Source organism: Notamacropus eugenii, chromosome 7, assembly GCF_028372415.1.
Source record: "Notamacropus eugenii isolate mMacEug1 chromosome 7, mMacEug1.pri_v2, whole genome shotgun sequence".
Classification (NCBI taxonomy): Eukaryota; Metazoa; Chordata; class Mammalia; order Diprotodontia; family Macropodidae; genus Notamacropus; species Notamacropus eugenii.
The window spans coordinates 88,958,158-89,246,515 of NC_092878.1; the positions used below are offsets into that span (position 1 = coordinate 88,958,158).

A 288,358-nucleotide genomic window follows, 5' to 3' on the forward strand; every position below is an offset into this window, starting at 1 on the left:
GGAAGTATGTGTTTTTACAATATAAATTTGTCCTTGAGAACAAGGGAAATATAGTATTCCTCAAAATGCCCCACCCAAGGCAGGCAATAGTGGGGAAAGGAGGGGTCATCCTATTTAGTAGTTATTCCAGGGGTTCTGAGATCTACGAAAATGCAGAAGGAAGACCAAACTATTGGGAGATATAGAAAGTCTTCCGGTGATGATGAGACTTCAGCTGCACAGCTGCTCACCATTTTGTATGTGAACAAGAAATAAGGCATATTATAAGAAAGCCACATTTATTAAAACCCTTCACTACACATTTTTAAAAGCCTAGTATTGTTCTGCTTGAAGCACACCACATGGTTTTTGAGTTTGTGCTGTGTAATTAGGTGGATTCAAGTAGAATCATGGGTTTTAGGACTGGGAAGGACCCTAGAGTTTATCTTGTCCGTCCTCTGTTCTTTTGCTTGTACTTAGCCACTTGAGTAATAATCTATTTAGTCAATCAGCAAGTGTTTAAGTCCTTACTACATGTTAGATTTGATGCTAAATGCTGGGGAAAGTCCCTGCCTTCAAAGAGAATACATTCCAGTGGAAAAAAAAATAGATAACTAGGTACATAGGAGAATTTTGTTGTTTGTCCTTCGTTCTCGAAGAGGATCCCTGTTTGACTCAGTTTCCTCATCTGTAAAAATGAACTGGAGAAGGAAATGGTGAACAAAGGAGATACATGAAGGGTTGAAGAAAGGTAATCTCAAAAGGGAAGGCATCTATAGGTGGGGGGATAGTGAGACCCATCCTGAAGGAGTGAGTCAATGATGATAATAATGATGGCTAATTTTCAGAGTGCTTTTCATGTATGATTTCATTTGTATTCCCAATCACAATTTAAGGTAGCTTTGAGAAGACTTATCTCTATTTTGCTGATAGGGAAACAGGCACAGAAAGGATAAGAGACCAGGGCTAGGACCCAGGTCCTCTGAAATTCAAAATGCATACAGATTTCTTCCTCCATACAAAATCACCCTGGCTAGCTGACCTGGATCAGACAAAAATAAATAAATAAAATACAAAATGACTAGCACTTTGGCCTAACAGCATCTGTTTCACAAAGTTGGAAAAGCAGAACAAAATGCTTTGATATCCCTCAGAGCACAACCTTCCAACAGTGTGGCATGCATACATGCATAACTGTGAATGATGGGGAAGGATAATAGCAGGCGCATATGTCTGGTGCATTCAGTTCATTTTTGTTACAAGCAATGCATAAGGCTTAGGAGAGATACAATTAAATATATCACAGTCATTGTCCTCAAGGGACTTACAATCTAACACTTAACCACAATGCCTGACATATAGTAGGCATTTAATAAATGTTGATTGACAACAAATGATGGATGAATAAGCTGCTATAAAACAAAAGAACAGCTTCTTGGAGTCAAGGCTATGGGCATATCCCTCTGACCATACTTGAGGATCCATTCAGTTGATCAGAGGCAGTGGAATGCAGTTGGAAAGAGCTGAAAACTTGAAACTTATATTTGAATTCATGGGCCCCAAGTTCAAATCCAAGTTCTGCCATTCGCTGTTGTTTGTCCTTCATTTTGGACGAAGGCCAATGATGATGGCTATACCCTTCACATACTGCAACTATTTCATAAAGCTCTTTAATAGTTCCATGTGTCTTTCAATCATTAAACAGTAACAACTTTTCTTGTGCAGAGTTATGATCCAAGGTTGAATGAATCACAGGATAAATCCTTCTGTTCTTCAAGTTTTGCCTAATAACTTTCATTCAAAGAGGTATAGGATGCCTCTCCATTACCAAGACAGCCATGTAAGTCATGACTTTCATTTCTTCTCACTTTTTCAAGATTTCTTACTTTAGCATCTAGACTCTAAATTCCTCACAACCAAACAAAAGAGAAAACACTTGGTCTCTTTGAGTTCCAAAATTTGCAGACATATATCAAGTTATAATGGCAGTATTCCATGATCTGAAACTCTATAGTGCCACTAGAAGAATGAGAATGCCAAAAAGATGAGGTTTTTATTCCAGGGAGCTATCTTGAAATTTTTGAAAATGTTGTTCCCCTTCTCAAGTGCAATCCATCCCAGTCAATTTCAATCTTTTATTCAGTTTGGGGCCTTGCTATAATATCTATCTAAGATAGATGATGAAACAGCTCAATCCAACCATATGTAATAATATGGAAAGTAGGATTTTTCATGCAAGAAGGAGTTATTGCCAAGCCTGATGCATGCCTGAGCCATGTAGGCAATAAGGATGCCATAGGATGTGGTGTTTAATAATTACATTGTGGGTCAAATAAACATGGGGCAAAATATCTTTATAAAGAGTATGTTGATTCAGATTTGCTATGACTTTTAAAGCCTTTTCATAAAGTAGAAATGCATTCTGTTCACAAATACAGGTTTGCCATTCAGCTGGTGACAAAAGTGTCCAGATTTTGTATTTGTATGGCTTCATGTTCCTAATTGTCAAAAAGACATAGCATTGAAAACTAAAAATAATTTATGCACTCCTTAGAGTGCATAAAGCACAAAGAGGACTATCACAAAACACTCACCTCTAATAAGATATAGAGGAAAGGTTTGAAGACCAGAAGATGATGACTGACTCAGGCCAGCACTATCAAAATCTGTTTAAATTCCAAATCTGGAACTACCTGTTTCACCTGTTTGACTAAATAGTTAAAGTCATTTGGTAATTCTGCAGCATATGAAAAGTTCAAGAGACATAGTTTCTAGGTAATGAATCATTTTATTAATCATACTAGCATATAATTAATAAAAAAAGATCAATGACCTCAAATGGCAAAGACCCCTCTCATGGAACCCAGTGGATGTTCCTGAGGGTGGAAATCAGTTCTGTTTGGTTAATGAGTAACGAAAAAGAATGAATATTTTAATGAGAGGTGGACAACTCTAATGAGAAGCTGGGGGATGTGACTTTGATCATATCATTTACTTCCAAATTACCCCCAGTCTTGGGCAGTCTAGACAAAGAATTTGTTCCCCTGCCCAAACCTGCATGAGTGGAACACAGTAAGTCAGAATTCACCTTAAATTAAATTCTTTGTAAGGTTTTCTAGCTGGGTGAGGCAACAACTCCACTTATACAAGATAGTCTAAGGGGGGTAAATTTTAGGGAAAGGTCAGAGATCTTCCCAATAACTTGTAATATAATAATTACTTCTCTCAGTTCCAAATATGGAATGAATATCAAAGCATCAATTAAGTATTTACTGTATGCCAAGCACTTCACTAAACTCTGAGAATACACATAAAAGGAGAGATTGTGCCTGACTTCAAGGAACTTAAATGTTAACAGGGAAAGAGAACTAGAAGATCTCTAAAGTCTTTCTAAATTTAGAATCCTGAGATCAATAGTCCTCTTAGAGAGGTAAGAATGAACAACCTGCTCATTTGGCTATTTCACAAATAGGTCAAAACAGGCAATTCAATTCTCATTTTCTTTTGTATCTGTATTTATTTGATCCTTGCCTTTGAAGGTTAAATATTAAAATTATGTCTATAATAGTTTATATTTTAGACCTGTTAGGGGGAGCACCAGGCTTGGAGTTCAGAGAACCTGAGTTCAAATACAGCCTTACTAGCTGTGCAACACTGGGCAAATCACTTCACCCTTGTTTGCCTCAGTTCTTCATCTGTAAAATGGGGATAATAAACACTTTTAACACTCAAGGTTGTTGTGAGGATCAAATGAGATAATTGTAAAGTACCTAGCACAATGTCTGACACATAGTAAGCCTTACATGAATGTTAGTTTCCATTACTGTTATTATTCATCCAAATGAAAGAGATATGATAACTGATTATTACAGATCAGAGCACAATCAATTTGAGGGTCACATACCTTAATAAATCCAGAGGATAATGGTCACTGACTGTGTCTGGCCATGGTCCCAAAAGTTTTGAGCCCTATGTGCAAGTGGCTCAGGGAAGTCACTGCTAATGAACACTTGCCTAGGAATCAACTGGGTGACTTTGGGGCAGGGCTATAGTCCTTGGGTCTGAATTTCAAAGGACTTTTCTAACTCTTTGTTTCAATGATTCCATAATGAACTTAACATTGTCAAAGTCTATGGGGTATTATGTAAGAAATGATTCATTTGGACCCCTACTTTAGTCCAATCAGTATTAATCAGTTTGATATTCTTCCATTGGGATAGTGATTGTAAATTCTGTTTTTAGGCCCCAAAGTGGTGAGCTACAGATTGTAAATTCACTTACATAATCATAGGAAGCTAACTAGAGGACTCCACCCTTGTTTTTCCTTGTCAAGGTGACCAAGCCTAGTGTGGCAAAGGTGACTCAACTACATGGAAAGTTCCCCAATTTTTTTGTACCTCCAGACTACTCTCTCTTGTCCAACATGAGTAAGTGATTATGTCATGACAATCTTTTGACCAGTGGAACTTCCCTATGCTTTACCCAACCTAAACCCTCTCCCAACCTTGCCCATTTTTTTTTTTTTACTTCATGCATCATTTTTGACCCTCAAGAGCAAGGTCTTTAAACAAATAAGATTCTACATTTTACCATATGTCTTTTGCATATTTGCATATCAAACCCTATAAAAACAAGGTCCTGGAAGAAGTGGGCATCTCAGACTTTAATAAAGTGCCATTGGCTCAGAACTCTGCCTCAATGTTTTTTCTTGCAGATTGGGCAATTATAATCCCCACAACTCAGAGTGGGGTTTCAGGATGTGGTCAAATAAGGATCTGCTCAAGCCCATATACAAGAAGTGTAAAGTCAAATTCTTTTGTTAGATTTCTTACTAAAATGTGCAAATATAAGTTGGACAGTTTTCACTCAGAATTTATTGTCCCTCCAGAGATGATTCGAGACAGAGAACTTTGGCTGGCTGTAATTTAACATTATTCCATATGTGTTTTAGTGAGTTTAGGGGAAACACCATTACAGATTTAAGTCATCTAGTCCAATACCCCTAATTTTACAGATAAGAAACTGAGTGAAAAATCTGCTCCAGTCACCCAGGTAGCAGAGCCAGGATCCCCTGGCTACAAATTCAGCACACTTTTCCCAGGAGCACACTGACTCTCAGATGTTACTTGGAATCAGACAGTTCTGGAGCCAGTTAGTCAGTCATAAACATTTAGTAAGTGCGTATTATGTGCCAGTATCTGTGCTAAGTGGTGATAATACAACGAAAGACAAAAGACAGTCCCTGCTCCCAAAGAGTTCACTGTCTAATGGGGGAAACAGCATGCAAACAACTATGTACAAACAAGCCACATACAAGATAAATTGAAAAGAATTACCAAAGGACCTAGGGTCAAGTCCTATTTCTGCACTATTTATGTGACTTTGGGCAAGTTGCGTAATCTCCATTGGCCTTGGTTTCCTTATTTGTAAAATGAGACAGTTGGATGATGTGGCTTATTTCTCTGGCTACTTGAATTGTTTGTCTTTCTTTTGGGGGGGTTATATCTTAATTTTAATTTCTGTGGTAAACTTTCTTGGGAAAAGAAACAGGCAGAGAATCACATGTAATCCAGTTGAAATGATATATTCTTTCATGTGGCAGAACTGAGACCTTACAGAGGCAACGTTTTTAATAGTCTTCTGGTGTTCTGCTTTTTTCTTAGCTTGTTTGAAGGGTTTTTTTCCTTTTAATAATTAAGTTTCATTAGCAATTGTCTTCATTTTTGACTCTAGGAACAATTTAATGTTGAAATACTTTTGCTTCATTTGTCATGTTGCTACTTAAAGGATATCATCACAGCAATTATATATGTAAAAGGAAATGGAAAAATTAAACTCACTAATATTTTTAAATATTCTCTAAAATCAACTGGACAATTTTTAGAGAGTGTAAATGCATATGGCTCTTTCTTCTTTATGTCTCTTGATTGTTATTGACAATTCACTTTTTTCCTCCATTTAAAATGTTAGGGATTAGGTACCAATTCTTATGCTAAAGGCAATGATAAATGATATACTAGTAGCTCCCTGAAAGCTAATTTTCTAGAAAATAATGTAGGATCATAGATCTAGAGCTAAACCAAATCTCAGAGGATCCCTCCAGTCTCATTTTACAGATGAGAAAACTGATGCTCAAAGTGGTTAAGTGATTTGACCAAGAAAAGAAGGAACTAAATATTTATTAAGCACCTTCAATGAGCCAGGCAGTGTGGTAAGTGTTTTCTAAATCTCATTTGATCCTGACAACAACCCTGGGGGGCAGGTGCTATCATTACTCCCATTTTATAAAAGAGGGAACTGAGGCAAACAGAGGTTAACTGAATTGCCTAGGTTCACACAGCTAGTAAATGTGATTGAGGATGGATCTGAACTCAGATCTTCTGAACTCCATACCCAGTATTTTGTCTACAATGCTACCTCTCAGAGGTACCTTAATAGCTGTCTCTCAATGGCCCAATGTCACACAGGTAGCATTAGAGGCAGAATTTGAAATAAGGTCCTCTAACCCCAGAAAGGAAGAATTGTATAAATCAAAGAGACTTTTTCTAGTCAACTTTGAAGCTGGAAATATTTTTTTAAAAAGTTAGTAAGTGAAACTGTAGATAACTAGGGCTGTCAGAATACCTGACTTTAAATTGTTTATTAATCTGAAGGAAATATTTTCTTTCTAGCCATTAACTCTTCCATTCAATCTAGTGTAGCAGCTTCTCTGGACTCACTTTCCCAGTGACTATTAGAGGTCTCCAAGAGGATAATGACTACTACTAGTCTCAGATTCTGGAAGTAACCTTGAGGATTGCTTAATTCTAGCATTGTGGGTTACAAGCCCCTACCAGTATGTTTCTCAATGATTATCAGACAGACAATTAGCTTTCAGAAAGGATATTTACAAAGTAAGTAAAACAAGAACAATTGTGATAGAAATGGCACACACACCCTCAAACCCTGGGGTATATTCTTCTCTTGAAAACTCAAAGTCCTTAGGAAAAATAGACTGAAACTTATAGTAAAAAGGAAATCCAGCAAACATGCATGTGGAAAAGAGGTAACTGATAACTTCAGGTTACTGGAGACCTTTTATCCTTTGTAGAGTCTTCATGAAGTTTCCCTTAGGTATAGTTCTCTTCTGAAATCAGAAGATCTTATAGAATCTACATAGCTAACACATCTCTGTCCCAAAGGGTTACACTTTCTGAAACTGCCTTTCCTCAATTTGTGTCTCACCTCCAATGCAGGTGCTACCATCAAGTATCATCCTATGAGGATTCTGTTACTGACACTGAATGGAAAAATCCTGACCTTCAAAGTTTAAAAGGTTGTCCCTTGGTTAATGGGTCAGGAAAGAAAAAGAAACTTCCATGTCATGAGATTATTACCACTGGAGTAAATCATTACTCAAATGACTGGCTCTGAACTACCTTGTTTTTTTTGTAATTAGACAAAAATATGTCTATTTCATTTAACTAAATAATATTTTTCATGGCATGTCATCTATCATTATCCAAAGATGAAATCACTTACTATATCTTTAGATTAAGAATCTGTTGCTACCTTGTTTACATTTGTGGTCAATTGAATCAATCAAGTGAGTGGAAAAATCTCCATTTTCTTTGATTAACTGGTATGGAGGTAGATCCCCACTACAAGTATTTGATCCCCACTCATACAAGCATTTTTGAGCACCTCTTTCTGTGCCCAGCATGGTCATTGATTCAACGCATTCAATGATGATTCAGTGCAATTTCAGAAACACTTTATCAGAGAGCACAAAGATGAAAAATACAGAATCTCTGCCCTCCAAGAACTTACAATTTAATAGAAGGGGAAATGACAATAGATAGATAGATAGATAGATAGATAGATAGATAGATAGATAGATAGATAGATAGATAGATAGATAGATAGAGTATGATACAAGGTAGACTATAAGACGGACCCAGAAGGAATTTAGATACATTGTGCTAGGAAAAGGTAGGAAGTGATTATTTTCAACTTGGGACAACAAAAGGGTATGAAGGATATAACATTTTAGTTGTGCCATGAAGGAAGAAAAATATTTCAGTGGATGGAGTTGGGGAGATAGGAAAGATATTCCAGGCATGAAACCAGTCAACTCTAAGTCATTGAGGCAGGAAACAGAACAAGATCCTTTACTCATTTTGTGAGGAACATAGACTGCATGAAATCAGGCTGGAAAAGATAAATTAGATCCTAAATGTAGAGTGTAAGGGACAGACAAGCAAGGCAATTGTAATGGGTAAGAAAAGTTCAGAAGAGAAAAACTAGGGCTGGTTATGATGATCTTTGAGTTATCTATGTGAAGACAAAACTTAAATCCTTGGGAAGGGGTAAATTCACAAAGAGATTGAAACTAGCAAAAGAAGATGGCTGAACATGGAACCTTGGGAAACATTCAGATTTACAACCTGAGGGAGGCAGTTAGGGGTTACTTACCGTTCTAAAACAATTCATCACTCTATTCTAAAGTGGTACCGAAGGTCAGCACCAGGATCCCAGAAAGCACTTCAGAGAATGCTGTGGATTCCCCTACTCAGATTCCAGAACTTATTTGGCCTCAAACTACTTACATTCCTTTTTCTTGCTTGCCAGGAAAATAAGCCAAGAAAAAAAATTGATCAGAGGAGGAAAGATGTCTGTACAGGAAAAAAAAAAAAGAAGGATATGGTTAGAAAACATTTCATTTGTCAAGGCTCTCCCAATGTCAGTTACTTTTGGCAATAGTTATGCAATTGCTATGCCATTTCTTTTGAATGTCCATAATGAGCAACATTTAAACAAAATCATCTTTATGTGAATGAGGTAAAAACAGGGCTTCTGTGCAAATGGATTTCTGACATCTTTTGCTGAGTCCCACGATCCTCGGACACAAACCAGAACTTCTTGCCTCAGTTTCAAATAACTAAAAAATGAACATTTGATCTCAGGAAAAGTGGAAAATGGTAAAGAGGGAAAAATGTTAGGAGCAGTCAACTTTCAGTGAAATAGAGCAAATGAGTAAGACTACTTAAAATTAAGTGTGTTTCTTCCCTTTTTTTTGAAGGCTAGAATTCAGCTTAGGATTATCCTGTTCCTAATGTGCTGATAAAGTTCAATCAAAGGTAGCATCCTCGTAAATTAAGCCCATTTCCAACTGTTGAGAAAGAAAATGTATAAATATGTTTAGATGATTGGAGAGCGGCCCCAAAATAGTATTAATTTTTAGGAAAGAATGCTTCTCCTGCAGCTTCACACATTTGAGCAGAAAGGGGATTATGTCTATGACTATAAAACAAAAATTATTCTCTCTTTATTAATATTGATGCAGGTGTAAAGCACCTTGGACTTGGAAGAAAAAAGATCTGGGTTCAAATTAAATTTTAGGCACTTGCTAGCTATATGACCCTGAGCAAGCCAATTCCCTGAGCGTCAGTTTCCTCATCTGCAAAATTCAGGTAATGATCTCTGTAACATTTAACTAGAAGGGTTGTTAGGGGCATCAGTCAATCAGTCAATACATATTTATTAAGCACTTACCAGGCACTATGCTAAATGAAAGGGATATAAAGATAGAAAACAGCTGCCCTGCAGAAGCTCAGAATCCAATGAGAGAAGATAATACATAAAAATGCTGGAAAATGGTTGGGGGGAAAGAGAGGCAACTAGGAGAGGGAGTGAGATGATGTCTGCCAGGAGGAGCTATTGCCTTCTACTGTCTCCAGTCAGGGGGGGGGGGGGGGGGGGGGGGTTATGAGTTTTAGAGGTGGTGAGATCTTGCAGAAAGATTCATTTCTGGAAGCAATGGCGAAATCTAAATCAATTGAAATAATGTATATAAGGCAGTTTGAAAATCTTAAATCTCTGTAAACAGTATGAGTCTATCGTTATCCATCATCTGGCCATCAGTCAGTGTGGTATAGTGAAGAGGGGCCTCAATGAAGTCAGGAAGATCCTGCTTTAAATTGTGTGTCAGATAATTATTAGTCGTGAAATCCCTCAGCAAGTCATTTAACTTCTCTGTGCCTCAGTTTATTCACCTGTAGAACAAGGAAGTCTAACTCAATGACCTCCAAGGTCTCCTTCAGCTCTAAAGCTATGATACTATGATTCTGCTAGGTGGCACAGTGGATAGCATGCTGGGCCTAGAGTCAGAAGACTCACCTTCCTGAGTTCCAGTCTTGCCTCAGACTAGTTGTATGAACATGGGTAAGTCACTTAACCTTGTTTGCCTCAGTTTCCTCATTGGTAAAATGAGCCAGAGAAGGAAATGGCAAACCATTCTTGCTGGGGATGGAAGCTCAATTCGATGTGGACAGTCTCGGGCGGGTAAAGGTGGGAACTTCTAAATCTTAGAGTTCTCATGAGGCCCCCCCAGGAAATGACTGGGAATCGAGGTGAACCGAGCTATCTCGTGTATTTCCGCCTCTTCCCGTGAGAAACGTGATGGGAGAGAGCTCTCCCCGCCCTCGAGATTGCCCCGGATCTGGGCACACCTAACAGCACGGTATTCAGATGCAAACTATGCGTCTGGAGAGCTTAAGTAGGATCAGAAAAGCCTGAAAGCTCTCTTGGGTGGAGGGGCGCGGAGCGGACAGGACAGAAGGCTCTGCTTTTCCTCTCTCCGCTCTCCCCTCCCCCTCTCTCCCCACTTACACTTCTACTTCCAATCTCTTATTGTAAGATCTTTGCCTCCTTGGGAGATTCTTCGCTCCCTCCTAAGGAAGAATTCCCCTGCACTTGTAACTAGACCCTGAAATAAAGCTCAACCCTTGTTCGACTCTGGAACGTCCTTTCTCTCATAAGAGCATCCGGTTTGGCCAACCGAAGACCTCCGATAGAGGTAAGGAAAGACTCGGGTAGCCCTCAGGCCTCTAGGCCTGGCGCATTCTAGTATCCTGGACAAGAAAACCCCAAATGGGGTCACAAGCTGGCCATGACTTTACAATAACAGCATAATTTTGTTCTATTTTTAAGTTATATTTATAAAAGATGGATCAGAAATTTTATACAAGATTGAAATTAAAATTCTTGGGGAGTAGTCAAGAGAGCCATGACAAACAAACATTCAGAGCAATTTATGTATCATTTCAGGCTAGATGTGACAACTCTGAGTCTGCCTCTTTTTGTAACCCCAGTACCTGGCACATAGTAGCTACTTAATAAACGTTAATTGACTGACTGACTGACTTTTTTTTTAATGTTTAATGTTTTTAATGTTAAACTTTCTGGGTAGGGTTTATTTAAACTATGTTATAAGAGTGTCATGCATAATAACAGAAGCCTACTTGGAGTGTTCTAATTTTCAGTGTGTGAGAGAATACCCAGACCTCCCACTGTCTAGGAAATCCCTCATATCTTAGCGGTGAGATGACATGGCAAGTTGGCACCTGAACCTTTTGCTTGTGGTGAGCTGAGCTTAGCTTAACACATGGAGAAGGTGAGGTGACAGTGAATTTCAATCCTATACTGTGGTTCTTACAACATTTTCCCATGTGACAAAGTGACATTTTTACAAATCACCAATCTCTGCATGCAATCAAATCCAGCTTTAGGCCATTAGGCATGAGGGCTGAGTTTTGTTCCCTTGGGGGGAGGGGTTTGTCTCTGAGGCCTTTCCCAGCTCTTAAATTCTTTGATTCTGCAATTCCTTGCTCAGGTCATGGAGTAGAAGAGCTGAAATTTATCTGAGGAGAAAAAGAAAGCATTTGAGCTGGAAAGGAACTTAAAATATCTTCTGGTTTGGGCCCTTCATTTTACAGATAAGGAAACTGAGATTCAGAGAAGTGACACAAGGTGATGCAGGAGAGGCAAAAGTATTAGCAAGAAAAGCTCCTTTTCATAAAGAAAAGAAACCTAACCTTGGAGTCAAAACCCTTGAGTTCAAGTATTGGTACAACATGTTATACATACATACATACATACATACACATGTACATATACACACACATATAGATATATACATGCATATATACATGTATGTGCGTGCATGTATATGCATTGCCATATGTAAGCATGTGTGTGCATTTGTATCTTATATGTATGTATGTGTTATATATATATACACATATATACACACACATATACCCACCTACCTACACCCACATACACATATAGGTGTGTGGGGTGTTCAGGAAGACTAGAACCTCTTGTGTGAGAGCTTGCAGAGCCCTTTTCAGGGTTATCCATCCACCTTTGGTGTCCACCTGTCACCCAACTCTCACCTATGGCTCCAAGAACCATACCCTAGTAAATTATCTCGATAGGTTAAATCAAGTTGAGGGGAACGAGCAGGACTCAGAACTGTTGGTGAGTTAGGAGGATGCCTACTCCAAGTATGTAAAGACTTTCCGCAACAGGATGGGTGAATAAAAATAATTTTGCTTCCACAGCCATGAAGGCAGCTGATGGAGTCACTGTGGAGTACTTAGAACTTGGTCAGATGTTGAAGACACTGAGGTCATCCACTGAATCCCAGGTTATCATCAGTCACCCAGACTTTTATCTTGTCACTGGACTTCAATGACTCTGGAAGAGTCTGGCTACTTTGTGCAACTCTGCCTCACTTAAATCTAATTCCCACAAGTCAAGGGATCACCCAAGATGTCCCAGGTCCTCTTCAAAAAACAAAGAACAAACAAATAACAAACATAAATGTGTGTATGTGTACACACATTTATATACACACACATAAGCATATATACATATACACATGTGCGTATATGTAGAATATATAATACAACTACACATATATAGCATAGCTATATGTATATAACATAACTATATATGTGTATATATGCACACATAAACACATACACATATATACACACATGTATATGTAGAATATATAACACAAATATACATATATGTAATAACTATATGTGTATAACACAACTATATGTGTACATATACATGTGTGTATACATACATGTGTGTGTGCATAAAATATACACAACACACACATATTTAAGTGCTTAGCACAGTGCCTGGTACATAGTAGGAACTGTATAGACGCTTGTTCCCTTCCCCTGTTTTCTTTCCTTTCAACAATAAAATTAGAGTCTGATTCAATGTTAAAAATCACAGAAAATGAGCATTTCATGTCTTCAGCAAATAAAGTCTTTCTGGGCATGCTCAATTCAATGCCAAAAGCATTTGTTACACATCTATACTATCCCTGACGCCATGGTTCTAGAGGGAAAGTGGAGAGAAAAGTGCTCCCATTTAACTTAGAGTCTTTAGAGGGAGCCAGGACGTATGAATGTGAAGCAATTAGCCAAAACACAGGATCCCAAGAGTCAGGGCTACAAGGATTCAACACTTGTGAAAACACCTCCATCATCCTAGTTTTCCTTGTTGATCTTTTGGTTCTCAGATCTATTTATCCAGCCCTAACACATCTCTTGACCTCCAGTCTCCTATCTCCAGCTGCCTATTGGACATCTTGAACTGAGCATTCTGAAGACATCTTAAACTCAACATGTCCCAACTGAATTCATTATCTTTTCACCAAAATTCTCCCCTCTCCCTAAGTTCCTTATTACTGTAGCTTCATCATCCTCTCAGTCACCTACACTTGCAACATATTCAACTGTGGTTTTCGATTGGCTCTGACTTAAATTCCCAAGGGGGAAGACTTACCTTTCATAAGAAGCGTTTCCTGATTTCCTTCAAGGTTAGTTCTTTCCCTCTAAGATTAGCCTATCTATATACTATTTATACATATTTGTTTGCATGTTGTCTCACTCATTAGACTGGGAGCTAACTGAGAACAGAGACTCTTCTTTTTTGGGGGGTAAAAGAGCATTTGTTCGTTTATTTTTTTTTTTTACTTTATTAGCACTGTGCCTGGCACAATTGCTGTTGTTTAGTCATGCCTGACTCTTTGTGACTCCATTTGAGGTTTTCTTAGCAAAGATACTGGAGAGGTTTGCCATTGCCTTCTCCAGATCATTTTACAGATGAGGAAACTGAGGCAAACAGGATTAAGTGACTTGCTCACAGTTATAAAGCTAATAAGTGTTTAAACCTGGATTTGAACTCAGGTCTTCCTGACTCTAGACCTAGCATTCTATCCACTGTGCCACCTGTCTGCTCTGGCATGTAGTGCCTGCATGTTCATCCTTCATTGCTGAAGAAGACCATGCCATCAGAGAAATAATAACATGACTTGCACTTGACTTTGTTTTGAGTGAAGGAGAGCTGTGCAGGTCACCAGCATCACTTCTCCTCCAGAACCATTTGAATCCAGTGACCAGATATTCATCAGGATGACTGGAGATGACCCAGGATGAGGCAATTGGGGTTAAGTGACTTGCCCAAGGTCACACAGGTAGTGAGTGTCAAGTGTCTGAGGTGAGATTTGAACTCAGGTCCTCCTGACTCCTGCACTGGTGCTTTATCCACTGCACCACCTAGCTGCCCTCTGGCATGTAGTAGGTGTTTAGTAAATGCTTGTTGATTTGACTCTTTATAACAAATTGTATTGATATCTTTTGTTTTTAGAGTAATTTCCTTTTATTATTCCTCCACGCCCCCCTCCCAGAGAGTCATCCCTTATAATGAAGATTTTTTTTATGATGAGAAAAAAATCAGCAAAATTAATCAACAAAATGAAAAAGCCCAACAGATGGAGTGAAGATGGTAGATCAGAGGCAGCAACTGAGCTGAATTCTTTCGCCTCCAAACAACTTTAAAATAATTCCTCAGATCCAATTTTTGATCAGTAGAGCCAACAAAATGTCAAGGTGAGATATTTTTCTGGCCTACGAAAACTTAGGAAATCAGCAAGAAACATCTTTGACATTGGAGTGGAGACCTGTCTGGAACCCAAATATAGAACAGCAGCTGCTGCTGCAGCTCTCAACCCAAAGATGGGAAGGGGGTCAGACAACTGGTCAGAAAGAGATTACAGGGGACACTTTGCTGGCACTGGATACACCTGCTGCTGATAGACAACTCTACTAGTCTATGCATGGTGATGAATCACAGTTCCAGGGTGGAGAGGAGTTTTGATGATTGGACACAAGGGACCAGAGGCCATGGTGTCAGTTTCTAGACAATGAGGAATGCTAGCACTTGTAGCTGCAAGGGATCAGGGGCCCTTCCTGTGTAGAGAGCAGAGCACAAACCAGGAGAACATCTCTCCCAGCATCACACTACCTTGGAAGCACCAACAATTTACAGACTCCCAGAACTAACTCTGAAAACAGCAACGCAAAAAAACCTGGACAATGCCTCCCCATCCCTAGGTGAGCAGAGTGCAACTTTAGCATAAGTTCAAATTCAAGAAACAGGCTAGAAAAATGAATAAACAACAAAAAAAGGAACTTGACCATAAAAAGCTACTATAGTGGCAGAGAAGAGTCACATAAATTCAAAAGAAGGTAACCATGACAGCTAGAAAGAAAAATGCTAATTGAACCCAAGCCCAACAGAATTCCTAGACATATTCAAGAAAGAGATAAGAGTAGTAGAGGAAAACTTGGGAGAAGAAATGAGTGATATAAGAGATTTATTAAAAGAAAATTAACAGTTTGGTAAAAAAAAAAAGGGGGGGGGAGGGGGCACAAAGAAATACTGAAAAAATAACTTAAAAAAAAAAAACAGTTGACCTTATGGTAAAAGAGGCACAAAAGTTCTCTCTGGGAAGTTTTCCTTTATAATTTCTTGAAATGTGATGTCTAGGCTCTTTTTTTTAAAATCATGGTTAGAATTTCTAACCTAAGTCAGACATCTGATAGAAACCCTACTTCTGGTGAAGAACTCAAAGGAAAAAGTAGATAAGTATAAAGGTACCAGTTAGGGTCTAGGGCATAGTCAGTGCTAACAGACTAAAAGGCACTGTTATGTGCTTGGTATCTGGTTTAGAGTGGGGTGAGAGGAAGAGGAATCTCCTAATTCACCCAAGGCTCTGAGAACAGAAACATCCTCCTTGTGGAAATAAAACTCACTAATTAGGCTTGTAAAAACTTTGCTTTTCTAAAAGTACTGAGACCTAAGTGTGGGATTAAAATTAGTATGGGTAAAAATTAGAAGAGAGATTTCACTTTTCCCTTTATGAGGAAGACTAATTCTCAATTGAGGACTCAAGCTGAAACCAGAAGCTAAAAGTCGAAAGAAATTCTATAGTTTTGTGTCCAGTAGAGGCATACTGTACCATCAGTGACCAACAGGACCAGCAAAATACTGTCAAAGAGTGTTCAATTAGACCAACAGAGAGCAATTGCCTGACAGAAACTATGTGTCATAATGAGATAAAGAGAGAGATGGAGAGATAGATAGATAGATAGATAGATAGATAGATAGATAGATAGATAGATAGATAGACAGATAGATAGATGTGGAAGATTCTATATGCTTAGCATGGAAATTCCATGGCATATGAGACCTAGACAGAAAAAGCTCAACATGATAACATTATCACAAGATGAAAGCAGCCCTACAGCACTTTGGGTATGAGTTGACCCTCTTTCCATGTGCCCTAACATCCCCTATATGTGTGCCCCTCCATGAGTATACCTTAACTATAAATATTTTTTAGATATACCCATTCTTCCCACTGATAGTGTGTATACTTGTAGAAGGGTGCCCAGGTTTATGAGGGAAATGTCTTCTTGTTACTTCCTGTTTCACTAAATTCCTTTGCTTTGAACTAATCGTCTCCTCTCTAAGTTAGAATTGTCAAACTCAAATAAAAAATGATCCCTGAAGTGGCATGTTGATTTAGAAAACTACAAATTGATATTATCTATGTTGTATTTTATTTTTTCTTTTGTTACATATTCCCCATTTACAATTAAATAATGAGCTCTTCGAAGGCAGGTAGTGTCTTTTGCCTTTTTTTTAATCCCCATCATTTAGCATGCTGCATGAAACAGTTAGCACCTAATAAATGTAAATTGATTGACTGGTTTGGGTCACATTCAGGAGTTTTGCAGACAACATGCAAGTTTGACACCTCTGCTCTTAGTGACTAAAAAGTATAAAAACATTGGTGGGGGCTCTTGAGGTATGGCTTTGAGTCCAACAAAATGCCTTTAAATTAGCTTATGAATGAAGGATAAAGCATCTATTAAGTGCTTATTCTGGACAATGAATAGTGCTAATGGATAGGCATGCAAATAGAAAAGTTAGATGGCCTCTGCCCTTAAAAATTTACATTCTAATGGGGGTGGTGAGGTGAATGATGAACAATTCATTTAAGATGTCAGATGGAAAGTCTCGAAAGTCCTTAGGACAAAGTGGCAAAGCAAATGGCAATGGCTCTCCCTTAATATCATTCCATTGATAAAAATCACACCCTTGAACCATTTAACAATTTTAAGGACATTGATGGTGAAAACTTTTTTGTAATTTTGGCTGCTGTGTAGGCAGGGGCTGAAGCACCTACAAAGGTGTAATGGTAAGTTAAATGGGAAGATCTTTCCCATTCATTAATAGGCCCATATGACCTGCCTGGGTTACATGGAGGTCTGAGTCACATGGAGCCTATGGTGGCAGGAGTTTGCTGAATGGATGGAACAGGAAGAGGCTGAGCTAGAACAGAGCTGGGAGGAAGCAAAAGAGACTAGTTAGAAATAGGAGAGAGAGAAGAAGTAGGCAGCTGGCTGTGGGTGAGAGAAGGGCATTTTGCTTGAAGGTGTTCATTTGTGGAAAGGCCTAATAATGTTTATAGACTTCTTGGTTACTATGATGGATTTCTTGGTTACTATGATGGATTTGGCTTTCTAGTGTCTGAATAAATGTTTTGGTTCTGTCTTTTATATGGGGAGTCTGTTATACTTTGCAATTCAGAACTGTGCCAGCATATTCATAGCCACCATCAGCACTGTGAATATTACATTGGCATTACAAAAGGCAATTGTTGGGTTTTATTTCCACATGGCTTCACTCCCTGCCAGATCAATTTCTGCAAGGGAAAGATTAGAAACAAAGACTATTATTTTGTGGGGAGGTGTTTTATTGTTGTGGGGGGAGTTCTCTTCCAAAGCTCTTCTGCTGACCTCCCAAAAAGGCATCATTTAATGGTGATGGTAACTGGGATGTCAGTTTCCTTCTCCATGGGGACTACTCTCCTGAATGGTGGTTTCAGGGACATTCCTGAAAGCAGGCCAGGTGGTCTGGGAGGTGCCACTCTTTTGGGTGCTTTTAGGCACAGAGGGCTGGTTGTCTACACTGCAGACTTGGGAATAGTTTTGTCTGAAGGACCTATAATGCAACCTGAATTGCTACAAGCAATATATTAATGTCAGTTATTATTATAAGTACTAAAATTGAATTGAGATGATATATCTCTTGATTTCATATATGCCATCATATACCATAGCCATGATTTTCATGATAGATTTGAACTTAAAACTAAAAATCTCCAGAACTAATATCCCTTCTCCCTTGTCATTATCTTTTCTGATTTATTAAGCATATATGCAATAATAATTTATGAATTTTCTGCTTTTTCAGCTGGCTACTTTTCCTTTGTATATCACATGAATTAGAACCATTTTACATCCATTTTTTAAAGACTCTAAACCAAGACCTCTTTGTAAGGGGAAGGGGGTGGAAAAGGAAGGGAACAAGCATTTATTAAGTACCTACTATGTGCCATGCACTACGTTAAACATTTTACAGATATCTCATTTGATCCTTACAATAACCCTGGGAGGTAAATGCTATTATAATCCCCATTTTGCAGATGAAGAAAATGAGACAAATAGAGATTTAATGGCATCACTTAACCTTTCTCCAGCTCAGTTTCCTCATCTGTAAAATGGGGATAATAGCTCCAACCTCTCTGGGTAGTTGTAAGGATTAACTGAGATAATATATATAAAGTGCTTTCCAAATCTTAAAAAACTATGTAAATGTTAGCTATCATTATATATGATCAAAAACATAATATGAAGTTGATAAGAGCATTTTTAAAAGGTACAAAACACATATATAAGGACCAGAAGGAAGAAAGATTGGTTCTAGTTGAGGGATGAGGGAAGACTTCATGGAGGAAATAACATTGGTTACTGTTGGACTGGGATACAGAAGCAATCTAGGCTTAAAGAAGAGCTCTGTAAACATTTCAGAATGTGAATGTATGTGTTTGCAAAGAGAAGACATGATTTTTATTTTTGAACCTGAAGCCATTTAAAATTTTACTTCTCACAAGTGCAAAGTAGGCAACTTTTTGGATGACAAAATTAGTAGTAGAAGTAGAAGTCAGGAAGATCAGAGTTCAAATCCCTCCTCAGACATTTACAGCCCATATGACCCTGGGCAAGTCACTTAATCTTTATCTGTGTCAGTTTCCTCATTTGTAAAATGATGGTAATAATAACACCTACTTCCCAATGTTTTTGTGTGGATCAAATGAAATATTTGTTAAAGCACTTTATATACTGTATATATATATATTGTCATTGTTCTCTCATTTCAGTTACATCCAACCCTTTGTGTTCCCATGTGGGGTTTTCTGGCAAAGACACTAGAGTGGCTTGCCGTTTCTTTTTCTAGTTCATTTACAGATAAGGAAACTGAAAATTACAGATAAGGGTTAAGTGACTTACTGAGGGTCATACAGTTACTAAATATCTGAGACCAGATTTGAACTCGGAAAGATGAGTCTTCCTGACTCTGGTCTCAGTACTTTATCCACCATACCAGTTAGCTGCCCCATAAACTCTCTATAAATGCTAGCTATTACTATTTTTGTTATTGTTATTCTATATATGAACTCATCCCACCTTCAGGTCTGAGTACCAATAGATAGCACACAAGTTAATGTAGCACAAATGTTTTTGTGGTTAAATAATTCTCCCATATACTACTAAATATGTGTGCCAGGATACCATAGATATTGCAGGGCTTCTCTGTGATTGTCTAGGGTACAGACACTTTCTATGGTGGCAATAGGAAGTAAGAGGAGAAGAGAATTACAATGTATATTTAACTGTCAGTTAGGATAGATAGAAACTTACTGGAAAATACCCTGGTGCTGGGGTAGGGAGCCTGAAACCTCAAAGGCACAAGTGGCCCTCTACGTCTTCAAGTGAGGCCCTTTGACTGAATCCAAACTTTGCAGAACAAATCATTCTATTATCTGTGAAGTTTGGATTCAGTCAAAGGGTCATACTTGAGGGCCTAGGGGACCACATGTGGCCTTAAGACCACAAGTTCCCCATCCCTGGTGGGTTTACATACTCAAATAGGACCAAAGTTTTCTTTGTTTATAAAAGTCAGATCTTCAGCTCTCATTGAAGCAGAGATGCCTCAACTCACTGTCAAGGAATATTTGGATTTGTGAATCTACTCAATTATAATTTAACTCTGAGCCCCCTACCCACTGACAAAGCTCTTCATCTTTTCAGAGACCTCATTGTATTTGAATGAATGCTAGTTTGGTAACTTTGCCATAACAGATAAAGCAGCAAGGTGGCAAGTGGATAGAGCTGGAATAGATAGCTATTCAGCGAAGAGAGTTGATAGTTTTGGAATCAGGAAGACTCATCCTCATGAGTTCAAATCTGACCTCAGCCACTTACTAGCTGAGAGACCCTAGGCAAGTCTCTTAACCCTGTTTGCCCCAGTTTTCTCATCTGTAAAATGAGTTAGAGAAAGAAATTGCAAACCACTCCAGTGCCTTTGCCAACGAAGCCTCAAATGTGATCACATAAAGTCATACATGACCAAAAACGATTGAACATTGACAACAATCAAGTATGTTTGGAAACTAAAGTATTAACTGAGAACAGAATCAGTACAAAAATGAACAGTACATCAGATCTGGAACACCGTGCATCTATTAGCAACTGTAAACTTGCTGCTACTGTGGTCCCTAGAAATGTCCTCAGACACAGAATCCGTCTGGACCCTGTAATTCTAGGAAATTTACAGTTCAATTCCTCTATTGAAATAATACCTAATAAAATAGTTCCCGAAGGATATTCAAGTCATAATTTCAGTAGGTGTGGTTATCAGGAGCAGACTCCGAAATCTAGGAGAATTCTGAAGCTGGGACTTATAGTATGGTGAGAATGAAACTTGGAATCCAATACAAACCAGAACCCAGGAGGGTGGCTGCTTCCCCTGGTCTCTGTTATCTGGTTGCTGGCAAGAATCTTGGACCAATTCTGCCCTCAGCTAGCCAATCATGAATGAATCCAGCTGCCAGACCCAGCAAGCAGCTCTACCATTATTGTTTTTTTATCACTTTTTTTCCTCAACCTTGCATGCCAAACTCCTTTTTCTTTCCTTCTCTTTCTTTTTCTTTTTTTCTTTCTTCCTTCCTTTCTTCTTTTTTCTTCCCTTCTTTCTTTTTCTTTGTTTCTTTCCTCCCTTCCTTTGTCTTTTTCTCCCTTCCCTCCTTTCTCTTCTTTCTTTTTTCTTCTCTCCTTCCCTCCTTTCCTCCTTCCTTCTTTCCTTCCTTCATTTCTTTCTCTTAATTTCTTTCCTTCCTTCCTTTCTGTCTTTCTCTTCTTCCTTTCTGTTTTTTCTTCTTTCCTTCCTTCCTTCTATCCACATCCTTCCTTTCTTTGTTCTTTTTTCTTTTTTCCTTCCTTTCTTCCTTCCTTTCCTTTTTTCTTTCTTCTTTTCTTAGATTACTCATGGGCCTGATCCCAATACTTACTGGCAAAGAAGTTTTAACCTTCGTATTTCCTGGACCAATTCACCTCTCCCTAAGCAGCCAAGTGTCCCACTGTTACAGAGAGCTAACCATATTTTTGCCAGACTTTTAATACAGACACCTGTATCACAAACTCAGGCAATATACTAACGTCAGCCTCCCCCAGCAGCAGAGATTACAAGTGTGTGCCATGTTAGTCAGCTTGTTTTTCTACTCAGCTGTACCTCTCCTTACTCCTGTCATTATTCTCAGCCAGATCCCCACCAATCCTCACAGCAACATCAAGGAGAGGAGAACAGAGAGAGAGGGGTGCTTCATCTATTTATGTGTTTGTAGATCACCAAATATAGACACGATGTCTTTAATGATTGTCTATCCCCTTCTAAAGCTAAAGTTCCTTGGCTTGTCATTCAAAATCCTCCAATAACCTGGCCTCATCCTACCATTCTAAGCTTATTTTATACCATTTCCTTTCATATGCCCTGCAATGCAGCTAGACGGGGCTATTCACCATTCCTCCAAAGAACTCTGCTTTTTCTCTCCTCTACCTTACTAATACTGTTTCTTCTCCCTGAAATATAGCCCTTCTTCAGACTCTGAGAGTCTTCAGTGTCAGAAGCCTTTTCTGATGCCCTTTCTAGAAACAATATCTCCTCTGGTGCTCATAATACTTGTGCCTTCTTAATGGTTTCAACTACTTCAGACTATAATTTTTTTGTTTCTTTATCTTATCTTTTTCGAAAATTCTAATTTCCTTTAGGAAAGGGGCAACATCCCATTCCCATAGAGCCTTGCATATCCATGTTCGTGTTAAATACAATGGAATTTCTTATCAAACTTCCTCTTGAAGAATGTTAGGTCCAGGGGTAAAGTCCCACTGGGTATTACCATCATCTGTATTCTCTAATAGAGTCGTGTGACATCATTTAATCAGCTAGATATATTTGTATTATGTTTGTATATGTCCTAAAGTATAATGGCATAAATCCTGGCCAGTAAACCAGGTTAACCTCACAGAAGATAAGAATTTACTGCTCGGGCTAGAGTTCATGGAATCACAAGGAGGAAGTTTAAGAGAACCCTTTAGAGTAAAAGATGTTTAGCAAAGGTCTAGAATTCCGAGGATATAGACCAGGAGCAAGGGAAAAAGGAAAAAGTATTTCTGTCACATCCTTCTTCCCAATGTTCTGCTTTAAAAGAAAAAAAAAAAGCCAGAGTTGTGGAGTTCCAGGTATCCTTAGGGACCCCATGCCGTAGAGACAAGATCCTCTGTGTCCTTACTCAGAACAGCTGCCTTTCGGAGTCCCCTGAGGTTTGGGTGCTATAGTCTTCAGCAGAGGTATGAACTAACCTCTGCCATCTGTGGACTTCTCCTTTCCTTATCTGAATCAACAGCCTTTGATTAGAGTTTAGTCCCAGTTTTAATACATTTGTCAATTGTACACACTCTGACAAAGTCTAATTTGCTACTGGGTTTTGTATACAGTTCATCATGCATTCTATGTTACTGTCCTTGAGTTGGTTAAGTTTTGTTCATTAAAAAAGTTTACTCAAAACTGTTGCATTAAGCATTCGTGTACTTACTTAGATCCCACATGCGTAACTAACACTTGATATTTTTCTCGTAAGACTTGTTTTCTTTTCAAACATTTTAGCCAATTTTTATATTAAAAACACACAAAAAAACAAAAACTTGAGAGTTTTATTTAATGTAGCACAACTTCAGTGGTTTTTAACTTTGCATTATATATTATATTTGTCTAATGATTATCTTTGAAAGTCCCAGGATAGCATATACAGATGTTTTTCTTCCTTGTTCCTTTGAAAGTAATGCAAGTGGTTTCACTGTCTATACACACACACACACACACACACACATATATTTATGTTATATAAAAAAGAGTCCCTTTGCGGTTGTATTTGTGTATGTTTGAGTAACAAAAATCATTTATAATAAGAAATAGAGGGCCATACACGAACATTTTTAGCATTGAAATATTCCCCCACCCAAGTGACACCAGACAATGCTGCTTATACAAGAACAGCAAACGACAAGATATGCTGAAGCATACAGAATGAAAGTCTCAGCTTCAGCCATGTCAACAAAAACATGTTTCTCTTCAAATTTAATTTCCATGAGAAACTATGCTAAATTAAAACCTTCCAGTGTAGCGTCTTTCAATTTTTTGCATTTTTACTACCTAGAGATCAAACAGTTTGACACAGCAAAAATTCTAGTGAGTTAGGAAGAAATGCTGATTGGTTTGTTGGCTGGTGGCCGGGGGAATGTTATGACCGGGTAATTATGTGTTCTGGACAGATGCATTAACCAGGCTTGAGGCTGGAGCCACTGGATATTATTTTAGTCATAAGGCTAGAGGAACTGAATCATTTTCAAAGCCCTGGCTGGCTGACATTGCCGTACTGATCCCGGTTCCAATGACTCTTTGGCAGCAACTTCCAATGCTGCACTTATGACATGGTAAACAAAAACTACATTAAAGGTTTGCTTTTTAATCATAAAGGAGTTCAACATTTCCACTGTGCTCTCTGGCTGTTCATCAAGCCACATTGAAGGCTATTGTGGATTTTCACAGGCTCGTCTGCTGATGGAAGAGCTTGTAGCAATCTAACAGACCAGGAGACTCAGTTTTTAACAGAAAGAAAGAAAGAAAGAAAGAAAGAAAGAAAGAAAGAAAGAAAGAAAGAAAGAAAGAAAGAAAGAAAGAAAGAAAGAAAGAAAGAAAGAAAGAAAGAAAGAAAGAAAGAAAGAAAGAAAGAAAGAAAGAAAGAAAGAAAGAAAGAAAGAAAGAAAGAAAGAAAGAAAGAAGGAAAGAAAGCGAGCGAGAGACAGAGAGAGCGAGAGACAGAGAGAGAGAAAGAGACAGAGAGAGAAAGAAAGAAAGAAAGAAAGAAAGAGAAAGAAGGAAAGAAAAAAGAAAGAAAGAACTAAAGAAAGAAAGGAAGGAAGGAAGGAAGGAAGGAAGGAAGGAAGGAAGGAAGGAAGGAAGGAAGGAAGGAAGAAAGGAAGAAAGAAAGAAAGAAAGAAAGAAAGAAAGAAAGAAAGAAAGAAAGAAAGAAAGAAAGAAAGAAAGAAAGAAAGAAAGAAAGAAAAAGAAAGGAAGAAAGAATCAGAACTACATATGAAAAAGGCTGGTCCATTCTAGTTGTTATGCCCACCTCCAGAAAAGACTCAACAGTCAAACTGTCTTCCTTATTTCATGAAAATGAAAACTATTTTCTTAAGTCTCCAAAAAGACAGAACAAAACCAATCAAATTTCTAATCAGGAAAAAATATGCTAGAGTGACAAAAAATCTAGAATGATGACTTTCAGCTTAACAGAGAAAAATACAATAAATCCACTAAAAACTCATATACATGTTTGACTAAACTTCAACATTGTGTTTATGTTTCAGACTCAGAAGTCTTTGTTTCACCAAGGTGAACTTATTTTCAGACTAATAGCAATATAAGCAAGAAACATATTTGGTCTTAAATTTCCTATTCTCCAAGGTTATTTAGAAGCCTCTCCTATTGACTTCAGAAGCCTAAGTTCCTTAGCTTTCTTTTAAAAAAAAATTCTTATGTTACAGCGTGATAATTTATTTTGAACATTTAGTGTAACTAATGACATTTGAAGCAAAATAGGTTAGAGTCCACGTGGGGTTTATTGCTTATAGAGATGGCAGAGTTAGGATGTAATCCTTCCCTCAGGTACCTTACTCCGCAGTCACATCTTTGACTTCCCTTGCATTTTTAGTATCTGATGATTGCAAGATGTAAAATGATTCATGCATAAGCAGTATTGGAAGACATGATCCAGAATCCAATTTGTTTAGGAAAAAAAAGAAGAAAAAGGAAGATTCATCATTTTGGTTCAGTTTCATAATCTTGTTGCAGTATATTCTAAGGGGTGGGGGGAGAGTTCTCTTCTATCTCACAGACGGTATTCGTCAGGAATAAATCAGGAGCTACTTTCACTGAAAGAGTTAACTGTACTGTAAATGCACATGGATTCTCAAAAATAAATCCCTCTGAGTAATTATTGATAAGATTATTGCATGAACTATAACTGAATTAAACTTGCAAATCTCTGCTGAATTATTGCATCTGTAACCTCCAAGATGATTATAATGTCATATCTGTAATGACTAATGAAGTTTATAGGTGTTATTAATAAAGGTTCCATGGCCACTCAATCAGGAACTCAGTTTTGCACTGCAGTATTTAGTATGGCAAATTATTCATGAAAAACATTTGTTTATTCATTTGTTTGTTTTAATGACTAGGCTCTAAAAAATTTTTTGCACTTGGAGACTATCAGAAGTCTGAAGCTATTTGCTAATTGCAGTATGTAGAGAGAGGTTTGTTTGCTTTCTTTAAACATAAAGATTGCCTTCTAAATTTAGATACCATTCCAAATACAGGAGACAGACTTGCAAGCAAAACTTTCTGTAAGATCCAGAAGAAATTTGCCAAGGAGCAATCTTAACATGTACCTTGGACAATGTATAGACCAGGAATGAAACAGATAATAACAAGAGAAGAGGAAGAAAAAGCTGAATGAAAGTGGCCATTACTTTAAAATGTGGAAATGGAAGTGGGATTGGGCAAAATTGAACTGCCTTATATCTGAATTATGTTATGATTTTTAAATACATCTACTTTCTAAACTGAGACCAGTTGGTATTAATAAAGCAAATAAAAAGGTTCTGTGAAAAAATTAAATTCCAAATGGACCTGGGTGATATATTATAAACAGAGATCCCTCAGAACATAAGAATGAACACAGCATATCAAAGACAGCAAACACTGGAGGAATCCTTCATTCTCAAGTGCCAGTTATGAGAGCTCTGATGATTTTATATTTAATTCATCTGTGTATTAGATTATGAATCCAATATTTTGCACATGGGAAATTATTTCAGACTCAATACAAATATGAAATGAGCCCAAATTGTGCAATATGGTATAATAGAAAGAGTGATAGCTTTGGAATCTGAATCCGAAGCCTTGGGTGTGAATCTTACATCTGTCCACTGGGCACCACATTTTTCGGAGTCTCAGCTTCCTCTTTTGTGAAATGATGGATTGAACTAGACGACCTCCAACATCCTTTCCAGTTCTAAATCTATGGTTTTATGAAATTCCTAGTTGGCAGGATCTGTATTAATGTTATTTTACTGTATGTGTTGCATGAAATTTCATGAATAAATTTCCCTATTTGAGATAGTTATGATTGGGTTCTTTATTATTTAAATTGTATTTGTGATTTCATTGATATAGGGAACTCCTTAGGGCAGAGGTGGGGAACCTGCAGCCTCAAGGCCATGTGTGACCATACAGATCCTTTTCCACTCCTTTGATGGAATCCAGTTAAGGACCCAGAGCACCACATGTGACCTTGAGGCTGCAGGTTCCTCAGCCTTGCCCTAGGAGGAAATTCTTTATCAGTACAGATCAGCACCTGTTACAGTTACCTAGAATTCTGAAAGGTAATGATGTGCCCAGAATCACTCAGCCATGTAGATATAAGAAGCAAGACTTCAACCCAATTCTTTCTGATTTAACTAAGACTAATCTCTGTCCACTAGTGCAATAGATAGAATGCCTGAACTGGAGCAAGAAAGACCTGAGTTGAAATCTAGCCTCAGATACTTATTAGCTGTATGACCCTGAGCAAGACACTTAACCTCTGTCTGACTCAGTTTCTTCAGCTGTAAAAATAGAGATAATAATAGCACCTACCTCTTGGGATTGTTGTAAGAATCAAATGAGATAATATCTGTAAAGAACTTAGTGACACTGTATAAAGGCTAACTATTTTCATTATCACTATTATATCTCTGTGCTTCTAAACATATTAGCATAAGTTAACAGCTTAACTTTGTAATGAGTGTATCCTTAGAAAACTGATTTTTTTTTAAGATCAAAATAATCTAGCACTTACTCTACCCCCAGTTTATTGCTAGTGCTCAAGAAATAGTTCTTGTTCACATGAATATTCACATTCAATTTTAAATGCCAAGTTGAAGGAAGGGAAGGAAAGAAAAAAGAAAGGAAGGAATGAAGGAAGGAAGAAGGGTCACTAATTGCTTTCTTTTTTTAAAAACCTTTTCAAAATGCTAAACAAGACAGAACAGACAGTAAGTAACCTGTACATTGCTCAACACACATCTGTCATCTGTTTATAACTTAAGCTGACCGCTTTAAGGGAAAAGGATATGAAAAATGAAGTTGACATTAGCGTAAACCTTTTAATAAAGCAGAGAATACAGACAAGACAATGCATTCCCCTGGCTTTTAATAAAAATAAAAAAAAGAGAGAGACTTTCTAAGATCCTCATATTCATTATTTTATTGATTCCATAACAAAAAAAAAAAAGTGGGAAGTACAAGAAGCTGCTGCGCTGTCTTTAATTCTCTAGAAGGTACCAACAGTATCAATGTTCTGTTTCTTTTCATGGGTAAATCAAAGTACAGACACATGGCAACAAAGCAGTGATATTTGTTTTGAGTAGGGAGGCATAGAATCTAAAATTCTCCTTCAATTTCTATATTCAATTCCACCTCTCCTAAAATCCATCCACAGTACCAAAAAAACAAGTATTAACCACAAAAGCAATGATGTTATTTTTTAAGAAAGGTCTCTGATAGGAGAAATGCAAAGGTGAATTGTAAAAAAACAACAACAACAAAAAAAAACCCGAGCCGGTGCTGAGTATTTTCAATTCCTCCCTCATGTTTTTTTTTTTTTTCAAAATTCTTTGAAACAAAAGAGGAAAATAATTGAGGAAAAAGGTGCCCACTGAGCAACAGAATACTTACAAACCAAATTTCCCCTAGCTCCCTTTTCCCCTGCTCCATCACTTTTTATTTCTAAGTATCACCAAAAACTGCATTTTTATTTAATCTCTTTGGAGTTATTAAATCCCCAAAGCTCTGGTATTAAGAGTTCTAATCAGTTCTTATCCACGAATTTTCATAAAACTACTTCAAGGCTCAGCCTATAGAATGCTGACAAAGCTAGTTTTCCCAAAAGAGTAAACACATCATTCTACTCTAAAGTAAAATTGTCTTCCAAAAGGCTATCTTTTTAAACTGGAAAATATTAACAATCATTTACAATTCAATGTTCATATTTGCATTTCTTAGCATCTAAAATACAGATGGGGAAATCTAAAGAGCAAGGCAAATCATGTATCTTTCAACAATGAAATAATTCTAAATCACTTTGACTGCAGTGCTTTCATGCTTTGAGAAGTTATATGAACATTTTTAAAATGTAAGTTTTAAAAATGTGAAATAAACATAACTTCAGCAAATGTAGACTAGAAAAAACTAGTATAGCAGTAGCAGGGATTAATTATACTAATATGTAGAATAAAGATGCTAAATTTTGATTACCTTTCTAAGATATTATCTTTTTTTCCTACTACTTTCAAATAATTTTTGTTTCTGAAATGTATTATTATTTCACAGTACAGTTTAGCATCCCTGGCATCTTCAGCTTAACTATCTTTTCTATAATATGAATAAGATAGTCACCTACCAACTTAAACATCCTTCTATGTTCATTTATTCCTTTCATAAGCATTTACCAAATATCTAATATGCCCCAGAAACTGGGCTAGCTGGTCAGCATCCAAAGGAAAGGAAAAATCCAAAGTCAAATATTTAGGCAAAATAAGAATATTGTATTATTATACCATGAAAGACTTTGCCAAAGATGAAATTTTCTAAGTGAGTATTAAATCAACATTTGTAGATTGTAACCTATAGAGGGATATTTAAATCAGCAGATGCCTTTCTTCTAACAAAACTTAATTATTTTTACTCTTAACCTCTTAAAAAGATACATAATATTTATGCATGCATGACAACAATATATGTTTCAATAAAAATATATTTGAATTACCAAGACAAAATTGCTTTAAGCTTTTGATCTGCCTTATAGATCACATGTCTGAGAGTCTTTTCCTTTCAACCTAGGATTACATTCAAAAAGAGCAAGATATACAGCTGACTATTCAAGCTGAATGACACCACGATAAACTATGGTTTTTCCTGAAGAGAAAATACATCATAAATCGGTGTAACACTTACCTCATTTTAAATATTACTGTCTCCTTTTATCAGGTAACACTATATGACCTCCCCTTACCTTCCTTCTTCCCATATTTTATTTGAGATTTTAATTCTGTAGAGTGATCACAACCAGAAATTTCTTAATTAAAATAGGATATATGACTTTGGAGGTTTAGGTTATCTGATAAAGAGATTAAATTTTAAAAGTAAGGGAGATCCTGCCTTCTTCTGATCCTCTGTAAGGCGTAACAATGTAGTTGCGATACATAACAGCCATCATTTAAAAGTGAGTATGTTTCAGATGTTCGGTGCTCTGTCGTGGGCTCTTGATAATAAATACTTATTTCAAATTATCATAAGTCACGCAACTGAAACAATTTGTAAATCATGTTGTTTAGAAAATTAGAAGTCCAGATTGTTATACTAGTGCGACTGAAAGAGATATTTGCCAGGGAATGTATGGAGAAACAGAATGTGCTCCTCTCTCCTAGGGAAATGTCTTTTCATTGATGATAATGAGTGCATTGACATCACACTTTTTAAAACCTTGGCCTAGAGCCATATAAATTCTTTTGACTATGACACTGGAAATCTGAAGCAGATTCTACAATCACCAAAGCTTACAAAATGCATGCAATGCAAGCTGTTCTCCAGGCTGGATCCTGGCTATGATTTACACAGCCACTGGTCCAGATGAGAGTAAGCTGGACTTCCTTTTTTGGCATTAAGTGAAGAGAAAGAAGGGATTCATTTAGTCAAATGAATGGGGGAGTGGGAAAAGGAGTTTTTTTGAGGTGAGCCACCTAAAGTAACAATACTTCCTTTGATTGTTTTTTGTCTTCCCTTTGCCCCTTGGTTGTCAGAAAGAAGGGTTTACAATTGCTATTCCAAAATCATCGATTTAGACACCAGCGTGTCTCTTTTGCCAGTTTCCATTGTATAGTGGGTAAAATTAATATAAGGAGACTAAATCTTGAGGACTCAGTCACTTTAGCTTTATCTGCAAGACACTACATAAATGAGCAAAGCCAAGCCTGAGTACTATAGTCTCTTAATTTTCATATAGCTTCCCATAACACCTATAATAAGATGGAATATTATGAACATGACAAAGACTAAGAAGCATAGAAAGGCTTATCAGAACTGATGTAAAGTGTAATAAGAAGTACCTGGTAAACAACATATGCAAGGACAAGAGCAATGTAAATGAAAGAACATAACAACAAAATGCTACCAAATCATGAGGGTCAATATCTCAAAGAAGAAATATGAGAAGGGTCCTTCCTTCTTTGCAGAAGTAGGGTACTATGAGGGTTGAACACCATATAAGATGTAGAATTTATTTAACATGTTGGTTCATTTTGTTCAGCTTTTCTTTTTTCTTTGTTTTTCTTTGTTATAGAAGATAATCTCTGGAAAGGGGAGAAGGGCATACTGGGAAATTAAGATGATGTAAAAACAGAAAATGATAATAAAATTGTTTGTTTTAATGCCAAGAAATTATGATTTCATCAGGATGAGGAATCCCTCCACCAAGAAAGAACAAACCTTTTGCTCATAGTCTTGAGTTGTTTTGGATTTTAGTTTGTTTTTTTTTTTTTTTGAGGTTAAGTAAGACTCAAAGTCTCATAGCCAATATGTATCAGAAGTAGGCATTAAACCCAGATCTTTTTGACTCTAGGGTCAAAACTACTGATATCTACTATAACAACTATTTAGTATCTCCTTTACCATACTAATTCTGTGCACTCAGTCATAAGAACCATTCAATAAACACTACTTCTTCCTTAATCATGAAGTTCCCTAGAATGTTATTATCATGTGACAGATGTAGGCTATGGAGCCCAAGAAAAGGTTTTAAATTCCCTTCCTGTACCATTACAGGTCAAATTTGCATTGTTAGATCTCATATTTTCATAAAATGGTAAATTTAGACCTGAGAAGGGACTCTAAAAATTAACTAGTCTATCCCCTCATTTGTACAGGAGGAAAATATGACCTGTGTAATAATACCCTAACACCTAGAATTTATGAAATGTTTAATGATTGAGTCTCCCTGCCTAGAGTGGCTTCCTTGTGTGGTTTGTCCTTTTTTTTAAAAGAGGACCTTGATATCAGGAAGATGACAACATGACTAGCAATTGAATTGGATTTGGGTGAGGGAGGACTGTGCAAACTCATCAGGCTCGCTTTCTCCTCCAGAGCCTGCTGGGTCCAGCAGCCAGATATAGAGTAGAATGATTGAAGATAACCCAGTATACATTGCAAGACCTTGGTCTTTTAAAACTAAGGTTTTTCAAGTTCTCACTTTGAGTGAGGCAACGCCTATTCAGTGAATAGGCCTGTTGAAGAAGTGAGTCAAGGGATGGTCCCTTTAATAAAAAAAAAAAAATCAAACGGGAAGGGGAAGACCTTCCTGTTTGTTGGCCAAAAGAGAAACTATTATTATTTACATTCATTCTAAGCCAATAAGGCCCAAAAGTGTTTCTCTGCATAATCATCACATCCTATTTTTTCAGTCCAAAAATTGGTTTATAACCTTTCATCACTAATCTTCACACGGTATAACTCTGTTTCTCATGCTGCTTGAAAGGTAAACCCAGAAGCAATGCATTCTCCAGTGGCATATGACTATGCATTTATCTCTTGTGCATTACAAGCTTTGAGCCTAGAATTCTCAGCATACCTGCATTGTAAGTATGTTTCAGAAAGCCAATTTTCCTGGTTTGTTTAGAATACTGCAGTGTTCATGTATTGTCACTCAAGCCAATGAGAAGCAGTAGGTGCAAGGGGAAAGAGTGGGCAGGTGAAGCTGCCACGAGTAAATCATGCAATATGGTAAGACCTGCATCTTCCCATGCTAGCTAAACTGTACAGTTCGTCTGCCAGTGATACAGTTTACTAATAAATGATTTTTAAGTAATACTGGCATAATTTTTTGAAGTTTCACATAATGGTCGCACCCCACTTTTTTGCAAAGAATTTGACATAAAATCTGTGATGATTATGTGGTGAAATAAGGTAACCATTAAGTGGTGCTTGAGCAGGGGACCTGTTGTTGTCTAGTCAATGAAAGCCAGAGTGAATTGGGTTTAAGACATGGGCTTTAAGAAGCAAATCTAGTCAATTAACCCCAAGATAACTAAGTAGGTTTCAGTCCTCAGGCATGATACTCCTTTGTGGAGAGGGGAAGGGAGGGAAGCAGAGGGAAGAGAAGTGAGGAGAAGGGGAGGAGAGGAGATGTTATTTTAAGTTCTTATATGTTATATTTTAAGGTACCAAGTGATTTAATATTTTTCAAAATTGTAAACTGATTTTTCCTAGTTGAATTTTGTCTTCTGCAGTTACAGTTTCTGCAATCATATTCCCATACCTATCCAGTCTCCTCTCTGCTTCCCACAACAGTGATGATAAAAAGTTTTTATTCCATTATTAATATTCCAGAGGGAGTTAAAGGACCACATATAACATACATGTGTTATTAGTCTAGTAAAATGTTTCTTATTTGTGCATTCAACATTATATTTCCTTTGGAATTATTAAAATTAATAATACTATCTGTTCATCCCAAAATATCAATTAGCAACTGATCATTATTTAATACATTTTATATTAAAATTTTATGTCTATGGTGTCAACTCATTCTTTTTCCCAATACAATTGAAATAATTAAACAAGGCCTACAGTGGGAGATATATAAATAAAAAATAATTCAATTTATCCAGCCCTCAGGGCCCTTCTAGTTCTAAATCCTATGGTTTATTTTTCTATTTTTTTCTTATTTTTCTTATTTTTTATTTTTCTTATTTTTAGTCTTATTTTTCTATATGAAAATCCAGAATATGTCATATTCACTACCTGCATAACCTTTGGCAAGCCTCCTCTGGGCTTCAGTTTACTCATCCATAATTAGAGGATATGACTAGATTGTTACTAAAGTATCTTCTAAAACTAAAGCTATGATCCTACAATAAAAATAATTCCTTAGCAACAGATGGGATTTATGTCTCTAATTTTGGACTTATAGTCAATCTCTAGGTCCTGTCTGGACTGAACAAATAGGAAGACACAAATACATGTCCAAATGATAACACACCAAAAAATATGGAAACCATATGATCCACTTAAAGGCACCCTCCTCACCTATTCCACTGAACATGGAATACAAACACAGAAGGATTCAAACATAAGTTTTCCAGGAAAATGCAAATAACTAGAAAGCTACATTTCTAGATAGGTTCAGGCTAATCAAGATTTTATTGTACTAATAACATCATTATGAAGTTGCCCCTCATTTTGTAAAAGTTAACATACAAAAATGTGAAGTTAATGTATAAACTACAAAAGGAATCTCTGCTCTATAAAAGGATTCAACACAGGTTGAAACAGTGACTCCTCCCTTCATACATCTGAAATATATTTCAGACTCCATGCCTGGAAAATAGTACATGCTCAATAAATGCTTGTTGAGTAACTGCCTGACTGATTCACTTTACAGAAATTTTATTCGCATACAAATTTTCAGAAGCATATTTATTATTTGAATCAAGGTAAGTTTGTATAGGAGAATATAGCAATAATAATAGCTAATATTTACATGGTACATTAAGATTTGCAAAACACTACTACAAGTATCTCATTTGAACCTTACAACTCTGTTATTATTATCCCTATTTTACAGATGAGGAAACTGAGGTAGAAAAAGGTTAAATGACTTCCCTAAGGTCAAACAGCAAGTAAGTGTCTGAGGTCCAATTTGAACTCAAGACTTCTGGAGTTCTGCATCCACTGCAAAACTTAATTGCCTAACTATAGTTCAATATAGTTTAAATATAGGTTAAAACATATGTCATTCCCAATTCTAAAAGTAATTTACCTATTCAGTGCCATTCCAATCAAACTACCAGATAATTATTTTCTAGAGCTATAAAAAATAATATCAAAATTCATCTGGAAGAACAAAAGGTCCAGAATATCAAGGGAATTAATGAAAAGAAACACTAGGGAAGGTGGCCTAGTCCTACCAGATCTCAAATTGTATTATAAAGCAGAAATCATCAAAACCACTTAGAACTGGCTAAGAAATAGAGGGGTAGACCAGTGGTATACATTAGGTACTCAAGACACATTAGTCAATGAATATAGCAATCTACTGTTTGATAAACCAAAGGATCCCAGCTTCTGGGATAAGAACACACTGTTTGACAAAAATTGCTGGGAAAACTGGATAACAGTGTGGCAGAAACTTGTCATAGACCAAAGCCTGACACTATATACAAGAATGTGTGTATGTTTGTCCTTTGTTGCCGAAGAAGACCATGCCCTCAGAGAAATAATGACATGACTTGCACTAGACTTTGTTTTGAGTGAGGGAGGGCTGTGCAGGTCTCCTGCCTCACCTCTCCTCCACAGTCTTCTGAATCCAGTGACTAGATATTCATCAGGGTGACTGGAGATGACCCGGGATGAGGCAATTGGGGTTAAGTGACTTGCCCAAAGTCACACAGCGAGGGAGTGTCAAGTGTCTGAGGTGAGATTTGAACTCAGGTCCTCCTGACTCCTGCACTGTGCTCTATCCACTGTACCACCTAGATGCCTCTATATAAGAATAAAGTCCAAATAGATACATGATCTAGGCATAAAGATTGATACTATAAACAAATTAGGGGAACAAGGAATAGTGTATTTGATAGATTTGTGAAGAATGGAGAAATTTTTGACTGTGATAGAGAACATTATGAAGTTCAAAATGGATAATTTTGATTACATTAAATTGAAAAGTTTTTGCACAAGCAAACCCAATGCAACCAAGATTAGGATGGAAGCAGAAAACTAGGAAAGAATTTTTGCAACTACTGTCTGTGATAAAGGCCTCATTTTTAAAATATGTAGAGAACTGAATCAAATGTACAGGAATACAAGTCATTCCCCATTGATCAAAGGATATGAACAGGGAGTTCTCATAGGAAGAAATTAAAGCTATCTTTAGTCATATGAAAAAGTACTCTAAATCACTATTGATTAGAGAGATGCAAATCAAAACAACTCTGAGGTACCACATCACACCTATCAGATTGACTAACATGACAAAACAGGAAGATGATAAATGCTGAAGAAGATGTGGGACAGTTGGAACACTAATTCATTGTTGTAGCTGTGAGCTGATCCAATCATTCTAGAGAGCAATTTGGAAGTATGCCCACAGGGCTACAAAAATGTATATACCCTTGGACCCAGAAATACTGCTTCAAGGACTGTAACCCAAAGCGATCATAAAAATGGGAAGGGGTCCCACATGTATGAAAATATTTATAGTAGCTCTCTTTGTGGTGGCCAAGAACTGGAAACAAGGGGATGCCCATCAATTGGGGAATGGCTGAACACATTGTGGTATATGAATACAACAGAATACTATTGGGCTATAAGAAATGATGGACAGGAAGACTTTAGAGAGGCCTGAAAGGACCTATATGAACTGATGCCTAGTGAAAGGAGCAGAACCAGGAGAACTTTGTACACATCAACAACCACAACGCACAAGAAATTTTTCTGGTAGACTTAGCCCTTCACAGTAATGCAAGGACATAAAAAACTCTCAATGGACTCTTGAGACAAAATGCCTTCCACATCCAGAGAAAGAACTATGGAATTGGATTGCAGAATGAAGCAGACCACTTTCTCTTGTGTCATGTTTTTTTGTTTTGTTTTGTTTCCGTGGTTTCTTCCATTCATTTTAATTCTTCTATGCAATATGACCAAGGTGAAAATGTATTTATTAGGAATGCATGTATAAAACCTATGCAAAATTTTATGCCATCTCAGGGAGGGAGGAATGAGGAGGAGGGAGGGGAAAAAAATCTAACATATATGGAAGTGATTGTAGAACACTGAGAACAAATAAAATAATTTAATTTTTAAAAACAAGCAAAATAATTTCCAATCTTCTTTCATCAGTCTGGTGAAGAAACAGTGGTGGGCATAGTGATTTAATGTGACTCGTAGTCTGGCACAATAAGATAGAGATATACTTGTTCTTTCAGAAAAAGATACTGATTTGTTTCATCTTACTTCAATTTTCCTGTAAAGTTTCATTCTGGGCTAGGATCTTATTGTCATCTGATCAAAGTAAGCTAGTTCCTGCCAATTTTACTAGCAAACCCAATTTGCTAATAAAGATGGAAAAAACTGAAAAAAAATGTCATCCTCCTATAGTTAAAACATTATGCCTCTATATCACTAGCACTATCTCACTATTATCAAATATACATATATTTTACAATAACAACAGGGTAAGCTAAATTCCAGGATAAGAACAATCACACCTTGCAAGATTTGACAAATTATTTTAAAGACATAAGATCCTTAGGACAGTCTCAAGATATTTTGAGGAGCTGGTTGACTCAAAAATAATGGGATGCAAAGTATTGCTTAATCTCCAAAAACAAAGTTATATGTTTTGTCAAATGCAGGTTTGATTATAATTTGCTAAGCTGGAAATACTTTATGAGACCTTGAAAATGGATGGCTATAAGAGCAGAATGGGGAAGAGTGTTAAATTAAGAGGAAGGATGACTTCAACATCTGGATCCCTGTTCAGCCCCTTCATGCTCTATATGCCTAAAATGTGCTTAAGGCTACACATTTTTTCATTTAATTTGTTGTCAACTAAAAAACTTTTATTTTTTCTGCCTCCCACTCACCTGCATCTTGCTTGAGGGATACAATGAGGGAAGAAACTCTTGTACTAACTATATCAAAGCAAATTCCCATATTGGCTATGTACACAAATGTATGTCTTGTTTCGAATATTTAGTCCATCATTTTTCTGTTAGGAAGAGGGCAATGTGTTTAATTCATTGGTCTTCTGAAATCATGGCTGATCATTGCTTTGACCATAGCTCTTTGGTCTTTCAAAATCATTCATTTTTATAGTGTTGTAATATTATTGTTTTCTTGGTTTTGTTCATTTTATTCTATATCACTTCATATGCCATCTCCAGTCATCCAGATGAGTATCTGGTCACTGGATCCACGTGGCTCAGGAGAAGAAAGTGAGGTTGGTGACCTCGCACAACCTTCCCTCACTCAAAACAAAGTCAAGTGCGAGTCACGTCATCATCTCTGATGGCATGACCTTCTTTGGCAATGAAGGATGAACACAATAACAACAACAACCCAGGAGATGAACAATATGAGCCTTCTCTGAATCCATCCCTCAATCACTTCTTATAGCACCATGGGTATTCAGTTACATTCACACCCAAAAGATAAGCACCCCCCTAGCTGCCAATTTCCTAAAGACCAGTAAAGAAAAATGTGGAGGAGTTAGTCGGGTACTGAAACTGCACAGGAGAAATGACTCTCATAAGAATGCTTATGAGGATTTACTTTTACCCTAAACATAGACACCTTTGAACAACTCAAATGGTCCTAACATGCTTAAAAATTCAGCAAGTCACATTAGCAACAAGGAACCCCAGGAGGGTTCATGAATGAATATTAATATTGCGACCAGTGAAGACTACTTGGCAGCAATATTTACATGCTACCAAAGGTTACCATCACTGAGTTTTAGTCACTCACTGCCAGCATTTTTTTTTTAGTTATTAACTCCAGTGGGGGCCTTCCAGGGAAATGACTCAATGATCAACTATAGTTCCAGTTTTATAAATTTTCTTTAGTTCCTGGTAGAAAAGATATATATGTAGAAAATATATATATTTTGAATAAATATATATTATGTATTTTGAATATATATTGAATGAATCTGTATATATATGTGTGTATCTATAGATATAGATATATTATATATACATATATATATATCAGCCAAGAGGAATGGTCTCTAAGTTATTCCAAATAATATTATTTTTTCCTTTGTTCAGAACTGAAATATTATCTTTGCCTGTAGTGGCTCTTGAAAACGTATGCCAAATAAAAAGTCACCTAATCCTTTAAAAGAGCTATAGACCAAGATCTTTCTGCTTGGAGTCAACTCAAAATGTCTGTTGTAAAAGATATATAAAGTATTATGTAATGATTCTCATGGACAACCAATATGCTGACATTTCATTCAATCAAATCTCTTATTCAATTCAATCCAACAAATTTATTTCTAGACAGACTTGCATCTATGCATATATACACTCAAACATGCATACATTCATACATATAGCTGATATCCATGCAAATGTAAAAAAAAAAAAAACTAGAGAAAGGCCAGCATATTGGTTAGCCCCTCTGAGCTAAAGGAGAATGTAGGCAGGAGTTGCCCAGGAAGCTCAGATATGGATGGATTGTGATTTGTATCACTGAAGGGAACATCCGTCTCAACATTATCACAGATTCATTGAAGATGAACAACATGTATATGTTTTCAAATGACTTCCAAAGCGCCTGTAAGGTGCAGAATGAGAGATTACTTGGTATCATAAAGGACCAGCCTTGCCATCAGAAAGAAGACCTGAGCTCAAGAACTGCTTTCATGGCCATAGAAGCAAAACACTTTGCCATTCGTTGCTCCCAGATAGCTCTCTATCTGCATTGGTGGACAAATTTTGAACATGGGGTATTCTCCACACTAATTAAATGATTTGTCAGGACCAAACTTTCTTTTTTAATTGAAGAATAGTGTTAGATGCTCTAAGTTCTTGTGAATTGACAAAGGACTCTCTGGGACTATGCAGCTTCATCTTCACCCCAATCATTTTCCACCTTCCAAAATAGAACACCAGAGACCAGGCTTAGAAATCATTCAATCAATAAATATTTATTAAGCAACTACTACATGCCAGACAGTGTGCTAAGCCCTGGGCATACAAAAAGAGACAAAAATGGTCCCTACCACTAAACTCTGAAATCTCAAGGCCCATAAATCATCAATCATTTGTTGTTCTTGTTCAGCTGTGTCTGACTTTTCATGACCCCAGTTGGGGTTTTCTTGGCAAAGATACTGGAGTGGTTTGCCATTTCCTTCTCGAGTTTATTTTATAGATGAGGTAATTAAGGCATACAGGGTTAAGTGAATTGCCCAGAGTCACACAGCTAGTAAGTGTCTAAGGCCAGATTTGAACTCAAGAAGATGAGTCATCCTGACTCACATAGAGCCCAGTGCTCTATACACTGCACTACCTAGCTGTCCAATCATTTTAACCCAGATAGTTTTTCACCCCAGGCAATATAAGTGCTATACTCCCCCACTTCCATCTTTTGCTCTGAAAACTGTCAACACTATCTTCACCTCTGGAAAATCTGTGTCAATTGAGTGCCCTATTTTTCACTCACCATCTCTGTGCTTCCTTAGATTCTCTTCTCTGCCTATCACTTTTCTATAAGTGCTTTCCCTCTCCATTACAATGGAAACTCCTTGAGAGCTAAGACAGAAATTATGTTTAGTTCAACATCTCACACCACATATCACAAACAAATTCCCAATGGAGACATAGTCTGGGTATGCCACAAATGTCAGGGAATAAATTAGGATAACAAGGAAGGAAATATCTTTTGAGATCAACTCCTACAGGTAGGAAGGTGTGTTCAGAGCCCAATTACACAGATTTCTATGAGATGTAGCAGGATAATATTATGTTTCTCTTCCAACAAGCGATTGAGGCTTTTGAAAACTTTGGACCAGGTATGACTACTAAAGTATAAGTAGTGGAGGGAATTTCTGAACTGAGGACTCCAAACAGTGAGAGGAGCAGCTAGCTGGTTGTGGCATGCATTTTCAAGAGAGAAGAGTTGAGGTGCTACAACTGTCTTCACTTTCAGTAATTGATGACCTTTCAGTGGGGAGAATAGGTACCACAGTTCAAAATGCATTCTTCCCTTCCTTCCTCCTCCTTTCTGATCAGATTTGGAAAAAATTAATTCTAAAAATTATTCTGTTCTATAAAATTACTTTTAAAATTTCTGTGTAAATAGGTTGTATTTCTTTTATCAACTAAATAAATCACCATCTATCTAACTGTTTTTGATTTGTGTATTGCCTTAATTGTGAACAGGGACATTGCAGAAGAAAGAAACTGTGTTTAGGTGTTGGTAAACAGAGATCCTAAAAGTACCAGGCTTTCTCCTGAGTGGAGGCTAAACCAAACTGAGAGAGAAAGAGAATCTTATGGTCTCAATGTATTAATAATTTTTAAAATAAATTTCTCTAGAGTCAGAAATAAAATGAATCTGAGAATTTTCCCTCCTTTTGCTGGCTGGGACAAGATTGGACTATTGGAACATGTGGCTTTATGTTCCATGGAACAGCTCTCACCTACACCCTACTCATGCCCAAAGAAATCGATTTGAAGGGGAGGAATTGAAAGTGGTAACTAAGTAGGACCTGCTTGGTGTGTAGATAAAAGGAATGGCTCAACCTAGCAACACCCAAATTCCAAAGATGAAAGACAGTGGACTGGAGTGAATTTTTTTTCATTCTCTTCTCTTTCATGTCTTTCTTTCTCTTTTTTCCCCCTTTACTCCTCCAGGTATCTTACCTTTAATCTGCAACCACAAGTTTATATCCAGACATGTACAGAAAGGCTATCCTAGTCAGACCTTGTAGAATGAGAAAGTCTGAGTCTTCATTTTCACAGGAAATAGCAATCATACCTCAAAAGTGTAGAAAGTTGAAACACATAGTCACCTCTACTTTTAATGGTTCATTTTACAGTGGTAGTTAAAAGCACTACACAGTACAAAACAAAGAGAATAATTCAGCAATCCGGTTGATTTGAACAACAGAGTCAAATTGGATAATGAAGATCCATTAAAAAATTGACTACATGATGGATGCTCTAATTATGCAATTGGTTGTCTATTTTTAATTGAATTAGTTGGGTTATTGCCAAATATCCTCCATACCTTGATATTTTTTTTTGTAAAGCATAACCTTAATGTGTAATTATATGTATAGGCTTAGATATTGATATGGATAGAGTGCCAGGAGGTGCAGAGTCAGGAAGACCTGGCTGAGTTCAAATACTTAATAGCTATATGACATTGGGTAAGTCACTTAACCCTGTTTTCCTCAGTTTCCCCATTCTGTAAAATGAGCTGGAGAAGAAAATGGCAAAGCACTTCTGTATCTTTGTCAAGAAAACCCCAAATGGGGACACAAAGAGTCAGAATGACTGAACAAAAATTGACTATAGAATAAAGATGGTCCTTTCAAAATGTCATGATTCTGGTAACTAGCTAGATGAACAAGGTTATGCACAGTGCTTTCATATTTGATTTATTTTTCAAAATCCTTCTCAGTAAAAATAAATCTGTTTCAGCAGAAAATATGAATAAGCAAGTTGTTTTGTCAGAATTTCATTGATAAAGTAAGAACTCTGGGGAGGAAATGTACTCTCAATCCAGATCAGCCACTTCTCTGCAACTTGTGCTCTTGGAGACTTGCTTGGCAGACTGGTCACAATCCCCTGCTTCCCAGTCCCCCTGGTTTGTTATTCTGTGTTATTTGTAGGTACAGTTGCTTAAATACTGAAAGGTAGGGTGGTATGGTGGAAAGGTTGCTGTCTTGGCTTCAAATTTTGCCTCTGGTACTCACTAGCTGTAGTACAAGTGGTGAGTCTCCTTATCCATCTGAGTCTCAGTTTCCTGATGAGGGTGACAATAACATTAGCGCCTACCTCAGAGGATTGTGATAAGGTTCAAATGAAGTGATATGTATAAAGTGCTGTGCAAATGTTAAAGTTTTGTATAAATATAAGTAAAGGTTGATTTTAAAAATTGGAAATTTTTAAATGAAAGTTCTGTGGAAAATTCAAGTATTTTCATGTGAAGAAGCTTGGTATCTAATTCAATTCCATAATGATAGATATGGCTCTCCTACACTTTAGTTTATATAATGGAATATTTTGTTCTCAATTAAACGGGGCAAAAAACGATTTCCATAAGATTGCTTTTACCCTTTCAACCTTTTCACCCAAAGGAACCTCACAAGTGAGTGTCACATTCATACTGGGCTGCAAAGAATCCAGGGTTGAGCAAGGTTAAGTAGATTCAATTAATTACTTGGGATAATCGCAAAGTTTGAGTTAGTTTGGGTGTCCTTTGTCTTTAATTTTCCTTAAATTTGCATTTGACTTTAACTTTTGACTTTGGAAAAGAAATGCCTCCATTAAGAACAGGGCTTACATCAGAATTTGAATATTTACCAATAAAGAAACAATTTAATGCAAAACACATCAGCAAAGTGGAGTGGAAAAATACTGCTAAGGTATGTTGGAAGCATTTAATTTTGATAGGCATGATATATAGCTAGGGAAGTAAGCATACCCAAACAATTATGCTGTCCCTGAAAGAGTAGCCGATTTATAAGTCGAGTAGCCAATAAGACTGAAGAAGGAGTTGTCAAATTTACAGGAAGTAATTAAAGAAGTAGAGGCTCTCTTCTTTTACTGGCTGGTTCTGGATTACATAGAGATTATGAAGAAAGACAAGAAAAATGACAGAGAAGCCTAAACAAGCTCTTCAACCTTCCTTCTAAGAAAATCAAGTTTCTACACAGATCAGCTTTCTGGTTTACAGAAAGCTCAGTTTTGCACTGTACAGATTAAAGCTGTAAATAGACAGACGTGTGTGTGTATGTGTGTGTGGCGGGGGACACACATATATATAAGCATACAACCAAGAAAGAAAGCAAAAATGATTCTAGATTTTTTGTAGAAATAAAGATCATTGCCTGTCTGTCTCCTCACCCCACTCCCCAACACAAAATGTTCCCAGTTTCACGGGCACATTTTAATCCTCTCCATCCTCTGGTTGGTTGCCATCTGGCATTTTGCCTTTTATTTTATGAATAAAGTCCCCAATTGTTTCTACAGCTGTTATCAGTGCTGCTGGTCCTGTTGCAAATGGGGATAACAGGGGATATGTATCTCCACAAGTTTCAGAAGGTATTTCAGCCTTGTAGTTTCATCACAAGTATTGAATTGTGCTCCCCTCTTTATAGTCCACAACACAGATGGCTAAATTGCTAGACACTTTGTCCCAGGAAAGTATAAAAGGGAACTCTTTTTCTTTTTTTAATTTTTTAACATTTTTATTTAAAGTTTTGAGCTTCAAATTCTATCCCTCCCTCCCCTCCTCTCCCCTCTCTCTTGATTGGTAAGCAATCACATATAAGTCATACAGGTACAATTATGTAAAACATTTCCATATTAGTCATTTTGTACAAAAAGACTCAAAAGAAAAAAAAGAAAGTGAATACAGAATATAGATGTACAGAAAATATAAAAATATAGAAAATAAAAAAATACAGACAGAACCATGCTTCTATGTGTATTTAGTTAATATCAGTTCTTTCTCTGGAGGTGGATTGCATGTTTCATCATTAGACTTTTAAGATTGTCTTGGATCAGTGTATTGCTCAGAGTAGCTAAGTCATTCACAGTTCTCCATTGAACAATATTGCTATTACTGTGTATAACTTTCTCCTGGTTGTATTCACTTTGCTACACATCATGTAAGTCTTTCCAGATTTTTCTGAAATCATCTCACTTGTCATTTCCTATAGCACAATGATATTCTATTGCAATCACATACCACACTTTGTTTAACCATTTCCCAATTGATGGGCATTCCTTTGATTTCCAATTCTCAGCCACCACAAAAAGAACTGCTATAAATATTTATGTACAATAGATTCTTTTCTCTTTTTTTAAATGGCTTTGGGATATAGTCCTAGCAGTGGTATTGCCAGATCAAAGGGTACAGTTTTGTAAGCCCTTTGGTCATAGGGGAACTATTTTTCCATTATCTATTGTTGATAAATATTCTGCACGAATCTACAGATAGATATATATATATATACGTGGGTACTGTATGCATATATTTACCACATAAATGTGTGTATATATGTATATGTATATATATATATATATATACATAATGATTAAACTTTATATTCAATATTAACATTTAAGTTTATTTCCCACTAATGTCCTTGGGTATTACTTCTGTTGTTTATGAAAATCCATATAAAAAGACCTTTGTGGTAGGCATTGTCTTCTATACTGATCAGAACAGAATACTTTATTCTCTACCTGTGGTGGTCTCAGAACAAGCCTACCTGTAGGTAAAGCAGGATGAAATATATTGAAGGACACATTTTTGACCCCTTTCTGCCAACTTCTACTCCTTTTCCCCGCTAATACCCTTCAGGAAAAACCATTGTTACTGAGTTGCTGATGTAATTATGCCCCTGGTTTTTAGTGTTGCTGTTAAATATAAGTAAAGGATTGTAACACACTTTGCCATTATCTCCCATCATCATTTAAGCATGAACTAAGCAAACATATTGGAGTTCTAGACACCTAGTAGAGTCTTGGGGGGTAGGTCAATTCTGATAAGGAAAGAAATTCAATTTAATTCACTTCAACAAGCATTTGGGTGCCTGTTATATATATGTATATTGTATATATATATGTATATGTGTGTATGCATGCACGTGTGTATGTGTGTGTGTATGTGTATAATATACATATATATATGGAATTGGGGATAAAAAGAAAAAACTGAAACAGTTTCTCTCTTCAAGGAGTTTCAGTTCTATTGGTGAATACATGATATACATAGATAAGTAAAGACAAAGTACGTAGAAAGTAATTGCAAAGCATTTGGAAGGGAGAGAACATTAGCAGCTGGGAAAATGAGAAGGACTTGGTATAGGAAGTAGAACTTGAACTGAGCCTTGAAGGGAGCTAGGGAAAGCACCAGGTAGAAGCGAGGAGGCACTCCTGTGCAAAAGGTAAGAAATGGAATATTTGTGAAGGAGAAACAAGTAAGACAGGTTGGCCAGAAACGTTAGAAATAAGCCCGAAGGAGGTGAACGTTGAAGAGATTAAAATGCAGAACAGGAGAGTCTGTTTTTTAAATTGGAGGCAACGGGGAGCCATTGAAGCTTCTTGAGCAAGGTAGTGAAAGAAGTCAGAATATAGAGTACTGACCCAGCAAAGGGGGATGAAATGAAGCCAAGGTGGGAAGCCACAATAGCTAGGTTTACAAGCTACAAATAACATAAAGACACTAAGAACTTGAGAAAGTAATATAAGAAATCAACATATGGGAATAGGAGTACTGAATAAAGGTTAATGGTATGCACAAAGACAAATTTGGACCATTTTGCCTATTGATCAGTATTGATCAGTCTAGATTTCTCCTGATCAATCTCAATTTTTCAAACAACCTTCCCATGGCAGCTTTAGATTAGAACTCCCTAACAAAGGCCATAATTTCCAAGTTATGGTGACTATTTTATTTAATTTTTTAACCTATGTAATTTTTTTATTTTCACATTAGTCATGTAAAGAAGAATTAGAACCAATGGGAGAAACTAGAAGAAAGAAGAAACAAAACAAAACAAAAAGAGAGAATAAATATTATGCTTCGATCTTCATTCAGAATCCATAATTCTTTCTCTAGATGTGAACAGCATTTTCCATCATGAGTCTTTTGGAGTTGTTCTTAGATCCTTGTATTGCTGAGAAGGGCTCAGTCTATCAAAATTAGTCATCACGTAGTGTTGCTGTTACTGTGCACAGCATTCTCCTGGTTCTGTTCACTTCATTCAGTATCAGTTCATATAAGTCAGTCCAGGTTTTTCTGGTCTGCCTGCTCATCATTTCATATAGCATAATAATATTTCGTTACATTCAAATACCACACCTTGTTCAGCCATTCCCCATTTGATGGGCATCCCTTCATTTTCCAATTCTTGGCTGTCACAAAAAGAGCTGCTATAAATATTTTTGTACATGTGGGTCCTTTTCTCATTTTTATGATCTCTTTAGGATACAGACCCAGAAGTGGTATGGTTGGGTCAAAGGGTATGCACAGTTTAATAGCCCTTTGGGTGTAGTTCCAAATTGCTCTCCAGAATGGTTGGATCAGTTCACAGTGATGATTGATATTTTAATTGAATTTCTAATTCCTAATCAGCTTCCACCAAGCACATCTTTGCTAAGTGGGAGCTTTCTTTTAGCTCAGTTTAAGAAACATTTCTTAGATGTCTGAAATGAACAAGGCATTTTGCATAAACTTCCCTGCTTCCCACATTCCAGAATCCACACACTCTTGTCATTGACCTTTATTCTTCCAGTTGCTATGCAGGAGGGGTGGTAGCAAAGTGTTTCCTGAGGTAGGAAGGAAGAGGAAGGGGGAAAAAAGACTAGAATCTTTTAATGATATCTTTGCTCCTCGCTTGAGAAGTTCTTCCAGAATAAAGAATTCAAATTAAGCAGAGGAAAAATTAACAAATTCCAAATGCAGCTCTGCCACTTACTAGTTGGAGAAATCATTAAACTTCTCTGGACCTGAATTTGTTATTCTGTAAAAGAGGGAATTGGAATAGAATCCTATCCAACTCTGGTCAATCAAAAGCCAAATAGTAAGTAGGAACACAGAACTACAGATTTAGAGCTGGGAGGCATCTTAGAAGACATCTTAGAGAATCTGATTATCCAGTTCTTTCATTTTAAAGATGAGGAAATTGAGGCTCTAAAAGTCTGCGGTTTGCACTTTCTGACTTTTCACATAAAATGAAAACCAAAAGGATCTTGTATAAAATGAGAACTGAGTAAATATCAGTTGATGATTAAAAGTGAGAGTTAGGGACATAGGTGAGAAACTGTTTTTGTTAAGTGATTGGATGGTCTGTGAAGCACTTTATGTTCTTATGTTCTAAAATTTTAAAACCAAAAGGGCCTTTCGGCAAGCTACATCTTCCCAAATTCAGCTTAAATAAGAGTAATGTCTTCTGATGTCTTGGCTTGCTGGTTTGGACAGAACAGAAATAAAAATCTTCCCTTGCTCTTTCCCTTGCGTAGTCTGTGGACAGCCTAGAAACAGCCTCAGCTTACCCTTCCAAAAAAGGACCCAAGATAACAGCCCTTTTTGTGGTGGCAAAATATTGGAAATTGAGGGGATGCCCGTCAATTGGGCAATGACTGAACAAGTTGTGGTGTATGAATGTAATTAAATAATATGTATTAAATAAAATGCAATAAAAAAGGATGAACAGGCAGATATCAGAAAAACCTGGAAAGACTTGTATGAACTGATGCAAAGTAAAGTGAGCAGAACCAGGAAAACATTGTACACAGTATCTGCAACATTGTATGATGATCAACTGTTAATGACTCAGCTCTTCTCAGCAACACAATGATCCAAGGTAACTTCAAAGGACTCAGGGAAAGAAAATGCTATCTGTATCCAGATAAAGAACTGATGGACTCTGAAGGCAGATTGAAGCATATTTTTTTCACTTTATTCTTTCTTGTGTTTTTTTCCCTTTTTAATCTGTTTCTTCTTTTACAACTGTGACTAATATGGAAATTTTTTTTACATGATAGCACATGTGTAAACGATATCAAACTTCCTACCATTTTCAAAATAAGGGAGGGGAGAGAGGGAGAAAAAAAATGGAACTCAAAATCTTGTAAAAAAAAATGCTAAAAGTTTTCTTGACATGTAACTGGGGAAAAATAAAATAATATTAAAAAATAAAACCTTTCAACTTAATGACCCTTCCAGTCCCTTCCTCTACCTTTCCCACCCAGGTTCAGCAGGCTCCAACAAAGGAGAAGTTCAGAAGAACCTGAAAATACTGGATCAGGAAAAAAATCCAAGGTTGCTTTCCAACTCTAGATTCAGGATCCTTTTGAATTTACAAATAGGATAACAAAAGTCCAGGAGAATGGACTTTGCAGGAGATTACAACAGCTACTAAAGTGTCAAAACTGAGACGCTAAACCAGAGCGTCTTGACCTCAAAACTAGTGGGTACTCTTTCCACCCGACCACGTTTCTCGAGTTAGTGGACACCAGCTTTTATTCCAAAGTATGTCATGTTTCCCATTCCTATATACACTCCCGGAGGCAGAGCAAGCGTGGGTCCGCTCTGCAGGGTAACCCTCATTCTCTTGCTCACCCCAGCGTTATGTACTTGCATGCCTTCGCTGCAGTCTGTGCTAATGTAAACTGCGCTCTTAATGTAAACTGTGCCTCTAAGTTCAGCCCGTGCTCCTTATTCCTGAAAGTAAACGTTCCCAAAGGTGGGGAGTTGAACGCTTCCCCAGCTATCTGCTCACTTACTGGATATCCTTTGACGGATCTAGCCTGCCGACGGTGCTTCTCCGTTAAAATCTTCCAGTAAATGCAAAAGTCCAATGGCTACAGAAAAAGTCAAAAAAATTGGGGGCTGAAAACTGGGTGGTTTTACTGTAATAACAAGTAGACTGAGGGCCCACTAATTGCCCAATGTTGTGTGAGTATTTTGCTTGTTTCTGGAGCGCATTTACTCCAATCACTTTCTTCTTCCTTTCAATTAGGGCCTTAGAATGTATTTTTTTCTCTGTTCCTATTATCAGTATACATACCGAGTGCTGTAGGTCAAGGGTAGGAGGGGGACCGGAGGAGTGGGAGGTTGTTATTCATTTTCATTTCTGACCTTAGTTTCTAATCATCATAAGGCAAGTTAGCCTCTGAAGAACACGAAGCAAACAGTTTGAGATGTTTGTTTGATAAAGTTCTCTACCACTGATGAGAACGCTGAGGCGGAAGGGAGGAAATTTGAACATAGGTCCTTCTAAGTCAGTTTTACTGAGTCATTAGCTTAATTTTTCGAAGTGTCACAGGGACTTTAAAATTCTCTGGTCACTGCCGCAGGTATTCCCCTGCTTCCCTGAGCCGAATTTAGATTGGATGGGAAACGGACAGGAGCTACGGCTAGCTAGCTTAGAAGAGTGAGGCTCTAAGACTAAACTATATTGAGATGCCCAGATCTCTTGGGAAATGTTTTCGGGGGAGGAAAAAACAGATTAAATGCATAAATAACTATGCTTGCGGTGTGGCTAAGCTTTCCTCCTGTAGATCTCAAATCTTGAGTACTAAGCTAAAAGAGTCTTTGCCTGAGGGCAGCAGTACCTGATTCATGCTCTTTGGGAAGACAATTTCAACTGCCTCAGACTGGATTGGCACAAAATTTCTGATGTTGTGAGAATGTCCCTGAATGACTTAAGGGGGTAGGACCAGGTAGAAGGCAGAGGCGTCCTGAATTACTGTTTCCATGGATTTGAGGAACAAAGAAATTGCTTCAGTTTAACTATGCAGGGTGCTGGGATTTCTCCCTCTGTTTGGGGATGTATCTGATTTCTCTTTTTGGGAAACAGAGAACAACAGGTCTAGAAGCAGGGGTTCTAAACGGTGTTTGTGCACTATTTTTTCAATATTTTAAAACTCTTCCAATATTATTGATTTCTTGTGTATCCTATGTATTGACTTTTATACATTTTAAAACATTTTGAGAAAGGTTCCATTGGCTTTGCCACGCTGCCAAAGGGGTCCGTTACACAGAAAAGGTTAAGAATCCCTTGCAGGAATTTGGAATTATGCAAATAAAGTGAATAAAATGTCCACACTCTTTAATCCAGAGATTCTGCTGTGAGACTTCTTTACCAAGGAGGCCATTAAAAAGAAAGTCCCCATATTCAGTAAAATATTTATATCAACACTTTTTTCTGATAGCAAAGAATTAGAAACAAAGTGGATGCTCATTGATTGGAGGATGGTTAAACAAATGTTGCTTGAATGTAATAATTGTGCTGTAGGAAATGGCAAATGTGATGAACATTAAGGATAGATTTACATAAATTGATGCCGAGTGAAGTCAGCAGAGCCCAGAAAACAACGCAAGTAACTATAACAATGCTAAGCACAAAAAAAATTGTTTTGTGTTTAAAAATTACAAAGAAAAAGTAGGGCTTCAAAGAAGAAATATAAGAAGACCCTATCCCGTTCCTTCATGGATTGGCACAATGAACATATTTTCATACTTTTTGGATGTATTGATCACTTTTCCCAGTGTTTTTTATTTTGTTTTCCTTTAAACACATGTTTTGTTATATGGCTTTTGGGGAAGTAGAAGAGGAAAGGGCATTGGGGGAAATTTTGATTGCGTAAAAATTGCCCTCAAATATAAGTAATTTTTTTTTTTAAAGTCCTGGCCAGAGGGGGGAAAAAAAACATTTGGAAACAAGCCCAGCTTTGCAACATATTGCCTTTGTGAATTTGGTAATGTTTCTCCACTATAAAGCGAAGGGTTAAACTAGATGACCTTTCAGGTGCTCTACCAGCTCTCAACTCATCAATACTATGATTGCAGTCACTTTTCAGACCGGTCAGAAACTCCTCTCAAAAGAAGTGCAGTGTCCAACTGATGCCGATCCTTTAGTTATTCAGGGACACAAAACTGCTGAGTGGATTGTGATCATCCAGTCTCAATGAGTTCTTCCTTTGGTTTTAGTACTAAGCCTTCACTAAAATCTATTGTTGTTTCCTTATGGTGGGGAAATCTTGCATTCTTGAAGAGGCTGGTCCCATAAGTGGGAAAAAGGCTTAGCTTACTATACAGTGTTGATGTCTGAGGACTAGCCTAGCTAAGTTCTAAGGAGACAATCATAGATTTTATTCACCATGTGTTTTGTTTTGCTTTTTTCCTATAACAAGACAGTAGACTAAGGTGTAGAAGGGCTGAGTCCATTAGTGGAGGAGTGAGTGAAATCATCAGCACTGGAAATAAATGGGCATAAAGTGAACAGGCTAAAACAGAGTGGAAGGAAGAGAGAGGGAGAGAAGTTGTTTGCTTCAAATCATTTTAACTAAACTGTAGTTTGCCAAACTGTTGGTCTAGTGCAGGGTCTTCTACTTCCAAGTCTCCTGTAGTACCTAACCTTAAATAAGCATTCCTAGAAATACATAGTTGGTTGAGCTATTGGAAAGAGAAAACAATGTAATATAGTGAAAACTGGATCTGGAGTCAAAAGACTTTGTCCCTTACACCTGTGTAACTTTGGATGAGTCACTCACTGGCTCTGGGCCCCAGATTCCTCCTCCACAGAAGAGCCAGTTGGACTAGATGACCTTTAATCACAAAATCTCTGATCTCTGCCTGGGCATTGCTCAATACTAGCAGAGAGCACTATGGGCACCTGAACCCTTTTGACTGAACAAACCAAAGCATATTTTATTATTTAATGAGAAAAAGAAGCAAAATTCTGCAAATGGGGGTGGGAGAGCAGGAAACCCTAGAACAAAACAGACCAGGAAGTGGAAGAGTATACAAAAATTTTCACTCATAGTAAAACAGAACCCAACCAAATTGATTAGTGACCAGAATTGCCCCCATAACTTTGCCTCCTTAGGAGATTTGAAAGAAAAGACAGTTTCTAGATGGTCCCTTTGATTGTCTACCCTACTCCATTATTTAGAATGGGACTTTCACAAAAAAAAACCAAAAAAAAAAAAAACCACTATGTGGTACGTTGGGACTACTTTGATAGAGGAATACTGTGGGGTTTTTTCCCCAGAAATTTGATCTCATTTTTAAATTTTAGATTCCTATCCCCCTCTTTCACCTCTCCCACCACATTTTAAATTTTGTTTTTTCTGATCATTAAAGGTAATACTCCATCACCCGTCACCCCCCAAGTAGCTAATGAAAAATGGAGGACAACTTTTTATTTTGATGAATCTAAGCTCTCAAAAAGAAAAGCACTCAGGTTTCTGTCTCTCCCTCCTCTTTCAACACCCTCCCCTTCCCCCCCCCCCCCATGATGTCACTGCCTTGAGCAAACATCTACTGCCTGGCTGAGACAGATGGGGTAATTTTGTGAAAGAATCACCACCAGACTGTGGGGTCCCTTCTGTTCCTGGAATGCTATTGGTCTGTACTGTACATCTTCCAAGTTTCTGCTAAAGCCTGCCTGACGTCTTGGAGATAGACAAGACTAGGAGTTTTGTTTTGTTTTGTTTTTTTCAGAAAAGTTTCCAGGGGTGTCAAACCGACTGTGTGCCTCCCACTCCTCTAATCCTCCCTTTCCACTCACCAGTCCAACTAGCATAATTCTGAAAGGAGGTCTGAGAGGGAGACTAGGAGGCAGGGATGGGCCACGCTCATCCCCACCCCCAGCTTCGAGTTTTGATTCTTATCTTGGCATACATCAGTGGGAGGAACCAAAGGAGTCCAGACAGCTCCTCTGGAGGGCCTTACGGAAACCGAAGGAGGCTGAGAAGACTCCTTGAACCTTATGAAAAGCCTTAGGCGCCAATTTAGGACTTTTACCTGCCTGCTTCCCCGCTTTGCAGAAGAGGGGGCGGGGTGGGGTGTCCCTCCTTGAAGGTCCCCTAACAGATAAAGAAAGGTAACCTCTCCCCCAACACTCATTTTTCAGTCTAACAAACTCCACTGTTTGAACAGCACCTCAAGAAAAGAAAGAGGAGGAAAAGAAAGAAAAGGAGGAGAAAGAAGAAAGTGGAAAGAAACCCTTATCTCCCCTTCCTCTGTTCTGATTTTAAGCAGCTGCGATCTTGGGTGGTATGGGCCCTCCTGGTTGTTAGCTGGGCCGTTTCCCGGGGCCAGTAAATGGTGTTAAATTGGTGCCCGAGTAAGGCAATTCATTAGCCAAGAAATGGATTAGCTGTTTATTATCTATAAACATTCCAACCAGAGCAACCAATCATAAAATCACGGAAGGGCATTAAAGCAAAAAGACTGAGAAGTCCTGGACATGGAAAATGCCTTCTTGCCCCCATGGTTCCCCAGTGGTAAAGTTTTAATTTGTAAATGAGCAGGAAACAAAATAGAGAGGGAGAAACAAAACACACGCGCAGGCGGGAACATACACAAATACACACAGAAGTTTGGCATTGATTTAAGGTTGTATTTGTTGACAAAATTTCATGGCCAGGAAATTAGAACGCCTGGAACTAGAACAAGAAGAGCAAAGATTTGGGGAGTGAAAGATAGTGCAGAGAAAGAAAGAGGAGAGATGGAAAAGAAAGGGGAGAAAGACAATTATAAAAGAGTGGGATGGGTGGGATGGGGTGGAGTGGGATGAGGTTAGATTGGGTGGGGGGGGAAGAGGGGAGGTGGGTAGGCTTAGCACAATCATTAGAGAGGCTGAGATCGCAGCAGTTAAAAGCAGTTGAGTAAATGCGGTGCTAGTAAATTGAGAGGAATGATTTAGACTTTGGTTTGTCGGGTGAAATACTTAGTAACTAACCATGAAAGCAGCCCAATAATACTTTTATTAGGCAAAGAAAATGTTTAAAGCTCTGAGCCTCCCCTAGTAGCTAAAAATTAAGTTCTGACTACACCTGGGATCCCCTCTTAAAAGAAATGGCCAAGTTTAGATGTAGGTATTGCCCCCAAAGGATTAAGCTTTATTAATAACAATAATGATAGCTATTATTAATAATAGTAATAGTCGTCAAGTTGATTTTCTTCTTTTACGTGCTTTTGAAAAGACGGGAAGGAAAGGTCGAGGAACGTTTATTAACAAGGAGAGGAAAAAGGAGAAAGACAAAAGGAGAAAGATTTAACATTTTTTATTTTGAGCCACGAGATCTGCTTTTTATCAGACACAAAATGTATTTCTGTAAAGTTTCCTTCAGGAAAGTGATGTCCAATTAGTAACGGTACAACCTCCAGTTCTCTGGAAGATGATCAATCGTAACAGTTCAATGACTTGATTTTTCACAAACTCCGGGGGAAGGGGAGGAAAGGGGAAGGGAAGAATTCTATCAGCAGTTTGGAATGATATTCATTAATGTTATCATATATTATCCAAATCCGTCAGTTATCGTACTTTTCTAATCTGATAAACGCTTTAATATTTTTTTGAATTGTGAACTCATTAGTTTGATTTGGTTTAGGTGGAGAAGGGGTCTTTTTGTTTGCAATTAACTATTTGGGTGGTTTTGATGCTTAATTTTTTGTTTCTTAGGACAGTGCTGAGTTCTTGAGCTTGTTTATTGCTTTTAGTTCTAAAACTAGTTAGTAATAATGCTTCAAGCTATGAGGGATTTTCAATAATTAGTACAACAAGATATACAATTTCTAATTGGTTCTGATATGGGGTATTGGTTAGGAATGAGCCTCCTTGGTGTTGGGAAAATCAATTGAATAAAGTGAGATCTAAAGATTTTTTTCTAGGAAATTCGATTTTAAATTTTTGTGCATATTTGTATATGTATTTTTAAGTCAGCAAAACTCTATTAAATAACAGTTAACAACACTTTTAAAAAATTCCTTTTATCATTCAAGAAAAGATTTGCTATTGTTGCTTTTCCCCTGATGACATACACGTATGTGTATATACATACACATAATAGTTTGTCATGCTGAGAATGGAATTTTTTTTAACTGCTTTGGGTTTTCCTGGAATCTAAGAAGGAGGTGTTGGAGTAAAGGGATGTGAGTTCCCCTTTTTTCTTCCCCTTGCTCAGTTTGTTTTCTTTTATTTTATACCACGAGACATAACAAACAAACGATTAGATGTTGGAAAATACACTTGAAAACAATAAGGTCACATTACAACCAAGTCCTGGGGAACATTAATCTGGTGTTTGGAAAAACAGTTGACAGTTGAGTTGCTAGCTCTCATTCTCTGTCTTTTCCCTTCCTTTTCTTCCTTCCTCCCTATTTCCTCTCTCCCTCTCTCTTCTCTCTCTCATTTTCCCTCTGGCCCCATAACCAAAAGGAACTTTAAGGGACACAGAGAGAAGCTTGGCAAATGCATGCATATATCTTTGTTCCAACCCCGCTCCCTTAGAAACAAATGGTTTTAATATTGTAATTGATCAGCTTTCTAAACTTGCTAAAAAACTGAGAGCAAATCTGGTGTGATAATCCTATAGTTTCTATGTGGACTGCCAACACGGATTTTTTCTTTTAAAGAAGGCAGATGATCATCTTAAAATATGAATAATATGAAATAATCAGGATAAAATTGTGTTTTGCATGCCTGTGGGAGTGTATGCTGGATATAAAACAGTCTTTTCACTAGGATGGGATATAGAAGGGAGGGGGGGACAGTAAGAGGTGAGAGTTGATGGACTGATCATTTTTAAGCTAAAATTCCCCTACCTTCTACCCCACCCCCATCTCCATCCCCATCATCCTTCTCTGTACTTCAGCACTGCGGGAGATTTCCTTTTCTCTCTGGGGCCAGGCAGCCAGCACAGAGCCAAGACTGAGGCAGCTGGAAGGTTATCTGGTGTCTGGCACCCTGATATCTGGATTTGATTGCCTGAGATTCCTCTTATCTAAATTCACGAGGTAGGGAGACTTCAAACAAAACACGAAGAATGTGAGCAACCAGCTTAGCTGACAATCAGTGCTAACTTTTCTCAGAGAGGTGGGGGTGGGGGGGGAGGGGGAAGGGGAAAAGAGCAAAACCATTGGAAGATCTTTATTGGCCTTAAATATTTGTGAGATAGCAACCCAGAAGAGAACCCTCCCTTCCTTGAAAGCCACGGATTTTCAGGCCTAACCATTAGAAACTGAGAGCTTGGTGTATTGCCGAGTGTACAGCAGAGAGTTGAGAGCAGTGGGGAGCAGATCTATGCTCTTGGCCTAGTTCTTGACCGTTAGTTGTTTGACCTTAGATAAGTCCTTTCTCCTTCCTCCCTCTTCTGTTTTGTTTTGTTTTTTATCATTTCAACTAATAATAACAGGCATTTAATAACAACTGCTTCTTTGAAGTACTTTTCTCAGATGATCTCATTTGATGAACAAACCTGGGTGGTCAGTGCTAGACCTCATTTTACATAAGAGGAAAGTCAGTGAGGTAACTTGCCCAATGTTATAATCCTTGTAAATTATTGGAGATGGATTTGAACTCGTCTTCCTGACTCCAAGCTCAGCACTACACCAAGTTAGGTCATAACTAAGGTCTTGCCCAACTCTAATGTTTTACGATTCTATAAATGTAATTAACCAGCTAGTATCAAAGGCACACATAGCTGGCACTTTCCAAGAGTTTGTTGAGTTGCCTTTGCCAATCCCATTCCATGTCTAAGGTCTATTTGAGGGTCCTAGGCTGGACCAAAGTGTTTCTGAGAGGCAGTTTGGTAAACAGTCCAGGGCTAGGCCCTTGTTTCCATGTCATCTCACTGTTATGTTCACTCCTGTCCCTTTGTAGAGCCCAGAATCCTACCACTCTTGAGGATAGGAACAGGGGTTGTCTGAGCTGACAATAATATATGAAAATAGATCATTGGGCTCAGAGACTGCAAGATAAATCCATAGGATCATAGATTTACATCTGGAAGAGGTCATTGAATAAATGATTTGCCCACAGTCACTTGCCCACTGGCAAGCATCTGGAGCAGAACTCCAACCTGGGTCTGTCAGATTCCAAATTCCGCCTAAAATACAAACTTGGCTGTGTCAGTGCTTCACACACACACACACTGCTTCACACACACACACACACACACACAGTGCTTCACACACATACACACACACACATCCCACTATTCTCTAAAGCCACAAGTTAATAGAAGCATTATCTTTTTACAATAGCAGAAGGAGTTTCCACACTGGGAGCTCCACAGAAGGATGAAGTCAGTTGGGACCAAAAGGAAAACATTTTTAAAAACATAATGATCACAAACCTGCCTATGACTTATGGGAATGAAAATCAAGAGAGTGGATTCCCACTTCTCTCCTTTACCAATTCTCTCCAGAGAATTCCATTCCCAAAATTCCATCGTTGTCCCCACCCTGCCCCCAATGCCATCAAGGTATTGTATCCACCCCATGTACTGAAAAACTCAGAAAAATAGTTTCATACCCACACATCTCTCTCCATTGACTCTCCAGACCCCCCAGTACAAGGTTGTAAGTCAAATTAGATCATAAGTTCTGTTATTTATTGGAGGCTTAATAGGCTGAAGGGTCGGAGCCACAGAGAAGCAAGGAATGGAAAAGAAGGTGTGAACAGGGAGACTTCCTAGTCTGACACTTTCTGTGCTTCTAGTGACTGGCCCCTGGGAGAGGCCAGGGAAGCAGCCTCCCCCTGCCTCCCTCTCTCCTATCTGCCTCAAAGCATCTGAGAGAGAGACAGACAGAGAGAGAGAGAGACAGAGACAGAGACAGAGAGACAGAGAGAGAGAGAGACTGCTTATGTAAGGAGGAAAGCATAAACCCTTGTAGGAGGCTTTTCCTTCAAAAACCAATGTTTATATAAGTGTTGCCTCACCTAATAGAATGTGGGCTCCTGGAAAGCCTGGACTGCCTTACATTTCTGTTTGTTTCCATAGCATATGACTTTGCACATAGTAAGCCTTAAATGCTTCCCCCAGTCCCCACGTTCATTCATTCCTTCATTCAGTTCAGGCCATGTTTGGTCTAATCAGGATGGTACTTGACTTATAAAATATATTTTTATTACATTTTAAAAAATTATAATCCTTTTAAAAATCACCTTTATTTCCATCTACAATGTCCTAAAAGTCATAAAGTAATTTTAAGCTTTTGGAGACACCTTCTATGTGCAAAAATATCCCTGCCTCTCTCATCCCTCCCTTATAAAAGATGAAAAGTTTCTTTCTTCCAGCTTCTTAAAAATCCCCCTCTCCGCTCCACCACCATTGCCATGACCTGTTCACAACATTTCCACCCGAGAATAAGATCTGAGATTAATTCTTAAGGAATGAATCTAAATGCCCAGAGCCCTTGAGACTCCTCCAAGTCCAGTTGGACAATGCATACTATATTACAGATAACAGTAGTTACCTCAAAAAGATCCTTTAGTCCATCCCCTTCATTTCATAGATGAAGAAGCCGAAACCCAAACACCTGGTGTCAATGTCATACAATGCTGTGTGACCCACCCAGAATTAGAACCAACATCTCTTGGCTCCTGGTCCAGTCCAGTTCTTCTAACTATTACTTTATGGTACCATCTAGAACTTCACCAAAACTTAGAACTCCATTCTAACCTGTATAGTTCATTCAGATCATCTGCAAACAGAGAAGACCACGAGAATAGATGGCAAAAGAAAATGAAAAACTGAGTCCTCAAGTTGTCTGGGCCTCAGTTTCCTCATTTGTAAAATGAAGGGTTTTGACTCTCGACCTTCCCCACCTCCCTCTGCCCCGACTACTCCAGCTCTAAATCTGTGGTCCAATGATTCCCTGAACAAGATTTCCTTGGAAGGGTTTTCTCTTGTCTTCTCAGAACACTTTCAGACCCCGTGGGCAACACGATCTGAAATCTATTCAGTTGAACAAACGTTGGAATAATTCCTCCTAAATAATTCACTGTGCTTTTCACTATTTGTCATTATAACTACCTCACCCACCCACACTCCTTAATCGTTCACAGTTCGACAGAAAAATGATCGCAAGAAGCGCCACACACGTACACGTGCCCTTGAACCAACCAGAAGGCAGCGAAAGACAACGACGTGTCTTTCTTTTCCAGGTAAATCTGAAGTCTTTCTGGGAGAGATGTATGAAGCTGTGTAAGATGGGAGGGGGCGATAACCCAGTGTGATTTCCAGGCGTTGGTTAGTTAAACGCTCCCCGGGAGAAAGGGGCAGGGATTTAGTTCCTGAATAAATTTAGTATAATTTCCAATATTCTCCAAGTTTCTTTTTGTTTCAAGAGAGGAAAAGATTTTCCCCAGAAAAAAAAAATGGAGAGGAATGTGAGAGGTTCTGTTTGCTTAATTTCAGCTTTTGTGGAAGCTGCAAAGAATTCCGACTTTTAGAAAAGGTAACGATCCAGCTTCTTTGCTAAGAAAAGTACTTTCTAAAGTATTGGGGGAGAGCTCTCCTGCTCATACATTTTGTTCTGAGTGTGTTACAATTCATTGTTTTGATTCTGTTTAGAAATCTCCAAAGCTACAGTTTTTTTTTTTTAAATGCCTAAAGAGATTAGGTAGATGTTAGTCATGTGTCAGAACACAGTTAAATAAGAAAGCTGAAATGCCGCATTCTTTTAAAACAGCAAGACCCATCATTTAAGATGACCACACATGAAACCCACTCTTCATTTTCCTTGGAGCAGTTGTAATGATAAGTTCATTTTCCAACATGAAAAACATAGGCTTTCTTAGTCATTTGCACACGTCCCCTTTCGGACTTTTTTTTTCTACCTTTGAACATAAAAATCCTTACTTTGAAGAAAGAACATGGTTATCCTGACGATTAGCAGACCACATAACAACAAACAAAATCTGTTAGCTCTTAGACAGAAAATAAATAATACTTAGCAAGAAAATTCTGTCCCTTTTACATCCTGGGATTATTGTAATTTGTGTAAAAATGTTGTACCTCAAAACGAAATTGTTACCTTTTTTTAAGTTAATAAATGATAGCAAACTATGCTGGGCTAAGTATTTTTTTCTTTCCAATTCCTATTTGAGTCTGAATAACAATTTATAGACAAATATTTTTGTGAAAATCTTTTTCTAAAAGAATAGAAAATGATTTAAATTACTCTTCACTAAGGATTTATTTGATCTACATATTCATAATTACTACTTATAAATTTTTTATTCTGTAAAATATGCATTAGTTGCATTACTTTGTGGCAAAATAAAGGTTTCACACTTTGCCTAAGCACATCTTTGTAACAGGCATTACTTTTATCCTTTTGCAGCATTTTAAATATGACTTAAAGTCTTGTATATAAATATGAAGGGTGGAAAGTAAACATGATCCTAAAGGTCTTTGGCAAACTCCAGAGATATAGGATATTATGGATTTTTTTCTTTCATTTTCATAGACCAAAAAAATAAAAATCTCTCCTAGCATTACTTGTAATTTTGAGGGTGAAGACTTTCCCTTCTCTTTTCCCCTCCTCCTCTGCCAACCCACCTCTCTCCACCCCACAAACAGATTTTGTTATACACATTATTATAATTCTGTGTTTTATGACTATGATGTGAGTAAAACAGAATAGAGTTTTAGATCAATATGATAATGAAATCAAGCAGAAATAGTGAGCAGAGAGTTTATCTTACATCTTCTAGATAGATTTTTATATTATGTAAATATTAACATGTAGCTTGAAAATAAATTTTGTTCTAAATAAAATAGCTAGGTTTTGAAGATGCTAGATGCCTGAAAAAAAGTAAAAGAATCTTCCCACACTACCCTCACCAATACAGCTGAAATAATCTCTTTATTCCACTAAAGTGAAATATAATCTAATAAGTAATAAAAAAAGAACATTTTGATCTCTTACCTGAAGAAACCTTGTCAAACTAACAGAAATGAAAATTGTGACTATCCAGTGTTGCCTATTTATTGGAGGTGGAGTGTTCTGTATTACATTGCCTGCATGAAGGCTGAAGTAACATTGCATGACTATTGCCCCAAGGGACCTTTATGAAAATGAGATATATTGCTGTTCTAGTAAGCAAGCAAAGATAAATACTGCATAGACTTTGGCTCACATAGAGGCATGACAAATACAAAGTATTTCAAATCCTCTCACAAATCATATAACCATTATTCTAGCTTCTGTGTGCCATTTTCTCAGTGTGTATATATGTACCTATATACATGCATATTGATTTATGTACAATCAAATATTTCACATATAGTGAAGAACAGAATACATATATACAAATGTTAGCAAAATCAACATCTTTATAGGTTGCAGGAATCCCATTAAGAAGCTAGCTAAGCTGTATCTTTTGCTATCAGGTTCTCTGAAGTTAAAACACTCACTACTCAAATTCATTTCATATTTTTCACTCTTGGATGGCATTTTGTAGAACTGTACACAAATAATTTTTTCAAAAAATTTGCTCCTCCAAAAGGTATAAGATTCTTAATATTTGATTAATTAAGTCTTTTACTTTCTGAATTTTATTTTACTTGAAGGTATAGCTATATCACATTTATACAAAGCTTTGGATTCTAGGATAGAGAACTTTGTTCTTATAAAGCATCATCAAGTCTTGGGTGATAAAGATGTACAATAAGGAAAATGGTCATAATAATTGCAACAACCAGAATACCTCTGTTCCAACACTACATGTTAAAAACCTATTTTAAAAATTTGTTAACAATAGGATTTGAGAAATGAAAATGTAATAGTGATAATTCTGTCTTCCCAATATTATTATGATATACATAATTTTATTTACTGACTCTAGGCCAGAAAACCATTCTGCCCTAACAGAGAAATAGATCTAATGGCCCAATATCTATTTTTCTATCTCTAATTTTTAAAGTGCTGAAATAAAATCGTATATTCTGTTTTCCAAATCCATTTGACAACAAAATGACTAAAGAGTCATGAAAGACACTAGAGGAAAGTTCCTATTTAAAGGATGTGACCCTGCTTCTGCCTTTTTTCCCCTTCTAATGATAGTCACTAAAACTGATAGAAATATAAAGTTCAAACGAGGTTCTCTTCCTCAAACTCACTGAAGTAGAAAAAAAGTTTCTAGAAAAGAAGCGAGAAGAGAAAAGCAAGGAAGATGGAAAGTGCTTCTAATTTGGGGCAGTAAGTACTAGTGGGGGGACTAGTAAGTAACAACAGAACACAGCAAAAAAAAAAAAAAGCTAACAATTATCTAGTTAATTTAGGCTCTTCAGGCAGTCAAAAACTATATGATCCAGGCCAGAATTCAATCTATTTGTTGGGGGAGGGGTGGAAACAAGAAGAGAGAAGGACTTGTATTATATAGATTGACTGTCTACCCCAATCAAATAATTCAATAATTTCTAACTCTTCCCTCCCCAGTAAACTTGGGTCATACATAGGGGTTTTTATGTCAATTAAGAAATTAATATGTCTTCAATTTAGTCATTTGTCTATACTGTCGATCAGTATGTTCAGCATAAAACATGATGATGCCACAAACTCTTTGGAAGCAAATCACTGGAAAAGGGTTTTTCAGATATAGACACTCCTCTTTCAGTTTCCTTTGAGGCAGGTAGATATTCTTCCTTGGTAATTTTAAAAGTTCTGTGGTTGTTGGGTTGTTTTGTTTTGTTGAAGGAACTTTATTTTTTTTTTAAGATGCCAAGTTATTTTAACCTTTTTTGCAGCAATTCTTTTAAGCTAATTTGACCCCACCCATTAAATTAGTTGACTTCAGTCACTTACAGCTCTAATATTTTATGATTCTCCAATTAAACTGTAGCAAGTTAGCCAGTATTGTCATTATTTTATCAAATCCCTTATGATGCCAGAAAAAAATGCTGTTGCATTTAGCTTGCCATGAGTAAACCTATTGCTGACCATTATGTCAACCTATAATAAATACCACCTAAAGGTGATCCAAAGATTTTGTTTAATTTCCTCCAAGCTTTCTCTAACGCTCCACCAGGGAGAGAGTAAATGAGTTAAAAGTCAGGAAGTCCAGCTTTCTCCTCTTGTGAACTTCTTTCTAAAAACACTGTAGTTTTTCCAGTAATCCACCAGGTGGCAAGGTCCACAAAACTTATGGCTCAACACAAGGCACAATTTGGAAGAACAAATGGTGTATTTCCATAAAATTTTTTGTTACAAGCATCTCCTAAATGTAGCCACTGACGTTCAGACCATGAGTGTCTATGAGTCTTTCTTTCCAGAAGCCTCTTCTCAGAGTTTGGAGAAAAGAGAACCAGCTGCTGTCCCATGAGAGAAGCCTACAAGATCCCCAGCTTATCCTTCACAATGAAAGCTTCCCTCTTTTCCTTCCCAGATTTCTCCCCACCCCCAGGTGTGTGGATTATAGAGGCCTGGTTGAGGCCCCAAACATCTGGCTTTGCATGGGGCCCCACAAAGCCTTAGGTTGGTGTAGTCCACATTAATCCAGATAAGCTTAGGCATTATAATATCATTTGCCTTTTGTTGTTCACACTAGACTCTTAAAGCTATATCTTAAAGCAAGGCTGACAAGTTACCAAACTCACATAGGAACACACAGTGTGCACACATATATGTACATGAGTCCCTAAAATTCCTTCTTTGAATCCTCATCAATGTGATGTCTCGGGATTAAGAAATACAAATATTCTGCCTGAGCAAACATCTTCTATGAAAAAGAACAGGAATATCATTCCCAAATTAAGCTGTATGCTTATTCACCTTCTGATCTTCCCTAAAGCATAAAAAAAATAAAGCCTTTCTTTCTTTTAAATGCAGTTTATATACAAGACTATTTCTCATAGAATCCTTTTAAAACAGAGTTTGAAGTTCTGCTACTATTCTCTACCATATTGAATGAGAATCTTGCTTCTAGGTCCTTAGAATTTTGAGACCATTCTCCATACCATAGCATAACTGGGCCCTAACACTTAACACATAATCAACAAAATAATCAAACTCTAATTTATCCCATTTTGCCAATATCCAAGATGTAACTGCTCATAGCACACCCCTGACTCAATATTCCTTTCTCTTCCCCACCCCACTACCACCACCAGATTCACTGAGATCCTTCTTACCTGCAGAACAATTAGGTTGTAAATGTGTTCTTAAGATATAACTGTTATCTAGACTCAAGTTCAGGGATTCTGTTTACAAGTTCAATGATTTTATTGCATCACACACATTCAACACAGATGATAAATTTTTTATTTTTTCTGTGTTATATTTGGGAGGAAGGGGGTGGTAACACTCATCCTTACTTGTGTGGGAAACTCCGGATGTCAAAAATTCCCCCACCATAAATCTATAACTTAATGTCTTAGATACTTGCTTGGTGAACTAAAAGGCAAAGTGATTTGCCCATTGTCATATAGCAAGTGTATGGTTCAAGACTTGAACCCAGGTCTTCTTGACCCCTATTCAATTAATTAAGCATTTATTACAGTCTTATACCATGCCAGTATTGTGCTAAGCACTGGGAATAAAAACAAAAATAAGCCTTGACTTCAAGATGTTTCCATTCTCCTGGAAGAACATACACTTGGTCTTTGCTATGCCCTCAAATATCCAAGTGATATTTCTAAAGCTCACTGACTTTCTATCTATTTGATCATAAGGAAGAGTTGTGAACAGAATTGAATTGCTAAAATATGATACATATTATAAAAAGAATACTGAATAAATAGTAACACTGTGCAATGATCAATTATGATTGAATTAGCTCTTCTCAGCAATAAAATGATCCATAATAATTGCAAAAGACTCATGATGAAAAATTCTGTCCACATCCAAAGAAAGAAATGATGGGATCTGAATGCAGATCAAAACATACTATTTTTACTTTTTTTGATTTTTAAATTTTTTTCCTTTTGTTCTATTTCTTCTTTCACAACATGACTAATGTGGAAATATGTTTTACATGATTGTATGTGTATAACCTATATCAGATTGCTTGCCATCTTGGGGAAGAAGAAAGGGAGGAAGGGAGGGAGAAAAATTGGAATTCAAAGTCTTTTAAAAATGAATATTGAAAATTGTCTTTACATGTAATCGGAAAAAACAAAATATTATTAAATTTTTTTAAATGGAATACTGAATGGTAAATTCATAGTCAGTCACAGTGGCCACTGCCACTTGCTGCCTATATAATTATAAACAGACTAATTTAACCCATTTTGAGACCAGTTTCCTTATTTTACAAAATAAATCAGACTAAATAATCCACGTCCCTTGTATTTCTAAAATTCTATAAATGTGAAAAAAATAATTGTACATGTTATAATCCATTTTGTATGTGGCATATAGATAGGACCATCCCACCCAGGAACCTCATCTTAGCTTCCAAACCATCCATCAAGATATAATCTAATGTACAGAAAGATTAAGGAAGTTGGAGACAGAAAACATCTCCCCTTTTGTCTGTATAAAAACTAGAGTACCCTTTCCCCATTATGAATTAACCATAAGAATCACAATGTCAACTCTGTTTTCACCCCTAGGTTTAGGGAATATGATGTGTAGGGATAACAGTTCACATCAGCATTGTCCTTTATCTCATTTGATGCTTGTAACAACATTTACATACCACCTACCATAAGCCAGGCACTGTGCTAAGCACTTTTTACAAATATTATCTCATTTAAACCTCATAATGGCTCTGTGAGGTAAGTGCTATTGTTATCCTCATTTTTCAGATGTGTGAGATGAGATTGTGACCATCACACAGGTACTGGAGGTGATGCAAATCCAGAGCTCTGCAGACTAAATTAGCTACCTCTCAGGCATGGATGGACAATTGCACACTACCATCAGCTCCAATCACACCCCAGTGGAGATAGCTCAGGATTTAAACCCAAGACCCTTAGGAAAAGCCGAGTCCCCAACACTAGCCGCTCTTCTAGCCTAAGCCCAATGGCCTTCATTGAAAAGGAAAATCATTGTGGAGGAGGGACTGCTCTTCGACCCCACTAACAACATCTGCTGCTCAGCTGCCATAGGAGCAGGAATGCACAAGATCCAAGAGCATCCCCCAGACCACTGGTCCTGCTTCTAGCACATACCTTGAAGCCAACATCTTGGGAATTCAGCCTGGCAGCTGCTTTTGTAAGTGCTGCAGTCACAGCTACAGAAGACCCAGAAAAGAAGGTTCATGCTGCCGATGTCCTTGGCTTTGTCAAATGGTTCAACATTAGAAAGTGATAGGATTTTATCAATGGAAACGGCTTTAAAGAAGAGGTGTTGCCATCCACTTTCCTGCCATGCGATTTTTCTTTCTGACCTGAGGCTGAATGGAACATCTCATTTCTTCCCAGGCTGTAGTACTCTGGAATGTCCTCTGACCTCTCCACCATGCCCCCTTCAAAATTGGTAGCCGCCTCTCCCCCACTTTGCAGCTTCCTTTCGTGTGTTGTCTTCCATCATTAAATTAGAAGCTCCTTGAGGATGGGGGGCGGGGGGCTGTCTTTCTTTTTTTCCTCTTCGTACCCTTAGTGCTCCGTAGAGTGCCTGGCATGCAGGAGGAGCTCATTAAATATTTATCGACTGTGATTATATTTATAAAGCACTTCTCAAATCTTAAACTAGACTAGCTATTCTTATTGTCACAATTGCTGTTACCATTATTATTATAGCTACAACATGAGGAGTTGGCATTTTTTGGTTGGTTTTAATTATTGCTTTTCTGAAAGCTCATGTCTCCTTGTGTCACTTCCCTCCTTAAGAGCACAGTGGTTTCTTGTCTCCAAATAAATCGTAATTCTTTCTGAAATAGTCTGGTTCCAACTGATCTTTCCAGCTGATCTCACGTTTTATCTCTATTAGTCATGCTCTATTTTCCACCCCAGTTGGCCATCTCTCCTCCATGCCTTTGTGCAGGCTGTCCCCATGCCTGTAATGCTCCTCCTTTTCAATTCTACCTCTTGGAATCTAGGGTTCCCTTGAAGACTCAGCTTATAGAACACTTGGCCTTACAACACCTTCCCAGATTCCCTTCTCAATTACCTTGACCTATAAATTTACATTGAAGTGACTTTGTACATATTTTACATTGACTTACCCTGCAACCTATAATGTTAGTTCCTAGCTACCAACTAGTTATATGATCCTGGACATGTCACTTAACCACTGTTTACCTCAGTTTCCTCAATTGCAAAATGGAGATCATAATAACACGTACCTTTACAGGGGAACTGTGAGGATAAAATGAGATACTAGTTGTAAAGCACTGAATAATAGCACATGATAGGTGCTTAATAAATGTTTGCTCCATTCCCACCCTCCTCCAAGTTCTGTTACATTTTGGTTTTTGAATATCCAATTCTTAGGACAGTGCCTGTAATACAGAAGATACATAATAAATGTTTGTTGATGAATAAATTGGTATGACAGTATCTTTACATAATAGTCCTATTTTCATAAACCTCATTAATCAATCAAATAACATTTATTTAAGCACCTACTATATCTCAGTCCTTGCAATAGAGTTTTGAGACCCAAAGGCAAAAAGTAAAACAGCCCCTGTCCTCAAGGAACTTACTTTTATCTAGGAAGAAGATATGTACATAATTAAATCAATAAAAAATCAATATGAGGTAAGTTTAGGACTGGGAGTGAACAAGGAAGGTTTCATATAGAAGATGGTGACTGAGCAGTCTTGAAAGACCAGGAATTCTAGAGCCAAGATAAAAAGAGAGTGTATTCCAGGCAGTGGGAATGACTACTGCAAAGGCCCAGAGATGGGAAAGGATGTTTCATGTGTGTGAAGAACATGAAGAATGTCAGTTTGACTAAACTATGGTATAGAAAGGGAAATAAATGTATAAGGGCTAGAAAGGTGGGTTGGGGCAAGGAAGAGAAGGACTTTATTTTGGGGGGAGGGCAATAGTGACTTGCCTAGAGTCACACAGCTAGAATGTCTGAGATCAGATTTGAACTTGGATCCTCCTGACTCCATAGCCAGTACTCTAGCCACTGTGCCACCTAGCAGCCCCAGAGAAGGACTTTAAATGCCAACGAAAGAAATTTCTATTTCATCCTACAGGCAATAGTGAGTCACAGGAGTTTATTTTCAGAGGAGCAACACAGACTTATGCTTTAGGAAAATCACTTTGACAGCTATATAGAGTAAGAGTGCTTGTTATATGATGTTCAGTGTGGAATTTAAATGTTTTATGAAAAATTCGAATTAAATTTCTTAGGCAGAGGAGTAGCTAGTGCACTGGAGTTGATTGTCAGGACAACTTGAGTTTGAATCTGCTTTGGGCATTTATGAGATGTGCAACCCTGGGAAATTTACTTTGTTGTTGTTCAGTCACATCTGACTCTGTGAACCCTTTTGGGGTTTTCTTGGCAAAGATACTGGAGTGGTTTGCCATTTTCTTCTCCAGCTCATCTGACCTATGGGGAAACTGAGGCAAACAGGGGTAAGTGACTTGCCCAGCATCATACAGCTATTAAGTATCTGAGGCCACATTTGAACCCAGGTCTTCCTAACTCCAGGCTGTGTATTTTATCCATTGTGTCTCCTAGCTGCCCTAAATTGTTTCAATTTCCTTATCCATTAAATGGGGATGAAAATAGTACCTTCTTCATAGGGTTGCTGTGAGGATGAAATGAGATATATATAAAGCACTCTGCAAACCTTAAAGCACTCTGCAAACCTTAAAACACTATATAAATGCTAGTTAATACTAGTCAAATTCTTCTCTAATACAACTTTTATTTTCACATGCTTACTCTGCCTCACTCTAAGTAAGTACCTGAATAGGCTTTAGGAGAAAAAGGCCAAAGTCTCCCATTGCATCCTGGGCAGGCTCCAGTTATCCTGATGAATATCTGGTCACTGGATCCAGATGGCTCTGGAGGAGAAGGGAGGCTGGTGACCTTGCACAGCCCTCCCTCACTCAAAACAAAGTCCAGTACAAGTCATGTCATCATTTCTCTGATGTCATGGTCTTCGAAAATGAAGGGTGAACACAACAACAGCTTACATCTTTCTATGGCTCTCTCTCAAAAGCAGAAATGTGCTTCAGTAGACTAAGGGCTCCAACTAGGAACCTGGATGCCAAACTCCAGGACTACTGTAACAATTGACAAGCTACTGGGGAAGAATCTTTATTTTTCTCTCATTTTCATGATCTAAAAAAAGAATAAAAGGAAGAGTGGATGACAGCCTGTCTCAACAAGCTGAGGTGAAGCATTAATGGAGGTTTTGAAACACAAAGGAAAGATAATGGGTTATTTTAGTGCAGTTGTCAGAAAAGCAACTAATGACTCAATGCTCAAAGAAATTTTTCTTACCTTTGTTCCTTCACCCTCAACTCTCTCATTTTCAGGAGGTATCAGTTTGCTTAAACACTGAGTGGTGTTGGCTGTTCAGCTGTCCACAGAATACAAGTTAGAGCAGATCATAGTATCACGTGACCATAGATTTTGATCTGGGAGGAGTCTTGGAGGTCACCTGTTTTACAGATGAGGAAACTGAGGTGTAAGAAGAGTGGCATTCCCAGGTCACTTTGATGGTAAAAGTCATGATTCTTTGAACTTCCTTCAAGATTTTGTATGTGATTCTATAATGACTTTCTTGATGTGGTCTCAAAATAACAAACATAATTCAACTTCACTTATTTCAACACTCAAAAAGATACATTATTTATCTAATCAATATGAATGTTCCTCACACTAGAACAGACCTCAACTCCTCCACATTTTTGTGAGTTGCTGCATACAAAAGAACTCATTCTCTAGTAATCAACGTTTTGGTGCTCAGTCCTTCTGAACTTACCTGGCTGGTCCTTGGACAACAGACCGCACCAAACCTCCATACCACAATGAGTCAATAGGGTAAAATATCAGTGAAGAATGTATATCCATTTGACCTAGGTTCATATCTCATCTTATATAGTTATTGTGTGACCCTGAGCAAATTACTTGACTTCTCTATGTTTCAGTTTCCTTATGTATAAAACAAAGAAGTTGGAATTTATACCCTCTAAGGTCCCTTCTAGCTCAAAATCTAGGATCTCATGAACTACTATTTGCTTGACCCTCTCACCTGAACTGTAATATTTCTGTAAACTGTCTTAAAGTGTCAGGTAAATTTCAATGCTGACTTTTAGTGTATAGATAGATAGATAGATAGATAGATAGATAGATAGATAGATAGATAGATAGATAGATATACATATACATATTTAATGTAAAAGACAGACTTTGGGGATAGAGGGTGGTGGGTAACTGAAAAAAAACTGAAAAGGGAGTGAGAATGGGAGTTCAGAGGCAATTTATTCATCTTGTTGCCTTGTCATTACTGTGACCATCTGCGAGTGGGTAAAAGCTTAAAGGGAAGGTGATAGGCAGAGCTAAAAAAAGGTATTGCTGGTGGCTATTGGGAATTGGTTCATTTGAGCCAATACTCTTTGCATACCTTTTCTTTACTTTCCATGAGGGCAGGTAATATGACTTATGAGGACTTTCTGTTTCCCCCAGTATCTGCTCCAATGACCTCCAAACAGTAGAAACTTAATAATAAGTATTTGCAAAACTGGATCATATGTTAACATTTGGTAACAGGGGCAATTCAGCAAACCAGAAAGCCCAAGGTTCACCTTTATACCCAGGCAAAATGTGTCTGGAGATAGGGTTAAGAAGTTCAGCAATTGTTTATTGTGGCTGGAGGCAGAGATGGTTGCTTTTAAGAGGAGAGAGACCATATGCTCTAAAAGAACTGTGTCCCATCCCAAGCTATATTCAAGGGAAATGAAGAAAGCTACCATTTGAGGGAAGGAGTTATCTCTAAATGAAGGACATGACCAAGGATTTGTTAGCAATAGTGCTGGTTGTTTTTGGCTTTTACAAAGGAATATTTTATGAAAAGATATAGTATGGATATAGAAGTACAAACTTGTCCCCTTATCATCCCAGGGGTACTCTCCCCTAAACCATCTCAGTCCCTTGGAAGAGCAGGCTCAAACTTAATGTGGCTGCTACAAACATTTGGTCCACACGATTTCCTTTCTGAATATGTGATAACAGCTGGATGAATCACTGTTGCTTTTTCATGACCACTTTGATCCACTTTGATCCACCCTGGACTTCACTTCTGAGCGAATCACCACAAAATCCTTGCCTTGTTCTGATCAATGAGAAGCAGCCTCATGGAGAGGATCAAGGGCTGGTTTTGGAGTCAGGAAAATGGGTTCACGTTTTGCCCAAGATAAGTCATAAGTTTCTAAGATGGCAGTATTTCCACACAGGTCATTCTCCACACCAGTAAACTCACAAGTCTACCCCAAAACAAAATTTGTTCCACTTGGTATCCATCGAGGATCACCTAAAAGGAGTAATGATAGTGATTTTGTGAAGTTTGGTATTTTTCTTTGGAACGTGTATAAAGTAGGTGTTTTTAAAATTTAAAAGAAAAAAATCACCTTTAAACAAAGTTAATGTATAATAATGATTCACACATAATGTTTTAAGGTTTACAAAGTACTTTCATCAAGAGAAGACTGAGATAGATGGCATAAATATCATTATCCTAATTTTATAAATTATGAAACAGAGAAAGATAGTTTAAATGATTTGCCCATGCTCTCAGAACTAGTAAGTTCATGAGAAAGGATGAATGGGAAGAATCATTTATTAAGCATTTTCTCTGTGCTAAGTGTTTTATAGATACCTCATTTGATCCTTATGACAACCTTGAGAGGTGGGTGCAATTATCATCCCCATTTTACAGTTGAGGAAACTGGCACATACAGAGGTTAAGTGACTTTCCCAAGCTCACACAGCTAAATAAATGTCTGAGAGTTCAATTCAGATTTGAACTCAAGTCTTCCTGAGTCCAAGTCCAGCATTTTATCCCTTGTACTAGATGTAGGATTGAGGATTCAAAAACTAGATCCCTTGACACCAAGTTCAACACTCTTTCCACTACATTAACTGTGGGTTGGTGTACTCAAAGATATTTTACAATGTTAATGTAGCACTGGACTAGTAGAGATAAATAGCCTAGAGAAAGATGATTAATTTATTTTTAATAGTCTCACTTACATTTGCTTGGTATCCTCTGTAGAACTGGTGTCAAAATAATGGATTTTAAAATGATGAATGGACTCTCATTCCTACCTCTGTCACAAGCATGAAGCATCCATCAACACATGCTGAAACTGACATGAGTAAGGAGATTGAACAGAAGAAACTTTGGCTATGACAAATGATGGGTTGTTCATTCATGGGTGAAATAATGTTTGGGGATCAGCTAGAGCCACTCTACAAAAACTACCAGCTCAATGAAAGTGATATGTTATTCTGGACAAGTAATAAAGAATGCTTACTTTGGTAAATTCGTTATCTGTGTAAATACTGGGAGAGACGGAAATGTTGTAAACATATGTAAGCTGGTATTTTTCCTTTTTATTGGAAAGTGATAACAATGAAGACAACTGCTTGTTTGGGGCATTTTATTTTGGGCTTCAGTCAGAACTTTATATAATAACCTATTATATTATTATTCTACTTAAGGACATACTAGCTTTTTTTTTTTCAAAGAAATGGGGATTAAATGCTCTTTTTTAAAAAACCAATTTCCTAAATAGAGAGAGAACATAGCCTGTTCCCTTTGGATAGTTGGTCTGGCATTATTTAATTTAACTAAATTCAGTTCTACAAATATTTATTAACTTCCTACAATGTGCAAAGTCCCCGTGCTTGACTCTGAAGATACAAACATGAAAAGATAAGTGTCCTTACCTTCAGAGAGATCACAGTCTAACAGTAGGGAAAGACAAGTACCCAAATATTTGCTATATAAGGGAGAGAAAGAAAAATGCAACAGAAGTGCCCAGGCAAGGGTTATACAAGAGGGATCACTAAGGTGTCAAGCAAGGTAATGTTTCAGTGGGGATGGCTAAATTTGTCCTCAAAACTATGAACCATACATCAAATGCTAGCCTAGAGGACAGAGTATTTTGAGGTTTAATGTGAAAAGAATGGTCATGCTTTGAATTACTTGATGCTTTTTAATAATTTTTGTTGTTCAGTTGTTTCAGTCATGTCAAACTTTTCATGATCCCATTCGAGGTTTACTTGGCAAAGATAATGGAGTGGTTTGCTATTTTCTTCTTCAACTTATTTTTGCAAATGAGGAAACTGAGGCAAAATGTTAAATGACTTGCTCAGGGTTACACAACTAATGGCTGAGGCTGGATATGAACTCAGGTCTTCCTGACTCTAGGCCCAATGCTCTATCCACTGTGCCACCTAGCTGCCCTATTCTTAATAATATAATGTTTGGGTTTTTTTTAGATACAATGCTTTTTTATTTAAAATATTTTTTTTGAAAAATAAAAAAAATGTGACTCATGAATAATACTTATAAATGTAGTAAAGTTGTATAAGAAATGCATAGGCCCAATAGTAATATCCTGACAAATTTCAACCAGTGTAGTCATGACCTTCATTTGAAGGGCAAAATACAATGTAGAAGTTCTTTTTTGTTTTTTAAGAGCTCTGGTATATGATGGAATAATTTAATTTAATTTTCCCCTTGTAGTGTGAATTGATCCACTAATAAGTAAACATACTGAGATTTCCAGGATTCATTTAAAGAGTGGGACAAAATATACATAAATAGAATATAGCATAGCCTGGCATGGTAGTTGTAATTCTTCCAGAGAATTTTATTATAAATAGCAAACTTACATTCACAGAATCTTACATTCCATGTCAAAATTGGAAATGTGTTTTGCTGTAAAGATTTTTGGCCCTTGGATGCAAGTAAACCATAGTTTGCTATGCTACAAACATTTTATAGCTTTTTAAAAGGAAAAATGATCACTTTTTGATGTATCCTATTGCAAAATATCAGCAATTTAAAATACATAAATAATAGCACCATTCTGTATGCATAATAAGCCAGGGAATCAAAAGAAACATCAAAAACATAATTCTAGAATCTCTGTGCATCACTAAATACTGTTTGCCTCAGTTTCCTTTTCTATAAAATGAGCTAGAGAAGGAAATGACAAACCACTCCAGTATCTTTGCCAAGAAAACCTCACACTGAGTCATGAAGAATCAGACATGACTAAAACACTTTAACAGTAGCAACAAAATTCATCTTGCATGGCAATTTGTTTCCACCATAGAGATTATGATTGCTAACGGTATTTTTAGCCATTTGGCAAGGTTTTCCAGGAGCATCAAACCACTTTGATATTTCTTACTTTCCAGGTAAGACCAGATAAATATGCCAATATCAAGGACCCTGCCACCCAGAGCTTTCTCTCAACCTTCACTAACTGTGATCCCAAAGTTACTACAAAAGATCTTATGAATAATCAAGTTAAAGAAAGATTCAAAGAAGTTTGGTAACGTTTTATTGGTAGGAATATTTGACTTCAAATACTTAGGAAAAAAACTATATTTAATCATGGTAGATTGTCTTCCATAATTCAAGCATAAAGCATTTATTAAGCACCTACTATGTGCCAGGCATAGTGACAGGCCATAAAAATGTAAATACAAAGAAAAGTGAGCCAGTCCTTGCCTTGAAAGAGTTTACATTCTCATAATTCTTCTGCATCTTGTATTTTACTTCTTTGAAAGTTGGTCATTGTGTAAGTAAAGTATTATGGTAAAAACGTTGACTTTAAATTCAAAAGATCTTTCTTTTAGTTACTACTGTGACATCTGTGATCCTGGGTAAATCATTTGACCTGACTTAGTTTTCCCATCTGTAAAGTGGTAATAATAATAATACTCGTACTACCTACCTTATGAGGTATTTTTTAACCCATAAAGAAAAAAAAAATGGTATTACTGCTACATAGGGACAAAGAGATAAAGGAATATATAAACCTGTGATTTGATCCATATGGGGTACTCCCAGCAGGAAGCCTACCTCTACTAACGGAGGTTGATAACTTTTATGTGAACATCTAAGAGAGGTTCCTAGGGCACTAAGAGATTAAGTAGATCACCTGTGATCACACAGCTAGAATGTGTCAGAGATAGAACCTAAACCTAGGCCTTTCTGACCCCAAGGATGGCCCTCTCTCCTCTATGTCATTCTGCTCTTCCTGACTTTGAACAAATATTTGCTAAACAAGATAGTTTTTTACTAGAATAATTTAGTTATTCCCACATAGAATAAAATAACAAAAAACTTAATGTATAGAAAAGACAATCAGTTAAAAAACGAACTTTTCTCAAAGGAAGGTTTATGGACTGGCTAGAGGGCAACAAAAATGCTCAAAACTATAGTCACAACATGTTATCCAGGTATTTGGAGCTTTCTGAATGACAAGTGCTAAGAAATATCTGGAATACCAGTGCTAACACAATCATGATGTTACCACAGAGTATTATGTGCAGGAAGAAATTTTAGAATGTTAATGTAGAAAAACTATGTGCTAATATGATATCCTTGTTGAGGTTTTTTTCTCTTAGATAATATTTGATGGAGAATACAATGAAGCAGCTTTGCAAAGTGGATAGAGGTTTCCTGGTTCTATTATTTGACTCTTCATTTGTTCATGTGTCTTCTATAATTTGGGGACAAATGATATTGTATCACATCAATGAACCAGACTTGTTCAGGTATTCTACCTCATTGGCATCTACTTTGTTTTCAATTCTTTGTTTATGAAAAAAAAAAACAAAAAACAAAGGAAGGATCTGAGGTCCTGGATCTTTATATTTGTTTGATGGCTTATTTTAATTTAAAATTGATTCAGGAGAAAGGGAGGTAGTAAAACTATTTTCCTAGAACAGTCTCTTTTGGAAATTATCAACAATCTGAACTTAAAAAGTGGCTAACCATTCCCAAAGAGACTGAAAACAATACCTCAGGTATATGTATCACCAACACATATACATTCCTGACTCAGAGTTTTAAACTGTCAACAGCTGAGAGACAATGCCATTGACATGTACCTGGCACCAGTTACTCGGGTTTATTTTTTTCCTGGAGAGTGGTTTTGGGCGACAGAGTGGCGTCCCAGTTTCTCAAGTTGTTGTGCTGACAAACTGCAGTGGTGGTAAAGTCAAGGAGTCTGACAAAATCTCATTAATCATTTTAAATTAAATCCAACCTTCCTGTCCAACCATACCAAAAAGAAAGACAACTTTTACAAAGGAAAGTTCCCTCAGAAAAGATTTGATATCTTGTGTTAATGTCTAACTTGAGAGAGGAAAAAAAGGAGGGAAAGAAGAAAGGGGAAGGGAGAAAAAGAAAGAAAGATCTCAGAAGGAAAGGAAGGAAGAAGAAAAGAGGGAAGGAAGAAAGAAAAAAGAAGGAAGAAGGAAGGTAAAGAAAGAAAAGAAGGAAGGAAAGAGGGAAGGGAGGAAAGAAGGGTTGAAAATAATATTTTACAACAAAACACAATGAAAAGAAGGGGAAATAATTCTTTTTCTTCTAACCTTAAAGACACATTTGCTCAGTTAAGACTTAATAGAGAAATGAAGAATCATTTTTTAAAAATCTATTGAATTAAAAAGCTACACAGTAAGTTTTTGAGAGAAAAAATCTATAGTGTTAAATTATGGTCATTTAAAAATACTAATTAATTGTCTTCCAAGATTAAGAAAGGAAACTCTAGGTAGGATAATCTGTTGTAACATTAATAGTGCTTTTAAGGGATTAATTGGTCTGAAATACGGGAAAACTATTTTCTTATCTACTTGATAAGTTTATACAATATATTTTTAGTTGTGTTAAACACATACACGTCAATAAAATGAATTTTAATGTTTCTAATAATAAATTTTAACATAATACATTTAATATAATTCAGTAAAATGAATTTTTAAATATTTTTAAAACAATTGGGATCTAATTAATAATGAATAATTTGCTGCTTTATGCTTCTAAATCTTCTAAATCAGTTAGCTTTTTACAGACATTTTAAAAGACCACTTCTTAGAATAACTGATAATTGAAATGAGTTAATTTGTTGAAAGTAAGATGGAAAAAAGTGAGCAGCTTCAACCTAACAGCAACTCACTATATATACTTAAGACAATTGGCTATCCTTAATCAATAATTTGTAATTAGAATAATTTATAGGTTCATTCTGGATGGGATAATGTGCTTAGAGCTATAATTTTGGTATCTTCTGATTTATTTATTTTAAATTTTTATTTTTTATTTTTAACATAGTTTATAACAGACAAAGCAATTCAAACTTTTGGTCAGGTAATACTTCTTTTTAAAGCATTTACAATATGGACCACAAAAGAATTTTTTTTTTTAAACATTAACCAACTGAGACACAAATAATAATTATGTTGATAACTTCACAAGCTCTTGACCTAATTGTCTCCACAGTATTACTAAGAATTAAAGGACCCTAACTTATTGTTGTTGGTCTAAAGTCCTATGCCTAATAGCTTGATTTTAGACTTAACCTCGGATGTTCCCCTACCAATAATCTATAATTGAATAGATCTGGTATTAAGCTTACAAACTTTTGACTATAGGAAATTGCCACCAAGAGTAGGGACATTGCACAGATACAATATCTCCCCAACTTCATGTCAGTTCCAGGCAGGATTAGATTATCCACTTGCATTCAGTCAGGCTTAAAGTCTGCCAGGTGTCAGTGGGGAAATTAAGTCAGGAGAATCCTACCTCAGCCCAGGCTGAACAGCTGCTCTCCCACCCTTCCCATGAGATCACCTTAAGCAGTTCATACCAGCATCTCACCAGCTTACTGGCATCATGGATTGGAGGCTCAGATCACCTTTCTTGCTACCCATACCTGGAGTTAGACTCAGAAGAACAGTCACTTAATAGTCCCATAGCATCTAAAAATGGCAAGTTCCAATAACCCGGTTTCAAATATGATTATAATTTCACTTTGGCTAAGGAACATCTTTTGAGGCAAGTCTTAAGTGGCTTACATGTCTTTCTATACATGTTCTAGTTCCTGATTAAGTAGCGATCATAAAATCAAATTTACCATTAAAATCTTAACTTTTCCATCAATGCCAAATTTTGCCTGAGGTTACCTTTCTCTAGGGAATTTAGACTGAAATTCTTTTCCCCAAACTAAACATGTCATTGATTTATTCTCAGTAATCAATTCAGTCAATTGTTTTAATACCAATTGCTTTTACCTCACTTTGTAACATGTCCAATTTTTCTCCCCATCACTCCCCTCCCCCTGCTTTCTAATACCTTGCATTCTGATTACCCCCTCCCTCAATGTACCCTCCCTTCTATCACACCCCACCATTCCCTTACCCCCATCTTCTCTCTTTTCTTGTAGGACAAGACAAATTTCTATACCCCATTCCCTGTAGTTATTTCCCGATTATATGCAACAAAAATTCTCCACATTCGTTTCTAATACTTTGAATTCCAACTTCTCTCTCTCCCCCCCTCCTTCCCCAGCCCCACTGAGAAGGGAAGCAATTCAATACAGACTAAATATGTGTTCTTCTGCAAAAGACTTCCATAGTAATACTTGTTGTGTAATACTAATTATATTGCCCTCTGTCCTACTCTGTCCCCCCTTATTTTTTCCCCCTACAATTGACCTTGTCTCTTCTCGAAAGTGTTTATTTCTAGTGACTCCCTTCTCCCATTTGCCCTCCCTTCTAACATTCCCCTCACCCCACTTGTCACCTCCTCTCCTTCTTTCTGGTGGTGTGATATAAATTTTCATATCACATTTAGTAAGCATGTTATTCCCTCCTTCAGCCACATGTGGAGAGAGTAGCTTTATTTTTTCCCCTCTCCCCTTCTCTCTTATCTCCTCCATTGAATAAGATTTTTCTTATCTCTTTTATGAGTTATAGCCTGCCCCAGTTCCATTACTCCCTTTCTCTTTCCAGAATTTTCCTCCTTCATCCCTTAATTTTTATTTTATTTTGTGTGTGTGTGTGTGTGTGTGTGTGTGTGTGTGTGTGTGTGTGGATATCATCTCTTCTGATATAACACACCCTGTACTCTCTATCTATGTGTATGTGTGTGTGTGTGCGTTTGTGTGTGTGTGTGTATGTACACTCTCTCCAGCTACCCAAATACTGAGAAAAGATTCAAGAGTTAAAAATATTTTCTTTCCATGTAGTAAACAGTTCAGCTTTAGAGAGTCTTTTATGATTTTTCTTTCCTGTTTACCTTTTCATGTTTCTCTTGATTCTTGTATTGGGAAGTCAAATTTTTATATACAGATCTGGTCTTTTCCTCAATATGAATGATTGAAAGTCGTCTATATCATTGAATGACCATTTTTTCCCTTGAAGTATTATACTCAGATTTGCTGGGTGGGTGATTCTTGGTTTCAGTCCCAGTTCCTTTGACCTCTGAAATATCCCATTCCAAGCCCTTTGATCCCTTAATGTTGAAGCTGCCAGATTCTGTGTTATCCTGATTGTATTTCCACAGTACTCAAATTGTTTCTCCTTGATCTGGGAACTCCGAAATTTGGCCACAATATTCCTAGGCATTTCTCTGTTTGGGTTTCTTTCAGGAGGTGATCATTGAATTCTTTCAATATTTATTTTGCCCTCTGATTCTATAACATGAGGGCAGTATTCCTTGATAATTTCATGGAAGATAATGTCTAGGCTCTTTTTTTGATCATGGCTTTCAGGTAGTCCAATAATTTTTTAATTATTTCTCCTGGATCTATTTTCCAGGTCAGCTGTTTTTCCAATGAGATGTTTCACATTATCTTCTATTTTTTCAAATTTTTGGTTTTATTTACTAACTGCTTGGTTTAACTCAAAGTCATTCCTTTCCCTGAACTCAATTCTCTCTTTCAACAAATTATTTTGTTCTGTGGGCCTTTGAACCTTCTCCTCCATTTGGCTAATTCTGTTTTTTAAAACCTCCTTCTCCTCATTGACTTTTTGGACCTCTTTTTCCAATTGAATTAGCCTCTTTTTAAAGCAGTTATTTTCCTCAGCATTTTTTGTTCTCCTTTAGTAAGCTGCTAACTTGTTTTTTAAGGTCTTCTATCACCTGAGCACAGTTTAAGTTCCCTTTGGAGGCAGAGGCCTTCACTTCCTCTGACAGCATGCCTTGTTCTTCCACATCAGAAAGGATGCGGGGAGACATCTGTTCCCCAAGAAAGTAACCTTCTATGGTCTTATTTTTCTTCCCTTTTTTGGGCATTTTCCCAGCCAGTTACTTGACTTCTGACTTTCCTCTCCACAACCACCTGGCCTCCAGTTCTGCCAAGCCAGCACTGGGGGCTAAGATTCAGATGAGTTGCTCCCAAGCCTCAGGGGTTTTAGGTGGGGGCAGGGCTGCTATTCAGTGTGAGATTAAGATCAGCTGCTCAGATGGGGGCAGGGCCGCCACACAGGGTTCAGTTCCTTCAGGGGGTTTACAATGAGACCTTCAACAATGGATGCAGGCTACTGCCTGCTTTGGGAGCCTCATCCATTCCTACATCTACTGCTGCCTTCTGAGGGGGTCTGAGTTATGGAGACACCCTGCTCCCCTCTCAGAAAGCCAAAAAGACTCTCTCACTGACCTTTGGTACCTGCGAGTGGAGGGACCTGTGATGCAGCTGGAGATTCTGTCCCTGAAGCCTGCTCGGATCTGCTCCTCTTGGCACCACACAGCCAATGGAGGGCTGGGCTCCGCTCCAGGTCTGGTGCGTGACGGACCTTTCAGGTCAGTTTTTCAGGCCTCTCTGGAACAGAAATCTCCTCCACTCCGTTGTTCTGTGGCTTCTGCTGCTCCAGAATTTGTTGGGAGTTCTTCTTTATGGGTATTTTATGGGCTGTGGATTCGGAGCTAGCACATATGTATCTTTCTACTCCTCCATCTTGGCTCCTCCCCCCCATATTTTTATAATGAGTTTTGTGTTGCTTTTCATGAATTGTTGTTTGCAACATGCTAACTAACACCTGATTATACCCACCATGCATCTTTCCATTACCTTTGAGTTGTGATATTCATTCGAGACTGTTATCCATAATGTTATCCATACAGCACTGCCAATAGGACACATGCTAAAAATAGGGACTTTTGCACTGGTGATTTGGGAACATTGAAAACACTACACATATGATATCAACAAAAAATCTATTTAAAAAAAAAGAAAACACTACACCACATGTCATTTCAGGCAATAGTAGGAGGGTATTTGTCTAATATACATTGATAGGCTTACTTTGATAGCTCATCTTTTCAGCTAAAAACTAGATCTGGATTATTTTTTTTAAAATTTTTCCAATGTGAATAAACTAATTTCTATTTTTGAGCATGACAGTCTATCAAAATGGATATTATACATGCTTTTTATGTCAAAGTTGGCTAATTCTAGACTTAATGCTTGGTACTTGTGTGACATTAAGCAAATCACTCAGTCTTCTCATCTGAAAAAATAGGGACAATACATGTATAGTTGGGAGATTGGAGTATACTCCATGGAGTGCTAAGCCTACACCCTGGCCACTCCTATGAAAACACTTCAGCACTGAAGGACCTGGACTCAATGAACCTTAAAAAGACAATCTTCATTCTTTGGTTCTACTTTTTTACCCAGCCTAGTAGAGGAAGTGTCTTCTGTGCTTCTCTCTTGAGGGGAAAGAGTAGCTCTGGAGTCTTTCTCCAACCCAGTAAAGACTCACTGTTCTTACTCAGAGGCTTTGTTATCCCAAAAAGAAAGAAACAAACAAACAATGAATGATGTGTTTATTAAGCAGTTACTACATGCAAACTACTATGCTAAGAGTGAGGAGTACAAATAGAAAGCAAGACAAACCCTATTCTCAAGAAGCTCACATTATAATGGGAAAGACCACACATGTGAAAGGATTCACCTGCAAGTCAGATACGAGAAGTTCCTTGGTCCTTAGGATACAGCAGTAAAGCAGAAGGAAATGATCCTTCTTAAATACCATTTTCATCAATAAAATCACATCAGTTTTTGATGTGAAATCATTTAACAGTGACAAGGACTGGTGGCAAGAACTTTCCTTTCTGAGCCAAGATGGTGGAGAAGGATGGACCTGCTCTAGCTCTCCCCCATATACCATAAAATACCATTTAAAAAATGACCCTAAAAAAATTCTAGAGCAACATAAGTCACAAAATGACAGAATAAAACAAATTTCCAGCCCAAGACAACCTGGAAGGCTGACAAGAAAGGTCTATTGCACAGGGCTCAGAGAGGAGTGCAGCCTAGACAAGACTGGAGCAAGCTTCAGGGCACAGAATCACAGGCAGCTGTTGCTTCCTAGATTTCCCAATCCACAAAAGCCAAAGACAGCTTCAAAGGTCAGTAAGAAAGCTCTTTTGCCTGGGTGAAAGGGGTGCTTAATCTGGCCCCAGCCATGAACCCAGGGCAGCAGTGACCACTTTTGGAGCCCTCAGCTTAAAGTCCCTGGGGGAATCAAGCAGATGATCTGCATTCTAGGTCTTAGTTGTGAGTGGCATTCCTGGGGTGAGGAGGAGTGCTGGCATGGTGGAGCTGGTGGCAGCTATGGAGAGGGAATTCTACTCACAGTTCCAGGGCAGAAAAGAGGATTTTTGGTTGCTCACAGACCAGAACGCAGGCCAGGAGAGGAGTTCAGGAGAGGAGTAAACTCTTCTCCCTTGATTGTGCCACCTTGAAGGAACTGAGAACTTATAGGTCCTTAGAGATGTCTTAGAGAATAGCTGCACAAAACCTCTGAAGTCTAGGGTACAATACCGTTCACTTGACATATAGGACTCAAAAGTCAAGTAACTAGCTAGGAAAATGCCCCAAAAGGGGAAAAAAATAAGAAGGTTACTTTCTTGGTGGAAAGGTATTTGCTTCCATCTTTTCAGATGAGGAAGAGCAAAGCATACCACCAGAGGAATACAGCAAGGTCAAGGCTTCTACATCCAAAGCCTCCAAAAAAATATGCAATGGTCTCAGGCCATGGAAGAGCTCAAAAAGGATTTTGAAAATCAAGTAAGAGAGGTGGAAGACAAATTGGGAAGAAAATGAGAGTGATGCAAGAAAATCGTTAAAAGTAAGTCAACAGCTTGCTAAAGAAGACTCAAAAAAAATGCTGAAGAAAATAACACCTTTAAAAATAGATCAACCCAAAGGGAAAAAGAGGTCCAAAAAGCCAACGAGGAGAAGAATGCTACAAAAAACAGAATTGATCAAATGGAAAAGGAGGTTCAAAAGCTCACTGAAGAAAACAGTTCTTTAAAAATTAGAATGGAGCAGATGGAAGCTAAGGACTTTATGAGAAACCAAGAAATTATAAAACCAAATAAAAAAATGAAAAAATAGAAGATAACATGAAATATTTCATTGGAAAAATAACTGACCTGGAAAATAGATGCAGGAGAGATAACATAAAAATTATTGGTCTAAATGAAAACCATGATCAAAAAAAGATCCTAGACATCATCTTTCAAGAAATTATCAAGGAAAACTGCCCTGATATTCTAGAATCAGAGGGTAAAATAGAAATGGAAAGAATTCCCCAATCATTTCCTGAAAGAGATCTCAAAAGGAAAATGCCTAGGAATATTGTAGCCAAATTTAAGAGTTCCAAGGTCAAGAAGAAAATATTACAAAAAGCCAGAAAAAAACAATTCAAGTGTTGTGGAAATACAATCAGAATAACACAGGATTTATCAGCTTCTACACTAATCGATCAAAGGGCTTGGAATATGATATTCCAGAGGTCAAAAGAACTAGAATTAAAACCAAGAATCACCTATCAGCAAAACTTAGTATAATACTTCAGGGGAAAAAATGGAATTTCAATGAAATAGAGGATTTCCAAGTATTCTTGTTGAAAAGGCCAGAGCTGAATAGAAAATTTGACTTTCAAATACAAGAATCAAGAGAAACATGAAAAGAAAGAGAAAGAAGGAAAAGGAAAGAAAAGAAAGAGAAGCCTTAAGGAATTCATTAAAGTTGAACTGTTTACATTCCTACATGGAAAGATGTTATTTGTACATTTTCAGTATTAGGGTAGTTAGAGGGAATATATATATATATATATATATATATATATATATATATATATATATATATGTATATGTATATGTATATACATATACATATATATATATATATATATATGAAGGTATGTATGGGTATGTTTGTATGTGCATATTATATATGTGTAGATATGTATATGTACATGGGTATATGTGTGTACATATAGGTGTGTATGGGTATGTATGTGTATATTATATGTGTGTAATAATATATATGTATACACACATATAATATATATACACACATATACATACATGCACACACATAGATAGATAGATAGATAGATAGACATAGATAGATAGATAGAGATAGATAGATAGATAGATAGAGAGAGAGAGAGAGAGAGAGAGAGAGAGAGAGAGAGAGAGAGAGAGAGAGCACAGGGTGAGCTGAATATGAAGGGAGAATATCTAAAAAAATAAAATTTACTATTGAATGGAATGTACTACGAGTAAGAGAAAGGGAGGGATAGAATGGAGCAAATCATCTCGCATAAATGAGGCAAGAAAGAACTTTTACAGTGGAGGGGAAGAGGGGGGAGATGAAAGGAAATAAATAAGCCTTATTCTCACAGGATTTGGCTTAAAGAGGGAACAGCACACACTCAATTGGACATAGAAATCTATTTTACCCTGCAAGAAGGCAAGGGAAGAGGGGATAGGAGAGGGAAGATACTAGAAGGGATAGCAAATTGGGGAAAAGGATAATCAGAAGCAAACATTATTGTGGGAGGACAGGTCAAGGGAGAGAATGGAATAAATGGAGGGCAGGATAGGACAGAGGGAAATGTGGTTAGTCTTTTGCAACATAACTATAATGGAAGTGTTTTGCTTTGTTACACATGTATAACCTATATAGAATTGCTTGTTTTCTCAGTGAGGGTGGTTGGGGAGGGAGGAAGGGAGAAAATATGGAACTCAAAGCTTTAATAATGAATGTCAAAAATTGTTTTAGCATACAACTGGAAAATAAGCTATACAGGCAATGGGGTATAGAAATCTATTTTGCCCTACAGGAAAACAGAGGGGAGGTGGATGGAATAAGGGGGGATAGTAGAAGGGAGGACAGACTGGAGGAAAGGGTGGGTGGTAGGTGCATGCTGTCTTGGGGGAATGAGGAGAGGAGAGAAAATTTTGAATTTTGAAATTCTTGTGGAAGTGAATGTTGAGAAATGAAAAAAATATTTAATTAAAAAAAAAATGAACTTTCCTTTTGGGGTCTTTGGAAATTTTGACTAGAGGTCTTAGAGGAGATAGTGCTTTCCAGGATGATGGTCGAGATGAATGGGTTAGAAACACTGCTCATCCCAAGGTTTTTGTGTTCAAGGTCTTTCTGAGCTGGCTACATCAGGGTTCCAGGGCAGAAGGGGATCATGGTGGTAGCAGTGACTTGATTTGCTTCACTTATGCTACCTCCTGTCTTCCCTATGGGCACCTTGCTTCTTCAGCTAGGTTGACTTGTCTGCTCTGGGTGTGACGATTGATGGTGGGAATGACTGGACCCTTCACCATAGGAACTATTTCCCTGGATGATGCCTTAGAGGGTTGGATTGGTAGTAGGACTGATGGTCTGGGCAGTACTGCTACTTTCTGGGCTGCCTGTTGGTGATAGATGGTCAACAATGGTTGTGACTTAATCCCTCAGCTTCTAGAAAATTGAATTGCATCCCATATAGTTCTCCTCTGTGTATACTTGGTTTAGCCCAAGTGTTTCCTTATTTTTATTTAGAGCCATTTCTACTTCCTCATGTAGCATTTCAGGGACTCCGATGTTAGTCTGAATGTGATAGCTCTATCATTGATAGGAAAAATAATTTGTTATAGGAATATTGATAGACTATTTCCATTTTACTGTCTTTATCACCCTACTTCCAGTTTCATGGTTGATTTAGCTAACTTAGAACTAGGTCTCTCACTGAGCTTTTTGCTGATTTGTCTTTTCCTTCATGGATTCTCACTGTTTATGAGAAGATATGGCTCATAATTTTCCACCATTCTTCTCCATATAAAATTTACAGATAAGCTTTATGTTTTGCCCTTAGCTGTCACACCTCTCTATTTGGCAAAGAAATAAAATGCTGGCTGAAGTGATTTTTGTTTTTCTTATTGTGATGATTAAAACTTCCTTAGGAAATGGCAATTATTTTTTCTACATCAGTTTGCTCTTTTAACCAGTACCTCATCACACACGTACTTTGTGTATCTCTCTCTCTATCTACAGTACAACTGTTTGCTGAAATAGATCAAAGTTTTTCTTGCTTTATGAAAAGACCAGAGCTGAAAAGAAAATTTGACTTTCAAATACAAGAATCTAGAGAAATATGAAAAGATAAACAGAAAAGAAAAATCATAAGGGACTTATTCCTTGGAATAACATGGGAAAATGGTATTTGTAACTCATGAGACCTTTCTCAGTATTAGGATGGGTGGAGGAAATATACCTATATACACATATATGTGTATATATACACATGTATGTATGTATGTGTGTATACACATATAATACATATATAGAGAGACAGAAGGTACAGGGTGAGTTTAATATGAAGAAATGATATCTAAAAAACCAAGGGGTAAGAGAGGAATATGTTGGGAGGAGAAAGGGAGAGATAGAATGAGGTAAATTATCTCACAGGAAAAAGACAAGAAAAAACTTTTACAATGGAGGAGAGGGGAGGTGACAGGTAATGAATGAACCTTACTGTCATTGGATTTGGCTTAAGGAGAAAATAACATACACATTCAATTGGGTATAAAAATCTATCTTACTCTACAGGAAAGTGGTGGGGGTGGCAGGGAAGGAGATAAGAGAGGGGACATGATAGAATGGACGACAAATGGGAGGAGAGGATAATAAGAAGCAAACACTTGAGGAGGGACAGAGTTAAATGAAAGAATAGAATGGGGGGCAGAATAGGATGGAGGTAAATATAGTGTCTTTCACAACATGACTGTTATGGAAGTGTTTTGCATGACTACAAATATATAACCTATCACATTGCTTGCTTTCTCAATGGGGAAAGAATTTGGAACTCAAAGTTTTAAAAATGAATGTTAAAATTTTTTTACATGCAACTGAGAGATAAGACATACAGGCAATGGGGTATAGAAATCTATCTTGCTATACAAGAAAATAGAGGGGAAGGGGATGAGAAGAGGTGTGTGTGACAGAAGGGAGGGCAGATTTGGGGAAGGGGTTATCAGAATGTACACCTTCTTGGGTTGGGAGGAGAGATGGGGAGAAAATTTGGAACTCAAAATCTTGTGAAAGGGAATGTTGAAAACTAAAAATAAATAGAAAAAAAGGTTGAACCAGAATGAAGTGCAGCCTTTGGAGAGGCACTTGAAGCAGCTTCTATTTTGAGAAGTTCAGGTTGAATCAATTGGAACACTGGATAAGTCTTGAACTAAATGAATTACTGGTTTAGTTCAATTTTCAAGAATAACTCAGTAAATATAGTTGGTAGCTTAACTAATGTTGACAACAATTTTGTTTTGATTCACTATTGTATATTGGTAGGTTTCAATTTGAACTTGAAAACTTAAAATTTGAGCTTAAAAAAGCAAACTCTGTCTCCTCACCCACTCAACTTTCTCTTTCTCATTCATTTTGGGTTTCAACAAATTGTCACAGGGCAATGCTTTCCATCGTCAAAAAAAGCCCATTCATAATTTGATTTAAATCTTTACCACAGCTACATCATATAAACAGACTATCTTTATTTATTTATTTATTTTTTGCCATTTTGGCAAAATAGGGACAGAAGGAACAGTTCAGAGCTGGGCTGAGAACCAAGGCAACCTTGGTTCACTTTATCCACTGTACCACCTAGGGTAGGGACTATCTCACTTTGTGTATTTATATTTCTAGTGCTGAACACAGTAAGTGCTTTTTGATTGATTCAAAGTTCAGGGAAATCAGTTACTACCCTTTCACTAAGAAGGCATGTCTACTTGGACAGGAAGGTGAAGCTAAATCTAGAGGCTTGCCCTTTTCTGCCTGATGTTTCAGCTGTGGCAGCCCCAAGAACAGATACTATATATAGTTTGGTTCCTTAGAGTTTGAAGGTAGCTATAGCTAGAACCATTCACAAATTCAGGATTCAGAACTACAGGACAGCAAGCATGATGATAACAAGGGCATAGAATTGACAGTACGTTACTGTAGAAGTGCCAGGTTCATTCTCAGTAACCAAAATGATTTATTATTCCATACAGTTGGATTATGTTCACTAAACTATATATAATATGAACTTATTATTTAAACTCAACCTATGATCTTATACATGTGTCCTGAGTCTTTGGTCTACTCTATACAACTTTAATATGGAGGTTTCATATGAAGCATATAACATATATTTGGTATATTACTCTGGTTTGTGTTATGTGTAATTACATGAGAAATAGTTCACAACCTGCATATTACATTTTGCACATGAACTCTATAGATGATATGTGTATGCCTCTGTACTATTTGGGATAATTACCTGTGACTATGCTATACACTAACGAATACCTGTGATGTGTACCTATAGGTTTCCTGTTGTATCAAGTGCAAAATGCAGTGACTGCAAACTTTATACTGGGGGAGAATATAAACAAAACAACCATGAGTAACTGGGGAATGAACTCCAAAGCACACAGAAGTTCTCTAAGGAAAGGACTGTGAATGAATTAATGCAAGATGTAAATGGAATAAGGAAGTATAACACAGATATGGAACCTGGAAGCAAAACAATGGGGTTAACGGAAGGTTATCTTGACTGAAAATGACACTGGGACTGGCAGCAATGGTAGAAAGGCAAGGTCAAGAGATGTGGCAGGACACCAGGGTGGCTATGAGAAGAGAGTGGACAAGAAAAGCAGCTGAGGTGTCCTCATTATTTGTGGCATGTGCTGAGAAGCTCCAAACATTCTCTATTGTCTTGTTTGAGTCAGTGAGGTAATTCCCCACCTCAATTTGTTGAGGAGACAGGCTAATTAGGATGTGATGAAACAAACTTTCTTTCCTTTTGTGTTGAAGGCATAGAAGTGAAGAGTGCAAAGTGACTGGATTTAGGAGGGGTTAGCTGTACTAAATGGTGCCAACAATAGTTGTTTCTTGATTTTATTTTTTATTTACTTTCCATCACTTTATGCCCTTTGCTTTACTGTGATGGCATGTGGTTTATTGCAGTTGATCCAGTGGAGGTGGAAAAGGGGGAGATTCAAGGAAATGGGAGTGGGTTGTACTAATCTGAGTATGACAGACCCTTTGTACATGACCTTGAGTACATGACAGACAGCACTTTCTACCTGCTGCCCAGGCTGGTTTCAGCTGCAGAGAACCAGATGGCCCTCCCAGGATAAGCTCATCTTCCCTAATCTCAAAACTATGGTGCTAACTCAAGCCTTGATTGATACCATCTCAACTTCCTCTCTCCTCTGATTGAAGGACCAGAGGGTAAGCAGGGTCTCTTTTGGACTCTTTTTAATTGTTTCGATTATTAATTATTTTTGCTTAGCACAGTGCCTGGAACACAATAAGCTCTTAATAAATAAATGTTGATTGGATTGGGTTGTATTATTGGACCCAAACAGTTAAAGCCATGAAGCCATATACTTGAATCAAGAACAATTTTTGTCATGGCCTACAGTGCAAGAAACTGGACTGGTGACATGGGCTAAAATCTTTAATCTTTCAGTTTCAAAGAGGCAGGAATAATAAGAGCTAATCTAATAACAGATAGTACTTATAAAGTGCTTTAAGATTTGCAAAGTGCTTTACAAATATTATCTCACCTTATCCTTACAACTTTGGGAGATAGGTGTTAATATTCTCCCTATTTTACAGATGAAGAGACTGATGCACAGAAAGGTTAAGTGACTTGCCAAGGGTTAACCAAGCTAGGAATTCCCTGGACCTGCATTTGACTCTTCTACCTTGACTACAAGTCTGACTCTGTGTCCACTGTGCCATCTAGCTACCTGAGAAAAGTGAAATGCTATGCAAAGTTGTCCTCGACTTGGTTTATGAACTAAAGTTTATCAATGTAATTCAGGGTGTGTAAAGGATACATACCTAAGAACTCACTGACGGAAGATTTAAAATCTTTTTGAATCCTAACAAATAATCTAGGTAGAGTTTGTGAAAAATAAGCGGTCACCGGCATGCTAAGCACACCTCTAAGAAACTTCCTAGTGTTTCTGAGTAAGTACCTTGTGTAGCTCAAATTTTTTGTAATGCTGAAATTAGAGGGAAAAATGGTCATTTAAAAAACTATGTTATGACCATGAAAATATCTCACAAAAGATGTATAGTCAATGACCAAAGACAATCCCAAAAAAGATTTATAACTCAAACCAAACATAGCTCCTCCATATACATGGGTTCTGTATCGTCTTCCAAGCTTTAATGTGAGCATCCTATCAAACAGGGCTTCTTAAACTTTTCCACTTGCGACCCCATTCAATGCTTCTTAAACTGTCACTATGGTGACCCACAGTTAACTCACACTCCCTTTGCAAACTCCATCACTTCAGTTAGCATCTCTAGTTATACAGCACACTCCAAAGTCCAAACTTGACTTTATTGTTTCAGAACTGCATTTCCTATAATCTGGGCTTTGTATCCTAAATCACCTGCAATCACTGAAAAGAGATTCACCTAGGAAAAACTCAGTGTGAAGAATGGGTATTCCATAAATTATGACATGCAGTTTTATGGCATAGACATTGCGTTATTACACAAGTACATATGTCGAGGTCCTGCAGACACACTGAGCTGGGTCCAGAATTGAACAGGGAGATAAGTGTACTGGATTTTATTGGGGAAATTGTGTTTCATTTTCAATGACCTCCATTTGCTTCCTACAGCAAAACTTATTTTATTAGTATAAAATATTTTCCTCGTGATGCTACATGACTACATATCATAGAATACCATTATCTTGTGAAGAATATGCAGCAACATAAAGGTACATGATGGGTGTAAGTAGTATGCCATGTATTACCAACCATTACTTGCCTGAAAGAAGTGGTATAAAAAGAACTCATCAAATTTTGCTTTACTAGACAAAGAAGTGATTTATGCGGCAAAAACTAGACATAATATATGGACAGCCCTTGGTTGTCCTTGGAGAAGAACTACAAAAACAGGTAAAAGGTATACAGGATGAAAAGGCATGGAATAGCTATAATTTGCAATAGTGGAGGGAGTACTCACTCTAATTAGTTTCCATATAATACCTGGAAATATGCAGCCCTTATTAAATGTTGATTTATTGTTGGCTGACATCTATCAAAGTATTGCCCTTGCAGTGTACCTGAAGGCCAGATTTGGACAACTGAGGTTCCCATTTTGACCTAAATGGTTTTTTCCTACCATTCCATTCCTCTAAAATAAGCAAAAAACAAAAAAAAAAACCTGCCCATCAATCTATAATGCTGTTAAAAATCTAGATGCTATCTCCCCCACCTTTTACAGATTTTTTGGGGAGGTAGGGATAGAAGGGACGGAAAGTTTTAAGTGGTGCATCTCAATATAAAAAGATACACACACACACACACACACACACACACACACAGTTTTAGTGAGTAATCGAATTATTAGTAATTACTTGGCAACTTCCATCTTCTCTTTCAGTGCTGGAAGCTAGAAGCATCTTGATGAAAGCTCCAAGGAGACTAATTAGACTAAAGCTCCCCATTCCCTCCAGCTCCACCCACCTCTCACACAGTTACAGGACATTAATCTCCACCAGTGAAGAGAAAGGCCCATACCAACAGGCTTTGGGACTGGGTTACCTATGGTGTTTAAGGTTTGTAAAGTTCTTGACATACATGATCTCATTTGATCCTTATAATCCACAGAGGTAAGTGTGATGTCTATCTCCATTTTACAGGCGAAGTAACTTTAGTCACTTGCCCAGGTTCATGCAACTAATATTTGACAGAATTCAAACCCAGGTCTTACTGACCCCAAGTCTGGTACTTTACCACCCACATCACCCTCCTGCTCATAGGACTTCAGCTTTATTTAACCTCTCTCAGGATGCTCCACAAAATAAAGACATTAGCTAGTCTCAGACCCTATGAATCTATAACTCTGACCTGTATAGTTCTTGTTTTAAAGTGTTATATTTTCTAAGAAATGCTAATATATTTGTGGCATAGATAACTTACCATTAACTAAAATAATCTGATTAAATGGAATAACTCACTTCCTAACCAGATTGAAGTGACACTATTTCCCTTTTGAAATATCACTGGCAAGAGGCTATCAGAGAAGATAGTAACATTTGCCAAATTATTTTAAAGATGGTCAAGAGAGATTTAATATGCTACTCAATGAATATTTTATTCTGACTCATTCAAGTGCTGAGGAAAAGAAATTCTTTAAACACAGATGTAGTCTATGCTGAATAAGAATGTTATAGCACAAGTTAAGTTACAGTTAAGTTTTTTTTTTTTAATCACAGGATGTATCTGTATGGAACAGAAAATTTAAATGCTATTAAGCTGTAAATTCCAAGAGGGCAAGGATCATGTCTCATGTAATTAAAACGTATTACTCAATATCTAGCTGCTCAGTACTCTTCATCAAGCAGGTGCTTAACTAGTGGTTTAAAAGTTGAATTAACAAAGTAATTATGGGGTAAACATGTCTTTCTCACTCCAGATGTATACATATGTATACATACACATGTACATATGTAGTTATATGCATACACAGTACTTCCTATATGAAAGTATGGTTGGTAATATACTATATAACCTATTTATATCTATCATGTACCTTTATGTTGCTGCATTCATGTGCGCATGTACATACGTGGGAGAGTGGCACCAGACTGGTGATTTCACCAATATTTATCAGAATTTCCAATATGGAAACTCCCATCATATATGCAAATCAGCAGCTCATCTGTAACTTATAGTCTTAGAGTTGTCTAGGTCACTAAGAGGTTAAATGACTTGCCCATGGTAACAAGAGTATTAGAGATAGGGCTCACTCCAGTTTAAGCACTCCAACCAATATGCCCAATCGTGAGTCTACATATGTGTGTACACACACATCCAAGTATATGTACACATATGTGATATAAAATTAATCAGAAATTAGTTCCCTCCTTTCTAATTAAAAAATGAAACAAATATTGCTATTGATGAATCATTCAGAAGTCAGATCTGAATTTTAGAAAAACAATCACAATCTCTGATCAGTAGTAAAGAAATTCAGAACTCAATTTTAGAGAGAAAAGGAAAAACTTTAGTTAAAATACTATACAATAAAATAATTATGATTATAAATCTCTTCAGTTAAATATGTACACATTATGTTATTTTATAAAAGAATGGAACTGGTTAAGATTTCTGAAGCAAATCAAGTGCACAAATTTACCACTTTTTTTAGTGTGTCAGTTTAGACGTTCTTAAATAGCTGTGTCAGACTCTGACTTCTCATGGCTCTGCTTTGTGCAAAATGTAAGGAAAATTAAAAAATTTTGCAAAATCCTTCAGTTCCCATGGTAAATTACTAAAAAAAAAAAAAAAAAGGTAGTATAACACACTTGATTGTATGCGGAGGTTAGAATGACCAGCACTAGTGTAACCCCCATATCTACAAAATAATTCCTTGGGTAGCTTTAGTTGTTTTCACCTTCAAAGCTGAAGTCCTAACAGTTGTGCTTTTATGCAGCCACATGGCCAATAAGGTAGATGTTGTCATAAAGGTGCCCTACAAAATCTTCGCTAATGTTCTGAGCAGCTCGCCGGGTGTTTCGAATAAATTCTCTTTTTGACATTTTGTTCTTCACATGAGGACTAGTGAGGTCAATGGAAAGCAGGATCAAAGAGTAGCACAATACATAGACAGCATCTAAGCAGAAAAAAGAAACATCAGAAATTATTAAAAAGTTTTCAAGATGTGGTCCTGGTCAATAGTCTGTGATTGGAACAAATCAAAAAGCTTTATCTTTTATTTAAAAACAATTTTAGAATTGTTAAAGAACTTTCAGTACAAACAAATTCCAAATGTAAAGTTTTAGAATTAATTTCAAACTTTTTAATATCTCCTTTCAAAAGATGTACCATTCACTTGTAAGGCACATTATTTATTTATGGTATAAATCATACTTTAAAAATATTTATTTATTTAGTTTTCAACATTTACTTTTGTAAGATTTTAAGTTTTAAATTTTCTCCTTCTCCCCCAAGATGGCATGCAATCCGAAATCAATGTTGGTCATCACACCATGTGGCTGTTACTGTGCACAATGTTCTCTTGGTTCTGCTCTCTTCGCTCAGCAACAGTTCATGTAAGTACAGGTTTTTCTGAAGTTTACCTGTTCATCATTTCTTATAGCACAATAGTACTCCATTACATTTATATACCACAACTTTTTCAGCCATTCCCCAAATGATGGACATCTCCTCAATTTCCAATTCTTAGCCCCCACAAAAAGAACTGCTGTAAATATTTTTGCACATGTGGGTCCTTTTCCCATTTTTATGATCTCTCTGGGATACAGACCTAGGAGTGATATTGCTGGATCAAAGGGCAGGTACGGTTTTACTGCCTTTTGGGCTTAGTTGCAAATTGTTCTCCAGAATGGTTGGAATCAATTCACAACTCCACCAACAATGTTCCAATTTTACATTTTCTCCAATATTTATCATTTTCCTGTTTTGTCATGTTAGCCAATCCGATAGGTGTGATGTCGTACATCTGAGCTGTTTTAATTTGTATCTCTTTAATCAATAATGATTTGGAGTATTTTTTCATGACTACGGATAGCTTTAATTTTTTCATCTAAAACTGCCTGTTCATATCCTTTGACCATTTATCAACTGAGGAATTAAATCATGCTTTAAACCCATTCTAATAATTTCTCCATCCCAAATATGTGCAAATATGTTCTATTTATGAAAGAGATTACTGATGTAAATGTCACTCTATAAATACAATTGGAAGTTTTCTTGACTTGACTGTTCTATTAAAAAAGATATAGTGCTATCATGTTAAAATTCCAGCTTGAGAACTTATGCCACTCTAAGGCATGTTTACATGGTAAACATCTTATGGAAAAGTTTTAAAAGGTCTGATATTCAACTGAATGGTACCATATAGAAAACATCTGGATTAATTTCCATTTTAATCCAGCTATGTCATTGTAATATTATAAATTTACAATGTAATTTCTCATCTGATAAATCTTTTTTTTCCATTCTTATCCCCAATAATTTCATTATTTCTCTTGTTAAGAATAGATGTCCCATAGCTAGTTACATAACAGGATTATGTGAAATATTCTCAATATGCCCATACTATGATATCTGTTTAGTTTCTAGTTAGTTGGGAGGTGAGACTTTTTAAGATACCAAGAGGGAAAAAGTAGTAATTTATTATGGAAATTCTTACCAGGACTAAGGCCAAGCTCTCTCATCAAATCAGGGTTACAAGCACAGAATCTATGTGAGAATTTTGTTATAAGAGTTTCAAGATACTCCCCACGTTCTTCAGGGGCATGAATATGTCGAAAAAACTCTCTCAGTGCATTTGGCAAAAACTGATTTCTAAAATTGTGCAATGTCACAAGGTCGTCCAAGACATCTCTCCTAGGAGAAAGACAGAAAGATAAAGTTACAGTTAATTTCTAGTTTTCATTTCCTTATTATAGAAAAAAAAAGTATTAATGAGAAAGATAAATACCCAATTTTTAGTAGAAAATATTTATTTGAAGCCAAAGCTGCTAAATTTATTTAAAAAGCCAAAGGTATGATGTATATAGCTACCACTCTTATAACATATACTAAGCAATTTAAAGTTGTATGCAATGAAAATTTTTGATAAGCCAAAAATTCTAAGGTCTTATCTACATGAGACTGCAGTAAGACAAAACAAAAACAAAACTAAGTGTGTGCACAAATGAAACTAAGAAAAGATGAAGTTTACAATACAAACATAAAAAGCCTGAACCTTCCGTATAAACTGTACACAGTAGTGAAGACCTAATACCTATTTTTTATACATTAGCATCAAGTCCCTTTAACTAACTGAACTTGCTTACTTATGATGGTGTGAAAAATCAATTTTTACCAAATACTTAAGATATTATTACTATGTTAAGATGAAAAGGGATGAGTAATGTGATCTTTGCATAAGGACATTTCTTAGCTAAGAAGTTGCATATATATGCAGTCACATAAAAAAGATAAAGGATTTTTGGTGCCTGTTTTATTCACATCCTACTTTTAAAAAAATTTATTTCAAACCTAAGTACAAAATAAAAAAAAAACACTGCCATGTACACAGCAGAACATGAGAGGATTCAATATAAATCAACAAATTTCCATTTCAAGAAAAGTTATTTAATAAATATTACACTGTTTTCAAAGCTGTCCAGCTTATCTTTGCTTTGTTGTAGGCTTTTTTTTTTCTCTGCTCTGCATTCTTTATTTTATCCTCCTCCCTCTCACCTCTCCCAGAAAGCTACAATTAAGCATTCACACACACACAGCATCATACACAAACACATATTATGTAAGACCGTACTATGTGCTTATTTCCACTTGTCATTTGTTTCTCTGAAGGTGAATACCCTTCATAAGTTCAAATCTTTCCATGTCATCTTAAATCAACCAGCTCATTATTTCCTACACCAAAGCAATATTCCACCAACCTAATCCTATTCTATCTGAGAGATTATCTATGAAAGTTTTTTCCCTCAATTTTCTGCATTCCTTCTATTCTTGAAGGCACAGGCTTTATTTGTACAAGAAAATTTTAATTTGAAATAATCAAAATTATCCATTTCACACTTCAACAATGTTCTCACCTTATAATATGATTTAAGATCTGATACTACTGAATCTGTTTGTTTTATATCTTTTTCCTCCTGGTTTCTTTGAAGTTTCTGATCTTTTGTCTTCTAAATGAACTTTGTTATTATTTTTTCTAACTCAGTAAAATAGTTTTTTTTAAGTAATTTAATTGGGATGACATTATTTAAATAGACTAGTTATTAAAAGTGTAATGAAAAAATTATACTGGCTTTACTACCCACGAAAAATAAATATTACTTCAATTATTTAGATCTAACTTTATAAAAAGCATTTTATGTTCATATTCATATAGTTCCTCTGTTTGTTTTGGCAAGTATAGTCTCAGGTAGTTTATACTGTCTAGTTATTTTAGATGGTTTAAAACAATATTGAATAATATGGCTGACATATAGCAAAATTTCTCTAGTTTTCTCTGTTGATTAAATACAGATAAAGATTTGTGGACACACAAAACCACTAGGACAAGAAGAGCCTTTTTCTTAAACTAAATTTTTATTGATACCCTGTTTTAAAAAAAAATACATTTTTATTGATAATCTTTTGCTTTTTACATGATCAAAATTTCTTCCAGTATTCTTCTACCTCACCCTAAGAGACATGACATATAATAATATTTAGCAAAGAAAAAAATAAAGAGAGACAAAAATCAGCAAAACCAAACAATACATCAAGCATATGCAATATTCCACACCTGTAGACCTCCCACCTCTGCAAAGGCTGGTGGGGGTGTGGGAGTCTTCCTTGGAGTCATGCTTGCTCTTTTCTTTCTGTTTTGAACATTTTCAACTATTTTGTGGTTTTCCTTTCCATTTATGCCATTGCAGTCATCATCTATACTGTTTTCTTGACTGTTTATTTCATTCTGCATCAGTTCACCTAGATCTTTCCACGCTTCTCCAGTCATCATATTCTTCCTTTCTTACAGCACAGTAATGTTCTATTGCATTCATGTACCACAGTTTGGATAGCCATTCCCTACTCAGTGGGCATTGACTTTGCTTCTAGTTCTTTACTACCACAAAAAGTGATGCTATAAACAATGTGCTATTTATGGGGAACTTTTGTCTTATCAACGACTTCCTTGGATATATGCCTAGTAGTAGAAGCTCTGGGTCAAAGGGTATAGACACCTTAATCACTTCATGTGTAACTGATTAACAGGAAAATCCAACAGGTGCTGATGGATGATCTCATCCCCTTCTTCACTAAGCAGACTGAGACTATCTATTATGATCTTTTTTTTATATTCTTTATACCTAAAAACCTCTCTAAGTTCTAAATTCACTCTTTCCATTTTTGGTTATCTTACTTGATGAAGTGATATTTCTCCTTGTGAAAACTAACTCTTCTATTTGTGTCTTTCATCCATTTCTCACCTATCCCATTCTGGGAAATACACATTTGTACAAATGGCATTACTTTCTCCAAGGGCACCAAGGACCTTCTCTCAGTTATCAGTCTTTTTAACCTCTACATCATCTGACATTGTTGACTACCCACTTTCTCTTGACCCTCTCTTTTCTTCTCTTCGTTTCCATGGTATGACTCTTTTCTGCTTATCCTACTTGTTTGGCCATTCTCTCCTGACCATTTTCTCTCTAGACTGTCTTCACCCCTCATTTCTCTCTTATTTTATCCTTTGATGGCTTTACCCACTCCCTAGCCTCAATTCTGGCAAAGATTCCCAACTCTATCTAACCAACCTCAATCTCTTTCTTGAATACCAGTCTCAAATCTCTGCCTGCATAGCTCTAAGGGTACCTTTAACTCAAAATGACCAAAATGTTTGATCCCTGCTGTTAGTTTTATCATTCTCCCAGTCATACATGCAGGAAATTTATTTTTGACTCAGTCTATCTCACTGCACTCAAAGATGTAATCTGTTATCAAGTCCTCTATCTTTGCAATACCTCTTGCATCTGGCCCTTCTTCTCAATTTATAATGCCATTATCCCAATGTTTTTAGCATTTCTCTCATGAACTATTTTGTAAAAGACACTGTTCCTGACAGCTGTCTTTCCTCTGTAAATGCTTTTATTAGAATAATTTTTTTACTACAGTGGTCTCCTGTTTAGCAAACTGAATTCAGTTTATCTAAGGTGATGTGTTAAGAAAGGCTCATTTTATTCTGTGATAAGGTCTTCATCTCCTCTGTCCTAAACTATTTTTTAATAGCCTCTTTTCTAGTCTCCTTGACTCCAGTTTTACTCCATTCCCTTTGCAGAGATGCCAAAAATAATCTTACTAATACTGATGTATGAATTATAACTACTGTTCAAAAGTCTTCAGTTGCTCCTTGTTGCCTAAAAGATAAACTACAAACTCCTTAGCTTAGTATAGAAGATCCTCCACAATCTGATTCCAAAGTATCTTTTATTCTGCCTTGTTTCATTCTGCTCCCTGGACATTATGAATTCTTTAATCAAATTTTATTGTTAAGAACTACCTACATCTAAAGGAAAACTTGGCTCCTGATTAACAGAATTTATGAAAAAGTTTTGTGATTAAAAAAATCATTTGAATTCCCAACTAATTTTTATTTATTTTTACCTTTCATCAAGATAGATTCTCAGCTTCTTCCAATTTAGTGTTCTCGTACAAAAAATAAACTTTGCTATTTCCTTCGGTGAATCATCCAGGATGCCCTTGGACATAAAGTAGTTTACTCCCTAAGGCAGAAACAGACATGGCCAGATGAATAAAACTGTCCTTTAAAACTTTTAAACATGCAAAATACAAGCTAAAACTTAGTAGATTGTTACTATAATTTACGGTTGATATTTTACATGCACTAAAAGGTAGGAAATTCAAAGTTATAGATAGTATAGCAATCTTCTTGCACTTATTTAAATATAAGCTTCCATCTATCTATATATATATATGTATATATATATATATACATATATATATATACAGTTTATATACTGAACAAAAAATGATAATCATATAAAAAGACTAACATTATGTTACCTACTTGAAAATATTTCCCATACCAATCCCCGCCCCCCCCCCCCCCAAAATAGAAAACATGGTACCTGAAGACCAGCTATAAGCAATAATAGACCTTTAAAGGAAAGAGTTTCTAAAATTTTTTTTCTAACTATGTTGAATTGCAGTTTGGAAATGGAAATGCCGAGATATTCTAGCCTACAGATTTGAAGCAGTGTCAGCCAGGTGATGTGCTGGTTTTGAAAAATGCCAAATAGTATCAGTACCTAGCTAGAAATGTAGACACTTATTAAGGCAAAACAATTTCATTATTTTCCTGGCATTTATCTTTGAATTTCCTGACCTCTGCATGCAAAACTTTCAAGAGAAGCATTACCATAGTTTTTATGACTAGATTATTTTTAAAACAACGACAACAACAACAACAAAACAAACACTGAAATGTTCTTATATGTATAAGGAAGTCACATTCAAATAAATGTCTTTTATAGATTTGAATGTGTAGTCATTCAATAAAAGGCAGGTATATTTATTTCAACATGCAAATATCCAGCATACATGCATGCCCATGAATGCTTATGTCTGGATAATAGTAGCCTATGTGTATTTAATTGGTATAAAAAATGATTTATTTTGCATGCATGACATACTGTTTCCACGTATACATTTCTAATTTCTTAGCTATTTCTCTAGCTTAAGAAGCATTTATGTAATAGTTCAGGGTATAGGAATTCACATTTAACTAGTAATTCATGTCTAGGAAATTTTTTTAATCAAAAATAAGGTCCCTCTCCCAAATATTTCCATACCAAATTTTAAAAAGTGATTTTGATAGTAATAAGAAATATTGAGAATATCTGTAAACTAGAATTTAAAAATAAGATATTCTAATATAGATAATTATGTACTTTTATGAAGTACTTTTATGAAGATCCTTATTTATACTTTATTTATAATTTCTTAAAACCAATAAAATACAATTGCTAAATCAGTAGAGAAAAATGGAATAAAGTAAGGGATAAGAAGCACCTGGTACAATACAGCCTAACTCCTGGGAGTCTCAAGGATGCTTCCAAGTTAAGTGATATTTCAGAACAAATGTTGGATGTAGGTATAGAATGTAAGAAGGCCTAAACAACAGATCAAATGACTGGCCTGGAATGAAATTAGCAGCAGTTATCTAAGGCATACATAGTAGAATCTTGAATTAGTTTTTGGTTGCCTATTTCCATCCTCCCCTCCATTAGCAAGAATAATAAGAGAGTTGACTGTATACATAAAAGGCTTCTTGGTTTATTTCACAATTCTATAGTTAAATTCATACTTTAGAAACTTCCTAAGCCCCAATTAATCCAATTGACTAAATTTGTTAGAAAATTTTAGATGCATAGCAATATGGAAAAAGTGTTATTTAAATGACTGCTTATACAGAACTAAATAAATAAGTACAAGATGCCAACTTTTTTTTTTACAAAATTAACATCCTGAAATATTACTAAATGTTTAAACGAAAATATTTAGTTATTATTTAAATTCTCTAATGTTAGCATTACAGCATTATTTAATATTCTCTAATGCAAAAGATGAACAAAAATGTTTCTAATTTACTTTCACACTGATAGGTGCCCAATAATGCTCCATGTATAGCATCAAGTAGGTCTGGTGTTGGTTTGATCTCTGGTTCACAGTACTCCCAAAAGATAATTCTGATAGCATGTTTCAACATGTCAACAACTGACATTCATTTCAAGTAGAATATTTATTAGGGCCTACTATATTCTAGGAGAGTAAAGTAATTTAAATAAGGGGTGACGAGGATAGGCATTTATATATAGGATCTACTATGTGCTAGGCATAAATGTTTTACAAAATATTATCTCCTTTGATCATCAACAATACTGCAAAGTAGGTATTATTTTTATGCCCATTTTACAATTGAAGAAATTGAGGCAGAGGTAAAATAACTTGCCCAGGGTCACACATGGCTAGCAAGTGTCTAAAGATGCATTTGAACTGAAATCTTCCTGATATCTTATGCACTGCACCACCTACCTGCCTCTAAATAAGACACTGTTCCTGCCTTCATGGAACTTACAGTCAGTATGGTGGGGGAACAACATAAACAACCACAGTCTGAGCAGGGAAATCTCATTAATGCCTGGGGTGATCCAGGAAAGTTTCACAAAGGGTTGGTATTTGAGCTGGGATTTTACAGAATATGAAGTCAACAGGTAGAGGGTTAGAAGGGCATTAAACGGAGGATAAACTGAGCTGGGATTTTACAGAATATGAAGTCAACAGGTAGAGGGTTAGAAGGGCATTAAATGGAGGATAAACTGGAGTGGGAAGAGACTTGAGGCAGGCAGACCTGTGAGATGATGAAAGCCTGCATCAGGTTGGTGATACTATCAGAGAGAAGGGGGCATATTTGAGAGGATATTGCAAAGGTGAAATCAATAGACCTAGCCACATATTGGATATGGGATAGCAAAGAGAGAGAGAGAAAGTAGTAGAGGATGACATCTAAACCCAAATCGTTAGCCTGAGGGACTCAGAGGTTGTGGTGTTCTCAACAACAGGGAAGTTAGGAGAGGGGCAGGGTTTAGAGAAAAAGATAATGAGCTCAGTTTCAGACATGTTGAATTTAAAATATCTACGGAATATCCAGCTTGAGATGTTTGAAAGGCAGCTGGAAATGTGAGATTGGAGAGGTTAGGGCAGAGTGGATAGATATGAGAATCAGCACCATAGTGATGATAATTAAATCTAGAGGAGCTGAAGAGATACTACTGAGGAAGAGAGAAGAGAATCCAGGACAGAGTCCTCTAGGACAATCCTGGTTAGTGGGTGTGATCTGGATTAGGAGCTATCAAGAGATTGAAAAACAGATCTGATAGGTTGTAGGAGAACCAAGAGGGAGCAGTGTCCTGAAAACCTGGAAAGAAGAGAACGTCAAGGGTGATGTGGCAGTGTCAAAAGCTGCAGAGTTCAATAAGAAAAAAGACTGAGGAAAAGGTCAGTGGTTCCAGCAATTAAGAGATCAACAGTAACTCTGGAGGGAGACATTTTGGGGAAATGAGGTCAGAAGCCACACTGTAGGTTGTTATGAGGTGGAGGATGGGAGAGAAAGTAGAGGCACCAATTGCAGAAGGCCTTTTTAAGGAGTTTAGCTATAAAAGGCAGAAGAGACAGAGAACAATAGTTACTGCAGCTGGAAGGCTCAAGTGAGGATTTTTTAAGGATGGAGGAGACATGGGCATGTTGGTAGGCTGTAGGGAAAAAAAATAGATGGAGAAGTTGAAAAGAAGTGAAGGAGTGGGAATGACAGAGGAAGCAATCAATCTATTGGTGATGGGAAGGAATGGGATTGTTTTGCAGGTAGGAGGGTAGACTTTGGTAAGGACTAAGAATAGAAGCAAGGAAAAGAGCTTAAAGAAGGAAAGAGAGTGTCCTAGAAGTCAGCAGATAATAGTCACCAGGACTTTGACTCGATGATAAATGTGGATTGAATGAACTTAAAAAGAGTGGTTATTACTGAGTGATAGTGACAAAGGGAGAACCTGAAAGTGGCAATGAGTATTCCAACTCTCCTACCACAATTTGTGAGTGATAGGGGGCAAGGATTATGAGTAAAAGTACAAGAGTTGGACAAGGTGGCCATGTCATAGATAAGGTGGCAGGTGAACAATTACAGGATTTACAGGCATTAAAAAATGCAACAAGAAACTCCATGGTAAATTATAGAAACAAGGGAATGATTAAGTAAAATAAATATATTTAAGATAAGGAAAGCACATAAATCCTATCATCTGACTTTTATTCATGTCATTTTTTTTTTGCCAAGTCTTACAAAAGGTATAATTTTCTACAGAAAACATTTTCACAGTCACATAATTGACGAGAGATGTAGATAATATACAATACAACTATGTTTACCGACTCAGTTAAGCAAAATTCAGCCTTAAAGGTTATTAAAAAATTCAAACAATAAATTTTAAAAGAAACCAAAAAACACCGGTATATTGGTTAAGTAGTTAACGGAAGATTTACAGAAGAAAAAAAAAGATGAAGGTCACTCACAATGGAAAGGCAAGGATGAATTCTGATCTCAACTGGTAGAGGGAATACACATTAGAAGGATCATATGGATCCACTGACTACGTCTTAAGGATAACTAAGTCACAGTGATATTTTTAAGTAATGCTTTTTATGTACAAACCTAGATTTCTCTGGGGTCTTTAACACCAGCACCTAATTAGGTGAGTTGAGGTACAATTTCTTTTTTCATATTCTCAAAAAGAAATAATCATGCAGTCGCAACTATTTCAATTTACACTTAGAAAGTTCAGAATGGTACTCCAAATTAGGGATCAAATTTTCACCCTCTCATTATAAACCCTAAAGTAAAAAGTGCAATATTTTGTCCATGTGATAGGATTACAGAATTAGAACAAGGGATTTTAGGGGTAATCTAGTCTAACTGGCCCATCCTTTGCCATTGTATAGATAAAGTAAGGTTTGGATAGGAGGTTACCTAAGCATTCTACATTCTCCCTCTCCAAATTTACTTCTTTTTCTAATACAGTAAACTTTGCCTCCAATGACTATGTAATTTAATTAACAAGTCTTTATACAGAGAAACAAACATTTCTACATTTTTACAAACAAACTCAAAATAAAACCTCAACTTAAAGTTGAATTTACCACTATAACTTAAGAGGGCATGGTTAGGAACTCTACTCTATAGTGACTCAAATTCCAAAAAATGTGGATGTAAAATTAAAATCTGTAGGTATCCAGATTAACATGAGTTATAGTTTATCACTACTTTTGAAAAATTTCTCAAATTTATCGCTTTTCAGTTTGAAGTTGTGCTCATTTCTGTATAATGAAATCATGTAGAACAATCTTTCCTCTTCCTTCTGGGTCTTACTTAGGATTATCTGGATTACTGAGGACACAGCATAATGTTTCAGGGGTCTCTCCCCAAGGAGAGAAGTCTTAAAGATCCATTCTCTGTACTTGTAGTTATATCATGATTTGGTCAGGTTCTGGTTTAACTGGTTATCCCAGGCTGTACCAGACCTATTATGGTGACAGACTTTAGGGAGATGGATCATTCTAGAGGAAACATTTTATAAAAATATGGCCAAGTGCTAGGAAAAAAGTTATTTTTTTAGGGAATGACGTTCCTTTAATTGCAGATCTTTATAAAAATTTTAAGTTTTACTGACTTCTTAAAAACATTTCAATTATTCCCAGGTTACCCTTATAATAGTGACAACTCTCTTGTAATAAAGTAAATCATTAAGTGAAACTAATATTACAGTGATCTCATCTAAAAGTGAATGTAATATTTCACATCAGTAGTACCCTTCTAACCTCTCTATTTTTTTAAGATTTAAAAAAAATTAAAAGAGATTTATTTTTTCTTCCTCCTCACTACTCCATGGCACACTGAAAATGGATAAATGAAGAACAAATTCCTTTCAACAAATAATCAAACAAAACAAATTTCCTCAATGGCTTTACATAATGGCTGTAAATAAATGTTTCAATTCTGCACCCTAAATCCATCACCTCTATTATCAGGAGATGGATAATATCATAACCATTATGGATGGGTACTGTATTGATCACAGCTCTTCCAGCTTTCAAAAAGTTGTCTGTCTTTGCAATGTTAGTATTGTTTAAATTGTTCTTCTGCTTCTGCTTACTTCACTCTGAATCATTTCATACATGCCTTTCCACATCTCTTTGAAATGATCTATGTCCTCATTTATATCTTATAGTATTTTATTACATTCATACACCACAATTTATTGAGTTGTTCCTCAACTGATAGGCCTTCCTTTAGTTTCCAGTTTTTTGCTACAACAAAAAAAAACTGATATGAGTATATTTTTGTAATTATAGGACCTTTTCTTCTTTCTTTGATACCTTTTGTGTACCAGTCTGGGAATGGTGTAGCTGGGTTAAAAGTCATAGGTAACTTACTATGTATAATTTCACATTGTTTTCCAGAATGGCTGCAGCCATTCACAATTCTACCAACAGTATATTAAAATTCCTGTTCTCCTACAGTCCTTTCAACATTTATCATTTTTATTTTTCGTCATCTTTGTCAACTAAAATTTGAATAGATGTGGGGTGGAATCTAAAAACTGCTCTAATTTATATTTCTTTAATTACTAATGATTTGGAACATCTTTGTACATGGCTATAGGATAGTCTGGTCAGATTTTTCTTTGAAAGAGAATGAATCTTCCTATATTCAAACTAAAAATTGTATATTGGTATGCAGTGTTTATGAAATACACTAATCTAACTCCTGTAACTTTGGGGGTTTTTTAAATTAAAGTCAAGTTTGGATAAAGAGATTAAACAATCAATTATGTTTGAAACGTTCTGCTTTAATCAATACACAAAAAAATTAAAATCTATGCATATATCATTGAATTAACAGACTGTATTAAGTACTCAGTAGATACATCTACATTTTTTTTAAAGTATAAAACAATCTCCCCCACCCCTTTTTAAAGGAAGCTTAGAGCTGGTCTTGAGGCTAGCCGACCTGTATTCAAATCCTACCTCTGACCCATCCTGACTATGTGACATGGGGCAAGACGATTAACCTTTCAGGTCTCAAGGCAATTTTCTTATACTATACTTTATAAAGTGATGAAAAAATGCAATCCTGCATTGGTAGAAGGTTTTTCTTCACCTAGAAGTTCCCCGTACCAACTGACTGAAGGTGTAGTCACTATTTCTATTTCATGTTTCTTGAATGGAATTTCAATTTAGATAGGTAAGACATGTAAGCAAAACGGCAATAACACTCATGAAAAGTCTACTAATGGTCAAAGCATCAATCAACCAAAAAGGATGGATTACAGTCCTGTAATATGTGCCAGGTACTGTGTAGCAGGTGGTGAGTCTACAAATACAAAAAATGAAAACAATATGTAGGTCGTCCTTGCAAACAGATCACACCTCTGAATCAATCAATGAACATTTAGTATGTGCTAGGCACTGTGCTAAACACTGGAAATGAGGCCTCTTTTAAAGGAATACACACACAGAATGAAAAATTACCAAAAACCACAATGCAAAATACATTTATTATAAAAATTGGAGGATTGGGAAAAATGCAGGAGTTTCCCAGGGCTTCTAAAAGGAAGGATAAAGGGCAAACTAAAAGGAAGTCACCTGTAGTGACTTATGACAGAGAAATTTAACAAAAAAAGCTAGTAAGGAACAGAGACAAATTCCATTCTTGAAGATCATCACCTACTGAACAAGGCTAAGGAATGTGGCAAAAAAAAAAAAAAAAAGGATGGAGCTCAATTATTAACTGTATTCAGAATTTTTATGATCTAGATGGGAGAGGAACGGGAGTGTGTGGTCTGTATTTGAACTAAGAGTAGTAGCAATTGAATGATAGGAAGAACAACTCACTGTATTCTGGGAAGTTAAAGACGTTTGTTTAAGTAAAGCTTACATTGAGCCTTGTATAAAACTTGAGCAGGGTATCATAGGATGCTTCCTCTCTACAGAGAAAGCAAAGGGAGGTGTTGATTGAGAGAGGGAAATGGCATAAGGCACCAAGAAAGAAAAGTACAAGTTGCTTTGGGGATCTAGTAGTGGTTAGAAGGTAGACTGGAGTCAAGTTTTGAAGAATTTAGAATAGCAAGAAATAAATGAAAGTTTTTGAGTGGGAAAATGAAATGATGAAAACAATATTTTGGAACTTTATTCCAATAGCAACATTCAGGATAAATCAGATGAGTTTGACTAGAAGTAGGGATACCACTAAGGAGGCTATTGCTTTAGGTCAGGTGTGGAGTGTTAAGTGGTTTGAATCAATGGGAAAGAAGAGGGCAAACATGAGAGGTATTAAGAAAGGAAGAATCACAGAATTTGTGCTGAAGAGGACCTTAGAGATCATGTCTAATCCCTTTATTTTGTAGGTGAAGAAACTGAGGCACAGAGAAATGAAGTATTTAATGTCATGGTATATCACAGTCAGGACTATAATACAGGTTTTGTGACTCCAGAATGCTTTTCATTATACACTATAAAGTCAAGATTCTAAGTAATCAGTACTTCAAGTTAAACAGCAGAAGTCAAAATGATCATCTTAAAGATTCCCTGAGTAAAATCATTATTTGTGACTCAAGAAAACTTGAGGTAGAATCTATTATATTTCATTATAATTTCTGTGGTGAGTGAAAATACCAAGTTTTGTTCATTAGTCCTCTAGGCCAGTCCTGTCAACTCGAACTAAACCATGGGCCACTACGAAGAATTAGAAATTGAGGGGATGCCAATCAATTGGGGAATGGTTAAACCAGCTGTAATATATGACTGCAATGGAATATTACTGTGCTATAAGAAATGATGATCAGGCTGACTTCAGAAAAATATGGAAAGACTTATATGAAATACTGAAAAATAAAGTGAGCAGAACAAAGAGAACACTGCACACAGTAACAGAAAATGCTGTATGACAAAGGACTGGGAATGGGCCTGGAGTTAGGAATAAGAGTTCAAAATCTACCTCAGACACTCACTAGCTGTGATCTTGGTTAAGTCACTTAACCTATTTGCCCTCAGCTTCCTCAACTGTAAAATGAGGATGATGTAAAGATCAAATGAGATAATAATTGTAATGTCCTTAGCACAATGTAGGCCCAATATATAATTACTGTTATTATCTCTAGCTTATTTATCCAAAAATATATTACTATGCTTTATATATTTAACACTCAAGTCCAACTAGTCTACTTATTCTTCTCACACGACAGTCACTCGCTCACCTCTGTCTTCACACAAACAGTCCTTCAGGCCTAGACAGTGCTCTGCTTTCACCTCTGCTCCGGAGATGCGCTAGTTTTTGTCAAAGCACAGTTCAATTTCCGCCTTCTACCCCCCCCAAACTGCCTTGTGTAGGTTTTGATTTGCTTTGATGTATATGTGTCCCCTAATAGAATTTAAGTCCTTTGTGAGCAGAGTGTTCTGCTCTGTATTTATATTCACATAGTAGATTATTGATAAACTCTTGTTGACTAGATTAAATTAAATAAGACTGTCACACTTGAATACCGAGGAGGAATACAGAACTAAGAGCTAGGCTCTGAGGAAATCTACTGTTTACAAAAGGGATTTTTCTCCTCCTTTCTACAAGAATAATCTCACGTAATTTTTTTAAAAATATATTTACAAAAATAAATAAAAGGTTTTCAATATTCATTTTCATAAGATTTTGAATTCTAAATTTTCCCCTCTCTCCTCCCTGCTCTCCAAGGCTATACCTATACAATCATATTAAAGATATTTCTACATTAGTCATATTGTGAAAGAATCAGAAGAAAAAGGAAAAGCCACGAGAAAAAAAACAAAAAAGAAAATAGTATGCTCTGAATTGCATTCAGATTCCATAATTATTTCTCTGGATGTGGATGATATTTTCTATCATGAGTCTTTTAGAACTGTCTTAGAAATCTTTGCATTGCTGAGAAGAGCTAAGTCTATCAAAGTTGGTCATTGAACAGTATTGCTGTTACTGTGTACAGTGTTCTCCCAGTTGTGCTCACTTCACTCATTCATGTAAGTCTTCCCAGGCTTTTCTGAAATCCGCCTCTTTATCATTTCTTATGGAACAATAGTATTATTCCATTATATTGATATATCACAACTTGTTCAGCCATTTCCCAGCTGATGGCATGTCCTCAATTTCCAATTCCTGGCTACCACAAAAGTATAAATATTTTTGTCCATGTTGGTCCTTTTCCCTTTTTAATGATCTCTTTAGGATATGGGTTTGCACATTTTCACAACCCTTTGGGCATAGTTGCAAATTGCTCTCCAGAACAGTTGGATCAGCTTGCAACTCCACCAACAATGCATTAATGTTCCAATTTTCCCACACCTTCGCCAAGATTTATCATTTTCCTCTTTTGTCATGTTAGCCAATTTGATAGGGAATCTCACATAAATTTAATATAAATACCACACCTTCCTGGTTTTTTTTTTTTTGCTGTGCCACCTTCTCTTTATTATATAGATACATTTGTTATTTCTCTTTTTAAAAAGAGATGTCTTTTTCATATCATTACCATATAAAATGATCCTGAAAAACAGAACCCATTAGACTGAATGGATTAGACTATCTGATCACTGAGAAGTGAATGGATTCTCAAAAATTATTTGTGCAGTCAATTAATAGGAAAAAAAAACCAAAATATAGCAAAACTATTACTGACACCTGACAAATATTTATGTGCATGTGCATACATACATATATATAGAGATATCTATCTATCTATCTATCTATCTAGGTCTGTAATTTTAAAAAGCAACCAAAAGCAGTAAGGATATTTGTCTTTTTGTGAGAAACAAATCTGACAGAGGAATTAAATGTTTAACTTTATTTTCATCCAAGCTTACATCAGAAACACAATAAACACTATTGCTCTTGGAGTGTTAACGTGAACTACCATCAATAAAACAACAATAAGCACCTACTATGTGCCAGGCACTGTGCCACATTACATGTTGAGGTTACAAAGATGAAAATGAACCAGAACATATGGTCTCTGAGGAGAGGGGACCACTAATATGGACATATCCAAGTATATACAAAATATGCTCTCAAATATACAAATAGACTTACAATCTGAGTTTGATATTTCCTGTAATGATGTAGATCAGAACCCCTCTCTGCCTGCCCATATGGTCCATCCTCCCATAAATTCATAATAGGAGATTTACCCAAAGTCTTAGATCATTTCTCAATTTCTTCTAGCATTGCAAGGATACCAGTGGAGTACTTAAGTTGCCCTGTCATGCCTCTTCTCTGATATGTGAGCCCATTTTCTTTTCTTATGATAAATGTATCCTTTACTGTTGTCCTTCAAAGGACCTTTTAATGGTCATATACTATAGCTTGTTTGTATCTAGTAGGTACTTCTCCCTAGGTGAAGACAGTGCAGAGAATTGGGCTGGGAGTCAGGATAACTGGAGATCAAATGCAGCCTCTGACACTTACTATGTGACCCTGGGCTGAAATTCACTTAACCTATGTTTGCCTCTGTTTTTATTATTATATTATTATATTCATTTCCAATTCTTCGGAGATAACTGTATTCAACGTCTCAGAGTTATACAGCAATCCTCATAGAACACTGGCATAAAAAAGCTGGACTTTGTTTTTAGGAGATGCTTGAGAGTCTAAGAAGGGCCTCAGCAGACAAACACTTAATTGCCAAGTGGAAAGAGAAGGAAGCTAATAAAGGCCACAAAGATTTAGAATATAAATTTATTTGCAAAAGAGGCTGGGAAGGCCTCATGTAGGTGTTAGCACTTGGGCTCAGTGTTGAAGGCAACTAGGGAGTCTGAGAGGTAGAAGTGAATAAAGAATTATGTCATGCCTTTTGGGATACAGAATAAGGATCAAAGGGAGTTCATGGGCAATTAATTGGCTTCTAGTTGCTCAGTAAAGTATGAGGCAAAGTCCTCTGCTAAAAGGTTAACAAGTAGGTAGTTAGGGAGGTTTGAGGAGAGAAGGTGAAGTTTTACAACAGCTACTGTGGAAACTGAAACAGAATCAATTACGTAGGGGTAAAAGGATTTCCTTGCTGTAATGAGGGCCAAATTGAGAGCAGATAAATTGGTAGTTGTTGGCCTGGTTGCCAAGACTTCTAGCATTGTAGAAGTAGAGAAGGGCAGATAACTGGAATAATCAACATTTAGATTTTATTCAAAAATATAGTTTTATTCTAAAACATGTTTACTCAACATAGTTTTATACAATTTTAGAGCTGAGAGGGACTTTTAGAAATTTTTGTGTAGCATCCTCATTTAGAATTTTTACCTCCTTTGTAAAAGGAGGCTGATTTTGTCATAATTATTACAGGTGGGAAAGATACCATAGCATGGTTGAGAGAGAACTGGTCTTGGAATTAGGAAGACCTTCATGGGCTCAAACTTAGCCTCTGAAACATTGTGGCTATGTGACCAAGGCAAATCACTTAATCTCTCAGTATGCCCAGGCAACTATCTAAGAATACCAATTGCACAGCTGGTGCCAATGTTGAATGACACCTGAGTGATTTCGGTAACAATGAAATTGTAGGTCCAGTCTCCCCTGTACACCCAAAGCAACTGTATTTAAATAACAAATTTTTATAAAGTCATTTCCCATTCCACCTAACTTCACTAATTTTCTTTCCAAATAGGAAACAGAGGAAGCATGCTAGAGCTGAATGAGTGCAGACTTTTGATTCTAAGAACCTTATACCAAAGCATTACTCTGCTATTTTTGACATAGGTGATCTTAGGCAAGCAAAAACCTCTTTGGTCCAAGTCTGCTTATCTGTAAACATGAGCCTGATAAATAGATTTTCAACTTTCAAGTAGATTTTTTTTTGCCACAAAATATTTCACATGCGTTACCTAAATGCAGATATAACCCTAGTATGGTATTAGATGAAATTTACTTTTTGTACATCTAATAAGCAGGTGAGAGGCAATCCAGTCTACAGGTTACAGAAGACTACAGAAGCCTGTTCTTTTTACTTGATAATCAGAGTAGCACTGGTTAAGGCTGCTTTGTGTATTGTGAATGGCATGAAAAATTTTCAAAATACCACTGAAAATTAATGTGGATGGACTAAAGCGCTCTTCTATATAATGGTCAGATGTAGGGTTTTTTGGCATAAGGGGGAACTCAACAGGCTAAACGTTACTTGCCCAGATTTGTTCTAGTCAGAAGCTAAAGTTCCCCCTTCCTCTATGCTCACCATCTCCTAAGCAAGGGTATATAAATCTTTAATTTGTTTTTTTTGTATTTTAGTTTTATTTGGAAGGACTTTTCAGTCATTTAAAATATATGAAAAAGTGTGTTTATTAAGCAAGATTCACATCTACTTCAATTGGCCATATTTGTTATACCTCATAAAACATATATTGTGGTAGGCATTGGAGAAGACAGTAAAAGCTCAGATAAGACAAATTCATCATAAAGTTTATAATCTACCTACTTCAAAACTTACAAGTTTCTGAAATTCTCTGAAAGATTTATCATTTCATAGGTATGTACTCCATACTGATGAATATTATCTACATTTTTCCACAAAATCTAGACTACAGTAGGACTTCCCTCTGCTCCTTTAGTATGTTAAAGGTCATATGTAATACTAAGCATTAGATCTGTTTTTAGCCTGAACAATAGTTAAGATCTTGAATGGTCTAAGTCACTAGATTAAAAATCAACTAAGTAACTTTTTAAGGTATCATACATTATAGGAAGCTGGTTTTAAAAGAATAGTACTGAATTCCTATGAGTTGTACATGTTTCTACCTGTTCCCCCAAAGGCTCTATTTTTCATTTTCACTGGGATGCAGGGGGATGGATGGAGTGGACTGCCCTCCCCCCAAAAAAACTAAAGCAGTGTTTTCTTGCAGAGGTGTGCAGAGATGAGGGAAAATGGGAAGGAACATAGAATTACCAGTTGTGACAAGCAAAAAGTGAAATTAACAATTCAGTCTTACATTCTAAAGAATTTGTTAGGTAGCATATTATTATGCCCATTTTACAGATGAGAAAATAGGATTAGTAAGAACTGGCTTTTTCAAGATCACAGAGTGAGTCAGCAAAGCTCTTGTGTCAATATCACTAATACTGGTATTTACATATTTCAAATTTCATTTTTAAAGATAAGTAATGCAAACACAGTGTTTGTATTCTGGATCTCAGAAAAAGTGCATGCCTTATTGTTTGGCAAGATACCTACCACCACTTGGTTAACAATTCCAATTTATATGCAGGAAAAGTACCTATGAGGGGAAAAGATACCTTGAGTACTGAGACTATAAACCTAAACAATTAAAGTGACAGCAAATGGTCCAAGGTGGAAGCTGTTCCTATGTCAGGAATGGAAGAATACCCCTCTATGCACAAGGGATCCCTAATCTTTTCCTTTCTATTGGTTGTTTCCTTACACTTTATAAACATGCCCAGGTCTCCCCCATTCTCAAAAATCCTTCACTTGTTTCAACCATCCCCACTATCATCCTGTATCTCTCCTTTTTATGGCTAAACTCCCACAGAAGGTCATTTGCAGTAGGAGCCTCCATTTTCTTTCCTTTCCCTCTTTTTTACAGTCTAGCTTCTGACTTTATCATTCAGCCCAAACTGCTCTCTTTGAAGTTACCCACAATCTAAGTGCCAAACTTCTTCTCCATGTTCACCCTTCTTGACCTCTCTATAGCCTTTATCACCACTGATTACTTTCTTCTTCTTGAGACTTCCTTCTTGTTAGATCTTTGAGACACTCCTCTGACTACTCCTCAGTCTCTGCTGGATCTTCAACCAAGTCATGTCCACTAAGCATAGGTTATCTCAGAGGACTCTGTGCTGGACATTCTTTTTCTCTCTCTCTATACTACTTCACTTAGTGATCTCAAGAACTCCCAGATTCAATGATCTACTTATTTAGCCCTAACCTCTCTGCTGATTTCCGGTCTCACATCTCTATCTGCCTATCGGGCCTCTCAAACTGACTGTCCAGTAGATATCTTAAACTCAACATGACCAAAATTGAACTCATTATCTTTTTCCCAACCTCCCCTCCCAGCCCCACCCTTTCCAAACTTACCTATTACTGTCGAGAGCAGCAGCCTCCTGAGTCATCCAGGCTTGATACCTAGGTGTTATCTTCAACTCCTTACTCTCTCATCCACCATATTCAACCTGTGGCCAAAGCCTATCAATTTGACCTTCATAACATCTCTTGCATATGTCACTTTCTTTTCTCGATACTGCTACCACCTAATCACTTCACACCCGGGCTATTTTAATAGACTGCTGATTGGTTTCCCTGTCACAATTTTCTCCACACAGCTGTCAAAATGATCTTTCTAAAGTGCAGGTCTGACAACATCACTCCCAACCCCTACTCAATAAATTCCAGTGGCTCCATATCATACCTAAATATAAAATATAAAATCCTTTGTTTGGCATTCAAAGTCCTTCCAAACCTGGTCCCTCTTTCTACCTTTCCAATCTTCTTACACTTTGTGCCCCAACTCCATTCTCCTACCCCAATTTACTCTTTAACCCAGTGACACTGGCCTCCTTGCTGTTCCCTGAACAAGATACCCTATTTCCTTACTCCAGGCATTTTCATTAGCTCCATCTCCACCTCCACGTTTCCCTGGGTTCCTTCAAGTACCAGCTAAAACCCCACTTTCTACAAGAAGTCTTTCCCAATCCCTCTTAATTCAAGATAGAGCCTTCTCACTGTTGATTATTTCCAATTTATCCATGCATATTTTTTTGCGTGTTGTCCTAATTAGATTATGAGTTCCTTGAGAGCAGGGAGGAGTATCTTATGCCTTTCTTTGTATCTCAAGTGTTTATCCTAGTGCCCAGTACATAGTAAGTGGTTAATAAATGTTTATTGACTGGTGCTAAGTGGGGAAGATATAATTTGGTAAATGCAAATTAAGATTTCTCTGAAATGCCTTTAAATAAAAACATCATGTGTATAACTCTAGGAATCTTGCTATATTTACATATATTTGCAAACAAGTACAGAAAGAAAAATAACCAACTCAAGTCAAAAGTTTAGGTTTTAGCAAAACTGGGCAAAACCATACCAGAAAAGTTTAACTAAATTTGTCTTCTGAGTCTCACATAAAATCTAAATCTATTAAGGTGGCCATTAAACTCAGATTACTTTTATTCTAGAAAGCATGTGCTAAAGACTGTGTAATTTTTTACTCCCCAGGAGATGAATGAATCTACTTAATTTTCAGGAACGAATAATAACAAAATAAAGAAAAAGTCATACTGTTTTGTCTTCACTAATGTCATGAGATACTTAACATCAAAATCATCAGATAAATTATTCAAGCCACAGAACTACACTATAGGGTTTTGGGAAGCCTCTGCCCAAAACTTCCTTTGGGGTCCTGGTAGTCCCAATATGACTACTTTAGGGTAGTCCACTGGAATAACTGACTGACTATGCATAATGATGTTTTGGTATCCAAGCAATGAATACCATTCAGCAATTGAATTCATGTGGAACTGATCTATTGTTATAGATCAAACCTGAGGAGCAGTTTTCTGACATCGATACTGCTACTGGTCAATTTCAACTATGACTTATATTACTTATAGTTATTTTCATAAATAATTTCCTACTTAGCACATGAGGTAAAAACTACACAGTAAAGAATTAGATCAACAATTAGGCACTCCACTTGCCTTGAAAGCTATGCTAAGCTGTTATGAAAGCAAATAAAGGCTAATTAGTTCAAATGAGTTAGAATAATATAAATTCATGGACTTTCAGAAAGAACCTACCATCTTCAAAACAAGGGAGAAAGGGTAGTTGGGGAGAGGGAAAAACAGTTTTCCAACTTTTAAGTCCAGACACATAAAGAAACATATGTGTATGCATATGTTTACACACACACATATATAAATAGGGTACACATTTCATTACTAAAATATTGGACACCAGGTGATGAATGTGTTACAACAGTACAACAATACAATCTATAACCAGTGAAGTCGAAGATTAATACTTCGGAAATCATGGAACTTTTGAAGTACTGAAAATATGAATACAAATGGTCAATTACATATAATCTATACAAAGTAATCTGTAGCAATCATTTATCCATCTTCTAAGGAAAACAGAAGCAATTCTTCAATAAGGATGTTTTACAAAGAAACTTCAATCAATAAACATTTCTTAAGCATCTACTTTGTGCCAGGTACTATGCTAAGCATTGGTTCAACATGGTGCTGTTGCCTTTAGGGCCAAAAAGACAGAAAGATTCTATATCTAGAATATGATTTAAAAGAACAAGTATAAAACAAACTATGAATAACAGAGGTGTTCCTATATTTTATGACCATGTGCTACCATGATAAAAATGCAACATGTGGAAATGTAACTGTCTTACTTTTTCCATTCTAACGACGTGATGACAAGTCATATTAGATGTATTTTAGATAGTAGAGAGCCCATTTGCAAAGAAAAACAAGCTGAAGAAAATACATAATAGTTCTATTATGAAAAAAAAACCATGAAAATAAGATAATCAGCTTCTAAGTAAAGTAATCCTTTTTCATGTGTTCTCATTCAGGTGCATTCCATAAATTAACTTAGTAAAGAAGATAAAACTTATTTTACACAGAAAAAAGGAACAAAATGTTAAATCAAATCATGTTCATTATCCATTTCAAAGAGTACATTATTAATACCATTGGTTATGGAATGACTATGTCATGGAAATGTTTTCTATACTAAATAAAGCACAAGGGGGAAATCATACTGGTAGATAAATAAAACTGCTTTTATCTATTATTATCTTTTATCACTGCCAATGGTATAAACATGACAAAAACAGTCTTTACATGCATGGGGTATATAGGCTAAACATACAGTTGTTAGCACATTCCTTTACTAGAATGTGATCATCTGCCACAAAGTACACAAGCTCATGCACATGAGTTCACAATGCCATGCAAAAATAACAGCGTGCTAGATACTCCTACCACAAAGTGTGTAGATGTTCTCCCCCACCCCATGAGCCACCGCCAGCTCTGGAGCTGTTGCTGTGGAGTTTGGTTACCCATTTCCAAGACATGAACGGTGTCCTTTGGAGAATCTTGTTCCCTGTGGCTGTAAGTATTCTTATTTTTATATTTTAATCATGTTTGCTACCAAAATGTAAAGTACATAACTGGAAAGTTTGGAGTTGACTTTTGTAAAAGTGGAATACTATTAGATACTTTATCCAAAGTACTCATGATAAACGCCATCAATGGAGGGTAACTTTATGTAGATGGATGCAATTATTAGGCAAGAATTTTCCTAAATGGGAGCAAATATTAGTCTCCAAGAGGCACATATTGATTTCTAGCTCTTAATGGACTTAGTAATATACTTACAATGACCAGATTAACATATGAACATATTTATAGTTTGGGTTTGAATAATGTATTTTTTAACATATTTTTAATAAAAAGAAATCTTCACTTATATGTTCTGAATTGTAAAACACGCCCAAATTTGGAATAAACGGTATTAATCAATAAAAGTAGAATGTAACAGAGATGAAATGAGTAAGATGCTTTCCTTCCTAAACTCGACTAAATCTAATTTGGTATTTGGTACAGTACCTATTAAATAACTGATATTGATAGAACCACAGAATAAGAATTTTAGGACTGAAAGAGGTCTTGAGTGGTCATATATTCTAGCCCAGTACCCAGGGATAAGGTTATGATGCCATTCCATAGAGATTAAATCATTCTTGAATGCTCCATGAAGCACTTAGATTTAGGGGAGGAAGTAGAGAAAATTAAAATACAGCCAACTCTCAACAATAATGGGGGATAGGATGGATAAGTAAAATCCAGATATTCTCCCAAAAATCTTATATTAATAAATTTCATTCTCCTTTCAATTTTGTATTAGAGTTATTAGCAAGAAATAAAAGAAACTCAAATTTTACCTTCTCTCTCCCCTTGAAAGGGTCTAGTTGAAGTGTTATCAAGTACTATTCTGGATCAGGCTAGGTGTATATGATTGTAAAATGCAGGAAGAATTAGATTTTTAATTAAGACTTTCCATAGCAAGAAGATCCATGACGATCTTCTATCTGAGTACAAGTTATAATTCCTATTTACATAGTTCTTTAAGGTTTTCAAAGTGCCTTCCTTAAAACAACCCAGTATAGAGGTATTACCACTCTTATTTTGCAGATTAGGAAAATGAGATTCAGAAAGGTTAGATAAGCTGCCCTAGTTCATAGGCTGGAGTTACAGGAAGTGAAGAAATACAACTTGAACCCTGACTTTCAGACTCCCAATCCAGCTCTCTCTAGTGTATCACACATACCATCTTCAAGGGACAACAAAGAACCTGGTTTTTATAACTTCTTCAAAAAATGAATATCCAATAGCAAAGTGACAGTCACTTACCACATCAGTATCATTTGCTACATCAGCTTTTTCTCTTTTGAACATTTACTATTCAAGCTCTCACCAAGTTAAATTTGCTTAGTCTGTAAGATTTACAAGTTGCAGGATTTGGGGATGACAGTTTTATTTAACATAAACATAAACCATGATGACCTGGTGTGATAAACATAAGACTAGGACTTCGAGAGCTGCGTCTTCTGACTGTCAGACAAGTGAAATAAAGTTCAGTACCTATGTCTGCCTCAGTTCCCCTTTAGTAAAACGGAAGTAATAATGACAGTATTAAACTACTTCATGGAACTGATGCACAATATTAAAACATGTAATGGATTTTACATGACTGACAATATAAAGTAGTGTTCATTTATAATAACAATCTGTAACTAATCACATGTAGCCCTTGGTGATTTAAAAAAATGCAGCTGAAGTAAAATGATTTCATATACCCGCTGCACGTAGTAGCTACACCACAGCGCAAGTTTATAACAGAATAGAATCAGTATTAGTTAGCATTAGCTAGTACTGAATATCAATCAGGTAGTTATTATTGCTAAATGTTAATAAAGAAAATTTAAACAAACTTGCCTGACACCAAAGCAGAAACAGTAAAGTTGTATGGTGAAAGGCAGCAAAAGAAAGGGAAGGGAAAAGTAAAAAATGGCAACTCAGTAGAGTTTTATGTCACCGTTTCAATGCATATTTAAAGATTGATCATTTTGCCTCTGACTAGGTCATGAGATTCTAAAATGCAGTCATTTTGATTTCAAATATATAAAGACTACATATTTTATGACTCTTTATCCTTAAGTTCTTTTACATTCACAGCAGAACTCAAACTATGAATAACAGGAAAGGCCAGCACTAATAAGGCAAATTTAAAGGTTGTTATATCAGAAAAATAACTAGGCTTGTGTGATCTGGAGGAACCTGGCGGCTTATCTCAAATTATGTAATAGTTTCACTAAGCAGAAGAAAGTGCTTTATTATGAAAAAAAACTTCATGGAAAACAAAAATTTGCTATTTTGAACAGAATGTTATTTTATGTACTAAAATTTGGCTTGTTTCTATAATCAGTATTTCCACATATTCTTATTTTTTAAATGTCCTTTTTCTTGAAGGCTTTTAGAATGGATTACTTTTGATAAGAGTAAAAGAAAAAAAAATCCCATTGTGCAATTTCATGTTCCAAACAAAAAAAAAATTAGAAAAGTTAATAAGTTTAATATATCTTTAGAAGACACTTTGAGTGCCTGATAAATAATTCAGTATCTTAAAAAAAAAAATGAGAGATTTTAGGTAGTGAAAAAAATGAAGAAAATGTAAATAATTAAGTCATTATTTTTCCCACAGGAAATGTCGAGATGTGGAAGGCAGATATTAGGGCTCCATAATTTGTGCTCATCTAATGGAAATTATAGGTCTAGAATCTACTCTCTCATCTTTCAAACTCTGGAGTTTTACACCAATAAACAGAGGGAAAAGTTAAGAGTATATATTTTATATCTTGATGAATTTCTTTATACATTATTTAGAAAAAGAAAACCAGATGATAAAACTATTATTTAAGAAAAAGATACTTAGAATTCATTAGCATATTCTATACTTAGTTTATATAGTTGATGTTAATATTTTGAAAGTTGAAGAGTTTAAATATGTGACCTTTTAGTACCTTCTAAATTAAAGCAATTCCTTGCTTTTAGTTGATAAACCTATCTAAGAATAAAGCAGTATATTTTATTAACAGAGGTTTATGAATATACTTCCTGTTGACATCAGAAAAATTTATGCTCTTTAATTTTAATTTTTCAATCTGAAAAGTCACTATGTTACATATCTGATATACTAAGACTCATACAAAGTATGTGTGAACTAAGTTGCATATGTGATGTATTGAAGTAAGAAAAACTGACCATGTTTATAAGACAATAACTTCATATTCTGATTTCACAATGTTCAAAAGGGTCATTTTCAATTATTTGTAATTTTATCTGCAATATATTATATTGTATCACTTATACATACAGCAGCAAAGAAGTAATAAAGTTACAACTGTTACTAAAATTCAAGTTCTTCACTTACCTCATCTGGGTTGGCATTAAAGGTGAGGCTGCCTTCATCCAGCTGCATGTACAGTCTTCTAAAGGAAAATCCTAGAGGTGGGTTCTTATTGTATATGGAACAGTGACCCCAAGTGGATTTGCATAACCTATAAAAATAAAAGTAAATCAAGCACACAAAAAATGCTGTAATTTAAACTTGCATACAAATGACAATGTATTAAAAATATTACAAATTGAATTTTGATAATGTTTTTCAAAAGCTTAAAACTTTATATTTTGGATTTTTTTTTTTATATTTTGCAAGAAAAGTTTACATATAGGCCTCAAGCTTAGTAATACTACATTATTAACTGCAGTTGAGATAAAAATCTATCCAATTAATATGTAGAATATAATCAGGTAACACTGTCCAGGTAAGGATTTGAATTTCCCCCTTTTCTCCCACTACTCAGTAACAGATAATATAATGAATGAGTATAATCATAGTAATCTGTTTTAATTTGATAAATTAAAGTTTAATTTGTTTAAAAACCTTTTAGACCTTTATCATACAGCTAGAAAATTATTTTAAAAGTTTTCCAAAAACCTTTAAGCCAACCTTAGCTCTATTTTCTCCTTAGAAATAAATGTTTTTGGCTTTTAGTCAAAAATATCTTATATTTAACTTGAGAGATGTTTTCCAGTTGTATAGGAAAGAATAGGATCTTTATTATTAGTGGCAAAGAAATAATTACCACATATGAGAAATTAGGATATGGTCAAGATGACAGAGATCAATCAGGATAATATCTAATGCTATGCAAACAGTGGCTGCTGAGATCCATTTTGACATAACATTCACCATAAAAACATATTTACGAACTTGTTTTTATAAAATTCTACAATTTATTACATCGCTTGTAATGAACAAACACTCAAGCACAATTTCTCTTAGGCTCATGTCTTATTTCTCCCTTAACCTCTCTTGTCATATAACTGAAGTACAGAAGAAAAAAGAATAAAAGCATATAAGAATTTTAGCATAAATTTTTAAACAATTTACAAAAAGCAGAATATTTAAAATTTTACTTTTTTAAAAACCTCAACATAAAATTTTGATTCCCAAACCACAATCATGCTATCCTACTTTGACCACTGTTTTAAGGATTCTCTATTTTTATACACACATACAAACACCTGTGTGTATATGTGTGTGTACATAATATGCATACCAAGTTTTATTCAAATGAGTCATGCAAATACAACGCTTTGTAAACCTTTAAGTGGCATATAAATGTTGTTTAGTTGTTTTTAGTTGTGTCCAACTCTTTCTGATTGAATTGAGAGTTTTCCTGGCAGTTATTGGAATGGTTAGCCATTTTCTTCTCTAGCTCATTTTACAGATGAGAAAACTGAGGCAAACTGGGTTAAATGACTTACCAAGGGTCACACATCTAGTGAGGAAGGCTATATCTGAACTCAGGAAGAGGAGTCTTCCTTACTCCAAGCTTGACACTCTACTGTGCCACCTAGCTACCCGTATAAATGGCATAAATGTTAGCTATTTGTTATATCATATATATATTACATTATATAAAATTAGTTAATATATCTGAAAATCCTTGAGCAAAGTCCTATTCCAATGCCTCACTGTGACAAAGGTGACCATGAATTCCTCAAGGCTGTATCAGCAATCATAGCTGAATAGGGTCATATTGAGCTACAAAGGCTTTGATTATAGGTACTATTGTTTTAAGGTATGTATGAGCCTATATGATAGAGAGGCTTATTATGAAGGGCTTGGCCACCAAGTGATTTTTTTTCTAGTCATAGATACTTATGAATAATGGTTACTAAGGCTGGAGGGGTTGTGACCAGTGTTAAGTAGATGGAATACCAAAACTTATGAAAACATGAATTCTATAAGCACTGAAGCACAAATACTGAAATTAATGACAAAATTTAAACTGATATTTTATTAAGGGTCTGCTATGGCGCAAAGTATACATGGCAAAAAAAACAAAAAACAACAACCAAAAGAGTCCCTATATTCAAGAAACTTATTTTCTACTGGATAAGCACACAAATATTTTATGAAACACATATATTCCAGGAACCATTATCAAATAATACATAAGTCCTCAATTAACGATGAATATAATTCAATACTTGGGAAGAAAACATGTAAACAAAACTCAGGTTTAAGTCTCAAAATGATAAGTAGTAAGCCATTATGAGTTTAAAAATGAAGTTTAAAATCAAAATGCAGATAACTAAGTCATCCTTAATCTTATTATAAATTGAAAACCCTCTATATTTGCTGAGAACAATCAAAACATAAAATAGAAAATATCAGAATGAACTAGTGTTAACACACTTTAATTTCCATTTATATAGACTCCAAAAATTTTTCATTTAATAGTAATATTTTAAAGTTATCTAAAACGTCATAACATCTAATGATAAAACCACATTTTATTATGAAACTATTCACTTTTGATATTTATTCTGATGGCTTTAAAATTCTGTTTAGTTAACTAAGAACTAGAGCTTTTATTCACTCCCACACTATTTTAAAATGAATGTAACTTATATACCTTCCCTAAAACAAGGTATCAACATGATTACTGATTACATTATTTACTGAGAGATTACATTTATATTTAAGAGATATATATTGTGCTGATGCCCTACTTCTATGACAATGAGCTTAAGTAGTCATGGCATAGGCTAACAAATTTCTAATAAAATGACTTCTTTTATTTAAAAAATAATTTACTCTAAAAACTTTCAAGAAAAATTATATTTTCAAAAACCTAGAAGGAAGGAAGAATATGTGAAAACTAAGTTTCAATTATAAACTTGGCCACATTTTTAGTGTTCAAAAAAATGTAGTCTTTGACATGGTCACTGTAAACTTAAGATGACTGTACATATACACTATCTTCAGTTTGTGCGGTCAAAGTGGCTAAACATTCTTTTCAATAATACATCTAATTTAGAGCATATTTCAGCCAACTTTCCCAGGTTTACAGTTTACATTTTAACTTCTATAGTATGTGTTGGTCTGTTACATTCAATTCTCAAATATTCAGGAGCTGTGTTGTCCAGGCCTTTTGCTTTTCCCTTTCTGCCAGATAATATCTGGTCACTTTATTGCTCGTTAGCACTTACCAGTAGGTGGTCGAAGGTAAATAGGAAGCAGATGAAACTCCAGCTGGTCAGTTTTGCTGTGTTAGCAGCTCTGATAAAAAGACTGGTAGAGATGGTGTTTTCTACTGATGTCTAAAATATGGTTTTTGGATTATCTACTACTGAGACATTTTATGTTTGTTTATTTTAAACTTACTCAGTAACGCCTAGACTCATTTGTGGAAAATGTCATAAACATAATGAAAACAAATCAAAGAAAAGTTGGATAATTTCAGACACCCTTAAATGAGAAACTCATCCTGAGAGTTCTCTCTGTTTTTAGTATAACTTAAATTTACAAAGTAAAAGAGTATGTTACCTTTCCTCTTCCTGATCAGTAAGCTTTATTTTAATTAATCAGTAAAAAATACCTTCTCTTTTGTACAATTACTATTTTTTCAAATGTCAGATATTGGGCATAATGGTGGCTTATCTTGAACAAATAAGATAAAACATACACGTGAACTCATTCAGCCAAAGTCAAATAGAAATTTTTATCACATGAATCTTTGCTTTAAAGAGAGCACTTTGAAATTATGGTGCAAATGTAATTAATTATTTTTAAACCATGTACAGTTGGGTTTACATTAACTTAGGCTTGCCAAGAGAAGGCTGGCCTGGTGGGGGAGAAGAGTAATATTTAAACATGAATGTGATGTAAAACCCAAAAGGTTAATAATTAAACTTTTTTTAAAAACCTCAAAAAGGAAAACAAGCAGACAAGCCCCCAAAACTTACCCTTGCCAGAGAAGTTCATCATTAGCAAGGTCCTGCCAAACACATGAAGCCAGGCAAAGATCAGTTGCATTCAGGTATGACAAAATGGTAAAACTTAGTTCAGGAGGCAGCATTTCCAAATTAATGAATCCTTCCTGTTCTTTAGATTTCCTTGTTTTCAAAAGATGATATATGTCAATGCCCCCTTGGGCTTGTTTGCGATGGTTTGCATTAGAAATGTTGCTAGCAGCCATCCTCCTACTTTGCTCTCTTGTTAGGTAGCCTTGCTCACTATAGCCTTCCTGTTGCAGTTGCTGGTTTCTAGCCACTCTCCACAGCCCTTGACCCATCTGCGAGCCTGTGAAATTCAGAAAAAGGAGCAGGGCAATATAATAAGGAAAAGAAATGAAAAAGGTACATGCCTCTTCCAGTGGATTAACTGACAGAAGGTAGTATTAGACAAACACTTGGTCTGAAGATAAACTTTCTGATGTAAAAGTGGTGTGGTACTGCAAGGCTAGCTGGGATATATGACAATGGTAAAATCAGGAGAGAGAAACTTGTAGAAATGTTTACTTTGACCATCACCTCTTTTCCAGTTTGCTAACAAACTATTTTAAGAAATCTACAGTTGACATAATCATTTTTCACATGGCAACATACAAAAGTTAGAAATGGCCTTAGGATGTACAAATTATTATTATGTGGACTTACAGGCCAGTATAAAATAGAGCTCTGATCATAGCACAAGACTTTAGTAAAAAAGGCTCCTAGACCCTGCTTTTTATCACAATGAAGCCAAAGTTAAACTTTCCCCCGCTTTTTGCCAAAATCCCAGATGTATAACAGCTGTGTAACTGGCTTTTATTTCGTTAATTCTTGCCAGTTACACTTATGTTGTAGACTGTAATAAAATGTAACATAGGCCCTGAAGTCTAATTTAGCAGTCTTGTAAATTAGACACCTAGATCTCAATGATAAATATTTCAGTAATAACTTATTTTTACTAAAAGGGACAATTAAGAGTTTACCCAGGAAAAAAAGGTGTTCACACTTAAAAAAATAATCTAGTCTTCCCAAGGAGATGCTGAGGAAAAGATAAGTGGTTTCTTTAAAAAAAAAAAAACAGCAACTTTTTGTTAGTGAGGAAAAAAGGAAAATGTTATGTTTTGATAACTTTTTCATGATTTCTTCCTCTTCAAAGAAAAAAACAACTACTATTGCAACTCCAATCCTGCCTCAAACACTTAACTAGCTGTCTGACACTAAGTAAGTCATTTAACCTCTCTGTGGTTAATTTCTTCATCAGTAAAATAAAAGAGTTTGATTGGAAAGATGCTCAGGTTCTTTTCAGTTCTAAATCTATGATCCTATAAACTGCCAAAGGACTTATGTTGCATAGGGTATAAAGGTATGCAGAATTATGAAGATAAAAATTTTAAAAATCAAATACTAAATGGTAAATTAATATAGTCCAATACTTTCAGAGCACATTCTTAACTATAAGAATGGTTTTAATAATGAGTAGAATGAGGAAGAGACAAAAAGAAAAGCTAAGAATTCAGAAAATTTTGAGAAATCTGAAAATATAGATTAGGATTTAAAAGAAAGCTATCAGTCTAAAGTTGATGGTATTTTAGGAACGAGAAAAGAAAAGATCTCATTTGTCTATACGTTTTGTGAGTTAATAAGTCTTTAATAAATCACATACTCTGTGATATACCACTAAGGTCTGTTGAAAAAAATCAGCTTAGGAAGCAATGAAGCATTATAACAATTATAATACTAACATTAGTAGTAGATAACATTTATGTGTGTCAGCCATTGTGCTAAACACTACAATTATTATTTCACTTCATCCTCACACCAACCCTGGAAGGTATCATCCAAATTTTACAGTTGAAGAAACCAAGGCAAACAGAACTTAAGTGACTTGCCCAGGATCACAAAGCTAGTAAATGTCTAAGGCTGAATTTGAACTCAGGTCTTCCTGACAAAATCTGTGCCACTTACATGTATTTTAATAATTTGCTCCCTCTTTCCTCATTAAGAACTTTTTGTCTAAAGTCTGACAGCTTGATCTTTAAGGGGAAAAAAAGGAAAATATTCTCAAATGATTAAAGTACCTTTGGTTATGTGTTTCAGGATACTGGCAAATCACAGAAGACTGTTTTACTTAGCAGAGTGCCTGGCACACAGTAGATGCTTAATATTTACTGACTTACCTCTTCTCTCTTTCTGCTACTAACACACAATAAAAAATGTTTTGAAATGCTAGCCTAATTGCCAGACTGGCCTAAAGCTATATGAATTTTTTAAACTTACAAATTACACGATATGTTAAGTTTATTTAATATAGTATATCATTTGAAATTTGTTATGAAAACAAAAGTTCTGGTGACTTTTGTGTTCATATGGTTATTATATTTCTTTCCTTTAGTATGATCAAAATAGTTCTAGTCACACAAATTAAAAGAAGTAAATTATTTTTAATTATCCAGTTACTAGTTGGTTAGTTGTTGTCCTTCATTCTCAAAGAGGACCAAAATAACATCACCACGATAAAGTTAGGTTTCAATGTGTCTGACTGACTGATCAGACCAATATCCGCTCAGAATGCTCTACCACAGATTGGGCACAGATAGTCCGAGTGAACATTTGAGGTGGATACTCCAAATGTGTGCACCCTATGTTTCCTTTATGCTGTTTTAATTCTACTTTGCTCCAGTTACTATAAGGATTATAATATATGTATTCAGTTTTAATGAATGTCAGACATAGATAATGTGTTCTGTATTTCATAAAATGGTATTGAAGAGATGAAGATATGTAAATATTAATATGAATAAAATCAAAACTTAAAAAAAATAGGCAGCACCAATTACAGGAAACCTGGGTTTCTACTATGCCACATCATATCAAACACTGCAAGGACTTGAAGCAGCTATACAGTAAATCATATTATATGAATTTTAACATGAATTTAACCTAAAAATCTCATCTTGAAAATTTTTTAAAATTATTGCTGTGATTGTTCAACAGGAAACAGTATCAAGTTAAGTTGTGGTGTGTTCTAATTCAAGATGTTATTCTACTATCTTTTACAGATAGTCTTTCTTAACTTTAAGAGATAAAAAGTATGATAATCAGGATAATTAAAGTGGTTGAAGTTTCATTAAGACACTTAACATTAGTTAACGATTTTTTAAAAATTCCCAGTAGGCATCTCCCTACCCTATTGCTGTAAGGTTATAGTTATTATTAGAACCATCCACAGGGTATGGCAAATCTAAGTCCTAAACCCAGTGGGGGTTACCCTGGGGGTACAGTACCATTATAATGCTGGATTAGGACAGAGAGCTAGCAGGATGAAAGATGTAGGTTTGGCAGCTGATACTTTAAAAACAAAAACTAAGAGCAAACCTTCCAGAAGATTATTCAATAGCAATTCTGGGACATGTTAAAAAACGCATTAGAGTTAAATCTAGATTTTAGAGAAGAGAGTAAAGGACTCATTTGTCAAATCTATACCCAGGAGAAGAATGAGTTGGCAGTTCCCTTTTACATTCCAGCCTAAATTTTGCTCATTTCTGTGATATGCTTTTTCATCTCATGCCACTGAAATAAAAACTGTGGTGGAGGAACACAGTGTTACTTGTTCCAGGCCATGTATCCTTCCAGAGATGATCCTAATTATTGTGAATGGATTATATAGCAGGTAATTTTTTTTCCAAATAAATGCTTTTGTTGTATTGCTTCCTAAACTCAAAAACTGATATTACAAGATATTTCTGACAAAATGTTTCAAAACTGACAAACAGCTAGAACTAACACAGTCATAATTAAGTATAGAGGGTCCATATTATATAGCAGAGGAACAATATGGACTAGAAGTCCTAGGTACCAATTTGGCTACTAATGAGCTTGTAGTGATCTAGTTGTGTGATCTTGGGTATGTCATTTACATACTCTGAGGCTTTGTTTTCTCTTCTCCAACAGTACAGTGCTGTGTTATATGATACACACAATCAATTTCAGCTCTAACACTCCTCCAGAGAGAATAATTATGTAACACCATAAAATCCAAGAGCTGAAGATTATTTCTGTTCTTTCTTCATTAGTGCATATAGTTAAGAGCAAATTATTTTCTGAATAACTTTTAACATCTTGAATCATTCATTAAAGGGCAGATAAGAGTACACAGTATATACATGTTAGTGACATTTCCGTGATATAAATCTAAGTAACTTGAAAATGAGATTAAATAAACTCCAAATAGTCTATATCTAACACTAGTGTATGTAGTATGATTTTAACCCCATTACGGAAATGTTAATGAATAATACTCCTTGGCATCATATCAACTTAACAATCTCACGGTGCTGGTAGTTGGCTATGTTTTTATTTCAAATGAATTAGTCTTTTCTTCCCCCCCCTTAATTTAAAAGGCTATAGAGCCAAAGATCCAAGAAATTATTGGCCTACCTGACTTGGGTCCTTGCCACAAAATTTTAGTTAACTCCTGGCTGCCTTTTCTGGCTTACAGATGAAAGGGCATAAGTAGGTTCAATTTAAATATTTGCTTCAAACGAAAGCTTTCTTCTCAGTAATTCCACGCAAGGAAAGCAGGTTAAAAATATCCATTTGCCAGTTAATGAACCTTTATAGTCAAATTCACTCTCTAAAGAATCCATAAATACACAAACAATATGGCTTATTTATACTCAGGAAATAACTTAAGTTTCCCAGATGAATTTGGATCAGTAAATTTTTTTCTCCAAGAGTTGTGAACATAACTAGCATCACAGTAAAATCTCAATGTTTCTTTCAGTACTATTAGGGAATGAGGCATTCAAAGCAAGCACGAAAACTATTAAATTATAAGCATTAAAAAAAAAGAAATCTTTCTAAACTGTTTCATATACTCGGACTTCTTAAATATTGTATATAAATACAGATCTGTCCCCTAGCTGGAAGGATTGTCTCCTTTGAAGTCCTTGGTACCTTTCTTTAAGGTATTTATATTCAACCCTGTATTATAGTTACCTCTATATAAGTTTTTATCTCTTTGACACAAGACTTTTTGTGTCCCCACACTGCTTATATCACAGGTCCATACAAAGTAAAAGCTCAATAAGTATCTGCTGAATGAAAAAATAGTTTAATATTGTCTTTATATTTACCAGTTTAAAGGTTTCTGAGAAATTTTCCCAATTTCTTACTGCATTACTCCCTTACTACTCCCTACTCCTTACTCTTAATCATGTCCCATTTCATATAAGAGTACACTGAACTTGGGCCACTGGGGGCTACGAAAGAGAGCAACAGGTAACTATGCCCTTCAAACCTGCAAAGCCTCTCCATCTTCTGACAGCGTTATGTCTGGCTAGTTTCTCTACTGTTGGAGTATCTGGGGCTTATTGGCTTTGTCTCCCAATTTCTGGGTTTTTTCCCCTGTATTGCTCAGTTTTCTTCTTCCTTCTTATGTCCTGTGTCCAGTTATAATGACCTAAGTAAAACATGGGTATTCAACTTTTCTTGGCTGTTTTCACCTTACCTCCTAGTTGTTCAATGTTGTTATCTCACTAAAGACTTTTTGGGCCAACTTCTGGGTTTAAATGTCTTAGTGATTCTGGTATTCTGATAAACAAAATTTTATTGTGTCTTCATTTGTCGCACGTAAAGACTCCTATAATTGCATTACCCATAAATAACTAGCTAGCAAAAAAGTGAAAAATGATTAAACTGAACCATTTTTCTTTCTCTATGATCTACCCAAATTCGGTTATAAATTTAAAATCCTCTTTACAAGTTTCACTAGTTTCTCTGACTTGTAGTTTAATCCTGTAAGATACTGCCTCCCCCCTCCAAAAAAAAAAAAAGAGTCCTGAAAAGAAGTATTTTTCTTTCTTTTCTATTTTTCTTTCCTTTTGTTTTGATATAATTTCTTTTTTCTTTCTTTTTTGTTTTATTTTTCAAAACACTGCACACCTACACTGGGAAGCCATGCAGGAAAGAAATGTCTAAGAGGAAAAATGTTTACATTATCATTCTGATTTGCATTTGGTTGGCTACATCTGATCCCCTCATGTCAAATTTAGGTTCTTCTACTTCTACCTTGGCTCCCTTGCTTTAATCCATTATAATCTGGGTTAAATGACTTGCTACCCTATTTCCATGTTAAATCAACCATATTTCTGACTGACCTTTTCTTATGCTACTCACTCTGACAGAACTAAGATATATCCTGACTCTATAGAACCAGTTCTCATTTTCTATTCCTGTTCCAGTATTTGATTAACTGTATTACATAAAGCCATCTTTGTACAGTAAAAAAGCAATTAGAATTTTGGTTACTTACAGAAATGATGGACTCAGTTTTACCTTTGTATGCTAAAAATAAATGTTTATGGAATGGAAAAATATATAAATGGACAAAAAAGGATTTAAAAAATAAATAGACTTTTGTTACTTAAAAATACGCTACCTTGAAAGATATTAAAATACTAATTTATAAAGAATATGATCACAAAGTAAGCAATACACAGTACCCCCTAAGATAGGATCTGTTAATTACAAATTATTATCTAGTCATTAAAGCAAGATCATTCAGAATCTGGCTAGTCTCATCAGATTTCTATTAGTTATCTCACTGATCTTAGTTACATGTTAAAGCTGTCTATGTAGAACTGTTCAAAGGGGCTAAAAGCTTTACCTATCCCAAAACAACCTCACCACAGGAACCAAAGTACCCTAAGTACTTTGTACTAAGTACATCAGTAGAGATTCATTCCCTGGTTTATAGATTATTCTCATCACTGCTGTATTTTTTCAAAATGCAAATATTCCAAGCACCAAGATACCCATAGACAGAAGAAAAAGGGAACAGTAAAATGGGGAAAATATTTAAAGATGGTTAGGTAAGGGCAAAGAGAAAAAAATTTCAACTACTTCTCCATTTTGCCTTTTATTATACGTATGATATTATTTACATTTTGAGAGTATGTTCTCTCATACAGCCTATATTTTAAAATGTCACTAACTTGAGCCCAATTTTGTATGCCTTTGTAAATGTTTCTGTTAATGCTTAAAATAATTTATGCTATAAGCTTATATATAATTTCCTGCTCTTCTTAAATGCATTAGTTTGTTAAATATGAAGTAGCATAACACTACCTTCTTCCACCAATCTAAAAAATTTGGTAAGTTCAGCACTGTGGAGTGGTCCAGACATCATTGGTAAAAATGAGAAAGGGCAGGATAACAGAATTGGATTCCCAGCTGTGATATTTAGGCAAGTCTTTCATTTCTCTGAGTGAGCTTCAACTGCCCTGGTTAAAAAATAAAAGCACTGGACTAGCAGGGGTTCTTGCCTTGTTTTCTTGACATTAATCCCCTGGCAGTCTCACAAATCCCTTACAAAGAAGATCAATTATATTTAAAAAAAAAACAGTTATCAAAATATAAGAAGTTCAAGGACTCCATCTGGTTTGAAGAAAGGCTAAAGCTGAAAGAACCTGGGGTCAAATATTGATATGACCTTGTCAACCTGCACCTGCAGAATCTTCAGCGTGCGCTTTTAGCATCTGAAATACGTAAACAGCAAGACTGAGGACTTCTTGCGATCATTATACATTGCATTTAGTAGAACAATACAATTTTAGAGCAGAAAGCACATTCATCTAGCCCAAGGTCACGTAGTCCAACTTTCACATTTTACAAATGAAGCAAACTAAGGCCCAATAAGGTTAAATGATTGCCTAATGTCACAACTACTTTAGTGGCAGATTTGGGACTAGAACTGAACTCTCCTTGCTCTCAATGCAGGAAAAATTCCATTACACAAGACTGCTTTTGCAATGTTGCAGAAGGGCAAAATTCATTTATCTCCAAATTAAATTAATAGTATTTTAAATAAAAATCAAGGGCTAGACAGATGGTGTTAAATCATCAATTATGACAACCTGAATTAAACGTACACTGTATTGTAAATGCATGTTAGAATGAAAAAATAATGAATAAATCAGAGGTTTTGGCATTCTTTAGTAGACTAGCTACTAAAAAAGTAAGATAAATATATTAGAATAAATTTTAACTTAAAATTACTTTTCACTGAATGTACATCTTACAAAAAAGGTTTTTTAAAAAATATATTGGCTAAAAAATAAAAAAAATATATAGATTTAGACCTAAATTTGCAAATTGAATTTTACTTTAAAATTCAGAAATATTACTTATTTGAATTCATTCTACTTGACAAAAATTTGATATGACTACGAAAATTTAAAAAAACTGCAAAATAGAATAATTAAACCAGAAAACATTACACTCTGAATAAATGAACTCTTTTTAAGGGGGCTTTAAAAGGTTTTGGGGAGGGCAAAAAGAAAAAAGTTTTCCCAGTTTAATGGCCTATGCTCATTTCTGAAATGTTCCATATTCAATTTAAATGCAATTACTTTATTAAAAGTTTAATGAGCTATAAAGAAATCAGAACAACTATTTCTCAGATAATCTAAAGCATTTAAAAAACAAAACACCCCGCACTATTTCAGCCTAGAACAGAGCTGTGATTTCTGATATGAACCTGGTGGCTAAGGTTCCTGATTTCCTTAACCAAGTAAGCAAAGGATGGTAAAGTCCAATCTTTTGTGCTCCCCTGTTAGGGAATTAACATCAACAATGCAATACAAAGAAGGCTGAAAGAAGAATTTCAAGCAATTTAATACAACATGAATTATTTAGCACACATTACAATGCAAAGAAGAGTTTCCTGAGTGTTCTGCTTCAGGTGAATGGTTATATTTGTAGAAGGCCTAAATGACCTTTTAAATCATTTTACTGAGAAATTTTTTGTTAGCCATACCATAACTATAGAAAAAAGTTTCTACTTTGGCAAGTTATTGTATGGTTTTTTTTTATGACAAATTAAGTTTTTCATATTTCTTCAAATAACAAATGTATTCTTAACAGTACACATTTTATTATTTCCAAGAAATCTTATTATATATTACTTCCATGAATATTTTACAATAGTCGCTGGATGACACATTAAACAGTCACTCTTACAACTGAGACATGTAGCATTCTTAAATCAAAATATTATTTAAATAAGTTAAACATTAAATAAATTACTATTTTGTATGAGCAAGAGGAAAAGGTGACTCTCCTGCGTCAGTTTGTGCAAGCTGTTAAGTGCTCATACACATTACATGGCTTTGGGAACAACTGAATCTAATTAAAAAATGATTGATTTTTCTGGAGAGTGAAATGGAGAGAAATGAGTACAGAATTCAGATTACTCAAAGATGAATGAAATGCTTCCAAAACTGGTCTGAGGCAAACCTATTCCACTATCACTTAACTAATATTAAATCTTTAGCATACATTTATTAATCTATAAATAGGCTCACTTAAAAGCACTCATTCTAAATTGTGGCGTCAAAGTGGTGGTATCATTATAAAGTAACCTATTTTCTGATATACTTCTAAAACATTAAGGAAATCTTATGCTATTTTCAACTTGAAAATATGTTGAAAATATATTCAATATAATTGAAAAATATGAAATTGAAAACCATGAAATTATCAATTAAAAGGGAATAAAAATATCTTTTTTACATTGTAGCTTCTGAAATATTGGTAGCTTAGCAAATGGATCCGAAGTTACTCTAATTTGATAATCTTTAAATGAGATCCCCTAAGATTATTCTAAAAGAATAGAAAATAAAAGGATTCTGTGGGGAGTTATTACTTCAGGCATTTCATTTCTCTCCTTAAAAAATAGCAGACCACCAAAGTAGTCTAGAACAAACTGAACAGAGAAAAAAAGTGATAACCATTCACTCCCTAAACTTAAAGGCAACAACTGTAGAAGAATGAAAGAAGTCTAGGTCCACAAGGGGTCTTATAAGTAGAAAAGGCAAACAGTTAAGTACCAAGAGGTCATGAGGTACATATAAGACATAAAAAAGCTCTCATTAAATTTAGAGGTCTGGCTCTGCAAGAATAGTTTTTGTTACAAAAAAAGCACACATCCTGTATTTTTTTTAAATTTTGCTAAGATTTACTATATCACTGTTTTCTTAAAACTTACATTTTATCGCAGTCTATAAATTTTTTTTAAATGGAGTCATTTACTTTTAACCAGAACAATCAAGAATTATTAGGATTATTATTTTTGTCTCTGTTACCAAAGTAAAATATGGTCATTAAGAAAATACCTAGTCTATGTCCTTAAACTCCTGCATAAAGGATATCAGAATCAGGTTTGGTTTCTAGTCTTACATATTTAAGGCAGAAGACCAGAGGTAAAAATTAGTACAGGCAAGCAGGCCATCCCTATTATTTCAGTCTCTAGCTAGCGATGTACAGAAACTCTAAGGCTATCTTCAAAAAGCATATTAAGTAACTATTATATCTTCTGAATAGACTATAATTAAGCCCTGGTTCTTTAATACAGAATTTCCTAAAGTGATAATAAGTAGAGGTGAAAGATGATTAAGAATCAAAGGCAGCAACCTAACGTGAAAAGTATTTGTAGAACTTGCTAGCAAATACATATACTTTAAAACAATGGCATCATTTGGATGGGGGGGGCAACTCCTGATTTTATGATATTCATCCATTCATTTGGAACATTACTGAAACAATACGATTAAAGAAAATAGGTCTAAATATCACGCAAAATTCAATGCTAAGGACTTACAGCTTACTAAAGATAAGAGCTTGGGTTTGCCTCACCTTCATTAGAAAAATGGTTAAGTGACAGAGATCTGGGTTAGTAATTCCACTGCAGTGTGTTTCTACCAACGTCTTGGTGAAATAGAATATTTCTTGTGAAACAGAAAGGAGGGCTAACCTTTTCACCTATTTACAAAAACTTGATAGGAACTTAAGTTGTTATTAAGCATGAAGTTCAGCATATGTAATAAAAGAAGTATGTAAGCACTATGCTGAGCCTTTGGTAGGCTCAAAATGATTCACTGGAAGGAAGCTGAAAACCTCTGAAAATAAGATTTAGTAAAAGTGACAGAAAACAATCAAGGCCTCAAAGGAGACAGGAAAAGAACCTCCACCCTGGGACTCCAGGTCTTTTCACCATCTGTCCCCTATACCTGGAATGCTGTCACTCCTCTCCAAAGGATGGGAAACAGTGCATGTATTTTCAGATTCTTTTCAATGTGTTGAGATATTTTTTTTCTCCCTCGTCTTTTTAAAAAAACAAGTTCATATTTTTCAAGTTGAAAAGGGTCTAGGGGACGGGAAAATTTAGGCGACGTAAAAAGATATCCAGCCACTTACTTTTAAAAGATTCATATTTCATTCATTAAGGCAAGTGGGGAATGCACTTTTAGACCAATAATTTCTAACTTTAGCGTTTAAGCTTAAGGGGCCTTTTGTTTTAAAGTGAATACAGTTCTATTAGCGAGAAAGGTGATATAAAAAACTAAAGATATCAACCAAATTTATTTTCTTAAAAAAATGAAACAAATGTGCAAGAAAACACTGACCACTGTTTTCAATGACAGGTGCTCGGGGATCACTCCTAACACTCCGGCCTCGGGGGGCTACTAAAACAAACACTGAAGATTCCTTCTAGGCATGCCGACGCCAGGCCCAAGGGGCGGACCCGCCCAGCTGCTTGCCTCGCTGGCATTCACGAGGGCAGCGAAATGAAACGAGAACTCCCAGGTCTTCGTTCCGGGGAGGTTTGGGGGCAGAGATGCTCCCACAACCAGAGGCAAGACTTAAGGCCTCCACCCGGGACGATACCGGGGACCACTACCCCCGTGACGAGTTACAGCTTCCCGCCTCCCCACGGCCCCGAATCCCGCAAGGTCATTGGCCGACGCGCCGTCACTCGAGGAGACAACGAGTGCTATTGGTCAGTGCCTAACTAACGCAGCTCGGTCCGCCTTTGCCCGCAGGCAGGCAGATAAGGTAACCAGGTGCCTAGGGGGAGGGGGAAGGAGAAGCAGTCACAGGGTGGGGGTAGAAAATGGAAGACTGGGGGTGGACGGGGGTCAAAGTTGCACTGGAGTTTGTTACCTGAGCCCCCTGCTATCCCCACCGCCGCCGCGACGACTCAGCCTCAGGAAGGTGGCTTCAGCCAACTAGAAAGCGGCTCAGCCGGGCACGGTTGTCCGGGCCATGGAGAAGCCGGTTCGAGCTCTGTGGCCTCAGCCGAGATGGGCAGAGGGAAAGAGGCGGCGATGGTGGTGTCCGTACCGGCAGCAACTCCCGCCGCCTCCAGGGCTCAGCTTCGCTCCCGCTGCGGCGGCCCAAGTCTCAGCCTGTCCGAGTTTTGACGTTTCCTATTGTTGCCGGAAGTGACGACATTCCCGTGCCCCAGAAGACAAAGAGGTGGGCTTTGCCCACCTCATGATTCGCCTCCCGCTCGTCGTCTTCCCATCATGCTCCTCGAGATCCCTGCGACTCCCTAAAAACACCCTCGCCTTGATTGTCCTCTCCCGTACGCTTCGAGGCCTTTGGAAACCTCGGTGACCCCCGAGCCGCTCCCCGAAGGGCGCTGACGGGCGCCGTTTGGAATCTGCGGCGGGGGGGACGGTAGATAGAGAATAAAGGAGGGGCTAAGTTTGATACGCATCCCGGGAAGCCCGGCGGCCTGCCCCCTCACGGGCCGGGTCGGAAACGGTCGGAGCAGTGCGTGAAGCGGCGCAGGCGCCGTCCTGAGACTGTGCGCACAGGGCTCGCGCACGCGCAGCCAGCTGCCTCCGCGACTACTGGCACTCTGAGACGGTTTCTTCCTCTACCGCGCGGGCTTGCGAGGTGAGCCGCGGGGGACAAGCGTCGCCTTTTCTCCACCCCTACCCTTCTTTCCCGGTCCAGTCTGGGGGCCGACACAGGTAATTACGCCGATTTGTGTTTAGCTGCCGCAGGCCCCTCTCCCCTCCCCCTCCACGACCTGCGTGCGAGTGTAACGCTATTGTTTCCATCTCCTTTTTACAGAGGGGGAAACTGAGTCTTAGCGTCCGCAGCGACGTCTGCATCCAGCTCTTCCTTGCCTGGGTTTTCCGAGCCAGATCCAAGGCTGGGACCCACCCCAAGGCAGCCCAGGGAGGTGGAAATGACTTGTCCAAGGAGCAGCGGGTGGGGAAGGCCCCGGGAGGGGTGGTGGAGGTCGCGGGGGGCCTCACTGGTGCCTTTGTTCGTGGGGGGGCATCCTGTGTCGTGAGACCCCCTCGGAGGGCAGGGTGGGGTGCCGCGATGGTGGAGCTCCGCGCTCCAGCTTGTGTTTTCCCGGTTTTTTTCAACATCTCTTCAGAGAGATTTTAATTGAAAGATTTAAAGAGGCATTTCGTCTTGGTAAAATTCCACTTGCATTTTACACATGTTAAGGTTTTATCCCTTTTGGGGAGAAGGATTTCTAATATTCCTTATTGAGTTAAATTTTATTTTGAAATGAGTAGCAAGAATCATTTGGCATCTAAATCACCGGGGAATTTTTTTTTTCTCTCTTAGAGCTTCTCCCTAGACTGGAACAGCATTTTGAAACATGTTTTAATTGTAAAAACTGAGTTTCAGTTAAACAAGAATCACCAAACGTTCCCCTTCACTCAACCTTTACGTTCTACGTGCAGTGGTCAGTTAGGACATCCCTTCCACCCTTTTGAAAATTCTGCGGAGCTTTCTTAGGAAATATACTAAATTGTAATAATGCACATAGAAATAAAAAGACGGATGGAATTAAACAGCACTGGCTGCAGTGTTTGGGGCTGTCTCTTCCCCCATTGTTAGGAGGGGAAAAGAAGCCTGCGCCTGACTTTTTACAGGCTTTTTTTTTCACCTGTCAAGAACCTGGCTTCTCTGGGGCCATTGTACAGTACTTGCCACCTTGGGTTCGTGAATAAGAAAAATTGGGTTTTTTGTCTTACTCTACAACAATATATCTCTTCCACTTTACTTAAACAAAGGTATACAGGTTGACAGTGACAAAGAAACATGGAGCTAGAAACCATTTTTCCTCTTTTGTCTTTTGAAAGCAGTACATTCTGCACAGGTTGGACCATTCTGTAAAAGCATAAGATGGCTTCTTTAAAAAAAGCTTTTGCCGGGATGCATTTCTCCTGAGTGCTTCCATCCATCCAGCATCTTGTTGGTGTGGATAATTTCTGTACTGGTATAAGTCACAGCCTATGTCTAGTCATTAGGAGTTATTCTTTTTTGTGGTTTAGTGGAGAATTAGAGGTTTGGTTTTAGAGGAGGGCAGGGGCTTGGTCACTGGCTGCACTTATTCTGGACAAGTTGGACAAAGTGCTTCACTTCTCAGACGATTGGTTTTTTCACCTTTAAATGAAGGTTCCATGAACTCTGTTACTTTTCAGTTCATAAGTCCTTAATTTTCTGGTGTAACCAAAGCACCAGGAGTCTGTTTGTGGTCCTTTCAATATTTGGTGGGTTCAACATTTAGGATGTATATCATTTACTTGTCTTACCGACCTTTTTTCTAGTTGTACATCTCCTTGATGATGATGTTTCATTTGAAAGCCATTTAAATTCTCTGGACCTCATTTTCACAACTGTAAATGAAGGGGGTTGGATTAGATGACCTAAAATCCCTTTGAGTTCTATGATCATATTCTGTGTCCTTAATAAAAACATGAGAAGAGAATAGGATAGAGTTTTGCAAATGCTTTTCTGTAGTATGCCCAATTTTTACAGTTCCACAGTTGCCTAAAAAGCTGCACAGAATACAGGATGTCACTGTATGTTTTTCTTGTTTGGTCTTTTCAGTCCTCCCTGACTCTGTAATCCCATTGAGGCTGTCTTGGCAAAGATACTGTAGTGGTTTGCTATTTCCTTCCCACTGGACAGATGAAGAATGAAGCAAATGGGCTGTAGTGACTTGCCCAGGGGTGCACAGCTAGTAAGTGTTTAAGGCCAGATTTGAACTCAGGAAATTAAGTTTACCTGGCTTCAGGGTCTGGCACTCTGTCCACTGTGCCACCTAGCAGCCCTTCTATAGATATCTTGTTGATTTTTAAAATTTTTTAAATTTTTTTTTAGTTTTAATTTATTAATGTGTTTGTTTTCAGTTTTCAACAATCATTTCCCTAAGTCATAAATTTTCTCCCCCTGCCTTCCCAAGATGACATGCAGTCTTATATGGTTTCTACACATACATTCTTATTAAACACATTTTCACATTAATCATGTTGGATAGAAGAATTAAAATGAATTGGAGAAACCATGAGAAAAACAAAACAAAACATAACACAAAAGAAAATGGTCTGCTTAATTCTGCGTACCGATTCCATAGTTCTTTCTCTGGATGTGGATGGCATTTTGCATCGTAGATCCTTTGGGAATGTTTTAGGTCCTTGCATTGCTGTGAAGGACTAAGTCTATCAGAAACAGTCCTCACACACTGTGACTGTTACTGTGTACAGCGTTGTCCTGGTTCTGCTCATTTCACTATATTATTGATTTTTTAAAATTTATTTGGTGGCACAAAACAGTTCCTAAAAAGCTCATCACCAGTATTCCTTTATACATGTAATCAAAGGGCGTAAAACAGGAGGATATTCTTTCCAGAGCTGTTTGCCTTTGTCATAAAAGTTGTTTGAGGCAGGGTCCAAATGGAAGGGAAATTTCCTCTAGAGTGAGGTTCACCAAGTATTCCTCATTGCAGATCATATTGAGTCACAGAACATTATAATAATCTCTGATTATCCGAAAGAGCCTAACAAATTGACTGGAAAAACTAAATGGATGAAAAATATCAACTAAACTGTGACATGCAATTGAATGACCAATCCATTGAGTTAGTGTATCAATACAAACAGCCACTCCAAAGGGACGGTAAGTTGAACTCAGAATTGAACAAGAGGAAGAGGTTGGACTATATGTGGAAATAATAATAGTAATAACTATAGCACCTTAAGGTTTGCAAATCACTTTCTAAATGTCTTGACCCTCACAACAACCCTGGAAAGTAGCTCTTGTTATTATTCTGATTTTACAGATGAAGAAACCAAGGCAGACAGGTTATGTGACTTGCTTAGGGTCACACAGCTGCTGAGTGCCTAAGGCTATATTTGAACTTAGATCTTTCTAACCCCTGGTCCAGTTTTCTTTACACTGGCCCCCCAGATGCCTCTACTATTTGGGAAATTGCCAAATACTAGATTCTAATCTTTTTCACTAAACTAAACATTTATGAAGCACTTCCAGTGTCCTGGACAGCATGAACACAAAGGCACAAGTGAAATAGTAACTGTACTCGAAGAGTTTCCCTTCTGACCAAAGAGACAACATGTACTTAAGTATGTGCAAAATAAATATAAGGTAACAACTGGAGAAGGGGGTCAAGAAAGGCCTCCTGTAGAAAGAGGTACCTGAGTATAAAAGGAAATTAGGAATTCTAAGATGGAGAGAGGAAACCGCATATTTCAGGTATGGGGACCTACCTGTTAAGTCATAAGCACGTGGTGAATTGTTATGTGTGAGAAACAGTGAGAAAGTTAGTGTAGCTATACTATAGAGTGTGTAAAGTGGAGTCATGTACAGGAAAAGGGGGGAATAAGCGTTTATATAGTGCCAATTATATGCCAGGCACTGTACTAATATTTGTAAAACTTACATGTATTATCTCATTTGATCCTTACAACAACTCTGGGAGGGTAAGGTTGATTATTGTCCTCATTTTATAGTTGAGGAAACTGAGGCAAACAGGTTATGTGGCTCTACAAAGGTCACACAGCCAGACTAGGTCTTTCTGACTCCAAGCCCCAGCACTCTGTCCATTGTGCTCCAGCTTTATCCAAGGAAGGTGTGTTGGAGTTAGGTTGTGTGGGGTGTTTTAGATGCTGAAGAGAGGAGTTTTCTATTTGTACCTTGAGTCATAGGGAGTAATGACCATTGAGTAATAAGGAGCCATTGGAGATAGAAAAGGGGAGTGACATGATCTGACAGACATGATGCTGTTTGATGAATCTTAAAGCACTGAACAGTTAAAATCAGAGGTGACCCACAGGACACTGAGGAGACAGGATGAGTCCAAGTAAGCTGCACCATATTTTTAATAATCACTTAGTACATGAAGTGGACTAAGGGATGTTACTGATTACATAAAAATGTTCATATAGCAAAAGTCATAGGTAATAAATGGGCAGCCCAGGTACTCCACTGGTACCCATAAAATGTAAAAAAGATAAGGTGTGGACCACTGGCATAGGTGAAGAAATAGTATCACTTTTGGACTCATCCTATCAACAAATGTAGTGGAATATTTTTGATAACCCTGGTTATCAAGCCCTGGAGGACAGAACAACACACTGCCTTTGTAGGTCAGTTATTTATTAGATTTAACCTACATATGTTAAATATTTATAACATAAATTAATCTAAAATGAAGTAAAACCTCTTGGATGAGTAACTCTGGAGTGTTGTATACTTTTGCATTCTCTATAAAAATGAATTGTTAAGAAGTTAATAGTAATTAATGCTAAGTAAACAATTCTTCTTCCCAAGGGTCTTAGCTAGACACTCCCCTGTGCAGATCCTACTACCAGGCTCAGGATTTCAGAGACTACCTTGAAAGAGCCCTTAACAATGCCCCTGCTTCTCTGCTCAGTTTTTATCAGGATCTCCTCCTTCTCTGAGGTCATATGCTGAGGCCCTTGTCTTAAGGCTGGACATGGCTACTTACCACTTGAATGAGCAGAGAACCATCAACTTTAATCTTTCTGGTAAAGTGGAAGATTGTCAGGCCTTAACTCTATGCCCTCTCACTGGTCACTAAGGCCCTTCCATTGGACTATATCATCTGTCCTTCCATTGTACCCTTCATACTCAATGGCTTTACCATCTCTCCTTCAGCTGAATCCTCCTTTATGTGTTGTCTCTTCTAATTAGAATGTAAACTCTTTGAGAGTAAGACTCATCTAGTTTCTCTGTATGTATCTTCAGTGCTTGGCATGTAATAAGTGCTTAATAAAAATTTCCTCATTCTATTTCATAAGATGTCTAATAGGGTCCTTTCTACTAGAAACATAAAACCAAATCTTAAAACCACCAATTTATAGACAGTTTTTTTAATGCTGGTTGTGATTATTCATTGAACTCGATTTACAAGGGTGACTTAGTTAGCATTTTACTTTGCATCTTTAAAGTATCAAAGTTCTGTTTAAATACTTTCTGAAGTTCAATTTGGTACTGATTGATTATCTGAATAAATTAGATTTTACAATGTTTCAGAATATATGTAACAAGAAGTAACTTCTTGTGGGTTTTTTTCCCTCATATCTTTATGGGTGCTATAGAACTATAAAGAAGTTACTTAGTATATTTTGTGTTCCTTAGTTGATAGATCTCTTTCTTTTGAGCTTTGTTATCAGCAACATGACTTTCCAGTGTTAAGTCTTAAGTAAAAACTAAGAAGCTTTTTCTTTTAATTCTCAAGTAATATTTATGAGTCTCTTTTCTATTAGACATCGTGGAAGCTATAGCAATGACTCAACATAAAACAATTGCCACATTCTCACAAAGATTTATAAGCTAGTTAGGGAAATAAATAGAAGATGATAATTAATTTATCATATTAAGTGCCATAAAGTATAAACCAAAATACTTCTGGAAAGTTCATTGGAAGTCCAAACATTTACCCTTGCTTTTTCTCTTTTTTTTAAAGGTGAAAATTCCATCACACCAGAGTTTAATTCTAATTTTAGATAATGGCAACTGGTGATTTAAAAAGAAGCTTACGAAACCTAGAACAAGGAATTCGATTGCTTGGTTATCCTAGAGAGGTGGATTATTCAGGGTAAGTTACAGTGAAGTTTACCTGACTCAATTTATTTTAAAGCTATGATTTCAGGAGATGAAATAACTTAGAAAAATTGATTTATGTAAGAGGAGTGGGGTGATTGAACAAAAATACTGCTGTATGGATACTATTTAAATTGATTTTGATAAAGTTGATGTATGTGTTTCAAAATTTGTGGAGTTATAGGAACACTTAGATTTTTTACTAATTTTATTTATACACACACACACATATAAAACTTTAAGAACTTGAAATGTCTTGTTAACTAGCAGTTTTGTACAGATTACAAAAACACATTTCAGTATTATATGGTTTTCTCATGCATCTTTGAGAGTGATAGATGTAGAAGGACTTCTTATAAACTCATCTAAGCTAGTCCTTGCTCTCCTTTCATTCTCTCTCCTCACCCTCCACCAATAAACCATCTAAATCAGACAGTTATTGACCCTAAGTAATTTTCTTCCTTTTGAACCATCCCTTTAACAAACAAAAACAGTTAAGCAAAATCGACTAACACAATAACTAGGTCTAACAGCATATGCAATATTCTGCATCTATAACAGTCTCTCCCACTTCTTTACTAAGAGAAGGTTAGTATGTATCATCATCTGTTCTCCAAAGCCAAGGCTGCAGTGAATCTGAATTTAACTGCCTTTTCGTAATATTTTAATTTCCGTCATTGTAATCATTGCATATATTGTTTTCTTGGTTCTACATGCATTTCTTTCCAAATTTCTCCAAATTCCTCTTATTTGCTGTTTATTATTATAGTACAATAATTAATTTACTTTAATAAACTGTAATTTGTTCAGCCATTCTCCACTCAGTAGGTTATTTTTTCCTAGTTATTTTGCTATAATAAAAAGTTATGCTCTGAAAATTTTGTTATCTTGGGACCTCTTATCTCTTACCTTTCTGGAAGCATCAAAGATGCTAGCTTTGCATTGCATAACTAGCAGTTTGTCAGTATTTCTGGAAAAATTCCATATTGTTTTCCAGAACAGTTAGATCATTTCATATGATCTAAAACAATATATTGCCATGTCAATCTTTCCCATAATTTTAACCCTTTTCCATCTTTTATCCTCTTTGGTAATATGATCTAACACAATATATTGCCATGTCAATCTTTCCCATAATTTTAACTCTTTTCCATCTTTTATCCTCTTTGGTAATATGATCTAACACAATATATTGCCATGTCAATCTTTCCCATAATTTTAACTCTTTCCATCTTTTATCCTCTTTGGTAATTTGCTGTGTGCATGTGTGTGTAAAGTAAAATTTTAAGGATGTTTTAATTTTCATGTTTACTATTCTCAGTGGTCTGAATTATTTTGTTTTACTTTCTTTTACTAGTTTTCCTGATCATTTGATTCTTTTGTTCAGTTTTGTATTTCCTCTTGTTAATCTAAGTATTCTCATTATTGTAATCCATTGCATTCCATTTATTTATCTGTTAGAGCTCTTTTTGTCCTTGTGTGTCACTTCTTCCAAACCTGTTTTTATCCTCATTGTGACATTGAGTTCCTGCACTCTTAAGTCTTTCCTAGTCTCCTCCTGGCTTCACTTTCCTCCTTTCCCAGTTCTGACCCTGTGTTAAGCACTTCCTGTTACTCTTTTACACAATTCTCTTGAATTCCTTGCTTCCCTACCATTTGCCACTTATGCCTTGTTTCCAGTTTTTAATCTACTTTTTGATTTTTAAAAATCGTCCCAATAGTTTTTTCTAATTTATTATTTTTACTATTCATTTTTTAAAAATTTTGAGTTCCCAAGTTCTTGCCATCCTTTCCACCACTTGCCCACCCATTGAGAAGACAAGAAATGTGGTAGATTTATACATGTGAAATAATGCAAAAATATACTTCCATATATGTTGTATTTTTTAAAGCAAGAAACATAGTGAAAAAAATATTCTTCAGTTTGCTGTTCATCAGTTCTCTGGACATGGATAACATTTTTCATCCTAAGTCCTTTGGAATTTTCTTGGATCGTTATATTGATCAGAATAGCTAAATTACTCACAGTTGATCATCATGCAGTATTGCTATTACTATGTACAGTATTCTTTTGGTTCTGCTAGCTTCACTGTACATAATACTGTACACTGTACATATAAGTTTTCCCTGTTTTTTTTCTGAAGCTATCCTGCTTGTCTTTTTTTCTGGCACAGTAGTTTTCTGTCCCAGTCATATACCACAACTTGTTCAGCCATTCCCCAGTTGATGGCCATCCCCTTAATTTACATTTTTTTTTTTGCCACAAAAACATTTTTATAAATATTTTTGCAATACCAGTAGTTTTGATAATTTTTTCTGTATATTAAAAATTGAGGTCCAAAAGTGTTATTCTCCTTACATTTCTATTTTTTTCATTATATCCCTTGACATTCTAGATTTTTTATTTCTCCAAATAAATTTTTTTATTTTGTTTAGTTCTTCAAAGTATCTTTTTAGTTCTGTTTGTATAGTGCAAATTTGTTTAAGTATGTTGTTATTTTTCTGTCAGGTAAATAATATTTATTGTGTTGATACTTATGAAACCAATGAATATCCCTCACACTTCAAGGAGGTCTTTATTTCTTTAAAGAATGTTTTGTAATTGTATTTAGATGTATAGAGATCCATGGTTAGTAGATCATTTATTTCATGCATTTTACAGTTATTTTGATTGGAGCATCCCTTGCTATTATTTCCTCCTGAAATTTATTGTTACTGTATAAAAATACTCTTAATTTTTGCAGTTTTATTTTGTATCCTGCAACTTTATTGAAGCTATTATTTCAATAAGCTTCTCTACTAGTTCTGTAGGGTTTTCTACTCAAACCACTGCGTTGAAAACAAATAGGGATAGTTTTTCTATTGCTAGCATTTCTAGAATTATGTCAGTATCAGTGCGGTATTTTGAATCTTTCATTTAAGAGTTTATTGGGAATACTTCTTTGCAAGTTAATCTTAGGTATTTACATTTTTAGCGCATTAAAAATTGCCTCTCTGTATTAATCTTTCATGAGTTCTTCTTTTGGGGCATAAATGAATGCTGTATTTTGTCTAATGTTTTTTCTTTTTCTATTTATATAATGTAATTTGGAACGTTTGTTTTCAGTATGATTGCTTATTCTAGCGTTGAATTGTTCTTCCATCTCTCATTTTAAAAGCTTGGTCATAAAGACCCATATTTTGCTATATTACTGTAATTTTTCTGCTAGGATTTTACTTAAAATTTTATATTAGTATTTTATTAGTGATATTGATATATATAATTCTCTTTGCTTCCTCCTACCACAAAGTAATATTATATTTGTCTCAAAGGGAGTTTGATGTATTTTTTCCCTCAGTTTTCCAAGAGTTTGTGTATAATATGTATTATCTTACGATAAAGAATGTTTAATATAATTTACCTGTAAGTTTATCTTTGCAATCCCCCTCCCCCAGTTACTTTTCAGCTAGTTGTAGTTAGTTTTCTGAAGTTTTGCTATTTATTTTAAATTAATGTGCCACCTTTTCTGTGTGTGTAAATGTTGAATGAAATATCACTATATTCAAGTGTTAAACTTTTCATTTTTAATATTAAAGCAGGCTGTGGGAAGTTACTTAATTCAGACTTTGTTGATAACCAGCAGTTATTGGATTACTTTTTTATCTAAGGTAAGGTTCTCCACAGTGGAACTTACTTTGAGTAGATAATTTCATGGTAGCTTTTCTTCTTTTTCTTTTGAGACTGTATCTGTCTATCCTACTTAGGCTCGAAGTATGGTGGCCACTCACAGACTTGATCCTACCACTGATCCTTATGGAAGCTCTGGTCTGCCTTATTTCTGAACTGAGCTAGTTTACCCCTCCTTGAGCTAACTAGTACGTCTGCTCCTGGAGCTCGCCCTGCTGTGCCACAGCACCAAGCAGCTGGCCAGTCTTATTGTTCCCCCGTAGCAGGGATTACAGGGATTTACCACTACCTCAGGTCCATGGCAGCATTTTAAAAGGAAACATCTTAACAAAATTTTAAGGGTCTAATTTTGTGGGATCATTCAAACACTTTTTTTTTTCTTTTAACAGTTTAGTAAAAGGAGATCCTGCAGCATATTTGCCTATTATCAGCCATTCCCTGACTTCATATTCAACTTACGTAGCAGAATTTTTGGTCATCTCTAATACAGAACTCACAGCAAAGAATGATTATCGGTTCGTTGATTCTGTCTATAAGGTATTGTAAATTTATAGAACAAGAAACTATTAAATTACTGATTAAAGTGAGGTTTATGTTTGTAATTGACTGTTAGGATATGTCTATCCTATGATTTTAGCAGTAGCTGTTTGAATAATGGTGTTTAAAAACTAGATTTTTCGTAAATGGAAGTTTTTAAGTGTATATCTCTTGTCAGTTTAAAAGTAATAACATGGCATTTGGTAGAGGTAAGATATGTAACTGCATTCATTGCATTCTGTAGTTCAGTGTATCATGAATTAAATCTTTTGTAACACATGTAAAGGAACTCTTGAATGAACTTGGTCTCTTAGGTATGATTTCTTTTTAAACCTCCTGTAAAATTTAAATGTGTTATAGTACCAGAATACTTTTGACTCCATTCTAGGTGTTAATAATTTAAGCAGTTTTATCAAGTGATAGTAATAGTTCTTTGTCCTACTAAAGCAAACAAAACTCAATATCCATTTTTAGAATTGTTCATGAAATAAATCTTAAATTTTATTTAGTTATCTTCTACAGAAGAAAGTGAGACTCAGAAAATTTAAGGGATTTGCCTAAAGACATATGACTAGTTAGGAGAGCTAATGCTAGAACCCATGTCACTTACCAGTGTAGAATGTTCCAGTTTTTTGTCATTATTAGACTGGTTAATCTAAAATAATCCCAATTAATCATCAAAAAATTTTAAACCTTAGGTTTCTGCTTGTTTATAATCTCTGGAGTCATTGATCCACATAAAATTAATCAGACTTTTACTTGATACTACTTAATCTTTCCCTCTCACATGCTACTATTGTTCTTCATAGTGTTCTCATGCCACGTAACTTAATATGTTCAGTGGATGTCTGACTTGATACCGAGGCTGAGCTTGGTCATTCTTCACTATTTGCTCCATACTAGCAACCTGTCCACTATGGTATATTTCCCTTCACCACCCCTCTCTTCCTCCTCCTTCCCCTACCATCATAATCTTCCTGCCTCTCTTGTATCCAAGATCTCTCTAATAAGTTTTCTCTCCAGTTTAGGAGTCGCTTTACTTTTGCACCACTCTTCCTTCTCATATCTATAGCATTTCAGCCTCCTTATGGTAGCCTATGTGGATACATGGCAAGAATGCAAGTGAGCATTCTAATTAAATTGGAAATTAAAGTCTGAATTGTTACAGTGTTGTTAAAATGAGGCTGCAAAGATAAGGGAAAACCACATTGTGGAAGACCTTCCGTGCCAGTTGCAGAAGTTTGTACTTTATCCTATAAATAGCAGAGAATCACTAAACGTTCTTGAGTATGAGAGGGAAAGTGGTAAAACTTGTGCATTAGTGAGATAGTGAGATTATTTTGGGGGACTTGTGAAGGCTGGATTGGGGAATAGAAATGTTTGGAGTCAGAGTTTAGTTAAGATGCTGTACAATAATGCAGGGAATGAACAGGGCCATTACTGGGGTTGTGAGTGAAGGAATGGAGTTAGAGATTTTTTTAGTTGGAATCTATAGGAATTATTATCTGATTGAATGTGGTTTCTTTAGAAAAGGGAAGAGTCAAAGATGACTTCAAAATTTGAGCTTATGTGATTTGAAGGATGATGATGTCCCAAATGGAAATGGGTAAGTTGGAAAGTCTTCATTAAATTTTGGGAGAAATTAACTAAAATTGGGTGATGAGGTGGATGAATTGGATATTCTAATAAGGTACCATGTTTGACTTCATAGGTATTATTGAGATTTCATTTGATGGATCTGTGACTAGAATTTGACTCTGGAAGACTATACCTTATTCAGAAGAAGCAGGATAAAGTAGAATTATGTGTATAAATTAGTGGACAGGTATTTATTAAGCACTTCCTTTGTGTCAGGTACTGTGCTGGGTGCTGAAGATACAAATTCAATGAGTGAAATAGTTCTTACTCTCAAGGAACTTGTCTTTTAACAGAGGTGATAGTAAGACCTTATGTAAGTAAATTCTATATAAATATAAAGGGAATAAATACATTCAGAGTAGTTTGAGAGGAAGGATACTTGCACTTGAGAGGATCAGGAAAGGTTTCATGTAGAAGCTGGTACTTGAGTGATGTTTTGAAGGAAAAAGAGATTCTGTGAGGTAGGGGTAAGGAGAGTACTTTCTAAATATCAGGGAAAACCACTGCAGAGACATGAAAATAAGAAATAGAATATTATGTATGAAGGCAAAGAGAAGACTAGTTTGAGTCTTTGGATGCAGGGGGATTAGTAATGTACAGTAAACTTGGAAATATAGGTTGAGGCCAGGTTGAGAAGAGCTTTAAAAGACAGAGGATTTTATTTTATTTGTGAAGTGGTATAAAGCTAATGGAATTTCTTAAGTAGGGAATGAGCTTAAGGAAAATCACTTTAGCAGCAGTGTAGAGGATATACTCAATTATTAGGAAGTTCTGTTCATGTAAGGAAATGAAATCAGAATGGGGAAACATTATGCAGAACATTTGGCTGAAGACTTCTCAGTCTCCTCTGCTGCATCATTATGCATTTCATATCCCTTAACTGTAGTCATATCCTAAGGCTCTGTGTATCAGACCCTCTTCTCATCTCTCAGGACACTATCTCACTTAATGATCTCATCTGCTTCTATTGATTTAATTATCTCAATGAAAATGAGTACCAAATCTGTATGCCCAAAATTTACCTTTCGCCTGAGTAGTAGTTTTACTGCAACTACCTATTAGACCTTTCAAAATAGACATTCCAAAGGTATCTCAAGTGTAATGTGTCCAAAGCCCAATTCAGGGTTCCTTCACCCTCACTCTCACCTTCTCCTCATTTATGGACACGAACATGTATGTAAAACTATCAAAGCCTTAAATCTTCTCAGCTACAAGGATCTAGGTCAGGTCTATCAGGAGAACTCTGGATCCTTCTCGCTTGATTGATGAGTTCCTAGCACACACTGCCATTTCTTGAGGGCCCCTAAACTTACTCACTTCATTCCCAGCTCAACTGACTCTCAGGACTTCCACCCTTCTCCACCTTCCCCTTTCTGTATCCTCTTTTATGTTTTGTCCTCTTTTATTAGAATGCAAACCCTTTGAGCATAGGGACTTTCTTATTTTCCTGTTTCTTTCCCCAACACTTAAAACAGTGCCTGGAACACAGTAAGTGCCTGAGATGCTTTATCTAGTTAACTGTTTAATAGTGTATGACTTTACCAATACCTCCAGAAGGAGTTCACCAAAAATGTAGAGAAGACTCTAAAAGTTGTTTTGATGAAACTGTTGAACATGTGTTATTACACATAAGAGTGTAACATCATTAAGATGGAATGACTTGGAAATACTAGGTTATTGCATGTTCTACTGACTGTGGCCATCTCCCTTAGAACAGTTTTAAAGATTCTAACTATGTCACCGATTCCAAAATTAGCTAGCTTCCTTCCAGATAACTGGGCTGTCAATGTCAGTCATTTATATCCAATCAATTGACAATCAGGACCTCTCTCATGTATCCCTTCCTCTCTTTTCATGTGGTCGCCCCTCTAGTCAGGCCCTCATTCTTAATATTTTGCCTGGTCTATTACAGTAGCCTCCTAATTAAGCTTCCTTGCCTCATCCATATAGCTGCCAAAGTAATTTTCCTAGTACACATGATACTCCTCTCATTAATAATCTTCAGTGGCTTCCTATCACCTGTAGGATCAAATATAAACTCTGATGTTTAAGAAAGTCATTCACAATCTTACCTTAACCTGTATTTCTAACTTTATACATTACTCTCCCTCTCTGCAGTCCAGACAGTTTGGCTTTCTTGTGGTTTTTCATGCACAGTACTCAATCTTTCATCTCCATGCCTTTGTACTGGCTGCAGCGCCCCCTGCCCCCGCCATCTGGAATACAGTGCCTCTTCACTTTCGCCTCTTAAAAGGCCTTGTTTACCTCTTAGCTTAAGTTCTACCTTTAAACTTACTGATTTTCCCTAGCTTCTAATGTCCTCCCTACAAAATTATTTTAATTGTTTCCCCCAAGAGCATATAAGCCCTTTGTAGGTAGCAAGTTTCACTTTTGTCTTTATAATCTCCAGTTCCTAACAGTGCTTGAGACAGAACAGGTACTTAATAATTCTTGCTTGTTGATTGATTGGTAAGTAGAGGTAGAAACAGCAACAGAATTGTCAGTGGAATGTGTGTAGTAGACCACCTTTTGTTTTTTAAAGATGCCATTCTTTGTCTCATTTCTTATTAAGTCTTGATAACTGAATAGACATTGCCTCCGTCAAACTGTGACCTGTTAAAAACCTTACCTTGAAAAGGCCAAGGTTCCCTACTGCATCCTGGGCCATCTCCAGTTGTCCTGATCTACATCTGGCCAAATGACCCAGATGGCTCCAGAGGAAAAAGTGAGGCTGGTGACTTTGCATAGTTCTCCCTCACTTAAGTCCAATTCACTTATATGCCATTGTATCACCTCCTTGATGTCATGGTCCTCTTTGAGAATGAAGGACAAACAGCAACCTCTGTGAGTAGAAAAGGAGCTGCCCACTGGGGCCAATGTGGAACCGGCCAGTTGGGCAACCTACCTACTTACCTATCTACTTTCATTCCTTCCTTCACTTCTGGTCATTGCATCACCTCTCTTATGTCATGGTCTTCTTCGAGAATGAGGGACAAACAGCAGCAGCAGACTACCTGGATAAAAAGAGACATTAGATAAGAAGTTTAGGAAACTGGTATTAAATTAGGCACAAAAGCACAAAATAGTGATGTGTGTTTTAATTATCCAGATGTCTGTTGAAAGTCTCTCTGGCCGAAATAGAGTTGCTAATTCATTCATCAAGAAGTGAAAAACCCACCATAGGAAAGTGGTATTTTGTATATAATTTGTCAGTAACAGGGACCTAATTTTGTTGTTGATGAAATGAGTGGAAATGAGATCAGATTTAGGAAGAGTGGATTTGAAGAGTGTTCAAGTAGAAGGATAAGTAGTATGTTTTAAACTAAATTCTATAGAGAAAGGCAGCTTAGGTTTGGGAAGTGCTATTCATGTCTCATTCCTACCTTTTTTCATTATTTCACTTGATATTCTGGCTGTTTTCCTCCAAGTGAATTTTGCTATTTTCTTGAGTTCTATAAAGTATCCCTTTGATAGTTTGATTGATGTAGCATTATCTTTGGTAATATAATTTTTGTTATATTGGGCTAACTTGCTTTTTAATCCTCAGTATGCTTTAATATGCAGTAAAGAAAACTTAGGTAGGCATAGCTTATCAGGCATCTTTAAAATCATTGCATATGAATAGTGAATTTTTTTAGTTTTTCTCTGCTGCCCAGTAAAGTTCACACTCCTTACCCTAACATTAGAGGCTTCTACATTATTACCCACTTTTTTCCCATTACTCTTTCCTCTAAAAACTATGTTCTAACCAACATATAGATCAGTTTTCCTCATGTATATTTGTTCTTCCTCCTTTTTATGATATCTGTAAACATTGATTAAGCTATTGACATTCCCTATAAGAAATGCTTATCCTGTGACCAATCAGTTGAAACATTGAACTGAACTATATCTGTATTGACATTCCCACTCTAATGAGAGCAGGCGAGATATTCAAGGAGGATGGAATGGTGTCTTGCATTACCTTGGAAAGGTCAACCATGTAATTGGTTTCATTGTCTTCCAAAACACAAGAGGAAATATTTCGTGAAACACTTGATCATATTCTTTTGCATGGTGCCTAATGATTGTAGTTTAAATGAATTACTTTATGGAAAGCACTATGTTAACTGCTGAGGATGCAAATACAAAAGTGAGAGACAGTTCTCTCTCTTAATGAGCTCACATTCCCAAGGAGAGAGACAACACATACAAAATTCACAGCTACAATTCAGATAGAAAGGTCCCAGGTTTGTGAGTTTAAATGTAGTTTAAATGATTGTAGTGGAAATAACCACATTTTATATTTGCCCTTCTTTAGGTTTAGGATGTAAACTGATCTTTTCCAATCCATTGGCTACTCTTATGTTTTCCAGATTGCTGGCGTATTGAGTGTAGCATTTTAACAGCATCATCTTTTAGGGTATTAAATAGCTCAGTTGGAATTATATCACCTCCACTAGTCTTATTGCTTTTCAAGGCCCACTTCATTCTCCAGGATGTCTGGCTCTACATCCATAGTCACACCATTGAGTTTATTGGTGATGTTGAGTTCTTTCTTGTATAGTTCTTTGGTATATTCTTTCTACATCTTCTTAATTTCTTCTGCTTCTGTTAAATCCCTACCGTGTTTTGTCTTTTATCATGCCCTTTTTTTGCATGAAACATTTCCTTTATATCTCTAATTTTCTTGAAGAGATCTCATCTTTCCTATTCTGGTGTTTTCTTTTTTTTTGCATTGTTCATTTAAGAAAACCTTAGTTTCGCATTCATTTGGGTATATCTTTCCCTTTCCTTCTTTCCTCTGCTACTTGTAAAGCCTTGTCGACAGCAATTTTGCTTTCTTGCTCTGCTTTTTCTTTGGAATGTTTTTTTTGTAGCTGCTTCGTATACAGTATTGCAAATCTTTGTCCTTGTTCTTCAGACACTGTTATCTACCAGGTCTAATCCCTTAAATCTTCTTATTCATAAGTCATGTTATTTAGGTCATACCTATATGATCTGATAGCTTCCTGTCCTTCAATTTAAGTCTGAATTTTAAAATGAGAAACTCATGATCTGATCCATAATTAACTAAGTCTGGTTTTAACTGACTGTATAAAGCTTCTCCACCATTGGATACGAAGTGTATAGTCAGTCTGATTTCTGTATTTTTCCATGTGATGTCCATGTGTAAAGTTGCCGTGGGTTGTTGAAAAAGTGTTTGTTATGATCAGTGAGTTATCTTGACAGAGCTCTATTAGTCTCTGCCCTGCTTCATTTTGCACTCCAAGGCCAAACATGCCTGTTGTTTCAATTATCTTTTGATTTCCTGCTTTAGCATTCCAATCCTCTTTGGTGAATGTGACATCTTTTTTTGGTGATATTTCTAGAAGATACTGTAGGCCTTGATAGAACTGATCAACTTTGACCTCTCCAGTAGAAATGGTTGGAGGATAGAATTGTAATACTGTGATGTTGAATGGTTTGCTTTAGATTCAAACAGATGTCATTCAGTCATTTTGGAGATTATACCCCAATACTGCTTTTTTCACCCTTTTATTGACTATGAGGGTTGTTCCATTTCTTCTATGGGATTCTTGCCCACAGTAGTATATGTAGTGATCATCTGGATGAAGAGCCATTTATTTACTAAGTATTTACTTTATGGAAAGCACTATGTTAACTGCTGAGGATGCAAATACAAAAGTGAGAGACAGTTCTCTCTCTTAATGAGCTCACATTCCCAAGGAGAGAGACAACACATACAAAATTCACAGCTACAATTCAGATAGAAAGGTCCCAGGTTTGTGAGGCAATGCCTCTTCTTCAATACTATTTCCATTGATAAAAATCTCTGATGATGAATGTAAGTAAGGAGGATTTTGTTATCCTTTTAGTTTAGTTTTTCAGAATCCATGGCCATGGCAGTGTCTAGTTTTCAGGTGTTAGATAATAACTCCCAGAATAGCTCCAAAGATTCTAGATAGTAACTCCTAGAATCAGTGATAAACAGTCCTACTGTGGCTATGCCTTGAGAAATGGGGTGACATAATGTGATAGTTGCTGCACTTGCACAGAATGACAATATTGCTAAAGTAAACCTGTGAACTTATTGTTGGCAAGATGCCTTCTTTGTCTATTGCCCTATAAAGCAAGTAAGCACTGGTCAGTGAGTGGGGAACCCATTTGGGATTTGGGTAATGCATACAGGAATGCATTCACCCACCTCAGCCGGTCCCCATTGAGGCTTGAGGGGATTTAGGGGAGTGCACCTTTCATGCCAGCCCCTGTGAGAAGGGTGATTAGGGAATGCTGTAAGAGTTGGTGCTCCCATTATCACCAATCCTTTGAGAAGTCTGGACTAGAATAAAGTAAGATTATTAACCCCTCCAAAGCTGTCTTCCTGTCTGACCAGATCACATATGAACCTGTTAGAGGCTGGAGACCAAAAACTTCAATGTGTCTCGTATGTTGTCTATGAAACAATGAACCATTTTACAGAGCCAGGGACATTGGTGCCATTTACATTCTTTCTGAATCTTTAGTAGCTGTTACTGAAGTACCTGCAGAAGTAGTTGTCAGGCCATATCTTGATGGAAATTGTTTCTCAGTATGATGGCTCCAAGGGCTGGGTTGGAAGCAGGGCCTGGGTGGGGAGGGAGGAAGTAAAAGGGAAGGGGAGGAAAAAAAACAATGTACTGCCACTGGAATGACTATTTTTGGAAGGACTGTTGGCTGCTGTATGATAGTAGTGGCAAGGAAGTTAGTTCATTGGAAGCAGGACTGATGATTTGGAGGATATTCTATCCCCACGGTTCTTGGCTTCAGTCTTGGACTATGTCTGTCCAGGCTCTCTAATAGATGTGGTGGCGGTGGTGATGGTTCTCTTTCCTGGCACATACTACCTTTTCTCTGTTCCTCACAGAGCCTCACTTCTTCAGTTTCCCTTAGTATTCAGTGATTTCAGTGGTGAGCAAAGGGGAGAACAGTGACAAATGTTAGGAAATGTTGAAGTTAAGAAACAAAAGAGGCATTCAGTGAAATAGAGGACTTTCAAGCATTCTTGAGAAAAGAACAGAGCTAAATAGAAAATTTGACTTTCAAATACAAGGCTCAAGAGAAGCATGAAAAGGCAAACAGGAAAAAAAGATATCATAAGGGATTTATTAAACTGTTTACATTCCTGCATGGAAAGATGATACTTGTAACTCATAAGACCTTTCTCATTATTAGAGCAGTTAGAAGGACAGAAGACACAGGTTTGAGTTGAATATGATGGCATGATATTTAAAAAATAAAATTAAGAGGTGAGAGAAATGTCCTGGGAGAAAGAAAAGAAGAGGTAGAATGAGGTAAATTAACTCACATAAAAGAGGCAAGAAAAAGCTTTTACAGTGAAGGGGAAGAGAGGGGAGATGAAGGGGGAAAGTGAGTGAGCCTTACTCTCATCAGAATTGGTTCAAAGAGGGAATAACATATACACTCAGTTGGGTATAAAATCTATCTTACCCTACAGGAAAGTGGGGGGAAGGAGATAAAAGAAGGGGGAGTGGGTGATAGGGAGGGCAGATGTTGTCAGAAGCAAAACACTTTTGGGGAAGGAAATTGTGAAAGGAGAGAGAGAATAGAATAAGCAGAAGGAGGAATAGGATGGAGGGAAATACAGTCATTGACAACATGACTATTATGGAAGTGTTTTGCATGACTACATATGTATAACCTATATTGAATCACTTGCCTTCTCCATGCGGGGGAGTGGGGAAAGAGGAAGAGAATTTAAAATTCATAGTTTTAAAAATGAGTGTTAAAACTGTTTTTACATGTTACTGAGGAAAAATGAAATATTAAATAAAAATTAAGAAAAGAAATGACTTATAAAAAAAAAAAGAAGCAAAAGAGGCCAAGGGCTTATAGACTTTTTATAAAAAAAAAGAAGCAAAAGAGGCCAAGGGCTTATAGACTTTTTGCAAGCCTCATGCCTATGTATCATGAATACTTTGCACAGTAAAAGAGTTAGAAGACACCCAATGTGGCAAATAGAACATTACAAAGCAAATAAATTGATTAAATCATGACAGGAGAAGACTTATAACAGATGGCTAATCCAGGTGTTGCATTATTGTTCATGCAACTTTTTTTCCATTTTACTGCTACCTATTGCTTTTATATCACATTCTCATTTCAGGGCATCCTTCTATCTAACACAAAGATAGGACCTAGCGAAAGGTCTCCAGAATGTTGAATTGCTACCTTCCACCCCTGGGAAATACTGACTTACTCAATATTAATTCATATTAATTATGCTTCTGCTTGTTGTGCTATTTGTCTAGCTGGGCTTCTAGTGTTCCATTTATTGTCTCCTAATTTTTATATTCTTCCTCTTAAGTCGTTTAGCTGTAGTTCATTTTGTATATTTCAGGCCACTGAGAACTCAAAATAGCTACAATCCAGTAAACTATCAGTATATACTGTTCCAATTAAGACAGACATCATTTTATACTCTAGGAAAGCAATTCAGATAAATACCTTGTCCCATACACACTAAGGTAATATTCTAAACAGGAAGAATTCTTATTTTGAAAATAAATTCCATGTTGATTTTTGTTTTTTGATTTCACAGCTTCTTCGAGATAAATTTCATTATAAACCAATTTTGACAAAAAAACAGTTTTTCCAGTATGGTTTTGTTGAATGGAAGATACAGATTGTCTGTGATATTTTGAATTTAGTTATGAAAAAACACAAGGAGCTGTGTAACTTGGATAAGGTAAATTCATTGTCAAATTATGTAAATTATCTGATACTTGAATGCATAAAATGTATTATATTCCAAAAATTAATTATAAGTAAATTAATTGTAAGATATGTTAGAAGGGGCCTTTAAAACATCCTACCTTTTTCTGACCTCCAGCACATCTCTTTTATTTCAAAATTTTTTAAAAATTACACAAATTTCTTCCATACCTTTCCCATCCTCCATCCCTCAGTCATTACATATGGCAAATTTAAATTTAAACAAGAAAAAAAATCAGCAAAACTGATCAGTCTATAGAAAAATTCTGAAAATATATGCAGTATATAACACCCCTTAGACTTCTTACCTCTGGCAAAGGAGGTAGAATGTCTTCTCATATTTCATCTTTAGAACCATACCTCTTAGAAATTGTTCAACATTCACTTTGCATGATTTTGTAGTTCTTTCCATTTACGTTGTTGTAGTCATTATGTAATTTTTTTCCTTGGCTCTGTTTACTTCACTTTATATCAGATTGCATAAATCTTTCGATTCTTCATGCCTATTGTTTCTTTAAAACAAAAAAAAAAACTTTATGAAACTTTTAACCTTAGGAATGGTGTGTTTTAGATTTAAGATCATTTATTTGACACTAATTTAGTTAAATTTTTCTTTTTCTTTTTTCCTTTTGGTAAATATAAATCTTTTTACTTGAGAATAGTTTTATAAATATATCAAAACTTTTAAGTCTTGAGTGTTGTCTCATTTCTCAGTAACAATGACAATAACAGTAACAATAACTGATTTACATAGCACTTGGAATATATACAGTTTTAAGAGCCTTTTAAAATTTAATTAATGATTATTGATTTTATTAAGTGATATACAGAGAAGGGAGTTGTTCCTGTAATTTAGCCTGATTGAATTTTTTTACCTAGTGGGATGAATTCTTCATGAACAAGCCCATTTAAATCAAAGAAGTTATATTCAACATTGTCTTTGTAGTTTTAATATGCATGTTTTCTCACATCTCAGTGATATTTGGATTTTCTGTTTGTATATTTTTATGCTTTGCTATGGGTCCTATGACATTTTTTCCTGTGTAATCTCTGCTTATATAGTCTTCCCAGATTTTTTGTTTTGTTCAACTTTAAACTTAGCAATCAGAACGGATGTTAAGTCTTTGCTGTTCATGCTCATTACTCCAAACATATATATTCCCATTTTTGTAAAAAACTTTTGTCAAAATCAAGTTTTCTTTCAGAATAAGTCTTATCTAAATGAACCTTTCAAGTTATTTTCATCATTAATTATCTGATTGAATATAGATGGCAGTCTGCTGTACATAGAGAGTACAAGAGCCTTACATAGAAGCCAGGAAATTGAATTTCTGGTTTAGACTTTGCAGTTAACTGAATAGTAATAATCAATGATAATAGTAGACACTTAAGCATTTAACATTTATTATCTCATTTGAGACAACAACATTGAGGTAGCTATTTAAGGTATCTTTGTGTAGAAAAGGAAGCTAAAATATGTGTCATATGCTTATGATTACACATCTTTCATTTATCATTTAGAACATCTTCCCTGTATTATTTAAATTTTTTATTTCAACCAAAATTGACATCACATCATTTCCATAAGCTTCTTTGGACATGCCAAGAACAGATTTTTTTAATTTTGTTTTTACTTCTGAAATAAAACATAAATTTTTTTTTTTTGCATAGCTGCAATCTCAAAACTGAGTGATCAGCTTTGAGAGTATTGCTTCCTAAACTTAGAAGATATTGATAAGAGTTATCATTCTGACCTCCGATAGCTCTCACAAAAGCAGCCTCGTTGTCTATAGTCACACCTTATATGAATAATTAAGTGGTAACATTTAAAGCTACGTGATACTTTTGCCAAAAAATATTGTTTTGAATACCTTCTTTAGGCTGTAGCACAGAAAAAGAAAATTCGTCCCATCAAGTCAGAGGCTTTTATAAATTTTGAAAAAACTCTTGTACAACCTGTTGTTCCTGACTTCACATTCAGGAGTGTACCTTCAGAGCAGGTATGGATGTTTAAAGTATGTTTTGTTTCATAATAAATGCCTTATGATTTGGAATAAATGTAATTTGTGTAATCAATCTACACCTAAGAGGTACTTTTCTGATGCAAGCTAGGTAAAGACTCAAGATGATTTTGATAGAAGTGTACATTTAAAGCATCACTGATGTATACCATAGAATTGAACTGAATTAAGTCTGCAAGGCACTGTGATAGATGCTGGAGTGGTGAGGGAGGAGGGGTATATCAAGACAAAATTGAAGTAGTCCTTGTTCTCAGAAAAATTCTATTATCCTGAAAGAACTACAGCATCTGATAGAATCCAAGAAGCATTTATTCAGTGCCCAGTATGTATGAGGGACTTTGTTAGGTGCTGCAAATACAAAGACAAAAGAAAAACTTAACTAAAGAAGCATACATCTTCCCTGTGGTGGACAGAAAGACATGTAAAGTATACTTAGATAGGTATAAACATAATCATTGGAGGAAAATGAAAGCACTGATGATGGGAGTTGGGGCATGTCAGAAAAGACAGCCACTAGAAGTTCCACAAATGGGCTAAATCTTTAGGGAAACTAGGGCTTCTAAAAGAAAGTAAAGCACAAGAGCATTCTGAGCATGAGGAGCAACTTGGGGAAAATGTGGAGATGGGAGATGAAATGCCAAATTTGAGTAATAGCAGGTAGACCCTTTTGTCTGCAGTATGGTGAGAGTTGTGTGAAATAAATCTAGGAAGGCAGACTAAAGCTAAGGAATTTGTGGTGTATCATATTTGATAATAGGGAGCAACTAATGATGACATTGGTTATCCGGAAGACCATCTCCACTCTAGTTCAATTCATCCCTCACATAGTTGTAAGCAATTAAAAAAAAAAATTGGTCTCTGTCATCTACTCACCTCCCTCCACTCAATAAACTATTGGATCTCTCTTACTTCTGAGACTGAATACAAACTACTTTGTTATTTAAGACTCTGCCACCTCATCCCCTTACATCTCCCCAGTTCTGTCCATACCTGCTTACTTACTCTTTCTCACATGTGAAGCCCCCAATTCTGCAGAGTCTCTGTGCTTTTTCACTGATTGGCCCAAATATTTGGAAGACGTAGCCCTCCTACCCTTCCTGGCTTCCTTTAAGACTTAGATCTAGTGCTGCCTTCTGCAAGGGGTCTTTCCTGTGCCACCTTCCCCCCCAACAGCTGTCAGTGTGTATCTCTAAAGTTACTTTGTATCTACTTCATATAAATATATATGTATATATTTATATATATTGCATATACCTATATGTGTACTTGTGTTACCTGGTGAAAGTATTAATTCCTTGAGGACGGGGACTATTTTTTTTCTTGATATATTCCTAGTGCTTAGCTTAATGCCTAGCACATAATAATAAGCATTTTAAAAATGCTGATTAATTCCTTGATTAAATTTTGAGGTTCAAGGTGTGTTATGGGGTCGTCTCAAAAGAATTCACAGACTTGGACCATCTCCAACCCAAGCAAAGGCATTTATTGATAATTATACCTCTCAGAAAGTGGGCTAAGTTCTGAGCAAAAGATGCCATTACATCATCATGGAATATATGGATATTAAAATGTAGGAGGGGCTTATTGATATGGGAGGGGTCCTAACCTTGGTGGAATTGCACATGCTGTTACCCAGAATGCATACAGAAAAGCCCTGTGAGGGAGGCAGTAATTTATGATAATGATAATATAATAAGCTTCTCTATATCTTAAGTTCACCTTCGGACAGTTCTTTGCTATTACTGAGCAGGTGTCCACTTAGGCTAATTTAGTGGTCAGATATCCTGGTCCATGTCCTGTTAGGGCTGCTTTCTGATTGGCTGGCCATTGTGGTCCTGTCTGAACCTAAATGGATGATGTGGTTGACAACATGAGCACAGTTGCTGTTCTACTGAGGCAGTAAGGCATATGAGGAAGTTTGATATTGGAGGTGCAGGTAATGGCTAGATTGGGATTGGGGGCGGTGGCTAGATACCATCAGGAAGCTTTAGTGGTTTCTTGAGGCTTCTAGAATTACGTACACACTCCTCTGACCTTTAAAGCTCTTTACAATTTGATTCCAGTCTGTTGATCAACATGTTACATATTCTCTTTACTCATTCTACAATTAACCCATTGTGACTTTACTGTTCTTACACAAGAACCTCTATGTCACATTTATATACCTTTGAAATGCTCAAAGAAAATTGTCTTTAGCTGCTGTGCCTTACTATGGTGAAGTTCTGGGAGCCCTGGGGATTTCAGTGATCCCTCTCTCCCTTCCCCAGACCTATCCCTAGGTCCTGCTTTTAGCCTTTTCCCAATAGCCATAATTGAGGGGAGTGATTTGTAGGAAATAGAATTTTGGTCTGTGAAATCACTGGTTACCAACCACTGCCCACAGATGGGCACATAAGCTCCCAGAGACTTGGAAATAGTGATATGCTTAGGTCACAAGCTCTGCCTCTACCCTACCCTTCACTCCACAACTATCATCCAGGGGAGCAAACTTTATGAAAAAGGGACACACCATTCTCTTCTATCCTCTGCCACCAATTATTTACCAATTGCCCCCAGTGGGGAAGATGAGACATGGCATGTGCCACACTACCACTACCACTTCAGTAACTACCTCTTATCATACCACCTGTGGAAACAGAACCCAAAGTCTTGGACCCTCAGGAATTGCAGTGCCCTACTGCTCTAGTCTGACACCTGGAGCCATCATCTAGGAGAGCAGCCCTTGTATTAAAGAGGCATGCTTACCGACTCTTCCTACTAATTCCCCATATCCTAGAAACAGCTGTGCCCTCTAGACTGACTACCAAATCGTCAGCATTGTCCAGACAAGCAACTCTTGTGGGGATGCAGTTAGTCAGCCTTTTCTGCAGGTGCTGTACCTGCTTTCCCTCATTCACAATCTCAGCAACTGAAGACTTGGAAAGAAACTTTCCCAATACCTTCCTCCTGGCAAATGGTCCAGCATCAGAAATAGATGTGGTTTTTTTAACAGAAGTGACAAAGATATATTATTGTGTGATTTGTTGCTGCACTCAAAGTCTGGAGCCTATCCCTCTGACTTACCGCTGAAACTTCTAATGTGTATTATCTTCCTCTTTTAGAAAAAAAACTCCTTGAGAAGAGGGACTGCCTTGTTTTTCTAATTATATGCACAATGCTTTGCACATAGTAAGAGTTTTATAATTTTTTTTTAATTCATGAATTAGAATCCCTAGTTTATTTCAACTTAAAGCTGGGTGTGGTGTTGCATATTGGTAGGATGAGTTTGGTGGATCTCTTGAGCTTGAGTTCCATGGGCTAAGCTGAATTATGGGCTAAATCTGTACTAAGTTCAGTATTCAGATGGAGAATGCCCTGTAGTGGGTAGCCACCAACTTGCCTGAGGAGGCACAAATTAGCCCAGTTAAAAAACAGAGCAAGTCAGTGTGCTTGTGCCTATAGAGGTGAATCAGCACTATGATTAATACCTGTACTTCAGCCAAGGTAAGATGACTAGATGCAGTTTAAAAGAAAAAAAAAGATCCACTATCCTCCTACTGGAGACTTTTCCTTGATTTTACTCAATTCTTTACCCATTCCCTGTGAAATTATTTTGTATTTACTTTGCACATGTCATTTCCCCTAATAAAATGTAAGATCCTTCTGGGAATAAAATATTTCTCTCTTGTCTTTGTATTCCTAGTGCAGTGTCTGGTACAGAATAACAGTTTAATAAATGCTTGTTGATAAGTTAGTATTTCATTTGTGTTTTATTTTTTTCTTAATATAGAAAAAACCAGTTGTGGAACGTCACCCAAATAGTGAAAATTTTTCTCACCTACTCTTTTCTGAAACTGAAGGTAATGAAAATTTTGATGAACCTGGAAGAGATGTTATTGAAGTCACATGCAAATCACAAGTAAGTATTTTTATACCTTTACATTAATTAGCGGTATCTGATTATGTAATTAAATGGAAAGCTTTGTTCAGCTTCCAAAGTATGTTTTTATTCTCTTATCTTGTCTGATTAATTTCTTGCTATTTATGTTGATCTTTACCTTGCCTTGTGAAGTCAAGTATAACTCTTAATCTGCATATTAGTATATTATTATTTCTTTGCACCTTAGACTCAGTAACTGTTAATTGAATTAATGAAATATATTAGATAAGGATAATATTTAATTGGGATTGATGATATGAAGTATATTTGTAGTTAAATTGTAACAGTTACACTTGTGTGAACCAAAAAGATCTATAATTTTAATAGAATTTCATTCCTTTGAAGCCTTCTAATTATGATTTTGGTATATGAGTACAGTTTACATTCATTCATCAAACATTTTTTAAGTACCTACTGTATTTTAGGCACCAGACAAAAAACAAAAACACCTTGAAGGGTCTCTGCCTTCAAAGAGCTTTCACTGAGAGAAAAACAGGTTGTGTGATGAATATATAAATACAAAATATACACAAAATAATTTCTAGAGCAAAACACTTGACAGTTGTGGGGAGATCAGGATAGGCTTTCAGTGGGAGGTGGCACCTCACTACACCTTGAAGAAAGCTAGAGATTCCCAGAGGTCTAAGTGAGAAAAGGGTGCTTTCTAGGATTTGAGGGGGATGAGAGGGAGCCTACACAAAGGTACTAAGAATGGGAAGCAGGATGTTGTATAAAAAAAAACAACTAATAGACCCATTTGGTTAGAGAGTGAAGGAGGCATATGTGCAGTATGCTTTGAAAGGTAGGCTGGAGCTAGGTTTTAAAAGGCTTTAAACAGCAAAGAGAGAAGTTTATATTTCACCCAAAATTTGTTAGCACCCACTTTAATGATATTACGGGGGTAGAGGGGAGTAATAGCTCAGAGGATTAGCCCTCCTGTAGAAACGGGTGTTTGAACAGAGTCCTAAAGGAATTCAAGAGTCAGAGGTAAGATGGGGGACACTGCACACATGTGCACACATGCCAAGACAGGAAATGGAGTATCATATATGAGATTAAACAGCAAAAACAGTCTGGCCTAGACAGTATTGTATGTAAAGGACTATAAAGCTAAATGGAGGTGTTTATATTTGATCTTTGAGGTAATAGGAAGCCTTTAGAGTTTATTGAGTAGGGAAATGAGACATGGTCAGGCATGTATTTTAGGAAAATCACTTTGTCAGTTGTGTAATGAATTGGAGAGGGGAAATAAGGCAAGATGACAAATTAAAAGGTTGTTACGGAATCCAGGAGCTAGAGTTGGTGAGGGCCTGAACTTACTATGTACAGTGAAGCTAGCAGAACCAAAAGAACCCTGTACACAGTAACAGCAATATTGCATGATGATTGACTGTGATTTAGCTATTCTGATCAATGTAATGATCCAAGAAAATTCCAAAGGACTTATGAAGAAAAATGTTATCCATCTCCAGAGAACTGAATTGAAGCATAATTTTTTCACTTTATTTTTCTTACTTTAAAAAAAATGCAACATGGTAATATGGAAATACAATTTTGCATACTTTCACATGTATAAATGCTGTCACATTTCTTGTCTTCTCAATAGGTAAGCAAGGGGTGGAAAGGATGGAAAGAACTCAGGAACTCAGATATCTTAAAAAGTGAATACTAAAGATAAATAATAAATTAGGAAAAAACTATTGGGCATGTTTGAAAAAATCAAAAAGTAGATCACAAACTGGAAACAAGTCATAAGTGGCAAATGGTAGTGAAACAAGGAATTCAAGATTACTGTGTAACAGAATATTTAACTGCTTAACAAAGAGAGAAGGGAAGGAGTAAAAGAATTGCCTGGATGTGATAAGGACTCTCTTGAGATTAGATGATAGAAATCTGTAGTAGATTTGGTTTATATGATTTCCCCCAGTTTGTTGACCAGCACATGAGTAGGAGAATAAGAAAGATAGTTGAAGTAGTCCAGGATTCAGCATTGGTAAACTGGAGGCAAAAGATTTGAGACTGTGCAGAGTTGAACTGGTTTATTATAGAATTTAGGTCAGGAAGTGGGTATTGTGAGGTTAGAGCAGGGGTGAGGACCTGGCAGAATATCTAAGGATGATATCTAAGGAGAGATTGAGATGTCCTTTGAGAAAAAAGAATTGGTTTGGGAGATGAGGCAGGAGAGCATCTTCAGAAGATAAGTAACAGGATTTTGTCAGCTCCGTGTAGAATGAATGGGAGAAAGGAGAAGCTAGATCCAGGGAGAATGATTAGAAATCTTTTTCAGTGGTGCAGGCAACAGATAATGAGAACCTCAGGTAGGTTGGTATTGTGTGAATAAAGAGAAGAAAGCTGATGTGAGAAATGTGATGGATGTGAAAAGTCAAGAAATCTTGACAACTTGGAGGCTGAGGTAGAAGGAAGTATTAAGTATGACTCAGAGGTTGCAAACCTGAGTAGCTGGAAGAATTGTGCTGACCTCAAAAGAAATATGGAAGCTAGGAAGAGGAGAGGAGGATTTTTTATTTTTTTATTTTTTTATTTCTTAATGTTTAACAATCACTGCCATACAATTGAGATTTTATCCCCCCCACACCTACCCCCCACCACCCCCCTCCCTCCCCACGACTGCATACAATTCTGTATAGGTTCTACATATACTTTCCTATTGAGTATATTTTCACTATAGTCATGCTATGTAGTCAGACTAAAATAAATGAAAGAAATCATATAACAAATCAAAACATGATACACAAAAACATACACATACACAAACATTATCTGCTACATTTTGCGAATGACTTCCATATTTCTTTCTCTGAGTGTGGAAGGCATTTTGCCTTGAGAACCACCATTGGGATTTTTTTTTTTTTTAAGAAGTTCTTGCGTTATTACGAAATTCCAAGTCTACCAGAAAAAACTCTCACACACTGTGGTCGTTGCTGTGCACAAAGTTCTCCTGGTTCTGCTCCTTTCACTCAGCATCAGGTCATATAAGTCCTTCCAGGCCTCTCTGAAGTCTTCTTGTTCATCATTTCTTATAGCACAATAGTACTCCATTACATTCATATACCATAATTTATTCAGCCATTCCCCAATTGATGGACATCCCCTTGACTTCCAGTTTTTGGCAACTACAAAAAGTGCTGCTATAAATATTTTTGTACATGTGGGACCCTTTCCCATTTTTATGCTCTCTTGGGGATACAGTCCTAGTAGCAATATTGCTGGGTCAAAGGGTATGCACATTTTTGTAGCCCTTTGGGCATAGTTCCAAATTGTTCTCCAGAATGGTTGGATGTGCTCGCAGCTCCACCAACAATGAATTAGTGTTCCAACTCTCCCACATCCTCTCCAGCATTTATCATTTTCTTGTTCTGTCATGTTTGACAATCTTATAGGTGTGATGTGGTACCTCAGAGTTGTTTTGATTTGCATCTCTCTAATCAATAGTGATTTAGAGCATTTTTTCATATGATTATAGACAGCTTTAATTTCTTCCTCTGAAAATTGCCTGTTCATATCCTTTGACCATTTATCAATTGGGGAATGACTTGTATGATTATACATTTGAGTCAGTTCTCTATATATTCTAGAAATGAGGCCTTTATCCCCAAGCTTAGCTGTAAAAATTCTTTCCCAATTTACTACATCCCTCTGGATTTTGGTTGCATTGGGTTTGGTTGTGCAAAAACTTCTCAGTTTAATGTAATCAAAGTTATCCATTTTGCATTTCATAATGCTTTCTATCTCTCCTTTAGTAAAAAATTCTTCCCTTCTCCATAGATCTGATAAATACACTATTCCTTGCTTCTCCAGTTTATTCATGGTATCAATCTTTATACCTAAATCATGTACCCATTTGGACTTTATTCTTGTGTACGGTGTCAGGTATGGGTCTGTGCCTAATTTCTGCCACACTGTTATCCAGTTTTCCCAGCAATTTTTGTCAAACAGTGAGTTCTTATCCCAGAAGCTGGGGTCCTTGGGTTTATCAAACAGAAGGTTGCTATATTCCTTGCCTACTGCGTCTTGAGTGCCAAGTCTATTCCACTTGTCTACCTCTCTGTTTCTTAGTCAATACCAAGTGGTTTTGATGAGGAGAGGAGGATTTTGACAAGCAGATGATTATTTCTGTTTTAGACATGGTGAGTTAGAGATGCATATGGAACATTCAGTTCAAAGTGTACACTTGGTAGTTGGTAATATGTAGAACTGGAGTTCTAGAAGTGCTGATGCTGAATGTGTGTAGACATTAGAGTCATCTACTATAATGAATACTCCATAAATTCTTTTTTTTTTCATCTTGTCAGCTCAGTTGAATTCTACTATCGTCTTTGTGCAGATGACTTCCATATCCATATATTCAGATACAGTTTCTCTCCTGAATTCCAGTTCCACATTACCATTGTATAGGAGTTACACTAGCAGTGGAAAAAAGTTTCACTAGTACCTCATTTATCTGAAATTATTGGGAACTTTCAAGTGAATTTTCCAGATATCTGAAACTGATTGAAACACAAAAACTATAAACAATTTTGATGGAGATTTGTTTTTCACATTCCTCAGATTTCTTAAAGAGAACACAACATATTTTAATCTCTTCTTGATTTTTCTAGGTCATCGATACAATCAGTGATAAACATAGACTAACAAAAGTTTTTTTTTAATATATAGTTTATTTTTCAGTTCTTAACATTCACTTCCACAAGAATTTTAATTCAAAATTTTCTCCTCATTACTCCCTATCCCCCACCCAGGATAGCATGCACCTCATCCACCCCTTCCTCCAATCTATCCCCCCTTCTATTACCTACCCTTCTTCCATCCCCCTTCCCCTCTATTTTCCTGTAGGACAAAATAGATTTCTATACTCCATTGCTTGTATAGCTTAATTTCCAGTTGCATTTTAAAACAGTTTTTAACATTCATTATTAAAACTTTGAGTTCCATATTCTCTCCCTCCCTCTCCACGCACCCTCATTTGAGAAAACAAGCAATTTATTATAGGTCATACATGTGTAACAATGCAAAGCACTTCCATAATTGTTATGTTGTAAAAGACTAACCATATTTCCCTCTGTCCTGTCCTGCCTTTCATTTATTCCATTCGCTCCCTTAACAATAGTGTTTGCTTCCGATTGTCCCTTTCCCCAATTTGCTGTCACTTCTGTTATCTTCCTTCTCCTATCCCCTTCCCGCTTGCCTTCCTGCAGGGTAAAATAGATTTCCATATCCAATTGAATGTGTGTTATTCCCTCCTTAAGCCAAATCCCATGAGAGTAAGGCTTAGTTATTTTCTTTCTTTTCCCCCCTCTTCCCCTCCATTGTAAAAGCTCTTTCTTCCCTCTTTTATGTGAGATGATTTGCTACGTTCTACCTATCCCTTTCTCTTACTCCTAGTACATTCTGTTCAACAGTAAATTTATTTTTCTTAGGTATTCTCCCTTCATATTCAGCTCACCCTGTGCCCTCTGTCTATAGTGTGTGTGCATGTGTTTGTGTATACATACACACACACACACACACACACACACACACACACACCCATGTACATATACATACCTACACATATATAGTGTGCATATACATACCCATATATACCTACACATATATATATTCCCTCTGACTACCTTAATACTGAAAAAAGTTCTCATGAATTACAAATAATGTCTTTCCATATAGGAAAGTAAAACAGTACAACTTTAAGGAGTTCTTAAAGCTTCTCATTCCTGTTTACTTTTTCATATTTCTCTTGATTCTTGTATTTGAAAGTCAAATTTTCTATTCAGCTCTGGTCTTTTCAACAAGAATGCTTGGATGTCCTCTATTTCATTGAAACTCCATTTTTTCCCCTGAAGTATTATACTCAATTTCGCTGGGTAAATGATTCTTGGTTTTAATCCTACCTCTTTTGACCTCTGAAATATCATATTCTAAGCCCTTCAGTCCCTTAGTATAGAAGCTGCTAAATCATGTGTTATCTTGATTGTATTTCCACCATACTTGAATTGTTTCTTTCTGGCTGCTTGTAATATTTTTTCCTTGAACTGGAAACTCTGGAATTTGGCTACAATATTCCTAGGAGTTTTCCTTTTAGGATCTCTTTTAGGATGTGATTGGTGAATTCTTTCCATTTTTATTTTACCCTCTGATTCTAGAATATCAGAGCAGTTTTCCTTGATAATTTCTTGGAAGATAATGTCTAGGCTCTTTTTTGATCATGGTTTTGATTAGGACCAATAATTTTTAAATTGTCTCTCCTGGATCTCTTTTCCATGTCAGTTGTTTTTCCAGTGAGATATTTCACATTGTCTTCTATTTTTTCATTCTTTGGTTTTGTTTTGTAATTTCTTGGTTTCTCATAAAGTCATTAGCTTCCATCTACTCTGTTCTAATTTTTAAAGGACTGTTTTCTTCAGTGAGCTTTTGAACCTCCTTTTCCATTTGGCCCATTTTGCTTTTGAAAACATTCCTCCTTGGCTTTTTGGACCTCTTTTTGCCATTTGAATTAGTCCATTTTTAAAAGTGTTATTTTCTTCAGCATTTTTTTGGGTCTCCTTTAGCAAACTGTTGACTTGCTTCTCATGATTTTCTTGCATCTCTCTCATTTCTCAGTTTTTCTTCCACTGCTCTTACTTGATTTCCAGAATCTTTTCTGAGCTCTTCCATGGCCTGAGACCACTGCATATTTATTTTTGGAGGTTTTGGATGTAGAAGCCTTGACTTTTATGTCTTCCTCTGATAGTATGCTTTGTTGTTCTTCATCTGAAAGGATGGAAAAAAAATACCTGTTCACCAAGAAAGTAACCTTCTATAGTCTTATTTTTTTTCCCTTTTTTGGGCATTTTCTCAGGCAGTTACTTGACTTTTGAGTCCTTTGTCAAGTGGAGGGTATACTCTAGGGGACCTGTAAGTTCTCAGTTCCTCCAAGCTCCACCAGCCAGTGCATCTCCTCACCCCAGGACCACCACTCAGAACTGAGACCCTGATCAGCTGCTCAGTTACCCCAGGGTCTTTAGACCAAGGGCTCCTAAAGTAGCTGCTGCTGCTGTGGTTGCTGCCGCTGCCCTGGGGTCAGGGCTGAGGCCGGACCACACTCCCCTCTTAGCCAGGCGAAAGAGCTTTCTTACTGACCTTTGAAGCTATCTTTGGCATTTGTGGATTGAGAAATCTGGGAACCACTGCTGCTGCCCAAGGTTCTGTACCCTGGAGCCTGCTTCAGTCCTGCTGCGAGGCCAAGGCTGGGAGACCTCCTCTCTGAGCCTGGTGCGATCGATATTCCCCATTGGCCTCACAGGCTGTCTTGGGCTAGAAATCTCTTTCACTCTGTCATTTTGTGGTTTCTGCTGCTCTAGAGTTTGTTGTTTAGGGTCATTTTTTACAGGTATTTTATGGGCTATGGAGGGAGAGTTAGAGTCGATCTGCCTTCTACTCACCCATCTTGGCTTCGTCCCCCCAAAAGCTTATATGTTTTAAACATAGGAAATCATGCTTTGCTAACTGTGTCTGTTTGGAGGGTGGCTTGCTGGAGGTTTGGTCTAAGTATAGGTTGGAGGTAGGTTATCACTGAAGTAAAATTTAAACTCTGAAATGAAGGAAAAAAGAGGAATTGTTTCTATGTAGAAATAGTTCCTGAGTTTTAAACAATTCAATCATAAATAAATGTTATGCCAGAAGTCTTAAGGTGGGGAGTGTGTGTGTGTGTGTGTGTACTCACGTATACACCATTTACTGTTGGTGTGTGTGTGTGTGTGTGTGTACTCACGTATACACCATTTACTGTTGGGTATGCAAAGAAGATGCTACTAATCTGGTTTGAGTTATTTTTTCCAGATATTTTGTTTTTATATCATCTTCTTTCCAAATGCCATCCCTTGTAACAAGGAATTTAATTAAAAGAAAAACAGGTCAGATAACACTAAGTGTAAAGAATATATCTACTTTTAATTCTCTACTTTTGTGAAGAAGGGAGGGAGATCCTCTTTTCTTATCTCCATTACCAAGCTTGTTATTGAGTCATTTAGCTGTCTTTGACTCTTCATGGCCCTGTATGGGTTTTTTTTTTGGCAAAGATACTGGATTGGTTTGCCATTTCCTTCTCCAGTGGATTAAAGCAAACAGAAATTAATGGTTTGTCCACGGTCATTTAAGCTAGTAAATGTCTGAGACTGAATTTGAACTCAGGTCTTCCTGAGTCCAAACCCAGTGTTCTATTCACTGAGCCTCTTAGCTGCTTCTGTATCAAGCTTGGTCCTTTTGCGTAATGTGGCCACTATTTTTTTTTTTTAATGTTTTTGACTCATTCTTAACTTGTACTTAATTCTAGATTTTGTATTATTGATATAAGGCACAGGGACTGAATATCTTGGCTTGACTACCTGTTATAACCCTGTGGCAGTGAATTGCCCAAATGCTGAACTATCCAGGTTATCGTACCTTAACAGTTCATGGTGGTGCCTTTATGAACTGCAGTATTATGACATGCTGCTCTCCCAGGGAACTCAGGTTTTCAGGCTGAGGTAGCTATTTGTCCTCCACATTTTTTTCGAGTTGGCCTGTTATCCTGGCTGCTCTCTGCACCTATCACTACTTCTAATCTCCATTAATACTCCTGCTGTTGCTGCTGCCTCATTGCGACTTCTACTTTCTGCCACCTGCCACCGTCTTCTTTCTCTCTACTTTTTTTTTTACCTTTTTTGTGCCTTATTGATTCACGCATACTTCTCAGCCCACCTTTGATAAATATTACCAAACCAAGTACTCCTTTCCTTTCTGTTTACTAAACCTTTACTGATCAGAAACGTGTCAGGTATAACTTCAAAAAATAAGACACACTAGTTAATTTTAAAGATTTTTACTGAAGCCTCCTGGTATTGTTTTTGTATCCTAATTATTTCCTAGTACTTCTTTGCCCTCATTGAATTTTAGCTTGTAACAAAGATAAACAGTTAAGCAAAATCTACTTAGTATGGAACCATGTCTGACAGCATTTGGTGCAGCATTCCCCATCTCTTGTTCACCCCCACTTTTCTTGTGGAAGGATGTGTTTCATCTGTTTTCCAGAATGAAGATTGTTCTTTGCAGTTGATCTGATTTCAGCTGCCTTTTGATGCTGAAGGCATTTTTGGTTTGTTTTTGCTTTTTAAAATCATTATAATTGTTACATATGTTGTTTTCTTGGTTTTGCTCCTAGATGGTTTTCCTGAATGTTTGCTAGATAGCAAATGGAAATAAAGTCAAATACTCTTTTAAAAGAACTTCAGTCTTGAGTATTATATTCTAAAACCTAACAGGTTTTTTTTTTTTAATAATTATTTCAGGACACAGAACTTTATGCTAAGATTGAAGATCTACGGAATATGCTTGCTGAATGCCAAGAAAAACTTAAAAAACAGATATTGATAGAGGATAAGTTACGTTATTTGGAAGGACAACTGAAAGGAAAAGTGATTATGCAGGAACTGGTCTGGAATAATCTTTTTAATTTAAAAACATTGCTATCTTTCATTTTTATATCACTTTAATTTAGAAATTACTTTACAATTTACAAAATCACTTTAGTTATTCCTCTCCCCAACAAGCTATCTCTTGTAATGAAGAAAATACACACACACACACACACACACACACACACACACACACATACACACACACACACACACACACACACACACACACACACACACACACACAACACGCGAGAACTAACCCAACAGCAGCCAAGGCTGACAGTTAAAAAGTGTTCAGTGCCTCATATAGCTCCATTTCTGCATAGAATGGAGGGTGGTGTGTTTTCTTATCTTTAATCTAGAGTTTATGACCTGATTTGGTCATAAGTACACAATATTCAGTTTCTCTTTTTTAATGTTCTTTCTATTTATATTTCTTGGTTCTGTGTAACTTTACTCTGTATCATTCATGAAGTCTTCCTATCTTCTATGGATTTGTAGTATTCATAGTTTCTCATGGTATCTTAATATTCCTTTACATTCGTGTACTTTAATCTGTTTAGCCATTCCCTAGTCAACAGGCAGCTACTTTGCTTTTACTTCTTTGCTACCACAGAAGGTGCTGCTGTCAACAATGTGCTACATGTAAGGCTTTATGCTCAATGCGTGTTTTGATAACTTTTTTTTTTATCATCACCAAACTGCTTTCTAGAATGGTTGGCTCTTCTTACTTTACCCTATATCAGTTCATGTAGAGCTTTCTGTGTTCTTCTGTTTATCATATTTGTCCTTTTTTTTTCAAGCACAGTTATATTCCATTATATTCATATACAGCATTTCATTTAGCCATTTCCCACCAGATGGACTTCTGCTTTGTTTCCTTCCAGTTCTATGCTATCATAAAAACTATTACTATACATACTTTGGTGTATATGGGGACTTTCTTCTATCAGTGGCCTCCTAAGACATAAGCCTAGTAATGGGATTTCTGGGTCAAAAGGGTGATATTTTTAATCACTATTTGCATAATTCCAAATTGCTTTTCAGAATGGTTGTCCTGTATTCCCACAAACCCTCCAAAATTTACTGTTGTCATTTTTTGTAAGGCGTTTAGCATAAATGAGTGTTGTAATTTATAAAATTTTCCTCTATCTATTATGTGATCCTATGGTTTGTGGTATTTTAGTTTTTTGATATGATTATGTTAATTGATTAACAGTGAACCATTTTTGTATCCCTAATATAACTTTAACTTGGTCATACTGAATAATTTTAGGGATATATTGCTATAGATTTTTTCCCTAGGGTTTTATTTAAAACTTTAAAATCATTCTTTAGTGTTACCGATCTCTAATTTTCTTTGCTTTATCTTTCCCTGATTTAGGTATCTGGACTATATTTGTTTTAGGAAAGGAGTTTGGTGTAGTGTGTTTTCTTTTTCAGTATTTTAGAACTATTTATGTAGAATAGATATTAAGGAGAATATATAGAATCAGAAAGGAAGAAGTCAACTGAGAAATTATCTATCAAATATCTTTGGTATAAGGGTATGAAGGTCAAAAGCTGTTCCCCCAAAAATACATGGTCTAAGGACATGAGCAGTTTTCCCAAAGTAAAGATTGTATGCAATTAATATCCATATGAAAGAATGCTACAGATCACCAGTAATAAGAGAAATGTGCATCAAAACAGCTTGAAAGCTTCATCTTATACCTAGCAAAGGGTAGAGGTGACAAAAGATAGGAATGGCCAGTTTTAGAGGGGTACAGAAAAATGGGCACACTAATATACTGTTGGTAGAGTTGTGAATGGGTCCAGCCGTCATGCAAAGAAATTTGGACTTAGGCAAAAAAAGAAAGATGAAAATGTCCATACTCTGAGCTAGAGAGTGTGCTACTTTCAAGGCATATACTTCAAATGTGGGGTGGGGTCAGGAATTTAAAAAAAATATATATATTAAAAATTAAAATATTTACTTAAAAATATCTATAGCAGTACTCTGTCTTGGCAAAGAACTCAAAGTAGATACCCTTCAGTTGGAAAAGGGCTAAATAAATTGTAGCATATGAATGCATTGGAATATTACTCTATAGTAAGAAACAGTGACTGATAAATACAAAGAAACATGGGAAGAATTATATGCAAAATGAAGTAAGAAAAAACAATAAAACCACAGTGACTTCAGTGACCACAACAATGTGATATGGAAAGAAATCAGTCACTGAAAATTTGAAACTGAATGCTGTGAAAGTGTGTCAGCCAAGGTTGTCTCCTCTCTTCCTTCTTTGCGTAGACAGGAGACTTAGAGTGTGAAATACTTCAGATAATATCATACTTTTTCACAGTATTGGTTTTTCTGAAGTGTTTTCCTTGTATAAATTGTGGTCCTTGCTAAGGGTAGAGATCAAGGATACTTTAGGAAATGTAGGTGAGATTAAAACGAGATGACACTAGAAGGCCACCATATCAGCAAATGCAATATTCTGAACCCATTATTCTTCTGATACACACACCACATAATGTCAGGAGAGGTGTTCTGCAGAGCCAAGATTTGTTTGGCTGAGTTCAGCTGCTCCTTTTGACATTATTTTTGTTTATGTTAATCTAGCCTTTGTGTAGGGGCAGCTAGGTAGCTCAGTGGATAGCTCTGAGTTTGGAATCAGGAAGACCTAAGTTCAAATGTGACCTCAGAGGCTTGCTAGCTGTGTGACCCTGGGCAAGTTACGTAACTCTTTTTTGCCTCAGTTTCTTCATCTGTGAGAAAGGAAATGGCAAACCACTCTAGTATCTTTGCCAGGAAAACCCCAAATGGGGTCACGAAGAGTTGGACATTACTGAAAAATGACTGAACAAAAAGTCTTTGTATGTTGTTCTCTTGATTTTGCTGCTAGGTGCTTTTACTGAAGACTGGATAGATGCTGAGGTCTTTTACTATAAACGCTGAATAATCTGTTGAAAATAGGAAAAAGTTAACCATCCTTTTAAAAGAACTTTCTTCATGGGTATTGAATTGTAAAACCTATTTTTTTTTTATTATTTCAGGACTCTGATGTTAATTCGGAAATTGCAGAAATACGGAACATTCTTGCTGAATGCCAAGAAAAACTTAAAAAACAGACATTGATGGAGGATAAGTTACGTTATTTGGAAGAACAGCTGAAAGGAAAAGTTATTATAGATGAAATGGTCTGGAATAATCTTTTAAGTCGTGTCACGCTCCTTGAAACAGAAATGCTCCTACACTTTAAAAAGGTATTTTACATTCCTTTACATATCCTTGAGATATGTTGAATTATATTCACCTTTATGAAATTATATATGTAGTAAAAATAAAAATTTTAATAACCTTGATTACAAAGTAACTTTTTTCTTTATTAAATAACCAGTATTAACTGCCAGTTAAATAGTTCTTTACAATTTGCATTGGACTGTACCTACATTATTTTGAGACTTTGTAATAGTCTGTGAAGTAAATATTGCATGTATGTATCCCCATTTTATAGGTTTGGAAAGTAAGCCTCATGTTAAATGATTTGCTTACAGTTATATACCTAGTTGGTGTTTGAAACAAAATTCTGATACCATCTCTAGCCCTCTATCCCCTCCATCAGGCCAGAGAGTCTGTTAACCTGATGGTAGTTTTGAAGTCACTTTGTTTCTGAGAGTATTTAAAATCAGGTAAGTTACTATCTGACTTTGTTTTCAACAAGTCTCTGAAATTCTGTCATTTGATATATAGCCTGAGAACGGTAAATTGAACAATTTATATTTTCTTTGATCAAAATGGTATGTAACTATTCTCTTTGCTCTTTTTCTTCCCCTTCCATCCCAACAGCCTAATAAACTACGTTAAAAATTATTGTGCCTTGGCTGTCATGTTGTAAAAACTACATTCTCTGGTCTGCCAGAAAAATTCATTACATTTCTCCTCTTCCCTGCAGGCAAAACTAATATGATAATAATAGCAGTTTCAGAAAAAGGCTATCCATTGTTTTTACTTATAAATAAAATAGCTTTTATTTATGCTAAGATGCCACTGTTAACTTGATTGAAAGTAAAATATGGTTATATTAATATACTTACGTATTTGTATCTTAAGTACTAAAAATTTCATTTCAGCATGATATACCATTAGAAACTATTGATGTGAAAGAAGACCATAAGTACAGCAGGAACAGGGATCCATCATCTCCTGGTAAGTGCTTGAATAATAGCAATATTTGTCATGTCAGTATTGTAAAGGTCATAGTTTGCCATGAGGATGAACATTAGTTATGTTTACTAATTATGATAAATTATAATTTGGTATTCATAATTAAAATATTGATAATATAACTTTGTTACAATATGACAGTCTCAGTGATGTTTATGCCTATTTGGTCACTTTATTAAGACATATTTGGTATCTATAAAAATTTCAAGGAAGCCAGCAATTATGGAAGATAAGTCTGGAGCCTATGACTGAGGGAATTTGGGTGTTAACTTTCTTTTTCATATGGCTTATAAAAAGTATTATACTCTGTGGATGGGGGAAGGGACAGTATATGCTAAGGGAAAGAACACTGACCCCAGAGTCAGGTCCTACGACCAAAATTCTGTCTCTGATCCTTAACTATTTGACCTTAAACAAAGGTTTAAAACCTAAACCTTCCTAAGCCTCAGTTTTCTTACTTGCAAAATGACAATTAGACAAGATGGTCTATGATGTGCCTTCAGACTCGAGATCTGTGATCCTCTAAATAATAATTTGCTTAATGTGCCCTAAAGTTATTAATAGAGATGTAAAAGTGCTGAATTAACATTTACGCAGTAGCTTATTCATCTTTAGTAAATGTTGGAGAGAGGAGACATCACTGTAGCTGGTAATTATAAAAAGTATTGTAGAACTTTAAACAATATATTTGTTTGTTTATATGCACACATACCAATACATATTCACGCTCTTATATACATGTATTTGCCACCAACTCAGTTAAGAAAGGTAGATTGTCATAATGTTTGACATGGGTAGTCTAGTATTGGGCCATGGCTTATTTTACTGGGTGTTTTCCCAATTTTCCCAAATGGGAATAGTAGCGAACTAAAGGTGTTTGGTCTGGATTTTAATAATGACTTCTATTTTGTTGTTTCTTATAATTCTTGTGGACAAAAATAAAATAACTAAATTCTGTCCTAGATTTCAGGTTGAATCAGACAGTAATTCAAAATTACATTACTTTTTTGCCTTTGACAATTTATTTTTTCAACAAAATTATATTACCGATTTTTTTGTCTACTAGAAAGAGACAATTTTTTATTTCCTAGAGGTTTACCTATAAATAGATTTCATCTACATGTATTAACCACATAAACCTTAACAATAATTTCAATGCATGTATTCAAAAAGACATTTGAAAGAGTCATATTAATATTTCTGAATATTTATTTAAAATTTAAAAAATCATATTTTGGCAAATTTTAGATTTTATAGCAAGGAGTTTGCAAAGCCAGTTGCTCTTCCAGTAGTGCATTTGTTACACTTACGGGTTCATAGGGCCTATCTGTTTTTCTATGAGTATAGTATTTTGTCTTTATGTTCAGTTAGATTTCTTTGGTTTCAGGTGATATCTTATAATGGGAGGTGAAATACTTCCTCTCAGTGAGTTTATAGCTATATTTCAGTAAACAGTTGCCCAGCTAGGATAGTCAGATATTGAAGACCTTGAGCATTATGCCTTTTGCACCTTTGTCATTTGAAAGCAGTATCTAATTTGACTTCAGTGCTATTGTCTTATAATTTTCCTATGCTTCTAACTCAGACATTAACTTTTGAGGCATCCCTCTGAATGTTGAGAAACCCACATAATTCATTTTGTAGTTTAATTTGAATTTAAATATGTAGGAAGTGAAAATGTCTGAAAGTTTTAGAAATGTGTAATTCTAGAAAGAAGCCTGATTAAATAGGGATGAAAAGATTCATGTTGTCTCAGTTAATCAAATGTTTCTCATTAAGGAGGGCTGCCTTATCAGATTTCAGATGTTTTATGCCTATATTTTTATATTATTCACATTCTAGAAATAAACTGAAGTATAGAATTTCATGTCATGTACCACTTTGGCAGTTTGGTGAAGCCTATGGGGCCCCCTTCTCAGACTTTTAAAAAAAAGTGTAAAAAAAAGGAAGCCATTTTTATTTATTCTTTCAGTAATTTCATGGACTCCAAGTTAAGAGTCCTAGTATAAAGAAATAAAAAGAACAACCTATGACAGTGTCCTCTATTTTACTGCCTAATGGAACAATATAATCCCCATTGTATTGCAGCTATCACGAAGGATAAAATTTTATAAACAAATTACAGCCATGTTAGTCTCAAATAAGGTTGATAAGAATTTGTGTACAATTAAAATTTTTCTTTTCAACATTTACCCAGATTTCTATGTTTTTAAATGCTTTTGTAAAAAACCAAAAATTTATTTGGCTGAACTTTGTGCCAGAGTTGTATGTGGCATAGAATCTGATTGGCATTTTAGAGGTTTCACATTTTGTAGACTCAGACTTGCTGACACATACCTAGGGAATTAATCATTTTGGACATCCTGACCCTCTCTCCCTTCATCAGCATGCTGACAAAAACATGATGATAAATCGGAAACTTTGCTAATCAAGATGGACAGTGCTATCTTGAGGTAGCAAGGGGCAGGAGGGCACACTGACTGTGCTGTGTCGCAGCTGTGTGACTCTGAGCAGGTTATTTATATCTTTGAATATGTTTTTAATATACATTTTATTACTTGATCATCACAACTATCCTCTGCAAAGTTTATTTTTGCATTTTGCATTTGCAAATATTGCAAATAAAGACAGGCTCAGAGAGTTTAAAGGAAGTTGCTTGAAATCAGATAGCCAAGAAATAGCATAGAAAACCCTTGAACTTGCATCTTTTTTACCCAGATCCAGTTTTCTTTTTTTGCTCTATTAGATACTATGTGTAAATTGCCTTGTAACTATAAAAAGTCACATAAATATTAGATGATGTTATCTTATTAAAGGTATCAAAGCTCTGCAAGTTCAATAACTATCATTAAAGGAAAGATCCTTCTGTGCAGGAACCTGATTTATGATCCTCTTGTCTATGTTTATGTAGACCAAATCTGTATGTTCATTGTTATTGCCTACCAAGGCCATTTACCCTTACTTGTTTATTAATTCAGTCAGTATTAACCTTCCATGCAAAGTACTGTGGTGCCAGGTAATATGGAGGTCACAGCTACAGATTAAGATATGGTCATTGATCATTTATATAATTTTTAATTCAATAGGGTTGAATAGATATACACACTGTATACACATATAAATACATATATAAATGATTGTGATTCTGATAAAAAGTAGAATGTGGTGCATTTGGTGCTTTTTTCTCTTTAAAAAGTTCTTATGGTAATTTACAAAAATCAGTTTTGAAAATTTTCAAATAATTTATTTTAAAGTTGTAGGTGTTGAGGAATATGAGAATGAAGGGTCATTTTATAACTCAGTGATTTTCCATGTAATAATGGAATAATAACTAGAAATAAGACATTCTCTTATGTCAGTGAACTCCAGTTGATTGCTGTTAAAAACAATTGCGTGGTGGTAAAGGTACAAGAAAAGCATTTTGTAAGAAATTGGAAGGAGCAGATGATATTTCTGAACTTGTTGAGACAGTCACAAAATTTGAGAGTTGGAAAGGGGCCCTTCAGTCCAATCTATACATGATGACTTTCATGAAGAGAGAAATGCAAGTGTAGAGGATTAATCATAGAGCAGAGAAACCAGAAATAGTCTAATTAGGCATTCTATCATAATACAGGCAAGAGCTTCTTAGTGCCTAATTTATGGTAGAGGTGAGTGAAGAAAAGGGATGAATCAGAAAGATGTAGGGAAGGAAGACAGAAAGGTAAAGAATGATGATGTAGTTATAAATCTGTACAACTTTAAGGATGGTGGTATATTTGACATAAGCAGGTAAGAGTGGATGAAGGATGGTTTGGGAATGGTTTGGGAGAGGTCAAGAAAGATGAGGACTGAAAAAAAGGCCATCAATTTTAGCAGTTAAGAAATTGTTGGTAACCAAAAAGTGGTAGGGTTAGAGATTGCTGGGGTTGGAGGATTGGTAATTAAAGAAAGGAGGAGGTGAGATACAGTATCCCTCTCACTTGGAGCTGCTAAACCAGAGAACTCTGCTCTCAGGGGTTGTTTTTGTCTTCTCCAGGGACTCCATCCTAACTTTCCAGACATTATAAGACTGGAAATTATTCCTGTTTATTTTCCTAAGGAACTGGAAGCACATGATGCAAATTACTTTGGAACTAAGGGCTTAAACCTTTTCCACTCACAACCACTTCAACACCTCTTAAACTGTGGATCACACCCCCACATGTTATCACAACCCACAGTTTAAGTAGTGAAGCTCTGTGCCTAAAATGACAGCCCTTTGGAAGTTAGAGCAGTTACACAGGGACACTACTTAGCAAATATATGTTTTTATTCCTACTATCTTAAATGTAGATAATTTAAATTTGTGACACTAAAATTTAAAGATAGTATTATTGTAAAATACATAATACATTCACATAATCTTTAGGGGAGTATTTTTTATAAATACGTCATAAACAGGTGCATTGTCTCAGTATTCTCGTATCTAAACCAGGCCTTGCTGAAGAATTGGTGACATATGGCTCCAACCTCATCCTTCTGTAATACTAATAAATGGTGAGATTAAGGATGGACTGTTATAGAAATACATATATGCTTAATTGGGTTTTAAGGAATCAGGATATTTGTAATCTGATATTTCCAGAGTGGTAATTCTTATTGATGAGTTATTGTTTCTTCTACATAGAAGAAAATATTATTTTCTTTCTGTATTTTAGGGCTTGTTTTTAATAAATTTACAAAGTATTTGAAAATAGAAAAGTCAAGGACATTTATCTTTTTCCTGGCTGTGAGTAATCAGGAAGAAAAAGGGTGATGCTACCAAATTAATGGCAGAATCTAGTATTTAAAATATCTCATCAATCTACTTGAATAATCTGATTTTTTAGAATACAAGCGTGTCAAATATATACACGTATGTATATACACGTTTTATTTAAATGATTATATCTCTGTTAAAGAATATTCATAGTTTGTGGTCTCCTTTCTGATTAAAAAAAAGAATCTCCTATAAATTTTCTTGTGGTAGTTATATACGCAGTTTAAGGTACCAAAAAAAAAAATACTGTGTCACCATCCATAATTAAATTGGTTTGCCTCTCTTCTTTGGATTTGTTAAATAGATGAAATCATCATTAACTTTTCTAATACACTAGGATTTCTACTAAAATATCCAAATCATTGCCTTAAAATACATAGGTTATATGCTTTGTAAAAAATGAAGTTTTCCTGAGTTGCAAAGACTAGTTAAAACTTTGTGAAATTTTTTTTGGAAAAAAATTACATTGTTATTCCAAGATTTTAACCCTGAATTAAGTAATAAAAGGAGAAAGCACACTGAATTTGGAGTCAGAAAACATGGGTTCACATCCCTGTTTGCTCCCTCTGTGATTGTGGGACAGCCACCCAGCCTCTTTGGGCCTTACTTGGCTTGTCTGTAAAATAAGGGGGTTGGACTTTATAACTTTTAAGATCTCTTCAAGTTCTTAATCTGTGCTTCTCTTAAATCCACCTTAAGTGAGCGAAATACTGATCTATATATTTTCATAGGATTATGGCTCATCTTAGGTAGTAAGTAATAGAGCTGAGACTTGAGCCCATAACTTTATGGGCTGATTCCATAACTAACAACCTCTGCTTCTCCTTCCCACACCACTCTGGCTTAGAGGGAGGAATTTCCTCCTCTCTTCCCAAAACAAAGCATCAATATTCCTTTCAGTACTTGAGAATCTGTGGTATTTTAATATAGTTATCTTCTCTATCGAAACTGATTACACAGTTCCTCTATAACTTAGCAGACATTCTTTGAGAGTCACAGTGGCAAAGCCAACCTGGGGACATTTGTCTCCGAACTTACTTTAACTAATCTTAAAATGACAGCTATACAGTGCATCCTTGGACCTATCCAAAGCTTCTCTAACTTTGTAGGCTCTGCCAGAGCCCTCATCCTTCATCCATCAAGGTGGTCACTGCCACACAATCATGAGGCAGAGTAGGGGCTTGAACGGAGGATTGCTTTCAGCAGCCCGTTTGAAAGGAGATACCTGTTTTGTTTCATTTTGTTTGATTAATGTCATAACCCCAAGGGACATATCTGAATTCAGTGTCCTGAAAGCATACTAAGACATAGGTAATCTTGTTTAATTGAGAATCTGATGTTGAAAATATATCTATATCCAGATTGGTAGTGTATCTTTGTTAGCTGTGTTACAAACAATATGTTTGGTATTTTTATAACAGGTATCGAATATCCTTATCACTTGGGAGGATTCACTCACAACAACTTATTACTTGAAGGAGGAAAAAATGACTTGGCTGCTGAAAAAGAGCCTGGTATTCTTTTGCGTGGTCCAAACAAAAATGTCTTTCTTGGCCAGGGAGGTGGGGAGGGCTAATTTATTAAAACCTTCCATTGAAATAGTTTCATTGCTTAATTAATAATAAGATCTTTATAAATTCCTTGTGGTTTTTGTAGTAAAAGATACTGTAAAATCATAATAGAATTGCTGCCATGACTGGATCAGCTATTGCACCTTGTGGGATACTTCAGTGGATCTCTATTTCATCATTGTGGGTGCTACCTCCAGTGGTGTGTACTGCAGCCCATCCTCCCCATTCTGTGAGATGCTTGTCCATATCCTTTCATAGATCCTCCGTGGATGTTCTGTTCTATATACTCATTATCCTTTCTTCTAGTTTGGTAATAAATTCAGTATGTTCTTTAATCAGTTGACAATCCAATTGCATATTATTGCACTTAATTCTGAAATGACACCTTCATGCAGTCATTTCCTATAAGGATTTATTAGTTTCATTTTTTGTGACATTGTTCAGTGTTCACCATGTCCAACAGCTCTTATAGCTCTTCTTTATGATAATACAAGTGTGATATTTCTGAATATCTACAGACCTTTGGCAACTTCCATTTCTTTGTCCCAGATCATATTTTCTAACCGTTATGTACTGATTTGATTTGAAGAATCTTGCAGAATTCTTCACAGAAATTCTCTATTAATTCATCTCCAAAAGATGTAGGTGTGTACACTACAACTCTGTTTATTGTGATGTCCATTTGTCTCTCAGAGAACAGTGAGCCATTCTTCCATGTAGATGTAACTTATTTATGTGTTCTGGTGGTGTGTCACAGAGATTCCACATTCAGAATGCCAGTAGTTAAATTAATGAACGCTGTAGAATTCATGGCATCCTCTGTCCTTCCCTTTTCATCTGTCAGTACAGAAATGGGCAGGCACTACATAAGACTGAGTGCCATTTTAATGTTTTCTTCTGCTGTATATGTTACCAAAGCCATTATGAACCTACCTGCTGTCAATGAGGCACTTATTAGATTGTTCCTCTAATAGTAGAAGACAGTCAGCTTGTCCTCGTTTACATAGCCTTTGAGAACTCAAGGTTGCCTTTTGTTCAGTTGTAGGCATAACAGAAATTTTCTAGAGGTTTCCTACTAATAGAAAGGTCTAAGTTTAGCTATTTATTTTATTCAGTAGGAGAATAATAAAATTCTAATAATCTCAGTAAATCTCTTAATTTGAAACAGTTTTTAAAATTTCCTTTATCTGGTGGTTTTTACTGTGGTCCCAATCTGGTAGCATTTTTAATCAACTACAAGAGCAACGATCTCTTAACTGGTAGAAAAAAGAGAAAGAACATTTGATAATTTTTTTTCCTGGGTTAAAAATAAGACTTTGCAAATGAATAAAATTGAGTCACTCAGTTAAAGTACAAAATATAAAGTAGAAAATATGAACTTTAAATATTTAAAAGTGTTTTCTAGATCAAGTGGAGAGATGGGATGGAGAGGTATGCTGGAAAGGAGAATGGAGAGGGGAACTGCTCAGGCTTTTGGAAAGCTGTTAAAAAACATGTCAAGTGGAGGAGAACAAAAGTAATGAATAAAACTGACCTGGTGGTATATTAAATTGGGTGAGAAAATCATTCCAGGTCATTCAGATAATAAGCATTTTTTATACACGAGTAATCATGATTTGACTATCATCTTTTTCAGGTTCTCAGCCTTCAGTTAACATGTAGGGAGCAATAGTTCCCCGAGGACTAGAGCCCTTACTCAGAGTAAATGGTTGGGTTGTATAGTCATCTCTGAGAAGGTGTCAAGTTAAGCGTTTCATGTGGTCAGAAAAATGCTGTAGGTCAGGAAAGGAGTGTGATTAGGAGCCTACGATAAAAACCAGTATTTTTATAGAGAATAAGATCAGAAATATCAGTGTTGGAAATGTTTCCATTCTTATTTATAGTTTTGTTTCAAACTATTTCTACAATATTATTAAAGGAGATTTTTTTAAGGAGAATTTGCTCACCATTTGAATAATCAGATTTCCAACCTTCTTTACACTCCATAAGACTCTAGTTTAGCATATTTAAATCTTACCAAAAAAGTGAAGAATGTTTTAAACCAAAACACAGTACAATTTGGAAATGTTTCTTATAGATGCAGCTGTAAAAGAATAGAAGGTGAAGGAAGATGGGTGAGTTGAATAAGATGCCTACTAAAGATTTAGTATTAACTAATATTAGTGTTAAATTATAAAAAAGTTTATTTGACAGTTATTTGAAGCTACAAATGTTTAACCAAAATGAAATTGATAAATTCAAAGAAAGTTATTGCTGTTTTCAAGAAACTTACAATAACACTAAATACACTGCTAACTATTAAAAGTAAGAATTGAAAAGTTAGTTTTTCTGAAAAATATGAGGGGCCCTATCTGAGGGAAACAAGAACCATTTTATTTTTTATCATATACCTTTCATGAACATTGAACAACAGGAAGCATTTGGGGAAAGTGGTTTATCAAACCTTTTGAGTTCTTGATTATATCCTGTTTTGTTTTGTTTTTTTTTTTGGTACTGACCCCCCCCATTCATTCTGCTATATCTGCCTCTTTAAAAAATGTGACAGAAGTATGCTTTGTCAGGAACATTCAGTATAGATTACATCACATGAGCAATGATGCTTTGGGGAAACCGATTTTGATTGCGTACAGAAAGATAATTGAACCTCACACTTTTAAAAAAAGGACACTAAAGAATCTGAGATGCATTTTTAGCCCAGAACTTGCCAGCTGAAAAGCTGGATGATTTTGGGTTAAGTCACTTCCTTGGTTTGAACTTCAGTTCTCGCCTTTTAGATTGGATTAGATGTTCTTTTGAAGTTCTCTCTAATTCTAAAATTAATGATCCTAAAAAGTTTTCTTAGAATAGAAAATCATTGACACACTAGATTGAGGAAACAATTTCATTTTGCCTTTTGGTTTTAAATTAAAGACATGTTTGTGTATGCCACAATCTAAAGTGTAAGACATTCATGAAGCCCCTCAAAAAGGATATCTTGGTATCTTTGAGAAGGCTTCTTAAATTTGATAATGGAGTGCATGAAGAATTACTCTTTTCATAGAAGTCCCCTTTATTTTCAACTCCATTTTATTATATAATAAATGTTTTTGAAAAATTGCAGTGTTTGAATGTTGAATCATTCTTCCATTTACTTTCAATGTAGTGTCAAAGTTAACTTTCTGTAGGAAAAAAATAATAAATCATAACTAAGAATCCTAACATTTGCTCTGTGGAGCAATAAGTTACAGTATATGTGAATGTAGCTCTGTAATATAACCCCTGCAGATATACATAGATATCACACACATATTTATGTTTATAAGGCAAATTAGTCAATTCATCAAAAACTAGGTGGTAATTGAGACTTCAAGTTTAAATAAGGGAATCTTGCCTGGCTTGGAAAGCTCTACTGGGAGGAAATAACATACATAAAATCTGTCGTACTTGATAAGTGTTTAAGAAAGATAGAGACAGAGTTCTTTCTAAGGTTCAATTAAGAAAACTTTTTACTGACTTGGGCACTGAGAGGCAGGTGGTTGGGTTAGGCTTCCTGGAGGATATGGTATTTGACTTGGGCTTTTTCAGAATGTAAATGAAGTTAGTACTCAGCAATAAATATGTTTATTGTTTGTATTTTTCAAATCTAAATTAATGAAGCTTGCTAAATAAGCAGTTTCCTGATGGGAACTTTTGTAGTGTTTACTGGAAGCCAGTGTCAAGACGTCTTCATTTCAGTTCTGGTCTCTGGCTTCAGTAATTATTTCAGCCTCCCTTTAGAAGAAAACTGCATCTTTCATTGAATCAAGGCAGGTTACTAAAATGGCAGAAGGGACAGGAGGATGAGGCTCATGGCAGAATTCATTATCAAGGTCCATCAGATACAGGTGAGGAGGTGGTGTTCAAAGGGGAGACCAAAGTCACTCAAAAAAAGATAATGTTTGTTTTTTTCAGGAGTGACTTAGGTGGTCAAATGCTTAGAAAGTTGCTGTACTGTCAGTGTGTAGTCAACAGGTATTTATTAAGTTCTTGCTTTGTGCCAAATAATGAAACAGTCCATGCCATCAAGAAGCTTAGTTCTGGGGGAGGATGGGTAGGAGGGAGTGGTTATGTACACAGAAAATGATAAATGGGGTTGTTTTTATTAGGAGGAAACCTGCCATTTAGGGGCTTAGGATAGGCTTGTAGGAAGGGCATTTCAACTCACCTTGACAAGTGACAAGGGAATGTATTTCCAGCATGGGGGAGGAAAATGTAGCCTGTCTGTACAAAGACACAGAAGTGGGAGACGGAGCATTTTGTGTGGGAAACAGCAAGCAGACCAATCTGGCCATAACATGGGAGGAAAGTATATTATATTCATTAAGCAGAAAAATTAGTCTTGAGCCAGATTGTGACAGTTTTAAAAGGCAAACAAGATGAGTTTGTATTTGTCACTGGAGCTAGTAGCCAAGTGATACAGTCAGACCTGTGCTTTAGGAATATCCATTTTGGCTGCTCTGTGAAGAATGAATTGGAAAAGGGAAAAACTGGTGCCTAGGAGACCTGTTAGAGGCTATTGTAATAATCTAGGCAGAAGTGGTAAAGGCCTGAGCTAATAGGACAGCTAGTTGATATGCTGGATAGAGTGTTAGGCCTAGTCAGGAAGACCTAAGTTGAAATCCAGCCTCAGACACTAGCTGTGTGATCCTGGGCAAGTCATTTAAGCTGTGTTTCCTCATCTGTAAAATGGGGATATTAATAGCATTCACTTCCCAGGGTTTTGAGGATCAAATGAGAAAATTGTCAAATGCTTAGCACCGTGACTGGCAGGTAGTAAGTTCTGTATAAATGTTAGATCAGTATTAGTAGTAATAGTAATTATAGTAGTGGTAGGAGGAAAAAGAGTAGTAATTTGGTTTTGATATGGAGAGAATAAAATAATTATAAGATAATATAGCGCAGGTAGAATTGAATAGACTTGCCACTTATTAGATGTGATAGAGTAGAAAGAGTCAAGGATGACCTTGGTTACAAGCTTAGGAAGAATGTTGATTCCCTCAACAGAAATTGGAAAGTTAGAAAGATAGAACTGTTTGGAGAAAAGGTTGGTGGTAATTGATATGCCTATGAGACATCCAGCTGAAAAATGTCCAGTCGTCACTAAGTGGTGTGTGACTAGAATTTAGAAGAGACTGGAGTTTGATATCAAGTTCTGGGAGTTGTCTACAAAGAGGCAGTAGTTAAAGAGATGACCAAAATATAATAATAATTATTATTATTGTTTTTTTATTATATAAAAATATACAAATTATATATAAATTAAATAAAAAATAATTGTAGAAAGACAGCAGCACCCAAGACAGAGCCCTGAGATATACTCATACTTAAAAGAGTGGGACAGAAGGTTTAGAAAAAGCCAAATATGTAGGAGGATCACCAGGAGAGATTTTTGTAATGAAAATCCATAGGTGAGAGAATGTTTAGGAGAAGAGGGTGGTCAGTAGTGTTTTGAGTGCTGATGAGAAATAAGGATAGGCACTGAGAAAAGGCCCTTAATTTGGCAATTAATGATAAGTCATTGGTAATCTTAGAGCAGTTTCAGGTGAGTGATAAGGTTGAAAGCCAGGTAAGGAGAATTGCGATGTGACTGGCATATGAGACAGTGGAGACAAGTAGAGATTATCTAGCAGTGGTATAGAATCTTTGAATACATATGTATGTTGAGCATGGTGGAATATGGAAATGTTGGAAGTGAAAATGGAAATCTGTGAAGGGCAGCAAGAAGAGAGGTCTTCTATGAAGGAAGCTAAGAAGGGAAGTGCTTGTGATTGGTATGCTAATAATCCCTGGTGTTGACCTCTAACATTGGAATTACTCTTGAGTAATAGTTGTTTTGGGTAATAATGAGATCCCCTTCCATGAGCCTTTTAGTGTACTGCTAAAAGGGAAGGTTTTAGAGGTACTCTGATAAACTTTTATAGTTCTGCTTGCTTGTCTTCTACATGGAATACTTTCTTTTAGGTAAGGGAAGCATTAAGATGATTTAAGAGGGCTTACACCTGCTGAATATGAGAGACTGAGAATGTTGTATTACTAACAAAATAATTTCATGCTTTCTACAAGTTCTTAGTTTTTGCTATTTCTTCATGCTTATACATTAACTTTATGGACATTTGTTTTAGAATTCTGAATAAGAAGCATGCCTAGTGGTGGAGAATATCTTTAATAATAAATCAACAAGAATGTATTTGATTAGAAACACAAGTGTAACGTTTAGTAATAGTAAGGCAGGTATAGAATTCACAAGTGTCTCATACAGTTTTTGGTATCTCCAAAGTGAATTGTTTAGAAGGGGAGAACATTGTTCATTAACTGATTACTAATCAGTTTCCAGTAAGATATACAGAGAAAGTTCTCTTCATGGGTAAAATTTTAGTAAAACAACACAAAAACCCAGTTTTCTTTATTGTGATGTATAAGTGTAAACACTGAATCTGAAATTAGAAAGTTTATTATTATTTTATAATTCATTTTTTATTAATTATCTCAAATTTCTTCCTCACATGATGATATGGCTGCCAGCTTGATGCTTTGACACCTTTTTTTTTGTTGTTGTTGTTGTTTGTTAATGGCTTAGTTTCCTTTGGTAGGTTTTTGTTATGGGGGAATGGGGGTAGTTTATTATTAGAGGCAAATGTTGATGCAGTTGAATAAAGCACTGGGCCTGGAATCAGGAAGACCTGAGTTCAAATCCAATCTCAGACACTTAACTAGCTGTGTGACTCTGGGCAGGTCACTTAACCCCTGTGTCTCAGTTTCCTCAACTATAAAATGAAGATAATAATAGCACCTTCCTTATAGGGTTGTTGAGGATCAATAAAGACAATATTTGTAAATAGACTGTAGCACGGTGCCTAACATGTAGTAGGTTGTATATAAATGCCTATTCCATTCCCTTCCATACCCCCCTATTGATGTCTTTACACACACTTAATATCAACACTGAGCACAGTGAGAGCTGGTGGTTTAGGATTCATTTAATTTTCTGTAAGTAAAAATGTGTTCTGTTGTGGAGTATCACTTACAAAAGACTCCCTGTGTGTTTTACTCTAATCCCCAGAAATACCCTTGCATAGATAAATTATTTTTATTAAAATTGCTTGTAGATAGGAAGGAAATTGTATGGGTTGTTAGATGTTAGTGTTCTTCTGATAGCTTTATTTTGGTAATAATATTATCTGAGATTTTCCCCACATCTTTACTATCTTCCTCTTGTCTTATTTCATAAGAACTGTTTCCTCAACACCCTCAGTTAATCCACTGAGCATTCATTAAGCTCTTATTCTGTGCCAGGCACTGTGCTAGAAGCTAGAGATACAATGTCAAAAAAAAGTCCCTGCCATAAGTAGCATACTTATTATCAGGGGAGATCACAGGAATAGATATAAACATGCATAAAATGTACCAAAGAATTAACGAGTTGCCTCCAACACTGTCTCTACTTGGTCTACTTAAGTTGCCTTTCCCATCTTTGTTTTCTTAGTGCCATTTCCACTCCTCTCAAGAAGCCTTGATTTGGTAGTGCAGAAAGCACTTCAAAGACTTTCCTGGCAATAAAATAGGAAGGTGAATGATCACCATAGTTTTTATCTTCCATGTAGAGAAGATCCATTACATAGTCCTAAGTCTGTGTAATTACGTAGTTGGTGAGGTCCTCCAGGTGTTCTGACATTGTGCTGATTGCATCAAGCCCCAGAATATTATAGAGCCTCCTGGACAAAATCCATAAATGCTCGAAACTGATTATTCTAATTATAAACCTATTGGTCTGAAAGTTTCGGGGTTGTGCAACCCTGTTAGTAAAAGAAAGTTTTAGCATCCACCCCCAGTATATTAATTTAATTTTAAGTTGTAAACATAACCTATTATACTAGTAATTATTTGATCTATAAAACTTACACAAAAAATAGACATTGAAAGGAGTGAGATGGATTTGGTGCAGTGGAAAAAACATTATCTGGAGCTATAGGACCTGGCTTGAGATTCTGCTTGACATACAATATCTATATGACTTAAGGTAAGTTACTTAGTCTCACTGGGCTTGAGTTTCTGTAAAATGAGGGAACTCGATGACCTCTACGGTACCTTCTAGCTCCAGATCTGTGGTCCTAAATTTATTGAATAAGAGAAATACATAGTCAGATTTGCACTTTAGGAAGATGATTTTGGTAGCTTTGTGGATGATGGATTAGAGTGAGGAGAAATTGAGGCAAGGAGACCAGTTAGAAGGCTATTGCAGTAGTTGAAGCAAGGGGTGATAAAAGTCTGAACTACATACAGGTGGTGGCTGTGTGAGTAATGATTGGCTATATAGCATGAGAACGAATAGGCAGCCAGGTGGCAAAATGTATAGAGTGCTCATCTTCCAGAGTTCAGATCTGGCCTTAGACACTCACTAGCTGTATGACCCTGGGAAAGGCACTTCACCCTGTTTGTCTCAGTTTCCTCATCTGTAAAATGAACGGAAGGAATGGCAAACCACTATAGTATTTTTGCCAAAAATGAATCTACATGTAGCATCAGAGTGAAAAGATGACATATAACAGTTTCAGTAGTGGTTCTTAAGACAGAAATAGGGAAGTTTGGAGGGGAAACTAATCTATATATGAAATCTTAATTCTCATCCATGTCTGGTCATTCTATGTGACCCCTACCCCGAATACAGAGCCCACCTTTCCAAGGAATCCCTGCTGCTGCTGCTGCAGCTACAAGATGATGTGGGCAAGGTGTGGGACAGTGGGAGGAGAATTTTGCCTGCACAATGACTTTTATGGGTGCTGGTAGTGCAGTTAGGTGATAACCAACCTGAAAGGATTACACAAATGTAAAAACCTGAGAGAAAGCAAAAGTGAGTGTGGCTATATTGGAGGCAATTGGCTTTTGGAGGGAGGAAATGTGGGATGTGTCTCTTATTTTCTCCACTCTCTAATTGGTTGATTACAAACCCCTTGGGATCATGACAAGGCTCTCTACTTTTGAAACTACTGCTCTGTGATATGGAGTGGGGTGGGCAATTTAAAGAGCTCATCCCTCAGAAAATATATCTTGGAAAGACTCCAAAAAGAATAGTAAATTGGAGCCCAGAATTAAACAGGAAGAGAGTGAGTTGGATTGCCTTTGGAGTACTATAGACTGCAAAGAACTAAAAGACCCACACAATAAATAAAGATTCTCATATTGGGTTTGAGGAGGCTGTAACACATTACAAATCCAAGAGATGAGTATAAAGGCTATCAGAGAAATGTTTGCCTGAAAAAAGATAGAAGAGAATGGCAAGAGTATGCTTCATGTGCTCCATTGGTATTCATGTGATATAAAGGAAACTAAAGAAAAGCCCCTAGCACATTTGGTCAACCCTTGTGGTGACCCTGTTTGAGGACATGGATGGAAGTTTCACAGGATGAGTGGGCAAGAATGGGTTGTTATCTACATCACTGAAAGGAGTGCTTATGTTGATAAGATCACTAATCCATTGGAGTATATATTTGCTAAGATATGTAGAGAGGTAGGTAAATGTGTATCCTGAATGTGATTTAGTTGTTGAGGTTATTGGCATTTCTGCTCATTGAAAAATGATGTGGGTGACAATTTCTGTCTCCAGTTGTTTTTAGGATCCTATGAATCAGGAATTTGAGACATAATTTTTTTTTAATTTACCAAATAACTCATATGACTTCAAAAATTGCTTAATTTTTTTCACCTCAGTTTTCATAACTTGGCACCAAGACCTAGCTCGGTTTATTAGAGAGACTCTTGGGAGGCACTTTAAATCTTGAATGAAAGGATTTTCTATCAGATAATTGACAATAGCATCCTTTTGATGTAATTATTGTTAGCACTTGCAACATATTTTGAAAGTAGTAGAATATTGAATTTGAATACGTACTTTTAATTTGACTTGTGTTAAGTGTTTGAGTTGACAGTAATCAAGATAAATGTAGCATTCCTGTTGTAGGCTCCATTTTGGGGTGAGGGAGAAGAGAGAGGGAGTGGGAGACAGTGAGAGTGTGTGGTAGTCATACAGCACCCTATGTATGTTACAGTAAAGGACTAAGGACATATCTTAGACCTGTACCAGTAGCCTTTTCATATGTCTGCAATGCCTTCTTTTCTGTCACATACTGTAAATCAGAGTGTTCGATAGTTGACCCCACTGTGAAAGCAGAAAGGCAAAAGTAATTTAAAAATGAATTTTTCCACAGATAGAAAAAGAAAAGAGGAGATGCCAGAGAGTCTTCATCAGCTGTCATCTGGATACAACTTACTATTATCCACAGATTGCTCTCCCCAGGCCAGTACCATTAATTACTTTGGTTTGACAGAAGCTTCAAAGGTAAGTAAAACTGGCAAATGCTTAGTTCATTTTTTTCTAAGTTTAGTAGAAGAAGTGAGCATTAGTTTTAGTTGTACTGGGAAAAGAAAAACAAATCTATTCAAAAATCACTTAGGTTCCCATAAAAATTCTGATATGTAATAAACGAATGTTTCAGACTTTTAAAGGATCAGGGGCTATTTTTGAAGTTGGTTATCTTATAGGAATCATCTAATGTTGCTTTTTAAATTGCAGGAGACAACAATGGAGAAAATAGAAAGGATAAAAAAAATGTAAGTAATAGAAAAGGGCAGCAAGAATTCATTTCTCTGTAGGGAATCATTGGACTACGGTACCTCTAGAATGTGCATATGTGTTCCAAACTAAAGGTCTCTCAATCAGGTGTGGAATTTCCTCAGGACTCTAGAGGATAATAAATCCACCTTCAGTTATATGTTTGTGGGATGAGTCATTGTTTGGGTTTCTAAGTAGTAATGTAAAGGGTTGTTAATGACATTAACTGGGGATTAAAAAGTCCAGTTTGAGTTGATGGTTAGTAAGAGCATTATCTATCATTTCACTAACAAAGCACTAAACAGTGTTTGTGGTCAGCTGCTTTAAAATGAATTGTTTTTTAATATTGTAAAATTGTCAAGTAAAGGAGTCCTTTTATTGTAAAAATCATTTGTATTGCTTATGTCTTAGATCATAAACATTTCTCTTGGCTCCTTTTTTATTAATAATAATTGCCTTCTCCTATAAGCATTAAAAAACTGTTTTAGGGTTTGGAAAATTTTAATTTCTTAAATAGCCTATTTTATTATGATAATTTTTTAAAACATTTTTTAGGTTTCAAGAAACTGCTGACTTGTTGAAGTATTCCAATAACTCATCTTAGAAATATCTCCATGGACTTCTGAGACTGAACACTGAATGTTTTCTTTAAGTTTTATTTGTACAATTTTAAATATGTATTGATATTGCTATATTGAGAATTCTATTTGGTGTATTCATTATTGAAGAAATAATTTAATTCTTTTGAGCTGTAATTATACTACTTTACTGTGTTTGAGCTTTTCGTGAGGAAAATATTCCTGTTGTTCCAGTAGATTTCTTTTGCAGAGTGAAGTCATTACAGCAGTGTATTTTTGTGTTGACATTTGTTGGCAGTGTGCTAAGTAATATGTTTTTTAAAGCGCAGGCTTGAGGACCACAGTTTACATCCTGTTGGAAACTCTCCAACAGGGACTTGCATATTGCACCCAAGAGATTTACATGCATACCATTTTGCCATCTGTGTAGTCAAATAAGTTGCAATGAAAAGTTGTGTACACATTGAGAATGAAAATGTTTTTATTTTTAAAAACACAACTGTTTTTTTCAACTTATAAAAGTAGTGATGCATTAGATTCTCAATTAACGTTGAAAAAGTGGAGGTCAAGTGTGATTGTGCATTTCTATATTTGTGTGTAGTTCTGAAGTCTTACTGTGAAAAAGGTGTTGAGTGTTTTAGTGTCATATTCAGTAACACATTTTAAGACCAGCAGCACAGATGGAGACCATCCAGAGTTAGAAAAATATACAAGCAGGTTTTGGGGGTTTTGTTCTTTTGGCAAGGAGGAAGGGGACAGGAACATTATGATTTGAAGTTATAAATTTGTTTAGAGATTTGGATGATATTGATGGAAACTTTACATGAACTTGATTTAAGACAAAGAAAATATAAAATTTTCTCAATTTTAAAAGATAACATAAATTTGCTCTGAACAGGCTTCAAGAGAAGACAACTCCTTTATCATGAAGGGAGAAAACGGCTTTTTCCTTTGATTTTCTTTTCCCCTAAATATATATGAATACAAATTTAGTTTTTACTTTGCAGTATTTTGTATGACACTGAAATCAAATAAAATAATGTTAACTTAAAGTTTTACTGGTGTGACATTTTTTTAAATGACCTTACAAATTCTTAAGGTTTGAAATTATATCAGCCGCTCACATTTATATAGGAGTTGAAGGTTAAAAAATTCTTTCCTCCCAAGAGCCCTATGAGTATATAAGCAATACAGATAGTTGATTTTAATAGTATTATTTAATAGTATTATTGCATTTTTCTAATCCAAAGAAGAGTTATAGTTGAAAAAGTAGCAAATAATAGTAATGGAACAAACTTACAGGCTGACTTTTAAATTGCCTCTTCAGTGGAATTACAATGCCACCTTGTGGTTCCTCTCTATTTCACACATTAGTGCAAAACCATTAATGTTTTTCATGCTAAGAACATGAGAAGACAAGATTCTGAATGACTTTACTTAGGTTGCTGTATGGTCATGGTGGTGGTGGTTGGAAGGATAATTAGAGAGCTGGCACTTTTTTTTTTTTTAACCCCACACGCAACATATTAATTGACCAGAAATTTTTACTTTACATTCTTGAGTATTGTATATCGTTTTGACTTTAGCTATAGCATCATCAAATGTGCCCTCCCACACATACATATACTTTAAATGACAAATTTGTACCTAAAGGACATGTAACACAAAATTCTGCAATTGAAATAAACCTTGAAGTATATCCAGAGAAATCATTAATTAAGAGAAGTCCTTGTTCTATGGTACAATTTTATAATACCTAGGTAATGTGTATAAGACTGGGACCCATTCTACAGTGGACAAGTTGATAAAGAATATGAACAAATATCCAAAGAATTATAAACTGTTAATCATATGAGACTGTTCTAAATCACTAATAAGAAAAATTCAAGTCAAAACATTTTGTTTCAAACCCAGCAAATTAAAAGATGACAAAAAATAGAAATAATTTTGAGAGAATTTGCAGAAAGACAGGCACATATAAGAAATCAATGAAAGGGATGATTTTCATGAAACGTGGGAAGACTTGTGTGCACTGATTTAGAATCAAGTGAGTGAAAGGAAGGAAATGGTTTAGTGACTTACCCAGTCACAAAACAGCATCTGAGGCCAAATTTGAATTCAGGTATTCCTCACTTCAAATTCAGCACTCTATATACAGTGTGCCACCTAATGCAATCAGGATCAGGAAAAATAACTTATATAATAACACCATAGTTTTGATCTTTCAGATCTTTGGACTTAAAAAGTCTAATCAATGCAGTGACTAACTGTGGTTGCAGAGGACCCATGATGAAACATACCACTTATCCTTTCCAATTGGTCGGTGGGAAAATGTTTGTTTTAAAAGTCTCCCCTCCCCCATTGTGGGGGAAAAGTGGGGAAGAGAAAATAGATTTTTGTTCATTAAAAATTAGATTTAAATTTAAAAAATTAAAATTCAAAAATTTCAGAAAGTCACACTAATACTATTGGTATCCTTAATGTTAATAGAATTATGAATTTGTCCAGTTATATAAAGCATTTTGGAATTAGGAAGATGAGTAAAATGTCCACATTTTTTGACCTTGAGATCCCTTCACAAGACATACCCCACTGTGATCAAAGGCAGAAAGAAGGTCCCCTTCATAGTCTTCAGAGTAGCATTTTTGTTATAACAAGAACTAGAGTCAGAGTGGATGCCACTGATTGGGTAATGGGTAAACATGAAAATAAGAATGCACCATAGGAAATTAATATGAGAGTTATAGCCTACTGTATAGAGAGTCAGAAATCCTTCAGTTCAAGTCCTTCTTCTGACATGCACTGGCCACTTAATCCTGGGCAAGTCTCAACCTCTCAGTTACCCAATTCTCTTAAAGAATTTTTTTTTCAATTAACAAGCACAACATGACTAATGTGAAAATGTGTTTAATAAGAATGCATGTGTAGAAACTATATAAGATTACATGCCATCTGGGGGAGGAATGGGGGGGGGGAATTTAAAACACAGGAGAGTGATTGTTGGAAACTGAACACAAATTTTAAAAAGATCTCAGGTGCAGTCTTCCCCCCCACCCCCTCCAAAAAAACCCCAAACCAATAAGAAGAATGCAGAAAAATGTGGAAAGACTTCTGATATGATGCTGAGTGAAGGAAAGAGAACCAACCAGGGTAGCAATTACACAAAACTGACAGTAATGCCATGAGAAAGAACAGAACAAAACTAATATGATCAAGCTTGTCCCCAAAGGAAAGATGGGGAAATTTACCTCCTTTGCAGAGGTTCAAGACTGCGTACAGAATATTGAATGCTGTTCTCAGTTGAGTTGGTATGTTTTTGTCTCTTTAGGGAAATAGGGGAAGTTATTCACAGGAAAGTTTAGTGGGGAAAGAAGAAAAATATTTGGAAATGAATGTTATATAAAAACAGAAGATAGCCTTAAAATTTTAAAATAAAGATCAGGCTTAAAATTAGAAATTAAAAATAGCTTTAGACAAATTCATTGGCAGACTTCAAGAAAAGTAACACGACTACTTGAATATTGTAGAAGGCATTCTTTTTCAAAGATGTGTTGGACTATCCAACCTCAGAGGCCTCTTCCAACTCTTAACGTTTGTTATTTGAAGGACAGAACCTAAAAGGAAGGAAGGGTTAATTCAAAAGAGGTTAACAGTGCTCTCTTCCACATTTCTTGTTGTCAGAACAAGGGGATAAAATAAGTGTGGCTAGCTGGATAGAGGATAATTCTTATTTTCAACCTTTTCATAAAATAATCCTTTTGTGATGAAGATAGTTACACAGTCATTCATTTTTTTCAGATATTATTATTATTTTGTTGTTATTTCTTGTCCCACTTGTTTGTAGTAGGCGAAAGGGGAAAGGATCACTGCTGAAAGTCTGGAGGATTAAAGGTGAATTGTGCCACCCATCTCCTACTGAAGGGGTAAATGACATAAATCAAGGAGGAGACATTCATTTTGGGACATTAACAATGTCCAGAATATTTGCAGTATTATGAGGGTGTTTTGTTTTGATCTTTAGTTGAGGAAGTAGTGGAAATGAGAGAATAATTTTGAAAACTAAAAGTTAAAAAATTTAATTTTAGAAGCTTTTCAAGGCTTGGAAAACCTATAATTTGTAAATGTCAATTATTACCTTTTGATTGACTTGTAGATTTTAAAACTTAGGGAATCCTTAACAGGAAGACCACCAAAGGCCATGTGACTTAACTGTTAAATGGAATTTTGAAGTAGATTGAACTTATTAAGCTGGATAAAAAAGCTTTTACTGTAATAAGAAGGCAGTAGCAACTTTCTGCTCCATCAGTACTAAACCCTTGGGTAATTAGATGAAATGTAATCCAGTTATATTCAGTGATAGATTTAGAAAGAGTAATTACCTCAAGTTAGATAATATGATAACTACTGTATGCACTATACCAGTTCTTAGGGGGGAAAGTTTAAAGTCCAGTCTCTACCCTTAGAAAACTTACATGACACAGTTGTACTGACAACTAAAATGAAAAGGAATAACCTGAAGGGCAAGGATTGTTTTCTTTTTTTCTTTTTTGTGCGCCCTATTCCTTAGCACTATATTTTGTCCATGGTAGGCATTCAGTTGCTGGTTGAATTGAATTGTTATGTTCATCCTTCATTTTTGAAGAGGACCATGACATCAGAGAAATGATGACATGACTTGCACTTAACTTTGTTGTGGCTGGGGGAGGGCTGTGCAGGGTCACCAGCCTCACTTTCTCCTCCTGAGCCAGATGGATCCAGTGACCAGATATTCAGCAGGATGACTGGAGATGGCCCAGGATGCAATGAGAGACCTTGGCCTTTTAGGCTAAGGCCTGAATTTTCAGGTACTCACTTAAGAGGGAGGTAATGCCCATTCAGTGAATAGCCCTCTTTAAAGAGTCAGGGAATGGCCATTTTAATGAGAAAAAGAAAAAAATAATCAAATAACGCAGGGAGGGAAAGAGAAACTGTTACTACTGATAATCACTAAGCCAGGAGGGTCCAGAAAACAGCCATTAAGTGGAGCTTGGGCAGGGACCTATTGTTGTCCAGTCTGTAGGCTTCAGAGTGCATTGGGTTTGTTAAGGTTTTAGGAAAGATGAGAGAAAGAAAAAGGAAGAAAGAAAAGAAGAGAAAGAAAGAGAAGAAGAGAAAGGAGAAAGAAAAAAGACATCTAGCCAGTAAACCCCAAGTTAACTGGACAGCCTCTGACCATCCAAATTTACCTTTCTTTGGAGAGAAGGGGAGAGGGAATGTTATGAAATGAACACTATATATTATTTGTATTTATAATGCTTAGAATATACCAGATGAATATAGGATCATCATTTAAAAGTCTCATTTAAAAAATTGGGAAAATGTTTACACTGCATTGTAGAATACATTCAAGATTTATTTTAAAGTAATTTTCTCTGTTTTCTATTCACTCATATCTGATGGAGATTCTTGTTTACCACTCATGAATCAAAGCATCTGTTAAAAAAAAAATTACCTGCCTATATTAATTCTGCCAGATACTGAAGTTTCCCAGACTTGCTTTTCAAAGTACAACAGAAGATTCCCCATGTGTTACTACGCCATAAGCATTAAGTTCAAGGGCGCTGTGAACATAGGTAAGCACAGAAAACAAAAACAATGAACATTTCCTGCCCTCCAGGAGCTATGGGTACAGGCAGTATACGCAAGATAATTTCAGGAGGGAGAGAACATTAACAACTCTAAGTTGGTTGGTTGTCGGTTGTTTCCTGACATTCTCAAAGAGTACTAGAATACCATCACTGTGATAAAGTCAAGTTTCAACGTGTCCAACTGTGGCTAATCAGACCAGTACGAACTCTGAATGCTCAACCATGGATTGGGTACCCTCCCAAGAACTTTGGAATTGATTGTGTGACATGGGAGACACTGGTACAGGACCACTCAGCATGGTATGCCCGTGTCAGGGAAGGTGCTGTGCTCTGTAAGCTAAGCAGAATTGAAACAGATCAAAGGAAATGTAGGATGCAAAAATTTTGAGTGTCCATTCAAGTGTTCATATCAGTTGAATTGAATACAAGCTAAGCATATAACAACAGGTCCTAACCAAATAGTCCTTGCACTCAAGGAATTTACACTCTCCTGGGGAGATGTAACATGCAAGTATGTCTGCAAAACTTTTTGTAGGAGGGAATAGTAACCAGGAAAATCGGAAAAACTTCTCTGTGGGAGACAGTACATGAACTAAGCCTTGAAGTAGCTTCTAAGAGGCAGAGGAGGCATGGACATCCCCCAGATATGTGGGAAAGAAAGGACGCAAGAAATGGAAAACTGGATTTGAGGGAGAATAAGTAGGCTGGAACATAAGAGTGTATTTAGAGTTAGAATGCATCTGAAAAATAGCTGGGGTCCTAGTTTACATACAAAGCTGAGAAATTTGCAAAGATGTTTTAATTGTTGGGAAAAGGGATTGTTGGGTAGCAGATGTCCAGCAGCAATTACTATTGTAAGGGGCAATATTAGAAAAAGAGAGAATTGTATTTTAGTAGTTTCCTATTTTTTGTCAGCATGAAGATTTGTGCACCCTGCTGTAATGGGGCTAAGACGTAAAGCAAGTTTTCTTCTGGCAGCTTCCAATTATCAATTAACACTGGTGAGTCCATGGGTTGGTCAAGTGACATAGGAGTAGGGCCCCTGGTACCTGCTGTTTTTTTGCTTTTGCATAATTCTTGCATAGTAACATTAGCCATGCTAAGTTTGTAATTGCTACTAGGTGGCACTAGCAAACAAGGTGAACCTAGGGCTCTGTCTGGCCTGCATGAGGAACTTCCTGTACTGTCACATACAGAGAACTTTATAGTAACTCCCTCCTCGAGGATGGCTTTCCTTTTAAGCATGCTGCCTTCCAAAAGGAATGAAAAAAATGGCTATCCACTTCAGCTCTTTTTTGAGGCTATACTGGCTTGAGTCTACTAGGAGTATATTCCTAGGGACTGTCTCTGGCTCTCTCCAATTATTAAAACAAGTTTCTGACTCTGATGTCTATTAAATATATATTTCTGAACTGCCCCCAAGTACTTTGCATTAGGAAGAAAAAGACACAAATTGGAAGTGAATGTTGAAAACTGAAAATAAATTTAATTAGAACAAAAGAAGAAATTCAAATTGGGCTTACAAAGCTTTGACAATTTAGATCTTCCCTTCTATCTGGGTTTTTATAGAGTCTCAAGCAAATAGTAATAAACTCAGAATAACTGCATAGGGATAAAAGTTCTATTCTAACTGCACAGTCAGCTTTTTCTATAAGGATAGTTAAAAGCAGAAAGCAGATTAAAGACAGATAAGAGTAAAACAGATCTTTGACAAAAGATCTTAAGGGTGACTCAAGTGAGTTTTACCAATACATACCTTTTACTTCATGCCCAGTTGGTTCTAGCAGTCACTGGCCTATTGGATTTCTGTATGACGATGTCCTTGATGTTTAGGGCTCCTTTCTTCATGCTTTAAGATTTTCCCAGGAACCTAGTGGCAGAAGGATTCAGCAGATAAGCAATTTGCCATGCCAATTAACAGGAGGAATTTTAAGAAAACCACAAAATGCAATTCAAGTTGAGATTCACTAGGTGATAAAAGATGGAACTGTGTTCCAGTATCCTGTTGGGTAGATGCTCTGTTTAGCTCCCTCCCTATATTCAGGATTATAAAATAAAATTGGTCTCCTCTGCTGCAAAGAAAATGAAAGGATTTGAGGAAGAGTTATTTAAAAGGACAAAAGAAATAGGCCAGGAAGAAACTGAGAAAAAAAAAGTTACAAGGTTTTGAAGGGGAATGAAAGTCAATATTGTGTTTGCAAGTGGGAAGTATACTTGCCATTGCTGTGTATGCATTTCTCCAAGTTTGTTGGGTGGGTATATGAAACAAGGGTAAAACAATTCCCCTAAGTATATTCAGACCCTTCATCTCATTGAAAGACTGTCACGAGGATTATAAAAGTATTGCTAGTGAAATAAATGTCCTGGGTAGGACATGGAAAAATTTTTGAGTATAGGGAAGGATTTAGTCCTACTAGTTGAATGCTGGGAGTGAACACTTGTCTATGTAGATGGTATCAAAAAACAGAATTTGAATTTCCAGGCCATGATCTCTAGAAATAATGGACTTATAAAAATGAAACAACAAAAACAAAAGATTTGTTTAGCAGATTTACTGACCTGATCACATGGGTTATAAACTGAGTTTGGAGTCAGGGAGAAAGGGCACCAGGGGGAAATGTCTAGATATAATGGAGCAAAACAAATGGGACACCACAAAGAGGAGTGGTACCCGGGAGAAAACTGAAGACCATCAGGAACAATATTTAAAACCTTAGCTGTTGTTTTGGTCTAGGCCTGACTCAGGCTAGTGGTAGATTGTAGTGCATATTGGAACAAAATGAGATTCTAGTAAAGGATTCAACAGTTAACAAAAGGAGATTTACTTAGCTATAGCAGGAGCAGAGTATTGAACAAAATACACATTAAAAGACATTCTGAACTGATTTAGGGCAGAGCAATACTTCCATGCCTGTGCTGTGAATCACTAGACCATGCCTGGAGATGCAGGTAGCTATTTTATGTTCAGGTAACCAGGTTACCTCAACGGTATGAGCCTTTAGTCTCTTGAACCAAACAAATTTTGAGAATAGAAAGAAACCCTGGCCTAACTTGTATGGGAGAAGGGGTTGGGATATTGCTCCCAATGCAAATGTCTCTTATCTTGACATAGGGTGGGTAATAAGCTAAGTAGTTTTATGTTTGTTTCTTAAAATACAAACTAGACTTCAGGACTTTGGGACTAAACAATATGCTAATACTTTCCCCATGCTCACAGTAGCTCCCTGCGGTCTGGAGAGGGAGGAATACAGCACAGTTGGTGTCATTACCTACTGTTCCCTAGAACTGCTGGGAAATTAGAAGAGGCCTTTTTTATTGACTATAATGATTATATGATAGAGGTGGCATATACACAGTTTGTTCTTATAATGGTCAAATGAGACAATCGGACAGTATTTGGGAAACTGTAAAATACAGATTGACTCTCACTGTGTTCAGTACATTCCTATAATAATGGGCATAAAGCTGATGTTTATAGAATCAAATTTACCCATTGACTTCCATTGCAAATTTGGAAATACATATCTAATGTTATCTCTAATACATACTTCCTCCCCCCTCTCCAATATCATTTGAGTCCTAAGTTTCATATCTCTCCACTAAATAGTTGTATGGTTATGAGTCTATGTTCTCAAAGGCTTCAATAGTATAGCATAATCTTGATAGATCGTACCACTCAAACAATAGTGCTTTTTAATAATTAAGTGCTTTACTTATTCAAGAAACTGTGATAGGCATTGGGAATACAAGTATAAACAAATGATCTCCAATCTCAAGGAGCAGCTAGGTGGTGCAGTAGACAGAGTTCCAGGCCTGGAGTAGGCAGACTCATCTTTCTGAGTTCAAATCTGGCCTCAGACACTTACTGTGTGACTCTGGGCAAGTCACTTAATTAATCCTGTTTGCCTCATTTTCCTCATCTGCAAAATGAGCTGGAGAAGGAAATGACAAAACCACTCTAGTATTTTTGCCAAGAAAACCCCAAATCAGTCACAGAGAGTTAGACGCAACTGAAATTAACTGAACAAAAACAATCTCAGTCTCCTACTAAGAAATTTATATCCTGCCAGACTGAGTGGCTTTGTGTCTCTCATTCTGATGAGATCAGATTATTTCAGTTCAGAGGGGCTGCCATGGGAAGGTTGGTCAGCAGGTGATTATTTTTTTGCCACCACATCAGTTCATGAAAATCATCTATAAGGTGTAAAGATCTCTGTTGAAACCGTGAATTCCTGAAAACAAAGTACACTGCAAAAAAAATAAATAAATTACATTTGTCAAAGTGTAGTTGGTGTGTAAATTCTCCCATTAAAAAAAAAAGGCAGTATGGTATGGTTAGAATACTAGACTGAAAAATCAAACCTGCTTTTGACCTTTTGGATTCCTGTCTTTTTTTATTTTTTTGACACTAGATCTCCCTATTTTGCCTAAGTTATGATTCCAGTGGGCTCTTATGGAGCCTAATCCCATTACTGACTGACATGGGACTTGCTCTGTCTGCAGTCTAAACAAGTTCACTCCATCTGTCAGATCTCACCATATTTGTACTGGACTTTATGAGGGCACAGGACACCCTTCTGGCTTAGCTCACTGCAGCTCAGAACTCCTGAACACGTGGGGATTACAGGCATGCATCACCATATTTTAAAGACCAATTCAACTGCCCCCTCTTTTTGGAAGCTTTCTCTGATAGCCTATTGGTAATGACTTCCCTCTTCAAATCTTTTATAGCATTTGTTTCATACCTCTTATGTGTTTATCACATAATATTAGGTATTATCATTCTTTATGTTGGTGTTACCATAAATTCTGTAAGTATACAAACTACATCTTAAGAAAACTGTTTCTCATCCAATGCCTAGGCTAGTACTCTATATAGAGTAATAACAGTTAGCATTGATAACAAACACTCAGAGGTAAGCCTTTATTATTGTTATTACCATTTCACAGATGAGGAGACTGAGGCAGGTTAAATGACTTGCCCAGGGTCCCATATCTGGCAAGTGTCTGAAGCAGGACTTGAATTCAGGTCTTTCCAATTCCAACTCCGGTGCTCTATCCATTATGCCACCAAGCTGCTTTGGAAGCGTTTGTGTACTCATGTGATGTCGGTGTTCTAGCTCTGTCAGTAACTAGTTGTGTGGCTTTGGACAACTCGCTTCTCTTAGCTAAAACCTAGACAAATATGACCATGTTGGGCCTATCGTGTTAAATTTGAAATACAGAAACAAAAATTGTACATAGTAGAGATTCATAGTTTCGTATACATTTCTCATTTTTCTTATTTTTATTTAGAGAAATGTTCATATATTTTGCATTTTCTCAAGTTTGTGATCATAAAAGGGAAAAATTTAAATATTAAAAAAGAGGGGATTAGAAGAAGAGGTTCCTTTTGGGTCTAAAATCCTGTAAGTCCGAATGGACAGTTCCCATGATCTTACTCATAGGTGAAGGTGTACTTACACCTGATTTCCCTGGGAAATTGTCACTGAGTCTGTGGAATTTGGGTAGGCATCAGACCCCATTACTTCAGATGTCATGCCATTCCTTCTAGCTGGCAGAACCAGAAGAAAAAAATTATTTGCTTTAAAGGAAATTAAATGTTTTATTTTGTGCTACACATTGGATGTTTTTGCAATCATCTAAACTTTAATGACATTTACATGATTTCAGTGCTTAAAGTGTCCTAGCTATTTCAGCCACTCCCTCTAAGTTCCTATAAGGATGTTTTTTGTCCATTCATTCATTCATTCATTCTCATTTGCTCTTTCTGGCACAATGCATGTTAGTATTTTTGTTATTGGAAGATACTTATGTTATAGCTCTCACTCAGTCTAAGAACTCCCTAGCCAGTGCTTAGTAATAAACGTGTATCAATGTATACTAAAGCAGCTAAACAGGACGGTGGATAAAGGGCTGGATTTCAAATCAAGAAGACCTGAGTTCAAGTCCAGTCTCAGAAACTAGCTGAATGACCCTGGGTAAGTCACCTAAACCTCTATCTGCCTCAATTTCCTCATTTTTAAAATGGAAATAATAATAGCACCTACTCCCAGGGTGGTTGTGAGAATCAAATGAAATGAAATCTGTAAAGCACTTTTCAAACTTTAATATGCTAGATAAATATCAGCTATTATTGCTTTAATTTTTATATTAAGCTCAGCTATTAATCTTTTTAAAAATTTAAAAAATCTTTTCACTAATATAAGAATAAGAAAATAAGAATGAGAAGAATGTATTCCTGTTTCAAGTTCATTACAAAATAATAGAATAGTTATGGAAAGCAAAGTTTTAAATTAAAAGTTACTGAATATCATACCTAAGGATAAGCCTATACTGATATAACAAAATGTCATTATTGTCATTTAAAATATTTTTGCAATGTAGACTGAACTGTCTTCTCTTTCTTTAAATGTTCATACGTTTGTTTAGTATCCAGGTACATAGAACTTTGTGGGCAACTAGGGAGCTCAGTGCATAGAGTGCTGGGCTGGAGTCAGGAAGGCTCATCTCTCTGAGTTCAAATCTGAACTCTGATGCTTACTAGCTGTGTGACCTTGGGCAAGTCACATAATCCTGCTTGCCTCAGTTTCCTCATATGTAAAATGAACTGAAGAAGAAAATGGCAGACCACTCCAGTTATCTTTGACCCCAAATGGGGTTAGGAAGAATCAGACACGACTAAACAAAAAAGAACTTTATGCACATATTTGCATGCTCACAGTCTCACCCACTGAACTGAGTAGATTTAGATGACCAGGAGGCATTCTCTAAAATCAATAATGTTTGATTATTGTCCTTGGAATATTTTTCACCAGCTGGACCAAAATAACTTGAAAACTAGTCTTTAAAATACACCCACCCACCCCACCCCTTTTTTAATCTGACTGCCAAAAGAATTGGAAGCTATCAATGTCATAACCTCTCGGAGCACTGGAATACTTTGAGCTTTGACTTTAATTTAAAATTCCCTTTTGCATTAACTCCAATAAAAGTGTTAGGTGATCCTTAGAGACTTTCATTTCAGATTGAGTTTTCTTTCTTTCTTAGAAATGTAAATTCTAGAAGGTATCTTTTTCCAGAATAAGCCTACTTCATCAATTGGAAAATTTTCTTGATCACTATATCCAGGGGTATGCTGATAAGTGTTTAAGAACCAGTTTGGGGACAGAAGGGCCCAGCTCTTAATCTTAAGAAGCAACTAGGAGGTGTGTGAAATCAGGAAGATTCATCTTCACAAGTTCAAATCCTGCTTCAGACACTGTGAGATCCTGGGCAAGTTACACTGTTTGCCTCATTACCTCATCTGCAAAATGAGCTAAAGAAGGAAGTGGCAAATTACTATCTTTGCTAAGAAAACCTAAAATGGGGTCATAAAGGGTTGGATACCATTGAAAAGACTGAATAACAACAATTAATAAATTATAAAAAGGCTCTAGGGGCCACTATTCCCAATAAGAAAAACTTGACTTTCTACTAGCCAGGAGCTGGAACAGCAGTAGCTCTGAATGCCATGATCTCTACATACCTTCCACACAATGCTTGCTGACACTAGAAATTTGAAGCCTTGACTCTGTGAGCTGAATTTCTGTCAAATGCACATGAATGCAGACCCACTTATTCTTAGCATCCAGCTTCTTAGTCACCATAATTCAATGCATGTTTACTAATGTGAAAAAATGATTATTAATAACCAATATCTTAGAGATTCAGAGCCCTCTTCTTCCAAAGTCCTGACTTTGAGTTCAGTTTTTCTTCAGAAGGACTTTCTGATAATGAGATTGCATTGACTCGCTTTGTCCTGGTCAGCCCCCATCCAAACTTGCAAGTAATTTAATCTAAGGTAGGGAAACCCATTGTGTTCTACTCAAACTTGGGTGGAGACAGATTCTTTTGTTTAGATAGTCCAAGGCTGGGAGTTGTCTGGTATGCCTGGGAGTGGTCTGGTATAGAGTCCAGGGATGAAATGGTGATGGAATGACATCAGCCCCTGTTGAAACAGTATAAAAACTGTGTTTCCCTAAACTCAAAAGGAGATCAGTTCCAAACCATTTCCCATGCATGGATGCTTTGAGAGAAATACACACTGATACAACCTAATCCTGTTTGTCTTTCTTAGATGGAACTCTTCATGAAGTTAACACTCACTATAATTCCCTACTATATGCACTTTTGTTTTTCTATCACCTTAATTAAAAGTTTATGAGGCAGACATACTGTTTGCAGTCAGCAATGACCCCTTTATCCTTTGATTCTCCACACGTAGATTGCTCATTGCCCCTCTTAGATATGTATAATTTGTTCTCCTGCCCATCCACTCCCCTGACACAAGTGTTCTTCATAAAATTCTTTGGGTCTTTAAAATTGTGTTGTTATATTTAAGAGGAAACTTAACTCTCACCTTAAGATAGAACATACCTCTACTTGATTCAAAGTTACTCTGTTCACTTAATGAGCTAATTTAATTTTCCCAAAGAAAAATAAACAAACTGAAATATTTGTCATGGTAATGTGTTAAATACAATCAATTATAAGTTAATATGTTGAGGTCAAATGTTGAGGTTTGGGGTGCTTGGGAGCTCAAAATACCAACAGCCTGGGTCCTGCCCGAATGAATTTGACCCAAATCTTCTTTCAGCCAAAATAAAAATTTATCATAGATTCGCCATATGGGGTTGACTCTTAAGAAGCCTAAGCATTTCCAACACTTGTATTGATAAGCGGGCCAGATAGAATCTCAGCTAGACAGAATCAGAGTTGGATTGAATCTGAGTGCCTTCATGGAGACAAGAGGGAGCTTATTTACAGAAAGACCATGGGAAAGATCCAGGGATGGCCAAGTAGTCTGGGAGAAGTAGTGTAAGAAGGATCTAAATGGGACTAGGGTGACTTTATCAAGGATGGGAAACAGCTATAGGCAAAGGGGAAATGTCACACAATGGAGGGCTTGGGTGGGAAGTAATCAAGGATAGGAATCAGCCAGCGGCAATCTGGAGGGAAGGACAACCAGAGAGCCAGTCTAGGTTAAGGGTAACAGATTTGGGTATGAAAAGCCAGATTAACTGGGAAGATTCAAGGAGGTTCCCAGAGCTGTACCCCATCAAATATAGGCAAGCAAAACACATCTACACAGTAGGTGATGAGGTGATGGTAACTGGACCCCTAAGAGGAGAAGACCATGTCTTTAAAAGCAATCCAGTCCCTGAATTTTTCCATACATTTTAGTAGCCCAAATCACTGGCACCTCCACCCAAGGCACCCAACCTATCCCAGCCCACTTAGATCACCTAATTTGCTTACTTGACATTCTTGTCATTGTTACACATGGTCCACCTCAGACTACTTACCACTCCTTAATCCCACCTGGATCCTTTCACTGTCCGTTGTGTATATAAGCATCAATCTCATCCTGAGTTTGCAAGATCCTAGGAACTTTGCCCACTACGATTGGCATTACAATAAACTTTGCCACTTGTCTAGAAGACTGTTTGAGTATGAAATCCTTCCCGGGCAACTCCTCCTTTTACCCCGATGTTTTGGGGTTCCTAGCAATCCCAAACTTTGTCATAGCCATTTCTGAAAATGTATCTTATTCTATACTTTAAAAATGAGAGACATTGGTTTGTGCTAAGCACTGAAGATACACATACAAGCAGAAAGAATTGAGAAGCTTACATTCTGATAGTCGAAGACAAGGTTCAAAGGAAGCTGAAAGAGGGGTATTGTTCATTTGTAACACCGGAGCTCCGCAGCCTCCAGGCTCCAGCAGGTTCACTCTGGATCTGGGCAGACAAAAGGACAGCAGTGGAGAGATGATAAGGGGTTATTTACTATACTCTTCTGGATGGCACCACTTTGGGGAGGAGGTGGAGGAGCTCAACTCCTACAGCATCTACCTAATTACTCTTCAAAGGCTCATGTGAGAATAAGAGCATGCACTTCTACAGTATCCCCCTAATTTTGGGTCTCGATGGCAACAAATTGAGACAAGCACAGCATTCACATTCTGCCCTTACTGACCAGTGCTTGTTTGATTTATAGAGAAACAAAGAAGGCAACATGCCAACTATAGACTCTTAAGTTTACATTAACTTTGGCTATATCGTGACTTAGCATAGAGCAGGCACAGCGTGATGTTTACTCGCTAAATTCAGATGTTTATATTATCTGTGATACACAAGTGCAGTGAGATTGTTTATGGCCATGGATCCTGGTAACTTGTATCAAATTAGATCCATGCCACCTTACATGCATTGTTCTAGTGCTCAGGAAGGACCAATGCTATCAGGAGGGTAAAGTCTTGATTTGTAAGTGAATTGGATTTTAAGTGAGGCAGAGCTGTGAAAAGTCATCAGCCTCACTCACTCTCTCCTCCAGAGTCATCAGAGTCCAGTGGCAAAACATAGGTCAGGATGACTGGAGGTAGCCACAGATGCAGTGGGAGACTTTGGCTTTTTTAAGCTAAATTCTTTTCCAGTTCTCAGTTTGTCTGAGGCAACAATTCAGGAATTAAAGACCAAGAATAAAGGTAAAAGATGGCCTAGTCTGCCTTCACAAAAGAATCATTCTGGGGGGGGCAGACACTCAAAGTTACTGACCATAACAGAAATAGTTGCTATTTACACTTGAACCCAAACAATGAACAAGTGAGGCTTGGGCTCACTAATAATTTGGGCTCACTAATAATGATAATTTACTATTAGCCAATCAGTGAAAGCCAGAGTGATTTGGGTTTAAAGTCAAGTATGTCCATTTAAATCACAATGGGCTTTATCAAAGCCTGGTTTTCTAAAGCTATATTTCAAGAGATCAAAAATGAAAACTGCATGAGACAAAAGAGTTAATTGTCCCAGTTTTTTGAAAAAAATGATAGATAAATTGGGAGAGAAAAAAATGGCCCCCAAGTTCCAAAGATACTTTGTGAAATGTAAGTGATCAAAATTTATGTTCCTTTCAATAGAGCATCCACAAGTAAGGGTATGACTCCCCATGTGAACAGAGGGAGAAGAATGAGGGGGAGGGGAAGAAAGGAATGAAAATGTTGGCACACGGCCATAGTTTAGGCAGTCTGAGGTGTAACCTGGAGAGCAACCAGACTGGCCTGGGCACCCTCCATAAGTGCAGGAGTCATTCAATCAGAGAGAGAAGCCACAAGGGTCCAGGAATGAGAAGTTGGTCGTTGTTTTAATCTGAGTTAGAACCACCGTGTAAATTGTTCACCTGGTTCTGTTCACATTACTTTGTTTCCTTTAATACAAGTTTACCCTAAAAGAACTTAGATTCTATTCGGCGAGGTAGCCTATATACATACATACATACACATACATATGTATAGACATATATGTACGTGTATATATACACACATGTATGTACGAATGTATGCATGTATATGTGTGTGTGTGTGTGTGTGTGTGTGTGTGTGTGTGTACAAAACAAATATTGGCAGTTTAGGGTGGGACAATGCTAGTAGGTGGGATTGTCAGAAAAGGCTTTATCTAGAGGCAACGTGATCTGAGCTTTAAATAAAACAAGGAATGCTAAGAGGCAGAACTGTAGAAATTTATCCCAGGCACTGGAGCCAGCCAGTGTAAAAGACAAGAGAAAAAAATAAAGCCAGTTTGTAGAGTGTGAGGAAAGGGAGGCATGGATGAGGAGGCCCCAAAACAAGGCTGCAGCCAGGGATGAAGGGTAAAAAGCTGCCAGTCCTCAAATTAAATTGGTCTTACTTTGTTTTTATCTCCTTTTGCAATTCTTTTGTCCTTAGTTCCTTTTCCTCTGCTTCTTTTAGTAGAAAAGACCAACCAGAGAAGAAATACCGTAAAACGAGCCCAGGATGACCCAGGTGTCTGGGCAGCCTCCAACAGCCTGAAGTATCTCCTCCCATCTCCATCTCCATTGCCACCATTGGCCAGTGTCGCTCCTCAAACGGCCCCTAGGTGGCAGCACCAGTGCAGGAGTCAGGAGGACCTGAGTTCAAATCTCACCTCAGACACTTGACACTCACTAGCTATGTGACCTTGGGCAAGTCACTTAACCCCAATTGCCTCATTTCTTTGATGGCATGGTCTTCAGCAACAAAGGTTGAGCACACAATATAGTAGAAAATTGAAGTCATGAATGTCATCAAAGCTCAGGGATGACCATACTCATTACATTATTTTATATAATTACATTATGTTATTTTTATAACCAGCTATCACTTTTCTTTCATTTAATTAAAGGCACAGTGGGTTTTCCTTGGAAACATTTTATATTATTTATGTACATATACATGTATATTTAATATATGCCTATTAAAACAGTGGGTTTAACAAGGAAATACATATATTTCCACGGAAATATATTATTTATAATCTATATTGCATTATGTGTAATATCACAACATATAATTTAAATCAACATACATATACATCTTATATAATATTATATATTGTGCATATATTATCTTTCTGTAGAAAATATACATTTACATGTTAAACCCACTATGTTTTTAACATATTTTAACATTTACTACATATAAAATATATTTCTGTATTTTATATGTATATATATAATAAGAATATATGTACTTCAATTAAAGTAGAACAGAGTAAGACTAGATTAAATGAATGAAACTTCTTATAGAATTAGTTATTTCTTAAAGAAGAGTATTTCTCTTCAAACAGTGTCACTCAAAATGCCAGAGGACCTGCTTTAAAAAATAGATAATTTTATCTGTTTCATCAATACCATGTAGCTAAAACTTTTGAAAGCCTTTTGTTCTCTTGAGCAAACCTCTTCTGATATTTATTTATATGATTCCTTTTCTTTGTGAGGATTTCCCTTCCACCCAACCCAGTAATGAAAAGGGAAGATTCAGCCCAGCCCAAGTTAAAAGATCCATTTTCAGATTAGTGGAGACTGAGTAACTGGGAATTACAGTTTTGAAGCAAAGATCTGCATGTATCCTTTTTCTCCCCAGCATTGCCATTGGCAACACATTTCCAAGGAATTTAAGAAGTTTTCTGAGTAAAGCAACTAATGGTCTCTAGACATATGACCCACTAAACCTCAAAATTCCTATCTTTAATAGCCATTTACGAGAATATGTGTTATTATGTATGTGAATGGAAATCAAAATGCAAATGTTGTTCTCCTCAAACATTACATCTGAGATTCACTTTTTAAAAAGATCACAGATCTTATTCCCATTGATCCAAATTTGCCTATCCTATTTTCCTTTTCAAACTTGTTTTGACTTTACTTTTTGCACACTTCCACTCTGAGCATGTTAGGCTAAAGGGGATCCAGAAAGTGTTGTGGAAAACATAACACATAAATGTTCACATATATAGCATGTGCACTGATGTGAAATGTGCTATAATTCAGCAAACTTGGGCTTTAAACTTCCCATGTATTTTTTTTTATTTTGTAATGTTTAACAATCACTGCCATACAATTGCGATTTTATCCCTCCCCACCTACTCCCCACTACCCCCCTCCCTCCCCACAACTGCATACAATTCTGTATAGATTCTACATATACTTTCCTATTGAGTATATTTTCACTATAGTCATGCTATGTAGTCAGACTAAAATAAATGAAAGAAATCGTATAACAAATCAGAACATGATACACAAACACATACACATACACAAACATGATCTGCTACAATATGTGAGTGACTTCCATATTTCTCTCTCTGAGTGTGGCAGGCATTTTGCCTTGAGATCCTCCATTGGGATTTTTTTTTTTTTTTTTGGTAAGAAGTTCTTGTGTTATTACAAAAATCTAAGTCTACCAGAAAAAACTCTCACACACTGTGGTTGTTGCTGTGCATAAAGTTCTCCTGGTTCTGCTCCTTTCACTCAGCATCAGGTCATATAAGTCCTTCCAGGCCTCTCTGAAGTCTTCTTGTTCATCATTTCTTATGGCACAATAGTACTCCATTACATTCATATACCATAATTTATTCAGCCATTCCCCAATTGATGGACATCCCCTTGACTTCCAGTTTTTGGCAACTACATAGAGTGCTGCTATAAATATTTTTGTACATGTGGGACCCTTTCCCATTTTTATGATCTCTTGGGGATATAGTCCTAGTAGCGATATTGCTGGGTCAAAGGGTATGCACATTTTTGTAGCCCTTTGGGCATAGTTCCAAATTGCTCTCCAGAATGGTTGGATGCGCTCGCAGCTCCACCAACAATGAATTAGTGTTCCAACTTTCCCACATCCTCTCCAGCATTTATCATTTTCTTGTTCTGTCATGTTTGCCAATCTTAAAGGTGTGATGTGGTACCTCAGAGTTGTTTTGATTTGCATCTCTCTAACCAATAGTGATTTAGAGCATTTTTTCATATGATTATAGATAGCCTTAACCTCTTCCAGAGGAGTTTTTCCAGGAGCTTAGGTGAGTCGTTGCTTTCACTCCGCCATCTTGGCTCAGCCCCCTGGATTAGATCTTCCCATGTATTTTTTAGTGTTATAACAACAGAATATCTATCCCATGGTCACTTTTCATTTTGTCCACATTTTTCCTTTACTCCTATCACATTCTCTCTTATGTCATATATATTTGTCTACATATTGTGTCTTTCCTATTTTATGGAGCTCCAGCCCTCATCACCTGCCTGATGGGCATCATCTATTAACATCTCAAATGGCACATGTTCAAAATAAAATTCATTATCTTGCCTGCCTAAAACCACCCCTTTTCCAAATTTCTCTCTACAGAGAACACTGCCATCCCTTCAATCACCTATGTTTGAAACCTTGGAGTCATGCTCAGTCCTTCACCCTCACCTCTCCAGTCAGTTCTCATGTCTTGTTCATTCCACCTCTGCAAACTGTCTCCTACATCCTTTTCCTATTCTCCTATACCCAGGGTCAGGTTTTCACCTCCTCTCATGTAGACAGCTGCAATAGGTTTCCAACTGGTTTTTCTGCCTCTTCCCTTTCTAATCTTGCCTCTACATTACTGAAAAACTCACATTACTCCAGCACAAGTATGATTATGCCACTCCCTTGTTCAAGAAACCAGTAACATTCTCAGAAAGACTTTTAAAACCATTACAATCTGACTCCAGCCAATCCTCTTTTAATGATCCAGTAGCTTCACATTTCTGGGTTTAAATTTTTTTTTTAAATTTATTATGATCTTCTTTAGGGTTAATGGAATATAAGATCTTCCCCATCCATTAATAGACCCATGTGATCACATGTGTTTCCTTTTTCCTTGGAACAAGAACCATCTTCCCAGGTCTAAAGGTACACAGATATTTCAATCACAGATGTCTTGCTGCTTTGAACTTTGACTCAGTCCATGGTTGTGACACATCCCACACTAAAATTACATAGAGCCCTGCACACCTTTCCAATTAAATGCTGAGGGACATAGATTTCCATGCTTCTCAGTGCTAAACTAATCAAGTGCAGGGGAGGCTTGCTTGTAGAGAGATTGGACAAAAAGAATGCTTAAGATGTTGGTGCTCCCTGGTTTAGTGATGTGTATCAATATTTTTATTACCTTATTAAGTTTTGCCTTCTGGTATCTCAATAGTGATGTTCAGAATAAATGTTTGGATTTGGTCTTGAATGAAGAGAGCTTATAATATTTTGCAGTTCAACCCTGGAAATATGTATGTACATTCATAGCAACTGCTATGAATATTGCATTGGCATTGCAACTTCATATACATCAACATATATGAATATTTCAATAGACAATGAAAAACAATTTGTAAAACAAGTGTGCAAACATTTGTAAACAGAAAAGTTTACAATGAAACTCAACTTCTATGATGCTCAATGTTTTTTCTAGTACAAAAAGTTTAGTGAGTTTGGTGGGGTTTTTTGGGGGGAGGGGGGCTTGTGGTATAATTCAAATTTTACATGGGGATTCCAAAACTTCTCTGCATGTCTATGTCCTCTTCTGAACTTCCTTATGCTATCTTCTGCTTATTTTTAAATGATTCATCACCATTCTTTCCTATCTTTTCTTCCTTTTAAAAATGTAATCACTCTCCCTTTGTCTTGCTCCTGCCCCAAATCTCCCCAAATAAAAATTTTTTAAAAGGAGCTCTTCCCTTTAACAAAGAAACATAGCCACACAAAACAAATATACACATTGCATAGACAAACAATATAAATATTGCAAAGCACTTTACCAAGGTCTCAATTCATTCTCACAGCCTCTATTACTGTTATTCCCATTTTAAAGATGGGGAAACTGAGGCAGACAGCTAAACTATTTAATATTTTATTTTTCCCCAGTTACATGAAAAAATAATTTTTGACATCTGTTTTCAAAATTTTAAGTTCCAAATTCTTTCCCTTCCTCCTCCCTACTCTCTCCATTGAGAAAGCAAGCAATTTGATGCAGGTTATACTTGTGCAGTGAAGCAAAATTTATTTCCGTATTAGTCATGTTGTGACAGAAAACACAGAACAAAAAATCTCGAGAAAAATAAAGTAAAAAAATGCTTCAATCTCTATTCAGACATCAGTTCTTTCTCTGGGGAAGGATAGCATTTTTCATCAAAGGTCCTTCGGACTTGTCTTGGATCATTGAATTGCTGAGAATAGCTAAGTCATTCACAGTTGATCATCTTACAATACTACTATCACTTTGTACACAGTACATTTTACTTTATATCAGTTCATGAAAGTCCAAGTTTTTCTGACAGCATCCTGTTTATCATTTCTTATAGCACAATAGTATTACATTACAATCACATACCACAATTTGTTCAGCCATTCTCTAATTAATAGGCATCCCGTCAATTTCCTATTCTTTGTTGGAAAAGAGCTGCTAAAAATATCTTTGTATATATAAGTCCTTTTCCTTTATGGTTTTTTAAATCTGTTTTTCAATACTGATCTAGTAGTTGTATTGCTAGGTCAAAGAGTATGTGTGTTTTTATAGCATAGTTCCAAATTGCTATGCAGAACAGTGGAATCAGGTCACAACTTCACCAACAGTGCTTTAATATCTCATTTTTCCTATATTCCCTCCAACATTTGTCATTTCCCTTTTCTGTCCTATTAATTAATCTAATAGGTATATGCTTGTAGATAGCTTTGACTACTTCATCTGAAAACTGTTCATATCTTTTGATCATTTATCAGTTGGGGAATGACTTTTATTTTTATAAATTTGACTCAGTTACCTACATGTTTAATAAATGAGGTCTTTACCAGAGAAACTTGCTTCAAAATTTTTCACCGTTATGATTGCTAAATGTGTTTCCCTACATCTTATTTCCAAACTCCCCTTCCCATTTATTCTATTCTCTCCTTTCACTGTCTTTCCTCATAAATGTTTTGCTTCTGGCTATACTGTCCCTCAATTTGCATTCCATTCTATCACCTCTCTTTTTTCTTATCCCCTTACCCCCATTTTACAGTAGGATAACAGATTTCTCTACCCAACTAAATTATTCCCTGTTTTAGCCAATTCTGATGACAGCGAGGTTAACTCATTCTTCCCTCTCCTTTTCCCCATCTTCCCCTCCACTGCAAAAGCTTTTTCTTGCCTCTTTTATGTGAGATAATTTACCCCATTCTACCTCTTCCTTTCCCTTTCTCTCAATGCATTTCACTTTGTCAATCCTTCATTTTATTTTTGTAGATATCCCTTTATATTCAATTCACATTGTGCCTTCTGTTTACATATACTCCAACTGCCCTAAAAAATGAGAAAGGTTTTATGAATTACAAGTATCATCTTCCCATTTAGGTATGTAAACATTTTAATCTTATTAAGTCCTTTATGATTTCTCTTTCCTGTTTTATCTTTATATGTTTTTCTTGAGTCTTGTATTTGAAAGTCAAATTTTCTATTCAACTCTGGTCTTTTCATTAAGAATGCTTGAAAGTCCTCTGTTTCAAGGTTAAGCCATCATGGCAGAGGAAAGGCAGGGACTCACTTGCGCTCTCCCCACAACCTCTCCAAATACTTTTAAAAATCATTCACATACCAGAGTACAGTCCAGGAGAGTAGTAAACACCTCTCCTTAGATCATGCTGCCTTGGAAGAACTGGAAACTTACAGGCCCCTAGAAGTATCTCTGAAAACAGTTGCACAAAACCCCTGTATCTGAGGACAGTGTGCTCTCACCCTGAAAGCTGAGTCCTATTTTAACAAAGGGTTAAAATTCAAGTAATAGGCTAGGAAAATGAACAAACAATGGGAAAAACTCTTGAATAGAGAAAGTAACTATGGTGACAGGGAAGATCAAAATGCACACTCAGAAGAAGACAACAAAGTCAAAGCTGCTATACCCAAAGTCTTCAAGAAAAACTTGAATTAACTATGAAAGAGCTAAAAAAGGATTTGGAAAATCAAGTAAGAGAGGTAGAGAAAAAATTGGGAAAAGAAATCAAAGTGATACAAGAAAACAACGAAAAAAGAGTCAGTTTGGTAAAGGAGACACACAACAATACTGAAGAAAATAATACCTTAAAAAACAGACTAGGCCAAATGGTAAAAGAGGTACAAAAAGCCAATGAGAAGAATGCCTTAAAATCAGAATTGGCCAAATGGAAAAGAAGGTCCAAAAGCTTACTGAAGAAAATAATTCCTTAAAAAATTAGAATAGAGCAAATGGAAGTTAATGACTTCATGAGAAATCAAGAAACAATGAAACAAAATCAAAAGAATGAAAAAATAGAAGACAATGTGAAATATTTCATTGGAAAGTCCTCTATTTTTTTTGAATACTCATGTTTTCCTGTGAAAGATTATGCTAAGCTTTGCTGGGTAGGTGATTCTTGGTTGTAATCCTAGCTCCTTTACCCTTCGGAATATGATATTCCAAGCTCCCCTGATCCTTTAATGTAGAGGTTGCTTAATCTTGTGTTATCCTGACTGTGGCTCCATGATATTTGAATTATTTCTTTCTGAATGTTTGCAATATTTTCTCCTTGACCTGAGAACTCTGAAATTTGGCTATAATATTCCATGGAGTTTTCCTTTTGTGATCTCTTTCAGGAGGAGATTGGTGGGTTCTTTCAATTTCTAGTTTACCCTCTAGTTTTGGAATATCAGACCAGTTTTACTCCTTGACAATTTCTTGAAAGATGATGTCTAGTCTCTTCTTAATCATGGCTTTCAGGTAGTTCAATAATTTTTAAATTATCTCCCCTGGATCTATTTTCCAAGTCAGTTGTTTTTCCAATGAGATATTTTACATTGTCTTCGGTTTTTTTCATTCTTTTGATTTTGATTATTTCATTTCTCATAAAGTTATTAGCTTCCATTTGCTCCATTCTAATTTTTAAGGAATTATTACTTTTAGTGAACTTTCGGATCTCCTTTTTCATTTGCCCAATTCTACTTTTAATGGAGCTTTTTGTTCAATGAATTTTTGTGCCTCTTGTCCATTTGGTCAATTCTACCTCGTAGCTTTTTTGTACCTCTTTCACCATTTGGCCTAGTCTGTTTCGTAAGGTGTCATTTTCTTCAGTACTTTTTGTGTCTCCTTTACCAAGCTGTTGACTTGTTTTTTCACGATTTTCTTGCATCACTCTCATTTTTCTTCCCAATTTTTCTTCTACCTCTCTTACTTGATTTTCAGAATCCTTTTTTGAGCTCTTTCATGAGAGAAAAATTCATGTTTTTTTTGGAAACTTCGGATATTGGAACTTTGGCTTTGTTATCTTCTGAGTATGTGTTTTGATCTTCCTTGTTACCATAGTCACTTTCCATGGTCAGAATCTTTTCTGTTGTTTGCTCATTTTTTTCAGTCCATTTCTTCACTTTTAACTCTTGTTAAAATGGGGTCCTGTTCTTGGGGTATAGGAAGCTCTCTACCAAGTTTCAGGTATTTTTGTGTATTTTTTTTTTTTAGAGCTAATTCTGGTGGTTTGTAAGTTTTCAATTCTTCCAAAGTGGAATGATCCAAGGAATAGTGTGCTTACTACTCTCCTGGCCTATTCTCTGGTCTGTGAGCGATCACAAACACTCTTTATTGCCCTAGAACTGTGATGAGTATCCCTGTTCCCTGCAGCTGCAAGCATTTGTCTTCTAGTGCCCCTTCTTACCCTGGGACCACCACCCAGAACTGCAACCCAGATGTGAGTATAGGAAAAGCAATAGAGTCCTGCTCACAGTGCTAGCAAAGAGACCCATGTAATCTCCTTCTGACCAGTTGTTTGACCCCTTTATCATCTGTGGCTTAAGAACTCCAGAAGCAGCCACTATAGCTGCTGATTCAGTGGCTCCCAAGACTTGCTCCTGGGTTGCTAGGGCCTGGTCTACTCTGGTGTGGCCTGTGCTGATTGTGCTGCACTCTCACCCAGGTATGACAGACCTTTCCTGCTGACATTCTAAGTTGCCTTTGGCTGGAAAAATATTTCTAGGAATAGAATACTAGGAATTTTCATCAATGTGAATTCTGCCTTGATGGGTAGAGATTTCAATGCTTATTCACCTCAGTAGGCATTTTTCTTTTCTTTTTCTCTTTCCCAATTTTATTTTGTTTGTTTATTCATTTACTTATTTATTTTTAGTTTTCAGCATTCACTTCCATAAGATCATGAGTTACAAATTTTCTCCTCATCGCTCCGCATCCCCCCAACCCAAGATGGCATGTAACATGTAAAGAAGAATTTGAACCAATGGAAGAAACCACAAGAAAAAAGAAACAAAACAATGAGAGAGAGAGAGAGAGAGAGAGAGAGAGAGCACATGATATGCTTTGATCTGCATTCAGACTCCATAGTTCTTTTTATGGAAGTGTATAGTATTTTCCAACATGAGTGTTTTGGACTTCTCTTAGATCTTTGCAGTGCTAAGAAGAAATAAGTCTATCAAAGCACAAGATGTGCACAGTGTTCTCCTGTTTCTGGTCATTTCACTTGGAATCAGCTCACATAAGTCTTTCCAGATTTTTCTGAAGTCTGCCTGCTCATTATTTATTATAGCACAGTACCCCAACTGATGAGTATCCCCTCAAATTCCAAGTCTTTGCCATCACAAAAAGAGCTGCTGTAAGTTTTTTTGTACCTTTTCCTATTTGTATGATCTCTTTGGGATACAGCCCTAGAAGTGGTATTGCTGTGTCAAAGGGTATGGACATTTTTATAGCTCTTGGGGCATAGTTCCAAATTGTTCTCGAGAATGTTTGGATCAGTTCAAACTCCATGAACAATGCATTAATGTTCCAATTTTCCCACATCTTCTCCACATTTATAATTTTCCTCTTTTGTCATGTTAGCCAATCTGATAGCTGTGATGTGGTACCTCAGAGTTGTTTCTGTTAACATTAAGGTACTGCTACTAAGAGTACAGAGCTGGGTCACTCACTCCTCCAAGTTCTAGCCAAGTTAAGGAGATTTGGCTCCCAGTACCCATACTTATTGGTTTGCTTACAAGTTCCCACTCTGGGAATAATATTATTTTTTGGTTTAAGTCTAAGGCCTTCTCCAAAAAAGGAATCAGGAGCAAGAGTACTTAATGTTTAAACATGAGCTGGGTATATGAAGGTGGTTCATTCATTCTTAGAAAGAACTGGAAAGTGAGAGGATGCTCATCAATTGAGGAGTGGCCAAACAATCTGTGGTATATGATTGTGGTGGAATATTGTTGTTACAGAGAAAATGACAAGCAGTATGGTTTCAGAAAAACCTGGAAAGACTTACATGAACTGATGCATGGTGAAGTAGTCAGAACCAGGAAAAAATTGTACACTGTAGTAGCAGTATTGTACGATAAAGAAGCAATACATTATTCCAACATAATCTCAAAGGACTAATGAATAAGCATCTATCAGCCTCTAGAGAAGGAACTGATACTATCTGAATACAGACAAAAGCATGCTATTTTTCATTTTCTTCCTTCCTTCCTTCCTTTCTTCTTTCTTTCCTTCCTTCCTTCCTTCCTTCGTTCCTTCCTTTCTTCCTTCCTTCCTTCCCTTCCCTTCCCTTCCCTTCCAAACTCAAAACTTTTTTAAGAAGTTTAAAAATTGTTTTAACATGTAATTGGGGAAAAATAACACATTATATTAAAAATCACAGCACACATTAACAAAATGATTAGAATTGTATTCAGCAACTTAACATAAGAATACTTATAATCAATTTGGAATCTAGTATTTTAAACCTCATCAGATCATAGCAACTGTGCAATACTGCAAATTAGGTATTTCACCCTGGGCTCTATTTGATCACTCCTGCCATATGTCTGCTTGCCACCTAATGGCCAAGTTTTCAGATACAGAAGTTTCCCCTATTATCAACCACTGCTGCCACCATGCCAGTTGAATATTGTTGCAGCCTCCATGATCTCAAAAAGATTGTTGCGTCAAAACCTTTTGAAACTTATGAGGTCTTCTGGATACTTTCATCTCAAGATACTTAGTTACCTAAGATCAGGAAAGTAAAACTAGATGGAAGAGAAGACAGGCACTCTCTCCTTCACTAAACTCTTGGGACCAGCTGAAAATATTTCACAACAGGAAAGAAAGGACTCCAAGAACCAAGTAGCTCCATAGAATTCCTGATTCCTTATGGTTCATTAGCCAATTTGGGAACTCTGTCATTATGCAATGCAAGCCCTTACATATTAATGGAAATAGTAAACTGCTGCCTCCCACCTCTTCCCTTAAGCTCTCCCCCACCCCAGCTTCATTGAGGTAGACTGGAACCAGGCAAGTAATTTCTTTCCCATTTTCCATTGGCCAGTTCAACCATATAACATTTGAATATGTAATATTCAGTGCCTAGCACAATGCCTAAGTGGATGCTTAATAAATATTTGTTTGATGAATCAAAAACAGGTCTTCTTGTGGTCTCTTCCGTGAATATCAGAGAATAGATTATTTTGCTCATTTTTTTGCTTCATACTGCTGCATCTTAAAATGCCACACAAAGTTTCCTCATTGTTATGTTGTCAGCCTCTGCATGTTCTCATATCCTTAAATAATCTCCTTAGACTAATGGTCATTCAATCATTTCTCAGATTGTATTTAGGCTGTTCATTATCCCTTCCTAAATCCAATAATTTTTACTTTGATTTTTCTTTAATTTTACACAACTTGATATAAATTGGTTTTTAAAGTTCTACAGTGTTTGGGAATTACATTTTTCTGCCTTTCAAATTTTTTGTAATATCACCATACACAGTTTATTGAATGGGGCACCTGACTTATTGCTTGAAAAATAATGCTTTTGTATAACTGCCTGAGAATTTTTTGTAAGAATAACAAGTAAGTCTTTTGAATAAAAAATTATTTTGGAAGGCTTGCTCAAAAATTGGGAAAGGCAGAAAAATCAAAGCTTTATAGACTAGTTACAATTTGTGAGATACACACACACACACACACACACACACACACACACACACACACACACACACACACACACACACACACCCCCATACACCTATATATAATTCCACTGAAGATGACTGTTGATGTAGAGTTATGACTACATGAATACAATTACACCTTACGGTGATTTGTAATTTCTATTTAATAGGATAGAATGTCTCCATTGATTTCTAGGATTATAATATACCTACTTTCATTTTGCAAAAGATAAATCACAAGTGAACTAGGAAAGTTGTTGAGTATATTAGACTAAATGTTGCCTTTGAAGGATTAAATTTATTTTCTCATAACATTCTGAGACTCTAAATTTTCCTCTCATCCCACTGTATTTTTGGTTTATGTAATTTCCAGTTAATTGACCCAAATATTGAGAATTGACTTATATTGATTAAACTTCCTCAAGAAATAGTGACAGTATGCCAATGTCTATTCTTTCCATTATTTTTCTTTTTTTGTATTAGTAGTTTAATTAAATTAGTTACTTTGTAGTTGTTTTAATTTGCACACCATCTTTTTCCCATATTAAATCTTTCTTCTAATTTGGTGTTGTTTTTGCTATTTGTTATAACAAATCAAATGTCTGACTTTTACACAACCAAATTGCTTTATCAGAAAGCAGTCATTTCCTTGTCAGTTTCATTTTTTATATTATTTCATGCTTTGTCATATTCAGTATCACTTGATTCTCCCATTTTGAATAAAGGATTCAAAATATATAGGATTACTGAGTCTTCTCCATATTCTATAAGTTTTTGACCTCTCTCTTTCTTAATCCTAAGCCATTTTTTTCCAAAATATTTTTTGCTGTCTTCCTCTGTGTTTTGCCCCATGCCTTAAAGTTAATAATGCGAATCAATCACTACCAAAAAGAGATAAAAAGGACTTAGAAACCAGTTTAGACAGAAAATATTTGATCTTCCTGCCATGTAGAGAAATATGGCAGCCAAAGTTATATCAATTTAGATTATAACCTCATCTATAAAATCCAATGGTAGAAGATTCTGAGCACTATTGCTTCATAAAACAATGAGCAGTAGAGGAATGAAAAACAAGCAATCCCCAAAATTAGTTCATCCTGAGACCATTTAAGGATAAAACTAGGAAGACAGCAAACATGAAAAAAGGAAAAGATCTGTCAACATTCCTATAACAAATTACTTGTCCTTCAGTGACAGTGGAATCACTGCATAAAAGTTATAAACATAAACTACACAGAAGAAATCTATGTGACACAGTTTGGGGAGTATAGAGGCATCAGTTCTTAAATATCAGGATTTACTATATTTGTTTTACATACTCCCTTGGACACCTTTTGTTGTAATTCAGAATACATAATGGTTGAAAGCAATTTATTTTTCCATTAAGGAGTCATTTTGGGTAGGAGTTTAGTTTTTGAGTACATTGCTCCCAGGACTCAAATTTTCATGAACTGCCAATAAATTCTTTCCTTTTCCCCAGGGTCATTGTCATGATAAGAAAAGTGGATAGGATTGTAGTTTTTGGTATGAGTCATTCCAAATGTAGCCTAATTAGGGAACTGTTTAAATATCATTCTTTAGTAGTGAAAAATGTAAATAGATCTCATCTCCCAGACAAAAAAAAATGCATTGTAAGATTAATAATTCTATTCCTGCAAGAAAGACTGTTTTGGACAAGCACTAGAATCATATAATTTTAGAGATAGAAAGAACCTTTGAGGGAGATCATATACTTCCCCTCACTTTGCACCACATTTACACATACAGCCTTAGAGACAATGAAGCTAAAACCCAGAGAAGACAGAACATGTGGGTTAAAGGTTTCTGAGATATCAGAGGTGAGAAAAGAGAAGAGAAAAAAGTAAAAAGTAGCTGACCCTTGGACTTCCTGACAAGACCCATTTGACAATAACTGAGGAGAGTTTGTTTTGTTTTGTTTTCATTTTGGTTTGCTACAGGGCTTCAGGAGTCATCTGCTAAATATAGATTAAATACACAAATGGGAAATGAACAACAAGGGAGTCTGTATGAAAGAAAAGCTTGATAACCATTAGCATTGTCCTAAAGTAGAATGGGTGCTCCCCAAAGACTCCCTTGGAGTGGTCTTCTTGCCTGCAAAGTTGTAGAGGGAATTCCTGTTCAGGTTTGAGTTTGGCAGAATAACCTCTAAAGATCATTACCCCTCACCTAGATTATTGTAATAACCTCTTACTTAGTTTCCCAACTAGTTTTCCATTTGGTTTCTCTCCTCTCTCCTATCTATTTTCCTCATAGTGATCTTTCTAAAGTGTAAGTCTCATCACATTCTCCTCCTATGGGATGAATTCTAATGGCTTCCTAATGTTTCTAGGATCAAATATTTTAAGCTCCTCTAGTGAACTTTTAAAAATCTATCACAATATGTCCCCAACTTACTTTTCCAACCATATTATACATTACTCCCCTACTAAACTCTACAGTCTGATCAAACTGGCCATTTTACTGGTTTCCCACCTCTGTGCTTTAGCACTGGCTGACCCTTATGCCTAGAATGCACATTTTTCTCAGTCTACCTCTTAGAATCCCTTATTTCCAGGGATGGAGCCAAGATGGTGGAGTGGAAAGATGCACTACATTAGCTCTTCCCCCACAGCCCATAAAATACCTGTAAAGAAAGATTCTCAACAAATTCTACAGTAGAAGAAGCCACAGAACAATGGAGTGGAGAAGATTTCCAGCACTGGGTGACCTGAAAGATGGATGGGAAAGGTTTGTTGCACCAGACGCTGAGTGGAACCCAGCCCAGCCTTGGCCACATCACACAGGAGGAGGACCTGAGCAGGCTTCGGGGGTGGAATCTCCAGTGGCAGTAGTGGTGGTTTGCAGATCCTTCAACCCACAGACACCAAAGGTCAGTGAGAGGGTTTTTTCAGCTGGCCCAGAAGAGAGCAGGGTCTCCCCACATCTCTGGCCTCAGGCAGTGGTGGCAGAGGCCTCATGGGCAGCAGCAACTCCCACAGCAACAACCATCCATTGTTGGATTGTAAAGTCAATGGGGGAACTGAGCAGCTGATCTGTACCTCAGCCCTGTGTGGTGGCCCTGCCCCTACCTAATACTCATAGGGAAATTGAGCAGCTGATCTTTATCTCACACTGAATGTTGGCCCTGCCCCCACCTAAATTCCCTGGGGGAATTGAGAGCTTATCTGAATCTCAGCCCCCAGTGCTGGCTTGGTGGAACTGGAGGCCAGGTGGTTGTGGAGAGGAAATTCTATTACTCAAATATTCTGGGCACAAAAATTCTGGTTGCTCCCAGACCAATGTACATGCTTGATTGTGCCACCTTGGAGGAACTGAGATCTTACAGATCCCCAGATTATACCCTACTCTTGACAAAGGACCCAAAAGTCAAGTAATTGATTGGGAAAATGCCCAAAAAGGGAAAAAAATTAAGACTAGAAAGCTACTTTCTTGGTGAACAGATATCTTCTCCCATCCTCTCAGATGAGGAAGAACAATACTTACTACTTATCAGGGAAAGACATAAAAGTCAAGCTTCTGTCCCAAACATCCAAAACAAATATTCATTGGTCTCAGGCCATGGAAGAGCTCAAAAAAGATTTGGAAAATCAAGTAAGAGAGGTGGAGGAAAAATTGGGAAGAGAAATGAGAGAGATTCAAGGAAAGCATGAAAAATGTGTCAACACCTTGCTAAAGGAGACCCAAAAAAATGCTGAAGAAAATAACACCTTTAAAAATAGGCTAACTCAATTGGCAAAAGAGGTTCAAAAAGTCAATGAGGAGAAGAATGCTTTCAAAAGCAGAATTAGCCAAATGGAAAAGGAGATTCAAAAGCTCACTGAAGAAAATAGTTCTTTCAAAATTAGAATTGAACAGATGGAGGCTAATGACTTTATGAGAAACCAAGAAATCACAAAAGAAAACCAAAAGAATGAAAAAATGGAAGATAATGTGAAATATCTCATTGGAAGAACAACTGACCTGGAGAATAGATCCAGGAGAGACAATTTAAAAAAATATGGAACTACCTGAAAGCCATGACCAAAAAAAGAGCCTAGACATCATCTTTCATGAAATTATCAAGGAAAACTGCCCTGATATTCTAGAACCAGAGGGCAAAATAAATATTGAAAGTATTCACCAATCACCTCCTGAAAGAGATCCAAAAAGAGAAACTCCTAGGAACATTGTAGCCAAATTCCAGAGTTGCCAGGTCAAGGAGAAAATATTGGAGACAACTAGAAAGAAATAATTTGAGTATTGTGGAAATATAATCAGGATAATGCAAGATCTAGCAGCTTCTCCATTAAGGGACTGAAGGGCATGGAATATGATATTCCAGAAGTCAAAGGAACTAGAACTAAAACCAAGAATCACCTACCCAGCAAAACTCTTTCAGTGAAATACAGGATGTTCAAGCATTCTTTATGAAAAGACCAGAGCTGAAAAGAAAATTTGACTTTCAAACAAAAGGATCAAGAGAAGCATGAAAAGGTAAACAGGAAAAAGCAATAATAAGGGACTTACTAAAGTTGAACTGTTTACATTCCTACATGGAAAGACAATATTTGTAACTCTTGAAACTTTTTTCAGTATCTGGGTAGTTGGTGGTATTATACACACACACACACACACAGAGAGAGAGAGAGAGAGAGAGAGAGAGAGAGAGAGAGACAGAGAGAGACAGAGACAGAGACAGAGACAGAGCACAGGGTGAGTTGAATAGGAAGGAATCATATATAAAAAATAAAATTAAGGGGTTACAGAGGAATATATTGGGAGGTGAAAGGGAGAAATGGAATGGGGCAAATTATCTCTCATATAAGAGGCAAGAAAAAGACTTTTCAATGGAGGAAAAAAGGGGGGAGGTGAGAGGGAAAAAGTGAAGCTCACTCTCATCACATATGACTCAAGGAAGGAATAAAATGCACACTCATTTTGGTATGAAAACCAATACAGGAAAGTGGGAGAGAAGGGGATAAGTAGAATGGGGGGATGATGGAAGGGAGGGCAATGGAAGGAGGAGGCAATTAGAAGTCAGCACTCTTGGGGAGGGACAAGGTCAAAAGAGAGAATAGAAGAAATGGGGGGGGCAGGATAGGATAGAGGGAAATATATTGTTACACAACATGACTATTATGGAAATCATTTGCAAAACCACACATATATAGCCTATATTGAATTGCTTGCTTTCCCAATGGGGATGAGTGGGGAAGGAGGAAGGAAGAGAAGTTGGAACTCCAAGTTTTAGGAACAACTGTTGAGTATTGTTCTTGCATACAACTGGGAAATAAGAAATACAGGTAATGGGGTATAGAAATTTATCTTGCCCTACAGGACAAAAGATAAAATGGGAATAAGGGAAGGGAGGGATGTTAGAAGGGAGGGCAGATTGGTGGTAAGGGTAATTAGAATACTTGACATTTGGGGGTGGGGGGAGGGGAGAAATGGGGAGAAAATTTGGAACTCAAAATTTTGTGGAAATGAATGTTGAAAATTTAAAATAAATAAAATAAAATAAAAGAATCCCTTATTTCCTTTTACTCTGAGCAATACCTACAAAACCTTTCCTGACCACCACCTACCCCCAAATGTAAGTGTATTCATTTAGTATATACTTATTTATGTGAATGTTCTCTCCCTAAAGAGAGTGTAAGTTCTCTGAAGGAAAGTCCTCTTTCATTTTTGTTTTTATATCCCCAGTGCCTAGCACAGTTCCTGGTTCATTATGGTGATTGTCATTCTTGGTCAAAATGGCACCGGGTTGGAGGTCTCTGCCACATGTCAGACATAAATAGTTTACGTGAACATCTGGAATGGAAATGTCTCTAAATTTGCACATCTCATGTTTCTTTTGAACTACTGAAATTTTGCTCTGCTCAAAAAGAACAACTTCTTCTCTAATGCGGGCTTAAGTGTTTGTTTGATATTCATGAATTGATCACTTCCAGCGTTAGGGTCATGGGATTACATGGTTAAATAACTTTTATTCAAGTCAATTCCATAAGAATTTATTAAGTATTTACTATGTGCCAGGCATTTTGCTACACTGGCAGATGGTCACTTCGCTAGTTTGTGGTAGAGCCAGGACTACATTCAAGTCTCCTCACTCCCAATCCAATGTTATTTCAATTAATCACATAGTTTTTCCCTGATGCATGGTTAGTGAATTTATACTTCCGTTTTGCCTTATCTCCTGTAATTTGGATTTGCTCTCCTAAGGCAAAAACTGCTCTGTTAATTTTTTCCTCATATTTTCGTGTCTCTGAACTTTCCCCTACCATTCCGCATCACCTTCTCTGTCCTCCCTGTTCCAGCTCTTTTAAAAATAGGCAAATTTCCTTTTATTCTATACCCTCTTTCTGTCATGTTTTTCCATCTTCTTAACCTCACAGAAGGACATTAGCATAAATCAGCTTTCTTACCCTTGATCACTCTTACCACAGCTGCCTCTCCTTCTCTCATGCCCCTGATACCTTGAAACAAGAGGATTCAGTAGTACTCATCATTCCCTACTATCACTTCCAGACTTCCATCTGCTGCTGTTACTTAGCAACCTTTCTCTATTGAGATTCACTTCATTCCCCTGCCTACGTTCTTATTGACATCCTCTACTAGTCTCTAGGCAACTCTCCCAACATTCCAAAGTAATAGAGCACTTGATCCACAGTCTTCCATTCCAGTGTAACTCCTCTCTTTAAACTTGGGGGCTTCAATATTCATTTTCATGTTTTTCCAAACACCTTGTATTCCCAGTTTATCAAACTAGCTATTCCTATGAACCTGTTTCTTTCACTTTCCACCCACAAGAGAGAAGACTCCTTAAACCTCATTATTATTTGTAATTGCTCCACATCCATTATTTTGAATTCTGAAATTTCACTCACTGATCATCATCTTCTCTCTTCCCTCCTCATGACTCTAGAGTTAAATACTTAGTAGAGCAAACTGAGATCTGGGAAAGACCTTGGCTTAAAAAGACCAAGGTCTCGCTCAGATTCAATCCAGCTCAGACTCTGTCTAGCTGGGATTCTATCTGGCCTGCTTGTGAATACAAGCATTACAAATGCTTAGGTTCCTTAAGAGGCAACCCAATTTGGTCAATCTTTAATAAACTTTGTTTTCTTTGGCTTTAAGAAGGCTTGAGTCGAATTCATTCGAGCACAACCCAGACCATCGGTATTTTGGGTACTGATCACCCCTCAACCTCTTCATTTATGGTTCCCTGACTGGGAAAAGCTGCTAATCTCAAGTTCTTCTGCTAAAACTGGAAAGTATGTAAGCCTCCCCCTCTCTCTATCCTCTACTTGCTCTCCAAGCACCTTGGAAGCGGATTTTCAGACCTGGCTTCAGGTCCCAGTATCAGGCAAAGTCTTTGAACTTTCTGGGCCCTAGAAAGTAAGAGACTCAGGTTGTTGGTCCATGGTTAGGCAGTGAACCTGGTCATAAAGTGGGTCCCCAATTCTCTGGATTTCCTGGGAGCAAGGAAATCAGGGAAAACTAGGTTACTTTCCTTGTGTGTGCCTAAGTCTCTGAACTTTCTGGGCGCTAGAGAGTTACAGACTCAGGTTGTCGGTCTAGTGGCTGTGTTTGAGGTCATGGACCTGGGCATACCCTCCAAAGCACAATTCTCTGAACTTTCTGGGCGCTAGAAGGTTAGAGAAACGTCAGTTAAGTGGGTACCCAATTCTCTGGATTTCCTGGACACAAGGAAATCAGGGAAAGCTCGGTTATTTTTTGTCCTCCTGTGTTTTTTTCTCAAGGCTTACTTCCACATCCTCCTTTAAGGGGGAGGGGGACTTCCAGCCCCATGCAAAAAAAAAAAAATGGGTCAAAATTCATCAATTCCAAGTAATTCTCCTTTGGGCTGTCTTTTACAAAATTGGAAAAAATTTAACTTCTCTAAAAACCTTAAAAAGAAAAAGTTGGTATTCTTTTGCAACATACTTTGGCCTCAGTATCACCTGGAGGACAACGAAGTGTGGCCCATATTTGGGACCTTGCAATGTAATACACCTTTATAATTACAATTATATTGTCTCCAAAAGGAAAAATGGATAGAAATACCTTACATAAGGGCCTTTGTCAAACACTCTCAGGACCCCATTCTCAGAAAAGATTGTAAGATGCTTGTAGCTAGAGCTGCCCCACAAAAGGGAAATGGGGGTGAACTGGATGTTTTGGATGATCTCCTGTTTATGGCTCCTAGGGTCTGGCCTCACTTCCCCTATCTCCATTCCCAACCCCTGCTCAGTTTCCAGCCATGGGGCTTGCTGAGTTGCCTCCCTCTGCAACCTCTCTCACTGGGACAACATTCACTCAGACCTCAGGCCCCACCCCCACCTCAGTTTCTACAGTATCACTGTCTGTAACCCACCCCTCCTTGGGGACTCTACCTCAGTCCCCAACTATGGGTCTTGCTTGGGTGCCTCCCTCTGCAGCCCCCCTTGCCGGGGCAACATTCACTCAGGCCTTAGGCCCCACTCCTGGGGCATCTCCCCCTTTGATCCCTACTCTTCCTCAGGCACCAGTGGATCTTTCCCCTTGCTAGCCAGATCCCCTGGCCCTGCAGCCTAATCCAGTTCAGCAGGCATTCTCCAGCCCCTCCCTCACAAGAAGTGGGACTTCCTATCTTCCTCCACAAGCCCCTGTCCCCACTGGGCCATCAGGGCTGTTCCTCTTGAGAGAAGTGCCTACCCCACTCAGTGGGACAACCAGGATGCCTGTTCCACTCTCTCTTTCAGCTCTCATCCAGCTTAAAGAGAAACTGGGGAGATACTCAGAAGACCCCACTACGTTTACTGAAGGTTTTAGGGACATATCCCTACAATTTGAACTTTCTTGGAAGGATCTGCATATTCTTTTCTCTGTCTGTTGTACCATTGAGGAGAAGGGGAGAATTTTGGGAACATGCCCAAAAGTTTGGGGATAATATGGCTAGCAATAATCCCATAAAATACCCCCCAGGAACAGCTGCTGTTCCCACGAGTGACCCCAGATGGGACTGTCAAAAGAGTGAGGACAGGGAAAAGAGAGACCTTATGGTAATTTGCCTGTTAGAAGGCCTAAAAACTGCATTTCAAAAACAAGTAAATTTTCAAAAAATTAGGGGAATTACTCAGGGAGAAAAGGAAAACCCTGCCCTTTTTCAAAACCGGCTAGTAGAAGCTATTAAAAAGCATACAAATTTGGATCCTGACTCCATAGAAGAGGCAGTAATCCTTAGTATGTATTTTATTAATCAGTCTGCCCCAGATATTCAGAGGAAACCGCTAAAATTGGCAATGGGACCCCAAACACCTCAGGCCCAGTTACTGGAGACTTTAACAACAGAGACCTCATTGCAGCAGAGGAAAGGGAACAAAGAAGAAGGGCCAGGGCCAGGGAGCACGTTCAATTCTTAGCTGCTGCCTTGTAAAGGAAAAGACCCAGAGAGCACCCCTCTAGGGCACCCCCTTGGAGGAAGGCTGGCTACTTGGGCAGTGGGGAAACCTGCTTTCATTGCCACAAGGAGGGTCACTGGTCCAAGGAGTGCCCCTCCAGGGCACCCCCCCCAGAAGGAGCCCCAGGAATCAACACCTGTGGAACCGTGCCCATATGACCAGAAGGGACATTGGAGGAAAGATTGTCCCTCAGGTTGGAAAAGTGGTGGAGCCGCCCCCCAGTACCCTGTCCTCCAGTCTTCTCAAGACTTGGAATGTCAGAAAAGCCTGGGTGCTGGCAGTGCTCCCACTTTCTCCACCTCTCTCACCAAGCCCTGGGCAAAAAGGAAGCCTGAAGGTAAGGTTACCCACTTTATCATGGCTAAATTCTCTGCTTTAACCAGTCACTCTGGCCCTACCCTTCCCTTGACCCCTCGGGTCATAGGCATTGAAGGGGAAACTAAGGAATATCTCCAGACATATCCCCTCCCCAGCCTGCTTGAGAATCTGTTGTTTAAACACTCCTTCCTTATGCCCTCCTCTGACCCTGCCCCCTTATTGGGAAGGGACCTGATGGTGAAATTGGGGAGCCAATTTTCTCTAGTTAAACTTCCTATCTCCCCTTTGCCGCTGTTCACTATGTCTTCCCCGGTTTGCTTGAGAGTGTGAGAGACAGTCAGGCCAAATATTTGGGACACTGGAATTCCAGAGAGAGCTACTTCTTCCACCCCAGGCATTGTTAGTCTCTCAGACCCTAAAGTGCTCCCCCATCTCAGCCAGTATCTGATTAAGCTTGAGACCTAGGAAGGACTACAACCTTTAATTGAAAAATTCCTTAAGTATAGAATCTTTGTCCCTTGTTCATCTCCTTGCAACACTGCAACGCTTCCCACAAAAAGGCCTAATGGAGAATACTCACAATTTATTTTTGCTTTTGAATGTACTTTTCCTGGGGAATCAAGTCCATATCAACTAACTTGGACAGTCTTGCCCCAAAGCTTTAGAGATAACCCTCATTTATTTGGCCAGGCTTTGGGAAGGGATTTAAGGCACCTGAAACTAGCAGGCAGTAGCTTAATTCAGTATGTGCATGATATTCTTATTTGTAGCCCCACCCAGGAGGCTTCTTTGGCTGCTGCCACAGAAGCCCTTAATTTCTTTGGCATTTGAGGCTATAGGGCCTCTTGGAACAAAGTCCAGATAGCATGCCAGTCCATAAGGTATCTGGGCCATGAACTCACACCCACCTCTCTCTCCTTAACCTCTGAGAGAAAAAAGACAATCCTGTTTATCCCTGTTCCAGCCACTGAGAAACAAGTTCAAGTGTTTCTAGAAATGACTGGATTTTGTAGACTCTGGATTCCTAATTTTGGTTTTGTTGCTAAACCCCTTTATGACCCTACTCAGGGTATTGACTCAGACCAGGCTGAAGTTGTTGAGACTCTGAAAACTAATTTGATCACCACCCCATTGATGAGGTTCAGACTCTGGGAACTTCCTTGAGCTCCCCTTGAATCTTCCACTTAATCTGGCCTTACTCAAATCTAATCTTCCCATTTGTTCCGGCAGTCTCAGGACGCCCATGGGCTTTTCGTTATCATTTCAGGTCTCTGTTGCACTCCCCACCCTTGATCCCATCAAAACCCCATTTCCCATACTGGCCCTATCAAGATCTCTGGATTGCCCCACCTGCTTCCCACCCAAACCCTCCACTGTCTGATATCTCCTGATAGCCTCCAGCTGTTTCCAGCCTTTGACCTTCCTTGGATTCCCTCCTTGGACTTCTCCTCAAGACCCTTCCTAAACCCCTCCTCCCATCACCCTGGACAACCAGACCCCTCCCCCACCCAGATCCCTCCTATACTCTTTTCTGATAATGTTTAATACAAAATTTTGGAATAATCTCTTTGTTCTCTCTGAAGTAAACTCAGAGGGTGCCTCCTCTTATGTCAACAAAGCCAGCCAAGGCTGACAACATTCCTTAAGAGACCTTTAACCTAAGACACTATCTTGAATAATGGGACATTTTCCATATCTTAATATTTATAGACATATACTATGTTATGGCATATTAATGGTAAAGAAAATATAGACATCTTAGGTCGTAATTTCTATTGAACTTTGTTTACCCTTTCCTATGTCAGTTATCTGTTTAGGGCAGGAAGGCTGCCACTTACTAGTGGTGGGATTTCCTTCTTTATAACCAAGACATATGTTTACCCAGCTGGAATCCCAAGGCCTGACCAACATTACTTTGTTAATTGTCTTGTCTTACTAAATTTATGATTTGTTCAACTAGGAGAGTTCCTTTCTCACGGCAAAATGTATATAAGCCAGAAGATTTCTGCACTGGGTAGCCAGAACATTTCTGGCTCCATAATGCATTATGTTACTGTTGTCTTTAATAGGGAATTGATCAATTAATTAAATCATAAAATGTATGCATTTAGCCTGTTGCCTTTTCTTAACAAAGTTTTCAGGTCAACATTTCTGTATTTAAGTCCCAGCTTGCCTCCATGAAGGTCCTCAGATCCAGTCCAGCTCAGACTCTGTCTAGCTGGGATTCTGTCTGGCCCGCTTGTGAATACAAGTGTTACAAATGCTTAGGCTCCTTAAGAGGCAACCCAATTAGGTGAATCCTTAATAATTAACTTTGTTTTCTTTGGCTTTAAGTAGGCTTGAGTCGAATTCATTTGAGCATGACCCGGACCGTTGGTATTTTGGGGTCCCCATCACCCCTTACACTCATCACCATCACTAGACTTACCCAATCTGGGAAAACCTTGCACTCTGTATGTTGATGAAAGGAGAGGACAGGCTTTGGGAGTCTTAACCCATTCCTTAGGACCTGACCCCAGGCTAGTTGATGTTTTTATTTACTCAAAATATGCTTTCCTTGCTCTACATGCCCATGGAGCAATCTGGAAAGAAAGGGGATATCTGACAGAAAAAAACTCCCCTATCAAACATTCCCTTCTATGTTTTGGCCTTGCCATAGTCACCTTCAATTCTCTCCAGAGAAATTATCTTTTATGCCAGGGAAATTGTCTTTTCTTTATACTCATTTTGTACCTGTTTGGTGTGTGTTTGCCTAACCTCCTTGCCAAGTTTGTCCTTTCCAGAGTGCAAGCCATCAACTTCCAGATGACAGCCCAGGCTGTATACCAACCTCCCTCTGAATCCAAGGTCTCCAGCCCAGTGGACGTGGCACCACCCAGGTTCTGAAGTCTGACCCCTTGAACAGCACCCATCAAGTCAGGGACAGCTCTATGCCCCTTGCCAGCAGGAAGAAGTTTCAGAAGCTGATACCTTTGCCCTTTACCCCAAAAGAATTTGGGTTCAATCTGTTTGAGGGGGGAATGATGAGGTTCAGACTCTGGGAACTTCCTTGAGCTCCCCTGGAATCTCTTCACAGAATCTGGCCTTTCATACTCAAATTGAGCTCCCCTTGTATCTCTCCACAGAACCTGGTTTTTCATGCTCAAATCTGTGACCATTGTCTGTTATCTCTTGATTGCCTCACCTGCTTCCCACCCAAACCCTCCATTGTCTGATATCTCCTGATAGCCTCCAGCTGTTTCCAGCCTTTGACCCTCCTTGGATTCCCTCCTTGGACTTCTCCTCAAGACCCTTCCTAAATCCCTCCTCCCATCACCCTGGACTACCAGACCATGCCCCAGATCCTTTCTATACTCTTTTCTGTGTTTAAGTTCCATCTTGCCTCCATGAAGGCGCTCAGATTCAATCCAGCTCAGACTCTGTCTAGCTGGGATTCTGTCTGGCCCGCTTGTGAATATAAGTGTTACAAATGCTTAGGCTCCTTAAGAGGCAACCCAATTTGGTGAATCTTTAATAAACTTTATTTTCTTTGGCTTAAAAAAAAAAAAAGACCAAGGTCTCCCGCTGTATCTAGGGATATCTCTAGTCATCCTGATCTATTATCTTGTCACTGGATCCACAGGACTATGGAGGAGAAAGTAAGGCTGGTGACTTTGTACAGCTCCCCCTCACTTAAATCCAATTCATATGCACATCATGGTATCAATTCCCTGATGTCATGGCCCTCTTGCTGAATGATGGACAAACAACATCTGTAAGAGCTACCCCATTGGGGACACACCTGGAATTGAACAGTTGGGCAACACAACTTTCTTTGTTTCTCCCTTCCTTCCTTCCATCCTTTCTACCTTCCTTCTTTCCTTCCTTCCCTGCTATATAGTGTTTCTTTCAGCCATCTTTTAAATATACTGTCATATCTGTCACAGCATATTTTCCAAACCTTGTCCTTTTGCCTTAAGCTGTCAGCAGTTCCCATGTGCCTTCTTCCTCAGATTATCAGACATAGATTCAGAATTGTAAGGGACCTCACAGGCCAACGCTGACTGTGTACTAAATGAAATGTTGGGCATACAAAGAAAGGCAAAAGCAATCCCTGCCCTAAAGGAGCTTACGTTTGAATTAGGGGATACAACATGAAAACAACTAGATACATAGGAGATAATCATTTTACAAATGGCCTTGTTATTTTACTGAGAAAGATAATACCATCCATAGTAAGTTTCCTCAAAACTTCATTTTCATTTGTGTTTTCCTCTAGTCACTGAAGAAGTGCTTCATAAATGCTTGTTGACTGACTATGAAAAGGTGACTCTTTCTTAAAAATTCAATACTTTCACCCCTTTTTACCCCTTACCATTTCCTTCAGGATCATGCCTCTTCAATCATTCCCATCCTCAATCTCTCCCCAACCAGTGCTCTTTATCAGATGCCTATGAACATGTTCAGATCTCCTGTCTTCTTAAAAATCCTTCATTTGACTATTCCATCCCCTCAGACTATCATCCTACATCTTTCCTTCCTTTCATTTTTAAACTCTAATATAAGTGTAAGTCTAACAGTTGAAATGCTTTGCTGAGGCATATAGATATGGAAAGCCAGGAAAGACAAGGACTTAACCTCAAGGCTTAACTTTGTTACTTGTTTAGATTCATTGGGAAAACTGTAACATTGTATAGTGGTACTTCAAAGATATGCAAAGAATCAGTTCCAGAGAAGTAGTGAGATTTCTGGGGCAGAGCTCTTTCCAAAATGAATTTGGAGGCACTGGATCTGAATTTGTAGGTTAAGTAGGGAACTATAAAGAATTTCAATCCTAAGCTGTTGGAGACTCAAGCCCCAATGACCAGGATTTTTTTTTTTTTGAGGGTTAGGAGATGATGTTGGAATTATGATTTTATTAATATAGGGAACTGTGTGTATTCGTGTGTGTGTGTATGTATGTACAAAAGTTCCTCTATTAATGCTGATCAGCACTTTTTATTGCATCTTATTGTCTTAGAGAGTAGACTTTGAGACTTAGAGAAATAGGCTTGGGCCAGATGGCTTTGGATATCCAGGACTGTCTCTCCTCAGTATTTTAAAGAACTTGGTGGTTGAAGCAAAGAATCTTCTGAAAGTGAAAAAACCTTTACTTTTTTCAGTCCTGTTCAACTTTTTGTGACTTCTTGGTAAAGAAGTTTTCTTGGTAAAGATACTGTAGTGGTTTGTCATTTCATTCTCCAGCTCATTCTGCAGATGCAAACAGGGTTAAGTGACTTCCCTTGGGTCTTGTAGCTAGTAAGTATATTGAGGCCAGATTTGAACTCATGAAGATGAGTCTTCCTGACTCCAGGCCCAGCATTCTATCCACTGCACCACCTACATGCCTAAAAGCTATCTATTAAAGAAACAGAAAAACCACAAAGGGGGTGTGGGGTAGGGTGCGTGTGTGGTGTGGTGTGGTGTGGTGTGGATTTTTTTCCCCCATGGAAGGAATTTACCAGATCCTTTGGCTGAGTGTTTTTAGGACTTCTGCCTCCTAAAAGAGTTTTAGCAGAGAAAGACAGAGAGGCAGAGAGAAACTGCATAGTTACATTTCCAATTAAGTTGTGCTTGATTGCCACAGGATAAGCAAGGCAACTGAACATCATCCACATGAAACTAATAGGAAGCAATGCCCAAAGACCCCATGTCTGGCAGAGGCAATGTATCTAGAGGCGTCAAGTCAACAAGTATTTACTAAGCATCTACTCTGTGCCAAGCGCTGCGCTGGGGATACCAAGAAAGGGGAGGGGAAGAATTCTTTCTCTGTTTTAGAACTTCATTATCTAATGGGGGTGACAATGTGCAAACAACTATGTATGAGCAAGATATGTATAGGATAAATTGGAGTTAATCTCAGAGGGAAAGGATTAGTATTGAAGAATGCACATCTGATGAGATCAGCAATATGAGGAAGAGCGGTATGATGAGAACACCAGATGCCAACAGCTCTACAGCACTAGAAGCCTTTTTTTACCCCTTCATATATGTACTCTGAACATGTGTGTTCCCTAAATATGAGCTTTACCAAACCATTTATGTGATCGCTCTTTTGCTGATGATATGTTTATTTGTGGGAAAAAGTACCTCTGGTTTATGAAGAAGATGTTTTATAACTACTTTTCTTATTCTAACATTCTTTACATGTCTATGCTTTGAACTAACTATTCTTTGGATGACCAGTAATGGTATATGTGTTGGTATATCAGTATCATGAGCTATGGTTCTTAATGGATGGGGACAGACACAGTACCCTGAATCTGGTGTAACCCTAGCTGACAAGAGTCATAGTCACGTGTGTGTATGTAAGTGGGTGGGGGGGGGGGTGGGATGTGCCCAGAGAAGACACTTTGGAAAGGTAGTCTACCCTCACTACCTCCATTTCTTTAGAACCTATTCACTTTCTATTTCTTTGTGATCTGGCTTCCTATCCTCCTACACTAGCAGAATTACTGTCTCTAGGTACACCAGTGACCTCTTAATTGCTAAATTTATGGTCATCAGACTAAGTCTCCATCTTTTTTGACCATCTCAGAAATTTCTGACATTGCTGACCATCCCCTGTTCCTAGATATTCTCACTCCTTGTAGCTTCTTTTTCTCCTTTGCTGGATCATTTTTTATCTCCTCTTCTCTAAGCTTGGGTATTACCCAGAACTTAAGTTTGTGTCCTCTTCCCTCACTATAGTTTCTCCCTGGGTGAGTTCATCAACTCCCATGGGGTCTACCAAAATTGCTCCTAAATCTAGGTATCCAACTTTAATATTTCACCAAAATTCCATATTGTCAATTTTTTGATGTATATCTCTATCTTTATCCCATCTTTCTCCCTCTCTCCCATCACAAAGTTTCATGCAGTGTCAAGATATCATCCTCTCTAGCTCAAACTGTTGTAATAGCCTCTTAACTGGTCTCCCTGCTTCTAGTCTCTTTTCTCCCTATTTTATTTTCTATTATAGCTACATATATGTGTATACATATATATGATACATGTGTATGTGTGTATATTATTTCCTAAAGCACAGGAATGACCCATGACTCCATGATCAAAAATACCCAGTGATTCCCTATTGCCCCTAGAATGAAACAAAATCTTTGGCCAGGTATTTATGGTCCACCATAGTCAAGCTCCAGTCTGATGTACCAGCCTAATTTCACATTACTCCCTTTAACACACTATTTTATATCAACTTGACTACTAGATGTTCCCCAATTCAACATTTCCTCTCCCATCTCCATGTACTTTCTCAAAGCTATCTCTCATCCTGAAATTCACTCCATCTTCAGCAGTGATGCCAAAACGTATAGGAATCACATTGCTTGAGGAGGGCCTTTAAGGCCTTTGTTCTGCTATGTCAGATAGTTATTATTGTCTCAAATGGAACTATTAGATTCCTTATCATTGTTCCAAAGTTTAAGTGCCACCTCCTCCATTCAGGCTTCCATGATTTGCTTCCTGTTAATTTCCTGTCCATTATTACCTATGTTTTGAGCATTTTGTCTGGCTTTGCCTTGAGCTCTTTCACTCCCTACCTTTAATTATACTTATCTATAGATAAGTGTAGATGTACATATTCTAAGTATAATATAAGCTTCTGAGAAGTTTCTGTTTCATTGTTTTCTTTTTACAGTGTCATGCACATAGTAGGCTCTTGAAAAATGTATGTTGATTGAATAAATGGACATGACATTAACTTCTAAGTGTTACACGAGCACTTTACACACTCTATTAACATTTTTTTAGATGCAGGAATTTTAAAACTAGAGGAGGTATACACTTGGATGAATTGCGTTGACTTACTCAAAAGACTTTTTCTGAGTTTAATAGGAACATAGAGCTCCTTGAAAATATAGTTCTAACTTCCCTGATTTGAAGTTTGATAATTCAGTGTAATCCAAGGAGAAGTTGTACTTTTTGTTATGTGAATTAAAAAGACCTTGTTCCAATTCAATTTTGTAACCTCAAATTACCATGGCTCAAACTGAATTGTCTGATAAGCTGCAAACAGCTGTGCATTCTTGTAAAGATCAAAGTGGTGGTTTTAGCTTCATTCTTGGCTAGATGTATCCAAACTCTGCTCCTCCTAAGAATAAAATCATCACCATTATTAACTAACATATCCGTATGAGAACTAGGCATTCTACAGAATATAGGGCAACAGCTTGAAAATTAATGAGAGAAAGAGAGAAAAGATTAATGAAATTAACCATATCCATCAGGAAATAAAAATTCTATTTCAATTATATATATATATATATATGTATGTATGTATGTATGTATGTATGTATGTATGTATGTATGTATACTAAGATCTTCATAAGTGCTGATAGAAAAATGATTATATATGTTATTTGGTGATAAAAATCACTAGTTTGTGTTAAGAATTTATTAAATGTAACTTGTTAACAATAGAAAAAATATATTCAAAATTGGCATAATTACTAAGGTCTCATGAACCTCTTGACTCCTAGGGCCTTTGACATGGGTGAGCTGGAGGCATTGGGAAGGCTCAAAAGGTATTGTCAGACATTGCCCAAGAAAAAGCTACTGTAGATGAGAAGAGTGATCTAATGAACATATATGGCTGTGTATGTGTGAGTGAATATATGGCAATATGAGAATCAACTCCTCACTGGAAATGCTAGTGATTCCATTTATAAACTGGGTGAACTAGATCATCTTCCTTACCTTGCTTGGCCCTTACCTCCCAGGACTAGTCTTTTCATACTCAGGATGTCTACTGTGTATACCCTCTTCCTTTGACTATGGAGGAACTGATCTTAAACTCTGCTTTTAGGAAAAAGACCACAATTATCTGTGTATGGCCTAGCTGTTAATTTCTGATCTGTAAGACCTCAGGTGAGTTACTTACTTTCTAATTAGTTTTATTATCTGGAAAAAAGTAGGGATAGTAACAATTGTATTATCTTACTTACACAGTTGTGGTAAGAAAAACTTTTTGTAAATCCCAAGGCATTATGTAAATATGAGTTGTTATTATGCATTCTGTATTTCAAAAGCAATGTTATTTTACTTCCAAAGCTAATGAAGAGTATCACTTCATATTCAAAAGAATGCTATTTTCCCATGAGAAATAAAAAGTTATGTTTAAGAAACTAAGAGGGGAAAAGTTCAAAAGATCATTAATGACTGAGTTAGGATCTGGAAGAATGGATAAGACCAACTGGGGAATGCATCATTTTCTAATTTAGTACAACACTAATTAATTTGTGTTAACCTTAGGTTATCATCATCGGTACACAGGATAGGCCCATGGTAAAAATAAACTCCTGAACTATCTTGTTAAAATTTCAATGCTGGATTTGGATGAATTAAAAATAATATCCCATATTATATAAACAAAAATCTGCTATGTCTAAAGCTAGTCAGACATGGACTTTTAAAGCCAGAACATTTATTGAAGTATACGGGTTTTTTTTACTCAGTATTTAGAAAGTTACGCTAAGAAATCTAGCAAGAGCACTGTATTTGGGGTCAGAATCTCACTTCAAATCTTAACAATGCAGATTAAACTTAAAAATCTATGGGTCATACAATTTCCCTCTCCTAGATCCCATTATTGAACATTGGCTGCCACATTCCTGAATGCTGAATACAGATGTAACTATACTTTTGAAGCCCCAGCTACTTAGAATCTATGTGATCTTGACCAAATCACTGAACATTTCTGAGCACTGGTTTCCTCATCTTCAAAAAATGAGAGGATGTGACTAAATAATCTCAAAGTTCTTACCTAGCTCTTTATTCCTTACTGTTATGATCCTAAAGAGTCTTCTTTCAAAAAAAAAAACCCTAGAAAATATTTAGAAATAAAATAAAATTTATAATGTATGCAATTGTAATATGTTATGTTAAGTTTTATAAAAATATCTACTTTTTTGTGTAGAATAGATTTGAATGGCAAAAGCACTGGCTTCTGTTGTCTAGTGTTAGGCTATAATTCTATAATTCACCAAGAAGGTAAATTACAGCATTGAATAGTGGAGATATAGGATCAGTTGCCCCAGATGTGTAACATGATGATATTGATCTTTGTGTTCTCAAAATTACTTTTTTTTGGGTGGCTTTTGATTTTGATTAACACTGTAAATATGCCACTTTGATAGATCTGTGATCTCAAGTGGTGTGTACCCTCTCTCTGGTGCAGATAGCATTTCCTTCATGCCTCATCTTATTCAATTCTTGTATATATCCTTTCATAGATCATCCACAGAAAATCTGTCCAACAATTGAAGGGGAAACAACGAGAGGTAAAGTTAATCTCATCAAGTATAAAGCAACGGTGATGAATATATTCCTCTTTCACTACCCTCTTCTATAGAAAGAAGGTTCTGGGAACAAAGAGAAGAAAAAGTGTAAGAGAATAAGATGAAGGGAGTAAAAATAGATGTAACAGCTAACATAATAGGTAACATTTATACAGTGCTTACTATATTCCAGGCACTATGCTAAGCACTTTATTAATTGTCCTGTCACTTGCTCATCACAACAATCCTGGGAAGTAGGGGCTATTGTAATCTCCAATTTACAGATGAGGAAACTGAGGCAAACAGGAGTTAAGTGAGTGACTCAGGGTTACAAAGCTAATAAGTGTCTAAGGATGAACTTGAACGCAAGTCTTCTTAACTCAAGGCCTGGTACTCAATCCACTGCACCACCTCACTTCCCCTTAATGATCATAATTGTAAATATGAATGTATTGAAACTCAGCTATGAGGATAACAGAATGAAGTAGAAAGCAGAATCCAACAATATAGGTTTACAAGAAATACCCTTGAAATGTAAAGACTAACATAAGAGTTAAAATAAGGAGCTGGAGCAAAATCTATTATACTTTAGCTGAACTCAAAAAGCAGGGGCAGGGAAGGGGAGGTTTAATCATGACAAGGCAACAGCAAAAATAACTTAATTAAAAGTGATGAAAAGGAAAACTACATCTTGCTGAAAGATGGCATAGATAATGAATTGTTACCAATACTTAATATATAAGCACTGAATGGCATAGTAACTAAATACTTAAAGGAAAAGTTAAACGCGTCAAAGGGATAGATATGTAACAAATCTATAATAGTGGGGACCTCAAAATACTCCTTAAAGAGTTAGATATATCATGGAAGGGGGTGTGTGTGGAACCAAGATGGCAAAAAAATGAGAGGAACTCTTCTACGCTCTCCCAAATTCCCTTCCAAACTACTTTAAATAATACCTTGAAACAAATTCTTAAGTAGCAGAACCCACAAAAAATGGGGTAAAACAATTTTCTAACACAAAACAGTTTATAAGGTTGGCAGGAATGGTCTGTTGTGCTGGAATGAGAGTGGAGCATAGGCTGTTCCCCAAAACCCCAGTAGCATCCCTTGGGGGCAACTGAATCAGAGGTGACAGCAGAGTGGCTTCTGGGACTCAACCCACAGATGGTAAGGTAGTTGGAAACTGTTCAGAAGAAGATTACAGGAATCTCTTTGATGGCACTGGGGACAGGACTCTGTTGCATTGTCCATAGATGGATCCAGTTCCCAGTCCCAGATTGTAGTCCCAAGGCTGAAGGGGAATGGAGATCTTGGTCACAGTTCCAGGGCAGAAAAGAGTACTTATGGTCACTCACAGACCAAAGAATAGGCCAAGAGAGTGGTAAGCACACTTTTCTTTGAATCATACCATCTTGGAAAAATTGAAAACTGTCAGACCACCAGAATTAGCTCTGAAAAAAACTGCATGTAAACTCTGAAACTTAGGACAGTCCTTCCTGTATGCCAAGAACAGAGCCCAATTTTAACATAAAGATATAGGCTGGAAAAATGAGCAACAACAAAAAAGATCTTCTCCATAGAAAGTGACAGTGAATATCAAACTACAAACTCAGAAAAAGACAACAAAGTCAAAACTGTTACATCCAAAGCCTCAAAAAAAAAAAAAAAAAAGAAAGAAATGTGAGTTGGTCTTAGGCCCAAAATGAAAGAATTCCAAAAAAAGAAAACAAATAAGAGAGATAGAAGAAAAATTGGGAAGAGAAATGAGGATGCAAGAAAATCATGCAAGAAAGAAAGAGTCGATAGCTTTGTAAAGGAGGCAAAAAAAAAATACTGAGGAAAATAACACCTTAAAAAACAGAATAGCTCAAATGGTAAAAGAGGCACAAAAATACATTGAAGAGAAAAATGTCTTAGAAAGCAGAATTGGCCAAATGGAAAAGGATGGGAAAAAAATGCACTGGAAAAAAAATGCATAAAAAGTAGAATTGACTACATAGACAAAAAGGTATAAAAGCTCACTGAAGACAGTAATTCCTTAAAAATTAGAGTTGAGTATGTGGAAGCTAATAATTTCATGAAATATCCAGAAACAATAAAACAAAATCAAAATAATGAAAAGATAGAAGAAAATGTGAAAAATCTCATTGGAAAAACAACTGATCTGGAAAATTGATCCAGAAAAGATCATTTAAGAATTATTGAACTGTCTGTAAGGCATGATAAAAAAAGAGCCTAGACATCATCTTTCAAGAAATTACAAGGAAAACTACCTTCATGCTCCAGAACCATAGGATAAAAAAAGAAATAGAAAGAATCCACCAATCACCTCCTGAAAGAGATCTCAAAGTGGAAACTCCCAGGAATATTATAGCCAAATTCCAGAGCTCCTAGGTCAAGGAGAAAATATTACAGGCAGGCAGAAAGAAACAATTCAAATGTTATGAAACCACAGTCAGGATAACACATGATTTAGCTAACTCGTGTTATTAAAAAAAAACCCAAAACTATCAAAAATTTAAAAAAAAGGGAGGTGGAGCCAAGATGGCGGAGTGAAAGCAACGACTCACCTAAGCTCCTGGACAAACTCCTCTGGATATCTCTGAAAGGAGAATCTGACCAGACTTTGGAGGTGTAGAATCCAGTGGGTGACAGACTTTGACAGATTCGGAGCCCAGGTTGGACTGGAAGGTCCACGGGAAGGATCTGTTCTGCAGGGGTAAGCCCCCAGCGCACAGCGTAGCGTGGTCAGTGCAGCAGGGCAGAAGGGACCTGAGAAGCCCGAGAGTGGCGGGCGAAACCAGGGGAGCAGGAGAGAAGCCAAACCGAGCCGGTGAGAGCCGCTGAGCACCAGATATCAGCGCAGCAGCCCTTGAAACCTTCAGCCTAAAGACTAAACTTCGGTAAGTCGCCTACTTGAACTTCCAGGAGCTAGGATGGTGGAGTGATCAGTAAATGCTCTCTCCTCCCCCCTGATGACCGTGAAAGAACCATAAAATTCTTCCCCAGATAAATCCTGGATCAGCGGGAACAGCAGAAGGGGGCAAATAGTCTCATAACACCAGAGGCTAGAAAAATAGCAAAGGGGGATTCTTCCTACTGTGGCAGAGGCGATCTGGAAGGACAGATGACCCAGGGCAGAGAAAATTCGCACTGAGACCCAGGCAAGCCTCAGAGCTGGGAGACAAGCCCCAGGAGGGGTGGGAACACGCATCAGCTTCTAGGCGTGCCCCAGCCCTCCAGGGGAAAAGGGAAGACAATAGGGAAGCTGGGATCACCATCCCCTGACCTTGCCTTTGCCTCAGGTCAGCTGAGAAGATCTCCTGAGACCAGACCACCCCTGCCACACACCTAACAAGCTAACCCCAGGGTTGATCTGGGAAACAAAAACAAAAGCCTGCTTTTAGCCTAGACACACATCAGCTCAACTTAAAGATCTGTACCTTCTGATTGAAAGAACCAGAAGCTACAACACTCAGCCAACATCATGAATCGGAAAAAGCAGACGAAAAGTGAAAAAACCATAGAATCTTTCTATGGGGATAAGGACCAAAACACAAACACCAAAGAGGTCAGAGCTGAGACTGTACTTCCATCTGAAACCTCAGATGGGACTATGAATTTCTCGCAAGCACAACTAGATTACCTGGAACGTCTGAAGAAGGATATAAAAGAAAAACTGGCCAATGATTTTAAAATTATAAAAAAAGAATTCACTGATGAGAACATCACTCTGAAAAGGAAAATTGAACAAATGGAAAAGGAAGTTCAAAAATTAACTGGAGAGAATAATTCCCTAAAAGGAAGAGTTAATCAAACAGAAAAGGAAACCCAAAACCTAACTGGGAAAATTGGTCGAATGGAAAAAGAAGTACAAAAATTAAATGGAGAAAATAGCTCCTTAAAGGGAAAAATTGGTCAGATGGAAAAGGAGATACAAAAGCTAACTGAAGAAAACAATACGATGAAGATTAGAATTGGGCAAGTAGAAACTAATGACTCAATGAGGCAACAAGAATCAGTCAAACAAAATGTAAAGAATGAAAAGATAGAAGAAAATGTAAAATATTTAATTGGAAAAACAACTGACCTGGAAAATAGATCCAGGAGAGAAAATTTAAGAATTATTGGCCTGCCACAAACCCATGATGAAGAAAAGAGTCTGGACAATATCTTCCAGGAAATCATCAAGGAAAACTGCCCAGAAGTACTAGACTCAGAGGGCAAAATAGTCATCGAAAGAATCCACCGTTCCCCTCCCGAAAGGGATCCCAAACTCAAAACCCCAAGAAATATAGTTGCCAAATTCCAGAGCTATCAAGTGAAGGAGAAAATACTACAAGCAGCTAGAAAGAAACAATTCAAATATCAAGGACACACAGTCAGGATCACACAGGACCTTGCAGCTTCTACATTAAAAGATCGAAAGAATTGGAACCCAATATTCCGTAAGGCAAAGGAGTTGGGACTTCAACCAAGGATCAACTACCCAGCAAAGTTCAGCATAACATTTCAGGCAAGGAGAAAGTCATTCAACGAAATAAGGGATTTCCAGAGCTTCCTGACCAAAACACCAGAACTCAATAGACAATTTGATCTTCAAATGCAGGTCTCCAGAGAATCATAAAAAGGTAAACAGAGGGGAAAAAACAAAAACAAAAACTTGCTACTCAATTAGGGCAAACTGTTTACCTCCCTATAAGGGAAGATGATACCTGATAATCTTGAGAACTGTGCAGCTATTATGATAAAAGGGATATATGTAGAGGGAACAGGCATAAAGTAAATGATGTCATGTCAAAAATATGATTTGAGTATGAGAAGGGATTGTAATAGGAGGTGTGAAAAGGGGAAAGCAGAAAATGGCAAATTATATCACAGGAAGAAGTACAAAACTATAGTAGAGGGAAGGAGGGGAGGGAGATGAGCATTGTTTGAGAGGTACTCTCATCTGATTTGTTCAAAGGAGGGAACAATAATCTTAAGTAGATAAGCCTAACTAGCTCTATAGGTAGTAGGAGGGGAAGGGGGAAGAAAGGGGAGGGTGGCTAAAAGGGAGGAAAGAAGCAATAAGAGTAAAGGGGAGTAAAAAGGAGGGGGGCTAAAAGAAGGAGGGGAAGGCTGCAGGAGGAGGGGGAGAAAAGTGAATACTATTGAGGAGGGGAAGGGAGACGGGAGAGCTAAAAGCACAAATGGTGGGAAAAAGGTTGGAGGGAAATACACAGATTGTAATCATAACTGTGAATGTGAATGGAATGAATTCTCCCATAAAATGGAAACGGATAGCAGAATGGATTAAAAGCCATAATCCAACAATATGCTGCTTACAAGAAACACATTTGAAACGGGGGGATACACATAGGATAAAGGTCAAAGGATGGAGCAGAATATATTGTGCTTCAGCTCATGTAAGAAAGGCAGGAATAGCAATCCTAATCTCAGACAAAGCGAAAGCAGAAATAGATCTAATCAAAAGGGATAAGGATGGAAACTATATCCTGCTAAAAGGCACCATAGACAATGAAGCAATATCATTACTAAACATGTATGCTCCAAGTGGTATAGCATCCAGATTCTTAGAGGAGAGGTTGGGGGAGTTGAAGGAAGAAATTGATAGCAAAACTATACTAGTGGGGGACCTCAACCTCCCCCTCTCTGAACTTGATAAATCCAACCTCAAAATAAACAAGAAAGACGTTAAGGAGGTAAATAAAACTCTGGATAAGGTAGATATGATAGATCTTTGGAGAAAATTAAATGGGAATAGAAAGGAATATACCTTTTTCTCAGCGGTACATGGAACATTTACAAAAATTGACCATGTACTAGGACATAAAAATCTCACAATCCAGTGCAGAAAGGTAGAGATAATCAATGCATCCTTTTCAGATCATAATGCATTAAAAATTACATGTAATAAAAGGCCATGGAAAGAGAAACCAAAAATCAATTGGAAACTAAATAATCTAATTCTAAAGAAGGGTTGGGTTAAAGAAGAAATCATAGAAACAATCAACAATTTCATTCGAGAGAATGACAATAGTGAGACAACATACCAAAACTTATGGGATACTGCAAAAGCAGTTATTAGGGGAAGTTTTATGTCTCTGAATGCTTACATAAATAAAATAGAGAAAGAGGAGATCAATGACTTAGGCTTGCAGTTGAAAAAGCTAGAAAAAGAACAAATTGAAAATCCCCAAGTAAATACCAAATTAGAAATACTGAAAACCAAAGGAGAGATTAATAAAATTGAAATTAAGAAAACTATTGAATTAATAAATAAAACCAATAGTTGGTTTTATGAAAAAACTTATAAAATTGATAAACCTTTGGTCAATCTGATTAAAAAAAAGAAAGAAGAAAACCAAATTACTAATATTAAAAATGAAAGGGGTGAACTCACCTCCAATGAGGAGGAAATTAAAACAATAATTAGAAACTACTTTGCCCAACTTTATGCCCACAAATTCGATAATCTAAACGAGATGGATGAATATTTTAAAAAATACAAATTGCCCAGATTAACAGAAGAGGAAGTTGAATACTTAAACAACCCCATCTCAGAAAAAGAAATTGAACAAGCCATCAATGAACTCCCTAGGAAAAAATCTCCAGGGCCAGATGGATTCACAAGTGAATTCTATCAAACATTTAAAGAACAGTTAATTCCAATACTACATACACTATTCTTGAAAATCGGGGAAGAAGGAGTCCTCCCAAATTCTTTCTATGATACAAATATGGTTTTGATACCCAAACCAGGAAGAGACAAAACAGAGAAAGAAAATTATAGACCAATTTCCCTAATGAATATAGATGCAAAAATTTTAAATAAGATTCTAGCAAAATGAATACAGCATCTTATCACGAGATTAATACATTATGATCAGGTAGGATTCATACCAGGACTACAGGGCTGGTTCAATATTAGGAAAACTATTAGCATTATCGATCACATCAACAACAAAGCTAACAAAAACCACATGATTATCTCAATAGATGCAGAAAAAGCTTTTGACAAAATACAACATCCATTCCTACTAAAAACATTGGAGAATGTAGGAATAAAGGGAACTTTCCATAAAATAATAAGCAGTATCTATCTAAAACCTTCAGCAAGCATTATATGCAATGGGGATAAGCTAGATGCATTCCCAATAAGATCAGGGGTGAAACAAGGTTGTCCATTATCACCACTATTATTTAGTGTGGTACTAGAAATGTTAGCTGTAGCAATTAGACAAGATAAAGATATCCAAGGAATTAAAATAGCCAAAGAAGAAACTAAGTTATCACTCTTTGCAGATGATATGATGATTTACCTAGAGAATCCCAGAGATTCAAGTAAAAAATTACTAGAATTAATAAACAACTTTGGCAAAGTTGCAGGGTACAAAATAAACCCACACAAATCTTCTGCATTCCTATATATTAGCAACAAAGTCCAACAGCAAGAGATAGAAAGAGAAATCCCATTTAAAGTTAGGGTAGACAGTATAAAATACTTAGGAGTCTACCTGCCAAAACAAACCCAGGGATTATATGAACACAATTACAAGACACTTTTTGCACAAATAAAGTCAGATTTAAGTAAGTGGAAAAACATTAGTTGCTCATGGGTAGGCCGTGCTAATATAATAAAAATGACAATTCTACCTAAATTAATATACTTATTTAGTGCCATACCAATTAAACTATCAGACAATTACTTTCTAGAGCTGGACAAAATAATATCAAAATTCATTTGGAAAAACAAAAGGTCCAGAATATCAAAGGGACTAATGAAAAGAAATGCTTGGGAAGGTGGCCTAGCACTACCAGACCTCAAACTGTACTATAAAGCAGCAATTATCAAAACCATTTGGTATTGGCTAAGAAACAGAGAGGTAGACAAGTGGAATAGACTTGGCACTCAAGATGCAGTAGGCAAGGAATATAGCAACCTTCTGTTTGATAAACCCAAGGACCCCAGCTTCTGGGATAAGAACTCATTGTTTGACAAAAATTGCTGGGAAAACTGGATAACAGTGTGGCAGAAATTAGGCATAGACCCATACCTGACACCGTACACAAGAATAAAGTCCAAATGGGTACATGATTTAGGTATAAAGATTGATACCATGAATAAACTGGAGAAGCAAGGAATAGTGTATTTATCAGATCTATGGAGAAGAGAAGAATTCTTTACTAAAGGAGAGATAGAAAGCATTATGAAATGCAAAATGGATAACTTTGATTACATTAAACTGAGAAGTTTTTGCACAACCAAACCCAATGCAACCAAAATCCGGAGGGATGTAGTAAATTGGGAAAGAATTTTTACAGCTAAGCTCGGGGATAAAGGCCTCATTTCTAGAATATATAGAGAACTGATCCAAAGGTATAATCATACAAGTCATTCCCCAGTTGGTAAATGGTCAAAGGATATGAACAGGCAATTTTCAGAGGAAGAAATTAAAGCTATCTATAATCATATGAAAAAATGCTCTAAATCACTATTGGTTAGAGAGATGCAAATCAAAACAACTCTGAGGTACCACATCACACCTATAAGATTGGCAAACATGACAGAACAAGAAAATGATAAATGCTGGAGAGGATGTGGGAAAGTTGGAACACTAATTCATTGTTGGTGGAGCTGTGAGTGCATCCAACCATTCTGGAGAGCAATTTGGAACTATGCCCAAAGGGCTACAAAAATGTGCATACCCTTTGACCCAGCAATATCGCTACTAGGACTATATCCCCAAGAGATCATAAAAGTGGGAAAGGGTCCCACATGTACAAAAATATTTATAGCAGCACTCTATGTAGTTGCCAAAAATTGGAAGTCAAGGGGATGTCCATCAATTGGGGAATGGCTGAATAAATTATGGTATATGAATGTAATGGAGTACTATTGTGCCATAAGAAATGATGAACAAGAAGACTTCAGAGAGGCCTGGAAGGACTTATATGACCTGATGCTGAGTGAAAGGAGCAGAACCAAGAGAACTTTGTGCACAGCAACGACCACAGTGTGTGAGAGTTTTTTCTGGTAGACTTGGATTTTTGTAATAACGCAAAAACTTCTTATAAAAAAAAAAATCCCAAAGGTGGTTCTCAAGGCAAAATGCCTTCCACACTCAGAGAAAGAAACATGGAAGTCACTCACAAAATGTAGCAGATCATGTTTGTGTATGTGTATGTGTTTGTGTATCATGTTCTGATTTGTTATATGATTTCTTTCATTTATTTTAGTCTGACTACATAGCATGACTATAGTGAAAATATACTCAGTAGGAAAGTATATGTAGAATCTATACAGAATTGTATGCAGTCGTGGGGAGGGAGGGAGGTAGTGGGGGGTAGGTGGGGGGGGAAATCTCAATTGTATGGCAGTGATTGTTAAACATTAAAAAAAAATTAAAAAAAAAGAATTCACAATCAATGAAGAGTAAAAAATGGAAATTATTAGAGCTGATTTTGCTCAACTCTATGCCAATAAAACCAACAGCTTAAGGTGGTTTGAAAAAAATAACATACTCATATTATCATAACAAAACAGAATTAAAATAACTCAATCTAAGGGGAAAAAAAATTAAATAAATAAATAAACTCCCAAAGAAAAGTATGCTAGGACCAGATGAATTTTTTGAGTAAATTCTACCTAAATTTGAAGAAAAGATTAATTCTCAAAATTCATACTTTATAAAAATAGGAAAAGTAGAGATCTTATCAAATACTATCTATGATGCAAATATGGTCTTGATACCCAAACTAGGGTGAGCCAAAACAGAGATCGTGTAGAGATATTGCTGATTTGGGAGTGGGAAAGATCTTAGAAGGGAAAGTGATCTGGAGAAAGAGTCCTATGTAGGAGCAGGAAGAAAGGGATAATAGCAGATGAGCTTCTCTGGCATTATCTGTGAAAAACAGTGCCCTCCACAATTTCCTTGGTAAGGGCAACTCCAGGTAAGGAATTTCCTTTATCAATACAAATCTCTGTAATTTACAGCCTTAAGGAATTGCCCAAGGCACCAAAAAAAACTGAGGGATTTACCCAGTTCACACTGTCAGTATAGGGCAAAGGTTCTTGTCTTCCTAACTTCTAGGATAAGCCCTGCAACACCCTATGCTGCCTCTTGATGAGATTAATAAGAACTGATATTTATATAATGATGAACCTTACAAAATACTTTATATATTTTTGAATCACAACATTTCACTGATACAAATACAAGCAAATATTATTATACCTGTTTTATGTTTGTGGAAACCAAGGTTGAGTGAGTTGAACTGATTTGCACATGCTTACATAGCTAATAAAGATCAGGAGTGGGATTTATACCTTATACTAAGTCCAGAACTCTGTCCTATACTCCCAATCACTGCAGGTTGCAGTGGAAACAACACCAGATTTGGAGTTAAGAGAAACAGGCTTCAAATCCTAACTCCACTACTTTTTGTGACCTTGGGCAAGTTCCTTCATCTTTCTGGTCCTCAGTTTCCTCATTTGTAGAACTAAGGAGTTGTACTGGATGATCTATAAGATTCTTCCAACTCTAAATCCTATGACCCTTTGACTTAATTTTTGAAGAGGGTGAGAGGAACCCAGCAAGGATAGCATTTGTTCATTTTTTGAACATACACATAACAATCCTGCCAGAAGTGCAGACAGCCATTCTGTAAATTTTATGAAACCATATCACATATGTTTTATGCCTTGGCTTCATTCATTTCATCTACTGACTCCTAGCACCAATAACTTGCAAAGCTTTTCATGTCATTTCCCTCTAAATAAAATTCCCTTAATCTTTTATGAATCACCACAAAGCCAAATACTTCTTCCAAATAATGGCCCTGGAGACTGGAAGCTATTCAGAGCTTGTCTGTTTCAGGTTTGGAAGTACCAAACAGTTTCAGACCCAAAGATTCATTAATCACACCCACTTGTTGTCTGGGGCTCAGAAGTTCTAAGTAAACAGAGCAGTGAGCAGGACTGAGTTTCATTTGGAGAGATGATCATTCAAACTGAGCACATGCATGCACTTTGGCTCCAGTCAAGTGTCCCTGGAGCAAGCAAGATAATTTTCTTTTTAATTAGATGAACTCGATGCATGTCAATGAATGCCTTACCTTCCTGGGACTTCAGTCTAGAAACATAAACTCAGCTCCCTGGCTAATTGAAGCAATCAGTCAGATGACAGAGGGCAAATTTTTCTAGTGGAGGGCAGTGAGGTTTGGAGCCTACCTCAGAATAGAAGCTGATTATAGTCGGCACAGGTTTACTAAGGGAATTTGTGCTGGACTTGGCAGTTTAGCAGCTTTCCACTTCATTTTGGGGAATAATGCTTCAAGCCTTCTCTGTTTATGGAACTACTAGGCAAGGACAGGACTTGTGCTGGATGAATGGAAAAATCAAGTGACATTTTGTGGTACCACCAGAAAACCTTTCGAAGCTATTTCTTATCTGTTAATCAGCATCAAAATGGACCATAATACCTTTGGCAACCAAAATTGGACTGCTCCTTCTGGATTCTAATAAACAAAAGGTTGAATTATCATAACATGGGGCTGGAGTTTTTCCTCATTTTTTTTTTCAGCTCAGTTTTGTGATCTGGAGAATCCACAGAAATCATTTATCACTGGGCACATACCTTTCCACAGCTGGATTTTCAAATATGATTACAAAGTTCATAAGACAAAATCATCCAGAAAGTAAATATGTCAGGAGGCTTTGTTTTATTTTATGGATTCATTCTGAAGGTAGTTCAGCTTAACACAAACATGGCCCCCACTCAAGACATGTAGCTAGTACTAGGCAAGACTCATATCTTTTCAGATTATGGAAAGTTCTTTAGAAACACCTGGGTCCAATATTTATATCCAGGCCTTAAATCCTAAAAGCTTTGCAGTTTTATAGTCCTTAGGGGGAAAGACAGGAACTACATTAACACTTGTTAGTGTAACAGTTAATGCATTGCTGATCGAAACTTCAAAAAAATCCCCAAACCTTAAAAATTAATGCAGAAAAAGGAGTAAAAAAAAAGGGGCCAGTGTTTGATCAGCATTTTATAGACTTAGGAGGAGTGTTTCATATAACTCTCTTTTTTTTCTACTTTTTTTTTTGTGGCACAAGGCGGGACAGTTTGCAAGAAAAAAAACCAAATACTGCAGCTTTAGAAAGCACTGATATTTGTTGTAACATTGAACATAACCAGAGCAAAAGCTTTAATCTAAACTGTGAGGCATGAAAAGGTTTTCTTTTCAGCATTCTCCTTCTTCTTATCATCTCTCCTCTTAGAATCCCACTTCCTTGCCTCTAGACTGAAATTTTTCAGGGCTGCCTGGTTTGTTTTGGGGGCTCTTCCTGGAATGCTTAGGCTCTCTCATTAAGCACCCCTTTTACCACTGGCTCCCTGTGTACTTTCTGACCCCTTCTATGACCAGAGGGTTTGTTTGCTGACATCCTTTTCTCTCTTACTATGCCCCTCCCTTCCTTGCACTTACCCTTGAATCTTGCCCCCGACCCACACTTCTTTAACCAAACCAGATGGTTTCTGTGCCACTGAAGATGGCTAATTGTTCATCTGAAAAATTAGCATGTCTGTAATGGGGGTGGATAGGCTTCAGTCTCTATATATGTATGGCTGTTAAGGGAAAAGGCTGAAGACCACAGAGGGCTTCTCACTTCGCCAGAATAGTGTTTATTTTGGCAATAGTATTCAGGAACTCTGTCCCCATTTTGGTCACCTAACCTTGGCAGTAGGAGGCCAGGTAGAGGAGAAAGTGGTAGATGAGAGAAATATTTTTTTATTATTAATTTATTTGCTTTCAGTTTTCTACAATCACTTCCATAAGTCTTAGATTTTCTCCCCCTCTCTCCCTGAGATGGTATGCAATCATATACATATGTATATATTATATATATGTATATGTATATATTATACTATATATATAAAACTATACATATGTGTATACATAATATATAGATATAATACACATATTATACCTACATATTATACATATACATTCTTATTAAACACATTTTCACATTGGTCATGTTACAAAGAAGAATTAAAATGGAAATATTTTTCAAAATGATGCCTTTCATATTTTAAAAATTAAATTATTTTATTTGTTTTCAGTGTTCTACAATCACTTCCATATATTTTAGATTTTTTTCCCTCCCTCCCCACTCCCTCCTTGACACAGCACACAATTTTATATAGGTTCTACACATACATTCCTATTAAATACATTTTCACCTTAGTCTTGTTACATAGAAGAATTAAAATGAATGGGAGAAATAATAAAATAAACCAAAACATAATACAAAAGAAAATGGCCTGCTTCATTCTGTGATCAAATTCCCTGTTTCTTTCTCTGTATATGGAAGGCATTTTGCCTTGAGTCCATTGGGAATTGTTTTTTAAGTCCTTGCATTGCAATGAAGTACTAAGTCTGCCAGAAAAATTCCTCACACACTGTGGTTGTTGCTGTGTACAAAGTTCTTCTGGTTCTGCTCCTTTCACTCAGCATCAGTTCATATAAGCCTTTCCAACCCTGTCTGAAGTTTTCCTATTCATCATTTTTTATAGCACAATAGTATTCCATTACATTCATATACCACAATTTATTCAGCCATTCCCCAATTGATGGGCATCCCCTTGATTTCCAGTTTTTGGCCACCACAAAGAGAGCTGCTATAAATATTTTTGTACATGTGGGACCCTTTCCCATTTTTGTGATCTCTTGGGGATACAGTCCTAGAAGCAGTATTGCTGGGTCAAAGGGTATGTGTGCACATTTTTGTAGCCCTTTGGGCATAATTCCAAATTGTTCTCCAGAATGGTTGGATCAGCTCACAGCTCTACCAACAATCAATTAATGTTCCAACTCTCCCACATCTTCTCCAACATTTATCATCTGCCTGTTTTGTCATGTTAGCCAATCTGATAGGTGTGATGTGGTACCCAGAGTTGTTTTGATTTGCATCTCTCTAATCAATAGTGATTTACAGCATTTTTTCATATGACTATAGATAGTTTTAATTACTTCCTCTGAAAACTGCCTGTTCATATCCTTTGACCATTTCTCAATTGGGGAGTGACTTGTATTCTTGTAAATTTGACTCAATTCTCTATATATTTTAGAAATGAGGCTTTTATCACAGACACTAGTTGCAAAAAATCTTTCCCAGTTTTCTGCTTCCCTCCTAATGTTGGTTGCATTGGATTCATTTGTGCAAAAACTTTTCAATTTATTGTAATTAAAATTATCCATTTTATACTTCATAATGTTTTCTATCTCTTGTTTAGTCAAATATTTCTCCATTTTCCATAAATCATAAATTCCTTGTTCTACTAATTTGTTTATAATATCAATCTTTGTACCTAGATCATGTAGCCATTTGGATTTTATTCTTGTGTATGGTGTTAGGCATTGGTCTATGCCCAGTTTCTGCCATATTGCTGTCTAGTTTTCCCAGCAATTTTTGACAAACAATGAGTTCTTATTCCAGAAGCTGGTGTCCTTGGGTTTATCAAGCAGTAGATTGCTATATTCTTTGACTACTGTGTCTTGATTACCTAACCTATTCCACTGGTGTACCCCTCTGTTTCTTAGCCAGTACAAAGTGGTTTTGATAATTGCTGCTTTATAATACAATCTGAGATCTGGTAGGGCTAGTCCACCTTCCCTCACATTTCTTTTCATTAGTTCCCTTGATATTCTGGATCTTTTGTTCTTCCAGATGAATTTTGGTATTATTTTTTTCAGCTCTAGAAAATAAGTATCTGATAATTTGATTGATATGGCACTGAATAAATAAATTAATTTAGGTCAAAATTGTGCCTTTCAATGTCCTTAGTTCTTGCCAGGTAGGCAACCACCTACTTTGCTCACAAGATGGATCAAATCTGAATGTTAATAATATATATATAATATATATATATACATGTGTACAATATGTTAGTATGTATATATATATATGTTCATTTGGAAAAAAAGTTTTATTGATGTCCTTTTGAATATATAAGTATTAAATGTGTGTGTTCATCCTTCGTTGCCAAAGAAGACCATTCCATCGGAGAAATAATGACATGACTTGCACTTGACTTTGTTTTGAGTGAGGGAGGGCTGTGAAGGTCACCAGCCTCACTTCTCCTCCGGAACCATCAGAATCCAGTGACCAGATATTCATTAGGATGACTGGAGGTGACCCAGGATGAGGCAATTGGGGTTAAATGACTTGCCCAAGGTCACACAGCTAGAGAGTGTCAAGTGCCTGAGGTGAGATTTGAACTCAGGTCCTCTTGACTCCTGCACTAGTGCTCTATCCATTGCACCACGTAGCTGCCCCAATGTATTAAATATATAAATAAATAAAAATAGTAAATGTATTAAAATGTGTATGAACTATATAGTCAATATATTAATATATATTTAAAAAGGCATCAATAAAACTTTTTTCCCAAATGAACATTTTTTAAAGGGGAATATGTGCCAACAATACTTTTGTTTTTAATGCAAGCGATGTCCTCAGCCTTTACTGGCAGCCTCATGTGTCTCACTTAAATTTTTTCTCTTTTCTAATGTACACTTGGGCATATACATTCACCTGCTTAAATATGACTGAGGTTACTAATCAGTCCTGCAAAATACATAACAGATGTTCAAACGAGTATAAGTGAAAGCAGATAACTCAATGAAGCAAATCCAGAATTGTCATCACCCTTTTCATGATCACCACGTATTTTCTTTCAACAAGGTCATGTGGGTGTGCCCACAGGACATTGCCAAAGTTTTTCTTCTGCCAGTTTTTTATATTAGACATGATCTCACAATATTCAGTATTTCTTAACTCAACAAAGCTTCACTAGGGTCCCTTGGACTAGATGTGCTGTCAAGCTATGACCCTCTGAGTCTCTATGAGCTTTGGAGTAGTTTGGAGGGTTTTACAATCCACCACGGAACCCCTGCAGGAACTGAAGTTTTATATGCTGCTCAGATAAGGGTATCTTCATAGATCAGTCTCCATGGGTTCAATGTATACTTAGATATAGCTTGGTCAGATAGTTATAAACACATGAGATGTCTTTGGGGACATAAACAGAAGATATTTTCTCCTGTTCTCAACTCCATGCCTTTGTATTACCTGTTCCCCATTCCTGGAATGCTCTTTTCTCATCCCTGCCTCCTGGCTTCCTTCACGAGTCCTCTCAGATTCCATCTTCTGCCACGGGCCTTTCCTGGTTCTTTCTCCACCCCCAATCTGTCCCTCCCCTATCCCCCCTCTCCAACTCCCCTCTTCCTCCCTCTGAGGTTACCTTCCACTTACAGTATTGCATTTACATAGTTGTTTGTGCGTTGTCTTCCCCATTTGTGAGCTCTTTGAAACTTATTGTTCAGTTGTGTCCTACTCTTTGTGACCCCATTTGGGATTTTCTTGACAAAGATACTAGAGCAGTTTGCCATTTCCTTCTCTAGATCATTTTACAGCTGAGGAACTGAGACAAACAGGATTAAGTGACTTGCCCAGGGTCACACGTATGGTGAATGCCTGAGGCTGGTTTTGAACTCAGGTCTTCCTGACTCTAAGCTCAGCACTCTATCACTTTGAGAGCAGGGACTATATTTTTGCCTTTCTTTGTATCCCCAGTTCTTAGCTTAGTTCCTGGTGTTGTACATATTTAATAAGTTCTTGTTGATTGATTAACTTTTCTGCAGCATTTGATACATTGTTCAGTAATTAGTTATACAGGATATGTGTGTGTGTATGTGTGTGTATGTATACATACACACATACATATGTATATATACAGACACATACATGTATATGTATATTTATGTGTGTATGTGTGTGTGTGTGTGTGTGTGTATACTTCCATATTACCCCTCCCTAGCTATCACTCCCCTGTGTGTACAATCACCCCATTTGAGTATAAATTTCTTGAGGGCAGATATGTTTTCTTTTGTATTTTTATCCTTTGAATTTAGCATAGTACTTGGCCCATAATGAGACTTAATAAATGTTGTTGTTTTAAAAATTTACTTGCTCATTTTCATTTATAACTGGGCTTCAGAGAGTACCTCAGATGGCATCTCTCCAAGTGGAGAGATTGAAAAGCCTGCTTTGGAGGAATGAAGAAAAGGTGGGATGGAAATGCCTTAGAGAAATGATGGGGCATGCGTACACATTCTGTAACTGGTTCTGGTCTGCTAAGTACACAGTTAAGAAGAATCCTTTTTTTAAATTGGCTGTGAAACTAGGGGAATCTTCAAAAATGGCTGTCCGCTTTGGTCTGAGTTTTTCACTTAATTGTCTTCAGATGTGCTTTTTGAGGGGATCTGATTGAATCCTTCACTCATAGCATCTGGTAAGTAAGACATGATGTGTAAGAAAAGAAGCCTGGGGGTCTTCTCCCCTCTGGAGCCACATGGCCTTGGGAAAGGGTCTTCTTTGTTCTTTACCTCTGCCTTTGTTCATTTCTGTTTAAGTGAAGGGAATGAAGTCTCCGATCTTGTGAGTTTTCAAAGGTCAGGAGAGTACATCAGTATACTGACATTCCAGAGTCTGGGTTTTATAACCATTTGCAACCCAGTAATTGGACCCTAGATACAGTGAGGAGCAAGGAGTAATCTGGACTCAGGCCAGAGGAAGATGATATAAAAATTCATCCAGCACTCAGATTACATCTGAGCATGAACTTGGTAGGACCAACATTATGTAGGAACTGAATTAAGCACCTGTTCCTGAGGTAATGGAAGGATATTGTACATTTGTTCTTGGTATTTCTTAATATTATAAAAAGCTTTGTAAAAGCTAATTGATATTAAGTAATTAAAATAGAACTGGAATGCTAGTCATTGATGCCTAATAATGATGGAGTTAGTGGGGGCTCAGGACTAGGCCAGTAATGTTGCTCCCAAATCCCTCAAGGTATAGAGGAAACCTGAAAGGTAAATGTTGTAGACCTAGTCTTGGGAATATAAAGTGAAACATGCTACACATCCGTCCATCTAGTCATTTATTAATTCACTACTTGACTCATATATATATTTATATTTATATGTGTGTATATGTATATACACATACATATACATCTTTGTATACACACACACAAACTCTTGTCTGGCCACAGGTACACAAAAACAAAGCCACAAATGTACTTCAGTTATACCTATAATCAAGTGCTAATCTGTGCTAATGGACAGAGAACCGTAGGATCAATAATTCAAAACAACAGGCAATACCAAAGTCTTTTTGAAATTCACTTTGGAATAAATAATGACTTTATTTTAATAGGATATTTATTGTTATCATTTATGTTTTGTTTTACCACAGAGTGGTAGCCAAGACGCATTTTGAATGACTGGGGGCATTGGTTTTCTGATTAAAATTTTAATATGCATGAGTCATGATTGGGCTGTTGAGAATTGTTTACCATTTGCTGTGTCTGCACAGCTACTTCCAGCTTGGCCATTTATCATTTATCTTCTAGTGGGACACTAGTCTAGAATAGATTTAGATGAAAAGAGAAACATATCTAGAAATGATGACCAAAGTGTAACAGTATGGTTTCCTGAAGGGAGAAGAAATAAAAATAGTAAATCCTTATCTTCCTCCTCCTGGTCTTCCACTCCCATGACTTTCACCTTCATATCACTTATCCTCAAACAAGGACAACTAATCCCTTAATTTCATCTTCACCCACATGTGTCCTACCTCCATGATCAAGAACTCTGAAATTCTCCTAACCATCCATAATGCCTTATCTTTCTATTTCTCCATGTGTCTCACTTCTAAACATTTTTTTTTACCTTCAGTTCCTTTACTCCTCAGTGCTGGTTTCATGTCCTTTCTTTCTCATTTAACCCTACTTCATCTCCCATCTCTGTCATTGCACTATCCATCTCACATGTTTAGAATACACTCCCTCTATACTTCCACATTATGGAATCCCTTCATTCTTTAAAATGAAACTCAGGCTTTGGTGTTTTAGATGCCCCCTATAAAGTCTTGCATATTACTCAGTTAAAAACATACTGTTTTTTAAAATTAATTCATTTTTGATTTTCAACATTTACTTCCATAAAATTTTGAGTCCCAAATTTTCTCCCCATATCTCCCCTCCCCCTACTCCAAGACAACATACATTCTGATTATACTATCCCCCAATCTGCCATCCCCTCTATCACCCCCTTTTCTTATCTCCTTCCCTTCTAAAAATATGCACTCTTAAAACATTTGTGCAAATATGTCTTACTGAAGTACACCTCATAATATTGCCCTTGCCCATGTAGCTTCATGATAATATTGTTAATATACTATAATCCAATCCTACCTTAAAGTTGTAAATCCAGTTTATCATTATTCATCAAATCTTGTGCTCATAACATTTACAATAATTTTTCTATGAAAGTTTGAATGTCTACTGTAATATGGGATCACAAAATTATTTTTTGGTGAAATTAGTTGATGATGATGGGTCAGCTATTGCTGTAATTTAAAGTCTACTTTGTATATGATGTAATATATCAATAATCAATATGGTTTTATGTCTAAATAATCTCTAGAGCCTGCAGTTCTGTTTTAGTTTAACATATTTTTCCAAGGGCTTTTCCTCATGTCCTCTTCCATCACATGAAAATTGTTCATATACAAAGAAAACCTGAGAATGACAGAGAGTAAACACTCAGATATATCCATGCAAGTTTCTGAGAACACAAAAAGATGGAGAAGCAGGGAGGGAAGCCTGTGGATGCTAGGGTTGTGGGGAAGAGTGAAGATGGTGATAAAAATAGCTTCAGTAATATTCAGAGATACAGATGTGGAAGCATTGAATTATATGCACACTATACCCATCTGTTGAACAAATAGTTCATTCTGACAGACCAATTTTCAGCTGGAAATCTTTCTTGAAATAGTTGTCCACTGACTATAGAAAAATAGCTTCTTTCTTCTCTATGTGTGTGCTTCCTGATTCATTGTGTCTTCCTGCATTAAGCAGAGATCATGCCATAGAAGTTTTTGCATGAATGAGCTGAGATGTCTTAGTTTACAAATGTCTTTAACTTAAGCAAGAATGTCTCAGCACAGCTGCACCTTTTTATAATGACCTTTGCCTTCATCTTAACCATGTCATCAGTTCTGGAAATAAACAACTCACCAGGTAGGGAACAGGGCTCTTTCAAGTTTATGTGTTTCTCAGGAACAAAGAATAACTAAGTGAATTTAAGATTTCAAGATGTCATTTAAGAGTGACCAGTGATTTTAAATATGTTTGAGAAAAGAAAGTGGATAAAAATGATATGTGCCTAGAGGTATGATCAGTCCCAAAAGTAAACTGAGTACATTATCTGATCTTTTTGGTGGTCACAAATTCAGTCTTTTAAAAAAAGAAAAGCACAGTGTGGGGGAGGGAGGTAGCCAAGATAGCAGAGTAGAAAGATACACATACTGTAGCTCTTCCCCCATAGCCCATAAAATACCTGTAAAGAAAGATGCTCAATAAATTCTAGAGCAGCAGAAGGCACAGAATGATGGAGTGGAGGAGATTTCCACTCCAGGGTGACCTGAAAGGCAGAAGGGAAAGGTCTGTCACATCAGACGTGGAGCAGAGCACACCCCAGCCTTGGTGGCACTGAACTGGGAGGAGCAGGACTGCAGCAGACCTCGGGGCAGAATCCCCAGCAGCAGCAACAAAGGTTCGCTAATCCCTCAACCCACAGGCAGCAAAGACGCTTTAAAGGTCAGTGACAGAGCTTTTTCCCTTCCATGAAAAGGGAGCAGGGTCCTCCCCTAGCCCCAGCCCCAGGTGGCAGTGGTGGAGGTGACCACCCAAGGCAGCAGCCAGCTTCCATTGTTGAAGCTTCAGCATAAACCCCCTGGGGGAACTGATCAGCTAATCTTAATCTCAGCTGCAAGCTGGACAGGGAGTAAACTCCTCTGCTTTAATTGTGCCACTTTGAAGGAACTGAGATTTTACAGGTCCCCAGAGAATACCCTACCCTTGACAAAGGACCCAAAAGTCAAGTAACTGGTTGGGAAAATGCCCAAAAAAGGGAAAAAAATAAAACTATAGAAGGTTACTTTCTTAGTGAACAGGTGTTCTCTCCCATCCTTTCAGATGAGGAAAAACAATGTTTACCATCAGGGGAAGACATAAAAGTCAAGGCTTTTGCATTGAAAACCTCCAAAATAAATATGCAATGGTCCCAGGCCATGAAAGAGCTCAAAAAGGATTTGGAAAATCAAGTAAGAGAGGTGGAGAAAAAATTGGGAAGAGAAGCGAGAATGTTGCAAGAAAATCATGAAAAGTGAGTCAATAGTTTGCTAAAGGAGACCCAGAAAAATGCTGAAGAAAATAGCACCTTTAAAAATAGGCTAAATCAATTGACCAGAGAGGTCCAAAAAGCCAATGAGGACAAGAATACTTTAAAAAGAATTAGTCAAATGGAAAAGGAAGTTCAAAAGCTCATTAAAGAAAACAGTTCTTTAAAAATGAGAATGGAACAGATGGAGGCTAATGACTTTATGAGAAACCAAGAAATCACAAAACAAAACCTAAAGAATGACAAAATGGAAGATAATGTGAAATATCTCATTGGAAAAACAACTGACCTGAAAAATAAATCCAAGAGAGATAATGTAAAAATTATGGGACTACCTGAAAGCTATGATCAAAAAAAGAGCCTAGACATGATCTTTCATGAAATTGTCAAGGAAAACTGCCCTGATATTTAGAACTCTGGGAATGTTGTAGCCAAATTCCAGAGTTTCCAGATCAAGGAGAAAATATTGCAAGCAGCTAGAAAGAAATTCGAGTATTGTGGAAATACAATCATGATAACACAAGATCTAGCAGCTTCTACAATAAGGGACCAAAAGGCTTGGAATATGATATTCCAAAAGTCAAAGGAACTGGGATTAAAACCAAGAATCACCTATCCAGCAAAACTGAGTATAAGATTTCAGGGGAAAAAATGGTCATTCAATGAAATAGAGGACTTTCCAGCATTCTTGATGAAAAGACCAGAGCTGAGGAGAAAATTTCACTTTCAAACAGAAGAATCAAGAGAAGCATGAAAAGGTAAACAGGAAAGAGAAATCACAAGGGACTCACTGAAGTTGAACTGTTTACATTCCTACATGGAAAAATAATATTTGTAACTCTTGAAACTTTTCCCAGTATCTGTGTAGTTGGAGGGATTTTACACACACACACACACACACACACACACACACAAACACACACACAAATATATATGGAGAGAGAGAAAGGAAGAGAGACAAAGAGCACAGGGTGAGCTGGATAGGAAGGGATCATATCTCAAAAAATAAAATTAAGGAGTGAGAGAGGAATACATTGGGAGGTGAAAGAGAGAAATCGAACGGGGCAAATAATCTCTCATAGAAGAGGCAAGAAAAAACTTTTCCAATGGAGGGGGAAAAGGGGGAGGTGGGAGGGAAAAGGTGAAGCTTACTCTCATCACATTTGGGTCCAGGAAGGAATAACATGCACACTCAATTTGGTATGAACTTCTATCTTACACTACAGGAAAGTAGGGGAGAAGGGGATAAGCAGGATGAGGGGATGATGGAAGGGAGGGCAAATGGGAGGAGAGAGCAATTAGAAGTAAACACTCTTGGGGAGGGACAAGGTCAAAAGGGAGAGTAGAAGAAATGGGGGGCAGGATAGGATGGAGGGAAATATAGTCTTACACAACATGAGTATTATGTAAGTCATTTGCAAAACTACACATATATAGCCTGTATTGAATTGCTTGCCTTCTCAGTGGGGTTGGATGGGGAGGGAGGGAGGAAGAGAAGTTGGAACTCAAAGTTTTAGGAGCAAAGGTTGAGAACTGATTTTGCATGCAGCTGGAAAATAAGTAATACAGGTAATGGGGTATAGAAATTTATCTTGCCCTACAGAACAAGAGAGAAGATGGAGATAAGGGAAGAGAGGGGTGTTAGAAGGGAGAGCACATTGGTGGAAGGGGCAATCAGAATGCAAGGCATTTTGGGATGAGGGAGGGGAGAATTGAGAAAATTTGGAACTCAAAATTTTGTGGAAATGAATGTTGAAAACTTACAATAAATAAATTTTTTTTTAAATAAGCACTTCCCTTCTATGATACACTCCTTTGTCTTGAATTGTTCATTTCACAATGCTTGAATAAAGGTGCCATTTGTTTAACTTGAGTGTGTGACTTCCAGTGTAGAGGACATATCAGTTCATTATTAGTGAGTAATCAGTGACTGATTCATAGAGTGTGTTAAGGTTAACAAAGCAATTTATATAAATGATCTCATTTGACTCTTAACAACTACCAAGCAAGGTAGATTTCCTACCATGAAAATATCAAATTCTCAAGTCCTGCGTGCTATAGAAACTAGGTTTAAATGTTATTGGGAAACAATTTAACAAAATTGTTTAGAAATTTTAATAATTTGTTGAATAACTTTAGCAAGTTTTAACAAAAGAAGTAAAAGGACAATCCAACATAGATAATGTTAATTTGTAGTTTTCTAAGTCAAGTTGTAGCACTGAATTTGAAACAACTGTTTTTCAAATCGTCTTTTCATTTTATGGATGAGGAAAGGATGGATCCAGGAAGTGAAGCTTCATATCTATGAGCTCCTAAATATCAGAGCCTGGGTTGAAACCCAGTTGTGCCTCACTCCAGTCTTAGCACTCCACTCCACTTCCTAAGAAAGGTACATTAGGTAAGGAGGCAGAGGAGAGTGAGAGATGAAAGAAATCTTTTTAGTTGAAAAGAAGTTTGTTATCATTTGAGGAGTTCAGTGGTAAAATTCAGCTTGAACTTCAGTAGAAGTTAGAGCTGAAAAGGGGCCTAATCATTCAGGTACTGAAGACAGAAAAGGTTAATTTGGAATGAACACAAAATGGACAGGATCTAAGAAAGATAATACAGGCAGAAAGAACTTGGAAAGTGAAAATGCTGTCCTCAGAGTGCTAGACAGCTGAGGCATCATAGTAAGACAGAGCTAGACTCCATACCACTCAAGATACCTAACTAACAATGCTAACTTAACTGTTATGTACTTTTAGTCTCCAGACTTTGTAGGGGAAGTAAATGAGAGCCATAGCAGAAATTGGTGGTTAACAGAACCATATGGAGGGAATCAGTATAACCTATTCCACATTTCACTCACTTCTGCACATCCATGTATGTAGAATGAAGGGGCCTTATTGAGACACTCAAGACCAACAAAGGAAAAAGGAGAGCCAGATACTCAGCAAAGCATAAACATTGGTTTATGTAACCCTCTTATAACAGACTTGTCATTAGCATTAGTTTCTTCTGTGGCCAGATATTCATTTGCCTTGTAGGACACTATTATTCTTCTTGGACTAACCCTGGTATCCTACCATGAAGGGCATAATGTTCCCTAGAAGTGAGTGAACCTGTAACTTCAATGCTTCAACGATGTGTGATTTCATTGACAGAGACTGTGATCTGTATCCACATGTGCCTTAGTTGTTGTGATCAAAAAGAAGTCATCACCTAGCGGTCAGCCTTATGGCAATGGGCATTTCTGAACTTAGCAAAGATGACCCTTTGGGTGGTAGGGCATAAAATTTGTCACCACAGCTGGACTTTTATTCTTTATGGCTTAATACTTTCCAGAATTTGAAGAAAAACCTATGAGAACTTAGGTTCACCACTATATCACTATTAGAGAGTAGGCTGGATTTCTCTCCCTCTCCACCTGCCCCCCAAAAATCCCACTGCCTTAGGCTTAGCAAGTTTAGTTTTGTCTCCTTTAATAATATAGTTGTTTAGGAATTCCTAGGGCTTCAGCCGTGTTGTTGTTGCTGTATTTGTCCTTTGTTTTCTAAGAGGACCATGATATCAGAGATGATGATGTGACTTACACTTGACTTTGTTTTGAATGAGGGAGGGCTGTGCAGGTCACCAGCCTCACTTCTCCTTCAGAGCCTTCTGGGTCCAGTGACCTGATATTCATCAGGATGACTTGAGATGACCCTGAATGCAACGGGAGACTTTGGCCGTTCAGATAAAGGCCTTTTCAGGTAATGCCTATTTAGTGAATAGCACTCTTTAAGAAGTAGTGAAGGGATGGCCCCTTTAATTACAAAAAGAAATAAAAAAGTAAAGCTTGGAGGGTAAGGCCCTCAAGGTTGCTGTTCTAAAGAGAAACAGTTACTATTGAGATTCACTCTAAGCCAGGAGGGTCCAAAAAACAGCCATTAAGTGGAGCTTCAGCAGGGACTTATTGTAGTCCAATCTGTGGGCTTGAGAGTGAACTGGGTTTATGGTTTTAGGGAAGAAAGGAAGAAAGAAAGAAGGAAGGAAGGAAGGAAGGAAGGAAGGAAGGAAGGAAGGAAGGAAGGAAGGAAGGAAGGAAGGAAGGAAGGAAGGAAAAGAAGAAAAGAAAAGACAAGAAAAGAAGGAAATCTAGCCAGTAAACCCCAAGTTAACTGGGCAGCTTCTGGCCACTTAAATTTACCTTCTTTTACAAAGTGGAACGAAAGGGAGAGGGAGAGGAAGAGGAAGAAGATGACCTGAATTACCCAGCTAGCTGGGTCCCCATTCAGGCAGCTTGGTCTACTCACAGGTTGTGTTTCCTCTTTGTTTCCAGAGGACCATGACATCAAGAAAATGATGACATGACTTGCAGTTGTAAATCAAGTAAGACCAGATATATTCATCTACATAGATTGTGTGATGAAATCTCTTCATCTTTCATTTTCACATTTCTTGCATCTGTAATAGAACCTTGAAGACAATAGATACTGAAATATTTGACCTGAAAGAGTACTGGCTCTGGAGTCAGAAGACCTGAGTTCGAATCTTGACTCTGGCAGTTATTTCCTGTGTAATCTTTGACAAGTCATTTATTCTCTGAACCCACTTTTCCTCATTTATAAAATGAGAGGAAGGGTAGATTTAATGACTTCTAAGTTCCCTTCCACCTCTAAATTTGTGATTCTAGGATTAGAAATGAAAGTATAGAGGAGATAAGAGCTAGGAGGGAGTCCTACCACATGAGGATCATAATTTAGAGTTACAAGGGATCTTATGAGTCACCAAGTCCAACCCCCTAATTTTGCAAATGAGGAAATAGAGACTCAATAAGGTAAGTGAATTGCCTGGGATCACACAGCTAGTAATTTGTCTAAAATGGAATTTGAGCTCATGACTTCCTGAATCCAAGGTATCAAACATGTGGACCACATGTAGCCCCAACACTTCCAAGTGTTGGAAAATAGTTGGGAAATAATATAATAAAAATGCAATAAAATATAGACAATATTATATCTTAAAACTAAGTCAATATGTAGTCTCTAAGAATGCTTATGTATGGTTTAGTAGCTCCACTACAGTTGATATCACTCCTGTACACTTTGCTCACTCTTTCCTTTTTTAACTTCTTTCTTATACTTGTGATCTTTGGAATATGTTTCTTCCCTTAGGATTTTAAAAAAAATTCATCGTTCATTCTTAAGAGTACAACTATAGTTCCTTCTCCATGGGAGAGGCAATGTTGCATAGTGTGTGAATACTGAGAATTGAGGAAATAGGTTCTAGTCCTCTTCTCAACATTGCTGAATGGGTGACCTTGGGCAAGATATGATTTCTCTGGGTCTCAGAATCCTCATTTGCAAAACCTAAATGACCTCTAAGACCCATTTCCACTTTAGAACTATATGAGTTAAGGAGAGTTGTCTACCGACTGTCCTCCTGGCAACCTGAGTTTCTTATTCTGAGTGGGCAGCTGGAATGATGTCACAGAATTCCTTGCAGGTGTCTTCATTTTCTCAGAGCTTGATTATGCAGCTGTTTACTAAATTACTGCTTACAGACACCATATAATACTCTTCTAGTGTTTCTTTTTTTGTTCCCAAACTGGAAGCAGTCTGTTTACTGGACAAACTAGGTGTAATATTTATTATGTGCCCTTGGGCTATAAGGGGGAGATAGAAAATGAAACTAAGAGGGAACAGAAGTATGTCAAACTGCATTCTATTATTTACTGAGAATATATGTTGAAATCTTTATGGAAATCTGAAACTTAAAAAAAACCTTTTACTTTAGTGTAAAACAAAACAGGAAAAAGACATTAAAAGACTGATCTTTGCTTTTTACCTACTAGAAACAATGCTTTTTACTAGTACTTACTTGGTGGGAAACATGGATGGTTTTATAAGATAGGCATCAATGCACATCTGCAGAGCCAAGGACTGGATGGATTAGCCACAGCATAATCTGATTTTTTCAGTTATAAGAAATGACAAGCCTTTGACAAAAGTCTGTGTTCACTCTGAACTGTTGTAGCAATATATCCTTTAACAGTAAATGACACCAACCTGTTGAATCTGGAGGCTAGTCTTCTCAAATTCCTAACGGCTAAAATTCAGGTTATTGTGGGAGAGCTTGTGGATTTAACACTATTGCTGCTTCTCAGTGAAAAGAAACAGTTCTAATTCAACTTTGTGGTTTATGCAACTAAGACACACAAAGAGACGTGTCTCTGATGTTCAGCTTCATGGTAATAATACTAGAATGTCTTTTCTTTTCTTTTCTTTTTTTTGACAAGTTATAAAACTAAAGCTTTTAAAGTCACATTTTTCAAGAGGAGGCTAGGATACATTTGCAGGCCAGTTGTTAGAGTTGCTGATTTGCTACCATATGTCTCAATCTGCTATTATGGAACCATTGAGGCTCTGTAAAAAAACCCTTATTTCTGTAACCTTGAAGAAGCCTACATCTTTCCAGGGTTAAAGATAGGCAGGGTTCCATCTGACAACATAGCTTTGGATTTTTAATTCTTGAGAGTCTGTGAAACAAGGCTTCACCTTTATTGTTAGTAGAGCGTGGATTACCAAATTCTTAAAATACTTTTGATGTTATAAAATTACATGATGAGATTCTGAGAGAAATCGCTTCACTGAACAAAAACTGACTTAGGACATGAGCAGAGTTGATATCTTGAGTCAGAAAAAGTGTGAGCATTCATGCTATGTAGGTTGTATCTTTCAGCACTGTGAGGGGTCTAGGGGGCATGATAGAGCCCAGTAGAATACTGCACTTGGAGTTAGGAAGACTTGAGTGAAAGTCCTGCTACAAATACTTAATATCTGTATGAGACTGGTCACAAGTCTCTGAATCTTTAAGCTTCAGTGTTCTCATCTGCATAATGGTTATAATAATAGCACCTACCTCACAGGTTTTGAGAGGCAGTGTAGCATAGTAGAAAGAATGCTAGGCAGATGACTTAGTCAACAAATATTTGTATAATGCTTACTATGTGCCAGGTACTGTACTAAACATTGGCAACACAAAGAAAGGTAAAAAAACAAAACAAAACACAACCACCCGGTGAGCTTGGGGGAGAAAGCATGCAAACAAGTATGTACAAACAAGAGATTCAAGATATATTAAATATAAAAAACATAGGGGAAGCACTAGCTCTAAGAAGAATTGGAAAAGTCTTCTTGTAGAAAGTAAGATTTTGACTGAGACTTGAAGGAGGCCAAGAGTTGGAGATGAAAAGGGAGAGATTCCAGGAATTAGGAAGAGCCAGTAAGGATGCCCAGAGATGGAGTTCGAACATAGAGTGTTTAGCGTGAAAAGTGGCAAGAAGACTGGTGTCACTGGTATAAGGAGGAAGATAGAAAAGAAACAAGTAATAGGGGGCCTTAGAAGTCAAACAGGATTTTTTATTTGATCCTGGAGGTAATTAGGAGCTACTGCAGTTGATTTAGTAGGGGACTGACATGATCAAACTTGAAGATCAATTTAACTAGATGACTTTGGGTTAGAATCTCAGCTCTGTTATTGTGTGACCATGGAGAAATCACTTAATTACTATGGGTCTCATTTTCCTCATTTGTAAAATGAGTGATTTGAAGTAGAAGACCTCTAAGGTCCCTTCCAGCTCTAAATCTATAATATTCCACATTTATACAGCACTCTAAGATGTACCAAATACTTTCTTCCCAACAATCTTGTGAGCTAGGTAGCATATGCATTACTATACTCATTTTATAGACAAGGAAACAAAGTCTCAGAGAGCTAACGTGACTAGATCATGGTTAAAAACTCATTAGATCTTTGACATGAACCTAAGTCTTCTTGGTTTCAAGTCCAATATGCTTTCTTTTTTTCTAATACTAATTTTATTTATTTTTAATGTTCTACAATCCAATACTCTTTCTAATCTGCCACAGTAGAGAACATGGCTAAGGATGGGTTGTAGAGAAACCAGAAAGAACTTGTGCCATGGAAAAGTCCATTGACTCTGGAGTCAGAGGACCTGGATTCAAATCCCACCTCAGATTTTTGCTACTTACCTCCTGAACCCTCTATTCCCTCTCTTATAAAATGAGAAGCTTGTAGAGTTAAGTAAGTGGAAAAACATCAATTGCTTGTGGGTAGGACAAGCTAATATAATAAAAATGACAATTCTACCTAAATTAATTTACTTATTCAGTGTCATGTCAATCAAACTACCAGAAAATTACTTTCTAGAGCTAGAAAAAATAATATAAAAATTCATCTGGAAGAACAAAAGTCCAGAATATCAAAAGAATTAATGAAAAGAAATGCTAGGGAAGGTGGCCTAGCCCTACCAGATCTCAAACTGTATTTTAAAGCAGCAATGATCAAAACCACTTTGTATTGGCTAAGAAACAGAGGGATAGACCAGTGGAATAGGTTAGGTACTCAAGACATAGTAGTGAATGAATATAGCAATCTATTGATTTATAAACCCAAGGACCGCAGCTTCTGGGATAAGAACTCACTGTTTGACAAAAATTGCAGGGAAAACTGGATAGCAGTGTGGCGGAAATTGGGCATAGAACAATGGCTGATGCTGTACACATGAATAAAATCCAAATGGATACATGATCTAGGTATAAAGACTGATACAATAAGCAAATTAAGGGAGCAAGGAGTAGTGTATTTTTCAGATTTATGGAGAATGGAGAAATTTTTGACCAAACAAGAGATAGAGAACATTATGAAGTATAAAATGGATAATTTTGATTACATCAAATTGAGAAGTTTTTGCACAAACAAACCCAATGCAACCAAGATTAGGAGGGAAGCAGAAAACTGGGAAAGATTTTTTGCAACTAGTGTCTGTGATAAAAGCCTCATTTCTAAAATATAGAGAGAACTGAGTCAAATTTACAAGAATACAAGTCACTCCCCAATTGAGAAATGGTCAAAGGATAGGAACAGGCAGTTTTCAGAGAAAGTAATTAAAACTATCTATAGTCATATGAAAAAATGCTCTAAATCACTATTGATTAGAGAGATGCAAATCAAAACAACTCTGGGTACCACATCACACCTATCAGATTGGCTAACATGACAAAACAGGCAGATGATAAATGTTGGAGAAAATGTGGAGGATTTGGAGCACTAATTCATTGTTGGTGGAGCTGTGAGCTGATCCAACCATTCTGGATAGCAGTTTGGAATTATGCCCAAAGGGCTACAAAAATGTGCACACATACCCTTTGACCCAGCAATACTGCTTCTAGGACTGTATCTCCAAGAGATCACAAAAATGGGAAAGGGTCCCACATGTACAAAAATATTTGTAGCAGCTCTCTTTGTGGTAGCCAAGAACTGGAAATCAAAGGGATGCCCATCAAATGAGGAATGGCTGAACAAGTTGTGGTATATTAATGTAATGGAATGTTATTGTGCTATAAGAAAGGATGAACAGGAGACTTCAGAGAGGCCTGGAAGGTCTTATATGAACTGATGCTGAGTGAAAAGGAGCAGAACCAAGAGAACTTTGTACATAGTAACAACCACAGTGTGTGAGGAATTTTTCTGGTAGACCTAGGTCTTCACGGCAATGCAAGGACCTAAAAGATTTCCAATGGACTCTTGAGGCAAAATGCCTTCCACATCCAGAGAAAGTACTATGGAATTGGATCGCAGAATGAAGCAGGCCATTTTCTCTTGTGTTACGTTTTGCTTTGTTTTATGATTTACTAAGCCCGAGTGTCACTGCTGATATTAGGAACAAGTGTAGTCTCTTACCTTGGCAAGAAGTCAGCAGTATTCTTTGAACCAGACCCAAGTTCTTTCCCAACTCTCCCTGTAATGAAAAGAATAATGAATTCATTGGCAAGTGACCTTGTTGTGTCCTTTTACTGAGGTACAATACAACCTGTCTGGCAGCATGGATGGAAGGCTAAGCTTAGAGCCAGGAACACCTGGCTTTGCCTCCCTCCTGTTTCATTAACTTGTTATGTGTCCACAGATAAGTCACAGTACCTCTCTCTGCCTCAGTTTCCTCATTCGTTTAATGAGGATATTGCCTCTGCAGTACCTTTCTCATTAAGGTTGTTTTGTGATTCAAATGAAAGAATGTAAGCAAAGTAATTTGAAACTTTTAAAGTGCTATGTAAATATTAGCTGTTATTGTACAAAGGTTTAAAAACTCCTTTTCAGGTTGAAATCTATAATCCTATACTGTATGCACTTGGCACCATATCAGATGGTATGAATTTGGAGCCAGAGTCCTGACTCTTCTACTTAACACTTGAGTGACCTTGGACAAATCTTCCAGATCTTAGTTTTCTATAGCTATAAAATGAAAGTTTTGAACTAGATAATCTCCAAGGTTCATTCTAATTCTAAATCCTATAAGTATCTTGAGATAGGAGGTCTGGGTCCTAGTCCTGACTCTGTCCTTAACTAGATGAATTACCTTGGATTAGTCAGTTATCTCTTCAATTTCCTTTTTTATAAAATGAGAGGGTGAAATTAGATAATGTATAAGATCCCTGCTAACTCTAATATCATACTTTTCTTCCTTTAGTAGTTTCTCTGTGAGAGGATGGAAAAGGGTATCTATTGTGACAGCTTTAATGGGTCCATGACTTCCCTCCACAAGTTTAGATTGCAAAAAACATTTTTTTGACTACAGAGCTATAAGGCCATATTGGAATTATGATTCCACTGAAAAGAGGGGTGGTTTCAGAGAAAACCAAGATTTATAGGCTGATGCAGAGTGAAATAGAACCAGGAAACAATGTGTACAATAACAACAATAATTGTAAATGACAAACAACTTTGAAAGACCTAAGAACTCTGATCAATTCAATGACCATCCATGATTCCAGAGGACTGATGATGACATGCTAAACAGAAAAATGACTGATTCGGAGTACAGATTGAAATATACATCTTAGACACGACTGGTATGGGAATTTGTTTTGCCCAACCATGCATATTTATAACAAGGGTTTGGTTTTCCTATTTTTTTTTAATTGGGGGAAAGGAGAATAAAAGAAAGTAGAGTTTTTAAGTGAAAAATGTAAATGAAAAATTATGATCCCATTTATATAAAAATACTGTTGTGTAATACTTTTCAGGAACATATCCACTGCATAAAGTAAGGTATGATTTTCTGTGGAGCAGAATTTTTCTAACCTTTTCTACTTCCACTAGACCTGAGTCAAAAAGGTCAACATCTTTAGCACTGTGTCACTTTTTAATTCTTCCACAATTCTGCAAAAGAATTATAATGTAAAGATATGTTTCTTTCGGACTTTGGAAAATTTGAAGGTTATTAAGAGTAAGTAACAGGAACAATGAAATATAAAGGTCCATCTCAATTAGACTGCTTTTGTATCTAGTAAGGAAACACTTCCTTTCGGATTTGAGTGGATCATTTCACACCTTTTACAAGATCTATTACTTTGAGTAAGTTCATTTACAGCTCCAAAAGGATGAAAACCTTCCAGGAATTTGTGAAGAGTCCAGGAAAGCAGTAACCAGCAGATACACTTGCCTCCCAGTTTATAAACTTTATAAACTTGCCTTCTTTCCCTTGCCTACCTTTCATTTGAAAGGATGTAATGCCAATGTGATACCCACAGTAGCCCTACTATGGATATGCATGTGTATTTCCATGGTAAATTCACAAAATATAAACTCCTCCTCAAAGATGAAACCAAGACATTTATTCAAATGCCAGAAATCCAAAAGCCATCATAGTAACAAAGACATCTATATACAGTATCAATTCAGGGAGCATGGCCATCCCCAAGCTTTCCCTCAGTCAGCCCTCCCCACAAACAAACTCCCTTAGGCAAAATCACTCCCTCTCTCACTCAAGCCAGTTGATTTGCTCTGCTTTGCTTCAGCTCTGCCTGCTTTCTCTCTCAGCTCTGCCTCACTCCTGCTTCACCCATTTGGCAAGCTTCTCTCACCATCAGCTCCATGTGACTTAGGCTGGGGGCTGGACCAAAGGTCAAAGCAGGTCACATGGACCTATTAAGGGTCAGAAAAGATCTTCAAATTGCCTTACCATAACAATGGACTAACTAGACTAAATGGACTAACTTAGAAAGTAAAAAACAAACAAACAAAAAACCTGGATAATCTTGAACTTGGTAGCTATTTGGTGATAAGGGAAAAACCAATAACTAAAATTGAGTTGAACTGGATAATCACCATAAATTAGGGTGAGGTCAATGCCAAAGAAGGCCCAGCTTTGTACTAGGAAGTACTGTTAAAAACAAAACATATACCTAAAGTCATTAAAGGCATTATGTTGCTGGGAGAACCTTCCCTCATATCTTGTGTGGGAGATGGCAGATCTCAGAGCCAAGGCCTTGAGGGAACAGAACTGGGGAGGTTCTTGACTGTCTTCAGGTAAGAGTCTTTGCTCTTTTGCAAAGAGCATAGCGGTGTGGATCCACAAATACCTGTGAATCTGTGATAGCATTAGTTGCCCTTCTAGAAAGAGAGGATGGAGAATATGAGCCGAGGAACCTTAGGTCTCTGGTTGTCCCCTGTTATTTCAACTTCAAATATAGACTTCTTTCCTTCCTCTCTTCCATATAGTTTCCCCTTCTGATTTCTCTTTTGAAAAAAAAAAATTCTGTGTGGCACCATCATTATTGGTCTCCCAGGATCAAAATTTCCAAGCTTAAAATTTCTCCTTCTATCTTGCTGTCCCTATTCCCCCCTCTTCCCTCCCCATCATATTTTAAAGTCTTGTTGATTTTTCCTTCCTAAGGTCTCTTGAATTTCTCTCATTGTATCCATTTTTGGGTCTGGAGTCAGGAAAACCTGAATTCAAATTCAGCTTTGAGGCTTAACTAGTTGTGTGAACCTGGGCAAGTCACTTAGCCTCTATTTGCCTCAGTTGCCTCATCTATAAAATGAGGCTAATAATAGCACTTACCTCCCAGGATTGTTGTGAGGATGAAATAAGACCATAATTATAAAGCACTTAGCACAGTAAGTACTATATAAATGTTAACAGTTATTAGTTCTACCATCACTCCACCAGGACAAACCTTGTCATTTCCCATTTGTACTGTTGCTTTGGCTTCTTAGGGGACCTCCTTGCCTAGTCTCTTCCTTCTCTGACTTATTCTCATGTCACTGCTCCTTCCTTTCTCCTTAGCCCTTTAATCTTTTCTAAACCCAGCCTTCATTATGTTATTCCATGTTCAATTCAATCCAGTATTTACAATGTATGTGCAAAGTACTGGGAATACAGTAACAAAAATGAAATATTCCCTCAAATCTATTGAATTTCTATTGAAATATAGTTCAGATGAATATTCAAAACTTTCAACGTCTTTCCCATTGCTTAGAAGTTAAATTCAACCTATTTGGTCTGCATTCAAACTCTTACTAATCTTTTCTAACCTTTGCTTTCCCAGTGTTACACAAAAATGACCCTTCTCTAAAGTCAAATCTCCTTCAGCTCTCATTCTGGGCTACGACTGACTCTGACCAGTCATACAGTACTTTAGGCTCAATATTGGAATGATATTAGACACTTGAAGATAGGAGTGTCCTTGTAAATGTTTAACACTGGCTCTCTGAAAAAAAATGCATGCACAACATATTTTTAAATTTAGTGACATTTTCTCCATTGCTTTCTTAATTCTAGACAATTGACAAAATGATAAGTCAAGTCCTTATTTATGACACTTGCTGATTTTTGAGACATAAATGCTTATACTGAAAATGAGCCAGTTTGAGCTGGCTCCAGCAAGTCTGTGTGCATGAGGGGACATCTATACAAAAGCACTGGGGTAGGAGAGGGAATTTCAAGTTTGGATTATAACAAGAATAACGTTATTAAATTGTTCCAGTATACCACTCAATAGTTAACCAAAGATTTACTGATCTGTAGAAGGAGAAAAATATTTAACCAGGTTATACATTGAAGACACCCTGAATTGATTCACTGAGCAAAGCTTTCCTGTATGGGAGCTGTCCATCCCTGTCTACTAGTCAATCATCAGAGAGAGAACCTGGAGTTCCTCTTGCTGTTTTGTACTCAGAAGACTAGGAAGTAACATTAATAGCCTGAGCTTTTAGTCTCCCAAGTCAATCAAATCTCAACATTGGCTTCAATATTTTTAAGGAAAAAAATAATCTAACTTGCATGGAGGGAGAGTGAATCAGAGTACTGTGGTTCACTGCATGTCCCCCAAACACACTGATGTTCCCTACCAGGGACATACTCTCTTTTTCTTTCAGCCTGTCCCAATTCTACCTGCTTTTCCTGAGGCTCTATGTTACAGTTGTTCAGTTGCTTCAGTCATGTCTGACTCTTCATAACCACACTTGGGTTTGTTTGTTTGTTTTTTTGGCAATGACCCTGGAGTATTTCCTTCCTTCAACTCAGTTCACAGATGAGAAACTGAGGCAAACAGGATCATGTCACTAGTAAGTATCTGAGACTGGATGTGAACTAGTGAAGATGAGTCTTATTGGTTCCAAGTCCAGTGTTCTTATCTACTGCACCCCACATAGCTACCCATTTTGGGGATCTACTCAGAGATCATTTCCTGGAAGGCTTCTCCCAACTCAACCCAATCCACAGTGATACCTCCCCCTCTGACCTCTTCTAGTACCTGCTCTCTGTCTCACTCATATAACAGTTACAAATTATTTCTTGTTCTTTAATTTTTTTCTTGCTTTTTTAAAGTAAATTTTTATTGATGTCTCATAGTTTCCCCCAGTATCTCTTCTTTTCTCTCTTCCAGAAAGTCATGCATTATAACAAGTAGTATTTTTAAAGGAAAAAATCATTATATCTGATCAATACTTGGAAGAAATCAGATAATATGCAATACTAATGTTGCAATATGCAACACTTGTGAACCCCCTGACTTTTCAAGAGTTGGGTGGGAGTGTATTCTCATATCTCTTCTTTTAAGTCATGCTTATTCTTCATAATTTTTCAAAACACTATTTACTTTTGCTCTGTGTGTGTATTTGCATGTATGTGCAGTGGTTTGGAGGGTTTACATTGTTGTTAGCCATTGAATATTATTGTTTTCTTGGCTCTGCTTACTTCACTGTGCATCGATTAGTCAGAGTCTTTCCACAGTTCTTCCATAGTCAACATTTCTCACAGAACACTGATGTTCCATTACATAAATGTACCATACTTTATTTAGTCAGTGCCCATTTATGAGCATCAGCTTTGTTTCCAATTCAAATAACAAAAAAAGTGCTGCTGTAAATATTTTGGTGTGCATATGGACTTTCTTCTTATACCTAGAATCTTTGGGTCAAGGGGACTAGATATTTGGTCACTTTATTTTCATAATTCCAAATTGTTTTCCAAAATACTTATAAAGATTTACAATTCCATCAATAATGCACCAATAAGCCTATTTTCCCATAACCCCTTTCAAATTGATTATTCCCCTCTTTTGTCATCTTTGCCTAAATAGGGTATAAGGTTAACCTCAGGGTTGAGTTGCATTTCTCTTATTAGTGATTTTTAGCCTTCTTTCATGTGGTTATTAATAGTTTGCAATATTTTCTTTAGAGAACTACTTGTTTATATCACTTGACCATTGGGGAATGACTTTTGTTTTACATACATCTTTAACTTTTTACTTGAATTTGCTTTGTTTCCTTAACAAAATGTCCTTGTCTCTTCATTAGCAAATGTTATGTTCATAATAGGCCCTGGACGAATATTTAACTGAAAATATTTATTAATTGAATGAAAGAGTAAGGAGCTAAATTCATACAGAGCTGTGAGAAAAAGCTGTTTATTCCAGAGAACAGGGTCATTTACTATAGACGATTCTTCAGGCAATTGTACTCTGTACCAAGAAAGTGAATTAGCAGATAATGCTATGGATTATTTACCTAATTTCTCAGGCTACCCTGACTCCTATGGTAGTAATGGGAGTTTATTTTGTACTGCTGTTTTTCTGCCTGGAAATCTCTGGATAAATAATATAGTAAATAACTTTTTCTTTAAGTCCTGGTTATTTAAAAACAACTCTCTACATAAGGAATGAATTTTTCCAGTGTGTTTTGCTAAGATGGTAAACTCTGTTTCAGAGATGAATCAACTTCCCAGAGGCAAGTCAAACAAATACATTTGCACAATAAGGCTTTGCTTATTTTTTTGTCATTCTACTTTTCTTACTAGGTTTTGCAAAAAAGACTAAGAACTAACAGTGTCCTTTAGATCCCACAAAAGGACACTGAGATGGGATCCCACTCCTATCTTAATTGCTTCCCCTCCACCTCCCATAATGATTGTGATCACACTTCATCCAGCAAGTGAAAATATTGTGAATGTGAAGAGGAGAGAAGACAGAGACTGCAAGAGGACAGCCAGGACAAGATAGAGATGGACTGGAAATCAGTGAAAAGTCACCATGACGTCTTTGCAAGGATGCCTTAATTTCCTTCAACTAGAGGTGCTTCTTTTCTGCCAGAAAGAAATCAATCAGCCTCTGTGAGTCAGACATTCAGGCAATATCTTTGTTATTAAAAATACGTCTCTGGAAAGGAGATGGAAATATTGAATCACACATACTGACTCAAACAGAAAAAATTTATGTGTTTATGGTTGCAGTCATCTGGTACCTCAAAAACATGTATTATGTATTAATGGTATGTCTGTTTCTTAGGTCCCCATGTTCTGAAAGTCACCATGACTTCACTGAGGTCCCTAAGCACTTATGGTCTGGACCATATTTTCTTTAGTGCTTTCTGTAGCCCTTACCCAGAGAAATTTCAGTCTAGTGGTTAGTGAACTGGATTTAGAGTCAGGAAAACATGTGTTTGAATCTGGCCTCAGATACAATATCTATGTGACCCTGGGAAATCACTTAACCTCTCTGGGCCTCAGTTCCCTCATCTATAGAATGTGGCTAATAATAATAATATCTGTCATGTTACTTCACAGAATTGTTGTGAGTTCCAAAAAGAGAGAATATGAAAGTACTTTGCAAAGCTTAAAGGATTCTATACTGGTTAATTGCTATTCTAAAGTAACTTAGCTTCTTAGATATAGATAAGAGAATCTTGGGGTGTGAAAGGGTCCTCAACATCTTTGAATCCACTCCTTTCAACTTTCACCCAAGGAAATTAAGACCTAAAAAGGCAAAGTGAATTACTTGAGGTGACTAGTTCTAAATAGTAGAGTTGGGACTTCAGCTCCATTATTCTAACCATTAGATCACACTGCCTATCTCTGAATAGTCAGATTTCAGGGAGGGACTCTATTTTATGCTTCTTTTTTTATCTTGATGAAGTTCAGTGTAGCTACTACCTGGTCTGCCACGGATAATCAAGAAGTATTTGTTGTTGCTTTGGATCATCATAGACCTAACCAAATGTGGCAAATAGATTTCCAAAATCTAGACTCAAGAATTTGAGAATTGGAAGGGACCTCAGTGATCATCCAGTGTTGCAACCTCTACCCCAAAGGAATCCCCATCATAACATCCTCAGTAAGTGGTTGTCCATTCAGTGTTTGAAGACTTCCAGCAAGACCATCATTCCTTGAGACTGACCATTTCCACTCTTGTACAACTCTAATCGTAGGAAGATTTTCCTGACATCAAGTCTAATTGGTTTCTTTGCTACTTGTTCTGGTTATATCTGCTTCTGCCCTTTGAAACCAAACAAAACGAGTCTAATGTTTCTTGGTATGGCAGCCCTTCAAATATTTGAAGACAGTTATCATATCAGTCAGTTCATACTCAACAAATATTTATTAAAGCACTGTGCCATATTCTGGGAATACAAAGAAAGGCAAAAATATAGTCCCTGCCCAAAGGAGGTTACAGTTTAATGGGGGAGACAACCTCTAAATAATAGATAATAAATAGTATAAATACAAATAAGTTAAAATAAAATAGGTTATAAATAATATATGTGCAAAATATATGCAGTCAAAATGGAAGGTAATCTTCTAGGTAAGGCACTAGCAAGGGGAGTAAACCTCCTACAGGTGGTGCAATTTGAGCTAACTCTTAAAGGAAACCAGGGAAGTCAGAAGGTATAAGATATAAGGAAGAATATTCCAGAGGTGGGAGACAGCTAGAAAAAAGGCGACAGTCCAGATGTAGAAAATCTTGGTCAAAGAACAGCAAGAAGGTCAATGTCACTGAATTGTAGAGTTTATGGAGGGGAATATAATTTAAGAAGATGAAAATATAGGAAGGGTCCAGGTTGTGAAGGACCTTAAATGTCAAAGAGAAGATTTTATATTTGATCCTGAAGATAATAAGGAACCACAGAGCTATCGAGTAGGGGGTGAAGTGAGATCTGGTCAGACCTGTGATTTAGGAAAATCACTTGGCAGGTGGGTGGAAAATAGACTGAAGTAGGGAGACACTTGAGGTGGGGAGGAGACTCATCAAATCCAATTGAAATAGTTCATCTGTGTGGGTCTCATCAGACCTTTCACCAGGGTGGCTGCTGTGTGAGGTTAGAGAATGACACATAGAGGAGAGATATTGTAGAGATAAAAATGACAAAATTTGACAACAGGTTGGATAAGTGAGGTGAGTGCAAGTGATTTGAGAATGACATAGAGGTTTCAATCCTGAGTAACTCAGAGGATGGAGGTGCCCTATTCAATAATAGGAAAGTTGGAAAGAGAGAAAGATTTTGGGAAAAAGAAAATGAATTTTGCTTTCTACATCTCTCTCTTGACATTTTTTTTCCCCAGGCTAAACACGTTCAGTTCTTTGAATCAATCCTCATGCACAATTTTTGATATTTTCTATTCTCATTTGCTTTGCTACTGCCCCCTGAGGGCCCTCGGGCTTTTCCATGGCCAGACTTATAGCTAAAACCTCTTGTATGTGTTTTCTCCTTCTGTTAGAAAGTGAACTATTTGAAAATAGGCACTGTTATTTTTCTATTTGTATCTCCAGTGCATTTCACGGTGTTTGAGGATTGATTTTATCATTCGCTCATTCATTTACTCATTTACCAAGACATTAAGTCTAATTCAACATTCATTGGGATGACTGAACTTGTTAAGTGACTTCCATAATGAAGTAGCACACATACACTTAATAAATAATTGTTTATTTGACTTTATCTTTCAGTTCCAGGGAATATATTTGTACATTAGCTATTGAAAACTGAGCCATATCATTATTTTTCAAAAATGTGACCATATTCCCTGCACCAATGTTATTGTTTCATCCTTTGTTGCAAAGAGGGCCAATGACATCGCAGGGCATTGTCTTGACTCATGTGTGAATTGAATTTTAGTGAGGCAGAATTGCACAAAGTTGTTAGCCTCATTCTCTCTTCCAGAGTAATCAAGGTCCAGTGGCAAGACAAAGCTCAAGATTCCTGGCAATGGCTTTGGATGCAGTGGCTGACCTTGGTGTCTTCAAAGTCTAACCAAGTTCTAAGAGCTCCACGTTGCCTACTTCATCTGCCCTCATGGGTGTTGGAATAAATTGCTCTCATCCACCCATTCTGCCAGAAGGAAAGTCTTCACATGCTTGGGATAGATATCCTCCTAACTCACTGATGGGTTTGAGGCCTGTGGTTGCCCTCAGTCTCTGCTGAGAAGGTTTTACCAAGGTGTATCTGTTGTACATGCTACAGTTTCTTGGAGCCACAGGTGAAAGTTGGGTGAAGGTAGATACCAAAGGTGGATGGGTAGCCCTGAAAAGTCCTCAGCAAGCCCTCCCATAAGAGGGGCTAGTCCTCTCTGAATACCCCAAATACCTCATACTGCACCAATGAAAGGTTTCCTAAAAGAGTTTAGGTATAAGTTGCTACTGAATGTTGTAAACCTCTGAGGTCATAGATTTGCCATTAGCCTTTATCCTGGCAGGCAATTTGGAGTTTGATTTCCTTTTAAAAAATCTAATTCTACTAGTAAGTTGTTCATTCTCAATTTAGAAAAAAAGATTTGACTTTCTTGGCTACCAGTTTTATTTGTAAAATTAGGATAATATTCATTTTTATACATCCCCTGCCTCAAAAGGCAGTAGTGAGGATTCGTTCTGTGCTACCTATATGTTTCTTACAAAAAAACCCTAACATATAAGATCTATTAAAAGAAAGCTACATTGGCCATTTGTGATTTGAGGTACTGGTTACTGATAACATAATATGGTAGCATATTTATGTCTTGGACATAATTATAAGTGATGGAGTTGCAAGGCTTTTTTACATTTTCGCCATTGCTCCTCTTTCCGATTTAAATATCTCTCCAGCTTCTTAAGGGGGAAGAAAAAATTCAACCTTCTTGACATGCAAGTCATGATTTGATGCAGTAAGACTATTTGGGTTGAATCTATTCCAAAGCACCACCAGAGGGCGCTCCAGGAACACATTCTTTCTCTGCTCTCCTGCTCTTGGCTGCCTGCAGAACAGAGCTGGGTTTTGCCTTTCTGGGATCAGTCAAGAAAGGAGCCTGCCTGTAATGATGTGTGTTATTAGTGATGGAGCAGGTTTGAGTTGTAAATCCAATCATGGAGGAAGAAAAAAATTAATGCTAGTGTGAAGTTAAATCAAACTCACCAAAAACATAGCACAAGTCATGGAGGACCTCTTGTAGACAAAAATCTTTAGGAAAATAATTCTTGGACTGATAGCCTGAGAGGAAAAAGGAATAATTTGGGAGTGACAGTGGGGAAAAGGGGGGCTGACATTGAGTGCTAGGATGGAATTTGGGGTTTCTTGGCTCAAAAGTTGAGCCTTTTGGAAACTCCAACCTGAAACCCTCACCAATGTTTAAATACATCCCAGTAGGTTGCTTTTTTCTTTTTCTGTCTTGGAAGTAGATTTTCCTCCCAACAGAGCTTTGGGCAGAATGTTGCTAGATTTTAATTCTGAGGGGGACAAGTGGGAGTAACAGATTTCTAAATATTGAAAATCATTTCATATTCTGTAAGTTGGAGACAATAACAGTTTACTGGCTTTGTGAGGTATCTGGAAGTGAGAAACTTGCTTCCATATCAGGGTTTTAGGGACTGCCTGGTTCCTGTATCTCTTCCTAGAATACTTGTCATTAGACACTTCTTTGCACATAGCTCTGTCCTCTGTTATCATTCCAATGTCCATTGCCTTGAAACAGTCACCCTATTATTGCCTGCAGAGGGAAGATACATTCAATTTCTCTGGTGAAAATTCCCAGCAAAGTTATTTAAACCTAATTTTAAGATGTGCCAGATAGAATGTATTTTATATAGGAAGACAGCGTAGCAATACTGAGCCATTTGGTTTTAGGAACTGAGACCAAGAAAACAGGAAAGTAGGATGCTGATAATGTTGCCTTGTGGCAGAATAGTTTTTCTGCGCATGGAATCGCTTCACCATCCTCTGACTCCCTGACTTTCCTTGGCAACTACTTTCCTCTGTGTATTGTCTCTATTAGAATGTGAGCTTTTTGAGGGTAGGCATTGTTTCATTTCTGTACTTGTTTCCCTAACAATTAGTTAGGTACCGAGGTAGCTGCTTGGTACATACCTCAGAAGCACTTAAATGCTTTGTGATTTATTTTTTCATTTCTTGTATCTCTTCTTTCAGTGACGCCATGAATGGTAGCCAGAGAGGAGAGTTTACATTTGTATAGTGCTTCAGAGCTCCCAAATGCTTTCACATTTTTTATTCCACCCAATTTTCACAAGAAGCTTCTGAGATATTTTGGGCACACATTTTCATTCCCATTGTGTGAGTTTTGGGGGCTAAACTAGTAGCTGCCTGGGGAGCAGTAGGTGGAAGCAATAGACCAGACATATGCAGCAGCAGCAGTGGTAATAGTGATATAAAGCAGCCTAGAGCCTTCTTCTCCTTGCTGGAATCTTTCCTCATTTTCATCATTTCCTTTCCAGAAGCGTTCCTTCCCTCACTCTGCCATCTCTTAAGTGGAGGAGGGACTGAGCTTTTCAGTTACATTGAATTTCTTGGCTCTCTATAGCCTCCAGCGGATAAGCATTGATGAACCCCTGGCTGAATTGGAATGAGTGAAATAACCCTAAGAGCTGTTAAGCGTTTGTCCAAAATGACAGTTAGTGATGGAGTGACTTTAACCAAGATCTTCTGACTCTTAGGTTCACTTACTATTTCAACTACACAGAACTTGGTTGAAGGTTGGAAAGCCACCTACCTCTGGCCTCCAAAGAGATGTAACAAGAGTTATAACTAGATTGGAGCAATTAACACCTTTTCCTAAAGGCACCACAATTTAGAGGGCACTGAGAGCATTTCTACATCAGGCAGAAAAAAAATTAAACTTAGAAACTATGAGGAAAAAAATGAAACTAACAGATGACTGTCATATCACAGGAAAAAGCTCCTCCCTGGCCCTCTCTTGCCCTGCATCCTCCTACACTAGCCTTCCTAGCAACAGTCTAGTATCTCTTACTCCGTGAGGTTTTGTGTACTGGAAGTCCATGATCACTTTCTGATATTTCTCTCATCCCTATTACTCCAGATAAATTTGATATCTCTGAACTAAAACTTAATTCTCTAGTCTTATTCCCCTATTTCTATTGTCATTCTCTATTACAGGGCAGTGAGGTGGTGTGGTGTATAGAGGGTTGAGCCTGGAGTCAGGAAGACTCATCTTTCTGAGTTCAAATCCAGCCTCAGGTACTTCCTACCTGTGCGACCCTGGGCAAGTCACTTTACCCTGCTTGCTTCAGTTTTCTTATCTGTCAAATGAGCTATAATAGGAAATGGCAAACCACTCTAGTATTTTTGCCATAAAATCCCAAATGGGGTCATGAAGAATCAGACATGGACATCAAAGACCTCTATCACAATGTAAAGGACTGTCTCTCATTTCGTAGTTGTATTCCCAGCATTAATACCATGTCTGACATGTAGGAAATGCTTATTCAGTTAAATAAGGGATTGATTGACTGGGTAAAGTTTGTGGTGTGTATCCCAGGTGCCAAAATTGGTAGTTACAGCTCTAGTCTAAATAATTAGATTGTCCAGCTAATGAGGCTGAGCCAGTTTTACTTTTAACCTTGCTGTAATTTGGGGTGACATACGATTTGCTTGTATTTGCTGGT

General features: G+C 36.8%; 2 protein-coding genes and 2 long non-coding RNA genes across 21 annotated transcripts in view; 2 read left to right on the plus strand and 2 right to left on the minus strand.

The window, feature by feature from the left end:
• Positions 1-93,024: 93,024 nt before the first annotated feature.
• Positions 93,025-136,716, minus strand: FBXO8 (F-box protein 8). 2 transcript variants are annotated; one of them, XM_072622597.1, is made up of 6 exons: positions 136,581-136,716; positions 124,551-124,887; positions 120,661-120,787; positions 99,173-99,291; positions 95,199-95,395; positions 93,025-93,656 (listed from the first exon to the last, which is right to left on the minus strand). In XM_072622597.1, the coding sequence occupies exons 2-6, from the start codon at positions 124,877-124,879 to the stop codon at positions 93,469-93,471; spliced, it is 960 nt and encodes a 319-aa protein (XP_072478698.1). In that variant the 5' UTR covers positions 124,880-124,887; positions 136,581-136,716; the 3' UTR covers positions 93,025-93,468. The 2 variants fall into 2 exon arrangements, with proteins under 2 accessions (XP_072478698.1, XP_072478699.1); XM_072622598.1 differs by lacking the exon at positions 136,581-136,716 and adding an exon at positions 136,043-136,335.
• A 470-nt stretch (positions 136,717-137,186) lies between these two features.
• On the plus strand, positions 137,187-196,127 carry CEP44 (centrosomal protein 44). Of its 14 annotated transcripts, none has more exons than XM_072622592.1 (13): positions 137,187-137,321; positions 143,185-143,316; positions 147,378-147,525; positions 157,745-157,891; positions 159,798-159,917; positions 163,708-163,836; positions 173,181-173,324; positions 176,352-176,561; positions 177,429-177,504; positions 183,724-183,816; positions 194,094-194,224; positions 194,459-194,496; positions 195,053-196,127. In XM_072622592.1, the coding sequence occupies exons 2-13, from the start codon at positions 143,228-143,230 to the stop codon at positions 195,099-195,101; spliced, it is 1,374 nt and encodes a 457-aa protein (XP_072478693.1). In that variant the 5' UTR covers positions 137,187-137,321; positions 143,185-143,227; the 3' UTR covers positions 195,102-196,127. The 14 variants fall into 14 exon arrangements, 6 of the variants coding, with proteins under 6 accessions (XP_072478693.1, XP_072478692.1, XP_072478694.1 ...); XM_072622591.1 differs by having other exon boundaries at positions 137,234-137,398; XM_072622593.1 differs by having other exon boundaries at positions 137,234-137,398; positions 173,181-173,306.
• Positions 186,342-230,546, minus strand: LOC140513188 (uncharacterized). 4 transcript variants are annotated; one of them, XR_011970106.1, is made up of 4 exons: positions 230,422-230,546; positions 210,378-210,484; positions 202,459-202,572; positions 186,342-187,031 (listed from the first exon to the last, which is right to left on the minus strand). It is a non-coding gene; the product is annotated as an uncharacterized lncRNA (long non-coding RNA). The 4 variants fall into 4 exon arrangements; XR_011970109.1 differs by lacking the exon at positions 186,342-187,031 and adding an exon at positions 197,460-198,689; XR_011970107.1 differs by lacking the exon at positions 186,342-187,031 and adding an exon at positions 199,990-200,547.
• A 46,862-nt stretch (positions 230,547-277,408) lies between these two features.
• Positions 277,409-288,358, plus strand: part of LOC140514546 (uncharacterized) — a 25,520-nt gene continuing 14,570 nt past the window's right edge. The window contains exon 1 of the long non-coding RNA XR_011970718.1: positions 277,409-277,724. This is a non-coding gene — a long non-coding RNA (uncharacterized lncRNA). The remainder of the gene's footprint in view (positions 277,725-288,358) is intronic.

What these genes read in the sequence shown, in the direction of transcription:
- FBXO8 (XM_072622597.1), bottom strand. Translation starts at nt 124,879, where the DNA reads ATGGGTCAAGGGCTGTGGAGAGTGGCTAGAAACCAGCAACTGCAACAG. An exon ending in GATGAACTTCTCTGGCAAGG is followed by an intron (nt 120,788 to 124,550) that starts GTAAGTTTTGGG and finishes TTATTTTTATAG; the next exon opens with GTTATGCAAATCCACTTGGG. An exon ending in TTAATGCCAACCCAGATGAG is followed by an intron (nt 99,292 to 120,660) that starts GTAAGTGAAGAA and finishes TTTCTGCCTTAG; the next exon opens with GGAGTAAACTACTTTATGTC.
- CEP44 (XM_072622592.1), top strand. Translation starts at nt 143,228, where the DNA reads ATGGCAACTGGTGATTTAAAAAGAAGCTTACGAAACCTAGAACAAGGA. An exon ending in GGAGTGTACCTTCAGAGCAG is followed by an intron (nt 159,918 to 163,707) that starts GTATGGATGTTT and finishes TTCTTAATATAG; the next exon opens with AAAAAACCAGTTGTGGAACG. An exon ending in TGCTCCTACACTTTAAAAAG is followed by an intron (nt 176,562 to 177,428) that starts GTATTTTACATT and finishes ATTTCATTTCAG; the next exon opens with CATGATATACCATTAGAAAC.